At 33.2% G+C, this 288,358-nt stretch overlaps 20 protein-coding genes and 1 pseudogene across 24 annotated transcripts; 13 read left to right on the top strand and 8 right to left on the bottom strand.

Moving 5' to 3' along the window:
• The first annotated feature begins 5,842 nt into the window (after positions 1-5,842).
• LOC114738618 (cytochrome P450 71A9-like) lies at positions 5,843-7,883 on the top strand. The gene is made up of 2 exons (XM_028926691.1): positions 5,843-6,769; positions 7,272-7,883. The coding sequence occupies exons 1-2, from the start codon at positions 5,843-5,845 to the stop codon at positions 7,881-7,883; spliced, it is 1,539 nt and encodes a 512-aa protein (XP_028782524.1).
• Positions 7,884-18,760: 10,877 nt separating this feature from the next.
• LOC114738328 (probable protein arginine N-methyltransferase 3) lies at positions 18,761-23,012 on the top strand. Its single transcript, XM_028926368.1, has 7 exons — positions 18,761-19,124; positions 19,693-20,244; positions 20,429-20,526; positions 21,072-21,150; positions 21,255-21,515; positions 21,607-21,774; positions 22,346-23,012. The coding sequence occupies exons 1-7, from the start codon at positions 18,819-18,821 to the stop codon at positions 22,802-22,804; spliced, it is 1,923 nt and encodes a 640-aa protein (XP_028782201.1). The 5' UTR covers positions 18,761-18,818; the 3' UTR covers positions 22,805-23,012.
• Positions 23,013-25,828: 2,816 nt separating this feature from the next.
• Positions 25,829-26,351, top strand: LOC114738629 (putative disease resistance RPP13-like protein 1). Its single transcript, XM_028926700.1, has 2 exons — positions 25,829-26,119; positions 26,238-26,351. Exons 1-2 carry the CDS (start codon positions 25,829-25,831, stop codon positions 26,349-26,351), a joined length of 405 nt encoding a protein of 134 aa, XP_028782533.1.
• Positions 26,352-26,356: 5 nt separating this feature from the next.
• On the top strand, positions 26,357-29,394 carry LOC114738411 (putative disease resistance RPP13-like protein 1). The gene has a single exon (XM_028926467.1). The coding sequence runs from the start codon at positions 26,388-26,390 to the stop codon at positions 27,657-27,659; it is 1,272 nt and encodes a 423-aa protein (XP_028782300.1). The 5' UTR covers positions 26,357-26,387; the 3' UTR covers positions 27,660-29,394.
• An 11,078-nt stretch (positions 29,395-40,472) lies between these two features.
• On the bottom strand, positions 40,473-57,251 carry LOC114738577 (general transcription factor 3C polypeptide 3). The gene is made up of 18 exons (XM_028926640.1): positions 56,872-57,251; positions 56,059-56,164; positions 55,046-55,153; positions 53,100-53,281; positions 52,290-52,485; positions 50,942-51,199; positions 49,676-49,822; positions 48,869-48,947; positions 48,162-48,275; positions 47,893-48,059; positions 47,127-47,245; positions 45,168-45,291; positions 44,999-45,076; positions 44,792-44,918; positions 44,466-44,580; positions 42,701-42,891; positions 42,474-42,586; positions 40,473-40,960 (listed from the first exon to the last, which is right to left on the bottom strand). Exons 1-18 carry the CDS (start codon positions 57,207-57,209, stop codon positions 40,694-40,696), a joined length of 2,829 nt encoding a protein of 942 aa, XP_028782473.1. The 5' UTR covers positions 57,210-57,251; the 3' UTR covers positions 40,473-40,693.
• A 4,235-nt stretch (positions 57,252-61,486) lies between these two features.
• Positions 61,487-67,779, top strand: LOC114738584 (ERI1 exoribonuclease 2-like). Of its 2 annotated transcripts, none has more exons than XM_028926649.1 (5): positions 61,487-61,558; positions 61,675-61,757; positions 63,579-64,174; positions 66,629-66,804; positions 66,903-67,779. In XM_028926649.1, the coding sequence occupies exons 2-5, from the start codon at positions 61,736-61,738 to the stop codon at positions 67,354-67,356; spliced, it is 1,248 nt and encodes a 415-aa protein (XP_028782482.1). In that variant the 5' UTR covers positions 61,487-61,558; positions 61,675-61,735; the 3' UTR covers positions 67,357-67,779. The 2 variants fall into 2 exon arrangements, with proteins under 2 accessions (XP_028782482.1, XP_028782490.1); XM_028926657.1 differs by lacking the exon at positions 61,487-61,558 and adding an exon at positions 61,850-61,874 and having other exon boundaries at positions 61,697-61,757.
• Positions 67,780-68,096: 317 nt separating this feature from the next.
• On the top strand, positions 68,097-74,035 carry LOC114738639 (craniofacial development protein 2-like; annotated as a pseudogene).
• Positions 74,036-81,552: 7,517 nt separating this feature from the next.
• Positions 81,553-84,826, bottom strand: LOC114738339 (cilia- and flagella-associated protein 20). 2 transcript variants are annotated; one of them, XM_028926378.1, is made up of 6 exons: positions 84,692-84,826; positions 83,509-83,564; positions 83,381-83,412; positions 82,763-83,004; positions 81,687-81,923; positions 81,553-81,595 (listed from the first exon to the last, which is right to left on the bottom strand). In XM_028926378.1, exons 2-6 carry the CDS (start codon positions 83,559-83,561, stop codon positions 81,584-81,586), a joined length of 576 nt encoding a protein of 191 aa, XP_028782211.1. In that variant the 5' UTR covers positions 83,562-83,564; positions 84,692-84,826; the 3' UTR covers positions 81,553-81,583. The 2 variants fall into 2 exon arrangements, with proteins under 2 accessions (XP_028782211.1, XP_028782216.1); XM_028926383.1 differs by having other exon boundaries at positions 84,655-84,826.
• A 3,526-nt stretch (positions 84,827-88,352) lies between these two features.
• LOC114738899 (bifunctional purine biosynthesis protein PurH) lies at positions 88,353-93,718 on the top strand. The gene is made up of 12 exons (XM_028926964.1): positions 88,353-88,530; positions 88,657-88,759; positions 89,204-89,279; positions 89,424-89,520; positions 89,742-89,844; positions 89,970-90,103; positions 90,715-90,892; positions 91,248-91,402; positions 91,567-91,776; positions 92,079-92,426; positions 92,511-92,637; positions 93,301-93,718. The coding sequence occupies exons 1-12, from the start codon at positions 88,375-88,377 to the stop codon at positions 93,450-93,452; spliced, it is 1,839 nt and encodes a 612-aa protein (XP_028782797.1). The 5' UTR covers positions 88,353-88,374; the 3' UTR covers positions 93,453-93,718.
• Positions 93,719-95,419: 1,701 nt separating this feature from the next.
• On the top strand, positions 95,420-102,651 carry LOC114738908 (methyltransferase-like protein 17, mitochondrial). 2 transcript variants are annotated; one of them, XM_028926978.1, is made up of 13 exons: positions 95,420-95,544; positions 95,980-96,162; positions 96,267-96,532; positions 96,874-96,947; positions 97,051-97,145; positions 98,347-98,444; positions 99,327-99,410; positions 99,889-99,969; positions 100,123-100,206; positions 100,634-100,729; positions 100,868-100,947; positions 101,286-101,374; positions 101,796-102,651. In XM_028926978.1, exons 2-13 carry the CDS (start codon positions 96,027-96,029, stop codon positions 102,137-102,139), a joined length of 1,527 nt encoding a protein of 508 aa, XP_028782811.1. In that variant the 5' UTR covers positions 95,420-95,544; positions 95,980-96,026; the 3' UTR covers positions 102,140-102,651. The 2 variants fall into 2 exon arrangements, with proteins under 2 accessions (XP_028782811.1, XP_028782807.1); XM_028926974.1 differs by having other exon boundaries at positions 95,435-95,590.
• A 1,806-nt stretch (positions 102,652-104,457) lies between these two features.
• On the bottom strand, positions 104,458-106,313 carry LOC114739093 (40S ribosomal protein S19-3). The gene is made up of 4 exons (XM_028927148.1): positions 106,135-106,313; positions 105,397-105,487; positions 105,017-105,200; positions 104,458-104,740 (listed from the first exon to the last, which is right to left on the bottom strand). Exons 1-4 carry the CDS (start codon positions 106,216-106,218, stop codon positions 104,668-104,670), a joined length of 432 nt encoding a protein of 143 aa, XP_028782981.1. The 5' UTR covers positions 106,219-106,313; the 3' UTR covers positions 104,458-104,667.
• A 1,059-nt stretch (positions 106,314-107,372) lies between these two features.
• LOC114739068 (uncharacterized) lies at positions 107,373-109,413 on the bottom strand. Its single transcript, XM_028927131.1, has 2 exons — positions 108,290-109,413; positions 107,373-108,097 (listed from the first exon to the last, which is right to left on the bottom strand). The coding sequence occupies exons 1-2, from the start codon at positions 109,351-109,353 to the stop codon at positions 107,623-107,625; spliced, it is 1,539 nt and encodes a 512-aa protein (XP_028782964.1). The 5' UTR covers positions 109,354-109,413; the 3' UTR covers positions 107,373-107,622.
• A 7,777-nt stretch (positions 109,414-117,190) lies between these two features.
• On the bottom strand, positions 117,191-118,464 carry LOC114739082 (cytosolic sulfotransferase 15). The gene has a single exon (XM_028927140.1). It carries the CDS (start codon positions 118,439-118,441, stop codon positions 117,395-117,397), a length of 1,047 nt encoding a protein of 348 aa, XP_028782973.1. The 5' UTR covers positions 118,442-118,464; the 3' UTR covers positions 117,191-117,394.
• An 8,651-nt stretch (positions 118,465-127,115) lies between these two features.
• LOC114738650 (uncharacterized) lies at positions 127,116-137,794 on the bottom strand. The gene is made up of 15 exons (XM_028926715.1): positions 137,720-137,794; positions 137,023-137,121; positions 136,385-136,528; positions 134,578-135,447; positions 134,194-134,266; positions 134,031-134,104; positions 131,984-133,076; positions 131,595-131,890; positions 130,699-130,805; positions 129,843-129,993; positions 129,053-129,205; positions 128,114-128,276; positions 127,781-127,992; positions 127,466-127,681; positions 127,116-127,342 (listed from the first exon to the last, which is right to left on the bottom strand). Exons 1-12 carry the CDS (start codon positions 137,792-137,794, stop codon positions 128,142-128,144), a joined length of 3,270 nt encoding a protein of 1,089 aa, XP_028782548.1. The 3' UTR covers positions 127,116-127,342; positions 127,466-127,681; positions 127,781-127,992; positions 128,114-128,141.
• Positions 137,795-139,903: 2,109 nt separating this feature from the next.
• Positions 139,904-143,081, top strand: LOC114738662 (uncharacterized). Its single transcript, XM_028926724.1, has 4 exons — positions 139,904-140,069; positions 140,526-140,613; positions 141,243-141,357; positions 142,344-143,081. The coding sequence occupies exons 1-4, from the start codon at positions 139,904-139,906 to the stop codon at positions 143,079-143,081; spliced, it is 1,107 nt and encodes a 368-aa protein (XP_028782557.1).
• A 5,488-nt stretch (positions 143,082-148,569) lies between these two features.
• On the bottom strand, positions 148,570-153,030 carry LOC114738600 (nuclear intron maturase 4, mitochondrial-like). Its single transcript, XM_028926669.1, is given in 6 exon segments — positions 148,570-150,079; positions 150,082-150,660; positions 150,663-151,031; positions 151,280-151,429; positions 152,279-152,493; positions 152,949-153,030. Coding segments are annotated over 4 exon segments (2,394 nt in total). The 5' UTR covers positions 151,368-151,429; positions 152,279-152,493; positions 152,949-153,030; the 3' UTR covers positions 148,570-148,721.
• Positions 153,031-156,938: 3,908 nt separating this feature from the next.
• On the bottom strand, positions 156,939-160,594 carry LOC114738673 (probable choline kinase 2). Its single transcript, XM_028926733.1, has 8 exons — positions 160,456-160,594; positions 159,682-160,354; positions 159,192-159,313; positions 158,816-159,011; positions 158,107-158,224; positions 157,986-158,033; positions 157,474-157,574; positions 156,939-157,079 (listed from the first exon to the last, which is right to left on the bottom strand). Exons 1-8 carry the CDS (start codon positions 160,554-160,556, stop codon positions 156,939-156,941), a joined length of 1,500 nt encoding a protein of 499 aa, XP_028782566.1. The 5' UTR covers positions 160,557-160,594.
• An 8,721-nt stretch (positions 160,595-169,315) lies between these two features.
• On the top strand, positions 169,316-169,825 carry LOC114738608 (putative RING-H2 finger protein ATL69). The gene has a single exon (XM_028926681.1). The coding sequence runs from the start codon at positions 169,316-169,318 to the stop codon at positions 169,823-169,825; it is 510 nt and encodes a 169-aa protein (XP_028782514.1).
• Positions 169,826-201,966: 32,141 nt separating this feature from the next.
• Positions 201,967-205,287, top strand: LOC114738683 (putative disease resistance RPP13-like protein 1). Its single transcript, XM_028926744.1, has one exon. It carries the CDS (start codon positions 201,967-201,969, stop codon positions 205,285-205,287), a length of 3,321 nt encoding a protein of 1,106 aa, XP_028782577.1.
• Positions 205,288-243,844: 38,557 nt separating this feature from the next.
• Positions 243,845-244,381, top strand: LOC114738691 (putative disease resistance protein RGA3). The gene has a single exon (XM_028926755.1). The coding sequence runs from the start codon at positions 243,845-243,847 to the stop codon at positions 244,379-244,381; it is 537 nt and encodes a 178-aa protein (XP_028782588.1).
• Positions 244,382-263,548: 19,167 nt separating this feature from the next.
• Positions 263,549-269,874, top strand: LOC114738952 (cycloartenol-C-24-methyltransferase-like). Of its 2 annotated transcripts, none has more exons than XM_028927019.1 (14): positions 263,549-263,615; positions 263,774-263,824; positions 264,064-264,133; positions 265,122-265,195; positions 265,567-265,651; positions 265,768-265,823; positions 266,313-266,367; positions 266,605-266,652; positions 267,130-267,213; positions 268,043-268,159; positions 268,407-268,490; positions 268,824-268,937; positions 269,076-269,173; positions 269,585-269,874. In XM_028927019.1, exons 2-14 carry the CDS (start codon positions 263,790-263,792, stop codon positions 269,637-269,639), a joined length of 975 nt encoding a protein of 324 aa, XP_028782852.1. In that variant the 5' UTR covers positions 263,549-263,615; positions 263,774-263,789; the 3' UTR covers positions 269,640-269,874. The 2 variants fall into 2 exon arrangements, with proteins under 2 accessions (XP_028782852.1, XP_028782859.1); XM_028927026.1 differs by having other exon boundaries at positions 263,591-263,615; positions 263,768-263,824.
• Positions 269,875-288,358: the final 18,484 nt, after the last annotated feature.

A 288,358-nucleotide genomic window follows, 5' to 3' on the forward strand; every position in this document is an offset into this window, starting at 1 on the left:
CAGCTACATATCTCTCAACAATTGATGCCTTAGGCCGATAAGGATTCTTAGAATATCCTTTTAGGATTTTCATGTATCTCTCAAAAGGGTACATCCATTTTAAACACAGGGCCACAAAGTCTTATCTCTTGCACAAGATGAGCTATCAAGGGGATCATAGTATCAAAAAATGATGAAGGAAAATGTATTTCCAATTGGGAGAGGATCACATAATCTTTATTGTCTAATTCGTCTAACTCAGCAGGATCAATGACTTTGCTGCAAATGGTACTAAAAAAACATACAAAGTCTTGTAATAGTATTTCTCACATCGGTTTTCATAATGCCTCGAATAGCAACTGGAAGTAATTGTTGCATCAATACGTGACAATCATAAGACTTTATTCTCATTATCTTCAAATCTTGCATTGAAACAAGTTTGCTTAAATTAGAAGAATAATCTTGTGGCACCTTAATACTATTGACAAAACCACAGAAACCTTTTTTCTCTTCTTTTGATAATGTGTGCGCAGCTAGATGTAAATAAACCCTCTTACCATCTCTTTCTTGTGGGTGGAGGATATTTCTTATTCCAATTTCGACTAAGTCTCATCTTGTATTGATTCCATCCTTAGTCTTTCCATTTATATGCAAAAGTGTACCAACAAGGCTCTCACACACATTCTTCTCCATATGCATCACATCTAGACTATGCCTCACATCAAGACTTTGCCAATATTGGAAGATAAAAAAAGATAGATCTTTTTTTTTCATATATTCGTCTCACCGACAGTCTTCTTTTTTTTACTAAAGCCCACATTAATTCTCTCCACCCACTGATAAACTTCTTCTCCAGTTAATGGTCTTGGAGTCATTTCATATTCTTATGAGCCGTTAAATGCCTCTTTCAATCTATGGTGAGGGTGATACTGACTAAGAAACCTTCTATGACCAAGGTATACCGTCTTCCTGCCATGTTTAAGTTGCATATAGTGGGTGCCTTCTTCACATATTGGACATGCTTTATGCCCCTTAACACTGTATCTTGACGAATTTCCATATGCCAGAAAGTCATTTATCATGGTAAAGATCATGGCACGTAAATTGAAAGTCTCTTATTTATATGCATCAAACACATCAACATCTTCCTTCCATAATTTCTTCAAATCCTCAATCAAAGGTGTCGAATACACATCGATATCGTTTCTTGGCTATTTTAGCCTTGAGATCCTCAAAGATAGCACGATACACTTTCTTTACATACATAACCAAGGAGGCAGGTTGTAAATTACGAGGAGCATTGGCCAAGCACTGTATGTGCTACTAAGATTACCATATGTGTTAATTCCGTCCGTACAAAGCCCTAGCTAAAGGTTTTTTGGTTCGCCACCAAATTGAGAAAATTTTTGATCTATTGGTTTCTATTGAGGAGAATTTGCTGGGTGACGAAGCTTTCTATCACATATTTTCTCATCGAAATGCCATCTTAAGTTCTTTGCATCTATGGCATTAGCAAATAAACGCTTAAATCATGGTATTATTAGAAGATACCATGGAACCTTCAAAGGAGAACCTTTGGTCATCTCATTATAATCACCATCATCTTTCTTAATGTTGTATCTTGAAGTCCCACATTTAGGGTACTTATTCAACCCTTCATAATCATTTTTGAATAATATGTAGTCATTAGAACACGCATGTATCTTCTCATATTCCAAACCTATCGGACACAAAATTTTCTTTGCCTCGTACATCTGTTTCGGAAGTGAATTCCCTTTTGGAAGCATATCACTTAGCAGTTCAAGCAATTCCGTGAAACTAACATCGGTCCAACCATTTCTTGCCTTCAAGTTCATCAGTTTTAACACGATTGTCAACCTTGTGTAATCATCTTTGCACCTTGGGTATAAAGGCATCTCTGCATCACTACACAAAGTTTCAAAAGTGGGAGAAAACTGTGTAAAAAAATCAGACATTATATCACGAAACATATTTGAAATTCTATCACCAAAGTCTTCATTCACAAGCTTCTCCTTTGCAGACAGTATAGTCTTCTTAATTTCTCCATGCCATATCCAATTTGTATATCTCAAATTCATCCCATCACAGATAAGATGCTCTTTTATCTCAGGAATAGTTCGTCGACTATTGTTTAAACATTTGACACAAGGACAATAATACAATCCATCTCTTTTACTAGGGGCATTTCTCTGAACAAACTCAAGAAACATTTCAACCCCATCCTCATATTCTTTGCTGATTCTCTTAGCTTTTATCCAACTACGATTCATTGTTCTACATGGTCAATGAACATAGTTGTCAAGGTCAATTTTAATTCCTTAATTCAAATATTGAAATAATACAATCATTAAATGTTAGTCAATAAATTAAAATTTACTAATATTTAATTACAAATTAAAGGAAATGTCTCTTTTTTTTAAAAAAAAATTGACAAAATTTCCCTTTAACAACTATGTACAAATTAAACACCGAATTAGAAAAAAAACCTCAAAATTTTTAATCAAAATTAAAATTTTCTCAGCCCCTATTTATCTTATTAAATATATTATAATAAAAAAGTTAAATATATAATTATTTTTAAAAATTAGATTAAGTAATTTCTTAAAACTTAGTATATATAGTGAATGAACGAAATGTTAATAAAATAAAAAATAAACAAACATATATAAGTTTTGTGAAATAGTTAAACAAAAATTATTTTAATCAACAAAAAATATTCTTTATAACATATTTCAACATGATAAATTTGAAGAAATATAACAAATAAAACAAAAACAAAAATTCAATTTCAAACTAATTCAATGAATAAAGATTTTAAAGCTAAAATTTCTAAATCCAAAAAGGGAACACAAATGATATCCATTTGTAATGAAATTTTAAACAACACTTTACCATCAATCAAAGTTCATAACAAAAAAAAATCATAAAATACCAAACAGATTATTTATTACTAAATTCTCAAATTTATTACAAAAAAATACTAAAAATTCAAAATAAATATAAAAAAAATTATAAAAAAATCAAAAATTTTAAAACTAATCAACTTCAAACATTTAAACATGTTTCTAATATAGTATATAGGTAGGAATTGAGCTTTTCTCACACCAAATACCCACCAATCAATGGTTCAAGCACAAAAAATGCAAAATCAACAATACAAGCCAATCGCAATGTAAAACTAACAAATTCATTTGAAATATAATAGATTTTTATAGTCAAACATTCAAGAAGCCAAGAAAAATTGAAAAGTATGAAAGAAGAAGATACTCACAGAGCAGAGATGATTCAAATGCGAAAAGAGGGGTGTTTAAACGGTGACGGACGGCAGCAAGACACCACAAGCTAAATGGAGGAGTTTAAATGGTGGGGGAGTTGGGGGGGAATGGCTGGTAATGGAAGTTTTTTGGTGGTGGGACAGAGGGAGATCACGGCGCACTGAAACGAAAGTAAAAAGGAGAGAAAACAAATGCACCATGTAGGGTTATTTTAAAACTTTCCACAGTAGTTATTAAAAAAACCACGTGGAAATCATTTTTAATGGCATTTATTTCAATAATCGCTGTTAAAAATGTTTTCCACGACAGTTTTCTTAATAACCGCCGTAGAGAATCAACACTTAATCAACTTATTTACAAAAATAACACCGTCTTTTTTTTCACGTCATTTTTCTGATTAACTGCCTTTATTTGATGACGTTAAAAGTCTTTTTTTCTAGTAGTGTATATATAATATATATTAAGGATAAGTGGGACTATTAGTTTATTTTAAAACGATGATGCCTGCCAGCGTGTGGTCCATGTTGTCAATGAGGCTTTTTGTTATTTTAAAAATAAAAAATAAAATTTGATGTATATTGTTTATCCAGGTGGGAAATTTGATTTTGTTTTGATAATTTCATTTATTCTAGACCTAGTATCATTTTTCATATTTGTTTAGAAAAATATTATTTCCAAACTCTTTAACAAATCTCCCTAACATTCCTCAAACGGGGAGAATATAGATTAATAGTAAACTTTTAAATAATTTTATTGAGATTGCATGCTAATTTCTTATTCTTTATTCTAAATATAAATATTCGGTTTAATTCTTGCTGCTTTTATGAATAACATAATTACAATTTATTTCATGTATTCTTTTTATTTTTTGTTTGTTTATATTATCTAGCCTCAATATTGCACATATTTATCTTATATTTTATTTTATTTTATTTTTATTATAATATTATTTTTTAAGTAGATACAACCTCGAGTGCTTAATATAAAAATTAGTTTAATTTTTATTTTGTTCTTAAATATAAAAATTTAATATATTTTGTTTTTCAAATTTATCTATTTTTTCAAAATAGTCCTGTTAAAAATTTCGTTAAATGATAATTCTAGTTAATACACATTATTAGTAAAGGTATTCTAGGAAAAACAATACATATTTATTACAAATAATTAACTTAACAAACTTTCTTAATCTACTCGAATTAGTTAATTAGCTCTTATATTAAGGAGTGACAGTAATATTTGAAATGATAATACTCCCTCTCATCTCTTTTTTTTGGTTAAACAATACCCCTTTGGCTCTCATCTTTAACTTATGTAATATATTCTAGGAAAGAAAAAAACCTATTTATTACAAATAACTAATTTAATATATTTTTTCAACCTATTTATTACAAATAACTAATTTAATATATTTTTTCAATCTATTTAAATTAGTCAACTAGTTCTTATATTAAAGACCGGAGATAATATTTGGAATGATAATACTCCCTCTCATCTCTTTTTTTTGTTAAACAATGCCCCATTGGCTCTCATCTTTAATTTAACATAAAAACTACCTAACTAATTTTAATATTTTAAGAACTTCAAAAAAATCAATTTAATTATAACTTATGTGACATAATCTCTCCTTGATAACATTAAATTATATATTAGTTTATAAATTAGATAAATTCATTTAAAAAGAAATTATAAATATAGAAAATAAAGTGGATTTCAATATCATATTTAGGAGTAAACTCTCAAGCTAGCTCCTATACGAGAGACCAGAAGGTGTAGTTATATTAGTACTACTTCCAATTTGCAAATATTAAAGAATTACATATATTAGCTATTTGTAACAAATAAATCTTGTTTTTCACAAAATATCCTTATTAATCCTGTTAGTTCTAGAGTATTTTATGATAATTTAGAGAAGACAATATTTATTTATCATAAATAACTAAATATTCTTTTTAAATACTCCTCCGGTCCTTAATATAGGACCCAATTATTGAGTTGGTTTTGGTTCTAAATATAAGACCCATTTCTCATATTTATCAATAATCCCTAAATTACCCTTATGGATACTCTCCTCAACTATAATCAAGTAGAAGAAGGAGAGGGGGTATTGAGAAAGATGATTATGGTGTTTTAGGAAAAACGTGTCATATTTATTACAATTAACTAACTTACCTAACTTCATTAATCTAATCAAATTAGTTAAATGGGTTTTATATTAAGGACCGGAGGAGTAATATTCACGGATTAGTTACTAGCTAGTACTAACAAAACAGCTTCAACTTTCACCCGGGGGGGGATCTTTCAACGAGGAACATGTTGAGCAGGGTACCAAAAACGTGGTTCGCATTTCCTTGATGGACCAATCCCTTTTGTTCTTTTGCATTTCCTTGATGGACCAATCCCTTTTGTCCTTTTGCATTTCCTTGATGGACCAATCCCTTTTGTTCTTTTGTATTTCCTTGATGGACCAATCCCTTTTGTTCTTTTGCACCTCTGAATAATCCAGGACTTAGAGAAAGCTCAAGTGTTATATATCCATAACAATACCTTCCTTCATTCCTTGCAGAACAATGATGATTATCTCTAGTATGCTTCTTGTCTTTGTCACAGTCTTGTTCATGTTGTTACTGATAAGACAGTTTAGAAAATGTGGTTCTTCACCAGATCATCATCATCAGAAGCTTCCTCCCGGCCCGGCGAGGCTGCCTATTATCGGCCACCTTCACTTGATCAACGATTTGCCTCACCGGACGTTTCAGAAGCTCTCAGCTCAACATGGATCTCTCATGTACTTGCAGTTAGGTTGTATACCTACTTTGGTAGTGTCATCCTCGGACATGGCCAGAGACATTTTTAAGAATCATGATCTTGTTTTCTCGGGTAGGCCTGTGTTATATGCTGCTAAACGCCTCACTTATAACTGTTCAACCTTGAGTTTTGCTCCTTATGGTGATTACTGGAGGCAGATGAGGAAGATTGTAATGTTGGAGCTTTTGAGTTCCCGGAGGGTTCGAGGTTTTCAAGCCATACGGTCTCGAGAGCTTAAGGTTTTTCTTGATTCTATAGCTGTCACTTCAGCTAATTCAAGCTCTGTGAACTTAAGTGAAATGACACTTTTGTTGAGCAACAAAATTGTGTCTAAGATTGCTTTTGGTAAGAAAATGCACGAGGATGATGATAAAAACATAGGCAAGTTCCATGAAATGCTTAGAGAAACACAGGAACTGTTGGGAGGATTTTGTGTTGCAGATTTCTTTCCTTGGTTGGGATGGATCAACAAGTTCAATGGCCTTGATCGAAGGATACAGAAGAACTTGAGGGAATTAGATGACTTCTTTAACACAGTGATTAATGAGCATAGAGATTCATCAAGTTATAATAATAAGCATGAAGAACAGGAGGAGGATGAAGATCTTGTTGATGTGCTTGTTCGACTTCAGAAGGATTTGAATCAGCCAATTTCCATCACCGACGGCCAAATAAAGGGCGTGCTAATGGTAATTATATGTTATTTCTTAGCAAACTAGAGAAAGTAAACAAATGATGAGTTCTATTGTTTGTACATGTAGGGACCCCATGGATAGGAACCTCACATTTCACCTATCTTCATAGTTTAGTGTCTCTCTGCCTTGAAGTGTGCGGAAGGGAATCTCTTGTCAAAATAGAGTAAAATGACATCATTTTGTCTTCTTTTGAAATAAAAGGAAAAACCCTTATTTCATTTATTAAATATGAATATTTTTAATTAAATCATATTATTTATAATTAGTTTGACCCTCCAATTTGACCTACTCTTGAGCTACTATCTCAACTAATTCATTGTCTAGTTCAATTATCAATACCTTAACTTCCACCTATTATCCTATCTTAGTGCCCTTCTCTACTTTTACCTTGAAGTACCTAAGGGAATTTCTTACTCTCAAAGCTAATGTGTATGTTAAAATATGTCTTTTAATTATGGAGTAAGAAGAGTGAACTTTCTTGGTGGGTTATATGCAGGACATCTTTGTGGCAGGCACAGACACATCTTCAGCTACACTGGTATGGATAATGGCTGAACTAATTAGGAACCCAGATTCAATGAAGAAAGCACAAGAGGAAGTGAGAAAAGTTGCTAAAAGAAAACAAATGGTAGAAGAGGAAGATCTTGGAAGTCTCAAGTACCTCAAATCAGTAGTAAAAGAGACATTGAGGCTACATCCACCAGCACCATTACTAGTACCAAGAGAAACCAGAGACGTTTGTAGGATCAAAGGGTTTGAGATTCCAGCGAAAACTCGAGTTTTTGTGAATGCAAAATCTATAGGGACAGAAGCAAAAGAATGGCAGAATCCAGAAGAATTTAAACCAGAGAGGTTTCCAAAAAGTTCGGTGGATTGTGGCTACGGGGGACAATTTGAGATGCTTCCATTTGGGGCTGGAAGAAGAGGGTGTCCAGGAATCAATTTTGCTATGCCCATGGTGGAACTTGCACTCGCAAATCTTTTGCACCTATTTGATTGGAAACTTCCAAGTGGGATGAAAAGTGAAGAACTTGACATGGAAGAAGCATTTGGCATTACAATGCACAAGAAATCTCATCTTTGCGTAATACCTTGTCCTCCATATTAATTTATTGTTTTTTTTCTTGTTTACCTATTTTTAAAGTGTTGTGTCACAAAAAAAGAAATAAATCCGTAATATTTGGATTTTTCTTCCTATATGTCAATGGCAATATAATCTCCTAAATTTTACTCTTTTCTAATAGACTGTTCTCTTAAAATTTTGAATTTAAATTGTCTGTAAACACCTCTCTAAACTACAAATAAAAACCTTTTAAAATATTATATTATATTATAGAAAATTCCATGTACGAGATTAAAAATAAAAAGGAATTTATTTACTATTACATCACTAAAAAAAATAAAAAAGTTTATAACTTAAAAAGGCAGCTTAAACTATTTCATTTCCCAGTGATATAAAAACCTCAAAAAACGGATATAAATGTAAAATGATGGCTGTGATCGAGTGTGTGTATATATAATAAGACAAAAAGGCACATTTGATTTTTTTGAAATAAAAAATTATATTATAAAAATAATTATCTTCTCAATCATCTAGTCCTGGGGCACTGGGTCTCAAATAATATTTTTTTGACAATAATTATAATTTGAAAATTAAACTTTTTAATATTTTAGCATTTAAAAATATTTTGAACACGTTCGGTATGCTGAAAATCTAGTTCCGGAAAAGGAAAATCAAGATTTTCCAGAGGCTTGGTTGGTATGTTTGGTTGGACAATTTTTGGAGAAGAGATTTTCTGGCAGTGGATAGTTTTCATCCGCATAAAGGAAAATTAGTTCCCACCGTTTTTGGTGGGAATCCATTTTCTAATGCAGGTAGGCAAATACGAAAGACATATCTGCCCTCAAAACGTATGCCATTGCTCTCTTCTTCTTCTCCTTCATCTACTGCTTCTTCCTCTCTTCTCATCTTTTTTTTTTCCCTTCCTTTTCATCTCCTTTTCTTTCTTCATTTTCATATCCGTCACTTCTTGTCACTCTTTGATTCATTAAAAGCAAAAAAAAAAATGCTATAAAGATGAGCCCATTATCCTCAATAGATAAACAAAATATTTCTTTACTTAAAAACAAAAAAAAATTCTTCCAATGGGTGCGGAGAAAAAGCATTTTGCAACTTCTTCAAGAGGCAAACATATATACCTAGAAATGCATTGATAAAAGTGCAACAACATCACTCAAGCTTGATCCCATGAGCCCTTTAGCTCATTCATCAAATTTAGAATTTGCTAATGTTCATGGCCTATATGCAAATATCTTTGAAGTGAAACTTGTTATATGTAAAAGTAGGCTCAATAGGCTTTTTGATAACGTCTACCTCATAAAAATGTTTTCATATGAAATATATATGATTTTTCAAAAGGAAAATGACCAGAAAATAATAACTGAAATTGAAAAGGACAAAAAAATCATACAAATAAATAAAATGACGAGAAAAACATGAGGTATAAATCCAGAATACTCAAATTTTGGTAGAAAGACTAAAATGCTGTTTAAACGTTTTGAAAAGGAAAGTGTTCATTGCCCTAATTCTTTCAAATTTCTCACTTGCCCAAACTCATCTTCTCCAAAAGTTGCCAAAGTCATCGTCACATCAGAACTACAAAGCTATTGATCTCCTAACTTTTCCACTCACCCAAACTACAAAGCCCTCATTATCCCAAGTCATTGACTCACCAAACTACAAAGCCGTTGTTCTCTGAAGTCGTCCACTTTCATTGCCACCGTTGAGGATAGTTTTAGTGAGAAATGTGCATAGCATCTATGAGAAGCTTCACCTATTGAGCCATCATCATGAAAAAGGGTAACTTTATTTGTTCCTAGTTTTTTTAAATGTTGTTCATAGTAAGCGCATGACTTATGCATCTCTTTGAAGTTTATTACTTTCAATTGTTTTATTATTTTTAATGTAATAAAATAAGGAACCTATCTTCTAATTTTATGGGATTTTCTTATGACTTCTTGTCTCTATAATGGGGTTCATTGTTGATTGGCTTTCTACTATCTTCTAATGAAATTTGTTCTTAAAGTTTGCTATCTTGTTAGTCTACATTTTTTGCTTTGTTATGATAATTCAAGAATGAGTAATAAATTTCATTACTTGAGTAGCAAATTTCATTACTTAAGTAGTAAATAGTCCTGGTTAGTTTGTGGTGAAATGAAAACACTTGGAATGTGAATGACCATATTTGTATTAATAATTTCCTGTAAAGCCAAAAACATTGACTTGTTATTGGAATTGAATTCATTTGGTAATGGAACTTACCAGATTTATTATGTTAATGACTACATTGTTGTGAAACAAATTAAGTTAAGTAGGTTAAGGAATTTACTACATTTCTTAATAGAATTGACTACATTTCTTTTGATAATGACTAAATTATTGTGAAGGAAATATAGCATAGTATATGACTTTGAGGTTGTGTTTTTTGCAAAAAGGAAAAACAGTATTAGAAAGAGAGCTAAGTGAAGAAATGAAGAATGTGGCCATGTTGTTTTGAAAAAAATTTCTTGAGTTGGGAAATGCATTTATACAGACAAATGTAATGTCCAACTATTATTATGATATTGACTTACGATTATAAATAGAATTTATGTACAGAAACAAATTGAATCGTCATTATTACATAGTTATTGATAACATGTGCTAATTATGTTTACCTTTGGGTGTCATGTAATGAAGGTAGCTTTTGACAACATTTGCCAAATGATTGATAACTTTTGAAATGAATATAACAATTTCCATAATGTCGTTACAACCTCTTTATTTGCAACCATTTCTAAACTATTTGCATACAATTTTACTAAACATGTAACGAGAATAACAACTTGTGAAATTAGAATAACCATTTGTATAAAGAGTTTTGCAACCTGTTTTAAGCCATTTGCAGACAGTTTTACAGAACAATTAATGTGAATGACAACTTGTGTAATGAAAATTACCATTTGCATTATGGGATTTGCAACATGTTTATTTGCAACAATTTTTAATCATTTGGCACACAATTTTACTAAATAAGTAACGAAAATAATAACTTGAGAAATGAAAGTGACCATTGTGTAACAAATTTTGCAACCTATTTTGTGTTTAAGCCATTTGTAGACAATTTTAGAAAACAAGTAATAGGAATGAATCCTTACATAATGAAATTTACTATTTGTGTTAAGAGATTTGCAATCATTTTTAATCCATTTGCACATAATTTTATTAAATATATAACAGGAGTAACAACTTGCAAAATAAAAGTGACTATTTGCATAATGAGTTTTGCAACCTTTTTTAATCAATATGTTCGTATGTGAAAACCCTCGCCTGCTTGTTTCTTTTCACTTTAGGGGCATTTTAGTCATTCCACCAAAACTTACAAATCTCAAATTTATATTTCATGTCCATTTGGTCATTTTACTTATTTGGATGAACTTTGTCTTTTCCAATTTCAATGAGTATTTTTTGGTCATTTTCCCTTGATCATAACTTTAAAATTACAAAGTGCCTTTGAATGAGTCTTATTACATTAAAAACTAGACTTAGAAAGCTTTTCAATGGTAGGTCTTTTGCCCAATTTGAATTTAAATTGAGAAAGTTATATTTAATTAAAAGTTGCTCTATTTAAAACGTCAAAAATAGAGTGTAATAGAGACTAATAAATTTAAATTTTGTGCGAAAAGTTGAAATTTATATGCATAAATTAATATTTTTTGATACAAATTCTACTTTAATAAACCCATGGTTAAACTTTAAGCTACAAGAAAGAAATGAGTATGTTCGAATTTAATACAGGCAAAGTTTAATTTGATGCATCAAATTCAAGTTTTCTTAAATAGATTCAAATTTGATGTAAGAAAATTTAGATTTTCTACGTCAAATTCAAATTTGTTTGCTCTTTTTCTTGTCATATTAAGGTTTAAATTTCATCAAATATGACTTCATCAATCTAAATGTAAATGAGGTAAATGACTTATCATTGAAGAGTTATTTAAATCTAGTTTCTGAAAAAACAAAACTGAATAAAAAGTTTTTTAATATTTATAAGGATATGATCAAAATTGTGAACAAAGGTTATAAACGTTTTAGCTTTGACTTTTGATTAATATTGTTATAATATCTCACAAACTATAAATACTTTTAAAATGAAACTTGTTTGATATAAATATAGACTATTTAAATAATTTAATTTTGCAATGTTATTGTGTTTTTAGAAATCGTTTGTGACTTTTGATCACTATCTTGAAAATAAATTTCAAAATATAAAGAGTTTTTTTTTGGTAAATGGTTAAAAGTAAACTAAACAGCTAAGTCTGACGACATAAAACCAGCAACAAAATCAGGAGCAGAAGCAAGAAAACTTATTACGTCCACAACACCCAGTGCCCTCTTTGCCATAGCATCAGCAGCCAAATTAGCGTCCCTGCTACACCAGACCACACTAGCATCCCAATCCTTATCGAGCCATAACTGAACCTCTTGAATCAAGTCGCGATCTGGATGTTCATCATGCAAACCAGAAGCAAGAAGCTCTACCAAGGCCCTACAACTGGTCTCAATAATAACCGGTGCCACTTCATGTCCCAAGCCCTCTTGAGAGCCCAAATAACCGCCCATAACTCTGCTTGGAAGGTGCTAACTGTTCCAATATTGAAAAGAAAACCATCCAGCCATCTCCCAACATGATCCCACGCCAAACCTCCACATACAAAATTCTTCGTGTCCCTCACACAAGCACCATCGACATTGTATTTTATACAACCTACGAATGGAGCTTGCCATATACTAAGTGGCCACTGGGAACCCGAACTCTCAGTCAAGGACCTACTCGAATAGGCCACTATAGCTGGCGCTTGGGCCACTGCTTGAATATTTCCCCTTGCTTTGTGTTGAAACATACTCTTATTACGATTCAACCAAATTTGTCACGCTAACACAGTGAACCACAGACCCCACCGTACTCTCATAAGTCTGTACTAAGCACTGATATTCCAGTTAATCCACTCAGTCAGCTCTACGAATTCAAAAAATCTGTGATGAAGATGCACTGGTAAAGTCTCGCGCCAACAAGCTTGAGACACCTAACAATCTCTTAACACGTGCAACGTCCTTTCTCTATCAGCTCCACAAAGATCACACTCCATCCTATCTTGCAGCCCTTTTATAGCTCTAATAGTATTTGTGAACAGTCTTCCCCTGCCACAAACCCAAAGGAAGGTCTTATACCTTTACGGGACCGGTAATTTCCACAGCTTATGCCACATATGTTTATTACCCGAGACTTTGTGGCTACACAACATTTCATAGGCTGACTTAATTGAGAATACTCCATTGTTTGTCACTACCAATCACGGAGTATCACTACTCCCCCCTAAATCTAAAAGAGGCACCTGTTCAATATCATTAAGGACTATTAGAGGAAGATAAGGTCCCAAATATGCCACTCCTACACCCCTGAAACAGATGCATAGTCAGCCACTTTCTTATCATGCATAGACTCATCAATTGGCCGAACAGTATAAGGACTAAGGTTCTTATAGTTCGATAACCAATCATCCTCCCAAAAGCGAATTTTAGTACCATCACCTAGAGACCACCCAATACCTTTAGTTGTCTTTTCCCAAGCAAGAGAAATACACTTCCAAACATGTGAGGCACACCTACGGTGTTCAATCTATGGTATAATATCAGTACCACAATTATACTTTTCCCTCAGAAACTGAATCCATGAAGCATCTCTTCATTGAATAAGGCCCAATCCTAGCTTCATCATAAAAGCCATATTCTGCTTATGTGCCTGTCTAAGTCCTAATCCGCCTTCATCTTTCCGTTTGCATACTTCATCCCAAGCAATGTGGTGGACCTTTCTAGAAGAGTTCGTACTTCCCATAAAAAACCACAACAACATTGGTCAATCTTATTACAAATATTGATCGGTAATAAAGACGACTGCATAGTATAGTTAGGAATAGCAACCACAATAGAAGAGACAAGTGTATGCCTAGCTGCTATTGAAAGAGTATTGGCTTTCCAGTTAGTGAGACACTTGTCCATCTTGCCCAGGATATACTCATATGTAGATTTCGAGACCCACTTATGGTAAAAAGGGACTCCCAGGTATCTCCCTAAGTCAGCTGTCGATGTGAATCCCAGAAAGCTACTAATCTCCTCTCTATGGTTATGATTAACATCCGGGGAGAAGAAAATCTGTGACTTTGAATTATTAACTTTTTCACTAGATTCTGCGCAAAAGTCATCAAGACAAGCTTTGATCAAACCAGCTCGGTCCAAACTAGCCTCAACAAACAGGACAAGGTCATTAGCAAAGAAGAAGTGGGATATAGAAGTACCACTACTTTTTAAACGAAAGGGAAGCCAATTACCATAATTGACCTTACTCTGAATAAGGTGACCCAACTTCTCCGTAATACTAACGAAGAGATACGGGGAGAGAGGATCTCCTTGTCTAATACCCCTAGTTGGATTGAAGGTAGCTCCCTTAGAACCATTCCATAAGACTTGCATTTCCACAGACGATAAGCAGTAGTGAACAATGTTAATGAATTCATGTGGGAGCCTTAGTTCTAATAAGCATTGGAAAACAAATTCCTAGTGCACCCTGTCATATGCATTTTCCAAATCTATTTTCAATGCCATAAAACCCTTCTTTCTTTTCGAAGCCCGCATAGAGTAGACAACCTCTTTAGCCAAAATAATATTGTCCGAACTTTGTCATCTTGGTCCAAAACTAGCTTGATTAGGAGTAATAATCAAAGTCATCACCACTTTCAAATTATTAGCTAGGACTTTAGTCACCACCTTGTAAATCACATTACACAAAATGATCGGCCTAAAGTCATAAAACGTTTGCGGCACATCAACTTTAGGGATTAGGACAATGTTAGTACTATTCAATTGCTTGATTCTATCAGGGAGGCAAACAAATCTTGTACTGAGGAGATCACTGACGCACTAACAGTATCCCATTGACTTTGGTAAGACGAAGGATTTAAACCATCCGAGCCTGGGGCTTTCGAAGCTCCTATACTAAACACCGTGCCCTTAATTTCCTGGGGAGAAGGAGCCCAACTTAAAGGCTCTATCTTCGCAACAGGCACATCGGGATATGATCTGCCAAAGTTCACCATGGGGGTCCAGGCTATATCAACCATATGTAGTTGTTGAAAGAAGCTTGTACCATTACATTTAAGTTGTTCCTCATCATAGCACCATTGCCCATCCAGATCTTGTAGAGCTTCATTAAAGTTTCTTTTTTTCCTGCACTTGGTAACAGTATGGAAGTACCTAGTATTTTTGTCACCATGATTATACCCCTTGTATCTCAAACGTTGAACTCATATCATCTCCTCTTGTAAAAGATATTTCTCTTCTACACCCATTACGGACTATCATGACAAAGATTAATAACTTGTTCGAGCTGCGCAAGCAAAGCAACCTTTCTCCCAATATTCCCAAAAACTCTCTTATTCCATATCTATAGTTCCTTTGTAAAAATCTCAACCTTATCACTCCAACTACTACTATCGCTCCAAATCCTTTTAACCAGAGGTGCAAAGTCTTCATTGTAACCTAGTGTGCAAAGAAATGAAAAGGCCCCTTAGACTTAGGTTTTGAAATATTACCTTGGAGCTTTAACAACAGAGGACAATGATTTGACTTGAACATCGGTACGTGTAAGACCGAAGCTGAGTGAAAACATTCAAACCATTTCGAATTTGCTACAACACGGTCTAATTGACTCTGTGATTGTCCTCTCTTCCATGTAAATTGTAGTCCATGGAACTCTAAATCGGACACTTCACTCTCATGAAACCATTTAATAAAGTCACGGTTTGGACATACTTAGTCCCGAGCTATTGAACGTTGCCTGTTGCTGTCAAGAATAATGTTGAAATCACCTCCCACATACCACCTTCTCACACCATTCTCCTTGATAGTACAAAGTTGATGCCAGAGTTCACGTCTCTGAACTAAGTTCGGGTGGCCATACACCACCGACAAATCCCATGCATTCTCTGTTCCTGCATTAAAAGTGCCATGCAAAACTTGAGAATATCCTCGAGTCACTGTAAAATCGACACCATCTTCTCAAAGACACCAAATCCCACTACTGAAGCCATCGACTTTTGCTACTGCAACATGTTTGAACCCAACATGTATAGCGAGTGCCTAAGCCTTACTGCTACTTTATCGTGTCTCTAACAAGGCCAAAAAACAGAAACTATACCTTTTCTTCATTTCGACCACCAACCTTCCAAAGCTCTTTCCCCTAACACCTCTTGAGTTCCATATGCATAAATTAATATCCATAAAATAAAGAAATGATATAAGGGAACACCAACAACCTATTAGCATTGTGACTTCTTGGAGGAGGTAGAAGCATCGTCCTTTGCACCAACACCAAGCTCCGTAGATAGCAGATTTGAATGGACAATGAAATCCATTTTACAATTTGCACTAGGATCCAGTGGTTCATCCTCTACCACCTCCATCAAAACAGCCTTAGAGTTACCTTGCTGAACGTGACAGGCTTGTACCTTTGTTGCTGAACTGTTTCGGTTAAGACTACTAGTCTCATGCTTTCCATTCACAGACTTCACCATACCATGTTAATCCACTTTCTTTCCTTCATTGAGGCCCAAGCCCAACTTGACTTTGGCATTCAAAAGTTGTGGTATCTCACTTTGGTTCCCTGTAGCGTTTTTAGTTTTCAGAGTGCCCTCTCCACTGTTAGCCCAATTTTGCACCCTTACTACTTGCAGCCCAAAAGTCTTAGTTCCATTAACCTTAGATCTACTTTTGAGCCCAACTTTTGATCACAAAGTAGGCCTGTCAGAAGCACCTTTACTACTTGCCAGTTCCAAATACTTCTTGTTTAGGATTTCAGCTGCGATTTCCAGTACCATTGATTCTCCCACAATCTCGCCCTCCTCAACAATCACCGATTGAAATCATGATCCCTGCTCCTCCATAACATCTTGAGGTTTTAGCCGAGCATCACTTCCTTTCCCATTTGAGCCTTCTGGCCATTTCACTCATTGTATTCTTTACACCACCATCCATGACTCATAGCGTAACTCCAAGGCCACTACCTCCTCTACCTTCGTTAGTGGCTGGTTCACACCTACCTTCATACCAGCATATGTACCTTTACTCATCTCATCCCATTCACCATCTTTGACTGGAACATCCTGAGCTCTCTTCTTACTCGGGCAATGATCCGTATCATGTCCGTATCATCCACAATGAAAACATGTAAGATGAATACCCTCATACTAAATTCTTTTTGCTTTTCTGTTAATTAAAACCAGGGGTCTCAGAGGAACATTTAAATCTAGTTCAACACAGATGCGCGTAAACCTGCCCTTCTTATGTCGTATCATATTATCATCCATCTTCAGCACCCTCTCGACCTGTGACCCCAAGACATACAATATCTTATTGTCGTAATAATCAAGAGGCAACTTCGCTATATAGATCCAAGAGGCTATGTTGGAAATAGTCTCCTTTAGTTCGAACTCTAGCTTCCACGGCTGTACTAAAAGGTAATGGTCATAGATATGCCAAGGGCTGCTAGTGAGAGCCAAATCATAATCGTGGTCATCATCCGAGAACTGCACCACAAAGTACCTTGTTCCTACATCAATTGTGTTCACTTCCCCTTGCCTTGCCCACAATTGTTGAAGCTTCTTATCTAAATACTTAGGATTAACCATGCGACCTAACAACTTAACAATCAATGCCTTTTGCCAACGCTTACCTAAACGTTCCCTTCCTTGATTCAGAATAACATTCGGCTCTTGCTTCGTCATAATGACTTGAATTCTATTCTTCCACTTCTCCCCACTCCGCCAGTCTTCCTCCGGCTCCATGACCTCCCTCTCTCTTGTTACAGCTTGCTTGAAAGACTTCCACTAGAAACCAGTCCCAGCCCCTTATGCTTATGCCTTCCCATCAACAACACTAGCATCTACTTCCTTCTTGCTTCCCTCTACACCAGCAAGGGATTCCTCTTGCATCTAATCTTTGACCCTCAGAATCAACCTCTATTGATTTGTGAATTCCTTGTCCCTTGCCCTAACCCTTTTTCGACTATGAATCAGTGCGTCTCTCTCCTCCGATGTTGGCGCCGAGCTCTTTCTCTTGCTTGCACTTGCCATCCTTGTCTCTCTCTCTCTTTTAATTATTTATTTAATCACAACAAATATCTTTCTAAACATAAAGAGTTTTAAAATAGGTCTTGTTGCATTAAAAATTAAACTTTAAAAGTTTTCTAATAATAAATCATTTTAACCATTTAAATTATATGTCATCTAAAAATTCACCTTTTACTTGATTTTTTTTATGTCCATTTATATTAATAAATTGTTTGGTTATATATTCTTTCTTTCTTTCTTCTTTTTTTTTTTTTTTGCTTATGAATTCATTTTTATTCCTTATGCAATTATTTATATTTTATATTTAATTATTTTTTAATCATTTAATACCTATAATTATTTTTTCTATTTATGTTGAATATTTATATTTATTTAAAATATAATATATTTTTATTTTTATTTTGAATTATTGATTTTTTAATAATATTATTATTCTATAAGGTCAAAGAACATTTTTATTTAATAATATTATATTTTTTATTAAGGGTAACATGGTAAAATTACACAAATTTTCAACCTATTTTTATTCAGCCAAATATAAACTTTTTCGTCAAACTATTTTTTTTCATGCTCACCAAACATGCCATCGCTAAAAAAAATTTTCATTCCATTTCAACCAATTTTTTTTCACATTGCAAAATGTCAATATGAAAGGACTCAAATAAAATTTTATAAAATTAAGGGGTAAAAGTGAAAAAAGGAGACGCAGTTTTGTCCAGAAATAAATGCACAGCATGTTCATCAACTGTCCCTGATTCTTTGGGTTTAGGGTTTAAGCGTATGCGCAGTAACTAGCCGCTAATCGATCATAAGTGAACTTCTTATGGCCTCCAGGATTAATCAAGAACCCGAAGCTTACAGAGTTGAGGAACAAATTGATGAAGAAGAAGAAGACGGCGAGGGGGAGTCAGAAGGTTGGGATGACTGGAACGGGGATGAGGATGAGGGAGGAGAGGGAGGCTCAGAATCGGATTTTCTCTGTCTCTTCTGCGATTCCAAGTATAGTTCGTGCGATTCCTTGTTTGAGCACTGCGCCAAAGTCCACTACTTTGATTTTCCTTGCATTAGGAAAGCTCTTAGCTTGGATTTTTATGGCTCTTTCAAGCTCATTAATTACATACGCTCACAGGTTAGAATTTGGGGAAGGGGTGGTTGTTGTCGAATAACATGCACAAGCATTTGATAAATTTGCGGGAATTGAGTTGTTGTTTCCGGTTGTATAACTATCCTACTGAACTTGGAGCGGGAGAAGCACCAGAAAAGGAAATGGCCCTTCTGTTTGAAATTCATATATATTACATTTTAGCACGAGTCTTAGGCTATTGGTTTCCCCCAAAATGTCTTACATTGCGATTAGTCCTTTTGTTTAGAAGATTTAAGTTAGTGCCTGATAATACCAATTTCCTCCTCTCTTTACTTCGTATTGTGGGTTTGTTAATGAGAATAAGAAAGTGGAAGCTATAAACAATGAAAAGCTTAAGCAACTACGTGTTGCTATTCTGACTTCGTTGATAGCCCCTTTGTAGACAGCAATCTTTCAATGGTAACCCACTTTTAACATTGCGTTAATTCTCGGAATGCTTGAACTCAACTATTGGCCAAATGAGAAAACAAAAGAACTGTGCAAATTTTTGCTAGTGGATGTTTACTTTTAAATATTCTTACCAACTATGGGTTCTTCTACTGTCTTCCATCAGGTCGCGGATAACAAATGTTGGTGTTGTGGATTGACGTTCCAGTCCAACAAAGATTTGCAGAATCATTTGCATGACACAGTAAACTTGAAGGATATTAAGTGTCTATGGGATGATGAGAGATATCTAAAGCCTTTCATACAAGATGATTCGTTGCTGTACAGTTTTGATGAATCTGAAGAAATTGAAGATGAGCAGTTTCCACCAATTAATGAGGAGGAACTAGTGGGGGATTTGAAGAACTCTGAAGAGATTTGTGGTGGTGATCAGAATACTGTGGAAAAGATGGTACTTAATGCTGATGACTATGATATGTCTAGAGTTAAGGGAACTACTATTTCTGTTAATGATATTAACAGTCCTAGTTCATCAGACAAGGATCTTATTAATGATAAGGACTCAAGAGGTTTTGTTTCATCAAATGACAAAAGTCAAGAAGGACATTTGATCTCTAACTCTTCAAGTCGTCTTGCAAAGCACATCATGAAGGTTAATGAAAATTATTTTGGAGCTTATAGTTCATTTGGCATTCATCGTGAGATGCTCAGTGATAAGGTTAGCTGTAGTTTTTTTTTTTTTCTGTGGCTTCTTGTTCAATTTGTTTTTCTTAATTTCAGAAAAAATTGAAGCTTCAATTGGAATATTGAATGCTATCTACCATGCTCTCCCTCCCTCCTCTCTCTTTATATATATTATGTATACATACATTAAAGTAGAAGTCATAGCAATGTTCATGTAGGTAAGAATGGATGCATATGGGAAAGCTATTTTGAAGAACCCCTCTCTCCTAAAGGGTGCTGTAGTCATGGATGTAGGTTGCGGAACTGGAATCCTCAGGTGAGATGCATGATTTTTATTGAATACGTAATACTGCTAATGCTAGCTTTTTATAGTAATATCTTAGATTATAAAATATTGAAGTTTTGATTCAGTTCTCTTTAATATTTTATCAATATTTTCTTAGAAGTTATTAGTGTCACAATCCAAGTATAATTCATGATCAAAGGACTATACTTTGTTATAATTCTTTCAAGAAATATATTACTCAGGTCCTAAATATAAGATCCACTTTGTAGTGCAAAGTGCATTACAGAGTGGATGTTATATTTAGGACTAGAGGTATATTCAATTAGAGGATTACCCATGTAGATATGAGTACAATATAAGATAGAAGCCCTTGTTTATAATCACGTCAGCCATAAATTAATTTTCCCAGCTGAGAACATGATAAATATGAATTTGGAGGAAAAGTATTCCTACACATATGATGTTGATTTATGAACTATATTTTGTTTTTCTGATCATCTACCGTGTTTGGTGATTCATTCAATTCAAAAGTTTGACATATCTTCTTTTTTTTTTTTTTTCAAAATTTTCTCTAGCCTATTTGCAGCTCAAGCAGGCGCGTCAAGGGTGATTGCAATTGAGGCTAGTGCCAAGATGGCAGCAGTGGCGACTAAGGTTTTCTTATTCGATAGTTTATAGAATTATATCTTTTAGCTCAATCTTTGGTGTTGCAACTCAATTATTTCCCCCTTCTTTTGGCTTGCAATCTTATTATTCAGGTTGCAAATGATAATGGTCTTTTGCATTGTAAAAACCAAAGTCAAGCCGATGGCCACCAGAAGGGAGTAATGGAAGTGGTCCAGGGTATGGTTGAAGAGGTTGATAAAAACGCTGAACTTCAACCTCACAGCGTTGATGTATTGTTAAGTGAATGGATGGGATATTGCCTGCTGTATGAGTCTATGCTTAGCTCAGTCCTCTATGCAAGGGACCGATGGTTGAAGCCTGGAGGGGCCATTCTTCCTGATACAGCGACCGTTGTGAGTCCCCTGTCAAAGGCTTTTGTTTTTCTCTATTGTTGTGGTTTTGTCTGACTCTAATTTTATGTTTTCCATTCCATTCCTCTTCTAGTTTGTTGCGGGTTTTGGAAAAGGGGGTACAAGTCTTCCTTTTTGGGAAAACGTGCATGGTTTTGACATGTCTTCCATTGGCAAGGAGTTGGTGAACGATGCTGCGCAATTTCCAATAGTTGATGTTTTGGACTGTGAAGATTTGGTCACCAGTTCTGTGATTCTTCAGGTTGGTTCACTTTCTGAATGTGAATGTGTTGCGCGTGGTGGTACTTGAGTTTCTTATCAATGCTGAATATTTTGATTGGTTGTCTCAATTTCTAATGATCAGTTAAAATGTTTTGAAATGCACATGCAATTAGATCAAACTCAAACTTTTCTGTGCTTGCTTATGGTGAATCATCTTATTAAATTTAAGACACTTGATGGCTCATGCGTCATCAATAAGTAATTTATTGCAAAAATGTTTTCTCTGCACTTCTCCTGTTTCCTTAACCACGCCAAGTCCAAATAAATTGCTGTCATTGGGCGGCTAAATTGTGAAGCTGGTTCTCTTTCTGGGACAAAAACAGAAATTTACTTTGTGTGTTAGTGTGCGTGCCTTTTTTTTTTTTTTAATGGCCATTGGTTTTCAGCTTTGAGTACGTCATCAGTAAATTAAATTCCCCTTGGCTAGTGGCAGAATAAACTTTCTGATTTGGGCAGAGTTGGTAGATTTACTTGTGGGATAATTTATCTTCAGTAAATTCACAACCCAGTTTGTAGTTTTGCTGACTGTTAATGTTCTTTTGCCCCTTTAGACTTTTGACTTGGCAACTATGAAGCCTAATGAAGTGGATTTCACTGCAACTGCTACTTTGGAGCCAATGTCAAATGCCAGCAACACAAAACATTTAGATTCAAAAACAGGATGCTGCAGCTGTTATGGAGTTGTCCTGTGGTTTGAAACTGGATTTACAAGCAGGTTCTGCCGAGAAGCACCGGCTGTGTTGTCAACATCTCCGTACACGCCAAAAACACATTGGTCGCAAACAATCTTAACCTTCCGGGAACCCATTGCTATGAGATCTGAGAAAGCTACTGGAGGTAAAGTTGCAGCAATTGGTACTGAAGTTTACCCAGCTGCAAAGATTGATTTGCGCATTAGTATTGTCCGATCTACAGAGCACCGCAGCATTGACATTTCCTTAGAAGCTGTTGGGGTCGGCCCTGATGGTCGGAGACGCAGTTGGCCTGCACAACTCTTTAGTCTGCAGTAGAAAGGCTGAAGGACCACCCCAGCAGAAACATGTTACTGGCAAGTTTTGTTGTTTGCTTGCAATCAGTTTTGGGCAACTATGTTTCCTGATGAAATATTTATGTTTCTAGATGCCCTTTGAGCGCACATTAGTTCACAGTTTTGTTACGTTGTATGTGTATGAGTCCTGAATTGAGCTAAAATATTATACTAGTTAGATTTAAGGTGCATTTCCCTGAGCATTTATGTTTTAAATTTTCGTGCAAATTTACTTTTCAACCCCTATGATTTCCTTTTGGTAATGCAAGGACAAAGAAGCCCTTTTCCCTTTTTGTTTCAAAAAATTGAACCAATAATTTGCATGATACTCTTCTTGTCCTATTTATAAGGCACTTCTAATATATTTTACACAAATCAAGAAAAATTTTAAAATATATTAACTCTTTATTAAAATATAATGATTTTCCAACTTTACCTATATTTAATACATACAACTTTTGAAAGGGATAATTACTTATATTATAATAAATGAAAGACAAAATAGTATATTCACACTGAAAATTTAATGAAGTGACTTATAAATAGGATAAAAAAAAAACCTTTTTTCTCTGCTTTATAAATAGGACCAGAGGAGTATCAATTATAAATGTTTGGAAATAGTATATTATAGCTAGGGGTGGAAACAAGTTAGACTTGTGGCAAGGCCTGTTGGCTTGGGGCCTGTGAAAGGCTTTTTTTTTTTTTTTTTTTTGCGTAGGCTTGGCCTAGCCTGTGGCTTATTAAGAAGTCTGTATTTTTAACAAATTTTAAGCATATATAAATCAATTCAAAATTACAATAACTCAATCCAAATTATCCAAAATATAAACCAAAAATGAGATAATCAAGAATAGGAATAGCTAAATGGGAACAACTTGAATGATCTAGGTTAAATTTCAGAACTTATAAATTTATAATTTTAACCCAAAAAATAATAATAATAACAGGTCTGGGTTGCCTGACAAGCCTAATAGGGTTATTATCAAGTCTAAACCTGGTTTGATAAGGTAAATAGATCTTTTTACAAGCATGAACTTGCTTTTATATTTAAATAAACTAGGTCAGGCCACAGGCCTCTAATAGGCCGCCTGGCCTATTTTCACTCCTAATTATAGCATTTGGTGTGATGAAAAAATCCCAATAGAATCAGACTATAAACTTGAACAAGAATGAAAGAGAATTTTAATATTTTAAATTTAACTTGATATTTTAAATTTGAGCAAAGATAAGAATGAAAGAGAATTTTAATATTTTAAATTTAACTTGATATTTTAAATTTGAGCAAAGATTTAACTTCATATATTTTTTTTTAAAATACTTTGATTTTAAAAAATTTTGTTGATAATTTTAATATAATTTTGATAAACACAATTATATGAGATATAATATATATTGATATAAGGATATTACTATCGTATTAACATTTGCTCTTTTTCTTTTTCTTTTTTTTCCTATCATTCTCGCAGGTTTTTTAATTTGTTTATTTTTTCCTTCCATGTTTTTTCTTCCAGACTTTTCTTCATATCCAAATGAATAATTAGAAAAATTAGTCCCCACAACAAATATATTCAAGATGTTTTCAACATTTTGCATCACATGATTTTTAATCAAATCCTTGTAATATTTTTTAATTAGATCCTCACACTCGCCCCCCCTAATTATAGGCATTAACCTCCATGCTTATTTAAGGTTGATGTGAACATTAATCAAATGACACCTAAGTTGGTTTAGAATATAAAATAAAAAAGTTTTCCTAAAAATAAGATACAATGATGAAATTCTGGTAAAAAAAAAAAGATACAATGATGAAATAAAGTTTATTTATTTATTACCAATGTAAAAATATTATTCTAATAATTATTTCATGGCATGTGGTAAAACTACTCTAATATTCCCCCGGTTCAAAATATAAGCTAAACTTTGTTAGAATGGTTTGGTTTTTCTTTCATAAGATAACATTCATTTTTATTTAAGCATTTATGAGTTTTTTTTCCAATTTTACCCCCACATATTTTCTTTCCTCTTTCATTCATTTATTGCATATTTTATTTATTCTTTTTATTAATAAGGGCATATTTTTTAAAAAAAATACATGCGTTGTATATTTATTATTTTAAACTGATTTTAACTAATTTCTTAATAAACGTAAATGGATAAAGTTTAGCTTATATTTTGAACTAGATAGAGTATATCAGAGTCATGGTATCTTTTGCTAATGTCGTTTCTTTCACCAATTAACAAATTATAAGCATAACAAGTAATAATAATTAGAAAACTTATAAAGACTGAGTAAAAAATTATAAAAAGTTAATTAAAATTAGGTAAAATTCTATAAAATTTCTATATTAATTTTCCCAAAACTCAAGGGAGCAGGGACTATCTCTATGCGTCAGCAAATGAGCAAATAGTATTGTAGTATTGACGTGATTAACCTCAACAATTGATTAAAAAAAAAAAGAATGAAGGATTCCAATGAAATTTTAAGACAAAAATATAATTAAAAAGCCTTAATGATGACAACTGAGACATTTGCATGACAAGTTTTAGATAACAAATTTCTCACTCTTCGAATTTTTATAGTTACTCCAAGAAAACAAAGACTAACCTCAACAACAAACTTCAGGCCAAAAAAAAAAAACCGCAACAACAAACAAAAAGTATTGACGTGATTAAATGTGAACCCTTCAATTCAATCTTCAATAGCATGTGATCCGGTGGTGAACTCGTGAGTCGTTGAAGTTTCCCTCTCTTTCTCGTTCTTTTTCTTTTCTCAAAATGTCAGTCGTTACTGGTTGTTAGCTTTCACAATCATCAAGCAGGCCTCCCCCACTATAACAAGGAAGTTTCTTCTGCCTCTTGAACTGCAAGTGTCAGCGCAAAATTTCCATTTTATGTTGATACTGATAGTCTATCGGATTAACTCCACTCTTGAATTGACTTGATCTCTAGTTTTTTTTTTTTTTGAATAAATTGATCTCTAGTTTACTAGGAGTAAAGGAACAATGCCATGAAGCTTGTGGCCGGAGCTCTTCTGGATCCCATATTCGGTGTCTTGTTCAGTAGACTCGCTTCTCCCGAGGTCATTGCTTTGTTCAGGAGCAGGAAGCTCAATGACAAGTTGCTCAAGAGATTGAAGATGAAGCTGCTGTCTGCAAGAGGAGTGCTCGACGACGCCGAAGGGAAGCAGATCAGAAATTCTGCGGTGAAGGAGTGGCTTGAAGAGCTCAAAGATGCTGCATATGATGCCGATGATCTGTTGGATGATATCGAGACTGAGGCGAAGTTTAGATCGAACGAGGTACTGAATTTCTCGTTGGGTTCTCCGAATTCGTATGAGAAAGGCATTGAAGAGATAAGTGAGAGGTTAGAATGTCTTATTGAAGAAAAAGATGTTCTTCGTTTGCAAGATGGAATAGGCTTTAGATGGTCACCGCAAACGCCCACAACTTCTCTGGCGGAAGAATCCAAGGCCTATGGTAGGGATGGTGTTAAGGAGGCCATTGTTGAATTGTTGTTGTCTGACAACGTGAGTGATGAGAAAATGAGGGTTATTCCCCATTGTGGGCATGGGCGGAATTGGGAAATCAACGATGGCTCAAGTGGTATACAATGACGAGCGAGTGAAAAGGGAGTTTGAGCTTAAGGCATGGGTTTGTGTTTCTGAAGAATTTGATGTTGTTGGGGTTACAAAGTTAATTTTGGAGGCTTTTAGTTTGGGTGGTCATTATACCAATGATTTAAATTCGCTTCAGGCAAAATTGAAAGAGATGTTTTGTGGAAAGAAGTTTTTGATTGTTCTTGACGATGTTTGGAACGAGAATTATGATGAATGGTGTCATTTGAAGAGGCCTTTTCAATATCGAGCTCAAGGCAGTAGAATTATAGTAACCACACGGAGTCAACGTGTTGCATCAATCATGCAAACTGTTGAATCATATAAGCTTAAGTACTTGTCTGATGAAGATTGCTGGAATTTGTTTGCAAAACATGCGTTTGGTTATAAAAACTCACGTACAAATCCCAGTATTGATAGGATTGGAAGAGAAATTGTGAAGAAGTGTAAGGGATTACCTTTAGCTGCCAAAACTCTTGGAGGCCTTCTGCGATCAACTTCTGACCTTAAAGAATGGAAAAATATATCAAGGAGTGACATATGGGATTTAACAGAGATGGAAAGCAATATTCTTCCTGCTTTGCTGCTGAGTTATCACTCTCTCCCTTCATATTTAAAGCAAGCGATGCTTTGCCTACTGCTCAATATTCCAAAGAGTTATAAATTTGAGGAGGAGGAGTTAATTTTGCTTTTAATTTTGCTTTGGATGGCTGAAAATTTACTTCAGAATCCTGTGAATGGCGAAAGAATTGAAGATATTGGAGATAAGTATTTTCTTGAGTTAGTATCAAGATCATTTTTTCAACAATCGCAATCTGCTGGACAACATTTTGTAATGCATGATCTAATAAATGACTTGGCTGGATTTGTGTCTGGCAAATTTTGTGTTAGACTAGAAGATGGTAACTCAAATATAAATGTTGACGCAAGAATGCGCTATTTATCGTTTCCCGTTGCTGATGGACCTGTGAAATTAGAAGCTATGGACAAAAACAATCGATTGCGCACCTTACTCACTCTAGGCATTACTTTTCATGATCATAAATTGCAAGATGATGCATTTTCAAAACTAGTATGCCTAAGAGTGCTATCATTCTCATTCTTTAGTGCCTTGGAGGAGTTGCCTGAATCAATTGGCTTACTAAGGCATCTTCGTTATTTAAAAGTATCTGGAACAAGATTCGAAAGGTTTCCTAATTCTATTTGCAGTTTATATAATCTATAGACACTGAAGGCAACATTGTGTATCCATCTTGCTGAGCTACCTCAAGAAATGCATAATCTGGTTAATTTGCGGTATCTGGATATCGAAAATACTCAAATAAAAGAGTTTCCACCACACGAGTAAATTGAGAAGCCTCCAACATTTAAGCCACTTTGTAGTTGGCAAAGATTATGGTTGCTTGGTTGGTGACTTGGGAGGGTTGTCACATATACGTGGTTCTTGCTCGATCAAAAATTTGAAACATGTTGCGTATCCCAAGGAGGCTATGGAGGCTAGGTTATGTGACAAGAAATATCTGACATAGCTGGATTTAAATTAGGGTAATGGTGCTGATATAGATGACTCACAGCATGAGAAGTGCGTACTTGATCATCTACGACCCCATGCGGAGAACCTTAAAGAACTCTCGGTACATAACTATACAGGTACTGAGTTTCCAAACTGGTTCGGAGACGTTGCATTTGGTATCCTCTCATCTGTAAACCTTGAAAATTGTGAGTATTGTTATGTATTACCTCCACTTGGGCAACTTCCCTGTCTAAAACAGCTTGAAATTTCAAATTTCAAGATGTTGCAGAGTGTTGGAAGAGAATTTTATGGGAAATTTTCTCGTGGGGTGAATGCTATCGAGTTTTTTGCTGCACTAGAAGTTTTGAAATTCTACCATATGCCAGCATGGGAGAAATGGAGTCACCCAGTTGACAACGAGAGCTGCATAGCTTTTCCTCATCTTAGACAACTTGTGATATGTGATTGTCCTAAACTGATTGGTGATTTGCCAAAAGCCCTTCCTTGCTTAACACGGCTTCAAATTCAAGACTCTGGGCAATTTTTTTCTTCACTCTACTCCAACCCAAAATTCCCAGTATTTGTTGGTTTAAACCAATACCCCCAGTCACTTGAATTGTTGGAAATAAGATGCTGTTGCTCACTCAGGTCTTTCCTATTGAATCTCTTTCCCAAGCTCAAATCTCTAAAAATTTCATACTGTGAGAATCTAGAATCACTTACTATTTCAATCAAAAAGGGAGATGGAAACCCTGAAGAAAGACCTTAAAATCTCATAGCTCTCCAGTCCTTCTCTATTTATGGGTGCCCAAATTTGCTCTCTTTTCCCGATGGAGGTTTCCCAGCCCCCAATCTCACTTGTTTAAGCATTGAATTCTATCCGAAATTGAAGACCTTGCCCGAAAGAATGCATAGCCTCCTTCCAAGTTTGGAAGCACTTACAATATGGGATTGTCCAGAAATGAATTTGTCTCCAGATGGTGTTTTGCCCTCTAGTTTGAAATCACTAGAGTTCTCTGATTCGGATAATCTTGTTGCCAATACAGTGAATCTACATAGTAAATCTCCTTCTGGGCTCACACTCTTCTATATTCACACTTCTTTTCAAGACACAATAGCATATCCACCTGAAGGAGTGCTACTTGGTACTCTTACTGGACTAAATATCCATAATTGGCCTAGGCTTAGAACTTTGAACACCAAGGGGCTAGAACATCTGAACTCTCTAAGAAATTGGATATCTATAGATGCACCAAGTTGTAGTCAATAACAAGAGGAGGAAATATGCCTCCTTCTCTTACTGAACTCAACATCAATGGTTCTCTTTTGCTTGAACTTCATTGTCAGAGGGACATTGGAAAATACTGGCCCATGATTTGTCATATTCCAACCATTAAGATCAACAACAAGTACCTTAAAGTTGAAGGCCGGCAAGATATGTAAGTAGAAAGTAGGGAAAATTTTGATTAAAGATCACAGATGGGGATTAATTTCAAACAGCCTCCAAAAAAATTTGAAATTTTAGTTAAGGATTCTGAAACTTCACTGAGGGACCCAAAGGACAAAGTGAAATTAATTCTTGAATCCAATATACTCAAATGCCCCGCAAAATTATTGCCTGAAATTTGGAAATGAGATGGTTGAAAAATATGAAAACATGATCCCACTTCCCCCTCTCTCATTTTAGTCACATTCCCTCTTCCCTCTAGGCATAATTGCGGTTGTGTCTCTAAAAACTATCAAAGAAATTCAACCATTAAAGGAGACTATGGTCATCACTGTGGCCATGGTTCCAGTGTAGCCATTGCTAGTGATAAGGAGCAAACTTGGAAGGCCGGCTCTTTGGTGCATGATAGTCGGTAGAACAATAGGAAGAAGAAGGAGAAGTAGATATCAGTTGGAAGGCGATAGAGATAGGACAAACGAAAAGTAGAAGAGACTTTAGGTAAGTAGAAGAGTGAAGTTTGGTGAAGGTAAGACTCCTATATCTTGAATGTTGTTTTTGTGTGATTGGGTTTATTTGTAAGTGAGACAAGCGAATGAAATTCTATTTATGTGACTGAATCATCCATTTATTTGTCAGTAGATTAAGGAAAAAACACTGATTGTGTGGATCTATTATTGTGCTCTATTTTTTGCCTTTGATAAAGGTGGGTGCTATATTTATGTGCATTTGATATTTTTTGATGAAGGGTGGGTAAACAAAATTGTGAGGGGGAACGTTAAGTTTAGGACAAGGTTTGGGCTTGAGAGGAGAACTTATTGTTTGTGGTTTGTGGGATAACAGTTGAAGTTAGGCAATTTGCTAGAAAAACTAGTGCATTTACAAGTTAAAAGTGGTTAATTGATATTCAGTGGTATAACAATTGAAGTTAGGGAATTTGCTAGAAGAAGTAGTGCATTAACAAGTTCATTGTGGCAACTTCATCTTCAGTGTACTGACAATTTATTCTAGGTAATTTACATGACAAATAAATGCATTTGCAACCTGACTGGAACAATGCCATGTGTCATTTTGTAACAAGTGAAGTAAAGAAATTTTCAATAATAGTTAGTGTATTTAGAAGTGTGGAGGTCATTTAATAAATGAAGCTGCATGCAATGGATGTTGATGAACTGTGTATCATACTGATTAATGAAACAATAATTATTGTGTGCAGGGTTAGAAAAGATAGTAACAAGGATTGAGAAGTTACAAGGTGGAAGGTTTTTAAGACTAAATTTTGGATGAAAAATAAAGAGGACATACAAGGGATGAAAGATGTGTTAGATACAGCATCAGAAGTTTAGAAGAACATGACTAATGTTGAGAAGGAGCTGTATAGAATAAAGGAGGAAGAGGTATCAGAAGGAAAGAAGAAGAAATATGTGACACCATTTTTGACCCGGTGCTCCCCATCTAAATTCAAGGAAGTTGCTGAATTTGTTAGGAGGAAAACAAATTTGAAGAACAAGATACAAAATTTGGGATGTAGGAAGCTGTTAAATATGACCTTGAACAGGATTCTAAGAGAATTATGTGTGGAGGTCATGCGTGCATTTGAATCCCCCACAAAACAATTAACCATCAGGGGGAACACATTGACAATAACACCAAAAGATGTGAAAATGCTAATGGAGTTATAGGATAAAGGTTTAAGAGTGAAGTTAGATGGCTTCAAAGATGAACTGAAGGAGCTGAAAAGGAAATATATCCCATTGACATATACTGAAGTTCAAGAAAAGCTAATGAGTGAGGAAGATAATGGAATGTTTGAGTTCTATTTTGTTCTCTTTACATTGGAAACTTTTCTTTGTCCCACCAGGAGTGCAAGTGTCAGTGAGAAAGTGTTGAAAGTAATGGCCTGCATAGAGAATAAGTGGGCAGAATTTGATTGGATAATATTTGTGCTTGATGAACTCAGTGAAAAAATACAACAATACAATATGGGTAGCAAAGAAAGGAAAGCTGAAGCCTCAAAAGTCATTGGAGGCTGCATGTATTTGTTACTGGTACTTGTTTGCATAATTAAATGGAAGATCTCATTAATTAAGTTGTTCCGATGTTGCCTTCTTTGATTAATAACTTCTTGTGTTTTTCTTTTTCAGCTTTACTTCTTGCAAAGGTTCCCATTGTGGAATGCTGTACCAAAATCACCCGAGGCAAGAAAGTTTTGGGATGATAACGCTGTGAAGGAGGGGATTAAAGTAGAAGAAGGAAGTAAACATGGCCTGTTGCACAATCACAGTACTGCAAAAGTCAAGTCAGTAACACAACTGGGGGAGACAAGTTTCGAAGACCTAGTAAGCAGTACTAATATATTAGTCTGATTTGCTGATAGTGAATGCAAGTTTGCTAACAAACTTTTAAATATGCAGGACATTCAGGAATTTTGGTTGAAATTCAACAATAAATTAAATAGTGAGATGAAAAAGCTTAAAAGTTTTGTTTTGAAAGAACTGATACAGTTACAAAGCAAAATGCCTATTAGTGGGAGAGATGAAGGAATGGATGCTAAAAAGGTAGAAGAAGGTGAAAATTAAGATGAAGAAAAAGAAGAAGGAGGAGATTAAGAATGAATAGATGCACCCTCGAAGAAAAAGATAAGAAAAGATGCTACAGAGGTAGGACAAGGAGAGAATGAAGATAAAGGAAAAGAACAAAAAGAAGAAGATGCAAATGAAGAAAAAAGGTAAAAAACCTGATGAAGCTGAAGATGAGGAAAAAATTAGTGAAAAAGATGAGGAGGAAGAAAAAGATAAAGAAGAAGAGGAGGATGAATAAAAAGGGGAATAACAAGATGATGATAAAGAAAAAGATGAAGAAAGACAGTCAGAAGAAGATGAAGATGAAAATGAAGGAAAAAAGAAAGATGGTGAATTTGAAAAAGAAAAAGAAGTTGATAAAGGGGAGAGAAAACAAAAAGCGATGCAACTACCCACAAGGAGGTCAAAATATGTCATAAACTGACTGTAAAGTCACCATACTAATCCACGTACGTGAGAAAAGTCAAAGTCAATGAGAAGGAAGCATTTTATAAACTTTGTTGTATTGGTGTTCACAAGAGGAGGCTGGACAGTAAGTAGAAGGAGTGGTTGGAGTTGTTTTTGCGATGGGAATAATATCACTGCACTAATTTTGCTTCCATGTCTGTAGTGTAGGATTTTGGTGGACATGTTTGGCCATTATGCAACACGGCAAGACTTGCAAGTCCTTGGTCCAGGGCAATGGATAAGCAACTGGGTATGTGCGATGCTGAATTGAATTTGTATAGGCATATATTGTGAATCAATCTTAATTTTCATGTTGCATAAATATGCAGATAATGTCATTAATTGCCCATGTTATGAATGGTGAACATAAGGAACAAGCTTCTGTGGTGAAGAGGCACATATTTGATGCTGATTTCATAGTTAGTGCTAACTAGTTTATCTCTGAGAATGCATTCAATAATGTTGTCTTGTGACAACAACAATTCAAAAATTTACATACAGAACTAGGATATTTACACTTAATTTTAGATATTAACAACTTCATGGTCTACGTGTGTCTGATAATGCATAGACTTGCACTGTCCTGTGACAACAAAAGTTCAGAAATTCGCACACAAATCTACAATATTTACACTGAAAGTTAGGATTTTAACAACTTTATGGTCTACATGTCTGACTATGCATAGACTTGCATTGTCCTGTGACAACAAAAATTTAGAAATTTGCACATAGAGCTACAATATTTACATTGAAAGTTAGGATTTTAACAACTTCATGGTCTACATGTGTCTGACTATATATAGACTTGCACTGTCCTGTGACAATAAAAATTTAGATATTTGCACACAGAGCTACAATATTTACACTGAAAGTTAGGATATTATCAACTTCATAGTCTGCATATGTCTGGCTATGCATAGACTTGCACTATCCTGTGACAACAAAAATTCAGAAATTTATACACAGAGCTACAATATTTACACTGAAAGTTAGGATTTTAACAACTTGTGTTTGACTATGCATAGACTTGCACTGTCCTGTGACAACAAAAATTCAAAAATTTTGCACACAAAGCTATAATATTTACACTAAAGGTTAGGATATTAACAACTTTATGGTCTGCATGTGCCTGTGAGAATGCATAGAATTGTATTGTCCTGCGACAACAACATTTCAGAAATCCCACAATAAGAATTAGGGTATTTTCCATGGAAGTTAGGATTTTAATAACATCATGGTGTCAAATGTTTGCTATCATAGACAAGAATGATGCAGCAACAAAGATCTTGAGAGGTGGAGAAACACCTGAAAGAACTATTGCCAGAACATCTAGGCTATAATTTAGAAGACTGTGACTACCTGTTTGGACCAGTCATATTTGCTATGACCGATTCTGCTTTGTGCTTGAACCAAGCACACTGAGGTTTCATGTCTTGGACTCCCTTCATGGTAGTGACGAGGTTACGAACAACAAGAAAAAGCAAAAGAAGGGAAAAACTAATCGTAAAGACAAAGGGCAGCGCATGATGGCTCAAATTTGTATTAGTTTAATAATTGTTAATGTACTAATTTTGTCACTGTTGAGTGAAATTTGTATTTGATAGTTGTTTTTTTTGTTGTCTAGAGGGCAAACTTTGTTGACATACTAAAGAGAGTTAAGCCTAATCTGGAGTCATTGACCAATCCAGATGAGAACAATGAGATCTTCTACCCCACTGTTCATCTCCAACAGAACACGTGAGTTTTGAATAACGTTTATGTGTTGCATTTCTCATTTTTAATACAACCTAATAGTGTGAGTTTGTCAATTCTCCAGTGACAATTGTGGGATTCATGTCATCACATATCTGAGAAAGTGGCCCTACGCAGAAGAGAAAGATGAGATTAAATATACAATTTCTTATTATATAGAAGTATGAGTTCATTAAGATTAAATATACAATTCCTTATTATATAGAAGTATGAGTTCATTAAGTGTTTGTGTACGAATGTGTTATTTTTATATCTCAATCTTCTACTCTACTGTGTCCCCTAGTTTGATGCTTGTTTATGTTGTGCAACAGGAAGAACTCAGTTCTATGAGGGCTGAGTTGCTGCGGTGGCTTGTTACTCATCCAAGAAATACACAGTCGGCGGCTGTTGTGGAACTACTTTCACAAATGCAGACACAACTGAGAGGAAATTGAAGACGGAACTGTCTACTCGATATGTGTTTTGGACAACCATAGGATGTGTCAAAATTTGTCATATAAGGATTATCAACAATTTCATTTTATGTCATCAGAATGCACATATATTATGTATTGATTACATGTCCAGTAATAGCATGTTGTTTTTCCCCAGAAATATCACACTTTGATTGACAGTCTTCACTATTGGAATTAGGGAATTTACAACAATAATAGTTCAGTTTACAATAGGGGCTCATGTTTTTGCAAGTGGTTTTTTCCTCATATGACAACTATCAAGCTAGGGACTATCATGTGCGTTAACACATGGGTTTAGACAATTTGCATCTAGAATTATAAATATGCACAATAGGGACTCGTGTATTAGCAACCCCAACTTTGTCCACAAAAAACCATTTTCTATCTACTCTGACCCCACGGTTTACAACTCAGGTTAACCAATTTACAATTGAATTTAAGTTGTTAACATCAAGGACTCATATATTCGTAAAACCAATTTCGCACAAATGACTTCATTTTCTATCAAGTCTGACCCCAGAGTTCACAACACCAATTAGCCAATTTGCAATTGGATTTAGATTATTAACAACAGGGACTCGTGTATTGATAACACTAATTTCACATAAATGCCTTCATTTTCTATCAAGTCTGACCCCAAGATTCACAACTCAGGTTAACCAATTTGCAATTGAATTTAAGTTATTAACAACAATGACTCGTGTATTCGCAACACCAATTTTGCACAAATGTCTTCATTTTCAAGTTTGACCCCACGGTTCACAACTCGGGTTAACCAATTTGCCATTGAATTTAAGTTATTAACAACAAGGACTCGTGTATTCGTAACACTAATTTCACACAAATGCCTTCATTTGTTATCATGTCTGACCCTAGAGTTCACAATACCAATTAACCAATTTGCAACAGGATTTAGATTATTAACAATAGGGACTTGTGTATTCGCAACACCCATTTTGTACAAATACTTGCATTTTCTATCTAGTGTGACCCCAGAATTCACAACAGGGCTTAACTAATTTGCAATTGAATTTAGGTTATTAACAACAGGGACTTGTGTATTCACAACCCTAACTTTGCACAAATACCTTCATTTTCTTACTGTGGTAATAGAATTGTCTAACATTATGTGTAGTTATCAACACAAATTAGAGAATGTGCAATAGGAATACACAAACTAAGAACAGAAATACATCCACTCACAAGTGGACAACGTCTTTCATACATTTATAGTGTAGCCACCCAAGTTCAGTGCAATACTTGGGATACCTTGTCATCAAGTACTATCTTGAAATATTTTAACTATCATGTCACTATACAAAATATATTCCAACCCACCACCAAAAATAGTAAATGGGTTGTCTTAGCTACTTCCTCGTCCTATCCAAAAAATTACATATTGGGGTTCATTTATGTACAAAAGTGACTATATATTAAACCAAAACAATACTATTGTCAATAATAAAGTCACACAGGGTTTGCGTTACTGCAAGTCTTTCTGGTGTGACCATTTTCACTACATCTTGAGCAATGATACACTTTCTTTTCCTGAAATTGTGACTCAATCCTCCTAACTCTAGGCCTTCTAGGATACCGAGTAGTCATTGGCAATTGTAAAAAGATAGTTGACGAGTATTCTTCAAACCGAAGGGAATCTGGCCTAGGAATGTCGTGTGTCTCAACTGGAATCATAAGTCTATGATAAATTTTTTCTTGAGTTGGGAGTAAAAACCAATAAGCCACATATGCACATATATTACCATATACCTTTTTGATTACGGCACATGCATGTGGGTATGGCAGTCTTGACATCTGCCAACCTTTGCAAATACATTCACATAATATCATATTTACCCGCACATCTATGTTTCCCCACCTGACCCTAAATGTGTTCATTCTATAATCTTGTACATCTATTCTTTCCGATCTGGCCACATGATCCATCAATTTTTTCTCTATATTTGGTCCCACATCATTGGTCCAATTTCTCATCGCCAGTTTGCTACTATACATCTTATTTGTTAATTTTTTCCTATGCTTATGTATCAAAACAGCAATGTTGTGCTTTCTCTCATGAATAATCCAGGCATTAAAGGATTCAACCAGGTTTGTCATGATATTATCCCACCTCTTGTAAGGAGATTTGCTTTATGCCCAATGCTCAATGTCTTCATTCCTTTGCAGCCATTTTCCTAATTCTGGACAAAATCTCATTAGCTTTTCCATACTATGATCAAAGTCCCTATCCAATCTTGCATATGCAATTGAATCAAGTAATTTTAGAGCAACTCCTTTGTTTGTCCATTGGTCTTCCTCTTTCCCCTTGTTATTTTTAGGAACTCCGCACTATAATTCTCTTTCAAATGACAATAACAAAAAGCATGCGGTCTCCTTCAAACACAGCTTGCACTGCACTTTTGATTAAGTTGTGCCTATCCGAAACTATTACTAATTGTAATAATCTAGTAATATCCTTTATGTTACCCAAGAACCATACCCACTCCTCGAAAGTCTCACCCCCACAATTGCATATGCAAGCGAAAATAACTCATTGTCTGCATCATATGCTTATGCTCCCAACAAAGTCCTTTTGTAAGGACCACTCAAGTGGTTTCCATCCATATATAATATGGCTCTACCACCTTCCAAAAACCCTTTTATACAGCAGTTATACGCAATAAATACAACTTGAAATCTATTATCTGATGATGCAACCCAATTTGCTATAGTCTCTGGATTAGTTTGTTTTAGCCTTTCACATATCCAAGGAATTAACATATAAGAATCCTCTAGATGACCATGAATCTGCGCCAATGCTTTCTCTTTCGCCCTGTATGCTTATTGGTAGTTGAAACTCAACCCATACTCTCTCTCTAGATCCCATCTAATGTCGTTAGGACATTTGTCTATGCTAGAACTCAACTCATCTACAATCACTCCTGAAATAAGTCTACACTTTTTCTTGTGGGGAACAACTAAGTTGTCTTGCCCATAGTACAAATATTCATGATGAAATCTTCTTGCAATTAGGAATTCATTCTTCTTGTCTATACCATATGCTGAAACTTGCCATGGACAACCATTCACGTAGCACTTGACAATAATCTTATGCTTATTATTCTTCATAAATAGGTATCAAAACTTGTGTGCCAGGCTATACTTATATAATGCTTCTCTGAAATGTGTAACATTAACAAAAGTTTGACCTTTTGATATCAACAAATCTGTCCACTTTGCAGAATTCATCACCGGCATCAGGGTTAGCAACATTTCCGCACCTAGATTTCTAATGTTTGACTATCTTTCCCCTCTTTCAATCCCTATCAGTGTTGCCACATCTTCTGTTAGAGGTGTGTTCAGGTTACCCATGTCCTAATCGAATACAGTTGGAAATACTGACCTTACAAGCGAAGGCCTAACCAAATCATCTATTCTGCAAACACAAATACAGGTTGAGTTTTGCAGTTCAATTCTTTAAAATTATGCCAAAATCTAAATAATTCCAATTAAAAACAACTTACTCTTGTGCACTCTCCAACTGTGACGCTTGTCTCAACTCTTTTTTATTGTTAGATATATAAACATGCCCACTGTTATCATTGTACTCAATTAATTGGCCAACTCCAATATCATCGACAAGGTTCAAAAATGTTCCTGTGTCAAATCTAACTGTGTACTTTATTTTATATTGACCACTCTTTGGCCAAATATCATCTGCTACCATTCTTTGTAGTTCTTCGTTTATTATCCCTTCTGTGATCAATCTTCCACTTACAATACCTCATTCATATATCAATTTTCCTTCTGGGGTCTTAACAAATTCCCCTCCTGCATGGAAGAAGCAAAATAATTGTTTCCCATCACTAGCAGCCATTTATAATCCATTTCTGCACATATTTCAACTTTCAATTTTAGTCACTGGTAAACAATAATAGACAGTATATGTTAACAATACGAATTTGCAATTTGACAACAGAAACACGGGTCCTGACAACATTAAATTGCCATTTTCCTACACTACTCTAATTTTCCAGTTCACAATCCGAATACATATTTTTACAGCTTCAGGTTACCATTTCTACACTTTTACCTTTCACGTTACCCATTTCAGCACATACACCAATTTCCCTTTCATCCGTCCCCAAGTTCCTTCAACCACGCATTACAGCCACTGTTCACCCATTCTCACCTACTTTTCAAAAATCACTAACACCTCTTGTTTATTAACTTTAAACAATAACACAATAATAGTCTCTTTCTAAAATTTAAAGCACTATCAGATTTTCCTCCCTCACTACCTACTTATCCATGCATTTAAACTCTCATTTCTCTGTTATTTAGGCACGACAACCCAACTGTGCTCAACAAGTCAACTCAACAAAACAAAAATTTGAAGAAAAAAAATTTTACCTCACACACCAAGCACCAGAGACAATCATGACGCCACACCGTAAGGAGGGGATTCAGTTTCTCTTACTACCACCAACACTGACGGTGACTTTCCACAGACCACCGACAGATACACCTTCAGACTAATCATCACCCACTGCATTTTCTCAACTCATTCTCGTCGATCACCTCCCTTCATCACTGCATGGGTATAGGAACAACTGGCACCAACTTCTCCATTTTCCCTCTTTCTTTTGCCTTTTTAGCTTAGCTCATTTCGAAGGGCATTTGAGTAAACTGGGTTTAGAAATTAATTTCACTTTGCTCATTGGGTCCTTCAGTGAAATTTCAGAATCCTTAACTGAAATTTCAGATTTTTTTGAGGGCTGTTTGAAATTAATTCCCATATGTGATCCTTAATCGAAATTTTTCCTAGAAAGTATTTCTTTGTCACACTCGTTTTATTTTATTTTATTAGTTTCTTGCTTCCCCTTGTAATTTTCTGCAGTGCTGCTTTTTAGGAGAATTGACCAGATCCAACTCAGTCATATTGATTTTTCTATACTATAGATTTTTGTTAGTTTCTTGCTGTGATAGAACATGCATCGTACGGGGAAAATATTGACCACGAATAAGATGCTTTTATTGTCTTAAACTCTTCTCAGACAGTCTTTGCACTTGATTCAACTTTTCTTTAACTTTCTACCATATTTTAGTCAACTGTACTATTGATTATATCATATTTACACATGTAATTTGAGATTTTTGATAAGCTTACGTGAATCTACCTAATGTTTTAGTATTTACTTTTTTCTTAATAATTTTAGTAATTAGTCCAGAATGATTTCTTTCCCTTAAAGCTTGATAAGCAGCTAACTTCTATTTATATCACTGATCAGTATCCATGCAGGAACATGCACTCGAAAAAGCATACATAAGTTGCTGGCAATCTTTAATTAGTTAAATATGAGACTATACTATTTATGAATTTTAAATGACGTGAATAAATGATGTGATTCATTTTTCAAATTCAGTGTCACGTATGCGACTCACGTTTAATTAAAAAGAAAATAAATCATAATTGAAACAAGGCCTTATTTGTTCACATGCCATCTAGTTAACGTAAAATGATTGAATAGTAATGTGATTAGCCTTTTTTCAAAAAAAAAATGCAAACAATACTTTTATATTCATTTTTTTGTTGCAAGAGGTAGCATGCAAGATTGAAGTTGGGATAAAATGGTATGCTACCAAGTCAGAAGAAGCTATTTTAATTTTCAATCCTAGTGTGCTCTTCATAAGTTTTCCCCAGCTTTTCAGAACTCTTTTTTTAGACAGAATAAACCACAGTAAATTAGGTTGACCTTGGAAATTGATTGAACGAAAAATAAGTATAAAGACCCGCAATCGATTGAATAATTTATATATCAGTGTCTCTGGTATAAGCCCCAAGACCAATGTGAAAAATGCAAGTTTGAGTGCTTATCTATATTAAATATCTCATGTACCATATCCAATATGCCTACCTTGTGCTCTTTAAATATTTACAATCTCTGACACCAATGCCAGATGTTGACATGTTCATTTGTGTGCCTACATCTGTTCAAATTGTGTAAAAAAAAAATATTCACAATCTCTACAATTTGACAGTGGTTCCTAAGGAACACCTAACTCAAGTCAAAATGAGCAATGATCCTTCAGAACTTGTCTGGCAAGATCAAGAGCTCCACTCTTCTTGTAGATCAAATGCAGATTGTAAGCTGCTTCTCTGCGAAGGTCACAATAACCAGGTAGATGGTTCTCCGTGGCATTCGGATTCCCGTCTGGAAGTTTCGGAATGGGATAGTCTTTCTCACGAATAGCAAGAACTCTCTCATAATACAAAGCTGCCAAAGTCACCATTCCCACATGATGGTATGCTCTTGCTATATTGTACAATGATTCCTGTAAAAGTTTTAGAGCAGCTGGCTTGCCTCAGTTTCACCATACTCGAACCAAAATATAACAGTGTGGGGGAGAAAAAGAGACTAATGACAGGAATCAACTTGCTGAAGTTTTACAACTTCACATTAATGGAGGATCGTTCACCAGTTTTTTTTTTTTTTAATTCATACTCCCTTCAGTTCTTAATTGAGGATCCTTTTAATTGAATTACGTGAAGTAAGGTGAAAATTTAAATTAGTTAACAACCTTGATTTCTTAAAAACTGACAATGTCTCTCCAAAATTACCCCTTCTTAAAGAGTGGTTGACTTTATTTTCCAAAGCATTTTGGGATGAATTAAATAGAGTATTCTTGGTAATGCATCATAAATGTTACATCATAATCGAAACAGTGTCTTATACTTAAGATCAACCAAAAAGGTCCAAGGTTAAGGACTGGAAACATACCAGAACTCAAGGACCCATGATATAAAACACATGATGCAAACTTTCAGCAGATTAATATACTGAGGAAATGAAATATGGGAATTGAGATGATGAGGATAGGTGTCTCTTCCGACTAAGTAGAAACCTACTAAAAGAATTTTAATCATACCCCTAATTTTTCTCTGAGGAAATGCAAGTTATCAAAGATGTGATCACAAGTTAACAAGCATTCTTATGGCACTAAAATTCGGTGTAGGAGGACAAAAGGCAGTGATGCTATTGTCAGGCGTGGGATTTTTATAAACCATCTGTTAGCAACGGCATATAATAAGCATAAGAGAGGAAGTATTTTGACATGCATTTTGTCCCCAATGATTTCAGTAAGTACTACCTCCAGTCCTTAATAGAAGAACTGGTTAACTAATTTAAGTAGATTAAAAAAAATTAGTTAAGTTACTTATTTGTAATAAATAGATATTGTTTTTCCTAAAATACTCCTGCTAATCATGTATATTAGCTAGAACTACTATTTGATGGAACTTTTAATATGTACAACCAATACAAGGATTACCTTGAGAAAAAATGGATAAATATGAGAGACAAAGTAGATTGGGATCTTATATTTAAAATCAAATTGAACGTCAAACTAGCTCTTATATTAAGGACCGGAAGTAGTATCTTACAACGTTTTTGAGAAAAATTATCAGAGAGAATGGTCCAGCATTGCCAGATGCCGGGCTGACATTTTACTGAACTCAGCTAGCTCAATACTCAGACTATATACCAAGGTTATGTTCTGGCCTGAAGGCCCTGAACCCAATACTAGACATTTTAAGTTTTTTTTTTAATATTCTTCACAGAGAAATAAATCAAAAACAGTTGAGACAATAATAATAGGTCAATATCCATTAGCAAGGCGAAGACTTAAGCTGGTTGGCATCGAGGCTGAGGTTGGGGGTAGCAATCTTTTAACAGTCGGAACCATAGTGTTGGCTTTGTAAATAATGTAGTTTTTTCTTCCCCCAATAATTCGAATTGATATTATTTTCATCTTCGATGGGATTGGAGAAATATTGACTAAAACAAACCTGGCTATTCTCAGAGATCCTCAAATTGTTGTAGAGAAATGCTAAACCCTGTAGAATACACTGATGTTTGTTTTGAAGCCTAAAACCCAACGCTAGGTTGATCAATGCAGTTCCTTATAAAAAAATAAAAAATAAAAAAAAAGAAAAGGAAAGAATAAGTAACAGTCAATTACAACACAAGCTTCAGTAAGCATTACATAAATACAGCACGGCATGAAAGAACATACCAACACAAAGATTAATCAAGGGATTCTCCGGCAAAAGCTTATAAGCTTCAAGGTATTTCCTTGCAGCATCTTGATGGTGGCTAAAAATGGTAAATTGATGCCCAGAAATGAGAATAGGAGGCACACAATCCACAAATTTTCCTTGCATATAGCGTAAAAATTTGGAATGCCTTGAATCTCGATTCTCCAATCTATTACACATCAGACATGAGATAATCCAATAAATTAAATAGATACTAGAAGTTTTTCTTGTGCATTGTGGAGGAAAAAATACTAATCAAACAATCACTTTATGTCTCTATTGCAACCAATCAATACTTATAAAAAAAAGTATTGAAATCTATAGAATCCAGAGGTGAAGTGCGCCTCTGTTTACTTTATTAAGATGCAAAATAACTTGTACATTGGGTCTTCATCTAAGCAGCAGCGAGAACCCTAATCCTGGGATCCAAGATATCATATCTTTCATTAATTCCGAATATCTTAGACTTATCTTCTAAGGTATATAAAATATTAACAGAAGATATAATATCTAAAACTGACCTAGGATATAAATTATTGATGAAAAAAGAAAAAGAACATAAATATATTAAATACTAAACCCACTAAATAGACGCCTCTCAAGACTTCCCAGATCATCCCCAACATAAGCAATAACAGCTTCCTACACTTATTATATATAGAGATAGATTTAGGCCTTAATTTTTCTTCAGGACATAATTACAAGTCACACTTCTGTACCAAAGAATAATAAAAAGATTAGGAAGCCTAACTAATATTTTTCCAAGAATGCTCCGGGGTTCACTAGGAAACAGTTTTTTCACCACATCAGGATTTCGCTGAGTTCTCGCTCATTTTATTTTGGATCTACATTTATTCTTTTAGAATTGCAAACCAATTTGAGAAAAGGAGGGAAATTTTTCCCGGTAAAAGAAGTCAATTCATTCCAAAACAATCTATATTCCATAAAGCATAGGAGTTGAAGGACTAGGTTACGAAGTATAGGGAAGTGCAGCCTGCCCTGCTTGTATCTTCGCTTTACTGAGTACAGTATCACTAGGAATAGACATATTCTATATAATCACCCATTTCAAGCACTTGTATTTATGCAAGCCGGTGAGGTTTCAAGTAAAGAAAGGAAGCCAATTTGAGTATCTCAGCCTCCAAAAGTAAAGGAAACTTCCAGATCTATTGGCATCTTTTGAATATTGAAGTCTCAAAAGCAAGTGGTTATGCCATCTTTTGAATATGGAAGTCTCAAAAGTAAGTGGTTATTAGAATTGCCTCCCACAGGAATTAGTAACATCATAAAGTTATTATTATCCTAAGAACTGTAATCAATTTATTATATCTGCAAAAGGAAACTGTTGAAAAGCACAAGTATGCAAGCTGACGATCCAGCTTAAGGGGGTGTGCTGAGATGCGCTAGGTTAGGGTTAACTAATTATTATTAGGTTTTGATATTTACCCTTTATCATATCCTAGGACTAGATATATCAATATCATATCATATTTTATCCATTTTAGAAGAATAAATCGGGTTATTTGTACTCTTATTGATTTAAGGATTAATAATAAATCAGAGGCCCGGTTTTTCCCTTTGTCTTCAATCCTTCAATTCTACAGAAACTTCCACTCCTATGGTGCCCTTTGATCCACCTAATACTTAACTAGAGAAGAAAGGCAGAGACGTAAAGAAATGAAATCTACTAAAACAAACCAATATTAACTAACTGACATGCATACAACGAAGTCAGATTATTACCTTGAGGTAACCTTGTAGTAGCAATTCCAGGCAGCATAGCTGTAAGGATGTTGCTGAACAATATTTTTAACACAGTCAAACCCGTGCTTAGGATCTGTGGTGTTGTATGCCATTTCTGATCAAAAGGTTTGTTTGTTTTATTAGCAAGTTACACATTTGTTCTTCAGAATAACAACAGAAACATCTAAACCTCAAGATGGGGAGACAAACGAGCAGGAAAAAGAGAAAAACTATTCCCCCCGTATTTTCTGGGCAGGAGAGAAAACTTTGAATTCAAAAGATTTATAATCCAGAAGAATAAAAGTCTATCAGGTTTCAGGACTAACGAGCTCCAAGAGATCGAAGTTCCTCTTTCTTCTCAGCAGACAGCACATTGTGGGCCAATCTTAGAGTGAGATTAATAATCTCCAGTGCTTCCCAATACCTTTGCAAGGTCGCCAATGCCTTACATAACTGTAAACAATATTGATGGATCAGATAAAACAGAGGAAATGGGAGTAGTGGGGCCTAATATTAGAGATAGAAGTACTGACATCAATAATTAGCTGATGATGTTCTTCGTCTTTGAGAAAATTGCACAAAGGACGTTTTCTACCTTTCAGGGAGACATACTGAGCAATATACAGAAAAGAAAGTCAGCACGGAGCAATATTCAGTGATGTCATCACTTAAACATTTTCTCTCCTAAAGATAACACATTACCCCAGGCTCATCATCTGACTCATCACTTATCCAGTCCATTCCAGCAGCCAATGCCTCAGCTTTCCTTTTCTCCTTCAGAATTGCCTTTTCCTGGAGCTTCTTTTTGGCCCTGGAAGCCTTCACCCTAATTTAATATAACGAGAGACATTCATTTTAAGCTTGTGACAATGTAGCAAGAGCAAAATCAAGCAAGAAAATCTATTGAGAAAAATATTAGCACCAAATACCAATTTTTTGCTGATATTGTCTCTTTTTCTTTTCTTTTCTTTCCTTTCCTTTCCTTTCTTGAGGGTAATGTGGACAATTTTGCTGTGTAATTCATAATTGACTCATGAAGGGAAATAACGAACATATCAATCAAAAGTGGTACCATTTAACAGGCCACTGGGAAGCCCTTATTCGTAGATAATTCACATAATATGGAGTAATAAGGAAACTAAGGTAAATGGGCTGCAATCCTATAGAAGTACCAATGAAGGATACACAGATGAGACGGGAATCCTCTCCTCAAAGCTAGCCATTGAGGTGGAAGAACCAATCTATTTAAATACCTCATAAATCATCCCATACTACTCAATGTGGGGTTTAGATATCCCACACTACCTAAGTCTCCATCAATTGGCCCCCTTGAAGAGCCAATGTCTTGGAAGTTATACTCTACAACAATTTACTCGTGACACTTGCATTCTACTTTCCTGCCCAAAAGTTATTTATTGAGGTGGGGCAACCGTCCCTATTTAAGGAAGAAGCACTACTTGGGTTCAACCATATAGGCTGGGTAGTGAAGGAAGAAGGCAAGAAATGGCCACTACAAGGAGAGACTAACCTCTCAAATGCTAGACCTGTTTTCTGTCTTTTCTTCCCTTTTGAACATGGCCATTCCCTATGAAAGAACATGCCAACACCAAAATTGGTGGACACCAATGTAATACTCCCGCTAGGATATGGAGAAGTAGAAGGATGTTAAGTAGCAGGATTAAAGGAAAAAGGGAAGAACCTAAAAAAAGGTCTAGCATTCAAGAGGCTAGTCTCTCCTTATTGTAGTACTCATTTCTCGCTTTCTTCCTTTGCTACCCAGCCTATATCATTGAACCCAGGTAGTGCTTCTCCAATAACTCTCCTTCAATTCCTTCCTAACCAATAGCAAATAATTTTCAGCCCCCAATTTAATTATTGGTGGGTTAACCACAAATGGATGGTTTTCATTAAGCACTAACAGATAGTTTCCACCAACAAAAGTTTCTTTTTCCCTGTCTTTATCTTTTTGTCATTGAACCACCGAAAGTACTCTTTGTTATTTTTCAAGTATCATACATGGCGTTATGATCATCTAGCGAACACTGAATCTCATTAGGGGGGATTAAGTCCACATGTTTTGGGCAGCAGCAGAGGAGAGCAGTGCATAATGCACAAACCAAATGAAGCCATTCGTAAATGGCTTCTTGTGCACAACTTCAGTTTAATATGGATTTGGCCAAATATTGGTACACTAAATAAAAGGAGTGCATGGATATACTTTATGCTTAAAGGCTGGAAGCTGTTCTGAGCAGCATCCTCATGAGAGGCTTCTGCCCATCATATTGATGGTCATATTTTGGCCATGGGCTCATGCATCATGCAGAATTTTGATGTTCAGAGGTCTTTTCTGGTTCAACTTGTTTTCGAAAAAAATGAAAAACAAAAGAAAAGAAAGAAGGGAGAAAAAAAATAGGAATTGTGTTAACTTAAGGAATTATCCAATCAATTCCGTAAATCAGGGAGGAAAAGAAGGAAATAAATACATGATAAAGACAGCATAGTACATGAAAATTTAAAAAAAAAAAAAAAAGGTAAATAAATAAGTTGACAAGGATGTTAAATTACCTCGTGATAAACAAGGCATAATTAAAAAGAAAAAAAAGAATGAGCCCATCATCACAAGATTCCCACAAAATTTCAGTATTTAAATCCAATACTCACAGATCAGATGGAAGAGCTATTGGCCTGAATCCTCGAAATACATTGTCTGTATCCTGATCATCCAATACTTTAACCCTTTCAACCAGATCTTTCTTGGAGAGCCGCTTTTTTGTCTTTCCCTACAAAAACCGACAATGGCATGTATAAATTTGACAACTGATCAAAGCCTATGATGTAAGTAGTGATATAATTGAGAGAACCCCTAAGCATATATTGCATAAACATATCCCTGACATGTCTGACCAGAAAAGCACAGGCAAATGGACGATAAAGCTCCAATACATTTTTTCAACCAAAACGCATGCTTGTACCTCAATTGTTATCATGGGTAGTACTTCTACAAAATAAAAGTTTATAAAACAAATGTCAACGTTTCTCTCCTTATAGCATCATTAATCACAATATTAGCTTCTTTTTTTGTGCTGAAATCACAATACTAGTTTAAGATTACTCTATTAACAGACTTGTATCTTTTTTAGTGGGATTATCCACACACAGGTTTCGACTTTTCAATAACTAGCAAAGTCAAAGGAAAAAAAAATACAAGTTATGCTACAGAGTGACTAACACCCACTGAACCTTATGGATTTACAACTCAGTTGTGACGTCTTCCATTTCAGTTAGTCTGTCAATACTTCAATTTAAAAGCGAGCTCAAGTTGTTAACTCAACATATATGCATGCAACGGTGCTAATGCATGCATGTGTTTCCGCCTATGATGGGAGGAGGGAAAAAGATTCTCAAAATTTACTTTTCAAAATCTTACCGTGTGTTGGAGGTTCCCAACATATAATGATTTACGTATCAGAGGGAACATTGTATCCACAAAATTTTCAAGCATCCCTTTGTCCCAATATATTTTGGAGAGCTTCAATTTTACTTTTTCATTGACCCACCATCTATTTGATTGATCAGAATGTTCTTCGCCCGAGTCTGCAAGTACATTTCACATCAAAATCTGCGGGATAAGCTTTTTGCTCTTTTGGTGAATAATCTGGATAAACTTAGACCATGAAGAAGAATTCTGGGGTGTACCAGAGTCCTTTGGAGGGACCAGCAACAAAATGGCTTCATCTACTTTTCCTTCCTCAAGGAGGAGAGAAGTCAAAGTTATTCGTGCATCAATATCATCTTCTAGTGTTTCCAAGGCTGAAACAAACATTTGTATGGCAAGTGAATAAGACTATTCTAAGTGAAAGTAGCTGGTAGAAAAGGGCTGTCCAAGAAGCAAATAACTCGGTTAATATATTCAGGTAGCAAGTGTTAAAGGGACGCAATCATCATATAGCATTGTAGTCTGCATCTTAAGCTTAGTTTGTACCCAGCCCACACAAATATAAAGAAAAAAATAAACACATTAGACTAAAAAAATACAAATCCTAAGAGAAAAAAGTTTTAAAACTTCAACTTATTCAGATAGAATACCAACATTAAGAGGAAAAAGTTTTAAAACTTCAAAACGCAAAGAATAAAGGAGAAAATACTTTGGGAAGCCACGATAAAGAGAACACACACACACACGAATATGTGGGGAATACTAACCTCCACATCAGTTATGTGGAGGTTGATCCAACTTAACCTTCGCTCTTTCACTGAAAGACGATTAATACTTCACTTAATATTAGAAAAATTAAATAGATAAAATACTTCACTTTATCTAGTAAAAGTAAAGAAGATCAAGAACATCTAGCTCATCTATCATTCTTTGCATAAAAACAAAACTAATTAAAAATTGAACCTGCCTTTGTAGAAAAATTCAATTGCTCGTAATCTTTCTTTGAGGGACAGAAAACATCTCGCAATTTTCAGATGCAGAAGACCCTGCAGAAAAAGTTTGCCATAGGAATCAGATTCGACAAACCTTTTATGCAATGATGATGTACCAAGAAAGCATGCCATTAAACTGGATAAAAAAGAAGCATCAAGATTTATGACCACCAAAATGAGGCAAAAAAAACAACTGAGACCATTTCATTAATTTGAAATAATAATTATCCAAAGATACAGCACTGTGCCATCATTAATTATTATTATTACAGCACCCCACTCATTTCTTTAGTTCCCTCCCCCTCCCCCAAAAAAAAAAAAAGAAGGGGGAAAAAAAGAAAAGGAAAGGAAAAAGTCCCTATGGCCCCAGGTAGCCAAGGCAAGGACGCAATGAGCAAAGTAACTAAGAAGGTAGAGAAAGCATTAGCCAAAAACTAATCTCTAGCTAAAATAGTGCGAACATCAGTACTCTAAAAGTAACAAGTTGTAGCATGTTTTTTTAGTTTCTACATCAAAAATTAATTCTGAGTGGTGTTATCAGGGGGAAAAAAAAAATTCTGAGTGAGATGATAAACAGCCAGGGCAGTCCAAAATTAATTTGTAAAAACAGATATTTAAGAATAACAAGAGTCGTGGAAAGCTCTTATGAATAATTCAATATTTTTCTAACTGTCAGAATGATTGGCAATGATTCAATAAAATGCTCATACAAACTACCGGTATCCAAATTTCCAAACAGAAAATGCAAGAGAAATGCAATAAATTGGAATAAGTTACCACACATTTTCACTTCCACTTTTTGCTTCCAACATCAGATAATAACTCAATGCATAGTTGTAATGGCCAAGAGCCACCAATGAGTCTGCAATATCAATAACCAAGTCATAATGCTCGGTGGCATTCTCTGGTTTCAAATCATTGAAAAGAACCTGTAAGCCCAAGTGAGAACTTTCAATATGATACAAATGACAAAAAATTAACATAATTTTATATACTTTCATTACATATAAATCGAAATTAATGACAGATAAAAATTTTACAAGGAAAAAAAACACATAAAACTCTTTTTAAAAAAATAATAATAATAAAGGCTGTGAAAGAAGACACTAGCATGAAAGCAAAGCACAGAAAGTTATGCACGCAAGAGTGCATAGTCTAATAGGACGTTCTTTGTTTTGCTAAGAGAATGAGAAACCCAAAATGCAAGAAGTCTTGTATAGAAAGTTAAAAAAATAGTGAAACAAGGCAATTACAGAAATCCCTCCGTGACATTATCCATCCATATCAACTTGCATTCAATGATTTTGTACAGCACTCTAGGAAGAAAACACTATACACACCAAGCCTATGTGAAAGAATATGCTCTAAAGATTGCCTAATGAAGCAACTTAACCTGAGCGAAGCCCACTTAATGTTACTATGAAAAAAGCCAAAAAGGGAATGTCTCCATGACAAAGGCAAATCAGCACAACAGTACTTGACAATACAACCTATTTGAAAGTTGAACAGGCAGGCTTCCTTTGAAGTGATGTGCTAAGCACCACAGGAGGTCAAATTAACAAACTTCTCCCACTAGTCATGTTGGTGCTAACTCTGACTCTCGAAGTTTCTCGCTTGACAGGATCACAATAATTTATGCTAGTAACCAGAGATTATAGAGAATTCAATAGTTAATCCAACCATACAGTCTTACTACAGAGATACACGCGTTATGCCTAGGCTAGAGAGTGAAAACTACTGGGCTGGGCCTAATAATTAAACACATATCATATCTACACTAAACGTGAAAAAAAATTATATAAAGGCACAGGATGGGTGCGCAGCATTCTCATGGTGGTATCAGGTTGAAAACATAGCAATATACTACAAGGGGAATGCACAAAAATAGAGCAGGTGGATTTGTTCAAGCCGGATGCTCAACATCGTTTGAATATTAGTAAATTGTAGACAACCTCAGATTCAACAAGCATGTACGGTTAAAATGAGTAATACTTCAGAACATACAAAGTCAACTGAATTATGTATCATCTAATGAGCAGGTGACAGACCTGAGCCATCTGCATATTTCCAAGATGAATATGACAGATTCCTGCTTTAATTTTCAGATTCAATGGCAACTCCTTCCCTGCATAATGTACAGCTTGTGCATGCTCAATATGCTGAAGAGCTCTGTCATATGCCTTAGTCTCCATGTATATGGAAGCTAGCAGATCAACAATACTTTCACTGGCTTCAGCCTGTTGACCCTTAAGATAGTCTTCAAGAATGTGGATTGAACATTCTACTTGACCGCATTTTTGGTAGAGCTGAAACAGAAAGCAGCATACGACAGATGATAAAATAATTTGAGAACTCCAATTATTTGATGCTTGTCTGCTGCCACATTTTTATGTGATTGTGAATGGCGATGCTAAATCTTAGTTTCAAGGTTAGAGAGAGATAAAGTAACCGGATCTTCTATTTCTCCACTCTTTAATACCCTAGTGGTAAACAAGCTTCGCACATTGATTAATAGGGTTGTTGATGGGGGTATCAATGGCATTAAGATTACCCACATATGCTAGGCAAAAGTTTTAATTTTCTCACCTCCACTCTACAAACAACACATTTCCTTTCCCGGAGGACAGTAAAGACAGTTTTTTTCTTTTCTTTTTTTTTTTTTTGTCGGCCAACGACAGCAGAGACAGTATTGCTGGTGTTCTATTTGTCCTTTGCATTTTCGAAATTATGTCAGGATTGAAGATTAATTGAGCAAAGGGTAGTTTGACTAGGATAACTTCAATGCTACACCTTTCTCTTCTTTTTCCTTTCATCAACTCCGGTTGGGTGTTATCTTGTTCAGTAACCCTAAAGCTATACCTTTTTTTGGGCATTGTGATTCAAAAGGTTCTTTAACATTGAAGAATAACAAGGTCCATAATCTTCAAACCAAGGGCCATAATACTCTAAAGAAGCATCCTATAAGACCATTCTATTCAAACCAGGACCATGAGGCACAACAGGATTCCTCTCTCGTTCCACTGTTCCAGACTCCAATAACACTAATCATGTTCAGGTTCACATTCAAACTTGTTGTTTATCATCATCAAGCACATGCTTCATTATCAGGCTTTCAGATCATATTCCAACAGGAATCTTCCAGAAGCCTACTTTGAAGCACTGTCATAATTATCCCGAAAAGCTCTTTGAATACCCAACCCTTACAGAAGGGTACATAGAGGCCACGAGACCCACCAGCATACACATAAATCACAGCATCAGAAAAAGACAAGTAAAATTTTTGGTACAAAAATGTTAAAAAGGAAAAAAAAAATGTTATTTAACACAAAATCTACAGAAAAGGACATGCATGGTCATGTAGAACATGGATCCTTAAAAACAGATAAAGAGGAATACCTTAGCTGCACTTTTTAGTGCACCAACTTTCTCAGGAAAGAGTTGATAAATTTGTAGATATGTCTCAGCTGCTCTTTGATAATCTTTGAGCTCAACATAGAGAGATGCACGATGAATTCTAAGAGTAATGTCCTTGGGATCAGCAGTTATTGCTTTTGAAAGACAATAGCCAGCCTGACCAACGTCACCTTGCTCTCTGCAATTGAAATGTTCTCAATCTCAACAAGTAATACTATTTCTATTTAAAAGCCATTAGATATTTGAATGCATGTATAATTCAATTTAAAGTAGAAATGGCAACAAATCGCAGTATCAAAAACATTGCAAAGAACCATTTGCAAATAGAAAAAATGAGAAAATTTAATTGTGCACCATATTCTATATTCATTTCATTGCAAACATCGATTAAGGTAATTTAATCTTTCCTTCACAATTACAGTGGGAATGTCATTACATAGAGCTGACTATGTTAAGAAAGATCACAGTACACAAAGGTCCCATTTGTTTAAGATTAACCCAAAAAAAAAAAAAAGATTTTGATTACACTACATGAGGGAGTTTTTGAGAGGATCTTCAGTTAAACATGAGGGGTTGTTGGAAAGAAAAATATATTTTCAACATATTTTACTAAGTGATTTGATTAGCTTATCAAAATAAGCATAAAACAAATTTTCTTCCAACAATCCCTCATGTTTAGCTGAAAATTCTGCTAACAAATTCCTCATGTAGCTTAATCAAAATCACGTTTATTCTCAAGTTTAAACAAACAGGCCTAAAGAATGATGAGGAAAGAATGTGGAACTCTCTTACATGGACCAGGTAAAAAGCATTTTCCAGAGAGATGAATCTTTGGGGGTCAAAAGAGCCGCAATCATGTAGAAATTCATAGCCTTCTTGTCATCCTTAAGTGAACTATAGACAAGTCCAAGTGTGTGATATGAATCGGGCAAATTTGGTGCCAGCCTGATAACTTCATGCAATATAGAAATAGCCTGCATACAGTCAGCAGAGTGAATATATGTGTGTGTATGCGTGTGTGTGTGTGGATCGCTCTCTGGCAGAAAGAATCTGCAACTCAAAACAGCTTAAGCAGACAAAGTATCAACCAGGCAAAGAAAGAAAAGTGTGAATAATCAGACAAATTAAAATGCCAGGTCTGATCCCATGTTGCGTTAACAATACTCCTGATATCTAAAGAGCCGACTTTAAATGGATACAATAAAGCATTTCAAGAGTTAAAAAACCATATGTTGCATATCAATTAACATATTTAGTTTACTTTAGTCTCAGGCAGTAGCTGTTAACCAAATTGATTATTCAATGCTAAACATCTAACACAATCTGTCACTAACTAGAAAATTAGTGCTCCAACATCTAAGTAAAACCTCTAAGGGATATTAGCTTCTGAACTGGAGCTGTTCTATTAGACTGCCATAGCAAGAACTCGCTTACCACATTTGGAATTATAATGAACTGATTGCAAAATTTTAAAATATAAGGGCTAACCTGATATTTGAGGTGTTAAAGCCCTTTCTAATATGAAGTCATTTATCTGGTGAGTAATGTTTAATATTATTGACAGCAATAACATGCTGCAGGCTTAACATTAAAACTTTCCCTCATGTTTGTGTCGCGTGTAGCCTACTGCTAGATCTGTGAGACATCAATTTCCTCATAGTCCTGGAGTCTTAGGCAATCAATGAGTCCCTCTGTCATTGCAGCAATTTCTCCAAACAAGATATTGGGGTTTTGTCATGAATAAGATTAATGTCTTTTAGTGATGTTTAGACTTTATCACGTTATAACATATTTAGTTGGACAGGAATGCTCACAATTTTAAGGACGTTTTCTTTTCTTTCTTTTTTTTTTTTTTTTTCCTTTGGCAATTAGCATGAGAGAGGGTATTGCCAATCATATCCTTTTGCTACTTTATTCGTGGATACCAGAAAGAGGAGTCCTTGTCAAATTTTAGGAGAGCTGGGGACTTGGTCAATTTTATATTTTCTCAAACTTTTTCTTGGTTTTGGTCAGTTCCAAACAAATACCTTATCCTCCTTCATTGTATTATAATCTACCTACCTTCTAATACATTTCCTTTACTGTTTTGTTAAAAGAAAAAGTGAAATGCACATATATGGGCACAGGCATTAGACACAATACAATATGAGAAGTTGGATATGACAAGTTTTATAATTATAGCATACAGGTATGAGAAATATTCATATAAAATATTATATATATTCAACAAGTTAACGCATGAGAAATGATTTTGAGTTTTAAATGAGTATTGAAAAGCAATGTGAAGATATTCATAATAAGCAACAAAAGAAAGAGAGAGTTCTCTATAAGCTCTTAAGTCATTTCAGAACAATTCATAGAAGAACTATAATACAGACGTTAGAATACATTATATGTATTGCAAAGTACAATTGTGTATCTACTATGGGTACGTCTTTTTTAAGTATTGATGCAACACAGAATTTGGATAAAGTACAAGGACCAGGCTGACAAAGTATCAATATATAATCTACAAGGAAATAGAATTACAAACAATATGATGGCATCCTTATAATAAGAGATCATACCTACAAAAAAAATATATAGGGCTAGTAATAAAATCATGTAATATATAGGGCTAGTAATAAAACTATGTAGCCACTAAAACTTCCTCCATCATACTAGAGAACTGCAATAGCATGCTGCTTTGAAAAAGGAAATGTGTTTAGCCATAGATGATTGTGGGAAGAATATAATACCTCTTCATAACGTTCATGCGCATAATGAATTGTGGCATCACCAAGCATCCGTGTTAGCTGAGGATCGAGTTTATTCTTTGATCCTTTTCGTCTACCTCTTTTCTTGGGCTGCATGAGGAAAACAAATAGAGGAATAAAAGGTGTCGCAAGCTCAGATATCAATTTCAAAATTTTTCATCTTATTTTGACCAGCAAGTTCAAATTTTTATTTTTATTTTTTTAAAATCTAGAATCTAGTTAGTTGGATCACTAGTTAGTTGGTTAAACAAATAATAGTATGGATCAGTAGTTAGTTGCATATGCAAAACAGAAAAGTCTAACTCCTTGACTCAGTCATCAACATCCTTTCTAGGGCATTAAAAGATATATTATGCCGTTTTTTATAATAATCTCGTTTACACACTTACATTCTCTTAGTTTCACCTTCAAACCAAGATGCTGAAAGCACAATACTGAAGTTCATAGGCTGAGAAAGCACACATAGGCACTCTTCACCAAGATGCAGAGGATATGTCCAATTATAGCATTTTCTTCAAATGACAGGAAAATGAAGGAGATGCATTGCATTAAATATTTGTAGTCCTTTTCAAATGATTCTCAGAACAACTAAAGGTTTTTGATATCTGAACACAATAAATTTGCCAGAAAAACACCATTTGAAAAGACTAACCAACTAGTTCTTCATAAATAGTTTAACATTTGCCTCGATCATTCCCCTTGTTATTCAACCTAAATGCCCTCCTCAATTTCCACCACATTGTAAATTGTTCAAAAATTTGCAGCGCACCTTAGTTAAAAGAAGTCAATTAAGTATGCCAAAACCTTTTTTTTTTTTTAATACTCTTTGCTCACGTAAGCAAATTATACTCAGCAATCTGGGCTGCACAATGTCTCAAGAATTTATGATCATTCTCTATTCAGAGTTAAACCTTTCCCCTAACATATTATCATGTAGAGATATATTGTTCACAGATTATGCTGCATAAGTATGACTGATCACATGTATATTGTACCTTTCTAGACTTCCTACGAACGCCAAAATTCAGTGCTTCCATTATCTCCTCCATACTTGCCCCCGACATGTCCTCTTCCCTCACCTTCTTGAAAGAAGGCCCATCACTGCTTTTAGAGACATTGAATGAATGCACATCATACTTTTAATAAAATACCTATTTGCATCCCAACTCTTTAACTTATTAATAATTCTTCTTTTTCTATTTTAAAAAAAAAAAAAAAAAAAAGGACATCCAAATTTTTCCTTCTTGCTTATATTCGTTATTCATTCTTGAACTTATCAGAATAGCACATAGTCAAATTAAATCTACTTGAGGCATAAAGCACAGAATAATAGCACAATGAGGAAAAACAACAATAAAATACACAATAAGCTGGATTCAAAACTATGAAATTGACAGTTGATTGAACAAGTCGGGCAATGGTATCAAACACATAAACTACAATTGAATATTATAATCTAGATCAATGGGAAAGCTGCAAACCCAAAAGGATAAAATGAGAGATAGAAATCTCAATGTCTAAAGATACTAGAAAAGAACCTTTAAAATCAGAATTCCTTTGAAGAAGCTTCAGTTATCACCTTCGCTTTCTAAAGTTAACACTGACATTTATCAAAGCCACCATTTAGGATCTTAAAGTAATAAAATATTGTTATAACATGATCAGACTTGAGAAAATTTATTTTTTCAGATATTATGCAGCATTATTGGATTGTATTATAGTGTTTAGGTTCCTATAAATCATTCTCGCAAAAGATAATTGCTCAGGCAAAAAAGAAAGAGTGATGAATGATGAGAAGTTGAAATTACGGTTGCAAGTCTTCAGCTGCTTTTCGCTTTCTATCAGCAAGAGCTTCATTCTCAAGGCGCTCGAATTGCTGATAACTCTGGACCCCAGAATCATTATTCTCCACAAAATCTAGAGGGTTGATCCCATCTTCGAACCTGAAAGTATACTCCCCATCATCTTCGACGTATTCTTCTTCACCTGCATCCATATCTTCTCCATCCTCCTCCTCTGGCGCGTCTTCTACTTCTTCTTCTTGCTTTTCCTGAACGTCCATCCCCTCTTCCCCGTTGAACGCAACGAAGCTGCTTCGTAAGCCCGCGTCAGCATCAGCACTGACGCAGCTTTCCTCTCCCGCCATCGCCGATGAGTTTCCGCGGTGAGTTAGTGAGTGCCCGTTACAATTTCTTTCCTTTCTTTTTTTTTTTGGTGGGCTTGCTGGGGCAATGGGCCTGGACAAATCCCGGGGAAAAAAGTCAAAAACTAAACTTCAAATGGGAAAATTGCAAAAAAAAAAAAACATTAGAATTACAAAAACGCAGATAAAGACCCTTGACAACTTCACTTTGGATTTTGAGAACTTCATGACATATTATTATTGTCAAAAGCTATAATGAAGTTGTCAAGAGTCCTTATCTGTGTTTTTGAAATTCCAAGGTTTTTTTTTGTAATTTCCCCAATTCAAATTAAATTTCAAAAAATAATATGAAAATGCCATGATTTGTTGGAGGAGAATAGGTTTAAGATTTTTTGGTCAAAATAGGTTGTATTTTAAAACTCAAATTACTTAATTTTTCTTCTAATTAAATTATTTAAATTGAAAATTAATAATTCTGATTTATTGAAATATTTTTTATAAATGGATCAAATTTTTTTATGTTAATAGTAGGATTAGTGAGAGAATAAACAGATGGATATGGGAAAAAAATGATTCATATTAATTCTTTAATTTATTTCCCTTGAAATATATATACTTATTAATGTGCATAATATTTTAACATATTTTAAGACAATTTTATGAACATAAATAGCATTATTTTTTTTTTTAATTAAAGTATAGGTATCCTCCTATTGAAGGCAATCCTATTCAAGGTACTGTCAGGCACTAAATGTGAGCACCTCTCCCAGTAAAAATTCAAATCTTGGTTTGTTATTTTATGAGAGACTAACTCTTTCTGTTAAACTCAACTCTGTTGGTAGCATTATTTAGTTACACTCTAATGATTAGCCGAATAATGATGATGAATCGTAATCGGCCCAAAACAAACAAAAGACGTGAAGTCCCTTTTTTAACACTTGTTGTTGATTTTGGAAAATGTGGACCTAATAAGGCCTTCAAACCAAGTGGACTGAGGCCCACATTTCTTGGACCTTCCATGAGAATGGCTTGACTCTGGATGGATTATGGACTTGATCATCGCCGTCATAACGTCCAATATTCTTATTTTTATTAGCATAATCTCTTATTATGCTAATGCTTCAAAAAGATGCACGGCCTCTCTCCAGATCCTTTTCTGTGTTTCTTCTTATTTTTACGATATTAAAATCCCACCCATGTCACTCGATTATGTTATTGAATCAGCCTTTGGCCATATTAGTCAGGAGTTTTAGATGGTGCTAACGGGTTAGGCTTTATGTTTTTTTGAGTTAATATAAATTTTGATCCTTTGAATTTGGTTTTAATTTGGATTTGGTCCCTCAGGTTTTAAATCATATGTTTTGGTCTCTTAAGTTTCTTTTTATTTAAAACATTGGTTTTGATAATTTAATAAAAATCTGAATCATTTTATTGTTTAAGTGAACAAAACCTATAATTTGAAACTGGATAGATTAAAACTAAATTTATGTAAACTTAAGGGAATAAATATTATATTGACCATTTCCCCCTCATTTTACTAATCTTGAAAAGACTTGGTTTTACGTTAAGGAAAAAATAAAAGTGCATTTAATTTGTATTTTAGTAACTTCATTTTGTTATATTATACCTAATTTAGGCATGAATATTTCATTTGCTTGTAGATAAATATCTTTCTAGTTAAATATTATTATATATATATATGAATATTTTAATTTTAGTCAAATTATTTATCATTAAGTCATCATTTTGATTGGTTGAATGACTTGTATGACCTTTAGTACCTTGCTTATTTTACATGATCCAGCTATTTGGAATACCCTCCCATGATATCCCAAATCATTGTTGGCAAGGCATCTTCATATGTTGAGGTCAATACTAGCTTGAATGGAAAAGCTCTTAACTTGAAACTTCTTTTGTTTCACAAGTTTACTAACTTTTGTACAATAAGTCATCCTTGCCTTTTTTCTAAAAATCCTCCTTCTATTTGGGGGGGGGGGGTTGGACTTTTGTATTTTCCACTGTGGTTGTATTATTTGTGTGGTAATTGCTCAGGGATGCTTTACTTCTAAAAGTGGCATTCATTGAGCATAACTTGATGACATCAATTATTGCAATCTCTATAATAATTTCCAAAAAGCAAACAACATTTGTTAATTTCTTCAATGTCCCTTGTTACAGATTTTGATTTTGATTTTGATTATCACGTCTGTTAAAGACACACAGAATTTGAACTCCTCTTAGAGGTTTTATGTGGTTGTTTTATGATTTTTTTTTGGAGCTGTAAATATTATTTGGATTAGTTTTAAGATGTTAAAAATTAGACCAGATATTAAATTGTTGGAACAGTAATTTCAGGGTGAGTGGCTACACCGTAGTTAAATCAGGATTAGCTCAAACAAGATTGAAGTAAAATATTTAAAAATATTTATATACAACTTGAAAAAAGTAATATCTAAATAAAACAAGGTATCAATCCATAATTAAATGAAAGATTCATGTATAAATCACTTATAATCTTATAAAATAGAATTATCAAGGTGCAAATTTTTTTAACTCAAAATGACATCATTTCCGCCTCGGTTAAATAAAATAAAATTCAACCCAAATAACTCCATCTAAAATTTCTAATTGAAATTGGTCAGGACTAGCTTATCAATTTGTTGGTCTAACTAGAGGATTCAAATTGAATTTTAATACTATAATTATTTTAACACTTTATTATTATTAAATTTGCGAGAGGCATGAAAATTCCTATTTGCAGCTGCAATGAATGATTTGAGTTTAGTAACATGCCAAATTTGTAAAAGGTGGGTTAGAATTCATCTTCATCCTTAATTTACAAGTTACAACTCAAAAAAAATCAGACGCTATCTTTTGGTTCATATAATCTAATGTCTTTTTCTTTAAATGTTCAGCCAAAAAAAAAAGTCATTTTCTTTAAATGAAAAAGTTGATATAAATTCCCAAGATTCAAATCATCTAAAGCTATTACTCACCCAAAATTGGAAAATAATTATAAAAGTAATTTTGCAATACAAAAAATAATAATAATCCATCTTTTATTAGAAAATCTAGTTGACTAATTTTAAGAGATTAATAAAGTTAAATAACTTAGTTTAAAATAGTACACTTATTATTTTTCTCCAAATTAATTTGCTCAGCTTATAAGCTAATATATAATCTAATGATATATGTAAATATTTTAGAAAGACCATGTAACATATGATCATATGTTATAATTAAGTAATTTTTTAAATTTTTAAATTTTTTCAAAATTAGTCAACTAAATCTTATAGTAATAACATAAAGTAATATTTTGATAGGAAATGTCAAAAAAAGAAAATAAAAATTACTAAATTTCAAATCAGGTTCAGTAACAACACTTTATTTGGTATTGATGGTACTGAATTTTCAAATGACAACAAATTTTTGTTAACTTCCTTATTTAGCATTTAATAATTTCTAACTGTTTTTTTTGTTATTTTTCCTATTTTGATTATGCTATTACATGCCATGAATTATATAAACTCTATGCAATATATGAAAATATGTTTAGATTTGTTTTTTTTTTCTTTTTTCGGAAAAGGATGTTTAACCACTATCTCTGATTTTTAATATAAGAGCTAATTAAAAATTTAATTTAATTCTAAATATAAGATCTTATTTTACTTTGTTTTCAACATTTGTCTATTTTGCCTCATAATAATTTTTATGGTGATTACACATGCTAAGAAATTTTCATAAATACATAATTTCAATGCATATAATTAAAAAAGATACTCGTATTTTACAAGAAGATACTATTTATTTATTTTAAATAACTAACTTAACTAATTTTTTTAATATTTATAAATTAATTACTCATCCGATCCTTAATATAAGACCCATTTAAATAATTTGATTAGATTAAGAAAGTTAAGTAAGTTAGTTAATTATAAAAAATGTGACACGTTTTTCTCAAAATATCATAATCATCTTTCTTGATACTCCATCTTCCTCTACTACTTAATTATGGTTGACGGAATATCCATAGGGGTAATTTAAAGAAAATTGATAAATATGAGAAATGGATTTTATATTTAGGATCAAAACTAACTCAATAATTAGATCCTATATTAAAGATCGGAGGATTATTTAATTAGAGCAATAAATTATAAAATAAATTTATATGATGAAACTATTTTATTTTTTTTATGATGTTTGTTCACTGTCTCGTGGGGCCTTTTATATCTTTTCTCGAATTCTTTGCTTCTGTGAATCAACTGGACAAACTTTTCTTCCTTGTGCGTATAGGTAACAACACTTCCTCTTCTCCCTCTTCTTTTCTCCTCTCTCTACGCCAATCATACCAGGTTTGTAATCTCTGCCTCCTTCTATCACAATATTTTCTCTTTAATTTTGTAACGTGAATGTGTTTGTGTGTGGAACTATGAAATTCATTTTCGACTGTGTTTGGTTTTCTTTGCAGGTGGGAATTTCATAGGAGGATCTGATGTACCCGCTGGTGGATCTCAACTATATTGAAGATCATGATGGCTCTTGAAAATAGAGGTGGGCTTCTGTTTTTGGTTCCTCCAATTTAATTTCAGTGTGACCATTGATTTAATTCGGTTCTGATTGCTCTTGTGTTCTTATTAACGCAGATTGTTTGGTGGGGTTCTTAATCACGTGCGAATTTTGTTTTATTGAGGACTCTCTTCTTTCCTTTTTGTTTTTTATGAGAAATTTCGTTGTTTTAGCTTCTGAACCAGTGACGGTTTGCTTCGCGGTGGTTCAATTTGATTTGATCATAGGTTGATGTGGTTGGAAACAATGTGGGGGAGGATTATATGGGTATTGGGTTCGAGTGAACAAGTTTTATCTCGAACGGTTCCAAATGTACTAGTTGGTTCCGTTAGAGCCGTGGAATTATGAAGTAAGAAGGATCCTTTTTTTTTTTTTTTTCCTTTGTGTAACTGAGATACTAGGACATGGTATCAGAAAGATAAAAACTTGGAACTGGTAACATGTTTAAAGGGAAGTGGGATTTTGAGGTGGATGATATCGTGGAGCTGGGATGTCAAGAATCAATAGTTAAAGGCTGGGATTATGAACATGCTACAGAGATGTGGTTCATAGATTCATGCTCGGTCTTAGCGAAACTTGGAACCTATTCGTCTCTAACAATCTCAATTGCAAAGTTAAATTAGTGTCAATTTGCTGATAGCGACCTGTATATGAATTTGCAATCTATCAATTGGTTGATAATTGGAGTTTTATTATTAAAAGTGGACACATTGGTCTAGTATTGTTGGCAGTGATGGCTTAAAACTAATACGAGTAACCAGATTGAATAGCTCAACCTTTGTTGAGCTAAGGGATTCTTCAAAGAATTTTCTGACTGACATTTCCATCTTGAGCTATGTCTGCCTATTTCTCTAACTTTTCTCTTCCGCTGATATCATATCACTTCAAGTTGTTCTGATCAATTTCTGAACTCAAGTCGAGTACCTTTTTCTTTAGCATCTCTAGGCATCTATCGACCAAATATGATTGGATTTTTAAATGCCTCAATTTTGTGTTATAATTACTGTTTTCTTTTCTTGGCTTTCATAAGGAAAACAGACGCCTTAATCAATTAGGTGAAATCAGGTTATTTTACATGACTTGTTAGCCTTAAGCGCAATGAAAGAGGGAAGGAAAAGGATGCACCAAATAAGACTTTTGAATTGATTGGTTTGTCTGCTGTTTTTTATTTATTTTTGCTGATTATTGACTTCTGTTGTCATATTGACCTTTATTAGTTTGCTCAATCAATGAAATATCTGAGTGTTTCAATTAACATTGTATGGTTAGAAAGCCTGGCCTCTCTCATTTCAAAGTGCAGCATTTGCAGATTTTGTTTGCCCGATACCCTTTGGAAGTTTGAATATGTTACTGACTTTAGTGTTGAAAGGCTAGTCTCTAGCGTCTTTCACAGGAACACATTCTAATGAAAATATGAAAAGCATGACGATTTGAGCTAGTTAATTTTAATTACTAATTAATTTTTTTTGGACAGGCCTTGCATAATGATACTATTATGTTATTGGTAGATTAATTAGTTTCTTTTTAATACGTTGAATACTGTAACCTGTTATTTTTTAATTGATGTTATGATAAAAGATTTTATCTAACTTGTACACCAATTGATTTGTTGGACCGTTTTCCATGTTGGAAGATGTCTTTTGATGCCTAAAACATGGCAGGTTTATTTCTATTATTTGAAATTTACATTTTTCTGGGGTTCTATTTATCTTTCCTTTGGGAAAACATAGGTTTCTTATTGTACGATTAATTCTTCTTACGAACAAATTTCTCGTGTCTCATTTTTATGTCTATCTTTTTATGCAGAAACTATGCAAAAAAACTGTGAGGCATCTCTGAAATGCCTCCAGGGCAAGGGATTCCCTTGCAATTTGCAGTATAATGGGAGTTCTATAGAAGGCTTTACAGAGCTTAAGAACATCCCAAGTTTTCACCCAGTTGGGGATGTTGCTGAAGCTGACCACCCAATAGGCAATGAATTTCTCGAGCCATCCAAAGGATTTCACCCTAAACCTTCTTATAACCATAATTACAGTAACTGGTCAGCCTGTCATTTTACTCCTCACAAGGTGCCCCAGTCCCAATGGAATGCTCATGGTAGCCATTTGCACCCTTATCCTGTCGCGAACCAGTTTCAGTATGTCCCAATCAATATGTTTGCTCAAGGTCACCCTCATGACTTCCAACATCAAGAATTTCAGTATTTTGTGGTCATAGACTTTGAGGCTACTTGTGACAAGGATAAAAATCCCCACCCTCAAGAAATCATTGAGTTTCCATCTGTTATTGTGAGTAGTGTGACTGGCCAGCTGGAAGCATGTTTCCAGACATATGTAAGGCCTACCTGCAATCAGCTTTTGAGTGACTTCTGCAAGGACCTGACTGGTATCCAGCAAATTCAGGTGTGTTAGGGAAAAACTTGCCTTTACTTCCGAGGGAGAAATATAAATAAGAGCAGGACAAACCATCATTTGAATTTCATCAGTGATTTGTTGGACTCTTCATTTTGTCCCTTCTCAATGTACTAGCATCTAGTTATAACATTTTATGCATCAAATATCTTGCTTTCTTTAATATTTGTAAATTGTTCCGCTCTTAGTGCCAGTGAAGGGAAATTGTATTGTGGTTTAAACTGTTAGGATATGCTCGAGTGTAAAGACATTGGATCAATACTTGCATAGGAGAACATTTCATGACTTCTTCTGGGTTTCAATGAATAGTTATTTTTTGGGGTTGTTCTTTATGGATTTATAAGGCATTGGAAAGCTCTTTTGAGTGCATGTGTTATGGTTTTTTTTCCTTTTGTCTCTTTTCTTTTGATTGATAAGGATCTCCTGTCCTCTGTTCTTTTTCTTTTTCTTTTTCTTTTTTTTTGGTATTATCTTCCTTTCAAACATTCTCATTCTATTCCAAAATAATCGTGCAGGAGAACTTAAGTTGTGATTTAGATTCCAGATCTCCTGACAAAATAATTGCTTGGACAACTATTTTGTTGTGAGTTATACTGAAACTGAACTATGATTTTCTTTCAATTATGATTTAAAGATTTAGCCAGAGTGATGATGCCTTGGAGATTTCTCTAGTTATTTATATGTAATGTGGCAACCGAATTCAACTATAACAAGCTACCTTTTTTTTTTTTCCTTGGAACTATTTGAATGGCAATAAAATTGAAGTGTTCTATTGAAATTGTGAACTGCCTTCAGGATAAGGACATTGTGCAGGAATTCATTTTTGGGAAATCAGTTTTAATTCATGTTGGTGGATAATTCAGAAGAGAAATGGAAGGAAAATGAAAATTATGACTAATGCCTCTCATTTGAGTCCTTAAAAGTTTATTTTTTAGGAGTATGCTAATTTTCAAGTTTCAAATACTACTTAGAAGTACTAAACAAAGGCTTACAAATAATTTAGTTTTAATCTTTAGCCCTCCTTCTCATGTGAAAGCATTTTGGCTTGAGGCTTCAACATAACACAGGCTTTCCTATACGTTAGGTTCTGATACCATTTGAATTCAATTTAAAACTTTAAGCTGTTAACTGAAGGCATGTGAATTGTTTTCTAATAACACTTTACACACCCCCATGCATGAAAGTCCTTTGGTTATAAAGCTCCGATATGGCAACTTCATCTCATAAACCGAAGTTTTAATTTGAAAGGCCAATGGATAGTTTATTATCTGTCAAACATATTTATTTTTCACAGGAGTTTCCTTGACTTTATGTCCCTTTGTCATCAGCTTATGCTGAATCTAGCATTCTAATATTGTTTGGATTTCCCATTACTCTAGGAACTTGCATGATAAAAAACCACTGAATGGGCGCCCCTACTGGATTTCTTGATTCTTCTATTCGGTCTTCTAATCTGGGATAAGAGAATATGGACACTCAATTCTCCTCGCTTAGTAAACAAAAACCCTTAGCATAATAATCTCTGGAGAATCCAAGCTCCTTTACTATCAAGTCATTATTTGGACTGTGCTACTCAATTAGATTAATAATTGTGATATGCTGTAGTTTTTGTAGACCTACAAGGCTTGAATGGTTGGGCATTGTGTTGCTTCAATTTGGAGTGGAAGTAGTCTGTACAGTTGTTTTTACATTATGAAGCAGCGAGCCAGATGTGGTTTATACTTTTTCGAGTGTTCGATGAACATTGGCTGTGTTCTCACAAATTGGATCTTTGTCCTCTTCATTAGGTCTTTTTTGATATGATAATTTTGTTGATGGTTTTTACTGTGTCTATTGGTTTATAACTTCCTTTCCATTTTCGTAGAAGGAGCATTTCTTATCCTACTTCCTATCCGTATCCCTCTGTTTATTTTAGTAATTTGTTATCCAAAATAATCCAGATAACATATGGGAAGATTCTTTATGAGCTGATATGCCTCATCGGTTGAGTGCTTTGATCTGTAGGGAAAAGAGTTTTTGTTTGGTGTTCCTCTGACCGATGGGTTCCAGTCAGTATGATATAAATTCTTCTTTATAAAAACTCAATAAATCAGTTTGTTCCGTGTAGTCTATGCTAAGTGTTACATAATGCAATAGCTCAGATGACCAGATCTTCTAAGTAAGGATAGATTGTGTCTCACAACTGGGCTGAATGCTGTAGTGGAACTAGAAAGATCCTGGTTTTGGAAGCTTGTTTGATGATTAATTGTATGTGGGTGAAGTTAATGTAATCGCAGCTGCATCATATGACCAAAAGTTGTCCTTGAACCACGAGTCCATGGAAACACCACAATGCTTTCTCTACCTTTATGTCTTCCATTTGTAGCTCCTCAACTATTACATCAAGCTGTCTATTCCCGTCCATACAGTGTAGATTGTTAATTACGTTCTGACTGTGTGGTTCAGGTGGACAGAGGAGTTACACTGGGTGAAGCTCTCCTTAGGCATGATAAATGGCTTGAGAAAAAGGGAATAAAAAACGCCAACTTTGCTGTTGTTACATGGTCTAACTGGGACTGTCGGGTGATGCTGGAATCTGAGTGCCGTTTTAAGAAAATACGGAAGCCTCCTTATTTCAACCGGTAAATGCTGCAGCATTGGGGTTTTTGATGCTTTAAATGTTTACCTGGATTTCATTTGTGGCTGACTTGAGCTTTTTCTGTTTCTTATCTTTCATTAGCTGGATCAACTTAAAGATTCCTTTCCGCGAAGTATTTGGTGCTGCAAGGTGCAATCTAAAGGAGGCTGTTGAGATGGCAGGCTTGGCTTGGCAGGGCCGTGCTCACTGTGGCTTGGATGATGCCAAAAACACTGCACGCCTGCTGGCACTCCTTATGCGTAGGGGTTTTAGATTTTCAATCACAAATTCCATTATGTGGCAGACTGCTGATCGATCACTAACGTGGGGGAATTCACCAGAGCACATGAGTGTTTTCCCTCATCATCCCTACAAAGTAAAGGATATAAATACCCCTATGTTTCAGTATTACCCTTCCTGTTTCTGTGGGGTGAAAAGCGGTAGGGGAATGGTGCGGAAGCCAGGTCCCAAGCAAGGAAGCCTTTTCTTTGGCTGTGGAAATTGGACTGCAGCTAGAGGCCCCCGCTGCCATTACTTTGAATGGGCTTCTCCTTAACCAAAAGCACCGATCATGATCGATTCTGAGGTGTTTTTATATATTTCATGTAAAAAAGAAAAAATACTTAAAAAAGAAAAAAGACAAAAATGAAAGCGGATGGTGAAAAGTAGCGAGTGGGTTGGATTGTCTCCCAGTGGAAGTCTGTTTGCCTGGGTGTGTGTTGTGAGCCTTCTGCATCATGAAGAACAGACAACAATCTTTACCTCAATTGTTCCGTGTTGTGTCTGGCAAGCATCCAAGTACTCTTCCTTAAAACAAAGAGGGAGCTTCGACCTGTAAAGCTGACTTGTTGACTGGAGAAAAAATTGGGAATATAAGGAATGGGTAGTTCAGGGTGACGATGCTTTTACATGCTCACACTGAGGCATGCTAAATTATCTTCTTTAATAATCCATGGGATAGGACTGTTTCCTTGCTTAATTGGGATTTGGGAATTACTGTATCCGCTTGTGGCTGGTTTGCTGCATTTCTTTGTTGACAACAATTTAACGTGGAGCTTGACTGCTCAACAGTCATAAGGGTTGAGGTCACCTAATTATACTTTGCATTAAGTTCTAATCATGATTGCTTATCTGGAAGTTAGGGGAAATGGGGTAGTTTGTTTTGAGGTCCTTTTGTTTTGTACTCCTGGTTAGAATCAATGGTTTGGATTAGGAATCCTGCAATGGGAGTTTTTTGACGGAGTAACTTCCAATCCGGGTGGTTGATGACTCCTAAGAAAAAGAGGGAGAACGAGCATGGGGCAAGTTTAACTCATGCTTTTATAATCCTATGAAACCGTCAAGATTGATTCTTTTTAATTGTTCATTTAGGCTTTATTACAGGAGTAGTAAAACCTAATAAATATCGATGTTGTATTTTTATAGTATTATGAAAACAATGGTATAGAATAATAAAATTGGTGTAGTGGGCTAAAAGCTGACTTAAGGTTGTGACTATAAGCTCAACATATTATTAAAATACTTTCAAGCCTTAGAAACTACGCCTTTTAGATGCACGTATACATCATTAACTAATACACACGAATCAATAACAATTATTCATTCATTAAATCTTTCTTAAATTGAATTTTTTTTTCAAATTTTATCCTTCTTACTGAGGTTTTGATTGAAGGAGAGGAAAATCCGAAAATATGAAGAGCAACTCTATGGGGGCAAAATTAATAAATACTCTTCCGGTTCTTAATATAAGATCTAATTGTTGAGTTGATTTGGGTTCTAAATATAAAATCTATTTTTTATATTTATTAATTTATCTTAAATTACCCCTATTAATACTTTCTTAAGCATAATCAAGTAAAAAAAAAAAAGAAAAGAAAGGATATTAAGGAAGATGATTATGGTGTTTTAGGAAAAACAAGTTATATTTTTTTATAATTAACTAACTTACCTAACATCCTTAATTTAATCAAATTAGTTAAATAGTTCTTATATTAATGACTGGAGGAGTATTAATGATGCTCTAAGTAGCTGATATTATGAACAAAAAATATTCCTAGAAAGCGCCCTACATTAGAAATAGAAGAGAGTAATCCAGAAGCCTCTAATTGTTAAAAAAATACTACTTCCGGTCCTAAATATAAAAGTTAATTGACTAATTTGAGTAGATTTAGGGTCCATTTAGATTGGCAGTGGAAAAAGTAGCTCATTTTTAATCTGAATTTTAGAAAAGTAAGATTGGATAAAAGTTAAATTAGGTAAGATGAATTGCGTTTGGATTGAAGTTTAAAAAAGTTAGTTTGTAAAAGTTACTCCCTCCGTTCCTTATTATAAGAGACATTTGATGCTTATGGTATGTTCCTATATATAAGAGACACTTACAAGTTGTCTCTACTTTTTTGTGTTGATTTACTATTTTACCCATATTTATTATCTCCAACTCACACTCTCTCTCCCTCCCACTTCTCTTTCTTTTAATAATTTAATTGTTCTCTCTCATGCTCTCTCTCCTTATTAATGAGGGCATTTTTGGAAAAAAAATTATACTTTTTACACATTAATTGTTCTTAACTAATTTTAAATGTTTTTTTGATTAACGTACTTCGGTTATTTGTCTCTTGTAATAAGGAACGGAGGGAGTAGATTGGTAAAAAGTTGTTTGGATTATGATTGAATAAAAATAAATTTGTTTGTAAAATTACTAAAATGGGTATGAGTTTTAATAAATAATGAAACAAAAAATGAATTTACATAATACAATAAATTTAAATTAATTTAATATGAAAAAATAAAATTTAATGAGTGAATTAGCTCAGTTTAAAATGAAGGGTTTGTTCGGATTAATGGTAGGAAAAGCAACTTATTTTCAATTTGACTTTTAAAAAGGGTTAGATTGAGTAAAAGTTAAATTTGATAAAGTGAATTGTGTTTAGATCGGATTTTACAAAAGTTAGTTTGTAAAAATTAGATTGGATAAAAGATTGTTTGGATTATGATTGAATAAAAGTAAGTCTAGTTTGTAAAATAACCAAAATGAGTACGATTTTTATTAAATAATGAAAAATGATTAAAAAATGAATTTACATAATACAATGAATTTAGTAAATTTAATTTATAAAATTACCAAAATGAATATGAGTTTTATTAAATAATGAAAAATGATAAAGAAATGAATTTATATAGTACAATAAATTTAAATTATTTTAATATGAAGAAGTGAAATTTAAAACTCTGCCTATTTAGTATAACCAGTCCTAAGCCCAAATAAAAGAGGAGGGTTGTGTTAGGCCCCCAACGACTAATGTAAAAATCCATTGAATCTCATAAGCATGCATCAATGAAGTTACTATGCTACTGCTAGGTTGTTACCTGGAAGTGAGAAGCTGTATGGCTCGAGTACAGTGAGAAATGAGCTAGAGCCGTTGCATCGTCGCCCAGATATAGTGTTAAGTAAGCAAGCGCTATTGCACTCTCTTGGACAAAAGCAGCTAAAGAAGTTAGTTCATGAGAACAAGATTAGATTTGGCACTTGGAATATTGGGACGTTGAATCAGAAATCTATGGAGGTAGTAGGAGTTATGAGGGAGAGAAGGATTAACATCTTGTGCCTCCAAGGAACCAAATGGACTGGAGAAGTTGCTACAAAACTTGGAGGGTATAAAATTTGGCACACAGGGAAGGTGAGTGCAAGGAATGGTGTCGGTATCATCATCGATGGAACATAGAAAAAGAATATGGTGGAGGTTAAAAGATTTGCGGACAAAATAATATCTTTAAGAGTAATTGTTAGAAAGGATACCATCAATATCATTAGTGCCTATACACCTCAAGTTAGGGCAGAGACAAACCTCAAAGATAAGTTTTGGGAAGATATGGAGGGGTTAGTTCAAAGCATACCACTTGAAGAAAAAAATTTTATTGGTGGGGATCTTAATGGACATGTCAGTAAAGAAATGGGACATTTTGGTGGGCCTCATGGTAGTTTTGTTTTCGGGGAGCTTAATAACGAAGGACAATCTATTCTTGACTTTTCTCTTGCATACAATCTCAAGATTATCAAAACTTATTTTAGAAAGCGAGAGGAGCATTTAATCACCTACAAGAGTGGTGCATCAAAATCACATATTGATTTCTTTTTGGTTAGAAATCCGGACAGAAGAATTGTAAAGTGATTCTTGGGGATGGGGTGACTATCTAACATAGAGTACTTATTCTTGATGTAAGTTTTAAGAATATCAAACAAAAGTATCATCAAGTTATAAAACCCAGGGTTAAATGGTGACAATTAAAGGGTGAGAAGCGGGAGTTATTCAAAAGGACCCTTTTAGAGGAAGGACTCTGGGAGTTGCAGGGAAATGCAAACATAATGTGGGAAGAGATAGCTATAAGGGTTCGTATGGTAGCTAAAGCAATTTTAGGAGAATCTAAAGGACGTGGTCAGGGAGATAAGGAAACTTGATAGTGGGATAAGAGTGTGCAAGAGAAAGTCAGACAAAAAAGAGATTGTTTTAAAGCCATACATTTGTGCAATAATGCAGAAAATTGGGAAAAGTATCATTTGGCTAAAAAAGAGGCGAAGAAAGCAGTGAGCGAAGCACGTACTAAAGCTTTTAAGGAGTTTTCATAAGGAGTGAGGAACAAAGAAGGGAGAAAGAAATATTTACAAGATTGTGAAGCAAATAGAGAGGAAAAAGAGAGATCTAGACCAAGTGAAATATATAAAGGATAAAGAAAGTAAAGTTCTAGTTACTGATGGTGATATTAAGGATAGATGGGAGGTCTACTTTTACAAGTTGTTTAATGAGGGAAGCGAATGTGCGACTTAAGACTTATTGGCCTTGCTAATTAGTGAAGATGATCAGAATTTGGTTTTGTACCGCAGGATCCGCATCAGAGAGATTAAGGCAGCTCTCAAGAAAATGAACAATGGTAAAGCCGTTGGACCTGATGATATTTCTATTGAAGTTTGAAAATGTTTAGGCAAGAAAGGTGAATTGTGGCTAACCAAGTTTTTTAATAAAATTTTAGACTCTAAGAATATGCCGGATGATTGGAAGAGAAGCATTTTAGTTCCTATTTACAAGAATAAAAGAGACATATAAAACTGTACAAGTTACAGAGAAATAAAACTTATAAGTCATACAATGAAGTTGTGGGAAAAAGTGATTAAACATAGGTTGAGGTTAGAGACTTCTATTTCAGAGAACCAATTTGGATTCATGTTGGGAAGATCAACAACTGAAGCAATCTATTTACTAAAAAGGTTAATGGAAAGATATAGGAGTAAAAGAAGGGATTTACGTTTGCTTTTTATTGACTTGGAAAAAGATTATGATCATATGCCAAGAAAAGTACTTTGGAAGGATTTGGAAAAGAAAAGTGTACGGGTTGCTTATATTAAAGTTATACAAGATATGTATGAGGAGGTAACTACTAGTGTAAGAATGCCTGGAGGTGAGATAAAGGATTTCCTCATTTAGATTGGTCTTCATCAGGGATCTTCTTTGAATCCTTAGTTGTTTAATATTGTTGTGGACGTTTTAACCGAGTTTATTCAAGAAAGAATCCCTAAGTCTATGCTCTTCACGGATGACATAGTCCTCATGGCAGAATTAAAAGAAGAGATTAAATCTAGATTAGAGTTATGGAGAAGGACTTTGGAATTGAAAGGTTTTCGTTTGAGTAGGAACTAAACAGAATATATGTATTGCAATTTTGGGAGGACGCAAGGCAATAGTGATTTGGAGGTGAAGATAAGGGATCAAATTATTCCTTAACTATCAAAGTTTAAATACCTAGGCTCTATCGTACATAAGGATGGTGAAATTGATGGAGACGTTTCTCATAGAATACAAGCTAGCTAGTTAAAGTGGAGGAAGGCTAATGGAGTTATTTGCGATAAGAAGGTACCTGAGAAACTTAAGGGAAAATTTTATTGGACTGTTATAAGACCAACTATGTTGTACAATAGTGAATGTTGGGCGATAAATGGAAAACATACAAGAGCACAAAGTTGGGGTAGCAGAAATGAGGAAGTTGAGATGGATGTGTGGTCATACAAGAAAGGATAATATTCGAAATGAAAATATTAGAGCAAGAATCGGTGTAGTACCTATCCAAGAGAAAATGATTGAACATCGCTTAAGATGCTTTGGACATGTGCAAAGAAGGCCATTGGAGACCCCGGTGAGAAGGGTAGATCAGACATTATGGAGTCCTATAAAAAAGGGCAAAGGAAGACTGAGAAGAACGCTCAATGAGATTATTAAACGAGACCTTTTAGCCAACAACATATCTAAGGACTAGGTTGTTGACAAAGCATGATAGCATCATGTGATTCATATAATCGACCCCACCTAGTGGGATAAGGCTTCTTGTTGTTGTTGAGGAAGTGAAATTTAATGACTTAAATATATTTTAACACATTCAAGATATCACAAAAAATTATTGTGAATATAAAGTGAAGTATAATTTCAATGGATAAAATAAAATATGACCAAATTAAAATTTATTGTATTGTGACAAGATTAAACAAAATAATTAAATAATTAATTAACTAATAAGCTATGGATAATTTGATCTCTGATTGTGTCATGGACATGATTCATATGCGATAAAGGTTGTGATGTTATATTTGAAGACAATGCTTGACTAGCTCATCTTCTTTTATTATAGTATCATTTTAAGCTTTTAGGGAATAGTTGTCCAATCTCGAACATCTTCTTATAAAGTTATGAATGGTCATTATTATGCAAACCATGTATACTTGTGTAGAGATATGATATGATTTGATATGTAAATATTATGTAATTATGATTAGGATTTGATAGGATATGATATTATCATAATGGGCCATTAATGCAGAGGCTCCTCTCACTTGTATATATATGTGTATATTCTGATCAATGAAATACAAGAGAATTATTTTCCATATTATTCTATTTCCTACATGGTATCAGAGCGTGGGAATTTTCTCTCTGGGTGTTAATTTTCGGTTGCTACAGTACCGCCGCCGCACTGTTCACTCGGCGTCCGTACAGTGTCCGTACAGTGTCCGTACGTCTGCACTGTTCATCGACTTTCCCGGCGGCGTCCGTACAGTCCGTGCGCTCCGCACTGTTCACTCGGCGTCCGTACAGTCCGTACGGTTTATTACTTTCTGGCGTTCTGTTTCGTTTCTAGCGCATCTCCGGCACGCTGTTTGTGCAATTCAGTTCTGTTTGCAGCTCCCTGTGTAGCTGTTGGCCTTTTCACTGCCTTGGTATTCATTAGGTAATCCAGGTATCGTGCTTTGTGTTCCTGTGTAACACTCTTTCGCATTCCCTTTGGTTAGTGCACTTCATCTATGGCGGAAATTAAATCTGTCTCGGAGCTTGTCCCAACTATTACTAAAATTACTGATCACAAGTTGACTTGGGTAAATTATTTGGATTGGAGTAAAACCATTCGCCTCTATCTGCGGAGCATTGAGAAGGAAGACCATCTGACTGATGATCCTCCAACAACTGATTCCAAAAAGACCTGGTTGCGGGATGATGCACGGCTATTTTTCCAGATCCGTAATTCCATTGACAGTGAGATTATTCCCTCTATTAATCACTGTGAATTGGTTAAGGAACTAATGGATTATTTAGATTTTTTGTATTCAGGAAAAGGAAATATCTCTCGTGTTTACGAGGTCTGCAAAGCTTTCTATCGTTCTGAAAAACAGGATCGTCCTCTCAAAGCCTACTTTATGGACTTTAAAAGGATGTATGAAGAACTGAATGTGTTAATGCCTCTTACTGCTGATTTGAAGGTTCAGCATAAGCAACGGGAGCAAATGGCTATTATGAGCTTTCTTACTGGTCTCCCACCTGAGTACGACACAGTTCGGTCTCAAATCTTATCCGGATCTGAAATTTCTGACCTTCAAGATGTGTTTTCCAGAGTAATGAGAGCTGAGAATCTCTTGCCACCAGCTGCTAGTATTCCTACAAGTGCCTTGCTCAGTAAGGGCACCTATGAGACTCGTAGTCCTATTGATAACCGCGGGGGGCCTACCCGTGGTGGTTCGAAGCAAGGGGGAGCCCCTTCTGACTCCAGTGGGGTAGTGTGTTATTACTGCAAAGAACCGGGGCATACAAAACGCACATGTCGAAAACTTCAGAATAAACAGCAACGGAATAACTCTGCCCACGTGGCTACACAAGCCAGTGACACAGTCACGATTTCTGCTGCTGAGTATGCCCAGTTAAAATCTACTACACCGTCTGTGAGTGCCGCAGCTACAACAGGTAATAATGCTACTGCCCTTGCTTCTTCTTCCTCAAAGTGGATCATAGATTCCGGGGCTACTGATCATATGACAGGTAACAGCCATCTCTTCTCCTCTTATAATGCTTTTGCCAATCCGTCAAGTGTTTCCATCGCTGATGGTTCCCAGTCTCAAGTTCTCGGTTCTGGCACTGTTAATCCCACACCCTCTATCCGTTTGTCATCTGTGCTAAATGTTCCTAAACTTGCTTTTAATCTCCTATCTCCCAGTAAACTCACCCGTCAACTAAACTGTTGGGTCTCACTTTTTCCTTCTCATTGCTTGATACAGGATCTTTTGACGAGGCGGATTATTGGTAGAGGTTATGAATCTGGCGGGCACTATATACTGGATGATCGGGTGTCTCATGCGGTAGCTTGCGCTAGCAGTCATTCTCCCTTTGAAGTTCATTGTCGATTGGGTCATTTGTCTTTATCTTCTCTTAAGAAAGTTTATCCTCAATTTCAGCATTTGTCGTCTTTAGATTGTGAGTCATGTCAGTTTGCCAAGCATCATCGTCTTCCTTTAGTGTCTCGTGTCAATAAACGGGTTTCATCCCTTTTGAGTTAGTCCATTCTGATGTTTGGGGTCCTTGTCCTGTAGAGTCCAAAGCAGGGTTTAAATACTTTGTTACATTTGTTGATGATTATTCCCGGACAACTTGGTTATATTTAATGAAACATCGTTCTGAATTGTTTTCCCATTTTTGTGCCTTTTGTGCTGAGATTAAAACTCAATTTAATGTTTCTATTCGCACCTTACGAAGTGATAATGCTAAAGAATATCTCTCTGCTTCGTTCCAATCTTACATGCTTCAAAATGGTATACTTCATCAGTCGTCTTGTGTCGATACACCAGCTCAAAATGGTGTTGCAGAAAGAAAAAATCGCCACCTACTTGAGGTGGCCCGTGCACTTTTGTTTCAAATGCAGGTTCCTAAACCATTTTGGGCTGACGCGGTCTCCACTGCCTGCTTCCTTATTAACCGAATGCCTTCCTCTGTTCTTGATGGTAACTCTCCTTTTTCTACCCTCTTTCCTTCTAAGCCTTTGTTCCCTATTGCTCCTAAGATATTTGGGTGTGTCTGTTTTGTGCGGGATGTACGGCCATCTATTTCAAAGTTAGACCCAAAGTCTCTTAAATGTGTCTTCCTTGGATACTCTCGGGTCCAAAAAGGTTATCGTTGTTTCTCACCTACTCTCAATCGTTATTTAGTATCTGCAGATGTCACCTTTCAGGAGTCCACACCATATTTCTCGCATTCTTCCCCACCTGCTCCACCTGCGGAGGAGGATGACCTTCTAATATACTCTGTCACCTCACCATCACTGTCGTCGCAAGCACCCGCTCCCGCACTCGTTCAACCCTTTGATCGTGTGTATACACAACGGTCAACGGAGATTACTACCGCCACGCCAGCTTCTATTCCTCCCTGGTCCGCCTCGCCCTCAGATCCTGAGTTGAGCAACACTGAACCTCGTTCTGACCCTAATCCTGAGACACCTCCTGTTCCAGACCCGGATGCCTCTCTTGATCTACCCATTGCCCTTCGCAAAGGTAAACGTACTTGTGCCCATCCTATTTCGTCCTTTGTTTCATATGACCGCTTGTCTCCTGTGTCCAGTTCCTTTGTTGCCTCCCTAGATACTATCTCTGTGCCCAGAACTATTCGTGAAGCCTTGGCCCACTCAGGTTGGCGTGCTGCAATGGAAGAGGAGATGGCGGCCCTTGATCGAGCTGGTACATGGACCCTGGTCGATTTACCGGCGGGTAAAAAGGCCATTGGATGTAAATGGGTGTTAACTCCGAAAACTAAGGCTGACGGCACACTTGACCGCCTTAAGGCTCGCCTTGTGGCTAAAGGTTATGCACAAACCTATGGCATTGACTATTCCGAAACCTTTTCTCCTGTTGCTAAGCTCTCATCTGTCCGTCTGTTCATCTCTCTGGCTGCTACTTATGATTGGGATCTACATCAATTAGACATTAAAAATGCATTCTTACATGGTGATCTTCATGAAGAGGTCTATATGGAGCAACCACCTGGGTTCGTTGCTCAGGGGGAGCATGGGAAAGTATGTCGCCTTAAGAGGTCCTTGTATGGTTTGAAGCAAAGCCCTCGTGCATGGTTTGACCGGTTCAGTACTGTCGTACAGAAATTTGGCATGAGCCAAAGCAAGTGCGATCATTCTGTATTTTATCAAAGAACAGCGGCTGGCATGATTCTCTTGGTGGTATATGTAGATGACATTGTGATCACAGGCAGTAATGGTTCGGGCATCTCGTCCCTCAAGTCCTTTCTTAATTCCCACTTTCAGACGAAGGATCTGGGCTCTCTGACATACTTTCTAGGTATTGAAGTTATGCGAAGCAAGAAGGGCATATTACTGACACAGCGCAAATATGTTCTTGACCTCCTGAAGGAAACTGGAAAGTTGGGAGCAGCACCGACCAAGTTTCCTATGGTTCACAACCCACTCCTTGACGCTGATGGGAGCATACCACTCGATGATTCTCTTGATGATGAGAAACGGATGCTTGAGGCTCAGAAGAGCAAACCATTTGAGAATCCTGAGAGGTACAGGAGAATGATTGGCAAGTTAAACTATCTCACTGTAACTCGTCCGGATATTACTTATCCAGTCAGTGTACTAAGCCAGTTCATGGCATCCCCGACTGTCAGACAGTGGGAAGCCTTGGAGCACGTGTTACATTATTTGAAGGGATGTCCAGGTCGTGGGATATTATACAAAAATCATGGCCATACAGACATTGAGTGCTTCTGTGATGCAGATCATGGTGGATCAAAGGCCACGAGACGGTCTACTACAGGATACTGTGTCTTTGTGGGCGGGAATCTGGTGTCCTGGAAAAGCAAGAAACAAAATGTGGTGTCCAGATCGAGCGCAGAGGCAGAATACCGAGCTATGGCACAGTCTGTATGTGAGATAATCTGGATATATCAGCTATTAAAGGAAGTTGGCCTCAAAACCACTTTGCCAGCAAAGTTGTGGTGTGACAATAAGGCTGCCCTACATATAGCCTCCAATTCTGTGTTCCATGAACGTACCAAACATATTGAGATTGATTGTCATTTTATCAGAGACAAGCTTAAGGAGAACTTCATCTCCACTGGATATGTGCGTTCTAGTGATCAATTAGGCGACCTTCTCACTAAAGCTCTAAATGGGACTCGTGTTGACTATCTGTGTGACAAGTTGGGCATGCTTAACATTTATGCTCCAACTTGAGGGGGAGTGTAGAGATATGATATGATTTGATATGTAAATATTATGTAATTATGATTAGGATTTGATAGGATATGATATTATCATAATGGGCCATTAATGCAGAGGCTCCTCTCACTTGTATATATATGTGTATATTCTGATCAATGAAATACAAGAGAATTATTTTCCATATTATTCTATTTCCTATATTTGTAACTCTTAACTACGGATATAAGGTTATTCATGACAGATCAAATATGTATTAAATAAATGAAGCATATAAGTACCATAAAAGGCAAAATCGATCCATTAGAAAGGCCAGTGCTCTACCAAAAATCATCACCAAAAAACTTCGACTATTATGCGATGGATTACTAAAGTGATAACATTAATTGAGAACTGTTACGTGTTATTCAAATTGTTTCCCTATGCTCCTAAAACAGAGGAGAGAAGTGAAGCGTGAGAATATTCTTGTGAGTCACCAATAATTGCCTATAAGGCTGATTAACTAAAGAAATGAGCAGGAAAAAGGAACTTCTGAAAAAACCAGGTTCAAATCAACTTCTGGCCTTTAAGTGATATGAGTCAACAGCTTTGCCAAACACAACCATCTTGGCCTAAACATGTTTAACCCTCTAAAACTCACTGATTTTAGATCCAATCGCCCTTCCGAACACATATTAAATGGGTCAACGTTTTCTGGTCCATAAGCTCAGTTTCAATTTGAATAAACTCCTCAGATTAGCTTATCCAAAATGTACGTTTGCATCTGGCTTTTGATCTCCTATCAGATACCCCAACAGCCCTCCCAAACAGTCCATGATTTTCCAATTAGGCTTAATGTAAAAATAAGCTACTTTTGGGCCAGAAAACATTGACCCAAACAAGCACTAAAAAAATAAGTTAAGTTAGTTATTTGTAATAAATATGTGTTGTTTTTTCTAAAATATCTTTACTAATTAAGTGTATCAGTTATAATTATTATTAAAAGGACTACCTTGAAAAAAAATAGATAAGCATGAGAAATAAAATAGATTAGGGTCTTATATTTAGGATTAAAATAAAAGTAAAATAAAATCGTATATTAAAAAGCGCAGGTAGTAATTTAAAATATATATATAAAAAAAAAAGCATAGCCAAACTTAAGCAAGTCTAGGCTGTTCTTGCGTAGTCTTCAGCTATATTCGAAAACTATACATCCTCTTTGCTGTTTGTTCTCCACATGATCTGTTTATACATACATTGTGCTGTTTGTTCTCTACATGATCCGTTTATACATACATTGCACATAGGGGTATCCTAGTGTCATCCAAGGGAAAATCATGGTAGAAAAAATAATTAATAAAAAAATCTCAATGACAGGTATGCAGTATGGATTTGTTGCCATTTCCTTATTGAAACTTGTTATTCACTTATTATGAAATTTTTTTATAATTACATTTATTTTTTGAAGCCCCATAGTAATTTTCTCTTTTTTTATTTTTACTATAAAATATTATGCAATGTAAGGATAAAAATAAATAATCGGTCTGACTAGACGACTCTAGGATGTCTACTTTTACGTCTATAATCTTTAAATTCCATTATCATCATCATCATCTTGTTTATGATAATAACACACGAATCTGCATATTTATTTCTTCTTTGTTCAAAACGCTCAGTTTCATAGTACAGTGTTAAAAAAAAAAAAAGTTCATGCTGCTTTGGCGTACTTTGGGCATATTTTATATTATTAGGCTAACTGAGGCTTAGCATATTTTAATTGCATAATTAATCAATTACTGTTTGATTTATTATTGCCATTTTTATTTTGAGATACAGGGGTGCAGTTGATTCTCATTTTGTTTGCAGAGAAATTCATCCAACATATGACGAATTTGCAGCTCACGGTGGTTTTGTGGTTTTAATTTTAATATTTAGTTCGAATTTCTCATCTCTCCTGTGATTGTGACTTGTGATTTTGAATTATACTGTTTCAGTAGTTTTGAATTTGCATGACTAAATTTCTAATTATATTTATCTGAGAGTCTCTTCGGATTTATCCCTAAGTTATATATCTATTTATTTTCTGTTTATTCCCCTATTTATTTTGCATTTTATATATTTATATTCTCTTGTATGCTCAAACAATAGAATTGTCATTCTCTACACGAGTTGTTAAGAAAATTGGCACATTATTTTAATATGGGAAAAATATAAATCCTTAAATTTATATATTTAGTATACTTTTATGAAATCAAATGAGAATAAAAATAACTAACAAGTGATTAGTCAAAATGGTAAGTAATCTCACCTTTTATAAGGATGAGAACACAAATTCGATTTTCAAAAAGCGTCCTCGTCAATAGAGTCAACCCATTAAATGACGCATTCTATCTCCTTAAACTCGGATTAGTTGGCTGCTTGGATTCCTGGCCCAAAGAAGGTCAGGTCCATTTAAGGTGCTGGATATTGGGCGGGTGAAGTACCCCCGTATCACCGAAAAAAAAGAGAATAAAAGTATAGGGAGAATTATAATCAAGTTCTAAAAAAGACATAATTACTAATAGGTTCTAATAACAACCTAAACAGTTTGTAATGACAAATTCTTCCCAAATATACTTTTATTACTTGAAAAGCATCAACAACATCAATAATAAAAGTTAAAATTTCGCACTCCACACTGCAAGTAGTATCTCAACTTTATGAGGTGACTATTTTGAGTTAAAATTTTTTAGTTATTGAGTAATTTAAATTTAAATTATTTGAAGTTAAATATGTACATTCCTCAAATATTTTCTTTCCCTCCCATTTTGTTTTAACCAAACAAAAGAATGAGAGCACCTCATCTCCATCTTTTTTGAACAAACGACACTTCCCCCCAACTAACCAAACTGTTACTCTTTGCATCTCTCTTTCTTTCAACTTTAGAAGCGTTTAAAATTCAAAGAATTATCCTAAAATGCATTAATTATTCAAGCGTTTACCAGTAATAGTAAACTAATACTATACAGCACTCTTCATCATATGGAAGCATTAATACAACAAGTACTACAGACAACCAGAGCAGCCACTACTGCTTAAATCCCAGATCCATTGAAAAGTGCCTTCTTAAACTAATTAGAAACAGAGGATATGTAGGGGTTCTCATTAATTTGTGCGTTAGACTGACAATAGCTAAAGACGAAATGAGTAGGCTTACAAAACGGGTACCTAATACGCCTAAAGAATAACATCTACTCCTTTTATGGCTGTAAATCCCTCCTCCCATGATGACATTTTCATGCTGCTTTCTGCATTATGATAATTCAACGAATTTAAACACACAGATTAGTGCTACAACATTGAAGACTAGCAGTTTCAAATGTGGGGGGCATCTCATACCTGCATTGGAAGGTACAACTTGAATTCTGGCGGGAGCTCCTCTTCAGAGTAGAGGCGATCGGAGAAATATATCCTTCTCAGGCGGCAGTTTGCATGGACCTGAACTCGCAGAGTCTCCATGTAGTTGGTGCCATAAGCTCTCTTGGTCAAATCAACCAGGTTCAACTGGATTTGATTCCAGCCGTCATCCATTTTCAGTGGCATGGTGCAAATGTACGGCTTCACTCGAGTCACAGCCTACATGATGTGGAAACAATCAATCGTGTATGTGGATCTTCGAGAAAATCTATATATAGTATAAACAGGAAAAACTCTGACAAGTCATACTATTCGTGAGCTATGAACACTATGGACTTGTTTCTCACTTCCTATCACGCATTGGACCCAAACTAATTTTAAGACATAGACGGTATCTATGCGTGGCCATGCAACTAGCTATATATTTATACACCAGTAACAGTTTTTGTATTCAATAAAGGGCCATCTTTTGCAATGACAGAGTTAGTGATTTAAAAATAACAGGACAAGCTGATTGAGTAGAACACAACAACTAATTTTTATCCCGTAATTGAATTACTAAAATCATGCGACGAAGAAAATGACATTTTTATTCTCTCTTCACTTGTGCAAGTAAAAACATTCAAATTCTATTCTAACACAACAGGAAGTAGGATTGTGTTCTCCTGCATTATTCTCACATGGAATAAGTTGCCAACAGCAAACTGAGAATGTCAAATTCTAAAAGTATAAATAAGACAATATAATACACATGAATTCACGTTAATATACCCCTTAATCTATTTGAGAGCGCAAGCAATGTTGATGAATTAATTTCATCACAAACGAAGGTAATGAGAGCAAAGACGTGTTTTCTCTTTAAAACCAAGACTCTTCTCAAACTTTCTAACAAGTACAGCAACCAGAAAAGTCATCATGCCAAAATACTACTAATAAAAAATCTCTTCACGGAGGATAAGGACACAATCAGGCACCAAAACACACAAAGGAAAATTTGAACGCCTGCAATATCTTTAGGAAAATCAACAAAAAGCAAAAACAAGGGCAAACTTACAGACTTGGAAATTTGAAGCCCGAAATCTTCGTCTCACATTCTTATCATCCAGAATTTGAATCTCAAATGTAAAGTACTTCTTTAGATTCTTCACAATCATAACCAAGAACGGAAGTTTTATACCAAGTGTTGCAGCTGGATCTGCAGGACATGTGATGTATGTGGATTGGATATTGGATCCAACTATTTCAAGTACATTGGACTGTATGTCTTCATCCTGTGGTCGTTTTATATGGCCATTGACAACTATAAAATAAACCCCACACAATATATAAGTCACACGGCATTTTAATCTGGTATAGACCAAGCAAGGGGGAAAAAAGGTACCCTCAAGAACATCAGAGATAAAAACGCTTCCTTGTTTTTCAAAAACATATTTATATAAGTTTTTATTAAGGAGTTAGGCAAAGCTTTTAAATAATAACAATAATAATTCTTTGTTTCTGAGCTGTTGCAGATGCACTTTTTTCGACAGAACGCAATATTCATATGACAATAAATGAATTTTAATAATAGAGAAAAATTGGCATTATGACTCAACTTCCTGATGATTGCAAGACAATTGATTGCAAAACTAGCTCTAAATATTATCATTGGATATTGCAAACCATAAAACACTCACCTTCCTTATCCCATATCTGTAGAGGTTTACTCCTATAAAATACAAGCAAATAAGAATGTCAACATCGTCATATAAAGTATTCAACATTGAACTTTGAAACAAGTATTATAGACCAGAATACTACATACCCAAGGCTATATAAGATGGAAAGAAATCCAGACTGGAATGTATTCTTAAACATTTTCTGCAATATCAAAAGCCAAAGCAATATCAACATGACGACACCAAAAAATTAAAATCCCAACACCAGCTTTCCAACCCAAAAAAAGAAACACGCACCCCTTAACAATTTCACCAACAACCTGATCCACAAAAGAACAGAAACTATTTGGATAAAAGAGAGAAAAATGCGACTGGATTCAAGGGATGCACAATAGACAAACCAGACCAGGTCAGTGGGTGATCCATGGTTTGGTTTGAAAATAGGTTCAGGCTGGACAAGGCTGTCCGTTATCTAGTACAGCCTGAGCTTAGCCTGGCACAAAACTCAGCTGGACTTGGGGAACCGGTCCACCAGACCAAGACTGTTTTTCCCCTTTCAAAAGATTTGGACCTTTACAACCTCATGAAACGGTTTAAAATTTTAGATTTTGTAACATCATAGAATATAAGAAAGGTGAAATTTTAAAGAACAATAAGCCAAGAAAAGTAACTTCAGTTAGAAACTAATTTCATAACCGAATATAAGTGTAGAATTAGGAAAAAAAACACAAATAGAAAGATATGAGCAGATTGGAGGCATTAAAATTGAATTCGTTGTATAAACATTTGAATCAGTCTACATATTAGTTCCTTTGTAGAAGAAGAGACCTCATGCATCATTTACAAAAATCCATCACAATCTTTTGAAACTCTGGTATTTCCTCCTCTAGCCAAGTAGCGCAACAGTTAATATTCATTTAAGGTTCACCATAATCATTTGAAAACGATAACGGTAGCATCAGGATCAAGGTAAACATAATCATAGGGAGGACTTATATTACATGCTCCCACTGAAATCTTTGAAATACGCACAGTTGATATAATAAACACTTTAACGAAGATGCCCTAGTAAGCCAATTGATTTGGGCAACTCCTCCAAGCCACGGAAGAATCACAATGATCACACTCTCGCTTTTATGGTCTTCCAATTAATTAAAAATGAAAAAAATTAAAACAAATCAAGAAACCTTGCGACAGCGGCCGACGCAGGGTTGTCGATGAACACATATGACTTGGGGAACAAATTCAATTCAATTCTAAATTCAAAGTCAGGTTGGACAAATCAAACTCACCGGATTTTGGGACAAGACAAAGCCCTAGGGTTCGTACCTTCTTCAGACGGAGAACAACCACGTAGGGCTGACGACGACGGACGGCGTCCCACGGCGAGCTTGACAAGTGTAGAATGCCAAACGAAATATGAATCTGCTGCCCCCACCACCAGACGAGAGGGTACCTTTGTTGGGGTTATAAAATTGAATCAAATCAGATTAAATCCTTTCCTAGTAATTAGTAAATTGTGGACACATGGCATCTGCGCGACCTATATTTTTTAAACAGGGTCAAGCTGCGCCCAGCATCCCGAATTATTTTCCCAGATACATCTAGTGTCCCAAAGTAATTCTTGGTGCATCTAGTGTCCCAAACTAATTAAAACGGTATATCCATATCCTGGGCTAACAGAAAAGTTAAGTTTGACCGTTAGTTGACCGAAAAATCTGACGTGGTGGACACATAGGCGTCTAATGTGTATTATCTTGACAAGTTAAGGTGAGCCCAACATCCTAAACTATTTTCCCAGGTATGCCCAATGTCATAAAGTAATTTTTGGTACATCCAGTGTCCCAAACTAATTAAAACGGTGCATCCACATCCTAGGCTAAAACGGTTCGAAAAATCTGACGTGGCGGACACGCAGGCGTCTGATGTGTATTATTTTGACTGAAAATTCAATTTATTTCCTCCTCTTTTACCATTTATCTTCTGCCAGTTTTTAAACTTAAAAAAAAAAAAAAAGACCACCGATCTACCCTCTTAAATCCTGGTACATATACCACTCATTCCATCACATCCTTGTCTTTAACATTTTATCCCATTTCTTCCACCACTCTGATTTGAAACCACAACTGCTGTTACAGCACACTTCCATCTTCATCTCTGTGGACTCCTCATTCGACTCGCATTTGTTTTCCTCCTCGTAGAACATAGTAAACTTCCCCTTAGTCACTCCATCGATATCATTGTCGCCTTCTGAGAAAACACCCGCCACCACCAGGCTCGTCTCGGGAGCTTTAGTCAAAATAATACACATCAAACGCTTGCATGTGTGACAACCGCTCTTTCAAAACCATTTTAGATTAAATCCAACAATTTATTTGAATGATTAACCATGATAGAAAAGAAGAAAACTTAAAATTTTAAAATCGCTATCATGGTTAAAAGAAATAAACTTATAATAAGAGTAACATCGATCGTTACCTTGGGCCTTGGACTTCCAAAGTCCAGAAACATCATTCAACCATTAGCCCAAACCAACTTATATTTTCAACATACGAACTGATAAATCAGTTTAATATAAACTATAGAGCTCATTAGTCAAAAGTCAACACTTTCAAAGGAGCGTTACACGTAGAGTCTAGAATGTCTCGGGCCTCCTCACGCCCTATCATACCAGATAGTAGTAATTAAAAGTATTATTTTACATCATGATAGTAGATGAGCCCTATGTGGCAATATATAATAAGTCAGCACATAGAACAAAAGCAGGGAGGCTATACAAGCTATAACAGCACACTATGCCTCTAGAGCCTTCCCTGATGGGCCACCACCTGAACTATCGCCTGAAAATGTTAAACCACGGGGTGAGACAAACGCCTCAGTAACCAACTTTCCAACTCATCATACATACTAACATGTGCTCGTGAGGTGTCAAGTGGGATAATTATTAAATCTCAATATATATATCAATGAAAATACAAATATGTATATTCAAATAATCTCAATCATCCAAATCCTCATTACGGGAGCTAACACACAAGCCACATAAGTCTATCCCTCCCTATAGGGGATCAAACCGACCTATAGGCCTATCCCACACTTTGGGGGACGATTAAATAGTCACAAAGATCCATCCCTTATTACAGGCCTATCCCACACTTTGGGGGACGAATAAAAAGCCACAAAGGTCTATCCCTTACTCTAGGGACGAAGGAAGAAACCCACCAATGTGCACCAATGGCGGCCTTACCACGTGGTAGGATAGCGCTCAATCCAAAATCCAAATAACAACCAACCATTCACAATATAATAAAAATGTCTCAATATTTTCCCAGTATAATCCATAAGATATAAATCATATATCTTTTCCAAACTTCTCAATCACAATTCCAAAAATCCCACAAGACAATTTTCATAGCTCAAAAGATATAACATATCTATTCAAGTTCCAAATATCAAATATTATTCTAAAAACAGCAAAATACTCACAAACAACATATTAGCACATATAACAAGTGGAAAGTGGTTACCTCTCGCCAAAGCAATACTAAGGATTACCACAAGGTCAATCCTTTGCTCAACCAATAATTAATCTAAAATATCTTCAAAGCTTAGCCTTCTCCTTCACGAGGACTGCTGCTACGCTCTTTCTATTTCTCTCTCGCTCTCTTTCTCTCCTCCCCTCTCTCTCTCACGCGTTCTCTCCCAACTTCTGCATCCCCTCTCCCTTTTATGCTGCAACTTCTAACTACCCTTTACCATTTTTCCTTCGTGCAATTACTTTTCCTCCCCAAAGTCTTCCTTCTCTCCCCCTAAGTCTTCCTAATCCCATTTTTTCCACACGTCTACCCCATTTTCCACTCTCTCCCAAAATTTCCACCGTAACATTTCAACTTTCCACCAACTTTTGGTGGAAAGTTGACTCTATTTTTTTTTAATTTTTTTTTAATAGGATATTACAGCATGTCCTTCATGTAGGATTTTTCGGTTAGCATTCAGCTGAATCAGCAAGGTAACGGTTAAACGAGACTTTTCTGTTAGCCTAGGATGTGGACACACTGTTTTAATTAGTTTGGGACACTGGATGCACCAAAAATTACTTTAGGATACTAGGCGCACCTAGAAAAATAGTTCAAGGTGCTAGGCGCACCTTAGCTCGTCAAAATAATACACATCAGACGTCTACGTGTCCGCCACATCAGATTTTTCAGTCAACTAACGGTCAAACTTAAGCCCGGGATATGGATCCACCGTTTTAATTAGTTTGGGACATTGGATGCATCGAAAATTACTTTAGGACACTGAGTGCATATGGGAAAATAGTTTGGGGTGTTGGGTGCACCTTAACCTTTTTAAATATTCATGAAGATTAAGCATAACCTCTTAATTAAAAGAACCACGAAGTTTGATTACTTGTAATCTATGTTAATTTTCCAAAGCATTTCTTTTAATTATTTGTATTAAAAACCATTTCTTTTTCTAATTAATACGTAAAGTTTTAAAAAAAATATAAATTTAAAATACAACGTAAACTGAGCAGAAAGAGTATACTATGGGCTGAACAAAATTAAAATCATGATAAATGAATTATGATAATAAAAAGATTTGTTTTAAATCTATGACAAAAAGGAGATTTTTAATTTAATGCGCAGAGAATTTCTTTTTGCTACGTATAGCCATTCTCCTGGAGTATTGGGCACTGAATAAATTTATTTATTTTTTAATTAAAAAATAGGCACTAATAACTAAGACAGTAATTAAAATCTTAATGCTACCACGCTAAAACAAATTAAAAAAGAATTTGTTTTGAGAGCATGTGGGCTTCGAAGTCAGGACTCAGGAGGATCAGATTCACTGTCCACTTGGGTTTTGCTTTATTGACGCTTGACCAATGACCACTCTACTCTTGATCAAAAGTCAAAAAGGTAAAAGAGAATCTCAGGGGCTTCTACTGGTTGCCCAAAAAATAGTGGCTACTACTGTTGGTCCTTGTTTCTGCTTCTTCCTCGCGAGCCATGTTTGGGTTTGGTGTTTCTTCAGCCACCGCCGCCGCCTCAGCCGTTCCCAACCCCAACTCTGTGAACGGTCCCATTCTTGGTGCTTCGCTTTACAACCCTTCTTGTCACTTAAATACCTCTTGTTTCAGTTCTTACCTGCTCGCAAGAACTGAGGTATTCTTTGTAATTTGACTGTAAAGTTTACATCTTTTTATTTTTGTTTTCCTTTTTTTGCTTCTTAAACTTTTGTTGGTCGTTATTGTTTTTCAATGATTTTGGTCTTCAACTGGGTATGTTCAGTTCCGTTCTTCTTCACTGCGCTGGTGCTATATTCCAATCAAAGCCATGGCGGATGCTGACACACTTTCAGTCCCTAAAAGTGCTTCTTCATGCTCTGCTGCTGGTAATTTCTGTTCATTTTATTCTCCTGCTTCATTAGTCTGGGGTTGATTTGCATTGAGCTAATTTATCATTTGTTCCGTATATTGTTAGCTTCATTTAGTTTCAATACCCCAAAATTAGCGAGTGCTCTTTGAAATAGGGGTGTCAAAAGGACTACAGGACAACTGTTTGTTATTTTCTATTAGCTCATTGCATTCAGGCCAGCCGCTAAATTTTGGAGACTACAATCAAATGAGCCTAACAATTTAGGGACCAAACTGTTAATTTACCCATTTACATTCTTTGCACTAAACGGGTTCTTAGTTTTCTTTAACTGTAGAATTCTAGGTTTTTATTCCTTTCTCCTGTATGCTGATACGTTTCAATCATGTAGTGTCATGGGTGACCTTTGATTACAGTACTAAAATAATTTCTTGCTTGTTTTTGTTATGTTGGCCTGAAGCAGGCAACAAGCAAGCATTAATATCATTGTCGGACAAGAAGGATCTTGCTTTTCTTGGGAAAGGGCTCCAGGAATTAGGGTAAATTACTTATGCTTTCTTTTGTTTCTTCATTTTGGGATTTTAAGCATCTTTCTGTCTCTTATTCAAGTTTTTTTTCTAAGAGCAATGTCAGGCTTATTTTGTGCAAAGCAATTTTGTAATGGTCTCAATAATAAATTGTAGATATACTATTGTTTCAACTGGGGGAACAGCTGCTGCACTAGAGAGTGCTGGAGTGACTGTTACTAAAGTTGAACAGCTTACCCAGTTTCCTGAAATGGTGAGTATCCATTTTAGACTGAGTTTCTTATCCCAAAATTTTATAACTAGCATGTTCAATCTTCTATTTATGTGTGTACAGTTTCTTATGTGTTTAAGGTTTTTTTACCCTGTGTCATTGGTATTCGTTCTCATATTTTTGGAGTTTAAGATTCTATGATTCTCTTTTGCAATCTAAATAAATGACCTTGATAGGAAGAATGTTTTGGTATTTCTTCACAGCTCGATGGTCGTGTAAAAACTTTGCACCCCAGTGTACATGGGGGTATTCTTGCACGAAGAGACCAAAAGCATCACATGGAAGCTCTTAAAACACATGGAATTGGTAAAATATATTAACTCTGTCAATACAGTTACATGATGCAAGATATGTCATTAGATCAAACTTTGAGTCCTTCGTACCAATTATGTTTGTGTTGGTTATCTTTATCTGATAGAGTTCTGTTTCAGGTACTTTTGATGTTGTGGTGGTGAATTTGTACCCATTTTATGATAAAGTCACATCAGCCGGTGGCATTGAATTTGAGGATGGGATTGAAAATATTGACATTGGTGGTCCAACAATGATCAGGGCTGCTGCAAAGGTGATTTGTTTGATCAAAAGGGCCGATATGTTGAACTTTTGGAATTAGGCAAAATTTATATGATATTAGAATAACTTTTTGGACTGTGCTTGGCCTTTCGGAATGCCATACTTTTTATTTAAAGGTTGGCATACCTTCCTGAATGGAGTTTATGCTAGTGTAAAAAATGACCTTATCTAGGAGAAAGAAGAAGGGTGACTAAGTTTTGAAATTGTTTAACTAGTATTAGAGCACCAATTTTGTTTTGATGTTGCATCCTTTATTCCCATCAGGGCAAATTTTTTTATAATTGTCTGTGCCCTTTTGTTTTTACTTTTTAAACCAATTCTGGACTTTTGATAGGTTGGTTGCATTGACATTATATTGATATGAGAGGGAGTTAAATGTTTATCAGTTTAATGCTTTTGTTTCTTTTGCCAATCATTTTTAATGCTTCTATGACTTTTTTTTTTTTTTACTTCTTAAAGCTGCATACCTAGAAGATGTATTCTGCTGTGCTGGATGCCCATAAATTGCTTTTAAAGAAAGATAGATGCTATGATAGAGCTGAACATCTGAGTTTTTCTGGTGGAATATCTTATATATAAGCTGATAAGTTCTTCATGGAACAGAATCACAAGGATGTTTTGGTGGTTGTTGATTCTGAAGACTACCCTGCCCTTATTGAATATTTGAAAGGAAACCAGAAGGATCAGAAATTCAGGAGGCAGCTTGCTTGGAAGGCTTTTCATCACGTTACTTCTTATGATTCTGCTGTATCTGAGTGGCTATGGAAGCAGAACGGGGGAGGTGAGTATGCCATAGGTTTATATGAAAATATAATTGAATCATAACATTTATTTGTGAAGTAGAAATGAACATAAAAGAACTAAAACCCTAGGAATGCCTCATTAGCACCCACCAAACTTCAATTTTGAAGCCCCTCGCCCCCCAGGGCCAAAAATTTTTTCCGTCTCTTTCCTGATTTTGATGCTTGAGACATGAATAATCTAAACAAAATGGCTTGTTTCCCTTCTAGCAGCAATATGGATAATGTGTAGGTTACGTATGTGAAATTAAGTACAGGTGGCAATATGATTTAGATAGGTTGATCATTTTAACGGGCACAAATGAGATGTTTTTCCCCTTTTAATTTGGTTGACAGATAAATTTCCTCCTGGCCTAACAGTGCCTCTTTCACTGAAAAGTCATCTTCGATATGGTGAAAATCCTCATCAAAAAGCTGCTTTTTATGTTGATAAAAGTCTTTCTGAGTTTAATACTGGTGGTATAGCAACAGCCATACAACATCATGGAAAGGTGAGGATACAACTTAGTTTTCTTATAATATTTCCGGTGAATATCATTTGTATTTCTCAAAGCCATTATTTTGTGTTTGGGGATAAAAAAATAACATGAATTTATCATAATCTTGTGAGTTGAACTTACACATGTTTGTGATTTTTTTTTTTGGTTCTACGCAGGAGATGTCATATAATAATTATCTAGATGCAGATGCTGCTTGGAACTGTGTGTGTGAGTTTAAGAACCCCACATGTGTAGTAGTAAAGCATACAAATCCATGTGGGGTAGCCTCACGAGATGATATTCTTGAAGCCTATAGGCTTGCTGTGAAAGGTGATCCAGTGAGTGCATTCGGTGGAATTGTAGCTTTCAATGTGGAAGTTGATGAGGTGAATTTTGCTACTAAACTTCAAATGATCAGGAATGTTTTATTGGATGAGTATTTTTTTTGGGAATTTTTCAAATTTGTCAACAATGTTTTGGTTGTCATAGCTATCTGATTTTCGAATATTCATAATCTTACTTTACAAGTTAGCCCTGTACTTGTTAGGTCAAGGGTATGGGCTTGTCATGTCATCTTGAGTTTCTTGTAAAGATAGAGACACTTTCCCTTTCTTAACGTTTTACTGTTTATTATCCAATGAGGGTGACAAAAAGGAAACATTTTACGTTTTGATTTATTGTATTATAGGCTCTTGCAAAGGAGATTAGAGAATTTAGAAGCCCAACTGATGGGGAGACAAGGATGTTTTATGAAATCGTAGTTGCGCCTAGCTATACAGAGAAGGGGCTTGAGGTGCTTCGTGGAAAGTCCAAAACTCTAAGGATTCTTGAGGCCAAAAAGAACGAGCCAGGAAAGCTTTCACTTCGGCAAGTCGGCGGAGGGTGGTTAGCTCAGGATTCAGATGATGTAACCCCAGAAGACATCCAATTTAATGTAGTCTCTGAAAAGTCTCCACAGGAGAGTGAACTTTGCGATGCAGAGTTTGCGTGGTTGTGTGTGAAGCACGTCAAAAGCAATGCTATTGTGATAGCAAAGGTTGCTTTATGTTGTATCTTGATGCCTTGCTTTACTACAGCAGGTTCACCAATCTGATTTTTTTCTTTGGATCAATTTTGGCAGGACAAACGTATGTTAGGCATGGGAAGTGGACAGCCGAACCGTCTGGAGAGTTTAAGAATAGCTATGAGAAAGGCTGGAGATGAGGTTAAAGGGGCAGCTTTAGCTAGTGATGCTTTCTTCCCATTTGGTAAGTATTTCCATCTAATTAACTACTTGCAGTATCAGTACGTGGGAAATAATGACGAGTTGGTTAAAATGGAGAATAGTTAGTTGTTAGGTGTTGGGTGTTTCAGAGAGTACAATTGCTTGATACGAGACTAGCTAGGAGCTTTATTTTGATCCTGAACATTAGACTTTAACCCACTTTGTCCTCCAAATTTATAATTTTTTTCTCAAATTATCCATATTGATTGTATAAACTAAAAGAGTTTCCATTGAATGGTAGTTTCAATGCAATTGATTAAAAAGGGTATTTTAGGGAAATCATTACACATTTTTGACAAATAATTAAATTAAATTAATTTTTTTAATCTCTGCAAATTAATTATCTAGATTTTATATTGGGGACTGGGAGTAAATATTAGGCTAAGATTTATCCACATTCCAATATTGTATGTTCAAAAACAAACTGTCTAGTCAACTTGTACTGTATGGAGATAATGATGGGTTCAGACAAGACTAACTGAGACTATCCCACCCCATGTCTGTGTCAAATCTAAACAATAAAGGTTTAGTTTTTCGTTTAACTTGCTCCAAACCTCGGTTAAATGTCGATTTATCCGACTTAATCACGGCAAAGATTTTTGGAACATCTCTGAACACAGTGCTGTCTCTTGGTTTATATATGCAGCTTGGAATGATGCAGTGGAAGAAGCATGTCAAAGTGGAATAGGTGTAATTGCAGAACCGGGTGGTAGTATCAGAGACAAGGATGCTATAGATTGTTGCAACAAGTATGGTGTTTCACTATTTTTCACCAATTTGAGGCACTTCAGGCATTAATTAATAATGGGAAGATGATGAGTTTGAATGTTTACTATTCTGTTTTGGGACTCACAAGCTCAAATCTGCTTTTCACCATTTCAAGTGGCTGAATGAGTAAGATTGTGATGCCATCCTTTTTGTAGACTGGAAAAAAAAAATAGTGTAATAATGTTCCCCATCTTTCTTTAATGTTAACTAAACCTTCCGGTGCATCTAATAAAACTGGAACTAGCTAAACCTTATCGTTTGTTTCCACTGAATAAATGATGGTTGATTACATGATATACATAATGGTATTATGTTACATGGGTTGTAGACTTGCTCCTTATGGTCTTAAAAATGAAAATTAGTAGAGGATTTGCTTTGACACTAAATTAATTCACTTATTTTTCAAATACATATATATATATATATATATATATCTCTCTGTTGCTTGCATATATTAAAAGGGTTTTTTATTGATTAAAATAAACATTTTAAGGGAACCAACATATGTATTTTTCACAAACAACAAAATTAATTTTTTTGAATATATTATAAATTAGTTGTTTTGCCTTTTCACAAACTTAATTAATGAAAAGGTCCTCGGCTGATAATTTTCTATTAACCCATTTGTTATTCATGTGCATACTGAACAGGTTATGGACTTGTGGTAGAAAATTTTTCATTCCCTTTTCTATTCTTTTTCATTACTTTCCATTCAAACCAATTTTTTCTACTAAATCAAATGAGCCCGTATTCTCGAGGCAACTTGGAGATTAATCTTTCTGCTCATAGAAATAAATCTCTTGATCTCTGTTTGGTCTATTTGGTGTGAGGAAAAATGAGCGGAGGAGAGGAGAGGGGAAATGAGGGAACATTTTAATGAACTCGATTGAAGAAATTAAAAAAATGAGATTAAAAAATAATTTTATTATTTTTTATATCACTTTTTTATTAAAATTTTAAAACCCCACTTTTTCAAATTTTTATATAGAGTTCGTTAAAATTTTTCTTTTCCTCCCTTCTTTATCATTTTCCTCATACCAAATAATACCCTAGACTCGTGGCGTGGTGCAGGGTGGGTTGATAGTAGCTCACTAGCTCTTTTTGTGACTTGTGAGTAATCAATGAAATCTTTTGTGTCAGGCTCAACAATCAGACTTCTAAAACTCATCTCAGCTCCTTAAGCACAGCCCATTCTTTGGGTCCATGAGCATTACAATTACAATGATCAAACTAGTTAGAAAACCGGCAATCCAAATTCCGTTATGATCAAGCAGCACAGCTCCACAAGCTGCTCTGTGTAATGTCTGAGTTGGCACCATCAACATTTAGTTTGACAACATTCAGCTTTGAGCCTATTTGAGATAGCATTTAGAATTATTTATAAGTATGTTTTATGTAAGTTGAAATAAAATTCTTCTCGTATACTTACCTCATATTTCATAAATCATGATTGAAAGATTATTTATAAGCTATTTCAAACGAGTGTTTAATAACATACAAGTACTGTAAAATATAAATTGATAGTGTCTAACTCATTCGGCTTTTAAATAAATGAAGATCTTTTGAATAATGGAAAAGGGGGGAGTTGAGGGGAAAAATTAGCTGTCCAAGTTGTTTTAGTAATAGCATTATCCATTATGCTGAAATGAGATTTTAAACTTGAATTTGATGTTGACATGTTTATATTTGTATGGTGGCATGTATTTAAATTATGAAAAATAAAAAAAGAAAAAGTTAGTTGAAATAATTATTTTAATTAATCTTATCAAATTTCGTGAGTATTTTTATTTTAATTAATATTATAAAAGTACAAAAAAAAACTACTTAGAATTTTTTTTTTGGCCGACAGAACTCAGCAGAATTAAATGAATACTTTTTCATGAAATAAAAAATGAAGATGGGCATCTTATCTATTCTTTATAATAATAATAATAATAATAATAATAATAAAGCTAGAATTAAGAGGGGTTAAGAGGGGGTTATCGTTCGCCGGTCCTGCTTCTTCCTGCTCTCCCGCACCGTCAAGCAGCAGAGCCACAACTACTCTGTCTGAAAAGAGAAACATATACTGAACCTGCGATCAACAACTAAGAAGATTTCTGCTTTGCTTTGTCTTCTTCAAGTGTGAATCTCCACTGCTTATCCAACTATCGTCCAATTCAACCCCGGTTTTCTTCTTGTTCTATCCTTGTTTTTCTTAAAATTAGGGGAGGAAATTATATGCATAGTTGGAAAAAGTGTAATACCCGATGCCAGTATTTTCACTTCGTTTGCGTATCGGCGCTTCCAGATTGGATGACTAAGTCCTGTAAAACTTTGAAGCATAAGTGGGGAAAATGAATAAAGGAATGAATAAAACTTCTTTTTAATATCATTCTTTCTTGTTCCTAGCATTCTCTTCTTTCTCAGAAGAAATGGAAATGGGAAAATTTTGAAGAAAAGAGTTGTCTTTTTCAATTGAATACTTCTATTATTGGCTATTTGTGGTACTTGATGCTCTAACAAGTTCTTGATCTGTAGCCAACTTCTTAAAATGCTGCCTTCGATTATTAATCAGGTAACAGTTTGCTTAGACCATCGGGAGAAGCCTACTAAAGGGCCAACATGGCTGCCCAGGCAATCTCTGAAACTGCCCGGAAAATTGTCACACCTGAAACCCTGCGGAATGCAGCCAAACAATCCCAACGCTGCCTTGTCGTCCCCGTGCGTCTCCGTCGTGCCATCAAAAAATACTTGCGAGGTCCCACTCTTCTCTGATTAACCTCCTCATCCTATTTTTACTGTTCACCTACATGATTCCACAATTTCAAGCTTATGTTGATCATGGTGAGTTTGGAATTATAGAGGAGGAGGAGCCACATATGAAGAAGAAAGTCTTAAGACTGTCTCAATCGTTCAATCAAATCAAGGATGTCAACCTTCAGCTGACCACATCCACATCAAAGGAGCTAGTTGAAGATCCTTTCAAGTCTGTTGTACAATCTAAGCGTTGGAAGATTAAGAGCTCGTATGGCGACATTGGTCTCACGTATAGAGATGATGAGACGATTGCTTATGTCGCATCCCGGATGCCTGCTGTTTACTCTGCATGTTATAGAGTACTGAAAGAGGTAGGTGGAGAAACCCTCAGAAAAGCGAAGGGCATATCTCTTAAATTATTAAAAAGTCTAAGCTGAGTGAGGAAGAGGGAGTGAATTTTTGATTCATTCATATTTTGTAATTTCTTGCTAAATATAGTAGTGAACTGTGTATTTTATTAAGTGTAGGACCATTTATTTGATGCCTTAGCCTCTGTAAGGGGTGCATTGTTCTTTTACTACATAGTATTTACATTACTTTGTTGCTACTTACTATTATGAATGAGCAACAAAAAACTTTTAGCATTAAGTAAATTGTTAGTACATTTGTAATGAATCTTCTAAAAAAGTTGGTATTGCATTTCTCCTTTTAGGTTCGCAGGAGACTTCCTGGTTTCTCCCCAGCTAAGGTATTAGATTTTGGTGCTGGAACAGGATCAGCTTTCTGGTAATGGACTGTTGAACTTTGCTCTTGTGAATTGGTGGTTTTGATGTTATAACTTTTGGTGTTTCTCAAATTAATTTGTGGTGATTGAAACTTGCTTATCCAGGGCACTGCGTGAAGTCTGGCCAAAGTCTTTAGAGAAAGTTAATTTAATAGAACCATCACAGTCAATGCAGCGTGCAGGCCAGAGACTGATACAAGGTAATTAGTTATTAATTTTTCTTTAATCTTATTGGTATTTTAGTACTTTCAATTTGAGATGAAAGAGACTAAGATATATGAATTCTTAAGAGAAGGCTAACCAAGCAACTGTCATACATTGGAAATACGTAGTGAAAGAATTTGCACTGATATTGATCATCAGATTCAAGATTTGCTGAACTTTGGTTTCATTTTTGTGAAAACAACTCTTTGTATATTATGCGAATGCAGTTTTGCTAAAACTAGTTTACATGCTTGGCCTCAAATCCGTGATGAAAGATTAGTGATCTGAGATAAGAGATAGGAGCTGGGGCAAATCCAGGTTTTTCGTTTTTCTGTTTTTTTGTTTTTTGTTTTTTTTTTTTTTGGAACTTTCAAGAATTAGGTATCACTTAAGCAAGTTAGAATACACAGGCACTTGGACCTTTATACTGATTGCAGGAAAGTTTTTCTTCTTTAAGCTATTCAGTGGCTGTTGATGATAGAATGAACATTGCAGGAGAAGGAACAGAGCAGCATTTTCTCTTTGTAATGTGAGCTAAAATAATTTAAAGTTGAAACTTTGAAAGATGAAAGAAAAAGAGAAAAAGGTTGTTTATTTTATTGGATGAGAAGATGGCTAGAAAAAGCATGAGAAAACTACTTTTGGATTTTATATTTCTATTGGATGGGAAGATGGCTAGAAAAAGCATGAGAAAACTACTTTTGGATTGTATATTTCTATTGGATGTGAAGATGTTTAGAAAAAGCATGAGAAAACTACTTTTGGAAGAGGCTGGCAAGCAAGCCTTGTTATGCTTGATCCTTCATAAGCACACCCAAATTTTTTTTCAATTGATGATAACTGAATTGTATCAGCTATAGAAATTAACTAGTCTGTTCAGGCCTCAACTGTGCCCTATGGTTCTCCTTGATGCATTATACTATGCAAGTTACATAAATTTATATAATGGATAGCTTTTCTCTTCTTTCTAGAATAAGATTCTTTTTGCCATGGTAGTGAGTCATCGATTTTCATGTTGAGTAGTATCAGGGAAAAAAAGGGATAAGTGATTTCTGCTGCACTCTGTTGAGGGTTCTTTTTGATTTTGCTCAAGATATATTTGTGCATTAATCAGAATTAGGATTGCATATATTGAAATCTGTGAAGGAAGTTAATGATTGATGAAATTATGATTCTTTCCTGTTGATGATCATTCAGGTCAGAAGAATTTGCCACTTATTCATAGCTATGATAGTATTCAAGCACTTTCAAAAAATATTGGTAAATCTGAGAGAAAGCATGACCTTGTAATTGCAGTAAGTCAGTTCTTCTGGTTTATTTTTACTTACGAACTAGTTGTTTGTTCAAGTTCACTGTAATTTTTACATTAAGAGGTCAAAGTAGCTAACCAAGTAAATCAGCCCGGAAACTTTTTCTTCACTAATAACCTAATAATATATATTTTATATATTATCTGTTGAAAATGTACTGGGTTGGCTGGGTTAATCTGCTTGATCTTGCACACTGAAAGTTTTGTAAAAGTGCAGGTCTTACCCGCCGGGGGGGGGGGGGGAATCTCTTGCAACATTCTTCTCACCCATAATTCACAGATTATCTAGAAACATGTTGTTTGCACAAAAGTAAATTATTAGATACAAAACATGAAAATAATTCTGCCTGATTTATTATTAAAAAAAATACATTTTTATGCTTAAATGTTAACCAAGCAGTCAGATTTAAGTTGCAGTTAGATATGCAAAGAACTAAATTGATTATAAGTACTTTGCTTGCTAAACTGTACCTGCCTCTTTATGTTGCTGGTAGTGACACACTTTCTTTTACATATATTTCCAAGCATTTGTTAATGTTTCCTGAAGACGCTAATTAGAAAAGAAAAGAAATATTTAAAGTATTTATGTTTTATTATTATTTCACTAACAACATCCTAGGTTAGTTTTAGGTATTATATCTTCTGGTAATGTTTAATATCTTAGAGGATAAATCTAACATATTAAGAATTAGTGGATATGATGTCTAGGATCCTGGGTTCAGGATTTTGGTTCAGCCTATTTTAATACCTAATGTACATGGCAGTTTAATCATTGAATAAACGAAACAAAGGTTTACCACATCTCTGCATCCTTCATTTCCTTTAATTGATTGTAAGTACTTTTGCAATTTATTCTTATGGGTTAAAGTCCTACGTACTTGGGGAGATACCATCACTAAAGGATCGAATTACCATGGTTCGCCAACTTTGGGATCTAACACAGGATGTTCTGGTATGATCTCAATTTTATAGTTCTTTTAGTTTCAATATTTTGATAATTTTCAAGTACTTATTCATGTAACTCATTAGCTTCTTTTACTTAGTTTTTTTTTTTTTTTTTGGGGGGGGGGGTAAAGAAAAGTTTCCATTTCAGCATATTTTTATGAAGCAAAAAATGTGTTGAAGAAGCTTGTGTGGGTAGTGCTTTTGAGCAGAGCAATTTTTAGTGGGAGAATCATGTGAGGTCCAAAAAAAGAAAAAAAGAATGCAGTCACCAAAAAGTCTCATAAACAAGTGAGTAGTATAGACATGTTATCATTTCCTACACTGGGACTTGCCATTGCATACTATTTACTTGTTGTGAGTGATTACATTCCTTCTTTGGGACCTCATAGCGATTCTCCCATTCTTCATTTCAAAATTTCCACATGTCTGGTCCTTTGTGATACTCAAGCTAATGATGTCTCATTTCTGAAATCAACATCTGGTAGGTTTTGGTTGAACCTGGCACACCTCACGGATCTAATATTATAGCTCAGATGAGATCTCATATACTATGGATGGAAAAAAGGGTAAAACTAACTGTTCCTTTTATATCGTTATTTGAGAAGTTTGAAATGGAGATGATTGTCGTTTTTCTTTCAAAGTATGTCTTTTCCCTTTGTGGTTGTGCTTCTATTTAAATATTCTGTTGTTATGAGCAATAAAATCTTCAAACTTTCTAGAAATTCCGTAAAATTGCCCATGGGAACATTGGAGATTGTAAAGACTTGATCACTCAGAAAACTGGGGCTTTTGTTGTTGCTCCTGTAAGTATGTTGCATTTTGACTTAACTTCTGTTTTCCACATTGCAGTTCACCATACCACTCCGGTCCTTATTATAAGTTACTTGTAAGAGAAAAGTTTGGTCCTAAATACAAATCACTTTTGAGTGTTATTAATGACCATGTTCAAATTTTACCCTTATTTAATTTCTATTGGAAAGAGAGAAAGACGAGAGAGAGGTGAGGATGATCTATTAATGTAGAGAGGGGGAATTTAATAAGGACAAATTTGGAGAACTTCATCAATTTAAGACTTATTCAATGACTTAAATGTCATTCCTTGCTATGTGAGAATGAGTTGCAGATGACTTATATAATGAGGACCGAAGTGGTATTCACTTTCTGTCTACTTCCCTGCCCCCTCCTCTTTTTCATCACTGTCTTCTTGTCTGATAAGTTTTCATTGAGCAGTGTCCTCATGATGGCCCTTGTCCTCTGGTAAAAACTGGAAAATACTGTCATTTTGTTCAACGCTTGGAGAGGACATCTTCACAGCGTGCATACAAGGTTTTTCTTTAAATCTTCAACTTGTTTAGTCAGAAGGAGTCTCATGGCTGATGCATTCTTATTTCCCTCTTTTCCTGTTAAAAATTACAATCATAATGAGAAATACACTTTTATTCTAACAACTATATAACTTTATAGCGTTCCAAAGGTGAGCCCTTGCGAGGATTTGAAGATGAGAAGTTTTCTTATGTTGCTTTCAGACGAGGGCAAAGACCAATGTGAGTGCTTTAAATAATCTTTTCAAGCTTGTAGATCAGTAATATATAAATAAAATAACAAAACAGATTTTAAGAGTTCTCTCTCACGTAACTTTGAGATGTGGTCATTTATCTCACCTCTGCACCAAAAACATGGATATTCTTCTTTTTCCTAGTTAATGCATTATTTTTCCTCTGTTTTTATGGTTATACCTTTTATTCTTAAGCCAATAAATGTTTTTTTATTGTCTTTTTGGCCATTGAGCAATATGATTGGGAGCCATGTCTTGTAGGACTTTATTTCATTTATTCATGCTGTAGAATAAATTTGTGATCGTTTGGCTCATCGATTGGACCAGGGAACCTTGGCCTCTTGATGGCATGCGATTTGAGACCTTAAAGGAGCAGCAGGCCAAAAGAAATCCGGAGGATCTTGAAATTGACTATGGTATTCCTTAAACTTGTACATACATGCTTTTTGTTAATGATTGGGTTTGGCGCGCCACTAATCTAGATTACAAAGTTAGATTGAACCATTTCTAACTCTGACCTATTAAAATGATGGCCGAACAATGTTGGGCAAGGCTAGTCCTATGGACAGAAATTTTATTTTTTCCCCCTTGTTGAAAAGTTACTAAAATTATGAATAGTAAGCTGGTATAGTTAATTAACCTATTTACCTTGTCAGTTAATGACGTATTAGTTTTTTTATACCTTTTACATACCATCCAAGATGGCGAACCAAATTGGGCTGGGTTGAGTTTGGTTGGCTCATTCTGATTCTTTTACTTTGCCCAGTCTTTGGGGAAGTGTCTCAAAAACAAACTTTTTTGTTTCGTATTTTTATCTGTTTCCTTTTTCCTTGTCAGAGGACTTGTTGAAGTTACAAGAACCTGGTGATTCTGCTTATGAAGAAAAGGATTTGGTTGCTTATGATTCTGACGTTGTCGAAACAGAGGGTGCTGATGACAATGAAGAGGATGGGGAGGGAGAGGAAGATGGGGTTGGTGCTGCTGATCTGGGTGGTGGCTGGGGAAGAATAGTTTTTATGCCTGTTAGGAGGGGTAGACAGGTAGCTATGAATGTTTGTAGATCCACCAACAGGGATGCATCAGAGGGTTCTTTTGATCGTATTGTTGTTACACAGAGCAAAAATCCTACATTGCATCATCAAGCCAAAAGATCCATCTGGGGTGACCTGTGGCCCTGTTAAAGCGAAGCAATTTTGGGTGCAAAATGGTAAAATTCTCTTTCTTCTGGGCCGGACCACCCTGCTAGCCATTTTTTATTTTGGTGTGCTTGGTCAGACCCAAAAGGCCCAAGGAACCCCATTACAAAGATGGGAGCTCTTTTATTCTATACCTCTCGTCCTTCTTTTTAGCCAACTTGGCATGTGTTGGAAGGGTGGTGCCAACAATTAGATTATGTTGGGGGGAATTTTTCAATTTTTTGAAAATGTAAGATTTCTTCGGAAAATAAGTTTTCTGTATTTTGATGGCTTGGTCAAGCTGAAATTCATCCTATTGGTGGTGTTTTATGTTCAGGGTAGGATACATTATTTTTATATATCATATAAATTGATCTGCTGGAAGTTTAAATGCTGAAGGTAGATATTTATTTTTGGCATACGAGTGAAGAATGATATAGTTAATGATTGCAATTGTATCTGTTTTCTCAGAACATTTATCTATCATCTCCAAATAAAGTTTCAGTATGAACCATTTACTATTTAATAGGTGTAACTTCATTTTAAACGAAATTCATATACTTTATGCTTCATATTTAGAATGATAATTTTAATATCATTTGTTAACCGGATTTGTCTCAATTTGTTTGAATTGAATTGAGTAAGTTAATTGAGGAACAAGTCTAAAAAATGTATTCGATCAACTCAACAGGTTTTCCTTCGAGTCAATGAGTATTTTCTGTCATTTTAGAATTATAATGAGTGATATATACTCATTCCACTCACGTTCTATGGTTGTATTCTTTCCTAGGTTATCTGTTTTGCAGAAAAATTTGCAATTTTCATATAATCTTCATGGAATTCAAGTGAGAAAAATATAATACCCCACAAGACTTACTAGTGGCAAAAAAGTTTTAAAAAAACTATAAATAGTGCAAAAATTAAATAATGGAAGAGAGCTGCAAATGACAAATATTCATAAGCAAAATCATTTGGCTTCCTGCTTTTTTTAGTATATACGTTGATATTGATTTCATCCAATACTAAAACAGGTTAGCAATAGTTTGAGAAACTATCACCAGAAGCGTGTTACAACCAAAAAAACATGGAAGTTTTAAGCAACTGAAAACTAAGCCTAACAATGTGAACTTACTACATGGTTTTCAATCCATGATTAGAACAGGCAAGCAGTTGAGGAAATGAGAGAAAAGGCTCGCCAGAAAGTGGGATTGCAAGAGAGCTTGGAAGTGCAAATGCTCAGAAAAGTAAACTGTGATAGAATGCTCAGTGTTTGAGCATCCTGGGGAGGAGGAAAGAGAGTGATTTAAGCCCTTTGGGGTTGGGGGTGGGGGGGGGGGGGGGGGGAAGGAAAATGGATTGGCTGACTGTGGATTAGGGCCATTTCAATTCGACCATGTCACACTGAGGAGGTAATTCTTTGGATAAGTGTGAACTGGGGTCCAAGAACGATTTAAAAACAAAAGGTGCGCAAGCTAAAGAAATGAAGCTTCAGCCCCTCGAAATGACAACATAGACATACCCCATGAGTGCATGAAATTCACCAATACAAAGAAAGTGAGACATGACGCAGTGGGACGAAGATGGATGAAGATGCAAACGTGACGGATTGGTAAGCATGCGTCAAATGTAGAAAAGCTACACAATTGTCACTTAAAACTTTCATGAGTTCGCAACACTTCTCTGTCAAAAAGCATTAATTACATTTCACCTCCCTTTATTTATTTATTTACTTCTCATTTGTAACATTTGATCGTTTAATACTATTCTGTTTGTTTGTGCTAACTAGCAACTTAACATCCGAGAAAATTACCAGGGACGGCTCAATGCTCCTTCGTCCAAGTCAAATCATGTTGGCCTATAATTTGTTGCTTCTCTCTCATATGCCTGACGACACAACTTGTTCCAAAAGGCATATTAGGATTTAGGAGCAGAAAAAACCTGTCCTGCAATCTTTCAGCATCCTTATTGTTTGAAAATTATGTTATTTTCAAATTGGTATCGTAACTATTTTCACTCAAACGTTCCTTAAGGCTTTTGAACAGTTTGTTACCAATTTGTGCATTAATATATTAAAATACCTCATTGGGAGCATGTTTTTAATCGAACAAGTTTTTTAATTGCTTGGAAATTAATTGAAGAAGGTTTCCATAAACAATCCAAACCACTCGCATTCTATCTCCTATTTCATTTCTCATTCAATTTCCTCTACCGCCTCCTTCGCACCACTTCCAGGTGCACCCTTGTACACCGATGCAACATGTTCACTACGAATTCATGACTTTCCATCTCGTGCTTATGACATTGAAATAATAATACGAAAATGGTGACACCTCGGTTCAAAAATAAATTTAAAAAAGAGAAAAGCAATAGTATCATATAACGGACTCAACAACATAGCATGAAGTATGTCCTTTTTAAGAAACATTCAATAACTAAAGCCAAAATTTGCCCATCACATTTAAACACATCTATCTCCGAGGAAAAACTCAAACCCTAAATGTATTTTGCTAGGATAGTCCTCAACAATTCACAGATCAAGGGGCCACCACAATCCTTCCAGCCACTTGGTCAAGATCCCTCTGACCATTTGAAGTGATTTTCCTGCCACTGAGAAATCAAGTTCGAGACATTTCAGATCAATGTTCAAATGAATCTTAGACCATTAGAATGATAAAACAGTCAATGATCAATAACCACGTAGGTAAAACAGCAGCATGTTTCTAAAACAGTTACCGGCTGATATTCGACAAATGCTGGGGCATTGAAGAGAACAAAATAGCCATTCAAGGGTCAACAATAGGAGACCAGTAATAGGTAATATCCTTAATGTTCATGAAAAGCATTTAAACTCCTGCAAATTGACAAGAAAAAAAGAGTAATTACCCCTTGGCATCGATTTCAATGATGTTCATGCTCTGCAACTGCTGAAGAATGTGACGAGCAATAGCACCACTGCTCTTGCAGAAATGAGGGGGACGGCTACCATTCCTCTGGCTCCCACCATAGATCCGCTGGAAAGAACCAACACCAAGACCCCCTCTCAAGTAGATCTTCCTAGCCATGGAGGCTGCAACCAAAGATTAAGATAAGTTCCAAAACTTATCAGGCCTCTTCCAGCAAAATGCAGGAGAAAATTTTTCCAGAAGTCATTGTGACTACTCAACCTTTTTGTTATTTTCGGGAACATTGTGACTACACATATGAGGACAAAAACTTGCATCAGTAAGCAAACGAACGAACAAAATCTGAGAGATTAAACTCACCAGCCCTGACATAGTACCAATCAGGATCATATGGAGCCAGCTCCTTGAATCTTGCAGTCTTCACAATATCTGTCCACTCGGGAAGCTCCATCTGTTCAGAATTAAATAATCGTAAATAACTAAAAACAGTCAACCCTGAAAAATTCAGCTCTAATAAAAGCTGCACCAGATAAATTATATAACAGAAAATTAATGCTCGAAGAGTCTCAATCTAATTGACAAATGACAAATTATACCACTAAAACCACTAAATTTTGACCATGATGTCAGCTCCAGCTAAAATACCAGCACAAAATTATATATATTAAAGAGGAAACAAATAAGTTGCTACTAGTATAGTACAACACAGGGAATACTCATCAGCTGGCATTGGTATTCACCTCAATATTGCAAATAACTTCCCACAAACACAATCATCCACGAAGAAAATCCTAAGATCAAACATAAGCAAGCTCCACCGAATGAATTACCACAAGAAGCCATGGTATTTCGAAAAAGAAAATCAAGCCAGGTTTGTGAAAAAAGAGAAAATAGAAAAGACCACAATATTCTACATAGGAAACACAAAGCATGTAATACTAAGTTTTGAAAGGCATTCTACTTAGCATGGAAAAGCAAGGAAGGATTTGGCACATTGCCAATCAATCCATTGTCATCTGAACACAAGGAAGATGAAGAACCCATCCCCAGCTAATATTCCAGTGCTTTCCCAAAGAAACAAAGGAGGGAAGAAGATACCTTGCCAGATCGCTTGAGATGAGCAGAATAAGCCTTCACGAACTCATGAGGCGAGACGTCCTTGACAGTTCTAGCAGTAGCCATGGTTGAAGCAGAGAGAGGGAGAGCGAGAGAGAAACCCGGGAGCTGATAGCCGCTTGAGGAGTGGGAGGAGAAGAAGACGGCTCTGCGAACTAGGGTTTCTTGAATATTGTATGCGTAAATATTATCCTTCCGCATGAGGGTCTATGGATCTTTCTTCGACTGACCCGACCCGATAAAGTAATATGGGCCCTCATATTATGTTAGGCCGCTAGGCCTCTAATAACACAAGGGCCAGCTCCAAACCAAATTTACAGGCATTTTAATTATCAGTATCAAATACGATACTATCTCTTGTCCTTAATATAAAATCCTATTTAATTTTTATTTTGATTTTAAATATAAGACCCTGATTCACTTTATTTTTTATATTTGTGTATTTTTTTCTAAGATAGTTCTTCTAATAATTTTAGTTCTAGCCAATACAGTTGATTAGTAAGGATAATCTAGGAAAGACAACAACTATTTATTACAAATAACTAACTTAACTTCTTTTCTTAATCTCTTCAAATTAGTCAACTGGATCTTATAATTAGGACCAGAGGTAGTATTATAAAATTGAATTTTAAATATAGTAAATTTATCTCCTAAATAATTTTTCTTCTACTTAAAAATTTAATAAAAATATGCAAGATTTTGAAATTTTAAGAAAACAACATACTTGTGCTGAATTTGAGACACCCTTATGTATTTGAAAAACAAAGAGTTGACGACAAAAAATAGAAAAACAAATGATGTTTTGTTTCCCGAACTAAGTGGAGTTTTTTTTTAATGTAGAAATCAATGTATATAATAGTGATATCAAGATTAAAATTAAAATTTTGAATGATATTTTATTTTCTGCTTTCATAAAAGTCAGAATATATAATACTCTGGCAAAAAAAAAAATCAGAATATATAATACATTTAGTGACATGAGACTTTTTTTTTAAGTGAGAGATTGTGAGTTTGGTCTTGTCGCTACCTAAAAATTCATAATTTTCACGATAATTAAACTAATAAAAAGTGACTGCCAAAAAAGGATCGAATAAAAACTGAATTGAAAGTGTATTTACTTTACACCTAGATTTTAAAGAAGAAACACAAAGGTGTGTAGCTGACAGAAGGGATGCAAAAGTTAATGCCAAAAAGAAACCAAAAAGCTCAATACCACACAGTTATCAGGAATATTTTACACAAGACTTTATTTAATGCTCTTTAAAATTTTTCAATCAAATTAGCCACAATAATATGTAATATAGCCATATGCCTCCACCCATACAACACTTGCCATAGCATTTGACCACTTGGAAAAAGAACAAACATCAGAGAAAATGTTTGTTACGTTATTTCTCCACAACAGAGAACAGACCAACCACCAACACCATATAGGCACAAAGTTTCAGGTTCTCTAGCAAGAAACCATCTTTATGTTTCATCCTCAGCTTCATCATTATTATCACTTTCTTGATCTGCAAAACTCAGAGCTTCACCACAAGCAGCAGATCTAGCAACCCCTTCTTCTTCTTCCTCTTCATCTTCGCCTTCATTATCTGGGCAAAAGTAAGATTTTTTCTTCCCCTTCAATTCGGCTACTCTTTTTGCAGGTCCTGACCCTCTTGGGCTCTCATCAACACATCGAGTTGTTTTGATCTTTGGAAGTAAATCCGTCATCAACAATGTCGTCTCCTTTTTCACCTCTTCTTCTTCTTGCTCCTCCTTCCCCTTGTGAAGCACGATCTCAGGTGGAATCTCCCACCTCTTCTTCGTCCTCCCTCCCTCTGTAACTCCCTCAGTCCCTCGTGCCTTCTTCCCACCTTCTTCCTTCTCGTTCTCCGGCAACGATCTCTTCCGAGCTGCTTCAATGGCCGCCCCACATTGATTACTAGAAACCATGTTGTACCTGTTAGAACAGCAAGGGTCTCAACAGTTTGATGCTTCAATCATACTCTTAACACAATTCAATTCAAGTTTTTGAGGCACATAAATCAATTCAAGATTAATTATTCCAACGTTGTTCATGTTTGCAGATGTTTTATGAGTGAATTATGATCAGTAATCTGACTATTTGACAGTAATTTATTTCCTTCATTACCTGCTTGCGACTACTCGTCCAGGCTTCAATGGCTTCTTGGTGGATACTGATTTTTCCTTTTCGCCATCTTTGAAGAGTTTTCTTGGCTGAATCAATGAAGATTCTTTCTTCACCGGCTTTTTCCATCCCCCTGTTGTAGCCGCTGGTTGCTTTTGAGATTCAAATTTACTAGCGTTTTTTCGTGTTTTCGGACTAACAGTCACACTTTTCCCTCTTTCGCTTATCGCTGATTTTGATTCCTCGATATCTTGAAGTTGCAACAAGCACGATTTCCGTCGATTTTGTCTCGCCGTACCAGGGGTCGTTTCCATCTTTCCCGGCGGTCGGAATCTTGCTGTGGCGAAGATCTCCGACGGCCCCAAACTCATGCCCCTCCGATTAAACTTCGACTTCACATTTGACGATAGGGAAGGCTCTTCAATCTTCTTCACACTTGGTGTCGCTGGACCTGGGGTTATTTCCACCTTCCCTGGCGGCCGGAATTTCGCTTCGGCAAAAATCTCCGACGGCCCTAAACTCGCACCCCTCCGATTAACCTTCGACTTCACACTCGACGATAAGGGAGTCTCTTCGATCGTCTTCACACTCTGTTTTGCTTCCATGAATTTGGCAGGCACAACTCTCCCTCGCTTTTCAACCGTCGTTTTTGCGATTCGTTCAGCCTTTTCAAGTCGAAGCGCTTCCAATCTAGACGACAAGCGTTTAATCTCGTTCTCGATTTCTTCAATCTCAGCATCGATCTTTCGCTCATCGTCTTGTTCGCACGTCTTCTTCTTGGCCAAAACCTTCGAGGGTTTTCTCAGTGAGTTTCCGAGAACACCGTTTGAATGAAGGGGCTTAATGGCAGCGGAAGATTTCACAGAAACAGATGAATTCACCATTACAGGGCTCAAATTTTCCTTGCTGCGATCAGAATCCAGTGATTCGGAAGGGTTTTCGAACACAGGATCAAGACTCGACGACCAAGAAGCTTTCATGTGTACTTCGTCACTGTCGAAGGCGGCATTGTCCCACACCTGAAGCTCCGAGGCGTTCATGGAGTCTGAGAATTGCAGAAAACTCATATAGCTTTGTGATTCTACGGAGAAAATGGGATTATGAGGTCTCGATTCTTGAAAGATTCTGGGAATGAAGAAGAAGAAGAATCAAGCGGGATTTTGAAGAGTAAATGTTTTTTGTATTTTCGGATTATATGACCGTTAGTGTGGAAGTAGACGTTGGCATATGACAAGAAGGAGCGCGATCCGGACCGTTGGATGGGAAACGGCTCCTATAGACGCTCCGATTTTGATTTAAAGGCATCTAAATTTGTGGTCAACCGTCAATGAACGCCCATAAGATTAAAAGGTGACGAAATATTTTCTTGGATTAAGATGCCCAGCACCCCAAACTATATTTTTAAGTGTGTCCAGTATCCTAAAATAATTTTTAGTTTATCCAATTTTCCTTGGTTCGACCCACGAATTTGCAAACATGCCACTACCAGTGCCAACTTCAGCTTTGGAAGCCATGAAAGTGCTGTTAGTAGAGCTATCATTGTTGTATTCTGCCAATGAGATGCCCTCTTTCGCATATTCTTTGAACTCATGGGTGTCTTTCCAAACAATACGGCCTTTGAATCCAATCTTGGGATGCATTGCCCCTTTACCGTACTTAGTGAGCGTATTTGGCCGATGTTGCTTTCATTCCCCTAATTCATGAAATCAACTATTGCCCCATTAGAGTTCTTGGCATAGGATATGAAGCCATCTATGCTCACATTGGAGTCATTTCTATAGTTAATAAAGCTTTGGGTGGGTTTGTTACCTCCATCTCCGTAGTTTTTGAAGTTATTATTTGGGAGTTCATATTGTTTCCATAGTTGTTGAATTTATCAGTCCCACCATTCCTAGTCTCGCCGTAATTTGTGAAGTTAGACTCGATGCTTGAACTTGCAAGCTCCGCCAATGGCTCTGGTTCTGTAGGTGTGGATGTCCTGTTCCATGCTCACTTTGCGAGGGTGTAGCTGCGGAAGTTGTCTTTGTGATCAGTGGAGCCTCAGCTATATCATCGGAAATCGTTCTGACTCGACATGAGGAACTGATTCTGGGAGTTGTTTTTGAACGGGTTTGCCTCCGCCAATCTGACCCGATCCACAATTTGTGAAGTTTTTAGGATCTCGATACACAATAAAGTTGCCATTCTGATTGTGCTTTCCAAAGGTTCGTGTTCGCCTCTTTCGAACAAAGAAGGAGGGCAGAGGAGCAGAACTTCATAGAGGCGCGTGGAGAGCGTATTAGTGGCTGCAATCAGAGCAAAAGTCACCGTGTCGATAGCACTCAATGAGGAGAAGATACACTTCAGCTGCCTATGTGTCTACCATGTTGGATATCTGGGGTCAACTTTGAGTCGAGTCATGAAGTTAACAGTTGAACATAACATTTCTGTTAGCTTAGATAAAACCAGGAAAACGGGCCAAACCCATCGGACCGGCCTGTTTAGGCTTGAGAATTATGAGAGCTAGGCTTGAAAAATTTTCCTGAAATGAAAAACAAGCCCTACAAGGCTGGTCCTGTAGGATCGAGCTTAAAAATACCAGCCCGTTTATGCCCTTTTATAATTTTTCTTGTTTTTTTTGAAAAGCTTATTGTGTAATTCTAATATTATTAATTTTTTACATTATTAATGATGTTTAGGCTTGAGAATTATGAGAGCCAGGCTTGAAAAATTTTCTGAAATGAAAAACAAGCCCTACAAGGCTGGTCCTGTAGGATCGAGAGCTTAAAATACCAGCCCGTTTATGCCTTTTATAATTTTTCTTGTTTTTTTTAAAAGCTTATTGTGTAATTCTAATATTATTAATTTTTTACATTATTAATGATATTTCAAATATTTATTTATCTTATCATTTTAAAATTAAATTTCACATAATTGTTTGATTTATTTAGTTTAGCTAATAATTTGTCCAATTAAATTTTTAAAAAAATGGGTTAATTTGGACTTTAATAATGATTTGATTTATATTATATGTATTGAATTTTTAAACTATACATATTTGATAGAGAATATTTTTATACTTAATAACTTGTGATTCTATAATTTGAATTAGAAATTTATAAGTTTCAACAACAATGTTTCTAAAACTAAAGTAAAATAATTGTTAGACTGCAAAATTTAAAAGTAAAAATTTCTATAAAGAAGAAAAACTTGATATTTTGTTACGAAATAAAAGTATACTTATGAAGAAGAGTAATTGATTATAGTATGAAGTTTCAAAATATTAATGATAATATTCGTTTATTACACATTTACATTTACTATGGATGAAATTTTTATGTTGTTATCTTGTTAGTGAATGTTGGGATTTCTTGGATGTTGATGGATATTATATATGATGATATTTTATATTTGTGACTTAATTTTATTCATATTTATGTCTTATATTAATAATTTCATTAGTTTATTTTTATTTTTTTGATAAAAATATGAGAAATATAAAAAATAGTATTTTTTCTTAAACGGGCTGAAAGCCCGCAGGTTGGTTCCAAGTCCGTTAACTAAAAGGGGGGCCTAGCAAATTGGAATATTTTTTTAAATTTGGACCCTGTAGTGCCAGACTTTTTAAACCCGCCAATTCTGCAAGGCCGGGCTGTATTCCCACTTCTAAACTTGGGATATGGGTGTACCATTTTAACTAGTTTAGGACACTGGACGTACTAAGACGCACCTAAAAAAAAGTTCAAGATGTTGGGTGCACCTTAATCTTATTTTCTTTACAAAGATAATTACATTAATTTAATTTAGGCCAGTTTTGCCGACTTGATGGAGGGGGAAAAAAGAAAGATTCTCACGTTTGACTAATGTTTTTTTAAAGGACCAAATCAGTAACTTAAATTTGAGCATTACCAAAATTATAGATCCATAAATTTTACACTAGTGTAAAATTGCACACAAAAAATTAGGGCTAAAATTTAACCATTAAAAATATCAAGATACTGGATGCATCACGTAAATAAGATCAGGCATACATTTGTACATTTACCCTTGGCATATGCATGAGAATGATTTTCGGAATAAAAAATTATTCATAAATTTAAACATGTAATCTTATTTAAAAATATTAGAAATTTATTCCTTTGTAATGGATCAAGCTCTTCTCCGTGAGTGATATTCGGCCTCAAATGTTCTGAACAACTCCATTCAATTTCTGCGTTAATTTTTCAAGCCTAGTTATGCATATTTTTGCTAAGCCAAAGTCTTAAAAAAGCCCATATCTGCTCATTAGTGCGCACACATTAATTTTCTTAAATAAGCCCATATCTGCTCATTAGTGCACACTCATTAATTTGAAGTGTTCAAAATTAATTAAAATAACATTCAGTATCTTGATTTTATTTTTTGAATGAATCTAATATTCTGATCTTATTTATAGTCTATTCAACACTAGAATGAAAGATTTGGGATGCTAAATATATCTAAAAAAAAACATGTGTTAGTAAACGACAAAAAAACAATCTCGATCTGTGTGCTGATGCAGGTCTACTCTTGATATTTAATAAAAGTAATTGTGAATTTCTTCCATTTTTTTGGATTGGATTATGATTTTAAATAAACTGTAGTTAGAGTTGAGAATTATGAACAACTCTTTTTCCAAACGATAATTATTGATATTACATACACAAACATAAATCAAACAAACTCTTTAAAATTCAAATAAAAAGAAACTTAATTCATAAAAAAGTTAGTCATCAAACATTCAAATAAGGATAATTTATAATATTTTATTAGGAAATCACACAATCTCGATTAAACATTTGTAATATCATCTACAAACATCATCGTGGTCATCATCATCAAGATTCAAGAAGGGCTCTTAGGGTTTTAGTTTCTAATTTTCTTTCATTAATGGCTTAGTACTCTCCAAGGTTTCTGGAAAAAAAAAACAAATAAATAATAAGAAAAATGACCCAGACAAAACTAACAGCTCATACGTGTTATTTCTCGGTCCTTGATATATAATCTAATTGTTAAGTTAATTTTAGTCCTAAATATAAGATTTATTTTTCATATTTATCATTTTTTTTTAAAGTACCTCTATGAATACTCTCTCAACTATAATCAAGTAAGTGAGGAAGGGAGGATATTAAGAAAGATTATTATAGTGTTTTAGGAAAAACATGTCATATTTGTTATAATTAACTAACTTATAGTGTTTTAGGAAAAACATGTCATATTTGTTATAATTAACTAACTTACCTAACTTCTTTAATCTAATCAAATTAATTAAATCGGTCTTATATTAAGAACCGGAGGAGTATTTTAAAAAAAAAAAAACAAAGAAAGGAACTTTTGCAAAATGGTTCTTACCAAACCATTAACCACCTCCAAAAAAAAAACACTAGACTAAGACGTTAAAATCATTTCTATTCAATGATTGACATGTATAATAAAAAAAGGTGAAGATGATGAGAATATCTTCACATTTTTCATCATATATCTGAAAACAATTTGCGCATATCGTTATCCTAATTTTTCAGCATTATAAACATATGATTTTTGAGAAATGTAAATCTTACTTGTGTTGATTTTTTATTTCTTTTATAAAGAAAATCAAATATTGATCCTAACTTCTTGTTTTTAAAAATACTGGATGCATCTTCATCTAATTTTTTAACTGAAAACAACTTTTTTTCAGACTCAGTAGGAGAATAGAAAATATGGAATCTAATTCAGTTCATATATCCAAAATTCTTAATCAAAGATGGGAATTAAATGTAACTTAGAGAGTGTTTGGTTCACTTAAAAACATTTTTAAAAAAGTGCTTTTTTGCAGATTGAGACAAAATTTTTCACATATACATATTTCATATGCGATAAAATCCCTTTTAAAACCATAATTTAATTTTTATTCAAATACCTCTTTAATGCCATGGTGTCGCGGGAGAGATTGACATGGGGATGGAGCAATAAAACAAGAGAGCTACAGGAGTTAAAGGACTTTCTTTTTTTTTTTTTGAAGAGAATTACCATAAGTTTTTAAGAAAGAATATAATCACTAAAAATTTTTATAGAACAACTTTCAATAACAAATTTTAATATAAAAAATAACAACAGATTCAGACTGCTCAAATATATTATTAGAATTTTTTTTAGTAATTATAATATTTTTCCTTGATATTTCAAAGTAATTCTTCTTTTCTTGTTTGGTACACTGATGCAGCGAGACAAGACAAGAGCCTGGGGGAGCCACAAGCAAGAAGGTGTCCCAAATACCATTAATCACATAAACTGCTTGTGGATACAAATGGGTTTGCTTGACTGGGAACCAGCTTCTATTGTCATCTTAAATGCTTTTTTTTGTTTTGAGGAAATCACAATTAAGTCTTAAAAAAGGATTTAATTACCTTAAAATTTATCAACAAATAAAGAGCAAGTAATGATAAGTTCTAAAGTAGGAAATAACAACATGTTCAGACTAGTTACTTATCATTGAAACTTTATAGTAATTAAATTTTTTTCTTAGGACTTCTTGATAATTCTCTCATTTTTCCCTATAAGAACATCTTTCATTACACGTTACAATGTTCATTCAAACACCTATATATATATTTGATTGAATCACTTCTTGATAAGTCTTGTATGGATATTTATTACATCAATTGAAACCATCAACCATGTTTTTCATAAGCAGCATCCATATGCTTCAACCTACCGGTGTATTTGGATTAACATTGAGTAAAATAAAAGTATACTCCCTTCAGTCCTATTTCTAAGCTTTAAATTTTATAAGAGGTGTGATCTATTTCATCAACCATATTTCTTACCTATCAATTGTTTTTAATAATTTTTTGTTAAACACAAATTAGCTAATTGAAGCTTCTAATAAAGATTGGAGGAAGCTAATAATTCGTCAAAATAGAGTGTTTGGATAAATTTTTAAAAAAAATATAATTAAAAAGCAAGTAATAGTATCTTATGAGATAAGCATGATTTTTAGTACCTAAAAATTTTTTTGGCATTTTTATTTGCAAATTAAAGAGGTTTAAATTGTGAGAGATTATTTTTTTTTTATTTCTTCAAAAACTGTGGGTCATTCTCCCACATTAAAATGATGGATTGTGAGCGCCAACAAAGATATGGACCACTTATCATCCCACATTAAAATGATGGATTGTGAGAGCCAACAAAGATATGGACCACTTATCATAAATCAGATAAAATGCTTTGTGATGCAAAGTGGATGGTTCATATTTTGGCAAATATAGTAGGCATCAGTGTCACTATTTCGTATTGATGTTGCCATTTCTTTCTCTTATTTTGGGATCAATATTCTGCAACTCTCTTGGCATGAGGTCTATTAGGCTCTAACTGGTGTCAACATGATTATCATCCAAATATGGAATATTCCTATTTGGTATTGGCACTTGGAATTTTCAGTGAAAATCTTACAACCCTTACAACTAAAGTTGTCATTATCCCATGCATTATACGAAGTTTTAAAAATAAGTTTCATCATTTATATAGTTTATGAATATTGCAGTTTGTTATAAATTTTATGTTGATTTGCCCCACTCTTTTAGCACTGTTTTATACTATTATATTACATTTGGCACTATCATATTATAATCGAGTACTATTAGATTTTAATCAGAAAAAAATTCCAATAAAAAAAGTTATGAAAATGGGCGAAAAGTCTCCCTTTGAAAAAAAAAAATTTCTGAAAAGGATTTGGTTTGATTATTTTTAGTAAGCGCAATTCTTCTTTAACAATAAATGACATATTCCCAATCATGTGCAAAAGTCTCCAATACCAAAGTCATTATTTACACATCGATAAAGATATGCGATGGCGTGATGCACGTAGCTTTAAAAAAGCTACACCCACTAAAAATAATTAAATCCTCAAATTGATGAAATCATATTTAAAAATAAGAAAAATAGAGTATTACTTCAAATATTGAAAATCAAATTTTATTATAGAAAATTGATTTTTCCACTATAAATCGATTTTGTCGGTTACTCTACTACGCAGTTATGTTGCCTGGTTTTTATACTCTTGATTAGTTTTGGTTTTGCTGGTTATATTGAAAGGCGTTAACATTAACATTGTTAAACTCAAATCCATGCCCTTATAAAATTCTAAGGACTAATGTTTTGAGTGAAATAGAAAAAAACTATAGAGATGAAAAGCTATAAGTTGAAATTATAATGATAAAAACTAAAATTTGATTAAATTATAAGAATCAAGAATGATACTAGCCTAAAAAAATTAGTCTTCCTTGATTCTCAAGAACATCATAACTTATAAACAGTAAAGTTTTATTTATAGTTTTAATATTTTATATTGATGATATTAAATATTAGCCTTCCTTGATATTTTTGTAAATCGAAAGCAATTTTATTCTAGATTAATTCAAAATACCAAATGTTTTTTTTAAAAATCAACTTATATTAAAATCATAGATGTGATTATGAACCCATAAAAATCTTAATTAAGCTGATTTTTCCTCTTAAGTCGTTCTTATTTACATTGATATGGAAATGGCCTAAGCTTAAAGCTTTCACTATCACACAGCTTTAAGGGACCCATCCCGCATGCAGCCTATTTCTGATGGCAAATGAACAAGGTTTTCTGCAACCCACGTGCAGCTGTGTGGGGACAATTCAAACCTCTTGCTCTTGCTCTTAACCTTAACTCTGAATTATATTGGCCACACATTACAACCGAGAAAGATAAATTTGAAATGATCCTTAACTTTTCACAATTATTTTCCTTTTTATTATTATTATTTTTGATCTGTCATGCATAACCTTTCGAAGTTTTCTGTACATGTCCTACGACTTCTCAAACCGTTCACAACTTTTTCACTGTTTACAGATCAAACACGCTCACTATTTACTTTCAGATGATGCAGAAGCCTATTAACACCATTAACTAACTTCGATTAGCTCATTATTTGAGACTGACAACATGCATTTGGTTACATAAATATGTATATACACACACATTCTATAATGAAATTAAGAAATTTATTTTCTAAAGAAGAGCACTCTCAAACACAGAAGAAATTTATTGCATCTGCAATGAGTTAATAGAAGATGAAGCACTTTATATATGACTCAGAATTATGATGAAACTTTAAATGACAGACCAGACCCAGCAAATTTTTCATCAATGACTTTGGATAATCTCTCCACCATTGAAGGTGAAAAGTGATTTACCCAGTCTCCAATTTCAGCCTTCCTAAACAGATGCTTGTTTTCAAAGTTCCTAGCAAAAGTTCCAGATTTGTTTACCTGCAATTCCTTCATCTTCTCAAAGCTGCACAACTTGATGATGCTATCAATCTCACCTCTTTCTTCCTCCTCCATGCTAAAAGGGCAGCCCAAGAACTCTGAAATTCTCTTCAGCTGATCAGTTGTGTTTTCCTTCAGATCCTCATACTTCAAGAACAAAACCTTGTTAGGTCTCTCCCTGCTTTCATTCCAGTACTTCAGCATGTGATCCCAAGATGGACCAAACCCAATAATCCCTTTACAGTACAAATCAAAGGCCTCATCTAGAGTCAATGAAGGGACAGACCCTGGCTTGATTTTGTTCACAAAAATCCAGGAAGAGACAAAAGTGTCAAAAGGGTTCCTGCAGATGTAGATTATCTTACAATCAGAGGTTTTGATCGAGCTAGGCATTGCGTCGAACGGTAGATGGGTGCCAAAGAGCCTTGGATCAGGCAAGCTTGAGAGATCAGGAGCTTCAAGGTCACGGCTTCCATAGACAGTATACTCAAAGAAAGGAACAAGGTGATGAGGATTTGAATGAAGCAGAGGGTGGTCCTTCGAAGAAGGCGAAAGGCTCTTGCGATTAACAATGGCGAAAGTCAGACCTTTCAACCAAGTGGTGCCAGATTTAGGGATTGTAGCAACAACAACATCGGAATCTTTGGCTTGGAAGTGATTCTGAAGGAAGGTTATGGCTTGAATCTCAGCAGGCTGGCACCAGAATCCTTGGAAGAAATAGAGATAACGAGTTCTCCAGCCTCTCTCTCTGGGAAGAGAGAGAATCAGATCTTTAAGCTCCTGGCTAAGCCCTTCCTCTACTTCAATGTCTTCTCTATGATCACGATTATTGGACTGGGGATTTGGGAAGTGGGTCGTCGCAGGCGTTGGAGCCATTGGAGAGAGCAGAAGAAAAAGGAACAAGTAAGAGAAGATACACACTGGTTCTGCAAATTTTCGGAGAAGAAGAAGCCCTATTTTATAGCAGAAATGGAAGTTGCGGGTGGAAGCAAAGTTTATTGAACACGTTGAGCGCATGCAGAGAAGGACGATAAGATCTTTTCATTTGGCCTACATGGCGCCATGGCGGTATGATGTCACACTGGTACATGACTTGTATCTACTTGCAAATGATTTTTTTTCTTAAAACGGAAATCAACATATTTAATCACCGCAAAATATGTTGGCAAAAATAGCAATATAAATTTTTTGTTAAAAGTAATTGTCTAAAAAATTTATTAGTTAAAGCAAATGAGCACTAAAAAGTCTTCAAAATAGAAGTCATTTATATATAACTGAAAAGAAATTAGTGTTGGTGCTATTAACTTTGAATCTTTTAGATTTAATATTGACAATCCACATTTAATTTTTTTAATACTTTTTTTTAAAACATTTTTTTATGATGGGTATAGGATCCAAAACAAAAGCAAACTCTTAATTTTTAATTTTTTTTAAAATAATTTTTTATTTAAAATTATCAGTTGAAAATTTTAAAATTGGATGTGCTCATCGCCTGCAATGAGCATTAGCACTGGAAACAAAAAAAGTTACATACCCTTAAAAATGAATTGCACTCAGATCCAATTAACCAATAAAATTTTTAAATAGATATTTTTAACTAATTTTCTCAGAAAGAAATACTCTAAAATATTACTAATAATTTTTTTCTGACATACCAATCTGTCGGATTTATGTGTCATTTTATGCTACTTTATGCCCTTCTTTTTTTTGGGCCAAAAATTTTATGCATTTCTTTTTTTTTTTTGGCCAAAAATTTTATGCATTTATTTTGCCAGCCTATTTTATGCATATTTGATCTATTAGATTTTTTTTAAAAAAAAAAACCTGAGATCTATTAGTTATTGGATTCTTTAATGCGGACTTGGTATGTCATGGTCTCTTGAAATATTAGTTGCCTATCTTGGGCGCTTACGCCAATAAGTTTCCGAGACAATGAAATATTTCAAAATCCGAATAATTAACAAGTTTATTTTATTCATAAATATAAAATCTTAATATACTTTTTTTTCTTAAATTTATAATTTTTTAATAATAAAGGTGCATCCATCATCTTGATTCCTTTTATGGTAAATTCAACACTATGATCTTATTTTTTTAGCATCCTAATCTTATTTTTAATACATCTAGTATTCTGAAACTTAAAATACTGGATGTAATAAAAAAAAATAATATCAAGGCAGTGGATGAACAAGGAAAATAAGACTAGGATGCTAAATGTATAATAAAAAAATATCAAGATACTAAATGCATATAGACAATAAGATTAGAATGCTGGATGCATCTTTATTTTTATTTTTTTCAAAAAACTATTTCTATTGATTGTTTGTATTAAAGGAGTCTCCTTTTGTTTTTTTAACGCTTGAAGGGATTTCTACTAATGAGGTAATGATTAAAAGAGTATTTTTTTCCTTAAAAATACATTTAACACTTCGATCTTTTTTCTTATGTACATGTAACATTTTAATCTTTTTTATAGTACATTCAACACTTTTTTTTTTGGTGTGCATCCAATACCCTCAAGATTATAGTGATACATGTAACTAAAAAAATAATATCGGGATATTTGATGCAATTTAACTTTAAAAAAATCAACATACATTTATTATTAATAATTAACTTAACTAATTTTTAATAGTTTGGGTATGTGACTTCTATGTTTAAGGTTGGATGAAGTATAAAATTAATAATAAATGATAATTAACTGCTTCCCATAAATAATTCATATGGAGGAAGTGATGCGATCTTTTTCATGAATCCTATTCTATGATCAGACAGTTCCTTAAAATTAACCCTATGCGTTTTATCCAAAAGAAAAATAAGACACCCCTATCCGATGATTTTTTTTTTTTTTGGGACTAAAAATCGTATCCTGTGATTAGCTTTTCTTTTTCTTTTTTTTTTTGGGGCCAACCCTATGATTAGATTTTTACTAATTATTATTATTATTATTATGAGTTTAGTGATAATCAATGCGCTGTAAGAAAGTTTAGGAGATTTTTTATTGATTGGGTGGGACTGTGGGAGCAGGTTCAGAATTAAGATTTGCCTTGTCTCAAAGATCTTATAATGTTGTCCTTTGCTTCTCTTCCAGATTATTTATTAACCTTGGAACTATATTATACTACCTCCTTGGATCCTTCATATAAATTAAAAGCTAATTTGATATTGGATTTGATTATAAATATATTTTAATTCATTTTTTTATATTTATAATTTTTTAAAAATATTTTATTGATTAAAATGATTTCCTACAAAAAAGTAGTTCCAATTCATGTGATTATTTTTTTAATATCTCCAAATCAATTATTTAGCTCTTATATTAAAGATCAGAAATAATATTATATTTGTTACTTTAACAAAAAGAAAAAAAAAAGATTATATTTGTCACACATGTTCACCAAAAGACAAAAGATTCACCGTCAGCTCCTAGTAAGTTACATGAGAGTCTGAAAGTAAATGCTGATATTGATGTTGTACTCTTCGATTTGTAAATATAAGTTATTCGTTTTGAAAAAACTTCTGTTTAAAGTCTATAAAAAGAGTTGGATTTTTTAATAAAAAAAGACTAAAGTAGGCAAAACACCCCTTAATTTTGGATCGGTTACACATCAACTCCCTAATCTTTAAAAATTTAAATTAAGAATCTTGATATATCATGTTTTCGCTATCAAGTCCCATACTGTTAAAATTTCCGTAAGAGTTAATAGTATTTGACGTGTCACATTTTTTATATTTTTTTATTACGTACCATTTCATTTAAATAATAATATGTGGCATTTGATATGTAATTTTAAGCATTTTCTAGACTTTTATTTAACAAATACATATTTAAATAAATATTTTCAAGGTTTTTAGAGTATTTTATATTATTTATTTTAAGCATAAAAAATATATAAAATTACATGTCAAATACGAAATATTATTTCTTTAAATAAAGTGGTAAATAATAAAAAAAATATGACATGACAAAAATCATGAACACGATAATTTTCATGGCAAGAGAGTTGATGATTGTCAAAGCATGAAATATCAGGATTTTTAATTTAAATTTTTAAAGATTAGGAAGACAATATGCGACTGACTTAAAATTTAGGTAAGTTTTGTGTATTTTAGTCTGAAAAAAAATTTGAATTTTCAAATTAATAGCATTGATTAAGAAAAAAATAAACACCAGTTTAATGAGATAACCCTTTTTTACATTTTGGTTTACAATTCTTAGAATCAGTTTAGTCGGGGGGGTGGGCAGAGGGGAGCTGCGATTCTAAAGAGTTCGATTTTTTTTTTAAACAAAAAGGTTATAATTTTTTAATTATTGGTTTACCATTCTGTCTAATATAATCTCTTTATTAAATTTTTTACAGCCTCACTTATTTGTTTTTAGTAAAATTGAATTTAGCGGAGCCTCCTCTTGTTTCGATTCCTCTCCAACAAAATACTACTATGCGGTAAGAAGGGATAGTTAACATCTTTAAATTTGTATAAAAACGTGTGACTTTCCAATTTTACTTTTTACTTAAACTAATGACCATGATAAAGTGCCGTTTATGAAACAAAAGCATGCTGGGAATTTGTTAAAATTATTGAAGAGTAAGGCCCAAAGACAATGGAATGGGCAAAAATTAATTATTACTTTTGCTCTTTAATATAATAATTAGATAACTGATTTAAAAAGATTAAAAAAATTAGTTAAATTGATTATTTATGACAAATGTGCGTTAATTTTTCTAAATTATTTTTTTAAATCATGTCTATTTGAATAATTTCTTGCCAGAAACCTTTTACAATTAATAAGGATATTTTAGAGAAAAAAGTATTATAAATTTGAAAAATAAAAGGGATTGATATATTATATTGATAATTAAATTAAACTCATAACTAAGTTTTGTATTTATGATAAAAAATAGTGTCATATATTTTTCTTATATTTAGTAATAAGTAAGAGTGTAAGCTTTTGACATCTTTTTTGCCATAAATAGAACCCCATGAAGCCTCGAGAATGGTAGGGAGAGAAGGAGATCCTCTCAAAATCCCTGATTTTCTTTTCTCATCATAATCCCATCTTTACTATGGGATAAAAAAATGATTTAGATTTAATATTTTCAAAAATTATTACTCCTTTGATTCTAAATATAAGATATATTTTATATTGTATATTATGTTACAAAATAACTTTTATATTTAGCACTGGAGGACTATCATGATACATAAATAGAAAAAAGAAAGTCAACATTTCTTTTTTAAAATATTAAATTTGGGCGCTCCATTCTTTAACTCAGCAGTAGATGTGAAATTCTCTAAAAAAATAAAAATAAAGGGAGAGATTCATGAAATTGAAAAAAAAAGAAGGAAAATAACAAAAAAAAAAGTTAGATATTGCTAAGTGTTGGAATGTCAACAAAATGTTATTTACAAATTCAGTATTATCAAGTATTGTTATTAAAGCTGATTTAAAATTTAGTAATTTTTAATTTTTTTTACAATTATTTTTCCAAAAACCAAAAAAGGATAGATGTCGTCGGCTGGCTTTAGACGACGTGTCGGTGAGCACGCCGTGGACGCAGCCGCGGACTCTGCGCAGCGCTACCCACAACAAGAAGCAGACAACGTTTCGTTAAGCACGGGCGCCGACAGGAAGGACATTTTGGCTTTTCTTGATCCGCATGACAGCATGTAATAAATTCTAAGGAGAAAAAAAAACTTAAAATACCGTACAAATGAGTATAAAACAAATTAAGGTGGATGAATTTTAAAATATCAAATCAGACTTTTTATATTATTTTAAAATATTATAAAATAACAATATTATCTTTTTTCTTAGATAACTGTTTTTATTTCATATAGCTATTAATTATTCTAGTTTTATGAATGATTATTTTTATTTTTAAAATTCTGATGACTACTTTTATATAACTATTGATTAGACAAGAATAATAAATAACTAAACATAGTCATTCGATCTCTAACAACATTTAATGTATTTTTTTGAATTTTTAAAATAAAAATAATCAATAACGAAATTAGAGTAATCAATATTTAAACAAGAATAGTGACCAAAATTTAAAAAATAAAAATAAATAATCACAATACTAGAATAGTCAACAACTAAACAAGAGTAATTATCAAAGTTCTAAAAACAAATGTAATCAATAACTAAAAAAAATAGTCAAGCTCTGACGACTGATCACCCGAGTTTGGCCATCAAAAACTGGTTTAGAGCATTGATGTGGCAATAATTTAAAAAAAAATAATGAAGCGCATTTAGGTAATTTCATAAGGTTTGAAAATTTAGAGACAAGATAAAAATGTTATTTCTTATAAAAAGGGAAGGAGGGTGTACCAGCTTTTATTCTTAACATAAAAATTATATAACTAATTTGATGATATTAAAAATATTACTTAAATTATTTATTTATAATAAATATATACTACTACGTATATCACTATTGTTGATATTTAAGGTATTTATTTTTGGTATTTTTTGTACCCATGTAGAATATTTTCAATAATTAGTTTTTAATTTTCCCAGTAATTTTCAACCACAATCCTCTTGTTGATAAAAACTCTAATCTTTAGTTATTTTTAGTACTAAGTAAAATCTTTCTAATATTTCAGTAATTATCTTAAATATTTCTGGTACTTATCTTTTATATTTTCAACCTTAATCTTTAATTACTTTTAATATTTTAATGGTAAAGTCACTTTAAAAATTATTTTAGGTTATTGAGTGCTACTAAAAAAATAATTTAGGATATTGGCTGTATATTTTTTTTTTTTGGACCAGAGATATTGGCTGTATATTCACCTAAGGACTTTGTGGGAATTAATAGTGAAATTAAAATTGCTTGTGAAAAAATATTTTTAAAACAAAATTGCATTATAAACTATTAAAGGTAACTTCTTTCAGAATCGCTTCATACTGTGGAAGGAAGAGTACATATTATCTGTTTAGCCATTAGCTAGGTACGTAAGATTTGAACGGAAGACAGAGTTCTCCGGTCAAAAAAAAAAAAAAAACGGAAGACAGAGTGGTTATTCAGGGAGCTTGGATTTATTGAGAGTTGATAGTTAATTAACTTTTTTTTTTTTAGAAAAATCTCTTTTGGACATTTAAATAACTCAAATTTTGATTTTAATTATTAAATTTATCAAACTCCTACTTAGGTCACATGATTTAAAAAGAGATTTTCACTTCTTTATTATATTATCTCAATTTAGTTTTTTTTTTCATGTTTCACTTTATATTTAAGATATTTTTTATGATTTCTCTAAGGTGTTAAAATTTAATTCACTCTATAAATTTGAATTTTTCATATTAAATTATTTTAATTTTATTGTATTATGTGAAATATTTTTTTTAATAATGTTTCATTATTTATTAAAATTCATATTTATTTTGGTCATTTTACAACTAAATTTACTTTTATTCAACCATAATCTAAACAACCTTTTACCAATATCATTTTTGCAAACTAGCTTTTCTGAACTCCAATCCAAACACAATTCAGCTTATTCAATTTAGCTTTTACCTAACTTCACTTTTCTATAAGCTATTTTTTCAATAAACTACTTTTCCAATCGCTAATTCAAACGGACCCTGAGTAACATTCTTCACGCTCCATTGGTTGAATTTAATGCCTCTAGATATTAGATAGACAGATTTGGATCAAAAACTGAGAAGGGAAAATCACACTTGACACAAATAATTGCAATTTCATGCTCTATTAATAAACTGTTGATTGAGATGTTAAGTACTTTCACATATAAAGAGAACAATACAGGTTCAAATATCCGGAAGCCTACATATTGCTTGTTGATATGGCTTTAATTTTAATCTTTTTAGTCTAACAGAAATTAGTTTCAATTTCAAAATAACTTGGAAAGACTCTGAATTTACACCAAAAAAATTGCAATTTTGTGATCTAAAATTCTTTTAAAAAAGTACTACCTTCAATCTTTAATACAAGATTTAATTAACTAATTTGAAAAGGTTAAAGAAGTTATTTAAATTACTTTAAACTATAAAAAATTAATTTGACTCGCTTGTCAATTGTGTATGAATTTCACATTGCAAAATTAGCCGGATGCGTCATATTTGGATCAGAAGACAGAGAGCGGTCATTCAGGGTCGTTGGATATATTGAGAGCTGATAGTTAATAGAGAGCCGCGCTTCTCACATTTTCGTTTTTGGTCAACGTTCTTTACTCTCCCATTGGTTGAATAGATGTCTCCATATATTAGAGGCTCTTTTGGATAAGTTTATTTTAAGTCCCTTTACACGCGAATAAAAAAAAAAAACTCTTATGACATGTTTATATCGTATTTCGTAAATTATCAGTAACAAGTTATTTTCAAATGCTCACACCACCATTTAAAACAAGCCTTAAATAGACAGATTTGGATAACAGGGAAAATCACACTTTCTGACCAATAAATAAGACGAATTATTGCAATTTCGTGCTCTAAAATTCTTTTTGAAAATATCAACTCAGGACTTCAGCCCCCCCCCAAAAAAAAAAGCCAAAATTTCCCTATTCAGTCAGAAATTTCACATGCAAAATTGTATTTCATAATCAAAATTAGAAATTTCTTACTTGAGATTTATGAACAACTTTCGGAGGAATTATTTCATATTTGTTAGTGTTCACTAATAATAAATAACAATTGAGTAACATGCAAAAAATTGATATTAATTTATTATTGAAAATTTTTGGTGATCACATTCCTTCTTCATCACCTCATAGTAATTCTTTCTGTTTTTTCCCCTTCATGAAATGTAATATTGATATTTCCAAATTTGAGAGCACTGAACGAAGAGTCATTTTATTTGGCCCCGTTGTGTCATTTTCCCCAACAAATAATTGGGTTCTAAATAGTAGACCACATACAGCCTATTAGATTCTGCCAAATTTTGGTTGCGTGACTCGACAGCCTTCTAAATTAGTTAGTGGATTCTTTCCATTTTTATGCCAACTTTAGATCAACATATCAATAAAGAAGTTTAGATAAATCACATCAAAATAGAATGCGTGCCATACCTTTGATTCATCCAGGTGATAGATTATCTATCACGTTTGACATGAAAAAAATTTGCAAAATGGGCATCATATTTTAATGCATTGGATGCTTGAAATGATGGATCCCATGAATACATGATTTGGTGGCCGACAAATACCTTTTTCTTTTTAAGCGCACTATGTGTGTATTCATTTTTCTTTTCTTAAAATAAGATTATCCGTTTTCATCAGACTTCCAATATCCTATGAATCTTTCTTCTTCACAACTGTTATCAACATTATAATGACTCATGAAAAAGTTACTAAAATAAAATAGCTACGACAACAATGAACACTGAATAAGAAGCACCTCTGTTTAATGTAGTACGAGGGGTATTTAGATAGAAATCAAACTATGATTTTAGAAGTGATTTTACAGTCTGCGAGGTAAATATATAGAGGAGTTTATTTCAATTTACGAAAAAGTGTTTTTGAGAAATACTTTCCAGGGTATCCAAACACTCCAATGATATGATCATCAGGACCTCAGCTCTTCTTGAACAAATTGAAAGATATCCGCACATGTTGATTTGATGCCATATAATATTTTTAATTCATGATGCTCCTCAAAGAAATTAAACTCAAGCTGGGGAAAAAAAAAATCAGCACTCTTTCTCTTCGCTAACAATTGAAAAAGGCCGATGAGAAGGCCAAAACAGTAGGATCAACCCATACCTGGACTGAGAATCCATCTGTGCTATCCATTGACTCTCCAAGTTTTTACTGCAAGAATGATATTTAAGTTTATAGTCATCAAATCAACGTTATAAGGTAGTTGGAAGGCTACATTGCCACCAAAAGTACTTTGAGCCAATTAAAGGGGTAGATGGAATTGTTAAAGATTACCATGTAGGTCCAATTCCATATTTCGATGCAGGAATTTTTTTGCACTTATACCCAGTTGGTTCGCATTGATGAAATTGCTAGGGTTGCCTGTTGCTCAAAATTAATAGAGCAGAACTCTTTTAGCTTGTGAATCCAGTGCTTTCACGAAAGGGAGAGCAAATCCTTTAGAAGTTTAAGAACTTGAAGCAGAGCCCTTCCATAGATTAGTATTGGACCCTTGAAAAGAACAACACAGGGTAAAAACCACTGACATGGATAAAAATGTGAAGAGAAAGGGTAAGGCATCAGTGTGACTTGCAAAGGATGAGGTCCTACTTGGATGCACCTTCTCCTTCCCTCTTCCTGGTGACAGAATTTGGTATTTGGAGCCACATTGGATTCCAGCTAATTCAGATTTGAGCCGAGTTGGGTGCTTGAGAGCTACGGCCCTTTCCACTTTGATGTAACACCTGTTGATGGATATGTCAACTAAAGCAACCACTTTGAAGTGTACTCAACCATCACCACTAATTTCATATCTCACGATCCTGCCACAATTTCCAAAAAAAAAAAAAAAAGAAAAAGAAAAGAAAGCATATAGTAAAATGTAAAGTTTGTATGCACCAAACCATGGTTTAACATAGTCATCATTAGGTTAAAAAATGCTACCTAGTAAATTGCTGCTGCAGAAACAATATTATATTTCTTCACTCATGTCCATAGAATCTGGAACTTCTAGGACATTAGTTATTGGAAATAGAGATGGACGATTTTCTTCTGTGAAAGGAAGCAGCTCCCCTGAATATAAGCTCTTAATGATCCAACTTAAAGGCTGCAAAGGAAATCAAGTTAGGTTCACATGCATGTATGCCTACAAGTATCCAAACTCCGAGAGTTCTTTTCAGATGCATAGGAGAGGGGGGCGGGTAGAAGGGGAGGGATCACTTGACACTGAAGCAATAACAAATTCGTAGAGGATGGGTTTTCACTAAATCCCCGCTAAGATTAAATGTCATGAGTCTTGTGACTAAGTCTTTGTTTACAAAAATCTACATATATATTATATTGGTACTGATAACAGAAAAATAACGCATTATGAACTTCTTTTAACTATCAGCTTTTTCTTTTTGGCTGGATACTACCAATTATTTGATTACTTATAGTTATTCATTTTTTAATTAAAAAAAACTTAGCATGCTAGATCTTACAGGAACAATGAAATTACCACCAATGATAAAATAGTGAGAAGTATAAAAATGTTCAATTTTACATGAGTGTCAATTGATCTGTCCATTTATATATAAAGATCAAGCGAGAGAAGTGATCTTTGTAAAAGGTGAATGGAAGAAATAAACAGTTAATCACCACAAGATCACAAATCCATGGTCAACATTAATGCAAAGGCCACTAATGGGGAAGTTAAAGACGTTCATTACAAATTGGTGACGATTTTTCATTATTCTTGACCATTTATTTATGATATAAGAGTGATCACTTTCTCCTCTAATCTCTCACACAACATCACTCAAGTCGGGTACTGAAAACTATAAAATTCCGAGTCAGTATTGAAGAGAGCATAAAAACCAAATTATATTCTTAATTTCTTACCACAATAGGAATCCCCTTCTCCAAGGCACATGATTTCAAGTGACGAGATATAGAAGGTTTATCTTCGGCAATAATAGCTCCCGCAGAAATCCTTCCTTCATCAATACTCCTAACTAACCACTGAAGGGTTTTGAATACCTGTCCGCCTCCATGCTGGGCAGCAAATGAAAAGATTTTTTTTTTTTTTTAAAAAAAAGAGGAGGTATTAATTAATATGCAAGAATGTAAAGGATGGACATTTTTGTACAGCTAGCTAACTAGACGATGGCCATGGTAGCATCTTAACATGCAACAAAATATAGTGGTGTGCGGCTAACTCGCAGTCGCAAGTTATAAAACTAGCCAGCTAGAAGACGGACATGATGCTAGTGGTAAAGCAATAACTGTGTATCTCAGCAACTAGAGTAATTCAAGGAATTTAGTATGATTTCAGAGGTATCAATCGGACATCAGTTATCATTAAGCGCCCTACATCAGGTGGAATGATAGCAGAAAGAAACCGAAATTTGATTTTATGGTTTCATATTGGATTTAGCTAGAATCCCTTCCCCATGCGGAGGCGCTGGACATGACACATATTTTAGAAAAGGAATAGTAAAATAACAAGATTACTAAAAAAAAAAAAAAAATCAAAGAGCATATAGTTGAGTTCAACCCAAAAAAAAAAAAGGGAAAAGACTGCCAAGGCAAAAATAGCGGTGCTGTCAAGTTATTCAGGTCTCCAACTCTAAGGCCGTGGGTTTTTTTTTTTTTTTTTGGGGGGGGGGGGGGGGGAATAAAAGACCATTACCTTGGTAATACTCGCCAATTTTGTGCAGAAATTATGCTTGCCATGTAGCATGAACCCTACTCCCTCAAAAATCGGCTTTAGGTTATTATGACGAACTAGCCTTCTTGTTATGGTCAACTTCATGTCATTCCGGTTATGAAGAATCATGTATCTAACGCAGATAAATTAAAAGCAATTAATTGGATGTGATCATTAAGATAGGAGATTCAGATCAAATGTGTACACTGACTGGGAGAATTTTGTCAACTTGCCAAGCATTGGGGAAAAATCCACCGAAAAGGAAAAGATAACTCAGCACATGTGGCATGAAAGAACTGTTAATCCATTTAAACCACAATTTCATTCTGGAGTTTTAACCCTAAAAATCAGAAAATATCAATCACATTCTATATGATAAGGTGGTGTTGGAGTTTTGTTGTCCACCAGGAGCTGCAGTTGGGTCTGTGAATCTTCTGTTGTCCATGGAAAATTTAAAATTCTCATGGGAATTACATTATTTCTGTCACTTCAGGACAAATTTATATTATTCCCACATTGAAAGCTTGCCTCACATCTTAAATTGGGAAGAAATGCCAAACTTGATAATGGGTGGAAAGGACTGCCATTCTTCGAATTCTATTTCAGTTCCATCAAGATTTACAAATGTGAGAATCTTCTGGTATTAGGAATATTGAAGTAAAAAAAAAAATCAGAATCTAAGCCGTCAAAGCTAACACTGAATATAGATTTACAATGAGGTTTAGTAATCAATATCCCCCAACGCTACCCCCAAAAAAAGGCGAAAGTGGGGAGGGAAAAAAAAACAGACAATAGTTCGCAGATTTCCGAAGCAGAACTAGGGGAAAACGTAACTTACTTCTTAGGCTCTACAATAGTTCCAGCAGCAATACAATCAGTTAGCCAATCAACTTTAAGTATCAAGGCTCCAACGGCACATCCATACAAGAATTTGGCGGTTTGTAGCTGAGACAAGTAAAAGGGACAACATTATATAGTAGAGGAGGCGAAAAAGCAATAATTATAACTCTTTACTCTTGCCTCTTAGGTCCTCTTAAAATAGTTTTCTTCTTGTTCATATCTATGATTTCATGCCTGTTTCATTGGGTGTGATGCAAGGGAATAGCTGAAAGCATTACAAGGTCAAAAGAGCCCCAAAAAAAAAAAGTATCAAAACGACATTACAAGATCACAACTAAAAACTACAATAAAACAACATAACATGGGAGCTCAGACATAAAGCCATTGTAAACGCGTCTGCATTCAGTGCTCATCAGGTGATGAGCACCCGATGCTCATCACCTGATGAGCAATCTGGGCTGTCCAGATCTAATCTAGACAGTCCAGATTTAATATTTTTAAATAATTATTTAAAATACAAAAAATTATATTTTTAAATAATGATAATTAAGAGATTATCTTCATTTTTTATCTTGTACCTATTAAAATAATTATTTTAAAAAAATAAAAATAAAATTAAAATTAAATCTGGACTGTTCAGATCAAATCTGGACAGTTCAGATCTGATGAGCACCCAATGCAAATCTGTAAATATACGGCGTCAAGGAAAGACTTTTTACTATAGACAACAGACGATTCTACATTTTCTTGTTGGAAATTCTCAGAAATTTCAGAACAAGACACCAAATTATGTCTAGTCCTACAGGAGAATTTGGGAATAATCTTTGATAATTGTGGAGCTATTAAAATATTAACGAAGATAGCCAAAACATTAATTGATGATTGAAAACAAACCTTTCTCATGCAAAGAATAACAGGAAGTTGTTGGCGAGAGGATGTAGAACTTCTCTTTCTCCTCGAAATTGGAGGAGAGGGAATGTCAGAAAGAACCACCCCGCCAGAATTTCTTATAAGTGCTTCCATGTCTCTTTCCTTCTGACTAGATAATCCAGTGAGAAGGAATTCTGTGCCTAGAAATATATATTTCGTCCTTACCTTTCTGCAATAATTTGTTAGAGAATGTTTCACATGGGGCACAAAATTTGCCAATGACTTGGAAGCTTTTCTTCTTTTTGCTCTGACAGACGAACCTACATTATTGGAGCGCAAAATTAAGTAATCTCACACACCCATTTTGTAGAACACAAAGATAAGTCACACAGTCAATACAAAATAGTGTTTACTTTTATTATATGAAGATTCAAACTTCGAGAGAGTCCTTTTCAGATGAAGCCGCTCCTCTTCCCCTGAAAAACGTACATGCTTTTTGACTCCGACATGTCCACCATGGAATTCATTGCAGTCAGCTTGTAACTTGTTAATGTTGTTCTGTTGATGCTGGACGAAAGATTTCGGTGGTAAGTGCTTGTTTCTATGTTTCTCCACATCGATTTCATTCCCAACAATCTCTGGACCCAGCAAGGATTGTTCTATCCTATCATTTAGAATTGGAGTTGCTGCCCTCTCTTCAGATGATTCCGCTGGAATGCCACTCTCATCTGCTTCTTTTAAATCATCGATTCTCTTCCCGTATCTCATTTCTGTATTTGACTTGTGATTATCAAAGATATCATGATTTTGCATCGTTTTGCTTCCGTCCGGGAAATTGGATGCAAAGAGACCCTTCGAACTCCTTTTATCTGAGAGGGCAGCAATACCATTCCCCTGATTAGTTGAAAGTAGTGCCTGGTTGCATTTTCGGAAAAGAGATTGGTTAGGGATAATCATGCTATAAGTCTTAAGAGACCTCAACTGTTTCCGACAAGTTTGAGCAACACTAGTCAACATCTGAGGCGTTTGTTGAACCTTGTTTCTGATAGTGGCTGGAATATCTTCTCCATCTGGTGAAGACATTATTTGCTCATCTCTATCCTCTGATGCCACATTATGATCTGAGGTCCTCTGAAAATTGTCAACTTCAAGTTCAGGAATGGGGGAGACATTTAAATCATTATCAATATCCTGTCTCTGAGGTTTGGAATTGATCAGTTCTGAAGGAATGCTACAAGGAACAACTGAACAAAGAGGGTCATCCAGTGACAGATTAGAGCATTGGGCCTCATTTTGAGAATGCAATATGCCCTCATCAGCTCTGTGCAAGGTCTCATAAGGTATGCTTGACTGAGAACCAATTCCACCCTTAAAGTCATGTTTTTGCACACAAGAATTCTCATCCGGAACATCACCAGCAGATTCTGAAAGAAAACTTGTCTCTCTGATGAAAAACTTAGAATTACGTTCTGCATTTTTCTGGTTGCATAGGAATGAATCCAATTCCTTCCAAATAGGTGAAAGACAAAACAAAAGCCATCAAGAATAATAACGGTATCAAGATGCTAAATCCATATTAGCATACGCATGTGCTAGAGACACATTAGAAATTTTAAAATATTGAAGAACTAACCCAAAGTCTAAAAGCATATATTTCAGTCTAAAGTACAGTGATAGTGTACATCAAGTTAAAACAACCAATTGAGCAGACTGTTGATAAATGAAAGAAAATGATGATACAAACTGCCATCCATCATTATTACAATTTAACCTCCTGCAAGACATAGAATGGGTTGAACATGAAAACCTAGCATTTCCATGAGGCTAGAGCATCTGATTAGGAAATAGTGGAATAAGGACTTAGGCATTCAGAAAAATGGAATAGGCAAGTTGGTATCCCTTGAAATCCTAAACAGCTTGGCATCCTTGCAATTCGATGGTGAATAATGATTTATGACACACTGTAAGACAAAAAAATAATGTATTTTCCTGGAACAGTTCTCCAAAATTGTTAGTAGCGAGTTCCTCGTAGAACAAAGTCCTAGGAGTTACCATTTTTCCCTAAAATTCAGACCCTTCATATCAACAATAAAATACAAACTATAACAAACCACTGCTTCCATCGGAATTTTGTTTCCCTTTTAGCCACATGAATTTTTGGTTTAGTCAACATATCCAACATTGATCTACCACAATGGCATGCCAAAACCTTACGTTCACTAAAATAGTTAGCTTTCATCGCACCATTGCGCGAGCTACTAATAGTAGAAAAACTATAAATTCCAAAAGGGAATATCAAATTTTAGATCCAACGAACTTATTTTTCAGTCAGGAGGAGGAAGGCTTGGGGAGGAATCAATGGTGTAAGTCAGACTCTCCGGGATTGTTTCAACAGGATTCATATATAAAAGACCAAATTGGTGAGACTCATAGAAAGGATTCAATGAATGAAAGACATACCTCACTTGTCCAACCACCTAACCAGCGGCTTTTAAACCTGTCTGGAATCAAGTAACTTGCCAAAATCCCGTTTTCTGAAAAATTTCTCAACAGAAAATATATGATCATAAATTCTAGAGACAGCAAAATCAAAGGATAATGTCAAAAAATAATTAAAACTTACTGGTATTTCCAACCAGTGAATATTTGACGTTATTTTGGAGTCTGTTTGAAGCTGAATCAGCTGGACCAACTGCCTGAATAGTGAGAATCCGGGTAGTAGTTATTTACATTAAAGACGATAAAAAAGTTGACCCTAAACCAGTGGCATAATTCTGTGCATACTACTAAGCGAAACAGAGAGATGATACCCACTACAATTGGGAAAGAAGAACAAGTCTGTATTTGTTTCCGTGTTAACATTTAGTTTTTTCCAAATTCACTTGTCACTGGTACAATGCAATGGATAAACAAGGCATGTAATAAGGTTGAACTTTCAAAGAATAAACATCTGATTTTTTTCAGTGAGTGATGGCCCAGAAAGCCAAAGACTAGGATGCGTAATTACCTGGTTTTGGGCAGAAACACTGGAAGTATGCTGTAAAAAATGATGACAAATATGACCCAAACCAGGGTTATCAGAATGCTTATCCCTCTCACAACATAGAGACTGTACAGGTGGGTCTTCTTTTGGCTGCATATCGATCTCTGCATCGACTTCTAATGATTTCTTTGCTAAATTATCATCTAAATTAACAAATTGAGATATATGCTCTCTAATTTTATAAACACATCCATGATATTTTTCAGCATCAGAGATGTCTTTGACTTGAGACGTTGCTGAACTCTGACGTTCCTCAGGGAAGATGCCAGAAGATAACCCCACATCTTCATAAGCATCTTCCATATTAACATCATTCAAATCAGAAAGAGAATCACTCCAATCAGATTCCTCGTTTGAAGAAAGGAAGCCGTCTTCCAAATCCTCAAGCCTAGCCTGCTTCACACGGAGGGCTACTTCAAGTACAGCTTCAGCAGGATATGTTTCTGAAACTGGTTTCATCTTTACTAATTCATGTATGACCAACGCCTCAGACGCTGCAATAGAAAGTTCAACTGCATTACTGATGTCTGCATTTTTAAAGCTCGTGACCTTGGATTTTTCTTTCTGTTTTCTAACGGAATCAACATTATCAGGACATTTTGGACCATCCACTTTCACTGTTTCAGGAATGGAACAAGGCAAAATACTCTGTTCGGAGGCGCAGTCATCCATCATGGAATGCAGATTCTCTCCAAGATCAACAGCATTTTTAACTGGTTGCACTGACAGAACTTTACTTGATGCAGCTAAATTATTAGATGTATTCAAACCCTGGGTTGGAGAAAACAGTGGATCGACACCTGAAAGGCGCAGGCTAAAGTGTAATACTTGTTCCTGCGAAATATTTACAGATGAAGCAAACCTTAGTGTTGAATTTTAACTTTAACATATAACAGTACGATCAATTTTCCAATTACTGGAAATATGACCTTTTTAACTCATTTCATAAGCTTAAATTTTTCCAGATAAGTTTGTTTAGGTCACTGAGCACAGATGCATCTGCTGGGAGATGATAAATCGATTTAAAAGAAGAGGATAATCTTCCTAAGGTAGGTGCGGTTAGATTCCATCGTAATATGAATATCAGACATATTACAAAGACTGCGTTTAGAAGCCCTGCAATTTCTTTCTTCCAACAGTAAAGTCTTAGATATGTCCAGCAAATTGAGGCAAGTAGCAAATGCATGTACAGATATCTATTATTATACTCCTCCGGTCCTAATTATAAGACCCAATTGACTTATTTGAGGAGATTAAGGAAGTAAGTTAAGTTGGTTATTTATAATAAATAAGTGTTGTCATTCCTAAAATAGCCTTACTAATTAAGTATATTGGTTAAAACTATCATTATTAGAAGGATTATCTTGGAAAAAAATACATAAATATAAGAGACAAAATGGATTGGGTCTTATAATTAGGACCAAATAAAAAGTCAAATTGGGTCTTATAATAAGGACCGGAGGAGTATCAATTAATAATTCATATACAATTAAAATGAGGTGACTCTTCTGAATAAACAATAAAAGAACGGTTATTAGCAGTTAAAAAATGTTTAAGGAAGATAAACAGAAAGCAAATTATTTGATAAATTCCTTTATTTAAACACTCTTCACTAACAAAGAAATAAATAAGATAACTCCCCTTTGTATTGACATCAGAGGATTATACACGGACAAAAATGTCAGAAGAATGCACCAACACAAGATCAGTAGTATTACCCCATGTACCCAAGAAAAGAATAAAATAAAAGAACAAGAGAACTAAAACTTACATTTCCTGGAGATGAAGCAGGACTAGTGGGAGAATTATCTTCTCCGGATAAGAACAAATGACAGCTCTTGTACCCACCTTCTTCCCTTGATAGTGCATTGATGTCTTTGCCCTCACCAAAATTTTCCTGAGAAATTGCCAGATCCTAGATAATTTTCAGACAAAAGAGACACCCAGGCTAATCAGCACAAGTAATCTGAGCATAAACTAAATTAAAGACACAATTGTTCTTGGGCTTTAGGGTTACATTTTAGACCCTAAGAGTTTAGAGCGTACATATATTCACAGGTAAATTTGTGAGTCTGCCTCAAAGTTTAACAACTTTGATTTTTGCATTTATTTGGGGTTATTCCAATGCCATGGAAATGCTGATAGAAATCTATTTGCTAAAACCCAAATGACCCCAAATTTTTCCATATCAAGATAAATGCGATACCATGTTAAATTAAGGAGATTTGAATTCATTTGGTCAAGTAAAAGCTACTAACACTATTGGAAGTAACCAACGTTAAAGTAAAATAATGATTACTTGTGTGGAAACAAGTTATGAAACCAGGGTAAAGCTTGCATTTAAATCCACCAAAAATTTTTTAAAAAAAAATGAAAGAGGGAGCAAAAACGGGAAAATAAAATTTCAACCTTCACTTTTTCATTGGAATGAATTTGGGACTCCTTTACATATTCACAAGATCCATCTGCTCTAAGATTCTGAAACCAAGCAGGAACCCAAGCTACATCCTGTAACATACGCATGCGCTGCCTTCAAATTGACCATTATAGCAACGAAATTATAAGTGAAAAGGAGCCAGTATGGGTACATTGAAAAGAAGTAACATTTTGATATATTTGACCATCTCTCAAAATCATAAAGAAAGAAGTAAATTGGTGATACAAAAGAAATATACTTGTATTGTTGTTTTTTATGTTACTCATGGATCTCAAAAAATTAAAATCTTCAGCATTTATATACCATACACCACATATGGACACATTTTTCCCCGGAAAACAAATCTTTGGAAGAAGTTTGGTATTTAAAAGACTAAAGATTCTTTATCGTGGTATCAATTTAGGATTCCGGCTTTGGAGCTCGAACAAGAAATGTGCTTCCAAATGGAATTAAGGTTCGAATCCCAAGGATCGAGAATATCGGAGATCAACAACAATTGATCACATGTAAAGAGCAAGGAAGAAGACGACAGTTATACCGCAATTCATGGTCACACTTCGCACAAAAAATAAAAGAGGGAAAGAAAAATCGGCTGTCTGTTGATTTTAAATCAGCGCAAGACAGATGATCCAAAAACATGAATGAATAAAGCATCACAAGTGTTCTAACCTCGGAGAACTGGGGAGGACGAAGCCCTAAGCTCGCCATCTGAGAAGCGGCAGTGAGGGGAGAGCTCAGCGCCATGGAAGAGAGCCCGAGGAAGAAGCAGCTCGACGAAGAAAAATTTGGCGCGAAATGGAGCCACCCTTTGGGTGAAGACGCGCCAAAACTGAATGTATCATCTACTGAAATTTTTTTGTGAGGGGAAAAAATAATAAGTATAAATATATAAATTTTAAATTATGTAAAATAGATATTGTATTTCTAAATCTGAACAATAATTCTTTATAATAAACCAAAAACAGATGTTCTCTTTATTATTACTATTACTATTATTTATAAATGCGGTCGCCCTTTCAATGCAGATTGTCGTTGATTTTTTTTTTTTTGTTGGCCCGAGGCCTGCACTGGTTTATTGTTACCATTTTGTCTATTTCTCGGTACTTTTTCCCATCTTATCCGTCTTTTTTTTTTTTTTAAATCTATCCCGTTTAATATTAAAATGTGATTCTCAAGCAATAGGCTTTTTTTTTAATAAAAAATTGGAAGTTTTCCGGCCAAAAAAAAATTTAGAAGTTTCAACTTTCAACTTTCAACTTTCAAGTAACATGTTAACTTCAGCATTGTTTTTAGTAGTCACATTTTGTGAGCAACGCCACATGGCATGGTAAATTTTAGAGTCCCGACTTCCAAGCCTCTTAATTATTACTCCCTCAGGAGTCTTATAATATGCTCCTCTAATCTTTTTATAAAGTAGAGAAAGAACATTTTTTTTATTCTATTTGTAAGTTATTTTCTTAAAGATCTAGCATAAATGTACTATTTTGTCATTCATTTATTATATTATAAATAATTATTTTTTTGAAATGTATATATATATTAAATAGGAGTAAAATTAGAAAGTTGTCATATTTTAATAAAGAGTTAATACAGTTAAAATTTTTTTTTTTTATTCGGTAAAAAAATACTGAAAATGCCTTATAAATAGGACTAAAATAGTATAAATTAAGTTCATTAAAATTACTTAAAAATAATATATAAATTACAACTTATTTTCTTAAATAATTAATTTTTTAGTCCCTATAGTTTTAATTCGTTTGTAACTCAGTCATTATATTTTAACTCAGTACAACTTAGTTCTTGTAGTTTTGATTTGGTTGTAATTCAATCCTTGAAATTTGAGTCATTGTAACTCAATTCCTATAATTTTATCCATTTTACAATTTAATCATTATGTTTTAGGAAAATGAAATTATATGGCTAATAAAACAAGGGGCTAAATTACAAAATTGTTAAAAGTATCATGACAAAGTTGTTGAGTTAAATTTTAGAGGCTGATTTATAATCGAGTCAAAACTACAAGAACCGAATTGTTTCAAATCAAAATATAAAAATTGAGTTATAAAAAAATAAAACTATAGGGACCAAAAGATTAATGATCTCCTAAAAATATGTTAAGTGAATAATTAATGCAGTGAGACTGACTAATAATTAATGAGGCAAAAATGTAAAATGATATTAAAATTTTTGACAAGCTATTAATATATTTTATTAATCAGAACATCATATCGCTCATAGTTAATAATAATGATAAATAAATAAACAAGTATAATAATTCAAAGTATTACCATCATAGACTGCTCCTGGGTCTTGCGAGGATCTCAAGGGGCATTCTTCACACCGACCGCTGACCAGCTTAAGGAGATGTAACATCTGTTCATCAATTGCTATTATAATCTTTTTTATTTAAAGTGTCCTGGAATAAAGATTTGTTGAATACATGCGTAATCTTATTCCATCAATCCATAAACTAAATCACCTAAACTGGGGTCCTAAAGTTTTAAAATTTATGGTACAATGAATTATAGAGTATTGCACATACCATGCATCATTCCCACCACCATTAATGCACCAAAGTACTCATCTGCCTAGTGCGTGTGTGTCCACATATATATAATCATTATCATATGATTCACTGGTAATATAATAGTCATAAACCTAAACCCCTATCAACATCAGCTATTGGTATTGGTAATAAATATTACAAGAAAAACAAAACTAGGAAGAAGCAGCCGGCCTCATAAGCTCCAAATGGCACTTGTTCTAACTTTCCTTTGACCCCCATCAATGGATTCCCATATTTATATATCTAAAGAACTACAACATAGGAGGAGGAAGGAGGAATCATTGAGAATGGCTAAGATGATGCCGTTTCACGGGAGGACGGAGAAGGACGACGATCTCATCCTTTTCAAAGATTTGCAGAAGCAGAAGCGTGAGAATGAGCGAAACTCAAGCCTCCTTCGTCCTGTTTCCTCGGACGACTATGAATGTGACTCAAACGGTGACTGCAACTACAGTTTGTGTCCTTGCTTCTTGTTCTTCTTCTTCTTCATCACTGATACCATTTATGATTCTGGGGAACATTGCTTGACACCCTCTTCATTAACAATCAAGTCAATAAGCTCATGAGAAAGTAGAAAGTACAGAGATTTTCAGAGTAAAAAAAATGTTGCAGGATCAAATAACGTGAGACTGTAATTACGGAGAGATAGGTTGAGAACCGCTTGAAGATATTTGAGTGATCTTTTAAGACAAGTATAGGCTCCTGCAACAATACAGTCAAAAAGCATACGAGAGAGGATGAAAGTATATAGATTTTGAGGGTAAGAAAATGATATTGTTCATGATTATCGAGGGGTAGGTTGACTAGCTCTTGAAGAAAATCTTTTTGGCTGCACTGATCCATTCTTTACTTCCCACCTTCAATATATGCTTGAATTGTAGTGTTTGATATTCAGGAAATATTGTGCAGGAAAGTATCCGCTTTACAGAATTCCTTCAGGGAAGAAGGAATCTAGTTATGAGTTTCTCACAGAAAACCACAAAAACGATTATGATTGGTAAGTGTAATGTCTCATTGTTTCCATGTGTACATAATATATGTATGTATGTGTGCATATTTAGATGTCTGCATGAGGAAATCATGGTGTCTTTTGGATATGTATTTGACAAATGAATTATACTAGGAGAGATTCCTAAGGAGATACTAGTATATCAGTAAACATTGTCATGGATGGTGATCATATGTTGGTAATTTATTGTATGCCCTATAAAAATCAAATCCTTCTACCATATGCTGGGAATCAATAACTTCTATAGATACCTCTTAGAAGAAAGAATTTAACCCTTTGCTTTATTTCTATTCTAGTTAATCTTGATTCTGACATTACAAATCCATTGACATTTTCTCAAGAACTGAATACTTTTATCTGCATATGCTGCAATTTCCTCCATCTATTTTCTTCCCCATAGGGTCCAATCCAAATAAGAATGCTAGTTTTACTTGTACAGTGTGTTATGACAGAAAAGTGCCTCATAAATGTGTAGTCATCATTGACTTAATTTACTTGCCATAAATAAAATTGATCTACTTTGGAATTTCCCAGCACTGTAGCGTGAATTTGACTTCATTCTGTTTATAAGCATTATTTTTATTTTAAAATTTTACCATTAACATGTGAAACACCAGGTTAAAAACACCACCAGCAACTCCTCTATTTCCATCTCTAGAAATGGAACCAGGTGCTCCTACCGATCCTCAACTTGTTCAAAAGGAGTTACCAATCATACAGCCTCTTTCAAGGGTATGTCATTTATCTCTTTCTTCATATCTCTCAGCCTTTTGTCTAAGTCATGAAACTTAAATATAGAAAGAACATGAGTTCAGAATTTTCCACCCTTCATAAAAATTCATAACTTCTTTGCTACCCATCATCAAACGAGTAACATTTGAGCAAAATAGAGGAATTTGATTATTAGCTTTGGATTTCATGATTAGAGAGCATAACAAAGGAAAGACCTGTTCTACCTGAGAACTTCTAAAGAGATATCTTTTGTCTTTCAGACTCTACAATACGTGCTATTTTTTTTTTTTACGCAAATTTTCTTTGATTTCACAGGTAATGCTATAGAGAGCTGTACCTCCCTAGAGGCTAAACATGTTAATGTTTTATGTGTTTCGAGATTTTTCATTTTAATAAGTAAATAATCAAAGTGATAATCTTAAAAGTGCAAGTAATGGTGAAATAGCTCAAACCCTGGATATATAGAATTATCCCTTTCAATCACATGCATAAAGGCAACATGTGTCAAAGTTTTCCTTGTAGCCTAAGCTTAAAATGGCTTGTTCATAAATAGTTTGTAACAGGTTTTGACATCTGAGAATCTATTTTCTAGTATGCCTGTTTAATTGTTTTAATTACTAGATAGAATTATTAAAAAGAATATGTGTCAACCAAGCAATACTCCTCTTGCATTCCATAAATGATGGAAAACCATTCTTAAGGTACCTATTTTCTTTTAATTTTAATCGAGTATCTATATGTTTTTCTTCTTATTCAATCTTTCAGTTTTACTCTTTTAGCACAATTAAATCCTATAACTTTACCCTATTAGCATTGTTAGACCATATACAAAAACTAATTGTGCTAACAAATTAAAATTAAATGATTTAATATGGAGAGAAAAACTCAGGTGCCAAATTAAAAATTGAAGGAAACCGTAGGTTCCTCAATAATGGTTTTCCCCATAAATGGTTGTCATATTAATCAAGTTCATGTCTAAAATTCAGTTTGCAGGGAGTGATTTGGAGGCCTCAAAGCCAGAAACAAGTGAAGGTAGAGCAAATCATATGAACTCGTCTAAACCAAAACTTTCCACGAGATCAACAATCCCCAGTCATAATAGACAGAGACCTAGCATTGTTAAGAACAACACAAATGAGCAAGAATCAAGCATTCTCTCTACCAAAAACAACAGTAATAGTAAACTCCATATGGCTATTACGGCTTCCAATGTTAAAACGACCAACCAGAAGCAAAGTAGCGATGCTGATACCATAGCTTTGAACCTTAAAAAGAGCCACGAAGTGAATGACCCAAAAAGGATGCTCAAAAGTAGGGGTATTTCACCTTTCGTGAGGTCAAGTGTTGCAGCTCATATTACAAAAGAATTCCCAGATAAGGCACCACCAAATCTACGAACAGATCATCGGTCAACATCTGCTACTCGAGGAAGAATCAGTAACCCAACATTGGCTACAGTTGGGTTTCAGAACCATGATACCACTCCTAGAGCAAGTAGACAATCACGTTCACCATCCCGTAGTGTGTCCCATGGTAAGAAGCAATCAGAGGGAACCCAGAAAGAGTGGAGAAACCACAAGGAAAGATCAGTATCAGGCAGTGGAGAAAGTAGAACTCATGTAAGGGGAAGTAAGATGGTCGAAAAAGTGGTGAATGCTAGAAGGTCTGCCAACAATCAAGCTGAGAGAGAAACAAAACCCAAGCCTCTCAAATATAGAGCATAATTCATCCTCTCCTTGCACTTTGTTGAGTTAGTGGGAAATAGGAATTACTGCAATATCAGTTGCTATTAAAATGTAGAGATATGAAGCCGAGTACGCTCCAGTAGGCAGTAATGTTTTTTATGCTTCGCATGGCTTGAAACTATATAAAAGCGACTTAAGAAAAGCTGCTAGATAGAGATCTCCGAAAATTTTGATTTGATTTTAAGAAACTTGGACCATGTAGAAATTTCTATATGCTTTTTTAACATGCAGGTCTTGAACAGCATGTGATCTCTATCAGTTGACACCAGATAGCTCATATAATCAGCAGAATTTGAAATGAGGTTCTGTAATAGATGAGGTATATAAGGTAATAAATAGCCTTATGTAATCTTTAAATAACTATTAGAACGAGATCAATGAAAGTAAAAATTGTCATGAGTAAAGGGTTGAGAATCACCTTTGGATATCAAACAAAATTGTGGGAATACCGAAAAGCCTGGGATTTAAAGGGATATTATTTGATTCTTTATTATTTAATTCTTTATCATTGTATCTTAGTCAACTACTCAACTCTTGGCTTTTATTCCTCTTTATTACTGGTTGATTTCTTTCCTAGGATAGATGCTTATCAGCATTATATATCCCTGTACATACTCTCGACTTGTATCAGAATAATACAAAATATATTTTGCTCAAAATACTCACATGGTATCTGAGCGTCTGTGGGTATTTATCATCAAGTAGTTTTGTACGATTACCATGTCGCTATCTCTTCACAAAATTGAGTCGAGCAAGTCGACTTTGGAGCCCATGGATCCCTTCTATCCCGTCCGACATCTCGCATGGAAGGGAGCTCTGTTTTGATCGTCCTAGAGAGACTCACCGAAGACAACTATCAAGAGTAGGCCCAATCTGTATGACTTTCTGTTGAAGGTTGTGGCAAATTGATTTACCTCACCGGCGATGCTCGTTGTCCCCTGTCTTCCAACTCCCAAGCTTTGCTTCTCTGTAAGACCAAAAATTTCATGGTCTCCTCCTGGTTGATCAACACCATGATTCCGTCCATCAAGCGGAGCTTCATGTTTCTGCTGACAGCACATGAAATATGGGAAGCAGTGAGGGAGGCTTAATCGGATGGTCTCCCAAGTCTTTGAACTCAAAACCAAACTTTGGTAACTAAAGCAAGGTACTGGAACCTTGAGTGATTACTATCTAATAATGATCACTTTGTGGCAGGAACTTGATCTCCATAACGATGACACATGGCAATACACCGAAGATGCTGCCCTGTACGAAAAGAAGGTGGAAAAGGAACGACTCTTTGAGTTTCTTGCCAGTGTTAAGTCTGAAATTGATGCTATCAGGGATCATTTATTGAGTCGAGTTCCCTTGCCCTCTGTTCGTGAGGCTTTTGCTGGTGCGGAGAGAAGATTTCCGTCGGCGAATCATGATGTCACCTTCTGGAGCTGCAATCAATACTCTCGAATCCTCTGCTTTGATTGCCCGCAATACTGAGAGTAAGAACTAGAAACTCAAGCCTATCTGTGAGCATTGTAAGAAGACTGGGCATACCAAAGATACATGTTGGGATATACACGGCAAACCTGCTGATTGGAAACCAATGAAGGGCGGAGGGTGTGGGTATGCTATTGGTATAGAAAGGAGTGAAGCAAAACCTACTACTTCCCCAACAAATGATCAACTCTCAAAAATAATTAAAATGCTTAGTATTTTACAAACCTCTGGACAATCATCACGCTCACAACCAACTGCTAGTGTAGTACACCAAGGTAACTCTTTGCACGCTTTGAATGCAATTCAAAGCTCGTGCATTGGTAAATGTTGAATAATTGATTTTGGTGCTTCCGATCATATGATCGTTAATCATGATCTATTTATTTCTTACACGCCTTGTGATGGTAGTCAAAATTGCTGATGCATCTTTATCCAGTGTTGCTGGCACTGGGGTATTCATGTATCTAAACACCTTGTCCTTCACACTGTTTTACATGTTCTCAAATTAAAATGTAATTTGATTTCTGTGCACTAAATTACTAAAGGATAAACAATGTCATGCTGATTTTTAAGACACTCATTGCTTATTCCAGGACTTGTCAACTAGTTTTTCATATCTCATTAATATGTTTCCTTCTAGTTTTCTTAACAAAAATATCTCTGAACTATGTTGTGAAATTTGTGAACTTATCAAACATCATTGTGTTACTTTTTCCTAAAATATTTATCAACCCTCCTCACTTTTTACTACAATTCACAGTGATTTATAGGGGTCTAGTTGCCTTACAGAGTGTACTCACCACAAATAGTTTGTGACCTTTGTTGATGATCACCACTCGACTTTGCTAAACTTATTTACTAAGAAAAAACTGAAGTTTACTGTGTTTTTGTAAATTTTTACCGCATGATTAAAAATCAGTTTAATACCTCTATTAAGATCTTTCATACAGAAAATGGTACAAAATATATCATTCACTACTTTGCTCAATTCTTTCAAACCAATGGCATTATTCATAAAAGCTCATGTCCTCACAGCGCCAAAAAAGGGAATTGCCGAACGCAAGAATCATCATATTCTAGAAGTCATCATGCTGTTCTCTTTACTCATAATGTCCCCAAATTTTACTGAGTGATGCCATCCTTTCTATGACATTCCTCATTAATAGAAAGCCCAGTAAAGTTCTCTCCTTCCAAACTCCTTTTGAGGTCCTCCATAAAACGCATTATGTCCCTTATCTTGAAAATAATCTTCTCCTTAAAGTGTTTGGGTGCTCTATTTTTTTTAACCTCCATCAGTAAGGTAAACTTGATCCTCGAGCAGTTAAATGCATTTTTCTCGAGCATTTGTCTTCACACAAAAGGTATAAATGCTATAACCCTCTTACAAGAAAACTATACTTTAGCTGTGATGTCACCTTCAATGAGCCTGAACTTTTTTACTCGTAGTCTTCAATTCAGGGGGAGAGTTGGGAGGAATTGAAGGCTTTTAAAAATGCATTTGAAACCTATCCTTACGTGGAGTATGAACCTCCCATTACTCTTAAAACAAAGGTGAATCCCAATGAGGGGGAGAAAAAAAACAAAAACAAAAACAAAAGAACTTTGACGGGATGTACAAGAGAAGAAATAAAAGTACAGACAAGACAGTAATTCCTGATACACCCCATGCATCTGAACAGATGATAGTTCCTAAAACTGATAAATCTAATGCTATTAGTGTTGATGAACAAGCAAGAAATATAGGTTGTGTTTGGTAGGAAGCATTGAAAATGAGATATTAGGATTGAGATTGCAATTAAGAAAATTTATCAAAAGAATGTTTAATATAAGAGATTGGTTGTTATATAGAATTAGACAAACCCATATATGTGGGATTGGAGAATACTATGGGGAGAAATGGTATTCCCCAATCTCAGTTTTATGGGTTTGCCTAATCCTACATAATAAACAATTACTCATACTAAATATTATTTTAATGATTTTTTCAATTGCAATCACAATCTCAATCCCTCATTTTTAATGCTTCGTACCAAACGGCACCATAGATCTTACAAGAAGCATGGAATCTGATTTGGATATCCCTATAGCACAAAGGAAGAAACCGTGAAGCTGTACTCAACATCCCATTGAGAAACATAAATCCTACAAAGCTCTTTCTCCTCGGTTCTTGGCCTTTACTAGCAACTTGGACAACATAAAGATCCCAACAAATATTGAAGAAGCTCTCAAATCCCCAAGCTAGAAAAAAGTAGTAATGGAGGAAATTGATACACTAAAAAGGAATGCCACCTGGGAAGAAGTAGCTCTCTTGCAAGGAAAAAGGGTAGTAGGGTGTAAATGAGTATTCACAGTAAAGTACAAAGATGATAGAACAATACACAAGTATAAAGCAAGACTCGTGGCAAAAGACTTCTCCTAGGTTTACAGTACAGATTATACAAAAAACTTTGCTCTTGTAGCTAAACTCAACACTGTGAGGATCCTAATGTCTTTGGTAGCAAATTTGGACTGGTCTATCTACCAACTAGATGTAAAGAATGCATTCCTAAATGGTGACCTTAGAGAAGAAGTCTATATGATGCAACCTCCAGGATTCCTCACTAGAAAACCGAAAATGGTCTGCAAATTAAAAAAAAAAAATTCCTTTACGAGTTGAAACAATCACCCCGTGCATGGTTTGAACGATTTACATAGGTTCTCAAGACCGAAGGCTATACTCAGGGGCAACATGATCACACATTATTCTTCAAACACCATGGAACTAAGAAAACCATCCTAAGCATCTATTAGATGATATAGTCCTTATAGGAGATGATTATGAAGAGATAGATAAGACAAAAGTAGCAATGGCAAAAGAATTCCAAGTAAAAGATTTAGGAGAAATGAAGTATTTTCTTGGAATGGAGGTGACTCGATTCAAGAAGGGAATCTACATCTCCCAAAGAAAATATTTACTTGATCTTCTTAGGGAGACAGGAATGATGGGTTGCAAGCCTAGCTCCACACCAATTGAAGTAACAACTAACCGAGAGAAGAAGAAGAATGACAAAAAGGAAGAAGATGAAGAGGAAAGCGAAGAAGAAAAAGAGGAAAATGAAGGTAACAATATTGATAAGGGCAAGTATCAAAGACTAGTGGGGAAACAAATTTACCTTTCCCATACTAGACCAGATATTGCATTTACTAGGAGTGTAGCCAATCAACACTCCTAAGCTCCTAAAGAAAAGCACGTCAAGGTGGTGTATAAAATCTTGAGATACCTAAAAGGTATACTTGGAAAGGGCATTCTATACAGAAGATCTGAGAAAACAAGTATAGAAATCTTCACAGATAAAGATTATGCAGCTGATCATGGAGACAGAACATCCACAATAGGCTACTGCACATACGTATGGGGAAATCTAGTTACTTAGAGAAGCAAGAAACAAAATGTGATTTCGAGAAATAGTGTTGAGTCAAAATATAGAGCCGTTGGTCAAGGCATATGTGAACTAATCTAGGTTAGGCGAGTCTTAGAGGAATTAGACATTGAAATGGAACTGCTAATAAATCTTTATACTAACAGTATGGCAGCCATCAACCTCTTTCACAATCCTATTCAACATGATAGAACTAAGCATGTTGAAGTTGACAAACACTTTATTAGAGAGAAAATTGATGGGGGACTAGTAAAATTGACACACGTGTCCTCATGCAATCAGAATGTAAAAAGGGCCTACATAAAGAACTATTTGAAGAATTTATGCATGAGCTAGATCTAATTGAAATCCATAATCCAACTCAAGGGGAGTATGGGGATACCGCAAAACTTGGGATTTAAAGGGATATTATTTGATTCTTTATTATTTAATTATTTACCGTTGTATCTTAGTCAAATCTTGGCTTTTATTTCTCTTTATTACCGGTTGATTTCTTTTCTAGGATAGATGCTTATCAGCCTTGTATATCCCTGTACATACCATCAACTTGTATCAGAATAATACAAAATATATTTGCTCAAAATATTCACAAAAATATGCTAGTAAGTTGGGATTTACATGTTGCATCTCATTTGCAGGAGAACCTTTATATTCAACAAACTAAAGCAATATATCACCAAAATCCAAAAAAACTTTATAAGGAGTCTCCTATAATAGATAGCGCTTATTTCCATGAACCAAAATCAATGGACTGAAGAGATATGCGGCCAAGGTACAAATCTCGCAGATGTTGCTTACACAACCCAATTCGTCGTTTACTTAGGCTTGGATGGATGCAAGTTGAAAACCCGGTCTTCCAGCTTGGAAACTTCTGCCTTTCCATAACATGAAGATTATAGACACTTGGTGCTGCAGAGGAGCACCCAATAACAAAACAATTACAAGGTCTTGACTGTGTCACTAATCTTGCCAGAGACAACAAACACACACCACTGTAGGAAATTCCATACATTAATGACTCATCATTATCAAAAACTCCAACATCCAAAGCTTCATTTGTCATCTCATTCTCTATCTCCTCAATTAATGGAAGCTTGCTGAGTTCCTGGTCAAACCGCTTCTCTATCTCAGTTTCATGTATCCGATACTTTGCCGCTAAAGTACGGATACATGATTTCCTAACCACATCAAAAATCAGGAGCTTTACCTCATTAAAGTTGACACAAATTTGATACCATCTTAGCCAGCGGCGAACAATCCCTGAAAACCAGTCAATAATTTCAGCAGTATCTTGCAAGATAAGTAAAGTGGCAGGGCGAGGACATCCACTTGACGTGACCAATCCATATCTCTGAAGACGTTTTTTAATAGCACATATAGGAGCAATAATCTCAGTTTTTTTAATTTCATGTTGTCTTGAGATGTCATAATTTGACAAAAGCTGAATTGTAGAAGCTGTCTCAGAGGATACATACTTATCCACCTGTTTTAGAAATTCATAGTAGGAATCTTTAAGCTCTTGAGGTAAAGATGGCTCTGCAACACACTTAGATAGGATGATTTCTTCACTTGCAGCATTTTTAGCTTGAACAGCTTCCATCCATATTTTCATTAAATGTTTATACCAGTGGTCAGTTTCCATTCCAGACTTGCGGAGGCAGGAAATACTGTTTAGCAAAGAGCTATTATTAGCAAGATGTTTGATTTCTGATTCCTTAACCTTCTTTAAACCATGACCCAGCCATTTCTTCCCAATTCTAGTGGTCCCATAAGTCCAGGCCTCTTCCCTTTGTAAAGCAAATAACTCTACTTTTTTCTTTAACTTGTGAACAGCTTTAACTGCAGGACTCTCTCTAACATTTCTTCTAAGTGAAATTCCCAGGAAGCGAATAGTATCAGGTCCATCACAAGGTAGTATATCTGTTTGATCATCCACGTCCAAAAACAAAGAGTCCTTTAAATAACTTTGGATCTCAGTCTTCAAATTAATAGCAGATTCTCTAGAACCAGAAACTGAAAAAAGTATCTCATCCATAACACGGCAGGAGTATACTTTGAGATCAGGATTCCCTTCAACACGTACTTAGGATCGTGGCCTTTCAACTGTCTCCTGAACCAACTGCGCAATTTGGACCATGATTTATCTTGATCATCACAACTTCCACCACTAATAGCTTCATATTTCATTGACAACCTGTAAAATTCCCGATCAAAGAGGTCAAAATATATATTCATTAGAATAGAGGATAAAACCCCTTCTTGTGGAAGACCATGGCCCTTTGGGAAACCTCCAAACTCAAAATTTAGTACCTGGGCATCAAACATGCTCCAAATCATAGCATATAATTTCGGGTCTGCTATCTTGTCCTCCATTTCTGAGATGAGCTTAGTTAAGACAGCAGCATCTAACTTTTTGGTTACTTGCAATGTGAACCACCAGTCAGGATTTGAGATCCCTTTGCAGATGTACTTTAAAGCCGTGGAGTGTCCTCTGCCACTTCGACATCCATGTGAAATTTTGGAAAAGTGTGGCCTGTAAACAACTTCCAAGGTAATCCTCATAGCTTCTTGAAGAACCTTCAACTTTAAATTGGGGAGGACGAGAACTTCTTTGTTCGCACCTCTAGTTGAAATAGTGAAGGTATTGGCAGTGACATCAAAACCCCATCGCATAGCCCTTCTGCCAAGGTATTGAAACTGCTGTCATAGTTCAAATCCACATCAACATTAGAGTTAAGCCTAAGACAATTGTAAGCATCCTGAAGAGTTTCCGGATTGGAAATCACTTTTTCCATTAAGTCCTGAAATTTCCCATTCACATATTGCTCCTTCACTCTCTTTTTTATGCGGTATTCAAGCAATCTCTTGAGCTCCATTCGACTCCTTGTTTTTTTCTCAGCAACTTTAGAAGATTCCTCAACAAGATTGGCCAGGTCTTTTGCCAATGTAAATTTCCCAAATTCCTTATCCATGTTATCATCAGCAAGTGGCATCACCGAATAGGCGCCTTCTTGTATTCTATCAAGAGGTTTACCTGATACAATGAATACCGATTTTCTTATATACACAAAAAACTACCACTTGAAGACTTCTTCCGTTATTCAAAATTGAAAGTATCTTATGAATAAATCAGTCAATGGCTAAGTTTATTCTTATTATAAAAACAAACATACCCATGCCATAATCAGAGTTAGAAACAGTGATCCAACATCCAAAGTTTCAGCGCACAAGTAATGTTCAGCTGCTTGGCTATATGATTAACTTATGGAAAGGGAAACGTACCCATATCAATCAAAAGAGAAGAATTGACTCTAAAAAAGTTTAGACTCTGCAGTACGCTACATTTCAGAAGCTTTGGTCTACAAAGCATGATTTCAGAGACTGCACCACTTTATCCCAAAAGGGTAAGCTCCATTCAATGGGTCCAGAACCCTGTAGAACAATAAAAATGCAAGGGTAAGAATAAGAAATTATAGAAAGAGACTCCTATAATTTAACAAATTGTTGGTTGACCTCAGTATGGTTCACATGTGGAGAAGGTAAACTTTGGAAGCTTAAAATTTCAAAATTTCAATGCAAGCTCGATACAACAGTCTAAAGCAACAGTTAAATACTAAAAGGAGAGTGCAAAAATGGCGATGGAACCTAAAAAACTACAAACTCAATGTGAAGCAGCAGAACAGATCCTCCTAAAAGTGCCTTTTCTGAGCGTCCCTCAGTGTCCCTAATCTTGTCCGTCTAGATGATCGAATGGCTCATAGTCTACCATGTAATCATGCTATTGTATAATACCTGAACCGTTTATTTTATGTAAATCATAGCCATCTATTTCTAGCATATTTAAAACACATTCTGAAAGCCTTAAACATGTCAACCTTGGCTGAACTTAGCCAGAAAGATTCTAAGAGACAATACTGAGTCCCATTGTTCTCATTTTTCACAGCCCCTTCCATCGTCATCCTTTGATTTTCTCAGGGAAAAAGATGAATTAAAGGATTGCTTGCGATAAGTAACAATAGGGAGCAATAGAGTCCGATATTCCCCGTACAAGGCTTTTATCAAAATCAACAAGGTACATTATCTGCTGATTTTTTTGATAAAATGACAAAGTTTAATGAAGAAGGCAATGAAGTTTTTACAACTCGTAACCATGAAGCCAGTAAACCATCTACAGCAGCGATGCCATTAAAGTTTTACTCTTAACATCCTAATGCAACCCCAAACAGCTAGAAATTTACTCAAGAGAGAAGGTTGCTTGCAATATCTACTTCCAAACTCAACTTTTAAACAAAGACTGAAAGAAACTCAAAATGTGAAGAAGATGGGCTTTCAGCAGCATTGAATGAATCTTGAGCAGTTGGAGGGCTATCTTGCTCTATCATGATATATCCTTGCTCCTGATGTAAAGAGTAGAAGGGAAAAAGAGGAGCCTTCCTCGGCAATTGGAGAATACGAGGAGACGAGTCTCTTATATTTAGTGAGAACAATATAAGAATCTGTGAAAGAAAAGAAAAGCGAATCAGTCTCTACTCGCATAACGCCCTTCAGACTTTTTCATTGGGATTTCAAAGTGCAAGAAATTAAAATGCAGTAAGTTCATTTCATGGATTCATGATACATTTTGTTTTGATAACTAACAAAAAACTTTTACATTTATCAAATTTTCTCTCATTTTGCAATGCTTCCAATCCATGGTCTTCAAAAATAAATTATAGCCATTCTCTGTCTTTCTAAAACCATGTAAATAAGCTCAAGAAACAATCAAATGAATGCAGTGTCCAACGGCGTCCAGAAACGGAAAGGCGAGAGAAAAACTAGAGTGAAAATTTCTTGCTTGGTACCTAATTCAAAGCCATGGGAACAGAAACGCAAGTAACAGTGTCCAACGGAGATAAGATAATAAAATCAGGAATAGACCTCATGAAACGGCGTCCAAGACTGACCAACTTACATAATTCTTGATAATGTCCAAGACGGAGCGGGACGACAGTGTTCTGCAGGAACCAACGGTGGAAGACGATGAGCACTCTGCCTCCGGCGTCGAGTGGCATCAAAGGGAACCGAACCATGTTAGGAATTAAATGGACGGCTAAGATTATAGAGATGTGATTTTAAATGCTAAATGACGTGCTTTTTGTGAGCGCTGGGATCATCTGAACGGATAAGATTAGGACACTGAGGGATATTGAGAAAAATCGCCTCTAAGTTTTAGGGCGATCTGAACCAGCGAACCCTAAAAACCCGATGCAAGGGATTTTTTTTTTTTTTTGGTTTTTCTGGGGGCCTATAACTTTAAAAGTAATTATATAGTACTCCTCCGATCCTTATTATAAGACCCAATTTGACTTTTTATTTGGTCCTAATTATAAGACCCAATCCATTTTCTCTTTTATATTTATGTATTTTTTTCCAAGATAATCCTTCTAATAATGATAGTTTTAGCCCATATACTTAATTAGTAAGGATATTTTAGGAATAACAACACTTATTTATTATAAATAACCAACTTAACTTACTTCCTTAATCTCCTCAAATAAGTCAATTGGGTCTTATAATTAGGATCGGAGGAGTATATAAAATAAGTATGTAAAAAAATTTTATCTTGATTTGTACGGAAATACTTTTAAAAATTGCTTTTCTAAGTAACCACAAGTCCTCCGCGCAAGATAATCTCTCATTCTCTTTTCTCTGCTTTTTTGCTATGTATCCTGCTTATACCAGTTAGTGTGATATTTAATTTAGTTTTAAATATAAAATCTTAATTTATTTTATTTTATATATTTATTTATTTTTTCTTGAGTAGCTATTGTAAGTTACACATATTAAAGATTCTATTAAATAATAGTTTTAGTTAATATATATTATTAGTAAGAATATTTTAAAGAAAATAACACATATTTATTATAAATAACTAGCTTAATAAATTTTTTTAATATACTCAAATTAATCTACTACCTCTTACATTAAGAATCATAATCTTCTTTTTATTGTTGGGTGCATTCCATTTTTGCATGACATTAATATATTCATTTTGTAGAAAGTAATAAATAATCAAAGTTTATCACAAAGATCAATAATTAATAAATTTATAATTATTTATAATAGTATTTTAATTTTATATAGTATAAGTTTTTTCTGGAAAATATATACTTTTATTTTATATGATATGTACTTATTTCAAAAATAAAATTATTTAGGTTTCAGTTTAATTTAATGAACGATCTAATTTTAACACATCAATCAATAAAATTGAATATTGTACGATTCTAACTTTATATAATATACTCAATTTTTTGTTTAACTAAATTAGAGAATTTTGTTAAAATTTTATACGGTTTTTAATAGATAAAAAGTATGTTAAATATTAAATTATTTAGATATTAGTTCAATTTTAAACTTTGCTTAAATACTACGTTAGTTTTTTAAAAATGCACAGAAAGCCGTGAGAACTCATCTGGTATTCTATGAAACGTTAAAAAATATTCAATCTTGTCACTTAATTACATCCACAACCCTCAACCTCGACAAGCAACGATGAATTATATTTTAAAAAACTAATGTACTATATATTTTAAAAAAATTTGGTTAAATTATGCAAAACTCTCTTAAACATGGAATTATACAAAAATAATCCTTTAATTTTAAAAAAAATAAATAAATCTCCACGAACTTTCAAATCTATGCAAGTAAATCCTAACTATCAATTATGCATCCCTTCAAATTTTATTTATATGTGCATATAACTCTTTTAAACTTCGATCAAAATGTAGATTATCCCACTAAACTTTAATCTTTTTGCGGATGAGTAATACATAAAATTAAATTAGTCGTATGAAGTTCTTTATATAAACATAAAAATTTAGGGGGTTCATTATAAAGTTTTAAAAGTGATCGAAATTATCTGTACATGGTTCAAAGTTAAGAGGATTATACATAACATGATCAAAAAAATTAATTATTTAAAATAATGGTCATCAATTACATGTTTGAAAAAAAAATATGTGATATACTTTTTCTCTTTATAAAAAAAAAAGTAATAAATTGAATGATCAATCCGCTGCCCCGGTCGAAGTAAAATAATACTATCTCCGGACTCCGGTTCTAAATATAAAAATTAGTTTATAGTATAAATTATACTATAAACTAGATCTTATATTTAGGATGGGAATAGTAAATGGGCTACAGCAGAGTCTTGTTCTAATTTTTGTTCTCACTTTTGGTCCTGAAAACGCTCATACCAAATACTTTCTTCAACTTCTTGAAGAAAGGTGTCTTATTGGAGTTTCCTCTGTTGGACGAAGAAGCTTGATCTTGACTTTGATTTTCTGCCCCAAAAAAATGAAAATAAATAAATATACATATGTAATAATCAGATTACCTATTAGTAGTAGTAATAATATCATGCAGCATTTTTTATTTCAAGAAAAAAAACTGTGATATTACCGTTTGAGGATTCAGAAGCAGCAATACCTGCAGGAAGCAAAATCGCCACGCAAACAAAAATAATATAACTCTCGTATATTAAGTAGGAAAATAATAAAAAAATCAGTTATACTGCTCATAAAATACCAAGTCAAAGTATTAATATCTTATTGCCAAATGCAAATTATCCTCCACCTTTTTCATCGAAATATTTCAATGTCACAAATATTTTGTGTGTGTGTGTAAGCACGAGTTTAGCTCTCTCTTTTTTACCATGAAATGAATTCTCTTGTTAATGAGGATAAATTTTAAGAAGAGTATTTTTTAAAAAATATATATTCAAAAAAGTTGGTTGATAATTCGATGCCAGTGCTTGAAAATCATAAATTTTTTGCCCGTTTGTAATTGATGCCAAAAAGATGTATGATCGATTCTTTAGAATAACAAGGATTTTTTTTTTCCTGGGCAAACATTTAGAAATTATTGTTTGAAAATGCAACAAATAACTAATACCTCGAACAGGACCCAAAAAAAATAAAAATAAAAGAAGAGTTATGATGCATGAGATGCTAAAGAAACGAATATTGCACTGTTCACAATATAATTCTATATTTAGATTTTAGATTTTGCACGATATTATATACTACCTCCTGTCCTTAATATAAGACCCCGTTTGACTTTTTATTTGGTCCTAATTATAAGACCCCAATCCATTTTGTCTCTCATATTTATACATTTTTTTCCAAGATAGTCCTTCTAATAATGATAGTTCTAGCTAATACACTTAATTAACAAGGATATTTTAAGAATGACAACATTTATGTATTACAAATAACTAACTTAACTTACTTCCTTAATCTCCTCAAATAAGTCAAATGCATCTTATAATTAGAACCGGAAGTAGTATTAATTGCGATTGTGATAGAGAATTTATGCTCCAAAATCCTTCGAACCGATTTAAAAGTAAACTCTTAAGAAGCCGAATTCCACAGATAATTTATATCTCTTCGTCATTAACAGCTGGCAAATTCTCCCTTCGGTTATAAACGTAGGAGTTAATTGAAGGGGGTATTTTAGTCCTATCATAATCCTGTCTAACAAATGTATAATTTTTTATTTCAAACAATCCTATATTGATTGCAAATGCTAAAAATGGTTTGTTTTAATTATAATAAATAATAGTTTTCTATGCAAATAATCACAGAGTATTTTAATGAAACCAATACACATTTATTATAATAATTAATTTAACTAATTTTTTTAATATCTATAAATTAGTCATCTTGTCCCTAAATTTAGGATGGAAATGAGTAGCATAATGTCACCTTCAGGCATAAACAGTGGGCCATATACATAGAAAAGTACTTCCGTAAAAATATAATTTCATGTTAAGGCCTGGAACCTAATCATAATATTAACTTTTAAAATCATACAACACTGCATCAAAAGTTCTTGTCTGTTTATGTCACTGGGAACCTATTCACAATGTAGCAGCTCAGGGCCATTCACTCACATCCAATTAGGTTTTATTACCTTCAGGAGTAATAGTTTCAAGGGAAGGTCCAGCAGAGCACAAAAGATAAGGTTTCCTTGCCCAGTACTCTTTAATTCTCTGCTTTGCATACTCCATGTAGTCGAAGTCAATTTTGTTTACATGTGCCTGGACAATTCAGGGAAGAAAAAACCACAGATTTAGATTACTATGCTCCAGTAAGTCCATATAGGGTCTGAGACACACAGTATAGGACTTTCAGTGAAAAAGGAGAACTGGTAGAAACTTGAAAAGTTAAAAGATTTCAAATTGTTTCTACATTGATATTTTGATGATTACAGGGAAATACAAAATTAAATTCGAAGGCAGATGCAGACCCAGCCTCTCAAAGATAGATTATTTAAATTCTAAGGTAGATGCAGACCCAGCCTCTCAAAGATGGGTAGAAGAATAATGTGTCTAATATATTATTTATTTTTGACTTGTGTTCCTCTCTGTGGTAAAAAGTCTGACTAAGAGAATCTCTCATCACTAACACTAAAGAGAGAATGAGTGAAAGTACCGAAATTACTCCCCACAGGCCCCAGAATAGATGATTTGCAAGTGTATACTTCTCAGCTTCTTGAAGCAACTGCTCTACTTCACTGTCACTAGGCTCCTGGCCTGCATTTGACTCCAAAAATTTCAGGATGGAACATCATAAACCCAGTATTTGAGAAGCATAGTCATATACATGATGAATGACGAAAAATAAGCAAATATTATTTTGTATTGTTTTTAAAATAAACACAAAAAAACTGTTCAAATTATGAACTAATTAATCAATTATATTATTTAGACAAAAAAAACAATATCTCCTCTTTAATAAATTTACACCATAGTCAACAGCTAGTTGCCCCAATGATAACGCCACCCACCACATGCTTGGATGAGGTCTCAAGTTTAAACTTGGCATTGACAAATTTGTATGTACAGGTGTGTTTAATTGTATTAAATTAAAAAAAAAAGATAAATAAATAAATTTACACCATAAGATGAAGTTTGTGTTGAAATAAAGACAAAACTGTGCAATACCTGAAGTGCTCAAATACGTTCGCACAAATCTTTTACGCTCCTCCAAATCTGTCAAGAGAAAGTGAGAAACAACCACATGATAAAGAACGATGAATGAAAAGAAATTAGAGGAGCATCATACCAGGACATTTACTGAAGTCAAGAATGTGAGGTGTTTCTGTATGATAATCAGCTGCCATCTCGCAGAAGTGGTTTGCGATGTCATATGCTACAGGATTATAACCTGAATATTCATAATCCTGTTACAAAAGGTTAGAATTAAAATCATAAGTCTAAGGCCATACGTCATTTTCAAAATCTCATATCTACTATTAAAAATTAGATCATCAATCAAAATATTCATTTATTATGATAATTTGACCTTAAAGTGCTGGAAAGGCTCTCGGCAACCAAGTTCTTCAAGCCATAAAATCAAGACAAGTTCTGTATCCAGATTTGGAATAACAGGCTGCCACCATTCAAGGTAGGTTTCTTCTCTTTTTCTTTTCACAATGTTAAATGCTTAATCCTTTTTGAGGTGAAGAGGAGGAGCTGGTCTCCATTTATATTCAATCCCATTTAAGTAAAACCACTAAGAGCATGTTCACCTAATTATAATATGTATGAGGATAGTTTTTCCCATATTTGTTTTGTACAGTATTCAAGTGGAAAAATGTCCACAGGATTTTCAATAATGCAGTGAAAGTTGAGGTAACAAATGGCAAAATCCATGTACGGCAAGTCTATGACTAAAGCAGAACTAGCCTTTTCTTCAAAGCAAGTCCTCCAATCAAACAGGAAAAGAAGAAACAAAACCTTACTTCCACAAACTAGCAAAAAGAAAGACTCACAATTAGGGTCACGGTATTGCTCTCTTCATTAAGCATTATGTTACCATACTGCAAATCATTGTGGCAAAACCCTATGCTTTGCTGATCACATGAGAGTTCCTTTTCCAAAATATCAACTTCCTTGTCAATTGTGTCCAGATAAAAGGCTTCAACTTCTTCAGGGGAAGATAAACCCTTGGCTACGCTAATCCATTTTCTGAAGCATTGAGATAAAATTGTTTCAGAAACGACCAAACTTGAAATCTGGAAGATGCAACAAACCTTCTCTAGTGACAAACGCAACAGGGTTCTTATCTATGACCCCCCAAAAAAAAAAAATCTTATCTCTGAAATTTTTAAGCAGTGAGGATGGGATGGGTGAGCAGAAAGCACATACCGTATTTTATCCCACAGGATGATTTTCTTTGGACCAGATATATCAAGATCATGAAACTCCTTCATTTTGGCTGCTATAAGAGCAGAGATAGATGGATCACGCAGGTCAGATGCTGATAAAGTCTGGGGAATTCACATAGGAGTTAAAACAGATCAGTCTCATTCAAGGAAGAGTGTACACAAGCATATCAGGTTTAAAATCGGATAGTGCTAAATATTACATATCATTAACTGTGAAAGAGTCCTTCCTCTGGTATTTACATAAATAATGTCACTTTGAAAATTAAGCTTTTAAGTTAAGGTTATCCTTAACACAGTGCCAGAGCTTCTTGAATCAAGTTGTCAGGAAGTTATATACCAGCACAAATGATATACTGCATTCATTCTACTGTTGTGATTGGTGAACCAGGTTCAAAAATACCAAATTACTCCAAGATAGTTTGAGTGGCATTAGTATTAAGATAAGTAAAAATAAGTTCAGATCAGATTACCCGTGCTTTGATGAACTCTTCAATGCGACCACTAGAAAACCGGCCCAGGAGTCTAGGACCCTGCTCATTCTTAGACAGGAATTCAAATGCCCGTATCTCATCGTCCCTATCAAAGAAATTTTCCACACCCTCACCATAAATTCTAACAATAACTTTTCGTGACGGTTGCCCAGTCTTTGTTGGCCATTTTATTTGGAATACCTTATTTGTCATCGCCCCCTTGAGAGGGATCACCTGCAATGCATCTACATCTTGTATATCATCCCACTCACTAGCTAATGATTTTAGAAGAGCCTTTGCTTCTTCGGGAAGATCAACTGCTTTGTTGTTTGCGGGATGATCCGCTTTTTCCACAGCAGAATGATCTTCTTTGTTCTTTACAAGATGATCTGATTTTTCCTCCACAGAATGATCTGCTTTGCTCACCACAGAATGATCTGCTTTGTCCACCACGGGATGGTCCACTTTGTCTTTGACGTTATGATCTGCTTTGCCTTCCATGGGATGATCTGCTTTGCCCTCCATCGGATGATCTGCTTTGTCTTCTACAGGATGATCAGTATTGTCCTTTACAGGATTCTCCGTAGAAGCCATTGTGAAAGACTCCCAAACTCCAAGCAAAAGCAAGGAATTACTGAAGCTGTCCTGTTCCTTGTATTCAAGACTATCAGGCCTGCACATGATGGATAAATATGAACCATAAGAAAAGAGAAATAATATAATCCTTCAACACAAACAATTATATCCAAGAAATGCCAGGTGACATCTACTGACTCTTGTAGCACGGTGCAACAGTTGTCCCTCCTCTCAATTTTTGTTATAAACACAAATAGCGTCAAATGCTGACATGGATATAGTAGAGAGATATGCAGCATATGAGAGGAAGGGCATGCGAAAGGGAAAGAGAGATCGATCATTATCCGATAAGAGCTGTTTTTTTAAAAAAAAAAAACAAGAAAGAAATGAAACAGCTACAAAGATTTAAATAAGAAAACCTTAAAACGATTCACCACGATGAACAATTATGGTAGTTTCTATTTTATTTTGTGATGTCTGGAAAGGTAATAGAATCACCAAAGAACTTCCGAAGCATCCAGGTTTCAGTCCTTAATCTGAAAAAACAGTGAACTAACAATAACGATGTTAATTAATGATTGACCTACCTAGCACAAAACATGTTCGTACTATGCATCTCAATTCAGAACAGGAGAGACCTTAAATTCGAGTCTACGATTTTGAATCTTAAAAAAAATTTAAAAAAATATAAAAAAAAAGATTAACTAACACTAGCGATCACCAAGTGGAATGGAACAGGAAATTGGAAATTTTCTATCCTAATTTTTCATAGGAATTGAGATAAAAACGAAGACTAACTTCAAAATACTCATTGAATGAAGCGAAAAGATTGTGATACACGGATTAAAATCATTTCATTTTGTCGCGTTCAACTTCTCATAGCTTTCTGCCCCAGTGAAAAAACCTCCCATAGCCCATTTTCGTTGTTGCAACAACAGAAGAGCGTAGCGGGTGTTGAAATTATAATATAAGCCACTCAGATAATGCTTACACCAGAGAAAGAACAAAAAACGCATATAACTGATTATAATTCATCACATTTCCAAGCCAGTTTCCTTCAAGAATTCAACCATAAAAGAGCAATGATAGCGAATCAACAAATACCAACCTCAAGAGAAAAGAATAGCAATAACGAATCCAACATCGGCGTAGTCTCGACAACCAGCGACCTCGCCACCGGGGACTGTGATTAGGGGTATGAAAAAACTGTAAAGGAGAGAAACGATTGCAGTAAATTTGAGCAGTTAGATTCAACCGTTCTCAGTAAGAAAAAAGCGAGTGTAGCAAAATGGGTGATCAAGGTTCTGAAAGTGAATGAATAGAATGAATTTATAGTACGAAGCTCCCACCAAATTAGTTGTTTGAAAGGAGGAACGGAGATGAATAAAAGATTCCAAATTTAGAAAGTCCTATTTTGTTACAATGATAGCTATTTATAAAAATAGAAAAATACTGTTACTTCTACTTTGACCTTGAGAAATAGATAGTGTTTTTTGTAATATTGATGATAAAAAATTATAATTTTTTTCAAAGAAAATTTGAGGGGGTCAATTATAGGTTCAATTAGCTATGTCATATTATCAGATTACTTTTTAGTTGATTCTTTGTCTAGAAAAATTAATTTTAATGACTCATTTTTTGCTTCAATAAAAAGAAAAATATGTGCATAGATCTCATATTTACGAACTCTTTTTGGGTATCAGTTCCTAATGTCTTCTTTAGAACAAAAATGCATGTTTTTTGAGGAGGAAAAAATAATGTATTTCAATTATTATCTGAAATCAATACAAAGAAAAATAGAAATTACCCTCCCTCATAAGATTATTATTGTTATTATAAATATATATTAAAAATTAGAATAATCTATATTTTTATTTATAAGGATATAACTCATCTCTCATTGAGAGAAGTTTGGCCCCAAAAAGAAATTCAGTGAGGGAAGGTTTAGGAGGGGTATATGCTTTAATAATTTTTGGGACACAATGGGACATGCCATTCTTTTTCTTGGCTGGATATGCCGGTTAAGTTCAACCATTGAGGATGAACGCTTTTCTCTGTTTTTCTTATAATAAAGCCAAGTAGATAGTAATTGGAAAAAAAAAAGTACATAAAGTAAGCATACACAAAGCGACAAAACACACTAGATATTAATTTAGGATTAATATATAAATTTGTTCCAAAGATTTTATTCAAAAGCACTAGTATCTTAGAAGGCTTTTTTGGATACGAATTTACACTAAAATTTAAAATCGTAACAATTTTACTTTCTATTGTTAAAAATGTTAACTGTCAACATCACTATTGTAATAGTTAATGTTAGTTTTTTTAATAATAATGGCGATATTACTGCAATTTTAAACTTTTGGAGCAAATTTATAACTAAAAAAACTTTTGAGTGCCTAATGCTCATGAATGTAAACTTTCAAGATAAATTTACATCTTAACCCTTTCAATTTATAAAAAAAAATTAGCACAACATTATATAATATCACTTCTAATTTTTAATATAAGAGTTAATTGATTATTCAATTTGATCTTTAATATAAGAACTCAATTCATTTTATCTCCTAAACTTTTTTTGTTCCAAAATGCCCTTATTGATTGTAAAAGGCGGCTTTTTTATCCAGATACGACAAACAGTAAAAAAATTTACTCAGATGCTATAAGATTAAAAATATTTACTCAAATACTACACTTGAAATTGTTTAGACAGTGAACAAGTTTAAATTTGTACAGAAGTCGTTCAGGCCAAGAACGAGTTCAGTGGGATCTACATCACAAAATAATGAAAATTGTTCTTGGTCTGAACAACTTCTGTAAAACCCGCTATATACATTTGTCTTACATTTCATGTGTGTTCCATGCGTTTTCAGTTTTTTTATTTTTGACCAGACTATACTTCTGCCTTTTCCAGCCACACACAAAGTGTTCCTTCCTTCCCCAAATATTCCCATCAATATAGAGTAGTCATTCATTGTCTCTCACGCGTGAGTACTTTGTTTTGGCATGTGAGTGTATAGTATGAATTCTGTTTATATAAGGCATTTGGCATTCCCATTCATCAAAAGCCTTCTCCTCACTTCTCATATTCTTCTTTCTCTATATATAAGACATTCGCATGAAGTAGGTGAATACATTTTATCTCAACTTCAATTCTTCGTATAATTCAATTCTTCTTTCTCTATATATAAGGCATTCGCGTGAAGAATTGAATACGTTTTATCTGCAGCTTCTTCAATAAATGTTAATAACTATTTCACACTAGTTATTTAAAAATTATAATTACTTAATATGACAAAACAATTAGTTATTACTATTGAGTGATTTTTTTAAGTGACTCAAAATAAATGTTAATAACTATTTCACACTAGTTATTTAAAAATTACTCCCTCTGTTTCTTATTATAAGAGACATTTGATACTTATAGCATGTTCCCATATATAAGAGACACTTAAAAGTTGTCTCTAGTTTTTTGTATTGATTTCCTATTTTACCCCTATTTATTTTGTCTCCAACTCATATTCTTTCTCCCTCCCACTTCCCTTTCTTTTAATAATTTAATTGTTTTCTCTCATACTCTCTCTCCTTATTAATAGGGGTATTGTTGGAAAAAAACATTATACTTTTTATACATTAATTGTCTTCAACTAATTTTAACTGTTTTTTTAATCAACGTAATTTGGTTATTTGTCTTTTATAATAAAGAACGGAGGGAGTATAATTACTTAATATGACAAAACAATTAATTATTACTGATGAGTGATTTTTTTAAATTTATATTTTATTATTTGGTCTGCCTAAATAATTATAATTTTTAAGATCATCTTTAATAAATATTGCTTTCTCTAGGTCCTCCTCTCTAATTTTTCTAAAAAATTAAAAAAAAACTCCTTTCTTTCATTATTATTAACCCCACCATCAATACTCTTTTTATCAGGAAAATTTTGGCACCATTTGGTGCTAGTTTTGATTAGCTAGATACAAGATCAGACTAAGCTCACAACTAAGGTTGTCAAATTCACGAGTTTAAGTAAACTCGTGACAGGTATGTAAACTCAAATTTATGAAATTCATACATTAAGTCACTATGCATAATCAAATAATAAAATAATTATAAATTTAATAAAAATTATAATTTAGACCATTGATTTGGATTTTCAATATTTTAAAGATTTTTATAGTTAAATAATTTAACTGTCTTCTAGGCATGCTTTGATATAAATATTTTTTGTAATTTTAACAAAAATAATTTTATCGTTGTATATTAAAATTTTATGAGTTGGGAATATTATTCCATCAATTTTTATTTAAATATTCAAGTATTTTTCATGACGTACTGACTGGCATAGGAGAAATTTGATTACCATGCTCACAACCAAATATTATCTAACTAAATACATATTTAAACTGACTACATATTTACTCAAACACTATCTACTAAAAAAAAGATATATATTTAATCAGATTATAAAAAAGTAAACTGCAATTTATTTTATATGACAATTACTTATATGTCTACATTTTTTAATTAAAACAAACTCAACATGTAAAAATGACTAAATATAAAATTCTTATCCATCATTTAGCAAAATACATATCAAAATTTAAAAAAAAATCAATTAAGAGAATGTACCTTAGTTAGAAGCAAAATTAAGTTTCAAGTTGAGATAAAACATATACAACATTTATAAGGCTGCACACACCACCAATTTCATGCGAAAGTGTGGAAGGAGAAAGAAGAATTGAAGGAGCTGTAGATAAAACGTATTCAATTCTTCACGCGAATGCCTCATATATAGAGAAAGAAGAATTGAATTATACGAAGAATTGAAGTTGAGATAAAACGTATTCACCTACTTCATGCGAATGTCTTATATATAGAGAAAGAAGAATATGAGAAGTGAGGAGAAGGCTTTTGATGAATGGGAATTCCAAATGCCTTATATAAACAGAATTTATACTATACACTCACATGCCAAAACAAAGTACTCACGCGTGAGAGACAATGAATGACTACTCTATATTGATGGGAATATTTGGGGAAGGAAGGAACACTTTGCGTGTAGCTGGAAAAGGCAAAAGTATAGTCTGGTCAAAAATAAAAAAGTTGAAAACGCATGAAACTCACGTGGAGTGTAAGACAAATGTGTATAGTAGGTCCCACTAAAGTTGTTTAGACCAAGAACAACTTCCATTCTGTGATGTAAGTCCTACTGAAGTTGTTCATACCAAGAACAACTTTCATTATTTTGTGATGTGGATCCCATTGAACTCGTTCTTGGCCTGAACGATTTCTGTACAAATTTAAACTCGTTCATCGTCTGAACGATTTCAAGTGTAGTATTTGAGCAAATATTTTTGATCTTATAGCATCTGAGTTAGAACTAGTAATACAAGGACCCAACCCGCCAAAAATGGCGGACTTAAGTTGGCAAAATGCCAACCTGCCAAGATGCAAACTACTCCAGCCCGCACTGTTTTCAATCCGCTTCGTCGCGGACTAGTCTGCTTTTCTTTTTCTTTTTTTAATTTTTATTTTTATACAATTCCTAATATATTATACAACATAATTGGAGGATTTTGACCCTAAATTTCACGTTTACATCTCCTCATTCATGTAATTGCATATATAATACACATATAAAAGATCTACTTAATTAATTTGGATAAGAAAAAGTCAAATTAATTATTTAGAAAAAATATGTGTTGGTTTTTTTAAAATGTCTTCTCAAATTATAAATTAATTCTCACATTATTTTATTATAACCTACTACTCAAGGTTAAAACTCCAAGTCCAGTTTCAACATTACGAACTACACTCAATCTATACAAATAATATTAATTTTTTTAAAAAAATTTAGGCAGGCCCAGGCCAGCTACTTCAGCCCACACCGCTTTCGGCCTGTACTGCTACGGACTGGCGCATATCCACACTACCAGCCAGCATTACCAGCTCTAATCTGAGTAAATTTTTTTTTATTGTTTGTCATATCTAGATAAAAAAGCCGTAAGAGACTCACACCAAGACTAGTTCTAATATATATTATTAAAAAGAATAGTTTAAAAAAGTCAATACACATATGTTTTAAATAATTAACTTCACTGATTTTTTTTAATCTCTTTATTTCAAATTAGTTATATATATTTTATATTAAGTACCGGTAATGAGAACTCTGTTAAAGCGACCCAAATGGATGGTCAAATTAGAACTTCCTTTTCCTCTCGTGTATCAATTACACTTTGCAGTTTGCGCCATCTTGTTTGCTCAGGACACGTGCATCATTTCGGTCTTGGCTTCTTTCCATTTACTTTCTTTCGACTGCACATTTCAATCTTCGAATCAAATTTTATTAGAGTTTAATCTCTGTTTAATCAAATTTTCATTGTTCTTCTATCAAATTCTTGTAGTGTCATATGATTTTTAATTAAGTCTCTATAGTCATTTATTTTTATCAATTCTTCATAATTTTTCATCTGATTTTAATTCGAAAACCACAAATAGGACAAGTATTGTTTCCATAGAGGTTGAGCCAGCCACGAATATATTCAAAACAAAAGAAATGGTCGCAAGTAATTTGTTTGCATCTCCTAATTTGAACTCCTCCTTGCACCTCTTCTGACCCCACCTCCGTTCCTTCCATGTTCTAAGTTCGAAGCAATTTGTGCATGTAAGATGACTAAGAAAATAGTTATAAATGACGAGGATAATAATATAACAGATAAAAAGATAAACGATTGAGTTATACTTTTTCAAACATGCTCCTTTTTGAGTTAAGAAATACTCCTCTGGTCCTATTTATAGGACAGAGAGAGAACACTTTTTTTTGTTCTATTTATAGAGTATTGAGAGAAATTTTTTGTATGCATGTATAATTTTACTTCTCATTTATTATTATGTTAACTTTGTTTATATGAGGTATAATGTATATTAAATAGAGATAAAGTTGAAAAGTTATTAAATTTTAAATGAGGGTTAATAAAATTTAAGTTTTTTTTTAATCTATGTGAAACATACTGAAAATGTTTTATAAATAGAATCAGAGGAGTAGATAAATAGACGCATCCCATTGACCGGCGGTGTCTGTAGTCATAATCAATAGATTGGATTATAAGGGAATCAATAATTGAAGAACCAAAAGATTATTAATTTTTTAAAATTAATTAAAATTATTGAAAGTTGGAGGATTAAAAAAAGGATTAATATAATTTTTAATCGCTTAAATTTATTTTTATTTTAGTTTTAGTTTCTCAAATTTCATACCATAAATTTTAGTCTCTTAGAAAGCAAAATAATCTAGTTTTTGTTAGATTGTATGTATTAATATTTTAAATAAAAAGAATTTTGATAAATCAAAATTTATTATTTAAAACTTCAAGAACTAAAAAGGCAAATTTAAAAGATGAAAAATTATATTAACTTTTGGAAAAAACTCTGGTCGTAAAAAAGTGGCCCTCGTCCCCAGGGAAACATCCAAACGGCGAAACGGAAGCCCGAATCACGACGAAGAAGATAATTAACGATCCATAACCAATCCCTATTATTTCCCAAAAGCTTATGATACATTACATTACATTGTTGGCATCAAATCAGCCAATGATTCAAAGCATATAAAGCGTTAACGTCAAATAATTACCAAAATTGCGGTAGAGTGCAGTATTAGTATTCTAATGAAAAAAAATACTGCCTTTTTTTTCCCCTTAATATAAGAGCTAATTTAACTTTTAATTTGGTTTTAAATATAAGATTCTAATCCATTATATCTCTCATACTTGTCCTTTTTTTCAAATAGTCCTTATAGTAGTTCACATGTTAAATATTTAATCAATTAGCAGTTTTAACTAATATATGATTAGTAAAGTGTATTTTAGGAAATACAACATCTAATTATTGCATTTAACTAACTCAACAAACTTTTTAAATTTATTCAAGTTAATCAATTAACTCTTATATTAAGAATCAGAGTTAATAATATGTATTATTTTATTGTTTTTTCCATATTTCTTTTCTGTCCCCCTAATCACAATGACATCCATACGCATCCATCCCGCGTGTAAGAGATAACATAATTAAACATCTTTAACGGACAAAACATTCATGACATACTATTTTTAATATAAGACTTTGTTTAATTTTTATTTTGATTTTAAATATAAAACCTTAATTTATTTTATATATTATATTTATTTTTTTTCAAATTACTCCTTACAATAATGATAGTTCTAGCCAATATACTTGATTAGTAAAAATATTTTTTTAGAAAAACAACATCTACTTATTATAAATAACTAACATAGCTAATTTTCTTAATATACTCAAATTAGCTAACTAACTCTTATATTAAAGAGTGGAAGGTGGTATTCCTCTGGGCCTATTTATAAGGTGGAGAGAGAAAACTTTTTTTGGTCCTATTTATAGGGCACTGAGAGAAATTTTTTGTATGAATACACAATTTTACCCCTCATTTATTATTATGTTGACTTTGTTTACATGAAGTATAATGTATATTAAATAGGAATAAAGTTGGAAAGTTATTAAATTTTAAATGAGAGTTAATAAAGTTTAAGGTTTTCTTTGATCTATGTGAAATATGCTGAAAATACCTTATAAATAGGATCAGAAGAGTATATCATTGTTTTGTATACCTAACCAACTTAAATTAAAATATTCCTCGCTCAAAATATATTAAACATTGGTAATTAATGGAAGCATCGATCACAAATGTAAAATAACAAGAGAACGTCAATGTCACCATTCCCAAAGCCATTTAATTTTTTTCCCGCGGAATCCGGTGTGTCCTTCACCGCCCCAACTGTCTTCCCACCTCCTTCAATAAAGTCACTATAAACTCTCCCTCTCCATCACACCCCAAACCTTCTCCTTCCCTCATTTCTTCTCCTTCTTCTTCTTTCTCTTGCTCTCTCATGCCCCCCGGCCCTAAGATTGAGCTTTAAGATTCGACGGCAAATTTAAAAAGCCACCTACACCTGCCCCATAATTCTAGATAACGTTTGCGTCATACATCTTACCGCGACTGCCGATACGGAGTCTTGCTCTCTCATGTCCCCTGCCTACCCGCCCATCTCCTCCACCGGCACCAGCCTCGGATACGGCATCGCCATCGCGGTTAGCATTCTCGTCCTCATTTCTACCATCATGCTTGCTTCTTATGCTTGTGTTCGGATGAAGGCCAACGGCCGCAGCCATAACCGTCGTATCAGTAGTAATAGCAGTGGTAATAATATTTCGGATGAGCCGGTGGTGGTGGTTTTGGGTTTGGATAAGCCCACGATTGAAGGTTACCCAAAGATTGTGCTTGGGGAGAGTCGGAGATTACCGAGGCCCAATGGGGGCCCATGCGCTATTTGCTTGGGAGAGTACGTGAAGAATGATACGGTGCGGTGTGTTCCAGAGTGCAACCACTGCTTCCATGTGGGCTGCTTGGATGAGTGGCTTCGTCTGAGCGCCACGTGTCCCCTGTGTCGGAGCTCTCCTGCTCCATCGCCGGTGCCGACGCCGGTGGCCACTCCTCTGTCAGAATTGGTTCCACTTGCTTCCCACGCCAGGTGACGACTCAGCTTTCTTCTTTTATTGTTTTTCTTTTCATAGAAAAGTAGAGCGATACACAATTTTTTATGCTGAGTTACTACTGACCTTTTTGAATTAATAAAAATTGTACTAAACTAACTTTATATCGGGATTATGTATATTATTTGACTACTTGATGGGTTTGTTCCATCTTTTTTTGTTTGTTTTTTCTTTCCTGAAATAGTTATGCCTAAAAAAAAAAATCTAAACTTAAATTTAATAAGAATTATGTTAAAAATATAATACCTATCTAGTTCTATTTATAAAGTAGGGAGATTAGAAACTTTTTTTTTTTTGGGTGGTAGGGAGATTAGAAACTTTAAATTTAAGATGCTATTAATCAATGGTATACTGAGTCATAAATGATTTTGGGAATCGCAATATAGCAAGCAAATCTCGATGAACATGTGAATGAAAAGAAAATAATTAATTAGTCACACTTTTCCATGTATTATACAAAGTCAGAAGGATGACTAATATGTACTGGGTTAATTGGGATTACCCTAGCCTCTGTCCATCACAGTATGGTGAGCAAACGATTAACTTCTTAATTGAGGGAGGTATTTATATTTACCACTAATGGGACAAATTGAAAGCAGTCTAAGCGCGTTTGAAGCCCAGACAATTGTGAGTTATAAAATGGGACCAACAGTTGGACCAATAAAACCACCTTGATTTAACTGCGTACTCTCAATAAATCACTTCGGGCAAATTACTGAGATTTTAAAAAAGAAAAAAAAATTTACAAAAAAAATCTCACAGATTGTCACTCATCACTCTAAAACTTGTCATTATAGACTGTTCAGATTATTATTAAGATCTTTTAGTAACTATTCTTCTTTCTTGAGAGTTGATCGTAATTCTCCCAATCACTTTAGCTGAAGTGAGGTAGATTCAGCATATTTTCACTCCAAAAAATAAGCTAAAAAACCACTTGCATTTCATCGATAAGAGGTGATCCAATTAGTAAAAGAGTTGGTTCATAACTCTCAAGATCATAAGTGAAAAGGACTTTGTTGGTAAGCATTATATAAATACCTCTGTAAACGCTTTTTGAGCCTAGAAGCATATCTTGATGAACCTCCAGAACCTAACTCACCCAGACTTTTAGAGGGGAAAAACTTGTATTTCTCTAAAATAGCTATAAAATGAGCTACCTCTAATCCTCAATATAAGACATTAGTTGACTTTTATTTTAGTCCTAAATTTAAGCCCCCAATTCACTTTATCTCTCATATTAATGTATTTTTTTCTCAAGGTAGTCCCTCTAATAATGGTAGTTCTAGTCAATACACTTGATTAGCAAAGATATTTTAAGAAAGATAATACCTATTTATTACAAATAACTAACTGAATTTTTTTCTTAATCTATTTAAATTAAGCAACTAATTTTTATATTTAAGACCGGGTTGAATATCATAAACGTTTCATGGTGGTGAAGCAATCACAAGATAAACCCAAAAGCATAACAGAAATCCTAAACCTGTAAGCCATGTAAAAGGCTCGGCCTTCTTTCTCCCTTTTGAGTCCTCAACGAATTCGTCACCTGAAAACATGAAGGCAATAACTGTGAGATCTAACTTTTCAGTAATTATAAGCTGCCAAAATAAATTATCCTGTGTCATTTTTTTCTTCCCAAATTCTTAAACTTTCAGTGATACATCAAATAAGTTATCTATGATTATTGAAATAATTTAGTTTAATTAAATGTTATTATTAATTTTTTCTTCCCAATTTCAATTTCACCTAGATTAATCCTCCATCACCACCTTTAAATAACTTAACTAAAAATTTGAAATGTTATATGCCCCTTCATTTAATATATCCTTGCTCATTTTATCCTTATTTAATGAGACGAACAACTAAGGAGAAAATAGTAGTATTAATTGGATTTTTTTTTTGCAGTCAATTTTTGATTAAAAAAAAAATTAAGGAGAATAACCACTTTTATGGAATATTCTTCATACCCACCTTTAGGATCTGTTTGGTTCAGTGAGAGGAAGGGGTTATTTTGTTTGGATTTATAAAAAGAAAGGAGAGGAGAGGAGTTTTAATATTACCTTATTTGGTTCATGAGGGGAGGGGAGGGAAAAATATTTTAATATGAACAATTTTGTCCTTATTTTATTTAAGATATAGGCATAATGGTCACAATATGACAAAATATGGGCATAATAGTCATAATATGACAAAATATGGGTATAATGGTCATAACATGACAAAATATTATCTTTTTTCTCTAAATCTTCCCAATTTTGGAGGGGAGGTTGAGAAGGGGAGGGGATGAAAAATTTTAAAAATTTTTCCCTCCCCTCCTACAATTTATGTGTTGTCAAACAAGAGAAAATGATTAAAATCTTTCTCCCTTCCCCTCCCTTCCAAATCTCTCATACCAAACACATCCTTAATAACATCATTATTACTAATTGCTAACATCTTAAATGACGGACAAAAATAAACGGATGGATTTGAACTAATGAGGTAATTACTACTAATTGCTTTTTTTTTTGCCTGAATTATTACTAATTGCAAATCAATCGAGTTAATGCGAGATCATAAAAAATATTTCAAGAGACAATATATTAAGTTTGAGGTATCAATATACATTTATTGTATTTACACTGATCAGTAAATGTTTTTGATATTACCTTATTCGATACTTCATTTGTTCGCAATATATTAAGTTAAATTATAAATCTCATTGATTGATATTTATTTGTATAATTGATTACCATTAGCGAACTTGAGATGTGTGTGTATAAAAGAGGGATGCATACGTAGTCGAACACAACATGTTTCAAAAATCTCGAACAAAAATGGGAATAACTTCAGTCAAATTGGCTTGCTTTGTGGTTCTGTTTCTAGTCGTTTCAGCTGGTGACTCACCACTCTCTCTACAATATTTGAGTTTTTTTTTTTCCTTGAGAATAGTAGCAATGTAGATAACAATATATATATATATATATATATATATCTTAAAAAATAAAGAATGACATTAACTTCAAAGTTACTGTGACAAGACTTTTGAGTAGTTAGAGTTCTGCTAAGGATATTTTTAAGGTTTGGAAACTCTCCTCATTTTTACTATCCTCTTCCTCCTTTTCTTTTTCTAACCAATAGTAGATTAACATATTTCAATAGTTTAGATTTTAATTTTTTATAAACTATTTATAAAATTTTTTTAAAAACACTTAGTTTATTTGCAAATTATTAGAATTAAATTTTAATATAGTTTGTAATGTATTGCTTATTTATTTTTATAACTTAATATTTTAGTAATAATTTTAAAAAGATTTAAATCTGAATGGTTAAAATATTAGTCCAAAAGTTAAAAAAGAAAGAAAAGGGAAGAAGATAGGAAGAGAAGAGAGGTTCCGAACCATTCTCAGAACTGCTCTTTTTATATGTAATTACCTAATAATCATAGTTTTTTTTCGTGATTTAGATAATGTATTATTCTCTTTTATGTTTTTCATTATCAACATTCCTACTATTAACTTTTTTAATTCGTCAATTCTTTCTCACTTGTTTCATTGGAATTAACTGAATGAAAATATCGCATCAACAGGGTTAAGGGCGTGATAATGCTTGAATCTGATTTAGTAATACTGAATTCTGTTGACACCTACAAACATTTATACAAATTTTTAGGTAGGAATTCATCAAAATTTGATGTTATGTGTTATATGTGAAGGAATAATAGGAGCGGCAAAAGGGCAAACAAGGGAAGTAACATGCTTTTGGGATAATGAATGTGAGGAAGCATGTGTGGAAGAACACAAGAAATGTCCAAAATTGTACAGCAGATGCTGGGGTGGCTGGTGTAATTGCTGCATGGAGCTCATTCCTCCTCCTGTGCCGCCTGTTCCTCCTGTTGTTCATCGCATTTAAGTTATTTGGATTAAGCAAATATGAAGATATATATATATATATATATATGTCTATGTGTATATGTATTATCTTATTTGAGATAAATAAAGTATATCAGCTATCTTGCTGATCGAGTTCATTTAATTCGCCTGCAGTAAGAACTAATTCCATGTTTTTATCATTTTTATTAATATAATTTTAGCACAACTATATAAACAAATAATCCGTTCAAGATCAAGACTTCAAATGAAAAAAAAAAAAGACTGAATAAGTATAATAAAAGGTTTTAGCACAAATGAACCACTTCTCGAGTTCTAAATATAATACTTAAATTATACTATAAAAAGAGTTTTATATTTAGGACTAAAGGAGTATTTTTTATAAAGTATTACATCCAGTCCTTATCATAAGAATTAGTTTAACATTCAATTTGGTCTTAAATAGAAGACCACAATTTACTTTTTTTTAACATTTATTTATTTTTTTAAGGTAGTTCTTGTAATAGTTGCACATGTTAAATGTTTCATCAAATGGTAGTTCTAACTAATACACTTAATTGGTAATGATATTTTAAGGAAGACAACATCTATTCATTATAAATAACTAACTTAATTAATTTTCTTAATTTACTTAAATTACTCAACTAGTTATTATATTAAAAATTGGAGGTAGTACTTGATATGGAACAATATAAGTAAAAATACATTAAAACACTTTATTTCATAGTTATAGTTAACTACTGTATATATAAAAATGTAAAAATTTACTAAGCCGGTGCTCTAACTCATTGTATGGAGAGGATATTGTGGCTAGTACTAAAGCCCTATTAAAAAGTTTAAGTATGAGGGAATTAGTTATTGCTATTGATAGTGAGTACCTGGACTCAACCAACAAAAAAAAAAAGTGAAATTTTAGTTGTAGTTAATTTTCTTAAGATTTATCATTATAAAAAATTTATATGAAACATAATATCATGCGCCATTATCTCCAAGACCCTTCTTTTTAATTATGTCATAAAATGGTTTAAAATTCCCTATGAGCATTTTTTTTTGCTAAAAATAAAATTTAGGTAAGTTGGGTCTCAGGACTTACCAAAGGCAGTATATACTTTCAGGCTCAGAAAGCATATATAAAAGTATTTATAGATCGCCTATCAATAAAGTTCTCACATCGGTAGTAAAATTCAAATTTACAGCTTTATGAGTTATGAACTAATTTCTTACCAACTAAACTAACTTTTGTAGGTCTCTATGAACAAATTTGATTAAATCAAATCAAACTGATCAAAACTGACAAGAACAAGATCCAAGATAATGTTTTTTGCTTTTTAACTTGGGCTGGTGTAATTGGGTGGCCAAAATCCAGTAATTTGTTGACGCCCAATTCTTTCTAGTCAAATTCAATGTAAGAAATCCATATATGAGCAAAAAAACAAAAGCAAAAAAATGCACGCGCCGGTGAAGAATAGGAGTACAAATCAATCAATTCTACTAATATAACTTAAGCAAAAGAATTGTTGCAAACATAGCTTATTTTAGAAAAAAAAAATGTCAGTAACAAACCATTGAATTACTTGACATTTTAAAATTTCAGGCTTGATACAAAGTATTAGAAACTTCATTGCTTCACATAAGATCTAATTTATAATTTAAATTAAACTATAGACTAGATCTTATATTAAAGACCCGAAAAATAATATGTCAACATTTAAACATATTTATTTGCAATTAATGAGCTAGCAATAAATGTAGCTTACATTTGTAACTGATTTTACAAGAAACAAATAGAATTGTAAGTTTATTCATTATTATGTTGACAAAAAAATTTATTCATTATTATACTCCCTCTAATCCTTATTAATTTTTATAAGACATTCCTAATTAATTCACACATAGAAATAAAAATAGTTAAATACATTAAATTTTTTCTAGAATTTAAATAATTTTTAATATTATCCTGGTTATTAATCATACTAAATCCCCGCATCATATTAGTTCCCCACTAAAGCATTTATTTATTTTTCTTTTATGCCCTGATTAAAGAGAGGAGAGTAAATTTTCTTTTTGGAAACACAACATTAATAAATTAATAGATGAACCATTTTAATCTATTACATTGGAAAAAAGATTCTGTCCACCTGGAATACTGAATATTTAAAACTTCTAACGTTTTCCTTCTATTTATTTCTTACAAAAAAGAAACAAAGTGAGTATTAATTACATTATATTATTACTATTACTATATTATAACATACAATAAATATTATTAATTGCTATTAATGCCCTTGGGTCAATGGTCAGACCTAAGATGGATATATAAATAATCAAAGGGAGCCCCAATACAACATAGAGAAGTAAAACAAATACAAATATTTATCTGGTTTTGACAAGGAAAGAGATTGGGAAGAAATGTCAAAAACTTCACTCAAATTGGGTTTTTTAGTGGTCTTGCTTGTCATTACATTTGGTAAGTTTGGTTGAAATTATCATTACATATACTTTATAATCAAAATAATTATTTGTGAACATATAGCTTTATATATATTTATATATATTTATATAACCTATTTAATTGTTCATGTTTTGTATATATTGATGTATTGATATATTAAAAAATAAGCTATATATTGATGCATGGTTGCGTTTTTATTGATATACTGATTAAACAAACTTGTTTTTTTTTTTTGAAACCTTCATGAACAATTTCTAGAATGAAGCTTAAATTATATAATCTTCCTGTTATTTTCATTAAAAGTCACATATATCAAGCTCTTTTAATATTTTTAAGGGAAAACCATATTGAAGGTACCTATACTTTCTCTCAATTTTTAATTTGGTACCTATGTGTTTTTTTCTCTTTAATTAAACATTTAATTTTATCTTTTTAGCAACATTAGCTCTTATAACTTTGTTCTATTGATATTTTTAGTCTCTACATAAAAATTAATGATGTTAATAGAAGAAAAATAAAGATTTAGTTAAGAACAAAAAACACATAGGTACCAAATTGAAAATTGAAAAAAAGTATAGGTACCTCCAATATGGTTTTCCCTATTTTTAAAATATACACAAATTTCCCTTGAAAATAAAAGATGTTTATATAATTCAAAAGCATAAATACATAATCATATACTACATCCGGTCCTAATTATAAGAGTTAGTTGATTAATTTGGAGATATTAAAGAAATAAATTAAGTTAGTTGTTTGTAATAAATAGGTGTTGTCTTTCTTAAAATATTCTTACTAATCAAGTGTATTGATTAAAACTACCATTATTAGAAGGGCTACCTTGAAAAAAAGTACAAATATGAGAGACAAGATAAATTGGAGTCTTATATTTAGGACTAAAATAAAAGTCAAATAAGGTCTTATATTAAGGACCAAAAAAAAGTAGAAATAACTAATTTAACTTATTTTTATAATCTCCTCAAATTAGTTAATTAGCTTTTATAATTAGAACTCGAGATAGTATAAAAAAATTCATAAAAAATCACGCACTGGTATTTACAGATTATGCGAACAATATGATTTATTTTTTCTGCATTTATTCTATGCCCCGTATTTTAATTATATATTTATACATGCAATTACATGGGGCGCACCCAATTATATGTACAGGAGGGACTCAAGGCCTCAGCGGGGGCATATCATGCGTGACGGACTCAGATTGCGATAAAGGATGTGCAGATTTCCCAAAATGCCCTGGTCTGATCCACAAGTGTTGGGGCGGTTGGTGTATCTGCTGCGTGCATCGCTTTCCTCCTGCTCCTCCTCCTCATCATCCTCGTCTTCACATTTAAATTATGGATTTATGTATATCTTTCCCTAACATCATTTGAAGTAATCCATAACAATATATGTCATTTGGAATAAATTATATGAGTATTGGGCTTCAGTATTTTCATTTGTCCAATATATGAGAATTATTGCCTTGCTTTAAATTTTTTTCTTTTTGATAAATATTTTTTAATTGTATGTATATACTTCTGAACTTTCTGATAGACCAAACTATTGATCAAACTTATTAACGGCTCTATTTAAAGCACAAAACTGTTTCCATGGTTAAGTTGGGTTGAATTAGAGTTAAACTGTTATTGAGCTGGAATATGGAATTAGAATAGGAACCAAGCCAATATTCTGGAAAATCGGACAAGTTTTGGACCTCACAAAAAGGAAAACTGAATTAATTGGAAAAAAAATCCTATAAAAAAATATAAAAAATTGATCCTTTCAAAAAGCCAGCATATTTCAAACTATCTTTAGCCATATGATGTTATTTCAATTAAAAAACTTTCTTTATTGTGGTGTTATTAGTTTCACAATTAAACTTAGGGTTAAACTACATCTAGTATCCTAAGATATTTTCTCAGGTGCATCCAACGGGTCAAAGTATTTTGTAGTATATCCAACATTTCAAAATATTTTTTAGGTGTGTCTACTATCTTGAAGTACTCGCTGGTCCTTAATATAGGACTTAATTGTTATGTTAAGTTTGGTCCTAAATATAAAATCTATTTATCATATTTATCAATTTTTCCTAAATTATCCCTATAAATACTCTCACAACCATAATCAAGTAAGTGAGAGAGGAAGGATACTAAGAAAGATGATTATGGTGTTTTAGGAAAACCATGTCATATTTTTTTATAATTAACTAACTTACCTAACTTTCTTAATTTAATTAAACTAGTTAAAGAGGTCTTATATTAAGGACCATAGGAGTTTTTTTTGGCCTTGATGCTCGATGCACCAAAAAATATTTTTAGATATTGAACGCACATAAAAAAATATTTTGAAGTGTTAGATGTACCAAAAAATATTTCATGGTGCTAGATGCACTTAAATAATACTTCAAGGTGCTGAATGCACCACAAAATAATTTCAAGTGTTGGATGCATCCGGTAAAATATTTCGGGATACTGAATGCACCATAACCAAAATTGTTATATATATTATTATATATGCATGAAATTATTTTCATTAGATTTTTATTTAGTTATTACATCATCAGTATTTGAAAACGAAGATTCACTAGTCCTTTCAGTTTGACGTTACATTTTACTTTCTTTCTTTCTTTTGATCGGAGTTACATTTTACTTTTAAAACATTGTTTTAAACACACTCATTGTGACCATAAAATTGGCCTTTCCTCCCTATTGCTTTGGAAAAATCTTTCTTTAATTTTCTTTTGGAAGAGAACTCAAACTGATCAAGAGAAACACATGCCGATTAATTCTCTTTCTGAAAATAGTTGAGGTGCAGAGAGAAGCATGAGGAGAAAATGCAGGATATGTAAATGCATATATATATATATATATATTTGTAAATCCACTAACTAGAAAATTAAAACAAATATATCTGTTGTTAATTGAAAGCGGAAATTCTGAAAGAAATGGCGTCACAAGCTTCACTCAAATTGGCTTGTTTAGTGATTTTATTTCTGGTTGCATCTGGTAAAGTCATCTTCTCTCTTCTTAGCATATATCACGCCATTATTATTGTCTTGTTATATGCATGAATTTCCAAGGCAAAAGGAAAACCATGGTGTGGTTAGGATTATTTATTTATCTTTTTTTTTTTTGCCTTTTCTTTTTCTTTTTAAATTCTTAAATTCGCGATCTTTCCTCATTTATTATATCTTAAATCCATGACCTTGAATGATTGTAACTTCTTTCGAGTTGTGCATAACATTTCTTCAGCCATATGCAAAATATCTTTTATTTTAAATATAACTGAAGATAGGTTGCAAACAGCTGAAAAAGAGCTGCACTAGCTGAAGATGGATTGCACCTGTGTTCTTAAACAAATTTCAAGTAGTTTTGAATGATAAACTTTATAATAGAAATTTTTTTAGCAATTTTCCCAACATTTTATATCTACATTATATTCTTTCGGTCCTAACTATAAGACCCCTATACTAGTATATATAAAGGTCTTATATTTAGGACTGGATGAGTATCAATTCACATATATATGAATGTAAGAGAGCTCAAAAGTGATCAGGGTGTGTATTATTGGTTGTGTGAATATATAGGGGTGGCCCCAAAAGTAGAAGCACAAGGGTTATATGACTTGAACAATTGTGTGGATGATGGCCAATGTGCCCAAGTTTGTGTTTACAGAAAGTGCCCTGACTTAGTCCACAAGTGCCACGGTGGCTGGTGTGTTTGCTGCGATAAGCCTTGATCGGATCCATCACTACTAATAAATTAAACTCAAAATGAGTTCATAACATTAGACAAAGTTTGAAGAATTTGAGTCTTGTTAGTATTCATGACTCATGAATAGTACATTTTTTAATTAAATTTTATATGTTGTTTTCGTTTTGAATTTTCAAATCATAATTATTTATATAATCGTTAGTGTTTTATGTAACTTTTGTTCATTGAGAAATTTAATTAGCATTTAGTAGTCTCTTATGTTCTATATTTGTAAGGTTAAGAAGCAGCCAAACCAATGTCTACAAGCCCAGGGACAAAAAAGAATCATATGCTCAATTGTTTCAACCTCATTATCACAAACTGGGCAAATGTCATCTTGTGCACATTTTCTTCTTTTTAACGCTTCCTTAGTGGCAAAAGCTCCATCATTAATCATTCTCCAAAGGAAATGCTTGATTTTTGGAGGTATATTTAGGCTCCACACAACCTGCCAAAGCTTCGTAGGAATCTGATATGAAACACTAGGTCTTAGCTGCAATTTAGCCTCTTCTTGCTCCTTGGCAACATGATATGTATATTTTCCATCTCTGCAAAAAGACCACACAGCTTCATCTTTCTTATTTTCCTTTATTGGTTTTGCTCAAAATAGTGCATTCGAAAAGTGGCATATGGTGTGTCCAAAAAGAAAAAATTGCATAAATTGTGTCCAAATTGTTGTAACATAAATTATAAATTTTAGGGAGAATTACTATAAAGTTCGAAGTAAGAAATATAATTACTAAAAAACCATAATAACAACAGAGTAATTTGTAATGACAAATTACATGGTAATAAATAATAACTGCTCACTTATTATTAGGACTTATAAGTAATTATTTTTTTCTTTGAGACCTCATTGTAATTTTCTCCAAATTTTATTGTAATCAAATTTGCTTGATTAATAATGAGTAATTTCATTTATGGATTTCATGAGACCATTAGACTATAATTTTATAAATAACTTGTTTTTTTCTCTTGCAGTTGTCTTGTCACACACCACTACAAAAATCATTTTTTCAAAAAAAAAATAATATTTAAGCTAAATTTTTTTATACCCAGTATTATGATTGTCGAGTTTTCAATTATACATCACCACGTCTTAATTTTAAAAATATTATGATTTAATTAAAAACTCATACAAAAAATACAACACATGACCATGCGTAATTGTAAAAGTTAATATAATGAATATAAAAAATTTGACTTAAGTATTTTTTTCAAAAAGGAAAAAAACCACCTCCTTGACTTGTTATGTTTGCGTATCTAAGCAATAGATGAATTGCTAAAAAATGATTAAATACTTAATTTGATAACTGATCCGTATTCAATTTGTCAGATATATTATTCAAAACATATAAATCCATTTAATTGACTTTTTTTCCCAAATTAATCATTGAAGAATTGAAGAGTATAACAATATCCAAATCTTTTAAAGCCATATCCGTAATTTTTTTTTACCATAGTAATTAAAAATTCAATGTAGTAGATTTTATTTCCATGTAATTCATTTACATTGCGTGCGCCCACACTTATATATTGGAAGGCATTGTCTTTCCAACACAAAGCAACAGCGAAAGCAACTTAGCAGAAGAAGAGGGAAAAAAATAGAAAAAGAATCAAAGAAATGGCAAAAGTTGCACACAATTTGGCTTGTTTAATGGTTTTTTTTGTTTTTTTGTTTTTTATGATATAAAACTCAGAAAGTTAAGTGAAAGTACTTAAACTAAGGGGTACGTGTTTGATGAAACAAACCATAATTTGGAGAATAGCTTTTGGAGAATAGATTCTGGGAAGAATAAATTTTGTGAAGAATAGATTTTGTGAAAAAGTGATTCTGAGAAGTGAGAGTGTTTGGATAGTTGTTATCAGAAGCAATTTTTATATATACAAATTACTAAAAAAGACATAAGTTAATATGATAATTACATAAAAAATAGATTTTATGATATATTTTAATTTGAAGGAATAAAAATGTTAATAATATACTCCCTCCGTTCCTTATTATAAGAGACAAATAACCGAAGTACGTTGATAAAAAAAACAGTTAAAATTAGTTAAGAACAATTAATGTGTAGAAAGTATAATTTTTTTCCAAAAATGCCCTCATTAATAAGGAGAGAGAACAATTAAATTATTAAAAGAAAGAGAAGTGGGAGGAAGAGAGAGTGTGAGTTGGAGATAATAAATATGGGTAAAATAGTAAATCAACACAAAAAAGTAGAGACAACTTGTAAGTGTCTTTTATATATAGGAACATGCCATAAGCATCAAATGTCTCTTATAATAAGGAACGGATGGAGTATTTTTTACCAACATAATTAATAATACATAAGATAATATAATTAATGAATAATTAATATGTGTATATATTTATAATATATAAGATTAATATGTTTATAAAAAATTAATTGAGGGATGTTAAAGTCATATTATTGCTAAGATCTACTCTGACAGGCACAATCATACTCTCCAATTTGAGCCAGAAGCAGAATGGATTCACTTCTTCTGAAATTATGGTTTTGGGTTCCAAAACCATGATTTTGGCCCAAACCATGGTTTTAGATTATGACATCAAAATTGATGCTGTTTGGATGACATTTCACCCAAACCATGGTTTTGGGAGTCACGCAAACAAGCCCTAAAACAAGAAGTAAAGACAAACATTCATAAAGTAGGCCTTGACAAGTAGCTTTTGATGTCGTTCTTCTCTCCACTACACTGGTGAGCCATTTTTGATGACTTCTGATGATGATGGAACGATCAAAGGCATTAAGTGTAGAACACTGGGAGAAAATAAACCAGATGGCACAACGAAAGTGAAGTAGAACTGCAATTCTCCTTCCTTCTAATGGGTTGCTGCGGAACCGAAACTTCCTGAATTCTTTTACCTCCCAGTACAAAACTATCAAAGAAGAGTAGCCTCCATTAAAATTAATTTTCCTATACCTGTTTACATCCAACAACTAGCAAGTTAGAGGATTGAAAGATCTATTTCTTTCCAAAATATTATCATCAGCAATGGTAATCTCTGTCTTGGGGCTTTTTGAACAAAAAGACTACCATTGAAGAATAAGCCGGTAAAACCCCATTTGGCCTTTAATATAATCAATGACAGCATGCGGCAACACTAGATCCTCTCCAGGGCAGACCTCATTCCTAAAAAACCAGATGGAATAGTGTCCAACAGATCTGTTGTCCCATCTCAATGTCTGACTTTATTATGATATGATGTAACCATTGATTTATGAGGTCATCCTGATTCAGATATTCAAAGTGTAATCCAAAATCCATACCAAACCAAATGGCCCTGGACTGATGACATTGAAAGAAGAGGTGCTCTCTGGTCTCAAGAGAATCAGAACAAATTAAGCATTGTCCTTCAATATTGAAATGGTGATGTCGGAGGCAATCCTTTAATGGTAACATCTTCATTAAGAACTTCCAAAGAAACAACTGAAGCCTTGGGATCAGATGAAGTCGTGTAACACCCCTCCAAAAAATTTTGAAATTAAAACCCAAGCAAAGTGATCCAGACCGAAGCAACCTATAGCCGTCGGCAACTGCATATTGTCCCAATTTGTTTCCATTTCAAATGAGCTTATCCTCTTGAGAAAATAAAGAGAAAGGAGTAGCCAGAATTGACAGACATACTAGCTTTCTAAATCTTTCATTGTTGTGCTCTGGATACAATAACTCCTTCCTCAACCTGAGAGAGATACTTATGAGCTAACACCAAACTGAGTAGAGAATGCTCTTCAGAAACCAACAATCACCACACATTCTTGTCTAAAGGGGCCTTGTTAAAATCCTCAACCCTCCTTAAGCCCGAGCTACTAACTTCCGTAGGGGCACACATACCCTATCCCATGACAATAGGTGCATTTTGGACTTGTTGTTCTTAAAGCCCTAAAAGAAATTTGCTATCTTCATATCAATTTTATGAACAATTACAGTAGATAATTTATGAAAAGAAAGATGACATACTAAAGAAGACGAGGGAGTTAATTTGATCAGTGTAAGATGACCTGCCTACGATAAACTATCCACTTTCCATTGCTGTAGTTTTTTGTCTATAGCTTCCAGTAGCTCATCATGAAGAACATGTGTCTCTCTGCCTAAGTCCACATAGGTACCCAAGTATTTGCCCAGTTTGCTAGCAAAACGAATACCTATTAATTTTGAGAGCTGCATCTTCTTATCATGGTCAATATTGGGATTGAATACCATCAACGACTTAGTTTTATTAACTTTCTGACCTGCTAGTGTTTCATAACACTTTAAAATATCACCCATTACTCCTAAGGACTGTTCATCAGCTAGAGCAAAAAGTATACTGTCATCAGCAAATAACAAATGAGTTAACTCTAAGGCCCCTCTACCAATACTCAACCCTTTCCAATGACCCCTGTGCTGTGCCTGAATAATCCAAGCTGAGTATATTAGCACATAAAATATATGTCACGCCCCGAAAATTAAAGGGTGACCGGCACGGAATATGAGAACTCACATTCCTAAAGCCTTCAAGACATACAAACAAATGCTTGCCCTAAAAATTACAAAAAATCTTAAAGGTTCATCCGTTATTTCTAGTTCATATATATATATATGTATTTCTTATTGTCAAAATAGTAATTTTTTTTCCCTTTGTTTTTAAATGTACACTTAGATTTACATCATTAAAAGATATTCGGAAACGTATCTACAAGCTTTGATTAATAATGAGTGTCTTTGCTATTCAATGGGAGGTACAAGGACTCAATAGTTCCCATTAATAAAAATAAGGTAAAAGAAGTGCTACAAGAACAAATTATGCAATATAATCATGTAAAATAAATAATTTACCATTGCTTTTAAATTCATAATAAGCCATGAAAACATAAAATAAAATATATAAAGAGGTTTTGATATAAAAAAAACTTTATTTATAAATTCAAATCACGAAATAGTGTCAAAAACTCTTTTCAGTTGAGGACTTCAACAGAACGAGTAACAAGCGTGGACACACAGTCCACGAGGGTAAGTAACCAACAGGCGTGGCTGGAGCCACGAATTCAAGCGCGGGAACGATGCCCACGAATATCAAGCGAGCTCGATGTTAACCATGGCGCACCATCACAAGCGCGATCGAAGCAACAAATACAAGCGCAGCCGGAGCCACGAATTACAAGCGTTACAAGCGTGAGAACAATGCCCACGAATAACAAGCGCAGCTGAAGCCACGAATAACAAGCGAGCTCGATATTAACCATGGTGCACCAAGAGCTAACAGTACTGCTGTTAGCAACCAGCGTTCTGTATTCAGTCCTCAGGAAAAAAAACATTTTTCAAGCATGCATGGGATCAATATACCATTAAACGAAAGATATCTATATCCCATAATGAAATCTTATAAAGAAAGAATATTTTATAACAAATGATCCCAGCATGAAAGTTTTCAAATAACATTTTCAAAACTTTCTTTCAAATTCCGTTAGTCACTGAGGAAGGATTCTTTTCAAACAGTATAAGTTCATACAGGGACATTTTTAATATATATATCATTATTCAAAAGCATTATTTCGTCCGGGCATACAAATATCAATAAACAAATGTTATAGTTCCAACAAATCTGTTTTCAATCAAATAATATTTAAAACAAAAATATTGATGATATAAACAAATATGACATTGAAAAACATATCATTTATAAAAATTATCATGAAGCACTATTCACTAAACAGCTACTTATCTCAATCATACTACTTACTTTCGTTTATACAATTCTGTAATGTGCTTACTCCTAAATCTCCTGGTGTCACAGAACCAAAAGAATTTTTCTAACAATTTATTCAATGAAATTTTAGTTGATTATTCTTCTTCAGTAAGTCTCAATAAATAAAAATGAGCTTATGTATATAAATATTTCACTCAATGCCAACGTTCAAGGGATTTTATTTAAATTTCTGTGGAGTTTCATATATGGATATCATATCAACCTTTCAAAAAAACGTTTTCTAATTCAGCTCAATAATACTGCACAATAAACCAACTCCTTTGTTACACCATTCCATAAATCAATTTGCAAATATCCATTAATCTTAGTTTAATTAAATTCTTCTACAAGATTGCACAGCTATTCCAAGCACATCTTAGCTCAACTCACATAATAAATATCAGGCTATAAAAATCAACAACCATATAGCTCTTGAGCGTCCAAATAACTAGTTACAACATCTTCATTATCGCGTTCTACTCCTAGACAAGCAACTACAACACCCTAAATACAACATGAAGCTACACAAGTTAATTTCTCAACATTATTAACATAAGTAACTAGATTCCAAAGTTCTACTTTTGCAATCATCACAATATTAATATAAACATATCCAAATACTTCATCCCCTCATGTCTAAACCAAACAAAATCTCCAAGTCTCATTCTTCATTCACACAGTTCGTCAAACACCTTATAGGCATTCAACATAACTCAACAACCAAACCTCTTAATCCACAAGTTGGCAACAGTGAAGCGCTAATTAACACACACATATGTTTCGGCACCCACATTCAAATAAACTCATCAAATCCATTAAACCAAAATTCATCAAAGCTCAACGCAATACCCCCCGGGCCAAACCGTACATCAGCGCCAACTGAATATATATATATATATAATCTCAATACAATTCCACACACTCCCATTCATCAGAGTAAAAGATTAAATACAACAGAAGTAAATTATCTCCAATCCACTCCCCACAACAGCAGCAGCAAAAACAGGGGAGAGAAGAACAGGGAAAACTTCTCTCAAATACACTGCTACTCAAGATAAAAAAAAAAGGGATTTGAGCTTACCTAAATCCCTAATAGTAGCAACTAAGATGGAAGAGGAAAACGGGAATGAAGCTCAATCCTTTCTAAGCTACCAAGGCACCGAAGAGCAAAGGAAAAAATAGAATGACCAAGCTTTGAAGGAAGCAACGCAGAGCTCAGCATTACCGGCACACCCACAGCACACACGCCGTCGACGAACGCACGGATAGGGGAAGGCAGTGGAAGGAGCGATGGAATCACAAGATGGGGTTAGGGATTTGAGGTTTTTTTTCACTTCCGGAGCTTTCTCCCCCCTTTTTTTTTCACCCCCACGCGATGCCCTCATAGGCAGTGGCAGGAAAAATAAATAAATAAAATAAAATAAAATCTCATTTAAACTTAAATCTTCATTTTCATTTTTTTTAAGGGAAATGTTGTAATTTAATTTGGAAAACAATAATAAAATTCCCCTTTTTAGCAAACCCAAGATTTGAAGCAAATGCATACTCAACAACCTCCACTGCTACCTAGCCCCCGATTTTTTCTTGATCACTAGACCACAATAAATGATAAAAGAATTAATTAACTTATAATTACATTATCAAGATTATTACAATTATTATTTTTCTTATCTCTGTTTTTTTTATGTTTTTTTTTCTTTCTTTGAAGATGGGCTTACTTTCAACTATACCCATTGTTATAAAATTTAAATCATACCTTTTTTAAAAAAAAAATTACTTGATCAATTAATGAGTACTGAAGATCTTAAGAATTTTCAAATTTCTGGGTCATTACAATATATAAATAGGGACAGAGTGGATCCCCTTGCCTTATCCCACACTTGGCATTGAAAGTTGGAGAAGATGCACCATTAATTAACACCTGATAAGAGGCTATAGAAACACGTCATAATCATTTGAATGCAAGATGAAGGAAACTGAATCTTAATAAGCATAGCCTATAAAACTTCCAAGAAAAGTAGTCATAAGCCTTTTCTAGATCAATTTTAACTGGATACTGACCCTTCTTTTGATTCCTGAGAGAGCGGAGTTTACTCATCACTTCATTGACAATCAAAATATTGTCAGAAATGCTCCTACCTTTGATAAAAGCATTTTGAAAAGGAGAGATAAGTACTTGTAAGATAGGTTGTAATCTATTGCAAAGCACCTTAGTGATGATCTTATATAGAACATTACACAAACTAGTGGGCCTAAAATCATTAAAAGATCGTTAATGTTTGCCTTTAGGGATCAGAGTAATGAAAGTCATTCACTAGATGAGGTAGAATGAAATCTGAAAAGAATTTTTTAACCATAAGCCCCACTTCATCTTTCAATATATGCCAATTTTTTGGGAAAAATAGGGGTTAAACCCATCTAGACCTAGGGCACCATGAGATTTCATCTGATGAACATCATCTTCAATTTCAATAACAATAATTGGACTAAACAATCTTGAAATATGATCTCTCGAAAGATGGAGAAGTTACACATTATCAAGATGTTGTAAAATTATTGGAAGTGCAACCTGATTGTCCAAAGCAAACCTTTGTTGAAAATGCAAAGAAGCCAAATGTGAAATATTATGTTGCCCGATGACCCATACCCCATTATTATGCTTTAATTTATTTAAGAAGTTAAAAGATCTCCTTTTCGTCACTAGATTATGAAAATAGGCAGTATTCCTATCCCCAAAAATAGCTTTATTCAGGCATGCCTTTTGAGACCAAAGTGTTTCCTCACATTCTAGCCAAAAATCAACTTTTTGCTTTAAAACTGAAATCCAATTATTAACACCATATATTTGAGTATGATTTAGCAAATTAGCAATCATAGCTTCCGGCACCCGTATTCTCTCTGATTTTACCAACTTTCCACTTGTTCTAGAAGAGAAGGTTATCTTTAGGGATTGTAATTTAAAAACTATATCCCAGAAAGATCAATATTGCCACTAAATTTCCAATTATTTTTAATGATCAATTCACACTCGTCAAAATTGCACCAAAAATTTTCAAAATAAAAGGGTTTATGCTTATAGGTGTGTTCCATGTTAGTGCTTAAAAAAAGGGGGGCATGGTCAGAACTTATTATTGGCAATGATTGAACATTAGTATGTGGGTAGCAATGCAGCTCCTGACAATTGCAAAGCAAACGATCTAACCTTTCCCAACTAGTTTCTTCCCCCGCCAAAAATTACTCCAAGCAAACCAACTGCCATGAGGAGGAAGATCAAGCAAATGAACTTTATTAATAAAATTTTGAAAAGGTTCAGAACCTCTCAAATGTAAATTATGACTGAGTTTTTTAGAGGGGAACAAAACTTGATTAAAGTCACCAATAAGGACCCAGGTTCATTTATGAAATTACTAGTATTTAACAACCAATCCCAAAGTATAGTATGTCTAGTTAGGGAAGGAAAACCATCTAGACACGTGAGATAATAGTAACCAACATCATTATCATTTATAAGCAAGTGCAGCTAGTTAGGTGACATATCCACAACAGAGACTGAGAGACTTATATTACAGCCCAAAAACAACCCCCCATGTTTTCCTACCAGTTCAACCCCAGCAACTACATGAAAGCCAAAAGGGGCCAAAAGAGGAGTCACTTTATTTACAAGCTGCTTAGTCTCCATTAGAAAAACAAAAGTAAGACGATATTTACATATTAATAACTTTAGCCTGTGAACTGTCATAGGTTTACCTAACCCACAACAGTTCCAACTTAAGAGTTTCATGGCTCCAGCCGAGGCTTTTAAGGGCAAGCCTCCACAGCCATAGTAAGCTTGTCCTCAAATACACTAGTGTCTTCACTAAAATTGAACATAGAAACAAGAACATCCTTTCCCGGAAAGCTACTTGAAGTTGAAGCACCCAAAAGACCATTTTACGGATCCCTGACAACTTGACTTTACGTCTTGTCTAAAGTCACTACTTTACGGCGAAGAAGAAACTCATCAGTCTCTCTTTTTCACTTAAGTTAGGCATCTTGTTGAACCACCCTATGTAAATCTGAATTGTAATACTATTGCACGTTGTTAGAGGAAGAAAAAGGCTTAAAAGCACTGTTATGCTATTGTAATTGATCATTTGACGTCCAACATCTCACAGGATTATTTGTGTCTGACCCTTCTCCTTGTTGTCGGTCTACTAGGCCCAGATCCAGTGCAGTAAGAGTGAAAGGACCCATAGGAATAATGGGCTGAGTTACAAGGGGATTAGAGATTAACTCGACTTCTTGGCCCAAATTCAAAGGATTTAGATTCGGTGGGCCCTTAGTATTATTCAAAAGGGAAGAGATTCTAAGAGAGATCAAAATATTATTAAAAGATCTTTTTTTAGCACTTGGCCTAATGATAGAGGGGCCCTTGCCAAGTGTCTCTAAAGGCAACCTCCTCTTATCGCCAACAATAGGTAGAGGAACATCTTCTAAATCATGTGTCTCACTGCTTGCATGACCATACAGATTGTTGAGATGATTATGACAAACTAAATTCTCATCATTAGATTTCCTCTGTACTTCACCTGAGCCATTCAACAGACACGTACTCCTACTAGTGTTGTTAGGCAAGACAAGTGTTGAGTTTGATGCATGTAACTAAGCTCCCAATATGTCACCAATTTGATCACAATTTCCTTCAATAACTTGTGGATTCGGCCTATCCATAAAAGCAAACGGGTCACCACTAGGATATGCCTCTATAGGATGGATCTAAATATCATCCACAGAAGAACTAGAGCTATCTATTTCAAACTCTGGAAAATCTTGTCTATAATCATTATGAGAACCATTATCATTAGAAGATCCAGAAAAAGAACTTGATTGGGCCGGACTAGCTGAATTATTAACTTCTACCAAGTTGTTATTGTCATGATTATTATTTTGTTCTTCCTCTAAATCCCCTATATTGGAATGATGACTATCATCGTCCTCTTCATCAGAATCTAAATCCTGAAGTTGAATAATCCCTTGTGGAGGATTAAAAGTGTGAGCATGGTGAAACTAGGGATATGGAGAAAAATCACAGACCACATAACGTTGCCTATCTTCATCCTTAATATTCCAAATTCTTGTTGTCTTTTTGGTTCTCGTTTTATCCCTAAATGCAATATGATGTCATGAGACATAAGGGAACCTGTAGTCTTTAACAAAATGTACTCCAAATCTTTGATGAGCACGAATCCTATGTTCTAAAAGTGCCAGTTTCATATTCTCAAATATCCAATCACAAGAGCGATCTGTATGGCCTATTCAACCACATTGAAAGCATAATCTAAACACCCTTTCACATTTGCACTCCAACCAAACTCTTCTTTTGGTGACATGTCTCACTCTTAATGCAGTTAGGAGTGGTAGTCCAGGATTTACGAGAATTTGAATTCTCATAAACCGAGCATTGTATGAGAGACTGGTCATAATGTCAAAATTTTGAAATTCTCTCCTAGAAGATCACCAATGACTTGAGCCGTAGTGTTGGTGAAATAACCACTACTAGAAAAAAGACCTTTAACGTCGCAAACTAACGGCGGTTCAGCAGAAAAACGAAGTGGAAAAAAACGCGGTGGCATTTTTGTAAATAAGTTGAAAGGGTTATTACTTTCCACGGCGGTTCTTTAAAGAACCGCCGTGGAAAGTATTTTTAACGGCGGTTCTTTAAAGAACCGCCGTTAAAAACTCTTTCCACGGCGGTTTTATTGAAAACCGCCGTGGAAAGTGTGTTCTTCTAACCCCCTTCGGCCGCTCGACTCCTCACTTTCTTTCTCATTTCTTCAGTGCGCCGTGGTCCCCCTCTGCCCCACCACCGTGAAACTGCATTACCGGCCATTCCCATCTAGCCCACCGTTTAAACTCCTCCATTGAGCCCTTGGAGCCTTGCCGCCGTGCGCCGCACTCCGCCGTGGTCGACCGCTCCTCCCATTTCCGTCGGTTCTTGCTCAGCCGTGGTCCACCACCGAAAACCGGTCCTACCCTCCACTATCTAACCGAAGACCGGTTCGTTGCCACCGTCCGCCGCCGTCACCGCCGTCCGCCGCCGCCTCACTTCGCGTTTGAAGCTTCTCTGCTCTGTGAGTATCCTCTTCTTTCATTCTTTTCAATTTTTCTTGGTTTGTTGAATGTTTTAGCCATGAAAATCTGTTATATATGAAATGGGTTGTTAGTTTTACATTGTGGTTAGCTTCTATTGTTCATTTTGCATTTTTATGTGGTTGAACCGTTGATTGGTATTAATTGGTAGGCATTAGATGTGAGAAAACCTTAATTTCTTTTTACATACTGTATTAGAAATATGTTTAAATGTTTGGAGTTGATTAGTTGTGAAGTTTTTAAATTTTTTTTATAATTTTTTGATATTTATTTCGAATTTTTGATAATTTTTTGTAATAAATATAAGAATTTAGTGATAAATAATCTGTTAGTTATTTTGTGTTTTTTTCCTTCGTTATGAATTTTGATTGATAGTAAAGTATTGTTTAAATAATCTGTAGAACAATGGATCGTAGTTGGATGAAAGCTAGGAGAATTAGCAAGGAATATGAGGATGGGGTTGAAAAATTTCTTGAGTTTGCTCAGAGAAATGCCCCTAGTAAAGGAGATGGATTGTACTATTGTCCTTGTGTCAAATGTTTAAACAATAGTCGACGGAGTATTTCTGAGATAAAAGAGCATCTTATCTGTGATGGGATAAATTTGAGGTATACAAATTGGATATGGCATGGAGAAATTAGAAAGACTACACTGTCTGCAAATGAGAAGGTTGTGAATGAAGACTTTGGTGATAGAATTTCGGATATGTTTCGTGATATAAGGTCTGAATCCTCTACACAGTTTTCTTCCACCTTTGAAACTTTGTGTAGTGATGCAGAGACACCTTTATACCCGGGGTGCAAAGATGATTACACAAGATTGACAACCGTATTGAAACTGATGAATTTGAAGGCAAGAAATGGTTGGACCGATGCTAGTTTTACGGAATTGCTTGAATTGCTGAGTGATATTCTTCCCAAAGGGAATTCACTTCCGAAACGAATGTATGAGGCAAAAAAGATTTTGTGTCCGATGGGTTTGGAATATGAGAAGATACATGCGTGTCCTAATGACTGCATATTATTCAGAAATGATTATGAAGAGTTGAATAAGTGCCCTAAATGTGGGACTTCAAGATACAAAATGAAGAAAGATGATGGTGATTATAATGAGATGACCAAAGGTTCTCCTTTAAAGGTTCTGTGGTATCTTCCAATAATACCACGATTTAAGCGTCTATTTGCTAATGCCACAGATGCAAAGAACTTGAGATGGCATTTTGATGAGAAAATATGTGATGGAAAGCTTCGTCACCCAGCAGATTCTCCTCAATGGAAAACAATAGATCAAAAATTTCCTCAATTTGGTGGCGAGCCAAGAAACCTTCGGCTAGGGCTTTGTACGGATGGAATTAACCCATATGGTAATCTTAGTAGCACACACAGTGCTTGGCCAGTGCTCCTCGTAATTTACAACTTGCCTCCTTGGTTATGTATGAAAAGAAAGTATATCATGCTATCTTTGATGATCTCGGGGCCAAAACAACCGGGAAACGATATTGATGTGTATTTGGCACCTTTGATTGAGGATCTGAAGAAATTATGGGAGGAAGGTGTTGATGTGTTTGATGCATATAAACAAGAGACCTTCAATTTACGTGCCATGATCTTCACCACGATAAATGACTTTCCAGCATATGGAAATTTGTCTGGATACAGTGTTAAGGGGCATAAAGCATGCCCGATATGTGAAGAAGGCACCCACTATATGCAACTTAAACATGGCAGGAAGACAGTATATCTTGGTCACAGAAGGTTTCTTAGTCGGTATCACCCTTACCGTAGATTGAAAAAGGCATTTAATGGCTCACAAGAATATGAAATGGCTCCAAGACCATTAACTGGAGAAGAAGTTTATCAGCGGGTGGAGGGAATTAATGTGGTCTTCGGTAAGAAGAAGAAGAAGAAGAAGACTGCCAGTGAGAGAAATATATGGAAAAAAAGATCTGTCTTTTTTGATCTTCCATATTGGCGAAGTCTTGATGTGAGGCATAGTCTAGACGTGATGCATGTGGAGAAGAATGTATGTGAGAGTCTTGTTGGTACACTTTTGCATATAAGTGGAAAGACTAAAGATGGAATCAATACAAGACGAGACTTAGTCGAAATTGGAATAAGAAATGTCCTTCACCCACAAGAAAGAGATGGTAAGAGGGCTTATTTACATCCAGCTGCGCACACATTATCAAAAGAAGAGAAAAGAAGTTTCTGTGGTTTTGTCAATACTATTAAGGTGCCACAAGGTTATTCTTCTAATTTAAGCAAACTTGTTTCAATGCAAGATTTGAAGATAACGGGAATGAAGTCTCATGATTGTCATGTGTTGATGCAACAATTACTTCCACTTGCTATTCGAGGCATTATGAAAACCGATGTGAGAAATACTATTACAAGACTTTGTATGTTTTTTAGTGCCATTTGCAGCAAAGTCATTGATCCTGCTGAGTTGGATGAATTAGAAAATGAAGGTTATGTGATCCTCTCTCAATTGGAAATGCATTTTCCTCCATCATTTTTTGATATTATGGTCCACTTGATAGCTCATCTTGTGCGAGAGATAAGACTTTGTGGCCCTGTGTGTTTAAGATGGATGTACCCTTTTGAGAGATACATGAAAATCCTAAAAGGGTACTCTAAGAATCCTTATCGGCCTGAGGCATCAATTGTTGAGAGATATGTAGCTGAGGAGGCAGTTGAGTTTTGTAACGCATATCTTGACAGGGTAAAGGCAGTTGGTCTTCCTCAATCTCGACATGATCAAGGGAGAAGAAGCAAGGGAACACGGGGTGTCATAGTGAGGTCTATGTCAAGAGAAGTTGTAATGCAGGCACATCTATACATTTTAAACAACACGGATGAAGTTTTACCGTACTTAAATGCTCACAAGAATATGCTGAGGAACTTGAATCCAAGAAAGAGTGACATGCAACTAGCTAATGAACATAATAAGTCATTTGCAGAGTGGTTCAAGCGAGAAGTGTTAAAAGATGGCAATCCTTCTGAGACAATACAGAGGCTAGCTGCAGGGCCTTCTTTTGAGGTTTTGTGTTGGGGTGGATATGATATAAATGGTTATTCTTTTTACACAAAAACCCAAGACGATAAGAGTACTATGCAGAATAGTGGGGTGATGGTAGTAGCGGAAGCCATGCATTTTGCTAGTTCTAAAGACAGAAACCCAATGTTGGCGGCAATGTCCTATTATGGAATAATAGAAGAGATATGGGAGGTTAGTTATACCAAGTTTAAAGTTCCCGTCTTCAAATGTAAGTGGGTTAATAGTAATGCTGTGCAAGTGGATGAAGAATTTGGATTTGTTTCGGTCGATCTTGAGAGGTTTGGATACGGAGACGAGCCATTTATTTTGGCAAGTCAAGCAAAACAAGTGTTCTTCGTTCCCGATCTAGCAAAAAAGAAATTGTCTATCGTGCTTCAAGGTAAAAGGCAAGGAGTTGGTGGAGATGATGGTGACTTAGAGCTTAATCTTGATGAAACCCCGCCTTTCACAGCTACTCGACCTAAAGCAGTTGAATTAGATTTGGTAGATGATGACTATGCTGTTAGAGATGATCATTGTGAAGGAATTTGGGAGGATAATCGTTGTAAGCCTCAAATGAATTTTTTGATATTTTTTTTGCTAAATATACTTAATAATATAGTGTTTTATATTAACTTGATATTTTTATTCTTACATTTATTAATTCCTTGTTCTTTAAACAGGAAATGGACGGATCCGGTCAACAGGGTTCTGGTGATGACAACTCTTTTACTAGCCGGAGAAAGGGTAGAGGGCCAACCCATATGAGGCATTTAGCTTTACGTGATGAGAGCACACAGCCTATGAGGATTACAGTGGAGTTTGATGATGATCTGAAGCCTATAGGAAAGGATGGGGCTCAATTTACTAGTTATGTGGGTTATCTCGCACGCAGTAAAATTAGCATTGACATTCCTAACTGGAAGAAGGTGGACAAAGATTTGAAGAAAAACCTTTGGGAGGATATATTGGTATATTGTGCATTGTTTTCTCTACTTGTTTCAATTATAGTTGTTTATTTACTTTATAACTCTATGCTATTATTGTATTGCATGCAGCTGACATTTGATATTCCTGCCACTAAACAAATGAGAGACCGTCTGTTGAAGCAAATTGCTGAACGGTGGAGGGATTTTAAGTCCATGCTTACAACACATTATATTAATGGAAAAAGAAAGGGTGTGCATCCTAAGGAACGATACCAGTTTATTAGCGATGAGGCATGGGAGAATTTTGTGAAGCAACGTGAAGACCCCGCATTTCAGGTTTGGTTTCTTCAAACTTAATTTTTAATCAGGTCATATTTTATTTAACTAAACTAATTTTGTCGATTTGGTTTCATTGTCATAGGCATTGAGTCAGAAGAACAAACAAATATCTGAGCAGAATGTATACCCACATACCATGTCTCGTGCAGGGTATGGTGGGTTGGAAAGAAGTATGATGGAGGAACGACTGAAGAATGCACAGATGGCTGCTGCTTCAGATCCTACTGGCTACATGCCATCCATTGAGCGTCCTTCTCGCCAAGAAAAATGGAAGGCGGCGAGGATTAAAAAGGGTCAATACATTACTCCACAGTCTGCTACTGTTGCTGAGAGGATTGTAAGTAATATTTAAGAATTATGCTTCATTATTGTTTTTTTCAATTATCTTAAATTGAATTTGTTGTTTTAATGATATAGGATACACTTGAGGAGCAACTATCTCAAGGTACATTCATCCCTCAAGGACGGATGGATATCTTGGCCACTGCTATTGGAAAGGCTGACCATCCCGGAAGAGTCCGAGGGGCCCCTAAAGGGATTGGTATTAAAGAATTTTTTGGCTCTGCTTCACGAAGAAGCACTAGATCATCCTCCGCTAACATGGTATCTAAAGAGGAGCTCGACCAACGACTACAAGAAGAAACAGAGAGAGTTCGAGCTGAACTAAGTCAACAACACATGGCAGAGATGCAAAAGATACGTGATGAATTCGATGCCAAGTTTCAACAGACTTTGATGATGATGGGTACGAGCGGATTCCAGATGCCCCGAGTATCTGAACCTTCCCAGGTAATAATCACACATCTTTTTAAATCTTCTAAAGATTCATTTGATCCATTTAAACTTATTTAATGTTTCTTAACTAATTTCATATTATGTTTCAGGGTTCACCTGTGATAAAAAGCGAAAAGAAAGGGCAGTAATAATCAGACACAGCCACTGACAGTGTCTGACCCTGACCCTAGCCCTGACCCTGTCGAAGACAATGGGATGCCGTGTTCTCTCTATGTGGATTATGAAAATTCACCTGTTCATGTTGCTAATGGTCGAGCATTCATGGGCACAACGATTCACGGCAACAAAATTCCGAGCAATCAAGCAAGGGTGACAGTGGAGAGGATTGTTCGTGGTCAGGGGGTACACCAGTGCCTAATCCTACTGATGAGGTTCGACTCTTGGCCCAAGCTAAAGGACATTTCATTTTGTGGCCAAAGAGACTTATTACAAAGCCAATAGTGAAGAAGGCGGCAGCAAAGAAGGCCACAACGAGCGCATCATCTGATCCTGTACTCTTGCCTCTTCCTAGTGATGTTGCGCTTATGTATTCCAGTTTGGAGGTTCTTCATTCCATGGTGCCAAACATGGATAAGCCTGTGACTTTCAAGATGCCGTTGGGGGTTGTGGGTTCAGATATAACATACGACTTCACCATTGACAAGAAGGACCTCGTTCAGTTCCTCAACTTTGAGGAGCTTGATATAGCCTTCATGCAGCTTGCTATTTTGTAAGTTACAATATCATTTTCTTATTACATATTATACTTCATGCATGTCCTAATGTTTTTTACTTGAACAACAGGCATTTTAATCAAATCTGTCGAAACGGAGGACTTGAAAGAACATATGGCTTTATGTGTCCTCAAAGGGTGCAGAAAGAATTTAATACTGTGGAAGCAAGGTCAATCTACATTATGACCGCAATGAGTCAGACCAAAAAGCTAATATATTTTGCACCTTACGTGGAAGGGTAAGTGTATTATTGTATTTGAGATATACAAGTTGTATGTGTCGGGTTATAATTAACATGGTTTGCCTTTTGCAGTTATCATTGGACTCTAATTGTTTGTGCCCCTTTTGACAACAAAGTTTACTGGTTCGATTCACTCTGTGGAAGTCCATCCGAAGAAACCAAAGATGTCATCGACACGTTAGTTTTTATTTATATATTTATTACTTGTGAAGTTTATACAAGCATGCTCTAATATCATTTTCTCTTATAATGTTGATAGGGCTTTTCATAGTTTTAATGTCGTGGCGATTAAACAAAATAGACAAGCACCAACATGGATTCTTCCACAGGTATATGTTGTTTTGAACTAACTTTTAAACATTTTTTGATGAATTAAAGTCAATGTTTATAATCAATAATGTCTAATATTCAATTTTATATCTTATTTTTTTAGTACCGTTGTCAACAAGGACATGTTGAGTGTGGATATTATGTCATCCGCTACATGAATGACATAATTGAGACAGCAACGACAGAGAAATTAGACGAGGTAAAGATGAGTTACGTTGCATGACGTTCTTCAATTTATTTCACATTTTTGACTAAGTTTACTATGTTATTTTTGATTAACAGATATTTCAAAATACTGCGCCATATCTCATGGATGACATCAACTTGATGAGGGACACTTTGTCAACAACATTGGTAGAAAAAATTGAAATTTAGCTTTCAAATAGATAGATAGGTTATTTGTCAAAAAATTCATTGTTAGATGCTTTGTCTCGGTTCCCTCTTATATTGTTCATGATTTCCATTGTACAAAGAAGTAGTTACTTCTATTTCAGAATTGTTGGACCTAGCCAATACGTGTTCCTTGGTAACCACTTAGTTCTATTATATTGGCCGGTTCCCCTATTTTCGAATTGTGTAAAAAAAATTTCATTGCTGTATATTAACTAGCTAATTGATCTTGTTCTGCGTGATCTGCACTGCCTACATTTGTTTGGAGCTGTAAACTGCAGGGTGGTAAACACAAAAATTTCGCAGAATTTAAAAAAAAAAAAATTTTAATGGCGGTTATACATATAACCGCCGTTAAAACCCTTTTCCACGGCGGTTAAATATAAAACCGCCGTGTTTCCCTTACCTTTCAACGTCGCCTTTAACAACTACGCCTTCAAAACCGCCGTTAAAAGCCACTTTTAACCGCCGTTAAAAGCCTTTTTTCTAGTAGTGAACTTGGAGGAAAGCCCCACACCTGAACCAAAGAGCTATTCGTGTAGGCTGGTCTTCATGTGGAAAGAGATCTCTCCTCCAAGGTCGCATCTCCATCAAGACATTAATTCTCAACCGACCAAAGGCCATGAAACAGGACATAATCCTTGTCAGCAGAATCTTCAAACCAAATATAATAAGCATTTCCATTATTATCGACAATAGCAAACTCCTTGCGTAAATGCCATGCATGTTGAAGTGCCTTTCTTATCTTCTCAATATTTGAAGTTTTAAAGTTGATCAAATAACCAATGAGACACTGTCTCCAAAAGTCATTAGCCTCTGCATGTGGGAGTAAATCCGAAGCAACTGCGGGACCCTAAAGCATTGTCTGAAAGTGAGTAAAAAGGGGTTCAGAATTAACATCATCTGAGCTAATAGATTCCTCCCAAGAAGAACTTTATTAGGACCCCCAAAACCCCTAGAATCTTCATGTGAAGACATGGAAAGAACCTTGATATAGACAAAAGAGAAAAGGTAAAGACTAAACACCACAGCAAACACTGAGAGAATAAATATAGGAACGGAGAAAATAAGTCAGAAAGCATGCATGTAATTAAGAGAATTGTAGAGAGAAGACACGCTCTCTCACTCTAACCCAACTAGTGGGGGGCATAATATTGGTTTAATGGTTTTGTTTCTCATTGTTTCTGGTAATTCATTCTCTCTCTTTCTTCTCTTTTTTTCCAGTACCAAAAAGTTTAGGTGAGTTGGATTCAAATGTTCATAGGGCTGGAACATGCTTCTAGGCTCAAAGATAACGCTTATGAAAATACTTACGGATTGTCTACCAACAACATCTTCACATAAGCATCGGAATTTGAGCTCATGATCACGTGATTTATGAGCTAACTCATCATAACTGAACTAATCTTTGTTGGAACTATTGTCTCTCTTCTTTGTCTAAGCGCACATTTATACATACATAAATATTAGTCAACTGTGGGCTCACTCTGTATATATATCAATCATCGTTTATTCATGTAGTTTGAAAATTTGCATTATAGATTATGGGTTTTTGGTGTAAATCTATCCACGAAATATTCATTTGTACGTATATTTTCTTAAGTGTAACATAGTACACATGAATGTTTCTAAATGAAGCAGAAATGTTATGTCGGCTAAGTGTGGATAATGTCTGCTGCTTTATTATGGCGTCAGATGTGCACGAGAGAAGACTTTATCTGATCTGCACCTTATTCTTTTATTATAATTTTATAGTCTTTTGTTGTACTTCTACTCAAACGAACACATTAATATTTATTTTGTGTGCGCTTTCAGAAAGTGTGCTGGTTTAGTGAACAAGTGTTACGGTGGTTGGTATGTTTGTTGCCAGAAACCTCCTCCTTCTTCTTCAGCAGCAGATCATCACAATTAATTAATTTAAATAATTATTTCTCTGTTGCTTCATCCATATTTGCACTACTTTTATGTTTTGGATATCTGAAATAAACAACAATAAGAATATATTTATATCTTATTCGGAACAAATTATATATGCAAGCTATTATTATCTTTTATATATATGTGTGTGTGTGATGGAATAAGATACAATTCAGAAGGGGGAAAAATTCAAAATGCTTATTTATAAGTTAAATTTTGTATCATTTAAAAGTCAAATTTAACAATACATGTTTATGAGTCAAATTTACATATTTACAAGTTGAATTGCCTCATTTACAAACTAAACTTGCGAAAAATTTGGATGTTTTGGGACATATTAAGATTTAATTTTCTCATCTGGGAATTTCTGATAACTTTCTCATTGTTTATATAACTGGAAGAAACAAATTCTAAAATAAAACATGCATTTTTTATTTTTAATACGCCTGGATAATTGTGTATAAAAAGTTATATTTATAGACTGAAATAAATTGTTATCTATATTCAAATATAAAATGCTTATTTATTTTTGTAATAGTTTTAACTACTCTTGTAATGATTTTGACATGTCAAAATCTGTCAAAATCATCTATTTAGCATTTTGAAATTCAACATATATCTTTTTATCATTTTCTCTAAAATGACTCATTTATTTTTACACAAAAACGCCCTTACTTATGTATCATTCCTTCTCTTAATTGATTAAAAGTATATTTTTCTTAAAAAATATATTAATTAATACATAAATTATATTGGGGACACCCAACTCTTATGTATTTTAATTTTTATATTGTGGGGGTTATATTCTTAATATCACCTTGGCACCACGTTAACAAGCATGATTTGCATTTCCTATTCCTAATTACTAATTACTAAAGTAAAGAGCCCCACCTGTTATAATAATCCCAATATTAGCTGTTAAGCATGATTTGCCATCCCCTTTTCCTAATTAATCGCCTCAATGAATATTTTTGGAATTTTTAAATTTTAATCTATGTGTAATAATAAATTTCAAACAAAATAATTTGTTGCCTGTATTTTTATGTTTTGATGATATATTTTTAATACGTACAAAATAATAAATTGCACAATAAAATAAGTTATTCATTATATTTTTAGTATATATAAGAGCAATAAATTATCAAAAAATATTATTAAAATGACATTTTATAAGAAAAATAAAACAGAAATTAAAAAAGAAATAGCGGTTGGCTCTTGTCATTCCTTTTGTTTTTTTTTTTTTTTTGTTTTTAAAAGTGATGCCGCACCGAAAGTAAAAAGGGGAAAAAGCAAGTAAACCATTATGTCGGATTTCAATTACGCGGTAATTCCTCCGAAGCACCCAAACAACCAGAGGAAGACTTTCGTCTATCTATTCCTCACCCCTCATTAGTGAAGCATTAACAACTTCTTAATTTCTTGTTCTATCATCATCCAGTTTTCTTCCTTTCTTGTTGCTGAATACTTTCTCTCAGCTTTAACATGGCGGAGTTGGTGGCTGGAGCGTTTCTCTCCTCTTTCCTTCAGGTGGCATTTGAGAGATTGGCTTCTCATGACTTTCTCGACTATTTTCGTGGCAGAAAGCTCGATCATGACTTACTGACAAAATTGCGTGTCATCCTTATTTCTGTGGACAAAATTGTTGAAGATGCAGAGGAAAGGCAATACAGAGACCATCGCGTGAAGCAGTGGCTTGAGGAGCTCAAAGATGAAGTCTTTAAGGCTCAAGACTTGCTAGATGACATAGCTACAGAGGCATCGCGACAGAAGCTGGATGCTGAATCGCAAAGTACTACTGTTATCCGCAAGGTACGAGGCTTCTTTACTCCTCTTGTTAGTCAAAATCAGTTTGACAAAAAGATAGAGTCGGGGATCAAAGAAGTGCTCAGCAACCTAGAGAATCTTATGAAGCAAAATAAGATATTGGGATTAAGAGAAGGGCCATCTGTTGGTAATCAGTCGGGAGTGATGAGCAGGAAAGTATGGAAAAGATTGCCTTCAACACATTTGATAGATGAATCCGAAATATATGGTAGAGATGCTAATAAAGAGAGGATTGTAGAGATTTTATTGTCACAGAACATAGGATGCAGGAATCAATTGCCTATGGATGTGATTGCCGTCACTGGTATGGGCGGGATGGGTAAGACAACCCTTGCACGACTTGTTTATGAAGATCCAAGGATGAAGGATCATTTTCAACATAAAGCTTGGGTGTGTGTTTCTGAAGAATATGATGTTGATCACCTCACAAAAGCAATTCTTGAGTCACTTGACTGTCCAACTAAACAAGATTTTCACGTAAATCAGTCTAAACTAGAAGAGACATTGATGGGCAAGAAATTCTTTCTCGTTCTTGATGATGTCTGGAATCAGAATTGTCAAATTTGGGAGGTTTTCACAGCTCCCTTGAGACAAGTAGCACCCCAGAGTAAGATTCTTATTACAACCCGTAACAAGACGGTAGCAGAAGTCATGTGTTGTGCCTTCACATATCCTTTGAAGCCACTACAAGGTGGAGATTGTTGGAATTTATTTGGAAAATATGCATTTAACAACCAACCTGATGCTGCAGGTCAAGATCTTGTACAAATCGGTAGAGAAATCATAAAGAAATGTGGAGGATTGCCTTTAGCACTAAAAACACTGGGAAGTTTGTTGCATATAAAACTCTCTTTTCAACACTGGAATAAGATTTTGAAAAGTGAGCTTTGGACATTGTCACAAGATCGTTGCAATATTATTCCATCTTTAGGATTGAGTTACCATTATCTACCTTCAAATTTGAAGCATTGTTTTGCATATTGCTCAATCTTTCCCAAAGATTATGACATAGACAAGAATGACCTAATCCAATTATGGATGGCAGATGGTTTAATACATCCAACTCAAAGAAGTACGAGCCTTGAAGAAGCGGGTGATGAAATTTTCAAAGATCTAGAGTCCAGGTCTTTTTTTGAGCCATCAAAAAAAGGTGGCGATTATTTCATCATGCATGATCTTCTAAATGACTTAGCAAAATCCGTGGCAGGAGAGTTTTTTGTGTGTCTTGAGGCTGCTCAAGCACGAGATATGTCAACGAAGACTCGCTACTTTTCATATACAAGATGCAAAAGTGATGATCTTGAGATTTTTGACAAAGTTTTCAAATGCCACCAATTACGCAGTTTCTTCCTATTGGATGTCTTCAATCATAGCATTGGTGATGATATAATGTCCAAGCTTTGTCGTCTCAAGTACATACGACAATTATCTTTGAAGGGATCTCGAAATTTCAGAAACTTGATAGATGGTATCGGCAATTTAAAGCACTTGCATTATTTGGATCTTTCTGGGACTTCAGTTAAGAAATTGCCAAATTCATTGTGCTCGTTGATTAATATACAAACATTGAAATTAAGAGGTTGTGATCGTTTGACTAAGTTGCCATCAAATTTCTATAAACTCATTAACTTGCGTCATCTTGACTTGGAAGATTGTGCCATAAGGAAGATGCCCAAATATATGGGAAAGTTAAATCAGCTCCAAACAATGAATAACTTTGTTGTGGCAAAGAAAGGAGGATCAAATATAAAAGAATTAGGAGCCTTGAACCACTTAACAGGCTCACTAGCCATCTCGAATATGGAGGACATAAGTGATCCTGCAGATATGAGGGAGGCCAATTTGAAAGAAAAGAAATTGAATAAATTGATGTTGTGGTATCGGCAAAATAGCTATAGTCTTGAAGAGGCACAACGCCAGGAGCACATATTGGAAGCTATTGAACCAAATCAGAGTGTGAAAGAGCTCGCTGTTTATGTATACAAAGGTAACAAATTTCCAAAGTGGCTTCTTGGTGTTGCACATTTTCTACCCAATTTAGTGTCTTTATCTTTACAGAGTTGCTTCTATTGTGTGAGCTTACCACCACTTGGCCAACTAACTTCCCTCCAGCAACTCTTGATTGGAAGAATTGATGGAGTAAAGGTGATAGGTGAAGAGTTCTATGGGAATGGCTCCTTAATTGCTCAACCATTTCCTTCCCTCTTATATTTGAACTTTTTTGGTATGAGAGAATGGGAAGAATGGGATACATGTTATGAGGGTGAAAGTTTTCCACGCCTTAAACAGCTTTGTATACACGGATGTCCTAGACTGACAAAGTCTTTGCCTCAACACCTTCCTTGTCTAAAAACACTAGACATTTTGGAATGTGGGAATTTGGAGGCCACGCTTCCCAAGTCCTCTTCCATGGAGAAGCTACATTTACAAGATTGTAAGAAGATATCAGCAAAAGACATGCCCACATGGAGCATCTCAGACGTACTTCCACCTCTCCATGACTTGTCTTTATGGCATTGTCCAGCAATGGAATCTCTTCCCCATGGAGGTATGCTTTCCAACCTACAACGTCTTTCAATCAGTTGGTGTTCCAAGCTCATTGCGTGTGGTGGGGATGGGGGTTTGCATGAGTTGTTGTCTTTGAAACAACTTGATATTACTGATGACGTCATGGAGTGGTTCCCTGAAGAAGAGGGATTGTTGCCGCCCAATCTCCAATCTCTTTCATTCTTGCATTGTACCAATTTGAGAAGAATAAACCATAGGGGTCTTGTGCACCTCCGTTCTCTCACTTCCTTATCATTTTACTATTGCCCTCGCATGAGTTATGAAGGCATGCCAGGAGAAGATGCTTTACCTCCATCCCTTTCTCGCGTAACTATTAATGGTGAATGTTGTTTGCTTAAGGAGAGTTGTGAAGAGGAGGAAGGACCCGATTGGACTAAAATTGCTCACATCCTTCATATGACCATTTGCTGACTCTCTAAAAGGTACTTCCTCTATACTTTGCTCCCGCTTATTCACAATAGATCAGATGCGGAGCTTGAGTTACATATTATATATAAATCTGTAATGCTTTAGAACTATCAGTTATGAATCACAAATAAACTTTGTGTATAAAAATTTATGAAATCCTTATTGCCAATAAGTTTTGTAATGTGTGGGACTTTTCCCCAATTTTTTCAAATTTGAAATTTTTATATTCATCAGGACCCATCCGTCCATATAGTTAATTTGAGTTCATACACAATGTTTATTTGATGTTTATATAGTATTATTCATCATCACCATTCATCTAGTATTGACTTAAAGTTGAATTGTCATCAAATTAATCAAAACTAAATTAAGGCCAAAAGTTGAAAAATATTTATATTTTAACACAATTTTTATTGTGTGTGTTTGTGCGTATGTAGGATTTGTCCCCAGAAAAAGAGGACAAGTTGAAGAAGATGCCAATTAATGGGAGCAATGGAGACTGCAACGCACCGTCTGCTTTCAGAAAGTGTTATTTGGAACAAATTGTGCAAGTTAATTGTATTATGTTTGAATACGGCTTTAAACTTTCTTCATTTAGTCCGAAATGAAATTTGATATGATAGTTATTAGCTTAACTTATAATGCATACAAGGTATGTGAAAATATTATACTCAAAATTTGGATTAGTCAATGATATTTGATATCAAATCATTCTTAGAATTTTTTTTTTAATTGTCAAGACAGATAACACTTATGTCGGTCATAATATGTGAAAAATACAAAAACTATCCTTATAGAGGAAAAAGTTGTTAAATCTGAAAGAAATTATACACACACGCGAGCACAGACAACCCTTACTTTGTTTGCTCAATTTACATGCCATTATATTAGATTTTGCTTTTATTTGTTTCTGTCACTGTGAAATCACATTTGGCCAATACATGCACACATGCACACCAGATCACATGCTTTTTAATTACTAATGGTGACAAAAATAAATATCCTTCAAATCTTAATTTTGTGTCTTTTAAAGTTATATTATGTTAATTTCTATATGCAAGTGAAGAGGGGCATTTGTTCCTTCTTCTAGATTTTCTACACTTTTACCAAAAGCATTGGCATTTTTGTTTCCTGTTGGGAAGAACTTTATATGATTTTTTATGCCAAAAAAAGGTTGAACATTAACAAATAACAGGGGTATTTTAAGAAAAATGACATTAATTTATTATGAATAACAAACTTGACTAATTTTCTTAATATATGTTAATTAGTTACTTAGTTCTTATATAAGTACTGTAGCTTTTATATTATCATCATGGATATTTTACAAATTGCAATGAAGTTGCTGAACGCCTTTCCCCGTTAATTACTGCAATGGCCTAGGATAAAACAACATTACTGGAATAAAAACTGAAAGAATTATAATCAGGTTTCAAGAAAAAAAATTAATTATCCTAAATTCTATTAATAACTTAAGAGCATGCAATGATAAATTTCATGGTAGAGAATGGCAATACATTCATGCTGATTACTTATCATTAGGATTTCTTAATTTTTTTTTTTTGAGATTTCATGGTAATTTGATCATATAAACTCTCTATCCTCGCCTGTGCGTCCTATTGTTTTTCAAACTACAAACAAGAAAAGAATAATTACTAGAGATAGGCAAAGGATAGAAACCAGAATGGTAATTAGATGACTGGCGGACATAAAGTTTAATTTTGAAAAGTCTCTCCACACTCGCAAATTCATCTGCATCATCACTCGTATTCATTGCCTTGTCTTGTCTTCTATGATCTAGAGTAATTTCCCAAAACCATCCAAAGTTCCAAACAACCAAAGGAGGACTTTCGTCCATCTCTAGAATTTGCGTAGCCATCGTGATGTCTAGTTAAATTAAGACATTATTAAAGTGAGAGGTAAATTAGTAAATATCACGTCAAAAAAAGGTAAATTAGTAAATAAGACATATATTAAATATGTTATAATTAATAAGTATTTTTATAGAATTTTCTTTAGAATGTTGTGTTTCTTGATTATACTACCTCGATTTTTAATACTACCTCCAGTCCTTAATATAAGACCTTGTTTGACTTTTATTTTAGTCCTAAATATAAGACCCCAATCTACTTTGTCTCTCGTATTTATACATTTTTTCCTAAAATAGCCCTTCTAACAATGATAGTTATAGTCAATACACTTAATTAGTAAGGATATTTTGGGAAAGACAATATCTATTTAGGACAAATAACTAACTCAACTTACTTCCTTAATCTCCTCAAATTAGTCAACTGGCTCTTATAATTAGGACCGGAGGTAGTATAAAAGTTAGTTGACTAATTTGAGTATATTAAGAAAGTTTGTTAAATTAATTATTTGTAATAAATATATATTGTCTTTTTTAAAATATTCTTGCTAATAATGTGTATTAGTTATGTATAACTACTACAAGGACCACCTTAAAAAAAATATATATAAAAGACAAAATGAACTAAAATTTTATATTTAGAACTAAAATAGATGCTGACCACGAAAGATGGTTTTTGTTATGCTCTTGTGCCTTCTTTGGCAAGACGTGTCGCCGTAGTGTACTTCCATATCAGCCTAGTGATTTGGCAAGGTGATATGGCCACATCATATCAGCATTTTCAAATTCTCATATATAAATCTAAAACCGAATTAGTTGATTTAAATTAAATCCACTCTATAATATGATTGCCTTATTTTATATTTGATATGCTAGGAATTAACTCTGACGTGTTTTGTACCATTTTTTCTGATAAAAAAATTTGAGTTGGGTCTGAGGAACTTATCAAATTTAGGAGATGTCTTGAAGTTCAGATAATGCTTACAGAGCGTTTTGTATAATTTAATTTCACGAAGTTGAAGCTAACTTGAAGAAGTTGGATTTTGTAGACAGATGGGTTGAATGGGTACGTAGTGAAGTTAGTACCCGTAAGAACGAATAAATAACTTGTTTTTCCACTACGTTCAATATTCAATGAAAGACTGATTTTGTAGTGCAACCGCAAAACGCAGTGAATGTCATTTTATATCCCGTCAAAGTTTTTTAACAATTTTTTTACTGTCAACAAATTCATAATTAATTGTTAGACTTAGATGGTTCAATATTATTCTTGAAATGAAGTTAAATTTTTATCCTGTATGGATTTGCTTACAAATGGATTCATTTTCTTTATTTATTTTATTTTTATCTTATAAATTGGTGATTTTATTTATTCCATTTAACGATAAATATTATCAATCGTAGCATTAAAATATGTATACTCTCAATTCTTCTTTTCTCAACCCCGTTTTTTAAGGGGAAGGAAGCCCCTTGCATTTTTTTTATCCAAAAAAAATTGTTTCTTATCATTCCCTGATTGTTTTTTTTCAAAGAACAACGCCTCTCGCTGTGTTAGTAGTACTAGCTTTTCTATAGTCATTTTCATTAATTTTATACATCTAAAATCTAAATTGTAAGCCAGAGCACAGAGAACCCTTCAAAAGTGGACAAAACACAAGCTTCAATAATTATAAATATACTTATAAAGATCTCACTGCAGATTTATTAAAGTCGTGACAAGTGGCTGGCCTGGGATATAAGGTGAAGTAATTCTTTTTTTGTGGGGGTGGGGGGTGGGGGAGGCAAGCTGGCCGACACATTTTTTGAACGTCTCAAAATCCACACCAACAAAGTGGTAAATGCAAGTTTAAATCATAAAAAATACGGAGAGACGAAAACTTTTTTGCCAAAAAGTGATTTTAATATATATATCTGATTAAACAGAATAGTTTAAGAAGTATTAAAAAAGAGGGCAGTTTAAGTTTGGAAAAATCAATATACTTTTATTACAAATAACTAACTTAACTCATTTTCTCACTATTTATAAATTAGACATCTAAATTTTATATTAGCCACGGGTCATAATATATTCTAAAAGAAATAAAAATAAGAGATAGATAAAACATAATCATATCTTTTTTTTCTGGTCTCTTGTAATTTCCCTTCTCAAAGTTTCTAAATTCAATTATCTTTCCACATAATTGTCATCTATTCCCTCCCCCACTTTTTCCTATTTTCTACCCAAACATGGACATCATTAGTTCACACACACACACACGTGTGTGTGAATGGAATGGAACTTAAAATTGATCAAAGTGTGTATTGTTGATTGTATGAATATAGGGGTGGCCCCAAAAGTAGAAGCACAAGGGTTATATGACTTGAACAATTGTGTGGATGATGGCCAATGTGCCCAAGTTTGTGTTTACAGAAAGTGCCCTCACTTAGTCCGCAAGGGCCACGGTGGCTGGTGTGTTTGCTGCTATAAGTCTTGATCGGATCTATCTAAATTAAAACTTAAAATGAGTTTACAACATTACACAAATTTTGAACAACTTTTTTTTATTAAATTTTATATTATACGTTGATATGTTGATTGTTGACAAATCATAATTATTATATTATATCAATCATTAGTCATTGTAATGTTTTATGTAACTTCTTGTTGCGAAAGTTAATTAGTATTTATTAGTCTCTTCTATTCTGTTTTATACGTTTGTAGTTGTGGTATATTTTTTAATAAGGAAAAACTTAGTGTAAAAAACTAGACCAGACCGGTCAGTTCAACCGAAAACTAGTGAACCAATCAGTGGTCCGGTCTAGTTCACAGATTAAACCGGGGACCGGTTCGAATTGGATTGAACCGATCAAACCGGTGTGACCCGGTGAAAACCAGTAAAAACCGGTGTGAACCGGTCTAAATAATTATATTGCTATTTGTCATATTTTTCTCATTCAGCTCCTAATATCTTAATTATTATAGATTTAAATAGATTTTAATGATAATTTTGGCATCAATAACTATTAATTTTAGTTATTTAGGAATAATAAAGATAAAAATTCTCAATATTGTTATAATTTATTATTGTTACAATCAAACTATTATTGTATTTCTTTATATTTTGTTATTAGTGATTATTAGTATTGTTATATTTTGTTATTTTTGATCAAATTATATTATTTTAATATGATCGGTTTGATCCTAGGTTGACCCCGATTTGACCCACTGACTCTTGAATGACTATCTCCACCGGTTTAGTGCCGGTCCGGTTTTTTATTCCTTGGAAAAGCTATTTTATTAGTTCTTATAATTCTACCTGGTTTTAATTTGCGGGTATGTGTGTGCGCGCTTTTTTCTTAATTCGGCTTATAATTATATGCATCAATTCCTAAATTGATACTTATAGCTTATGTGTACGCTAATTGAGTCGCATACAAGTAGTTGTCATAAAATACAAAATAAAAAAAATTTAAAACAAAATAATGGAATAAAATTTATTTATTATTAGCGTAAAATTTTATGGTACTTATAACTATCTTTTAGCAGTCAATTTTAATTTCATTTTTATATGCATGTAACAAAATTAATTTAGGCATCTACCAAGTGAAAGCTGCGTTATATCAACTACTAATATTTTTCTTACAAATTAATAAATTACGGGAATGGGGATCAATACTTGTAATTGAGGTGACTATAAAAACTCAATAAAAAGAAAATATATTTTACATGCATGAATTGAAAATGAGGTGAAACTATAAGAACTTACATATCAATTTTGTCAATTTTAAAGATTTTAATTGATTAATCAAAGTTCTAACAAATCATATTATTTATATGATATAATAGCCAGTAGGACTTCTCGTTTTTCAAATTTTATGCAATAGAGATGACTAGTTGCATCAGAACAAAGAAAAAAAACACGATGATATGATTTCATCAAGTCTATCATAAAACTGCTCAATAAACTCTTGCTGAACCCTCAAATTAGGAGGAGAATAAAATTATTCGTTATTATTAGGCTAAACTTAGGGGTGTGTATGAGGCCTGTATGTCCAAGATACCCCCTCGAGCCAGTAAAAAAAGTGCCTAGCCCAACTCAACAAAAAACTGCCCGAACAAATAGGCATTTCTGGACAGGGCTGATTCACGGACAGGGCCAGGTTGCGGGCAGGATATGCTACCCTATACATTTGGCCCTGCCCAAAAATAGGCATTTCAGTAATTATCCCTTTTTATTTTGGCTAAAAAATTAGGTAAAATTAGAAAAAATGAAAGGAATATAAAAATTATAATTATATAAAAGAACCAAATATAAGATTAAATATACTAAATTGCTCCTAGTCAAATTTCCTTCTTTTCCTCTTATCTCCAGTTTTTTATTTTAAAAAAACTTGCAAATCTTGTGCTTTCACATGGCTATAAGAATCTGCCAATTATATAAATAAACTAAAGAATTGAACTACAGAATTATCTCAGATATTAATTGTTTTAATTATTAAATATTTTTTTACCTACCATTTGAAATCAAAGGCTGAAGAACAAGACTACATAAGCCTTATATATGAGTGATTGAGTCATTCGTGATAAAAAAATTTTTCTCTCACCATGCCTCAAAGTATGATAATTGAATTTTTTTTACATATGATATGGGCAAGGTGTCATTAAGTTAGGCAGGAAAGCCCGCCCTGTCTAGCCTGTCGTGGCCCAGCCCAAAATGGTTAGGGCTTCTACCGAACAGGGTTGGGCCGAGCAACATGCCGCAAAACATAGCCCGCTCATCTTTCGGGCTGGGCATATATCGGACAGGGGGTTCGCCCTGCCCTAGCCTTGCCCATGTGCAGCCCTCCTAAACTAATGAAATTTAGGTCTAGTGGAAGGGGCTAGTCCCTCACAACATTCAAATCCTGGTCAGGAGAGATGTCCACATTTAGCGCTAGATAGTATTTCGAACAGAATTGCTTTAGACACAAAAATACATGTGCTTAACAAAAAAAACAATATATCAATATCAATCAAATTAGAATCAACAGTGTAATATAAAAAATTGTATACATTGTTTCCAAATTATTGTAACGTAAATTATAATTTCTTATAGTAATTAAATTACATTATTCATAAATTATTAATAATTCATTTATATCCCACGAGATCACTAGACTAGTTTTTCTAAATAACTTCTAAATTGCCGTAACTGGCACTCTCAACCCCCCCCCCCCAAAAAAACACATTTCCGTGGTATTCTAAATACAAAATACCTTTTTTTAAAAAAAAAAAAGTGCCTTCATAACTTGTTATATTTGCATATCTATGCAATTGATGAATGGCTGTAAATTAGTATTTCTTACTTTGATAACTGATTAGTATTCAATTTACCAGATATACTATTCAAAGTATAAATCCATTTAATTGATTTTTTTACCAAATTAATTATTGAATAAGATAATATCCAGACCTTTCAAAGCCATATCCGTAATTTTATTTTTTTTACCATAATAATTAAATATTCAATGCATTCGATTTTATTTCCATGTAATTCATCTACATTGCGCGCGCCCCCACTTATATATATTGGAAGCCATTCTTTCCAATGCATAGCAACAATAAAAACAACTTTGCGGTGTTGGTAGCACAGAAGAAAAGATAAAATCAAAGAAATGGCAAAAGTTTCACTCAATTTGGCTTGTTTAGTGGTTTTGTCTCTCATTGCATCTGGTAATTCATCTCTCTCTCTCTTCTTGTTTTTTTATTAAAAAAAAATTCAGGTGAGTTTGATCTTAGACTCCCAATGGCTCACAGGACCATGACAATATACAGATTGTCTCCCAACAAGGTCTTTATATTAATAGTGAAATTTGAACTTATAATCTTATATGTTATGAGTTAACTTCTTATCAATTGAACAAATTTTTATTGGCTTCTCTCTCTTCTTTTTCTACTCTTACAAATGTGTGTGTGGATACATGTACGCATTAGTTGTTTGTGACTGGCTGACTAGTTTTTTTGTCCTTTAACTTGTGAGTAAGCCTAATCCCTTCTCTAAAATCTTTTGCCACCAAAGAAATATACTACTTCGGATCTAATTATAATAACCCATTTATAATATACAAATAAGGTCTTATAAATAGGACCGGAGGTAATATATTCATCAATTTTAGGCTTACTATATATACATATACATATATATACACACACATACATACACATACATCCAGTTTTCAATAAATGGTCATGCATCGTTTACAAATGTAGTTTGAAATTTTTTATTATAAATTTAAGGTACACATCCATCTGTGGAGTATTTGTCCATGTGCACTGACCTCATAAGTTTTCTTTAGTGCAATACAGGACACATGAAGGTTTCTAAATGAAGTAAAAATGTCATGCCAATTAAAGTTCAATACTCCTTCAGTTAAATATAAAACCCATATTGTAGTGTAATTTACATTACAAAATAAGTTTTATATTTAGGACTAAAAGAATATTATATTATGGCGTTGGATACAATGCATATAAGACAGATAGATTTACATCTTATTCTTTTATTATAATTTTGTAGTTATGTTTTTTGAACTTATACTCAAACATATCAATATTTATTGCGTGTGTGGGTAGGATTTGTGCCAGAAATAAGAGCACGAGTTGCAGAAGATGCCAATAAATGTGGAAGCGATGGAGACTGCGACGCACCGTGTGCTTTCAGAAAGTGTAATGGTCTAGTGAACAAGTGTTATGGTGGTTGGTGTGTTTGTTGTCAGAAACCTCCTTCTTTTTCTTCTTCTTCTTCAGCAGCAGATCACTTTAATTAATTTTGATTAATTAATTAATTCTCTGTTGCTTGATCCATATTTGTACTACTTTTATGCTTTGGATATCTGAAATAAATATCAATAAGAATATATTTATATCTTGTTGGGAACAAATTATGCAAGTTATTATTATCCTATGTTTCAATATGGCTTTTTATACTTTCCTCATCAGTTAGTCCAAGATGAAAATTTGCATATTATTCCTCAAAAGCAAGCTTAATTTAAAAATCAAATTTAACAATTTATGTTTATGAGTCAAATTTATACATTTGCAAGTTGAATCGTGTCATTCACAAGCTAAACTTGTAAAAAATTTGAATTTTTTTGGGACATATTAATATTTAATTTTTTATCTGGAATTTCTGATGATTTTCTCATTGTCTATAAAACTAGACGAAACAAATTCGAAAACAGAACCTATATTTTTTTTATTTTTAATATGCATGGGTATAAAAATATATATCTATAGACTAAAATAAATTGTTATCTATATTCAAATTTAACTGGTAAAACAATTCTGAAATAAAAAATTTGCTATCTGTTTCCATTTTCTACGTCCTGCAGATATTCCCGTGCACAAGGATTGAAAAAATGTCATTATATATATTTTCATTGGTATACTTATTCAACAATAATAAGCCTTATTCCACTATATTGGGTCCTCTATATATATCATACCATACGATTGTGCTTTATTAACAAGAAAATTTTTAGATAAGTTGTTAACCAAAACGTCCCGTTTAATAATTCTATTGAATGTTTTTTCAGTCTCCCCAAATTTCTTAACTCTATGTTGTCTGATCTATCTCCTCATTGTTGCCTTTGACAGCTTTCTTAGTATGTATCAAAGCCACTTCAAATAATTTTTTATAAGTTTCTCTTCAACAAGACCTATTCTTCCTTTTACAAAATCGTTTCGAATCTTATTTTTATTTTTTAAAAAGAACTACACATACATCTCGATATCTTTTTATTACCACAACTTTATGTTGTTGTGCCTTTAGAACTTAATATTCATTGACATATTTATTCGTTTAATTATTTATACAATTCTATTTCATACTTTTCACATAATATTACTTTGGGTAAAATTATTAAATTAAGGTTAGAGTAAATCTATATTAAAATTTAATTTAGTTTCTTAAATTTATAAAGTATATTGCTAGTTTCATAATCTTAACATTGTTAGTCTCATTTAATAAAAAAAATACCAAATCAACAAATTTATGTGGTAGCTTTACAATTAACTATGCGGGCAAAACATGCCCTACTGTTTGATTTTTTAATATAATTATTTTTATATTTTAAAATTTAAACATACTTTATCAATATTTAATTACAGAGTTAACATGTAAATGTGTTGGGTTAACACTTTGTATTAAATGAGATTAACATTATTAAAATTAAGGGACTGAAAATATACTTTATAAATTTAAAAGGCTAAACTAAAACTCAATATAAGCTCAGAGGATGTATTTTAGTCTTAAATTAGTATTTACACAATATTTAACTTTTATTAATTTTTATCATCTCTTTAGTTTAACCGTTTGTTTGGTATAATATATAGAGGAGAGGTGAGAAAAAATTTTAATGAGTTTAATTTAAAAAATTAGAAATGCTAGGTGAAAAGTTTTTAATAAATTTTTCTTCGTTTTTTCTTACATTTTCTTTTTATTAAAATTTTATAATGTCACTTCTCCAATTTTTCAAATCTAACTCATTACAATCCCCCTCTCTATTTTTCTTATACTCCCTCCAATTCAAAATATAAGAAAAACTTCGTTTGGAGGAGTTTGATTTTTTTTTTTAATTTAATGAGTTTTTTTTAATTTACCTCTAACATATGTTTTTTTTCTTTTTAATTCATTGATTGCATCTTTTACTTATTCTCTTTTTTGATAGGGGCATATGTGAAAAAATACATGTTTTATATATTTATTATTTTAACCTGATTTTAACTAATTTCTTAATAAATATAAATAGATAAAGTTGATCTTATATTTTAAACTAGAGGGAATACTAAATATAGGGTAAGGGGAATGAAAGGGAAGTAAGATTGAAAAAAAAATAGAGAAATAAAGTTGAAAGTTTTTAATTGATTTTCTTTCATCTTACATTTCTTTTTTATTAAAATTTTATAATCTCACTTGCCTATTTTCTAAATGAAACTTATTAAAATTTTTGTCCATTTAGGCATGGCGTGAAGTGTAAAATCTAGTTAGTTTTAGGAAGGATGTATTTTACATTATGTTATTTATCACTTTTATGTTGATGAATCAAATTCATTTTTTATATTTTTAAAATATATTTTTTCATAATGTTTTAGGTTGGGCCAAAATCCGATGGGCATCGATATCTGCTTGTATTGTTGCTCAACCCTTCTCATATGTGCAGCTCATGCAAGATTCAATTCTACAAAATTTGTGCTTATAAAAGAAAAACCCTTCTAAATCAGAGTTGCTTTCTACACTTTATCATATTTTGACTATACTTATAAATAACAACACATTTTTGTAAAAATTTATAAATTTCTAGGTTCTTTTGTGAAATTTTCCCATTTTAAAATCCCTAGGTAAGTGTCTAATCTACTGGTCGGTATTAGACAATATTATCTACTTTAAACAAACTAAGAAAACTAATTCATGTTTTAAAACGATTCATTATTTTTCTACAAAAATTGCCTTACTTATGTATTATTCTTTCTCGTAATTAATTAAAAGTGTCATTTTTCTTAAAAAAATATTAATTACTACATAAATTATCTTATAAACAGGGGCTCCCAACTCTTGTGGATTTTAATTTAATATTTATATTGTGGGTGGGGCTCATATTCTTAATCAAACAAAATAGTTTGACCAAAGATTCACCACTCACCCCTGGCACCAAGGTAATAAGCATGATTTCCATTCCCTAATTACTAATTACCAAAGTAAAGAGTCCCACCTGTTATGATAATCCTAATATTTAGCTGTTAAGCAAGATTTACTTTCCCCTTTTTCTAATTAATTATTTAAAGCAAAGGGCCCTGCCTTTTATTATGATAATCTTAATTAATATTAGCTGTTAAGCATTTGTTGCTTGTATTTTTATATTCCGATGATTGTGTTGTTTCCAATATTAATATGCACAAAATAATAAATTTTATAATAAAACAAGTTATTTATTATATTTATAGTATATACAAGAGCAATAAATTATTAAAAAAATTACTATCAAAATTACTATGATAATATAATACAAACGGTGCCTGAGTATAATTTTTGGAATAAAATATTGAAAAAAAATAAAACAGAATTTAAAAAGAGATAGGCAGATAGCCGGTGTCTCTTGTCGCTTCTTCTGATTTTTGGAAAGTGTCCGAAAAGAGTAAGGAAACGCAAATCAGTCACTCATTCATTATAGGTTGGATTTCAATTACGCAGTTACGCGCCCATTAGCGAAGCATTAACCAGTCTTGGAGATTTCTGATAAGTTTCGCATTGTTTAGACAACTAGAAGAAGCAAATTCTAAAACAAAAAATATTTTTTTAAAAAATTTTTAACATGCGTGGGCATAGTAATTTTTATTTATAGACTATAATAAATTGTTATCTATTTCAAATTTAACTGGCAAAAAATTCTAAAATAAAAAGTTGTTATTATTTCTATATTATAATCACTAAAAATAATACTGTGCGCAAGGATTAAAAAGTATAATTATTCATACCTTTATTGGTATGATTATTCATCTACAAGTATTTTGACAATTCTATTTCATAGTTTTTACCCACTGTTACTTTATGTAAAATTATTAAATTAAGGTTTAAAGTAAGAGGAAAATATGGCGACTGGAAGAAAAAGAAAAATATGGGAGAGGGAATACTAGTAAGGAAAACTTCTCAATCTCAGTTTGTATTTTGATAAGTTTTCCTTCATAGTACTTTTGTTTTCTCCCTAATTTTCTTTCCATCCAAAACAAAAAAGTTAAGTTTGCATTAAATTTAGATCTAGTTTCTTAAATTTAGGTTTAATCTAATAATCTTAAGTTCTCAATATTATTGGTCTCATTTAACGAAAAATGATGACTTAACAAATATGTATCATGACTTTGCAATTAAATGCTGACAAAACATGTGTTGCATTTTAATTTTTAATATGATCATTTTTTATATTTAAAATTTAAGTATACTTTGTAAACATTTTATTATAGAGTCCAACATTTTCCGTTATATAAAAATAACGGCATTAAAATTAAAGGACTAAAAAGATATTTTATAAACTTAAGGAAGAAAGACTGAAACTTGATAGGAACTTAGAGAATAAAACATACGTCTACTTTAGTATTAAATTAATGTTTATTCAGTATTTACCTTTGGTTAATCTTTATCATCTGTTTTATTTTGAGGGGCCAGAGCGGGTGATTTTAAAGATTATGATTGAACAAAAATTGAAAAATGAGGTCAAAAGTTTTTAATTAATTTATATTGTTGTTTCATCTTACATTTTTTTTTTCAATTAAGATAACTTCACTTGTCAATTTTTTTAATCAAACTTGTAAAAATGTTTCTCTCTTCTCCTCCCCTTCATTCCCTCGAGTTTAATAAAGAATTAATGTCTTTGAAAATCGCACGAAGTGTAAAATCTAGTTAGTTTTATAAAGAACGTATTTTAACTTATGTTAATTACAATTTTTTTGTTGAATTGATAAACTTTTAATATTTTTTTAAAAATAGGCCAAACGCCAAATTAAGTCCGATTCAATTTTACAATATTTCTGATTACAAAACGTCTGGGTGATTATCTCTGCTCTATTGGTTTCTATTTATCAGACAATTTTATCTCCTTTAAACAAACTAAGAAAATTAATTCATGTTTTTGAAACGATTCATTATTTTTCACAAAAAGTGCCCTTACTTATGTACATTTGAATTTTTGTATTGTGGGTTCGTATTCTTAATAGCGACGCGCGCCGGCATCAAATAAAATAGTTAGGCCAAACGATGCATCAGTCACCTCTTATAATAAGCATGATTTGCATTTCCTAATTCCTAATTACTAATTAATTACTACAGTAAAGAGCCCACTTGTTATAATAATCCCAATATTAGCTGTGAAGCATGAGTTGCCATCCCCTTTTCCTAATTAATTACTCAAAGCAAAGGGCCCTGCCTGTTATGATAATCTTAATTAATACTCCCTCCGTCCTAAACCCATTTTGTAATATAATTTATACTACAAAATAAGTCTTAAATATAGGACTGAGGAATATTAGCTATTAAGCATGATTCTTCTAATTTCTATTATCTTTAACATAGTGGAATTGGTGAGCGTTTCTCTTCTATATAAATTGGTAATCTTGTTCAAAATATTACTAGGCATTAAATGCAGGTAATCTTCTCAATAAGAATTTGAATCTTAGTTCATCATATATACTCTTCCACTAGACTACTTAACTTTTTGTTGCTTGTATTCTATATTTCGATGATTATGTTGTATATATTTTTAATACGTACAAAATAATAAATTGTACAATAAAATAAGGTATTTATGAATAACAAAAAACGGAAATTAAAAAGAAAGAGCCATTGGCTCTTGTCGCTCCTTTTGCTTGCTGGAAAGTATTGCCGCACCGAAAGAAAAAAGGAAAAGCAAATCAGTCAATCATTATGTCAATGGCGCAGTAATTTCCTGTAAGCACCCAAACAACTGAAGGAAGATTTTCTTCTACCTATGTCTCACCACTAGTGAAGCATTGACAAATCTGAGTTTCTTGTTCCAACTTTCTTCAGTTTTCTTTCATCTTTGCCACTGAATACTTTCTGTTAGTTTTAACATGGCAGAGTTGGTGGCTGGAACGTTTCTCTCTTCTTTCCTTCAGGTGGCATTTGAGAGATTGGCTTCTCATGACTTTGTGGAATATTTTCGTGGTAGAAAGCTCAATGATAACTTGCGAAAAGAATTGGAAATCACCCTTAATTCTGTGGACAAAATTGTTGAAGATGCGGAGGAAAGGCAATACAGAGACCATCGTGTGAAGAAGTGGCTTGACGAGCTCAAAGATGAAGTCTTTATGGCTCAAGACTTGCTGGACGACATTGCTACTGAGGCATCACAACAGAAGCTGTATGCTGAATTGCAAAGTACTACTGTTATCTGCAAGGTACGAGGCTTGTTTACTACTCTTGCTAGTCGAAATCATTTTGACAAAAAGATAGAGTCAGGGATAAAAGAATTGCTTAACAACCTAGAGCATCTTATAAAGCAAAAGAAGAGACTGGGGTTAAAGGAAGGGCCATCTGCTCATGATCAACTGGGAGTGATGAACAGGGGAGTATACAAAAGATTGCCTTCGACACATTTGATAGCTGAATCCAATATTTATGGTAGAGATGCTGATAAAGAGAGGATTGTAGAGATTTTACTATCACAGAACATGGGATGTAGGAATCAGTTGCCTATGGATGTGATTGCTGTCACTGGTATGGGTGGGATGGGCAAGACAACTCTTGCACGACTTGTGTATGAAGATGTAAGGATCAAGGATCAATTTCAACACAGAGCTTGGGTGTGTGTTTCTGAAGCATTTGATGTTAATCAAGGTACAAAAGCAATTCTTCATTCACTTAGTTATCCAATTGAACAAGATTTTCACTCAAATCAGGCAACACTAGGAAAGACATTGATGTGCAAGAAATTCTTTCTTGTTCTTGATGATGTCTGGAATGAGAATTGTGAGATTTTGGAGGTCTTCACAGCTCCTTTGAAAAATGTGGCGCCACAAAGTAAGATTCTTATCACAACCCGTAATGGAACCGTAGCAGAAGCCATGTGTTGTACCTTCAGATATCCTTTGAAGCCATTACGAGATGGAGATGGTTGGGATTTATTTGCAAAACATGCATTTAACAACCAACATCATGCTGTACTATGATCTGGTGAATGTGATTTCATATGGACAGCAACATATAAAAGCAAAATCTAATGGCATGTAAATAGAGAGTAAGATAATATTCAGGAGTTGTGAATTTTCATAACTGATATATAAGTCTAAACCATTACAGATGTAATATATGTAACTCATCAGCATCTTTTATGAACAAGTGGAAGCAAAGTATAGAGGAAGTACCTTTTAGAGGAAGTACCCTCATAGAAAATTTTATCGGAGAGAATAACCTAGCTATCAGAGTACTTATGCTCTGTGTGGACAAAATCTACAAATACTAGTACTTTTTGTGCATAAAAATTTATTAAATCCTTCCTGTCATCAATAAAATTTTCAATGGGGACTTTCTCCCAATTTTCTCTAATTTTTATATTCTCAGGATCCATCCATTCATCCATATGGTTTATTTGAGTTCATATACATTGTTTGACTTTTATAGTATTATTCATTATCACCATTCGTCTAGTATTGACTTGAACTTGTATTGTCATCAAATTAGTCAAAACTAAATTATGGCCAGAAATTGAAAACTATTCATATTTTAACCCACTTTTTATTGTATGTTTATGTGTGTATATAGGATTTGTCCCAGAAATAAGAGGACAAGTTGAAGAAGATGCGTAAAAATGTGGGAACGTAACGATGGAGGCTAACACGCATCATGGGCTTTCAGAAAGTGTCCTGATTTAGTCAACAAGTATTATGTTATGGTGGATCGGATGGTGTGTTGTGATAAACCTCATCTTCTTCAGCAGCATATCACTTTAATTTGTTTTAAATAATTAATTCTCTGTTGCTTGATCCATATTTGTACTACTTTTGTGTTCTGGATCTGAAATGTTAAATGTCAATAACAATATTCATATCTCATTGTGAACAAATTGAGCAAGTTCTTATGTTACTCCAATTTTTAATATAAAACTTAGTTGAATAATTTGATGAGATTAAAGAAGTTATTAAATTATTTAATTATAGCATATGTTACATGATCTATCTATCTAAGATACTTCTATATATTATTAGATAATATATTAATTTATAAGTGAGACAAATTAATTAAGAAAAAATGATAAATATAGATACTTTAAAGTAATTTATAATTTCTTTAATCTCCTCTATTTAATCAACTCGGTTTTATATTAAGAACCAGATGTAGTATTACGTTTGAATATGGCTTTAAACTTCCTTCAGTTAGTCCAAATTGAAAATTTGACATGATGGTTAATTATAATTAAGCTTAACTTACAATGCATATAAGATATGTGAAAATATTATACTTAAAATTTGGATTAAGTGGACATATAAAACAAAACAACGAAAACTGATTCTCCTTTATATATAAATATATATATATATATATATATATTATGTGTCATGTACTACATTTAGCTTTTAATATAAGAATTAATTTGACATTCAATTTGATTTTAAATATAGAACTCCGATCCACTTTATCTTTCATATTTATTGATATTATCCTCAAGTAATCTCTATAGTAGTTGCATATCTTAAGGAGTTACTATCAATGACTAATTCAAACATATATGATTAATAAGGGTATTATAGGGAAGATAATATTTATTTACTACAAATAAGTGAAATAACTAACTTAACTAGTTTTTTTAATTTTTTAAAATTAGTCAACTAAATTTTATATTAAAGACTTGAAATAGTATTTTGTATGCTACCAATTACGTAGTTTCGTCCAGTTGAATGCACATATCGGCGACAGTGGCTGCATAGATGGTGATATAAATATAATGTCCCGACTTTCTCATCTCAAGTTCATGCACGTGATTACGTGAAGGAGCCCATTGTCACGCTGACGGATACGGAGGTACCAAATTCCGAAGTGGTTGGGTGTCTTTGGGTTCGCCGTCTTTATGTGACTTTTTGAGGACTTTGAAATTCAAGTTTTGCCTTTTGAAATTTTCTCTTAAAACATCAATAGTATTAGCTGTTATAACAATATTGCATCCCCAGCATGCATGATTCAGTTCTAAAAAATCCATCATTAAAAGATGCCTGGCTAGATAAGTTTCTACTCCATTTGTCTCTATTATCCAACACTTTTATCTACTTTACGCGCAAACTAAGAAAACTAACTTGTGTTCTTAAAATTATTAATTTTTTCGACAAAAAATGTTCTTAATTAAATATTATTCTTTCTCTTAATTAATTAAAAATAATCATTTTTAAAAATATGAATTAATTATTACATGGATTTTGCAAATCATCTTATAAATAGGGTACTTTAATTATTAATTACATACGTCACTTTGTCTTATATGAGAAAGGAGGGAAGGAAGTAGCACTATGGTTGTTAATATAAAGTACTTATAACATATTCTTGCATATCAAGAAATACATTAAATTGACAAATTTTTTCTATTTTACCCTTGTTAATTTAAAATTTTTTCTCTTTCTATATTCACAAATTATTCTTATACTCCTTTGGTTTTATTTAGAAAGACACTTCTAACACGTTTTACATAGACTAAAAAATATTTTAAACTGTATTAATTTTCCATTAAAATATAACTATATTCCAACTTTACTTCTACTCCTCTGGTCCTATTTACAGGACAGAGAGAGAAAAATATTTTTTGTCCTATTTATAAGTCACTTTATTAAATTTTCAGTGTGAATATACTATTTTGTCCTTCATTTATTATAGCGTGGTAGTTATCTCTTTTGAAAGTTGTATATATTAAATATGACTAAAGTTGAAAGCTTATTATATTTTAATAGAGAGTTAGTACATTTTAAGGTTTTTCTTGGTCTATGTGAAATATGCTAAAAGTGTCTTATGAATAGAACCAAAGAAGTATTTAATATATATATTTTTCAAAAGAAAATAACAATCTACACTATAATAAATAAAAGACGAAACAATATATTTATACTAAAAATTTAATAAAATAACTTATAAATAACACTAATAAAAATCTTCTCTTTCTATCTTAAATAAAACTAGAAGAGCATTTCTCTTCTTTTTCTCTTTTCAATAAAAATTAAATAAAGATAAAATTAAAAAACGTGTATTAAATATATTACAAATGACTTATATTCAAGGAAAAATTCTTGGGTGAACCGGAGCGCCATGTAATCTGTGGTCTAACCAATAAAAAACAACATCTCACATTATTTTAATCTGATATGGCACTTTTTAAATATTAGCCGGCAGATACAAAAATTAAAAGAAAAAAATTTTTCAAAAAAGAAAAAAAGTGCTCCATTTGCTTTTCATTTCTCGCGCCTCCCACTACCTCTCACTCTCACTCTCGCCCTCTCATTCCATGACTAAAAAGACGTTCTGTTGATTTTGTAGCAAGCAAAGAAGTTAAATAAACTTTTTTGACCATTAACCTCTGCAACGTGGAAATCAAAACTTGTGAAGAGGGTGCTTCACATGATCACGATAGGTAAATCTATAAATTAGGACCTTGAGGAATTGCTATACATAAATATGCTACAATACATCTAACAAAATAAATAATCTTCATGTAATGATTCTACTATTGAATTTGTCATATCCAAAAAATCTTCATCTGGCAATAAAGAATCAAAAATTGGATTAAGGATCAATGTAGGAACTAGACGGGGGGATGAAACAACTTTTGATATGAAACTCCGAAAAGGTCCGGATTGCAATTTTCATAATCATCGGTCTAGGAAGGGTAAAACGAGAAAATTTGAGAAAAATTCCAGAAAATCTCTGAAAAATTGGAAAAGTGTAGAGTAGAGGTTTTGGAAACTTGGTTGAGGCTCAAAAGGTGAAAATTAGGTGAAAATGAATTGTGACGGAATTTCCCGTAAACAAAGGTTTTTCAGGAAATTATTGGCAAATTGAAGAAAAATAATTATTTTAATGAGCTAGAGGCCTCGATAAATTTGGAAAATTAATGAAAAATTCATCTAAATATTTATTTGAATTTATAAATTTATTTTTAGGCCTTGAAAACTCAGGAATTAATTTTAGAAAATTTATTTTCTCACAGTGACACTGATAAAGGCCTAATCGGAGAAAATTAAAAATAAATAGCTAGGGGTGGCAAAAAATTATGAAAATTTTCAGATCATATTCTCATATTAAAAGGTTAATTATCATGGAGAGAAATAAATTTTTGGAGGTCTGAAAAAATTATGGAATGTTACTAGTGAATAGTAACCGATAAAGTTTCTAATTGGTTTGAGATGATGATTTAGTTTGTGGGCCATCTTTTTGGGTCAGCTCAAACCATTTGTGGGGCCCAAAATGGACCCAATAAGGGCCTAAATTCGTGCAGTTTCCAGATTCCATCATTTTTATTAAATAAAAAGTGAAAATCAAGAGAAAATGTTTGGAAAAATCTAGTGCAAGGCCACATGTTCAAATCTGATCAGTTTTCACATTTGATGGCTGCCACATAACCCCCATTGAGCTGTCCCAATTCGACCAAATCAGGAGGGAGGAGGAGCAGCTCATTTTCTCCATAAATACCCCTTGAAAATACAAAGAAAATGTTAGAAAATTGAGAAAAATAAGAGACTCTACCATTGTATATCCAACCATATTTTTTGAAAATTTTAAGGTGTTTTAGGCAAGGAATCATCCAACGTACTTCAAGAAAACACTAAGGTATGTCTAAGCATCAATATCCTTAAGTTTTACATTGATTGGATTAAGATTTTGGCTTGAAAAAATGCTGAAAATTCTACCAAAATTTTGGTTGGATGTGTGATTCTTAGGAAAGGATAGAAACCTTAATAATCAAGTGGAATAAGCAAGATTAAGTGATGTATGAATTGATTTTTGGATGAAATCAAGGTTAGGGTTCAAAGGGAAAATTTCAGCCAGCACTGTTCATGTAGGAGCTGATTGTTTTTTTATTGATTTTATGATTTCAATGGCTTTAAAACATGTTTTTGTGCAGGGATACGTTGTTAGAAAGTGTTTAAATTCATTGGAATAAAAAATAAAATTTTTAGAAAAAAAAAACCCCTATTCGGCCAAGAGGAGTTCATGGGGAAGAAGTGTGATTTTTAAAAATCTGATTGCACCATTGGATTCCTCATGAAAAATTGTGTAGGATTGAGTCATTAGATGATTGATTCTAAAGAAGGAACTAATTTGTTAAAAATCAAATAAAAATGGGAGAAATTGTTAAGTTAATGTTAAATTGTTGGAATCAAGTTGTTTAGTGATTAATGTAGCCTATGTTTATGCTTGGTTTAATAGGCATTGAGAGGAGGAATTAAGGAGAAGCATTGCTCCTTGGAGGAATTAATTGGACAAGCTTTACAAAGGTAGCTTTGAATTATAATTTGATTGTTTATCTTGCTTGTTTATTGTGATTGTTGTTGCTTGGATTGGAGGAACCTTGTGATGACCTTGATTGTTGATTGACATTGGTTATGCTTTGGCCAAATGCTTTGTAGTATGCCAAAGTGGATAATATGATGTTCCTCTCCTTGCATGATATGTGGTATGAATTCCTATGAGTTGGGAGTGGTTTGGATTGCATGAACAAGTCACAATTAAATTTACATTGATTTACATAGTAACTATAATTTATATGCTACTGAGATTTCTTTGAAATATCATTCCTCCTATGTTATTTTATGCACTAATTAGGAAGTGGGCCAAGTATGGAGCAAGGAAAGGAGTTGATCTTGGGATAAGGGAGTTTTATGAACATTGTACTATGGTGAATTGTTTTGCAATGTACAATGAACTTTATATGGATGAAACAACCTTCCTAAATAAACAGATAAACCTTTTTTTTAATAGTAACTTTAAGAAATAACTTTTTATAACCAAACCATGCTAAATACAAACTCAAATTATCTCACAATCATCTATACTAACTAATTATATAATATTGTTATCCGTGATAGAAAAGAGCAGTACCCAATCATACATCCTATCATAGATAAAAGAACTTTTCTTATGTCATTTAAATACAAACTATATAAGCAAGGATCAATCTTGTCTAATATGGTTATAAAACAACATATAATATAGCTCATAAATCAAAATATTAAAAATTAAATCTTAACTCATATTTTATAATAATTCATAAATAAATCACATGCGAATATGCGATCCTAGGCCTCTAGCCACCTATCAGCACACATACCACAATAGTACACTCAAAGGACATAAGAAATAATAATGCATGAATCAATTAAAATCAATTTATCCTAAGGTGGCAATATACAGGATACAACATAACTCATAAACCGAGGAGACGCTACAAGTTGCTAATGTAGCTTTACTCCTCCAGAGCCTTCCCTGACGTCCCTCCTTTAAAGTTTTCACCTGAAAAATGTTAAACAATAAGGATGAGACAACGTTTCAGTAGCTAAATCCCTACCTATCACACACACTAGCATGTGCTAACGAGGTGTCAGGTGGGATACACAGAGTTAATAATAGTCAATAGATACTTATCTAACAGTTGAACTCACAATAACCATATAGGTCAAATATATCGGCCAATCTCAAGCAACTGATGATTTCAAAAAAAGATAACACACTTTTCATTTATTCAAAAGATATAAACATCAATGAAGATACCATGTCATATGAAACCCATGAACCCAAATCCATCCTTATATCCTCCTTATTTCCGCCGACTAGACCCATGAGCTAAGTTCTTTCCATTTGATTGGCTACTCTGACAAGCTCACCACTCGAGTGATATGGACCGGCCAAAGACCACAGAGCACTGGGTGGACCATGGGTCCCCCCTTAAAGAACTAGTGCGGTGTCACAGTCCCTCGAAGAACTAGTAGGACAATAATAGTGGCCAACCATAGAGCTCCGTATGGAGGTCAATACCACGTAGTAAGTATATAAATCTCAATAACTCCAATAATCTCCTTCCCCCACCCAAACTAGATGCACAAGGTTTAACATAACACATTTATATGCATAATTAACCGAATTCCAGAATAACACATCATAGTTATAATCATTAATTTCTAACAATACAAACGATTTCAATCCTTTTCAACACAATATCCTATAAGACGGTTCATACAAAACATAATATATGTATACGAAACTTGGTTATAAAATCACTCACCAACCTTATACCAATGTGTAACATCCTAAATATTATTATAAAAAAAATTAAATTATTATTCAAAAAAAATTAAATAATGTAAATAATATTTTATTATTATTAAATAATAAAATTTTATTAATATTTTTTTTTTAAAATTTGACCTAGCTTTCCACCGACTTTCGGTGGAAAAGCTGGGGGGTTATTAAGAGGGAGAAGAATCATGGGGGAAGACCATTGACGGAAGGAAGAATTTGAAGCTGGAAATTAAAGAGGGAGGAGGAAAATGGGGAAGTGTTAGGATTATAGTTTTGATGATAACAAAGGGAGATTAATTGAGTTAAGTATGTTGATCGATCAACTGATCGATCAAACGTTTATCGCTAAGGTTATAGATAATTGTTCAAGTGTAAATCAGTTTTATAGTAGGTATTTTGATCGAAGAACTATTCGATAAGTGGTTAATCGATAAAATGATCGATTATCGCTAACATGGAAACCACACAAGGTTACGGTTAATTATCGATCACCTGATCGATAACATCAGATAAACAATCGAGTTACTGATAAAGAGAACCAAATCTGAAGTGTATTTATCGATCACATGATCGATAAATCAGTTATCAATAACGACTTCGATAAGAGGTAACACAATCTACTTGTTCTGCACATTAATTCTGTTACCATTTATCGATCATATTTTCGATCATTTGTTTATCGATCACATGATCGATCATTATGCTCTAACTCTCTGTATACAGGTAATCATCTTAACCGCTGGATCGATAACCTTATCGATCATAAAATTATCGATCACATGATCGATAATCAATGTCTTTATCTACTCATATTTAGTTTTTCTGCAACCAAATTATCGATAACATTATCGATAATTTAACTTGTTTGCATAATATCTTTTCACATAACATGATCGATAAAGAGTCTAAGGATTGCTATATTCGCATTAACTTATGTTGAACCATTTTCGATCACCTAATCGATCATTGACTTTTCGATAATATGATCGATCATCAAATTTCCTGAAACTCATGTTTTCACAAAACGTGATCGATAACCAGGTTCTTTACCTTACAGGATTAAATTTCTTTTCTCACTTTATCGATCACTTGTTCGAATATCATTGATCGATCACCTGTTCGATCATTTCAGATAGTTTGTGTCTTTCACTGAATATATTCATGCTCATGGTTTATCGATAACATTATCCATCATCCATTTATCGATAATCTGTTCGATCATCAATGACTAAAGTTTCATTTTAATAACATTTGAATTATCGATAATCTGTTCGATCACTTGTTCGATCATGGAACGATTTCCGTTTACCATGATAATTCTTAAAGTCAATGATCCAACACTTGATCGATAATATTGTTGAACTGATTCAAAAAACTTTCACTCTATTTATCGATAACCTGATCGATCAACAAGTAATCGATCACCACTTCGATCAAGCATATCCAGAATGTCTTTCTGCTCTTTTTACAAATAAATCACTTCGTCTAAAATCATTGAATGATAAATTCGTTTTCTCTTCTTGGTTCATGACTAAAGCCTACACCGCAAGACTCTTACCTATTTAAAGCTTAAATATGCAGATTACTGAGAAAGAATACAACGGCTCTTCAACGGGATTACGTAAACTGCAACCTACAGTGTCAGAAGCTCAGACGCATTAATGGCGGAACCGTTGAAACCAGCGAAACACGCAAACGGAGTCACAACGGCTAGAAGCTCTTCCGTCTAACGGCTACTTAACGATCTCAACTATAAAAGGTGCGAAGAAGCATTAATGAAGGGATCGAATACCGGAACTACCACCTGTGATTATTAAGTCTAGCATTCAATACTCTGTTTTCCGCGATACTACTGAGCATCGGTGTTCATCATTAAATTCACTCTGTAAGAGAGCCGATAACTACTCTTTATTAAATACTTGAGTGATACTCAAGAGTGTGGACTCTTGAGAGGGCTTGTATCCTTACGGGAGTAAGGGGGAGTGATTGAGCGATTCAATTACTGTACCGAGGCACCAAGAGCCCTGTCGATCTTGGAAGATAGTGAAATACTCAGAAGTGTTCTGAGGACTGGACGTAGGTCAAGTGGTTAAGACCGAACCAGTATAAATCTTGTGTCTTCCGTCTTCGGTGAAATCTCTCCTGACTCTGATTCTCTGTTTTTCAATACTATCTCGTTTTAATTTTTAAGTTTTTGTAACTCACCCAATTCACCCCCCTCTTGGGTAAGATTGATTCTAACAGGAAGGATAATAAATGAGAGAAGAAAATTGATGAAGGACGGTTGGCATGTTAAAGGATAAATAGAAGAGTGTGAGTGTTATGTAGAGAAGAGAAAGAGAGGGTGAGAGACGCAGGAAGAAAAGAACAAGAGAGTCAGTGAAGAGTTTTGCAAGTACATGCTAGCATTTGGAGATCATTTAGGTACATAAAAATACTTCTTTCTATTAGATTTCTTTTATGAATATTTTCTATATATTTAGAACTTTGTATTAGTAGTATTACTACAATGTTTAGAGAAAATTTTGTGAGCTGGGTACAGAGTAAGTAGTGATTTTTTACAATATATGACTGTAGAAATTTAGAGATAAATAAGTAGTTAATTTTAACCGGTTTAGATTTATCTATTTATTATCTATGGTATTTAAAATTAAATTTATTTGTTGAAAAATCTATGATTTATGATATATATCATATTTATACCGATTAAAAATAGGTTAAATAATTTATTTGGGTTGTTCGATATATTATTAAAATTTTAATCAGTTTATATTTGCTTATTGATTGTTTTGAGAATTTTAAACTAAGATTTTAGTTGAAAAATGTATTATTCAAGATATATAGAATGTTTTTACCGATTAAATTTAAGTTAAATAACTTATTTGGGTTACTTAATATATTATTGATATTTTAATCAGTTTAAAATGTAAAATAGGTTAAGACTATATTATTAGAAAAATTTTGAAACTAGAAACTTAAGTTATAAATTGAGATTCTTACAATATTAGATAAAAACCATATTTTATAAATATTTATAATTTAAATTAGTTATTTGGGTAGAGAAAAATTGTTATTTGAAGTAAGAATTTTTGGATAATAAATATATGTATAGATATTATTAATAATAAATTCTATGTAATTTAAGGTAATTATTTGTATATATATATTAAATTGTATCTATATTATTTGTAGATTATCTTGTACCTCGGAGTTCATAATTCGTGCTCTTATTTCTCAAGCTGTAAGGTTAAGCTTGGAGTAGAGGTAACCGGGGTTAATTTATTTTATATACATGCTTTGGATTGTAAGGTGTTTATTATATTTTTATTTTCTCAAGTTAATTTGTGAAATTATGCCTGTGAATAAAGAGTATATTTTCTTATATGACAAATTTTGGTGAAGTGGGAAATATGTTGATTTAAGTATGCTTGAGCTGTGCTTTATTATAAATTTTGTTTTCTTGTGGTGCTGAATTTTAATATACTAATATTATGTTATAATATATATATATATGAAAATGTGTCGTATTTTGTTTGGAATTATATCATTTTACTTTGAAAAATTAGGAGATTTTTAATATATATATATATTATGATTATGCATGGGGTTCATATGTGGAGGTTGGGATTTTGTTATGTGGAGAATAATTGTTCTTGAAGCCTGCTTGGCATGCCTACACTACGAATCCCAGTGTTTGGCCTTTTTGTTAGACCCCTGTAGTTCCTCCTTTTCCTTGGCCCGGAATTGAGAGCGAACTCTTGGATGGACACCTCTTGCACCATAGTCCATTCTTGGGCGGTGTAGGTACAGGAGGGGGCCCGTTGCTTAATGTGAGTGGGGTGACCTTTGGCCGGGTTACTCAGCATAGAAAACCCGGGTCCTTGTCAAGGAGTCATAAGGAGGAGCAAGGTGATGGGAGGGCATATTTTATTGTGTTGTTGCATATATGTATTTTTATATGAATTGTGTTGTCGGTGGAGAGATATACTCTTTTTATGTGATTATATCTATTAAAGTACCATTTATTTCTTAAACTATATTTAAGCACTACTTCACCAACTTGCCATCATACTTGTATATGTCATAAATTAATACTTGGTTACTGGGACTTTATGTCTCACCCCGCTGTTGATCAATACTTTTCAGGAGAGCCATCTAGTTTCGCTCAGCGTGAAGGGAAGCAACCAGAGGCATAGGTGAGCATAGCCTAGTAGTCCTCTTTTGGTTTAGGCATGTAATGTTATGTATATTGCCATCTTAGGGACCACAACTGTGTCGACATATACTTTCTTTTGTTTAGATGACTGTATTTGATGGAATGCTGTTAAAATGGCTGAAGGCCATAAGACTCTACTGTATATGATACTCTTATGTGTATGCCTTATGGGCTGGGTTGAGCAACCTATGTTTCTTGTGCCCTAAGTCTTTGTGGGATGAATATTATGTTGGGCTTGTGGGTGGTTACTGTGCCCTGAGGCTTTGTTCTACGTTGTTAAATCCATGGGTGTTTTATGTATCCTGAGCTACTTGGGACGTTTTCGAAATAAGTCAAACTCTTTATAACCATGGTAGTATTTTAACACTCTAACTCAATTCTTTTTCTACCATGGTTATCATTTTAAAAATAGTTTTATAATTATGTATTAAGAAGAGGTCTTTTCACAATGCATGTAACAGATAGAAATTTAGTTACCTAGTCTCCTAGCTAACAATCAAGCACAAACGAGGCCCATACTCGAAAATGCCACAATAGGATTTATATCTACAATTGAAATTAAAATATTATTTCTACAGTATTAGAGTAAACTACTCACAAATTTCTAACCTTTAACGTTCCCTCTAATACATTCAGCTGTTACTCGAAATTCTAGCTCGAAAGGCTTTTTCTAAGGTTTGGGGTAAAAACATATATATGATGATTTAAACTCGATTCCAAAATTTTCATTACTTAAATATCCTTTAATTATTAGACTATATTATTAGAATCATCAAATTCATAATGTAAATAGACAAACTATAAATTTATAACTTATATTCCATCTTCGAAGGATTTAGACAAATAGACTTAGTATGAACCAAGTTATTCTCACTACAAAAGTCAAACCCTTAATCTAACCGTTGAATTTAATTTCCTATCTATCATGATACTATCCTCCAAATTATAGCCCAATCTAACGGTGAATGAACTTTAAAATGCTAATTTACTATTCAGGATTCTATTTGCTAAATCCAAAAGATATAAATTAAAAACATACCTAATAACTTGTAACTCGGTGATCAAAATGATGATCCAACCGTTGAAATTAATGATTTGGATGTCCCAAATGGGTTGACCAAATTTCAGTCCGATCCAACGACTAATAAACTCAAAACTAGCACTTTTCTGAGACTACCTCAGATATGTGCGAATATTATTTACTCACTTCAAGCTCTACTCACTATCTCCTATATATAGGCTCCTCAAACTCCTTCACTCTAAAGATTAGTCAATGTGGGACTTCTATACCATGGTATAATTTTCTAGAATACCATCCACACACACAATCACACACAAAAACATTATTAAAATAATAATAATAATAATTTGCCTATATCTAACCTTTTTTTTATTAACTTAATACTAAAATATATTTATTTATAAATTTAATTAAATCTAGATAAAAATAAGGATGTTACATTTTGTAATAAGCTATGGATGATATTTTAATGTAGATCATATTGTTATTCCATGTTCTAATGTTGGAATTATGCTTAAAGCATTGTGAGAGGAATGTGGTTGAAGGAAAAAGAGGAAATAAATCAAGAAAATAATAATTAGGGGATAAAATCCCCCTAAATAGTGCCAAACTTGTAGCACATGAAATAATGAGCAGTTGTTCAAAACTTGGGCATAAAATTTTATAGGAAAATAGATCGCATTTTTAGCTTTAAAAAAAGTAGTAATTCATTAAATTTGGAGTTGTGTGCTGAGAGTTATGCTCTTCCAAAGTTGGGCAAAATGCTGAAAATTCAAAAATTTACCAAATAAACAGTACACTTTGATGAATTTTTTGAAATTATTCTGGATGGAATTGGATCTAATGATATTTTCCCTCCATAGAACTCTTAACAAGTTTCGTGTGAAAATTGGAACCATTTCATTTTGATTTTTCTAAATTTAGTTATGAATTTTCAAAATTGGTCAATTTTCGAATGAACAGTGTACGAACATGATGAACAGTAAAATCCTAAATTTTAAATTTTTCATTCGGAAATGTTACGAAACGACTTAAATTAGTTCCAATTGACATATAATGAGTTATAAAAAGAGGGGTGACAGAATTAGTCTTGAATATTGTTACAATATTCAAATTGGAAGCTTTATTATCTCTTGTATATGTTTAAAATTGGGGTTCTGATGAGAACTTTATTTTATAATTGTGTACTCATGTTCTGGGGTCTCATTTGCTTTTATATATGAGTGTATGTTGTGGGAAAATTTTTTTCCTTATTTTTCCCAACAAAAAGTGTTTGTGATTTAATTAACTTTTATTATAGAATAGTTTTGTGGAGATTTTGAGTAGTGTTAATTTTGTGCAGAATGGAAATAGCAAATGAATCAGAGTTCGATATGAGGGGAAAAGAAAAGTCTCTGATTAGTTCTAGCTTTGAAGATACATATAATTTTGGTGTTGAAAATATTCACTTGGGTCAAGTTGTAAATAATTAAGATGAAGCTTATACTTTATATACAGGATATGCATATCAATTGGGTTTTTCTGTGAGAAAATTGAAACAAACCTATGTTGCTAGGACTAACAAGATTCATACAAAGGATTATGTGTGCTCAAAACGAGGATCTAAATATTTAGAAGAATGCAACAGCAGTTACATTTACTAAAGTGAATGCAAGGATAGATTGTCAGGCCATGGTTCGATTTACTGTTCAATTAGATGGTTTGTGGAAGATCACCAAATTAATTATTTAGCATAATCATGAATTTGTAAAACAAGAGCATAGGCTTTTGATGAGTTCTGCTAGGAATAATTCTACAGTGAAGGGTGAACTTATTAGTTCTATGGTAACTGCTGGAATTAGAACTAAGGATGTGTGGAGTTATTTGGGTGAAAAAACACATGGTTTTTGATAGTATTGGATTTTCAAAAACAGATTGCTATAATTTTGTCAATAAACAAAGTTGAAAGTGATAGAAGCTGGGGATGGAAAAAGTCTAATTAATCTCTTACAAAGTTGTCAAGCTTAAGTGTTTTACTATAGTGTTCAATTTGATCATGAATTGCATTTGACAAGTGTTTTTTGGAGGGATGTGAGATCAACAATTGATTATGATTGTTTTGGAGATGTGGTGGTTTTTGGCACAACTTATTGTACAAATAAATATGATTGAATTTGGGGGCCATTTGTTGGGATAAATCATCATTGGCAAAATGTAATGTTTGGTTGTGCCTTTTTGATGAATGAATCAGCATAATCTTTTGAATGGTTGTTTGAACAATTTCTGATGTCTATGGGAAACCGATCACCACAAACTATTGTCACTGATCAAGATGCTACTATAGCCAAAGCAATTGAGAAGATGTTTCCTAATACACGACATCGCTTGTGCTTGTGGCATATACCTAAAAATGCCCCCATCTCATTTAGGCCGTTTGAACTCTAACAAGGAGTTCCAATCATTATTTCCAAAGTGCATGAAACAATATGACTCAGAAGAGGAATTTGAACTCACATAGGATGAAATGATTAAGAGATTTAACCTTAATGACCATAGTTGGTTGAATAGAATGTACACAGTTCGACATAAATGGTCAACTGCATTTGGCAAAGATATGTTTTCTGTAAATATAAAATCTTCTCAAAAGAGTGAGAGCACTAATAGTATTTTGGGTGATATATCTACAAAAAAAACTTCTCTTACGGAATTGTTCTTAGCTTTTAAGAAGATGGTGGAAAAATGGAGAAGCGCTAAGAGTGAAGAAGATTTTCACAATAGTGAAGGCATTCCTTCATGTCCCATGCATCAAAAGTTTATACTAAAAAGATTTTTAAATTGTCTGAGAAGGAATATTTGGATAGAGCAGGGATCTTGTTTAAAGAAATTAAAAGGGATGGGAATATTTTTTATTATGTGTTGTGGAAGAAAGGAAAGGGTCAAAAAGACGGCTTGTCCAATTTGACTCATCCAATGAGGATGTTATTTGTAGTTACAAAAAATTCAAATCTATAGGTATTTTTGTTCACATACATTGAGAGTTTATAACATTAATAGTGTGGTAAGAGTACCAAATAAATACTTCTTGAAGAGATAATCAAAGAATGCAAAGTTTATTGAATGTCAACATGAAGAACATACAATGTGCAACTAGTGAAGATCTAAAAAGTGTCTACAGCAATTCTATTATGCGGTTAGTTTATAACCTTGTGTTGGCCTCACAAGATCACAAGGAAACTCGAAATATCGTGTGGGGAATGGATCCCAAAAACTTCAGGAACATCTATGTAATTTGAATCAAAGTAGCAATATGGAAATGAATAAAGAAATTTATGCCCGCAATCAAGATGCATCTCAAAAAATAAGTCAAATTCTTGATCCACCAAGAGCAAAGCAAAAAGGGAGTGGAAGTGGTAGAAGAAAGGGTCATTTTGAAAAGCAGCAAAAATCAAGCAAAATATAATTTTTATAAGTATTTGTGTTATGTATATCTATTAGTTATTTGTTTCTAAATTTAAATTTTTTTTGTAGAAAAACAAAAAGTAGAACATGTTACTTCAACCACATCAGAGCAAGTTTTGTTCCCCAAAACATTGGTTACACTCATCAAGTAAAATAAATGTGTCTACAAAATTAATAAACATGACAGTTATTTAATTATACTTATTGAATATAATTGTGTTATATTATAGGCCAATTCTATTCATTTTGTTCCAACAAGTCATTCTATGATTCCACATGTCTTTTATGGTTCTTGGAATATTAGAAGCCCAATTCACATGATCGATATGAGTAGCAATTTAAATCAAGTATATTTCAACTTGTTACGTCTAAGATATGTCAATTAATTATATTATTTTGAATTTATTTCAATGCATTTTTAGGATGTACATTTAGCAATTTGGAAGCCACAAACTACGTTTGCACAAAATAAGTAATTACCTTCAAGCATTTGGAGTGAAGCCAATGAAAGATTCTTTTGCTCTCATATTATTTATACTTTTATATGCTGGAGAGTAAACCAGTAAATGGGTTCGAGCTGGATTTTTTTTATGCCTAGTTCTTTTGATGTATAGTCAAGAAAAATGGGTAGAAGACATGATGTACACCTTGCAAGCTAGATGTTTTTTTGGTTCCCAGTTCTTTTAATGTATAGTCAAGTTGGATATATTTGTACTTTTGACCCCCTTGTGGTTTCTTGTCGGTTTCTACATTACAGTAAATTCTAATTTTTGAATTATATTTATTGTCAAATTAAACTTAAAGCATATTCTAATTTTTGCATTATGCAAATTACATCAACAGACATGATAACATATTCAATATGGATGTTCTATTATACATCAACAAACATGATAACATATTTCTGCATTATACAAAAATTCTGTTGACAAATTCGACATGCCCTGCACCAAATCTAAATATGCAAAATATACTCTGCATAAAGATTCCTGCACCAAAACAAAGCTTAGTTTGTGGTCCCCTGTAAAGCATATCTTAACAGCATCAAAACAGTATATTTTGACAACATTATGCATTTGCTATCATATTATATATTTTGGGTGTTGCCCAAAACTAGATTCATGAAACATTTTTATTGATTGTATGTCATTTCTCCATTGGGTATTACACCACACTTTGACAGCATCATATTACAGAAAACCAGATTCATGAAGATTATTGTGGCCTTGGACGAGGATGAAAATCTGGAAGTTTTAAGTGCTATCTTTAGCTTTTTAGATCCCAGAATGACTCTTTTCTCTTTTAGAGCTATTTTTAGTTTTTCTTTCAATACAAATCCCTAATTAGCATTTTGAGTTTCAGCCCACATTAGTAGTTAGTGATTTTCATTACTGAAAATTGTTATTTCATTACTACTGACAATGTGATTTTGATTTGGAGAGCTTTTGGGTGGGAAGTTTTGAGATTGTAATAGTGTAGTTAGTTTTGTATACTTCATGGTGAAGATTGTAATAGCTAATTTTAGCTTGTAACCTCTATATGAGATGGAATGAATGAAGTTTTTTGGCACTTTCCTTGATGTTACATCTATGGATTTGAGCAGTTTCAACAATGAATACATAAACAGCAACCTGACAACAGGTCATGATATGTTAAGTTTTAACATATTTTGCTTTCAATACATTTGAATCAATTATGTAGTAAACTTGTTAAATTGTGTATATCTTGCTCAGGTTACTATTTTAGTGTTTTTTGCCATCTATGCAAAAAAGAGATAGAACATATCACCAAAAATGTCAAATAACTTAATTTATTGCATTTAATAGATATCCACAGTATAAAGACAAACACCCAGAAGGGAAGTAAGTACTACACTTGTCCTATGTTGAGAATTACAATAATAACAAATAAAGAAATGAAGGCTAATATCTCAAGAAGTTGAACCCCTGGTGCAAGTAAACTAATCATGAGCCGTGCCTCATGCAATATTGAGTCTTACATTTCATGATAGAGCTGGCTTCCCTTCATCATTCACATGCAATCAATCATCCAGGCTTTCATTCTCTAAGGAGGAGTAAACTATGAATTTGTCGCTATCAAACTGAAATGTATTTCCTGATCTGACCACAGTTCTCAGAGAGTTTCTTGATACCTTGCTTCATTTGGAAGAATTATGCCCTGTACACAAGACCAAACCCACCATGATCGGGTACATTTGCTGGTTGAAATTGTGCAGAGTTTCCTCTGCAAAAGGAATTGCAACAGAAACGATGCCCAGAACAACAAGCTAACCTTTTTCAACTTGCTTCCTTGAATTGCAGCACTAGAAAAATTCTGCAAAGAATCATATGCTCATAATCTAATATTTAAAGCATTCCATGTGAGTAGTGGGACCAACGTGAACCCTGAGAATATCAAGAGGCTATGCAAATTTACAAATTTCAAGCATACCCATCATATGGAATTGCAATGTTCATGGTCTTTCACAATCTTTATTGCTTATCTTCGCTAATTCTCCAATACTCAGAACAAAAGGAAAAAGTACGCAGATTCAAAAAAAACGAAATTAAAGTAACCCCCTGAACAAAATGAAAGGCAAATAAAGGAACATAGAAATCTTGAGCTTTTGGAATGAAATTGGTACCGAAATCCTTAATAGGATTATTTAGGGAGGGAATCGCATAAGATCTAGGTTGAATCAAAGAAACCCAGGACTTGAGGAAGAAAAAGAAGGGGGACAGTGAGAAGACAACCACTAGATTAAGGAAGTTTACCTATGCCTTAGACTAATTTGGGGATCGTAAAACTCGGTATGAAAAGAGAAACCCCTTGCATAATCAATTGCGAAAGAGAAGCGACCAACCCTCTAAGTAATTAGTCCAGAGTAATCGACATTGAGAGTGTTGATGGCCGATGATGGTTTGATCCCCATTGCGCTCTTGCGGCGTTGCGCAGAGAGGGATGCAGGGAGGGAGAGATGGGAGAGAAGGAGACGCTAGGGCAATTTTTTTGAAATTGTGAATTATTAAAATTATTATTAATTAACTTAATAATGTGAATAGGTGGCTACCAGGTCGATTATCATGGAGCGAGTTGTTTTGTCCTGATTAGACAGGCCACAGATTACATGGCACTCGTTCACCTAAGAATTTCTCATATTCAAGACACAAACTTTTCCCCACAAGTCACTTTCATATAAAACATTAGAGGTATTGATAATTAAATTTTGGAAGCACGATGGTGGGGAAGAGCATGCGTGTAATATAATATTCGAATTTTTCAAAATATTAATTAGAAATAAAATAGTTTGGCCTAACGATGCATCGGCCCATCCTCGCAGCCCGTTAATAAGAACGAATTCCCATCTCTTTTTCCTAATTAACTAATTAAAACAAAGGACCCTGCTGTTATTAATCCCAATATTAGCTGTAATTAGCATTGGGCTGCTCAGTTCTTCTTTTTTTTTTTTTTTTTTTTGGAATGATGCAAGGCAAGTTAACTTGAGTTAGTATTTGGTAGCTGACATATTGGCTAGAGCCCCATCGTCTTGCCGTCGTGAGAGCCTGAGAGGCACTCCCGTGGGGATTCTTTCCAGTAGACCAATTGATCGTCTATTAGCTGGGCCCTTTTTGCCATCAGATCCACACATTGGAGTGCATTCCTTGGTGCATATTTGATGCTAATGTCCCAATCTGAGTAGATTAGCTCTCTGATCTTAGTTATCTCCGTATGCAAGAAGTGATTTGCACCTCCTTCAGTTTCAATCAGCCTAACGGCTTCTATAGAATCAGTGAATACCATGATCCTGTTGAATCCTTGCTGTTTACACATCTGCAGACCTGTTAGTAGGGCCATCAATTCTGCTGCAGTTGGTAGGAGGAATCCCAGTCATTTGGCTGCTCAGTTTGAATTTTGAAAAGTGTCTCTGGACAAGCAAATTCAAGTGCATCACTCAAAGACAAGCCATGACCTGTATATTCTATAATTTCAAAGTAAGCATCCAAAGTTCCCAACAACAAAGAAAGACTTTCGCCTATCCAGGCCCCACCCACTAGTGAAGCATTAGCAACTCTCAGTTTCTTGTTTCAATCAGCCTAACGGCTTCTATAGAATCAGTGAATACCATGATCCTGTTGAATCCTTGCTGTTTACACATCTGCAGACCTGTTAGTAGGGCCATCAATTCTGCTGCAGTTGGTAGGAGGAATCCCAGTCATTTGGCTGCTCAGTTTGAATTTTGAAAAGTGTCTCTGGACAAGCAAATTCAAGTGCATCACTCAAAGACAAGCCATGACCTGTATATTCTATAATTTCAAAGTAAGCATCCAAAGTTCCCAACAACAAAGAAAGACTTTCGCCTATCCAGGCCCCACCCACTAGTGAAGCATTAGCAACTCTCAGTTTCTTGTTCCATCTCCGAATATTTTTTGTTAGCTTTAACATGGCGGAGTTAGTGGCTAGAGTGTTTCCCTTCTCTTTCCTTCAGGTGATATTTGAGAGATTGGCTTCTCGTGAGTTTCTCAACCACTTTCATGGTAGAAAACTCAATGATGGCTTGCCAACAAAATTACGTGTCATCCTTATTTCTGTGGACAAGTCGTTGAAGATGCAGAGGAAAGGCAATACAGAGACCATCATGTGAAGCAGTGGCTTGATGAGCTCAAAGATGAAGTCTTTAAGGCTCAAGACTTACTGGATGACATTGCTACAAAGGCATCACTACAGAAGCTGGATGCTACGTTGCAAACTGTTATTTTTGGCAAGGTACGAGGCTTCTTTACTGCTCTTGCTAGTCGAAATTAGTTTGGCAAAAAGATAAAGTCAGGGATCAAAGAAGTGCTTAACAACCAGGATAATCTTATGAAGCAAAATGAGATATTGGGATTAAGGGAAGGACCATCTGCTGGTGACCAATTGGGAGGGTACAGGAAAGTATACAAAAAATTACCTACAACCCATTTGATGGATGAATCCATTACATATGGTAGATATGCTGATAAAGAGAGGATTATAGAGATTTTACTATCACATAACAAGGGTGGGAATCAGTTGCCTATGGATGTGATTGCCATCACTGGTATGGGTGGGATGGGCAAGACAACTCTTGCATGATTTGTGTATGAAGATGTAAGGATGAGGATCAATTTGAACATAGAGCTTGGGTGTGTGTTTCTGAAGAATTTGATGTTGATCAAGTTACAACAGCAATTCTTCAGTCACTTATAATTGTCCAACTGAACAAGATTTTCACTCAAATCAGTCTAAACTAAAAGAGACATTGATGGGCAAGAAATTCTTTCTCATTCTTGATGATATATGGAATGAAAATTGTCAAATTTGGGAGGTCTTCCAAGCTCCTTTGAAACATGTAGCACCACGAAGTAAGATTCTTATCACAACTCGTAATCAAACGGTAGCAGAAGTCATGTGTTGTACCTCCACACATTCTTTGAAGCCATTACAAGATGGTGACTGTTGGAATTTATTTGCAAACCATGCATTTAACAACCATCTACATGATGCAAATCTAGATCTTGTACAAATTGGTAGAGCAATCGTTAAGTGTGGAGGATTGCCTTTAGCAATAAAAACACTAGGAAATTTGCTACACAAAAAACTCTCCTTTTGTTATTGGGATAAGATTTTGAAAAGTGATATTTGAGAATTATCAAAAAATGATAGCAGTATTATGCCATCTTTAAGATTGAGCTACCATTATCTACCTTCAAATCTAAAGCTTGTTTTGCATATTGCTCCATCTTTCCTAAAGGTTATGATATAGACAAACATGTGTTAATCCAATTGTGGATGGCAAATGGTTTAATATATACAGCTTGGAAAAGTATGAGCCTTGAAGATGTGGGTAATGAAATTTTCAATGATTTGGAGCCTAGGTCTTTTATTGAGCCATCGGAAAAAGGTTATGATTACTTCATCATGCATGATCTTCTGAACGATTTGGTAAAATCAGTGGGAGAAGAGTTTTCTGTGCAATAGGAGGTGGATCAGGCATAAGATATGTCAACCAAGGCTCGCTACTTTTCATGTATAAGAAATAAAAGTGAAAATCTTCAGATTTGTGACAATGTTTTCAACTGCCACCGATTGCGTAGTTTCCTCCACATGGACGTATTAGCATTGGTGATGATATAATGTGCAGATTTGCTCATCTCAAGTGCATTCGAGAATTATCTTTGCAGGGATATGAAAATTTGAAGAACTTGACAGATGGCATTAGCAATTTAAAGCACTTGCATTATTTGGATCTTTCTTGGACTTCAGTCAAGAAATTGCCAAATTCAATGTGCAAGTTGATTAATTTACAAATGTTGAATTTAAGAGGTTGCTATCAGTTGACTAAGTTGCCACCAAATTTCTACAAACTCATCAACTTGTGTCCTCCTGACTTGCAAAACTGTGGCATACAGAAGATGCCCAAATATATGGGAAAGTTAAATTAGCTCCGAAGAATGAATTATTTTGTTGTGGCAAAGAAAGGAGGATCAAATATAAAAGAATTAGGAGCCTTAAACCACTTAGTATGTTCCCTAACCATCTCAAATATAGAGCACATGAATGATCCTACAGATATGAAAGAGGCCAATTTGAAAGAAAAGAAATTGGAGACACTAAAGTTGCTATATTGGGGGTATAATTACAGTTGCGAGGAGGCAGAACACCAAGAGCATGCATTGGAAGCACTTGAGCCAAATCACAGTATAAGAGAGCTCATTGGTGATAGATACAGAGCTACCAAATTTCCAAAGTGGCTTGGTGATTCACACTTTTTACCTCATTTAGCGTGTCTTTATTTTTTGCGTGATTTTACCAACAATAATGTGAGCTTACCACCACTTGGGCAACTACCTTCCCTCCAGAAACCTGAGATTCATGGATTTGTTGGCATAAAGGTGATAGGTGAAGAGTTCTATGGTAATGGCACCTTAATTGCTCCATTTCCTTGCCTTTCATATTTAAGGTTTGCTCATATGAGAGAATGGGAAGAATGGGATATTTTTTACAAAGGTAAAAGTTTCCCATGCCTTGAAGAACTTGATATACTTGATTGTCCTAGACTGACAAAGTCTCTGCCTCAACAACTTCCTTCTTTGAAAACACTACACATTTGGAGATGTGTTAACTTGAAGGCTACACTTCCCAAGTCCTCTTCCATGTAGAAGCTACGTTTACATGATTCTAAGAAGATATCAGTAAAAGACATGCCCACATGGAGCTCCTCAGGTGTGCCTTCTCTTCATGAGCTGTATTTAGATGATTGTCCAGAAATGGAATTTCTTCCCCAAGGAAGTATGCCTTCCAGCCTACAGCGTCTTTCAATCATTGGGTGCTCCAAACTCATTGAGTCTTGCAGGGATTGGGATTTGCATGAGTTGTTATCTTTGAAAGAATTTAAAACTGGTGGTAAATTGGAAGGTCACATAGAGTCGTTCCCTAAAAAAGAGGGATTGTTGCTGCCCAATCTCCAATCTCTTTCATTCTTGTGTTGTACCAATTTGAAAAGAATAAACCATAGGGGCATTCTTAACCTCCATTCTCTTACTTCTTCATCATGTTTTTTCGCTTGCCCCAGCATGAGTTTTGAAGGCATGCCAGAAGATGGTTTACCTCCGTCCCTTTCTCACTTAACTATTGGTTGTGGTTGTCGGTTGCTTGAGGAGAGGTGTGAAAAGGAGGAAAGACCTGATTGGCCTAAAATTGCTCATATCCCTCATGTTCACGTATACATGGACGAATGACAAGATGGGGACACAAGACTCTCTAGAAGGTACTTCCTGTATACTTTGCTTCCACTTGTTCATAAAAGCTGCTAAGCTTAAGTTACATATTAGTTAAGCCCGTAACGATTTGGAGTTATCAGTTATATAAGAAAATTCACAGCCCCTATTCTCTTGGCCAATACATACACACATGCACCCCAGATCATTTGCTCCATATATATCAATATTCATGCTATCTCATTCTGTCTTGTATGTCCCTCATTTAGAAGACACCCAAAAATACCATGGATTCTTTCCGACGATATTAATTTTTGCTTAATACGTACATAAAAGGTTAATCGATTAAGAATTGGAATGGCCCCAATACTTGCTTAAAGCGTTGCGTTCATGGGGTGTTAAAAATTGAGTCGCTTTACACAATACACAGAGCTCATGAATAGTACGATTTATTAAAGTAATTTTCAGAGAGAATTAAAGAAAAAAAAATCCCCAGCAAAATTTTATTGGTGAGAATGATCTAATATGGTACTTTATGCATACAGAATTTGAAGAATATCAATATTTTTTGTGTCTAAAAAATTTATCAGGTCATTCTTATATTCTCACTAACAAAATTCTCAGTGTGAGACTTTTCGTCGATTTTTCCAAAATTTTATATTCATCAGGACCCCTTTGAGTTCATATGCATTGTCAACTTTGATCTTTATGGTATTATCATTCATCTAGTATTGACTTAAATTGTCATCAAATTAACCAAAACCAAATTAAAGCCAGAAATTGAAAACTTTATATTTTAACACACCGTTTTTATTTATTCATACATGTATTGTGTTTGTGTAGGCTTTGTCCCAAAAATAAGAGGGTAACTACTTGAAGAGGATACCATATATAATTATTTTTTATTCATATTAAGTTCAATAATAATTAGTTAACATGTAAAATCAATGAGTATGTGTACTCGGGCTAATCCAAATATAAATGGGCTTAACCCTTTTTTGGCCCACCTATTTACATGAATGTCCTAGTTATAAGTCTAGTTTTTCCTAAGCTTAGTCCTAAAATTTTTTGACTTAAATAGGGTACGTGGATTAATTTTTTGGAAGTAATTTTATAATACACAAGGTAAATATGTGAAATAAGTTTTATTTCGTTTTATATGAAAATATTTTTTTAAGTGTTATGGAATTTTCCAAAACTATATAGATTAGCCCAAATTATCGGCTCTAATTTCGAGGATACATAAATAACAACCAAACATATCCTAAAGACATTAATATTTATTGCCATAATAAGTAAGTATTTAATTTATCAGATACTATTCAAAATATGAACCCATTTAATTTATCTTCTTTGCCTGTTTCTTCCCTGAGATTTCATGTTCGGATGTTTGCATTTCATCTCTAAGTCATGGGAACTTTTAGCCATCTTATGCCTTTAGGATTGAAAAGAATAACACACACACACATATATATACACTTTTCTGATCCTATTTATAAGTCATTTTCAGTATATTTCACACAAACCAAGAAAATTCTTAAAATTCATTAACTTTCATTTAAAATTCAACAACTTTCTAATTTTATCCCTATTTAATATACATTATGCTTTATGTAAATAAAGTCAACACAATAATAAATGAAGGGTCAAATTATACATCCATATAAAAAATTACTTTCAATACCCTATAAATAGGATTAAAAAATATTTTCTCTCTTCCCTATAAATAGGATCAGAGAAATATATTTTATTTCTGATGGTTAGAATGGAAGTTGAAACTTGTAATTAAGTTATTATATCCTATATTGCTTGTAAGAACTTGGTAAATTTGGATTCTTTGATATTAAACTTATAAGTTGAATCCTTTGTGCACTTCTTGAACATTGTCTTCACATTATTTTACTTTCTCCTTGCCCTGATTTGGAAGATATGGAGTGTTTCCCTGAAGTGGTTCAGAATCTCTCCTCTTTTCTCCTCTTCTTTTTTTAATTGTTAGATTAACATATTTTAATGGTTTAAATTTTAATTTTTTATAAACTATTTACAGAAAAATTTTAAAGACATGCACTTGCAAATCATTAGAATTAAATTTTAATATAGTTTGTAATTTATTATATATTTATTTTAATATTTTAATAATAGTTTTAAAATGATTTAAATTTGAACCGTTAAAATATTCATTTAATGATTAAAAAAAGAAGAGGATGGAAAGCAAAGAGGAGAGGTTCTCAACCGTCCCTAAAGAGGGATCGTTGCCGCCCAATCTCCAATCTCTTTCATTCTGGGATGGGAAAATTTTGAAGAGAATAAACCATAGACTCTTTAAAGGGTGCTTCCTCTATACTTTGCTCCCACGTATCCCTAAGAGATGCCCTATTCTCTTAATTAAGTTACATTTTAAATCTGTAATGCTTTAGAGCTATTAGTTATGAATCACACACTATTAGAAAAAAGACTTTTAACGTCACCAAATAACGGCAGTTAACCAGAAAATTGACGTGGAAAAAAGGCGGTTATTCCCGCTGAAAATATTTTCACGGCGGTTAAAAATATTTTCCACGGCGGTTTTCTTGAAAGTTTTAAAATAACCCTACATAGTGTGTTCGTTTTCTCTCATTTTTACTTTTGTTTCAATGTGCCATGGTCCCCCTCTATCCTACCACCGAAAAACTTCTATTACCGGCCATTCCCCCTGACTCCCCCACCGTTTAAACTCCTCCATTTAGCTAGTGGTGTCTTGCCACCATCTGCCGCCGTTTGAACGCCCCTCTTTTCGCATTTAAATCATCTCTACTCTGTGAGTATCCTCTTCTTTCATTCTTTTCAATTTTTCTTGGTTTCTTGAATGTTTTGACCATAAAAATCTGTTGTGTTTCAAATGGGTTTGTTAGTTTTACATTGTCGCTAGCTTGTATTGTTGATGTTGCATTTTTTATGTGCTTGAATCGTTGATTGGTGGACATTTGGTGTGAGAAAACCTCAATTTCTTCCTATATACTGTATTAGAAATATGTCTAAATGTTTGAAGTTGATTAGTTTTGAAGTTTTTGAATTTTTGGTATTTTTTTTGTAATAAATTTGAGAATTTAGTAATAAATAATTTGTTTGGTATTTTGTGATTTTTTTTTCTTTATGAACTTTGATTGATGGTAAAGTGTTGTTTAAAATTTCATTGCAAATTGATATCATTTGTGTTTCTGTTTTGGATTCAGAAGTTTTAGTTTTAAGAATCTTTATTCATTGAATTGGTTTGAAATTAAATTTTTATTTTTGTTTTATTTGTTATATTTCTTCAAATTTATCATGTTGAAATAATTTTTTTGTTAATTAAAATAATTTTTGTTTAACTATTTTACAAAACTTATATATATTTGTTTGATTTTTTATTTTATTAACATTTTGTTCATTCACTATATATACTAATTTTTAAGAAATTACTTAATCTAATTTTTAAAAATAATTATAGATTTTATTTTTTTATTATAATATATTTAATAAGATAAATACGGGTTGAGAAAATTTTAATTTTGATTAAAAATTTTGAGTTTTTTTGTGTCTAATTTGGTGTTTAATTTGTACATAGTTGTTAAGGGGAAATTTTATCAAATTTTTTATTTTTAAAAAAGAGACATTCCCTTTAATTTTTAATTAAGTGTAAGTCAATTTTAATTTATTTAATGATTTTATTATTTCAATATTTGAATTAAGGAATTAGAATTGAACTTGACAACTATGTTCATTAACTATGTAGAACAGTGGATCGTAGTTAGATGAAAGTTAAGAGAATTAGCAAGAAATATGAGGATGGGGTTGAAAGGTTTTTTGAGTTTGCTCAGAGAAATGCCTTTAGTAAAATAGATGGATTGTACTATCATCCTTATATCAAATGTTTAAACAACATTCGACGGAGTATTTCTACTACAAAAGAGCATTTTATCTATGATGGGATAAATTTGAAATATACAAATTAGATATGGCATGGAGAAATTAGAGAGACTACACTATCTGCAAAGAAGAAGATTGTGAATAAAGACTTTGGTGATAGAATTTCGGATATGTTTCGTGATATAAGGTCTAAATCCTCTACACAGTTCTCTCCCACTTTTGAAACTTTGTGTAGTGATGCAGAGACACTTTTATACCCAAGGTGTAAAGATGATTACACAAGGTTAATAACCGTGTTGAAACTGATGAATTTGAAGGCAAGGAATGGTTGGACCGATGCTAGTTTCATAGAATTACTTGAATTGCTGAGTGATATTCTTCCAAAAGGGAATTCACTTCCGAAACAAATGTATGAGGCAAAGAAAATTTTGTGTCTGATGAGTTTGGAATATGAGAATATACATGCATATTCTAATGACTGCATATTATTCAAAAATGATTATGAAGGGTTGAATAAGTGCCTTAAATGTGGGACTTAAAGATACAAAGTTAAGAAAGATGATGATGATTATAATGAGATGACCAAAAGTTCTTCTTTGAAGGTTCTGTAGTATCTTCCAATAATATCACGATTTAAGCATTTATTTGCTAATGCCACAGATGCAAAGAACTTGAGATGGCATTTCGATGACAAAATATGTGATGAAAAGTTTCGTCACCTAGCAGATTCTCCTCAATGGAAAACAATAGATCAAAAATTTTCTCAATTTGGTGGCGAGCCAAGAAACCTTCGGCTAGGCCTTTGTATAGATGGAATTAACCCATATGGTAATCTTAGTAGCACAGACAGTGCTTGGCCAATGCTCCTCGTAATTTACAACTTGCCTCCTTGGTTAGGTATGAAAAGAAAGTATATCATGCTATCTTTGATGATCTCAGGGCCAAAACAACTAGGAAACGATATCGATGTGTATTTGGCACTTTTGATTGAGGATCTAAAGAAATTATGGGAGAAAGGTTTTGATGTATTTGATGCATATAAACAAGAAACATTCAATTTACGTGCCATGATTTTCACCACGATAAATGACTTTCCGGCATATGGAAATTTGTCAAGATACAGTATTAAGGGACATAAAGTATGTCCAATATGTGAAGAAGGCACCCACTATATGCAACTTAAACATGGCAGGAAGACGGTATACCTTGGTCACAGAAGGTTTCTTAGTCGGTATCACCCTTACCGTAGATTGAAAAAGGCATTTAACAGCTCACAATAATATGAAATGGTTCCAAGACCATTAACTGGAGAAGTTTATCAGCGGATGGGGAGAATTAATGTGGTCTTCGATAAAAAGAAGAAGAAGACTACCGGTGAGAGGAATATACGAAAAAAAATATCTATCTTTTTTTATCTTCCATATTGGCAGAGTCTTGATGTGAGGCATAGTCTAAATGTGATACATGTGAGAAGAATATGTGTGAGAGTCTTGTTAGTACACTTTTGCATATAAGTGGAAAGACTAAGGACGGAATCAATGCAAGTAATATTTAAGAATTATGCTTCATTAATTGCTTTTTTCAATTATTTTAAATTGAATTTGTTGCTTTAATGTTATAGGATACACTTGAAGAGCAATTATCCCAAGGTATATTTGTCCCTCAAGGACAGATGAATATATTGGCCACTATCATTGGAAAGACTGACCATCCCACTAGAGTCAGAGGGACCCCTAAAGGGATTGGTATTAAAAAAATTTTTGGCTCTGCTTCACGAACAAGCACTGGATCATCCTCTGCTAACATGGTATCTAAAGAGGAGCTCGACCAACGATTACAGGAAGAAACAGAGAGAGTTCGAGCTGAACTTAGTCAACAACACATGGCAGAGATGCAAAAGATACGTGACGAATTCGATGCCAAGTTTCAACAGGCTCTGATGATGATGGGCACGAGCAGATTCCAGATGCCTTGAGTATCTGAACCTTCCTAGGTAATAACCACACATCTTTTCAAATCTTCTAAAGGTTCATTTGATCCATTTAAACTTATTTATTGTACCTTAACTAATTTCATATTATGTTTTAGAGTTCACCTATGATAAAAAGCAGGAAGGGCAGTAATAATCAGACACAGTAACTGACAGTGTCTGACCCTGACCCTAACCTTGACCTTATCGAAGACATTGAAATGCCGTGTACTCTCTACGTGGATTATGAAAATTCACTTGTTCATGTTGCTAGTGGTAGAACATTCATGGGCACAACGATTCATGGCAACAAAATGCTGAGCAATCAAGCAAGGGTGATAATGGAGAGGATTGTTCGTGGTCAGGGTGGTACACCAGTGTCCAATCCTACTACTAAGGTTCAACTCTTGGCCCAAGCCAAAGGACATTTCATTTTGTAACCAAAGAGACTTATTGCAAAGCCAATGGTGAAGAAGGCTATAAAGAACGCATTATCAGATCCTGTACTCCTACCTCTTCCTAGTGATGTTGTGCTTATGTATTCTAATTTGGAGGTTCTTCATTCCGTAGTGTCAAACATGGATAAGCCTGTTACTTTCAAGATGCCGCTGGGGATTGTGGGTTTAGATATAACATACGACTTCACCATTGACAATAAGGCCCTCGTTCAGTTCCTCAACTTTGAGGAGCTTGATATAGTCTTCATGCAGCTCGCTATTTTATAAGTTACAATATCATTTTCTTATTTCATTTTATACTTTATGCATGTCCTAATGTTTCTTATTTGAATAACAGGCACTTTACTCAAATTTGTCAGAACGGGAGACTTTAGGGAATATATGGTTTTATGTGCCCTCAAAGGATGCAGAAAGAGCTTAATACTATGGAAGCGAGGTTGATCTATATGATGACCACAATGACTCAGACCAGAAAGCTAATATATTTTGTACCTTACGTGGAACGATAAGTGTATTATTGTATTTGAGATACACAAGTTGTATGTGTAGGATTATAATTAACATGGTTTGTCTTTTGCAGTTATCATTGGACTCTAATTGTTTGTGCCCCTTTTGATAACAAAGTTTACTGGTTCGATTCACTCTGTGGAAGTCCATCCAAAGAAACCAGAGATGTCATCAACACGTTAGTTTATGTTTATATATTTATTACGTGTGAAGTTTATAAAAACATGCTCTAACATCATTTTCTTTTACACTGTTGATAGGGCTTTTCATGGTTTCAATGTTGTGAAGATTAAACAAAATAAACAACCACCAACATGAATTCTCCCAAAGGTATGTTGTTTTGAACTAAATATATAGTTTTAAACCTTTTTAGATGAATTAAAGTTAATATTTATAATCCATAATGTCTAATATTTAATTTTATATTTCATTTTGTTAGTACCGTTGTCAACAAGGACATGTTGAATATGGATATTATGTCATCCGCTACATGAATGACATCATTGCGACAAGAGTGACTGAGAAATTAGACGAGGTAAAGATAAGTTACGTTACATGACATTCTTCAATTCATTTCACATTTTTGATTAAGTTCACTATGTTATTTTTTATTAATATGTATTTTAAAATGTTGCGCTATATCCCATAGATGACATCAACTTGATGAGGGATACTTTGTCAATAACATTGCTACAAAATGTTAAAACTTTCAAATAGTTAGGTCATTCCTCAAAAAATTCATTGTTAGATATTTTCTCTTGGTTCCCTCCTATACATGTTCATTATTTCTATTGTACAGACAGAAGTAGTTACTTTTCTTTCAAAATGCTGATTCTCTTGGTTCCTATACGCGTTCTTTGGTCTTATGTTCTCCTTAGTTCTCTTGGTTCACTATTTTTGCTTTGTATAAAAGAAATTTTAATGCTTGCTGTATATATTAACTAACTAGTTGATTATTTGTTCATATGGTCTTGCTCTACGTATTCTGCACTGTTTTCATTTATTTGGAACTGTAAACTGCAGGATGGTAAAAAAAAAATCACACAGAATTTTTAAAAAAAATAATAAATTTTAACTGCGATTATTCAAATAACCACCATTAAAACCATTTTCCACAGTGGTTATGTAAAAAACCGTCGTGGAAAGTTAACTTTCAACAGTGGTTTGAAATCTAACTTTCCACTGCAGTTTCTTATATAACTGCTGTGGAAATCTAACTTTCCACGATGGTTTTTTACATAACTGCCGTGGAAAATAAATTTTTCACGACGGTTCTCAACCGTTGTGTTTTGTAAACCTTTCAACGTTAACTGTATCAACTTCGCCTCTAAAACTGCCGTAAAAAACCACTAATAACAGTCGTTAAAAGTTTTTTTTGTGGCAGTGACAACCCCTACTCTGTTTAGTCCATTTACATGTCATTATACTATTATACTCCTCAACTCTTTAATATAAGACCTATTTAACTAATTTGATTAAATTAAGAAAATTAGGTAAGTTAGTTAATTATAAGAAATACGACATGTTTTTACTAAAATACTATAATTATCTTCTTTAATATCCTTCCTTTCTCTCCTAATTGATTATGGTTGAGGGAGTATCAATATGGGTAATTTAGAAAAAATTAATAAATATGAGAACTAAGTCTTAAATTTAGGATTAAAATTAACTTAACAATTATGTCCTTCATTAAGGACCGAAAGAGTATTAGATTTTGCTTTTATTTGCTGCTGTCCATATGAAATCACACATTTGGCAAATATATACACACGCACACCAGATCACTTGCTCATTGCTAATGGTGATGACAAAAATAAATATCCTTTTCAGCTTGTACCAGAAGCATCGGCATTTTTTGTTTCTTGGTCAAAACAATTTTATATGATTTTTATGCAAAACAAAAAAAAGAAAAAGGTTGAAGAAGAGAGTGGATAGGACCTAAAAAATGTTTCTCCGATCCTAAATATAAGATCTATTTTGTGGTGTAATTTACACTATAAAATATGTCTTACATTTCAGACTATGTAAAACCCATTTCGTATATGGTAAAATCATTTTTAAAATCATAATATAAAATGAAACATATTGAACGTATATGTATGCAGGATTAGAATTGAAGCCATGTGAGCCCATTAAAAAAGACTATGAAGGAGCCGATATGTATGAACACAATGCAGGAAAGTTTTCATTTATCAACATAAATGGATTAGTACTGTAAGACAAACTTATGTATTAATATTAGCATCATATATACATTTATGCACAACTCCATCTGATCACGTTACCAAGGTAAAAATGTTCCTTCAAGAATTTATAATATGAAGCACACCATGAGCACGTGAGATCAGCTCTTGGATCTCTTATTGCCATTTCCACCATATGCCTCCTTTTATAAAATGGACAAAGTGAATTGAAGAGGTTAGCTCGAAATGGAAAGATCATCAACTTATTAAGAGTGTGCTTTGGAAGAAGAACCAAAGCAAGAACTTGGAGCAGGAGAGATGAAAGACATGGAGACTCAACCTAAATTCAAATCTTCTTATAGCTTTCAGAAGCGGAACAATCTTCCTCTTAGTGTTAAGGTATAATGTTGTTAATAATATGGGCGCCAACGGGACCGGTGGTTCATCTTCTGGTTATGGAGCTACGGGAACATCATATCTTCTTGGTGTGAACGTTTTAATTTGAAGTGTAATATTTTGGTAAATAGTTTTCATATTTTGATGGTTTTTTTTTTCGCTGCTTATAGCATTTTGATAAAAATCCCACAGTTAGATTAAGGAGGAGAGAGTCAACTAACCCTTATTAAGTTTGACTTTTTAGAGGAAAAAGAATTATATGTCGGAAAATCACCCCTTATTTGACTCAATTTGATATTTTGGAGTTTGACCTCAAGACCATTTTTTTTAGTCAACTATACTTAAAATTCATATTAAATTGTTCTAAAAAGGTATTTTTGTTTGTCGAGATTAAATAAGACTATCCTTAAACATGAAAAACGTTATCCATCTAAAAGAATCATATACGCATGCGAACAGAGGTACTATGCGCACGGGCACACTTTTTTAAATAGAAGTCAGTAGAAAAACTATAGTTCTAAGAGTCCTCATGGAGTAATTTTTAAGACGAGACAATTCAAAAGTACAAAGGGGTCATAAAAAATTGAAAAATTTATTCACAACGACCAAATTTAGAAACGATTTATTTCTAATTAAAGGCTTTTAAGTATTAAACGCCTGAATTAATGCTTGTGAATTTTCGTGATGTGAGTATTAATTAAGGTGTCATTTGCATTTATAATTGAAGCGAAATGGTGTAGTTTTTTTTATTTATAAGTCATTTTTAACATGTTTCATTTAAACAAGAAAAAACTTAAACTTCATTAACTCTTATTTAAAATTTAATGACTTTTTAACTTTATTCCTATTTAATATATATTATGCCTCATGTAAACAAAATCAACACAATAATAAATGGAGGATAAAATTTCACATCAACATAAAAAAAATTTCTCATAACCCTATAAATAAAACCAAAAAATATTTTCTCTCTATCCTCTAAATAAAACAAAGGATTAGTATTTTGCACTAATGTAAAAATGGATTTTTTTAAAAAAAAAATTAAAAGAGTAGGCATTAACTGCATGTATGAGATTAAAAGCGAATTCTGTCTACCAGGGGAGGCTACAAGGCCTTTGTACCAGTGGAGGCTACAAGGCCTTTGACAATGAAGATAAAGTTATGCGGGCAAGAGTTCAGAACAATCAACTAAAAAGTTGTAAGAAGAGTGTTATGATTTTTTTTTTTTTTACCAGAAAGAAGAGTGTTATGATTTAATATCTGATAATACCTCAAATAGAATTTACCTCCAATATAAGGACAAGTATGCGTAGAGGAAAAAAATTAAATGGCTGCAATTATATGAAAAGAAGATGAAACATATGGGGTAGGATTGTCTAAGTGGTCCAATCACTCACTGAGTCCGACCTACATAGTAAGTGATTCAAGGTGTTTTGCTCGAGCAGGATCAAATCCTGCTCTTTCCAAACATAATTACCATCTCAGGTCTCTAATATAAAAACTAGGTGATTAATTTGAGTAAATTAAAAAAATTAATTAAGTTAATTATTTGTAATAAATAGGTATTATTTTTTCTAAAATATCTATATTAATTAAATGTATTGGTTAGAACTACTATTATTATAAGAATTAATTTGAAAAAAAAATTAATAAATAAGAGAGACAAAGTGGATTGGGGTCTTATATTTAGAACTAAAATAAAAATTAAATGAGCTCTTGTATTAAATACTGGAGGTAATTTATACTATTTAATATAAGATGTAGTTGATTAATTTGAAAAAAAATTAGAGAAATTAATTATTAGAGAAAAATAAAATGCGAAAAAACAAGAATTGTAGTTGGAAGACTGGTAGATGGTAAAGCAGATTTTTGCAAAGGCTATGTGGACAAGCAAATTCATATGCATCACTTGAATTCAAACCATATCTTGTCTTCTATAATTGGGACTTCAGAGCAATTTGCAATTAAAGAAAGGCCTTTGTCTATCTGCCACGCGTACTAGGACAGTGCTCTTCTCTACCTTCATTTCTTTTCGCCATTATTGGATCAAAATTTTAATGCTCCGCATTTAATATTTTATAAAAAAAATATTATTGTAATTTTAGATAAAAGTGGATACATAAATTTGAACTGTTAAATTTGATTCCAACAGTTCACAATTACTCTTACAAAGTATATTTTTGCCAATTTTTTCATTATGTTTGTTATTATTATTGTTACTATTACTATAAAGTATATTTTTTTCCAATTTTTTCACTATATTTGTGAATTATTCGGATCAGATTTTAATAATTTAAATTTATTTACGTGCTTTTCACATAAAATTATAACAATATTTATTTTTAAAAAATATTAAATTTTAACCATTCAAATTTTGATCCAATGTTAACAAAGAGAAAAGGAGAGCAGAGGAAGATATACTCTTCCGCTGCTAAATGCTTTCTGTTAGCTTCACCATGGCGAGGTCGTGGGAAAATATATACTTTTTTTTTTGCAGAAGAAAAGTGTTACAGTAATTTAAAATTTTATACTAATAAAAAATTAATTCAAACTTTCATGTTGATATAATATTTAGTATGCCATTACCATGGTTCAAAACTTTAAGTTAGTGCCTACTTATTTAATTAGAAGAATTTCCCCTTTTTATATTCGTTCCTATGTGTTGTTTGCTATAATTATTTGGAGGATTCATCTCAATAGCATACAGGTGTGTGTGTATAAAAGGTAAACTACTATTGCCTGTCACTAATATAAGAACTAGTTGGAATTCAATTTAGTCTTAAATATAAGATCTCAAGTTTACACTTCACTTTATCTCGCAAAATTAACTTTCCCCTCCAAAATTATCCCTATTGATTGTATATATTAAAAAAGTTCTTATAAGAGATACTTTCAATACATATGATCAAAGAAGATAATTTTTAAAAGTCAATATATATTTGTTATGAATAACTAACTTAATTAATTTTCTTAATATTCACAAATTAGTTGTCTAGTTTTTATATTAAAGAGCGGAGGTATATAGTGATATCATTACATTGATTGGGACTCAAATGGTCAAAAACAGCATGTTACCTTTGGTTCTTAATATAAGATAAATTTTTGGTTCAAACTGTAATAATTGTAACATACAATATAGGAACAAGTATGAAAAAGGAAAACTTATCTAACAGTAGTTGGAATATAACTTTCCTTCCAAAAAAAGAAAGGGATACAACTAGTAAAGTGGACCAACAAGTAAAAATGCGGTCATAACCTGTGCTAGGAGGGGAAAAGTGCAAAACAATCAATTAAAAAGCTGATTGTTTGATGTTATTTTTTTTCCCTTGATGCTTTTCACGTAATATATCATCTTTTTCTTAATATAAAAGTTAGTTGAATGTTTAATTTAGTCCCAAATATAATATTATAATTCACTTTGTTACCAATATTTATCCATTTTTCCCAAATAATCTTTATAATAATTGCAAATATTAAAGAGTTTCTATCAATAAGTAATTCCAATATACATGATTGATAAGGATATTTTAAAAAAGATAACATTAATTTATTACAAATAACTAACCCACCTAATTTTCTTAATATCAATAAATTAGTTACATATTTCTTATATTAAGAGCCGGAGATTTTTTATTATCATCATGAATATTTTACAAATTGCAATAAGTTGTTAAAGGCTTTCCTCCTATTAATTACTGCAATTGTTCGGGATAAAATAACATTACTGGAATAAAAATTGAAATAATTACAATCAGATCTTAAGGAAGAGATATAATTACCCTAAAATCTATTGACAACTTAAGAATATGCAATGATAAGTTTCAATTTATAGAATGACAACATGTTCATGCTTATTACTCATTATTGGGACTTTTTAGTCATTAAATTTCAGTAGTAAAACCTCATGGTAATTTTTTCATAAAATTTTCTAATCTATTGACAACTTAAGAATATGCAATGATAAGTTTCAATTTATAGAATGACAACATGTTCATGCTTATTACTCATTATTGGGACTTTTTAGTCATTAAATTTCAGTAGTAAAACCTCATGGTAATTTTTTCATAAAATTTTCTATCCTCGCTTGTGCTTCCTATAGTTTTTCAAAGTACGAATAAGAAAAGGAGAATTATTGGAGGTTGGTGAAGTACAAAAACAAGAATGGCAGTTGGAAGATTGGTAGATGATAAAGTTCAATTTAACTTGTATTTTATTTATTTATTTTACATAATTCCAGAGTAATCTCCTAGAACCATCCAAAGTTCCATCAACCAAAGAAAGACTTTCTTCTATCTCTGGAATTTGTGTAACCGTCGTGATATCTAGTTAAATTAAGACATTATTAAAGTGAGGTAAATGGTAAACAAGACATATTTTAAGATGTTATAATTAATAAGTATTTTCTTAGAATTTTCTTAAGAATGTTATGTTTCCTGATTGTACTATTCTTTTGTGTTTGAGAGGTTGTGAAAGTAGTCGTCCTCAGAACAGACTTGGCTTATCTTGCAAAGGAGTCGGTAGAGGCTCTATTGCATCACGATTATAGGAAAGGAAACTTTCTAGTTGACTTATTAATGAAAGGTTCTCACAGCCCGTAAACTAATTTTTGTATCTTTGATCAATCACCAAGGCTTACATGAGAGACAGATGTTTGAGGGAAAATAGTTTTTGTCATGCTCTTGTGCCTTTTTTGAGAATTAAATGAATCTACAATATGATTGCTTTATTTTATAATCGACATACTATGAATTAACTCCAATGCGTTTTTATAATTTTTTTGTATAAAAAAAAAATTTAGGTGAGTTGTCAAAATCAGGATATACTTCTAATTTTAAAGAGCGCTTACAAAGTGTTTTGTATAATTTAATTTCATCAAGTTGAAGCTAACTCGAAAAAGTCTGGCTTGGCAGATAAATCGATCAAATGGGTAATGAAGTTAGTAAAACATTTCCTCTTGACACCTAAAAATGAATCAATAACTTGTTTTTTTCACCACGTTCAATATTTAATAAAAAAACTCATTTTCTAGTGTAATTACAGAGCATAGAGAATGTCATTTTACATCCCACCGAAGTTTTTTTAACAATTTTTTACTGTCAACTAATTCATATTTAATTGTTAGATTTAGATGGCTCAATTTTTTTCTTGAAATGAAGTTACATTTTTATCCTGTATGGATTTGCTTACAAATGGATTCATTTTCTTTTTTTTAATTTTTATATTATAAATTGATGATTTTATTTAGGAAAAATCCAAAAAAAAAAGGTGTTAAGTTTTAAAATTCTAAATCAGAAATTACTATAAAAATATGTTATTATTTACTTTTCAAGTATTGTCATTTTCTTTACAAGCGTAGTAATAAATATTGATTTGAAATTTTAAAATTCAAAAGTCATTTTTTTGAATTTTTTTCCTTTTATTTATTCCATTTAACTATAAATATTATTAAATGTAACATTACAATATGTACATTCTCAATTCTTCTTTTCTCAACCCCGATTTTTAAGCGTGAGGAAACCCTTTGCTTATTTTTATCCAAAAAAACGTTGTTTCTTATCATTTCCTTTTTTTTTTTTTTAACAACAACGCTCAATAGTATTAGCTTTTCAACAGTCATTTTCATTAATTTTATACATCTAAAATATAAATTGTAAATCAGCCCCTCACATTTATGAGCACAGGAATAGAGCCGTCAAAATGGGATGAACTCGTCGGGTCAGCTCATTTTAGCCTTTTTAAATAAAAAGTTAGGCTTATATTTTAAGAGGTTCAAAAAAACAAAGACTTAAAACAATTAGCTTTTTAGGGCTCAGAGAAAAAAAAGCCAGCTCGTTAGGGTTGAGAGCTAGTACTTTTAAGTCCGCTTATTTTTTTAATTATCATGATATTTATACAATTACATATTGGTCTTTTATAGATAAGTCTGAATTAGAAAATTATTTAGAAAAACTAATCCTTAGTTCATATAATTGAAAACAATTAGATGTCTTAAACTGGGGGAATGACGATTAAAATTAATTTTCAATTCTTTCAAGGATGGCAGTTGATATTCCTAGTATTTCAAATACTATAATAGCTAGTGAATCTTCCTTTATCATCAGTTTACATGTCTTAACAAATTATAGAAATTCTTTTATCCTAACAAATGTTTAATCTCTCATTTGCATTCGTAACTACTACATAGGTTTATTTTAGATAAAGGTGATAAAAATAAAAACCTTAATATTTTTATCACTGAAAAAGAACCCACATCTACTGAAAAATAATCAAATATTATTAATCTCGTTGACGGTGATGAAGATGTAGATAACAATCATGTTGATATTATTAATCTTTAGTTGTTTATGGCTCGTTTGGTTCACTGAATCTAGGAGAATGTAATACAATGTATTATAATGGAATGGAGACCGATCAAGATGAAAGCAAATTTTAGGAATCAAAATTACTACTTTCGAATTTCAGCACAAAATCAAAATAAGGATAAATTTCAGTAATTCAGAATTATATCAACTGTAGTTTTTTATCTTGATTTTTCATTTTAAGGGTATTTCCTTTATTTTATTTTTTTTAAATATAGAGTGCAAAGAGTTTTTCACTCCATATTTTTTGTAATTCGAACTTATATTTTTTTTTATAAAGATAAAGTGATTTATCACTTTTTTTTTTAATATTCCTTCAAGATTCAGAACGCAAAAATTTGTATTTGTATTTTCTTTCTTTTAAGGTTGTTTCCCACCTTTTCGTGTGAAGTTTGAGACGTCCAAAAAATGTGTCGGCCGGCTTGCTTCCTTTTTTTTTTTAAGTAATATTTATTTATTTGTTTCTTTATTGGAGTTCGTGTTTTGTCCACTTTGAAGGGTAGGAATTTGCATTGGGTGCTCATCAGAATCTGGACGGTCCATATTTTTTTTTATTTTTTTATTTTTTTAAAAATAATTATTTTAATAGGTATAGAATAAAAAATAAAAATAATCTCTTAACTATCATGCTTTTAAAAAATAATTTTTTTTATTTTAAAATAATTATTTAAAAATATTAAATTTGAACCGTCCAGATTAGATCTGGACGATCCAGATTTCTCATCACTTGATGAGCACCGAATGCAGGCCCGGAGGGTAGCTGCTAATAAGGACGGCTCTAAAAAAATAAATAAAGGAAATACCCTTAAAATGGAAAATCAAGATAAAAAACTACAGTTGATATAATTCTGAATTACTGAAATTTATCCTTATGTTGATTTTGTGCTGAAATTCGAAAGTAGTAATTTTGATTCCTAAAATTTGCTTTCATCTTGATCGGTCTTAAAAATTTTGGTCTATGAAACAAGGGCCAAATCCAGATTGAGATTACATTTTGAGGATTAAAATTATTAGTTTCAAATTTCAAGGAACAAGACTAAAATAAAATCAAATTTTAAAGATCAAAACTATTGGTTTTAAATTTTAAAAATTAAAATTAAAATAAATTTTAAAACTAAAAATTATATTAACCGAACAGAAATAAAAATCTCACCATATAACGCCATGGCACTGATGAGGCACATGTTTCACGTGGAAGACATGATCAGGAAAGTGGTTTTAGTGTTCATGAAAGGTGATGATGACTATCAATATCTAACTGTTGAAGGTCTAATATGGACAGTAAATATTTATTTTTCACTTTATTTTGTAAAAAAAAAAATCCTCCAAATCTTAAATGTAAAACGCTGTAGTGTAAAATTTTTAAATTAAAAAATTATTTTTTTAAAAAAAATTAATCATTAATCTTATTTTAAATCTGAAGTTTATGTACATATTATATTTAACATGTACATAAACTGCAGGTTTAAAATAAGATTAATGATTAATTTTTTAAAAAAATAAATTTTTAATTTAAAAATGATCAATTGAAAATTATTCCGATGTGATGGAAGAGAAAGAGAATAAGTTATTACTACTTTCTGATTGTATTGATAAGTCATTTGCAACATATTTATTAGAATAAAATTTTTTATCAAAATAAAAAAAATCTAAACCTATTAACTTTACCTTAAAATTAAACAAATTTTTAACTTTTATCCAATTTAATATATACACTTTTTAAGAAAATAAAATTCTACATAATAATAAATATAGGTAAAATGATATATTTATCACTAAAAATTTAATAATGTGACTTATAAATATAAGAAAAAATTCTTTCACTTATAGCTGCGGAGGACTAGAGCCGTCAAAATGGGCCAAGCCCATCGGGCCAACCCTTTTAAGCCCTTTTAAGTGGAGAACCGGGTTTGTATTTTAGGTGGTTTAAAAGGAAATTGGGCTTAAAAGGCCTAGCCCTATAGGGTTCAAAAATAAAATGGCCCACCGTTTAGGGCCAAAGGCTAGCCCTTTTAAGCCCGCCTTTTTTTTATTATTATCAATATATTTATAAAATTATAGATTAGTCTTTTATGAATAAGTTTAAATTAGAAAAATACTTAGAAGAATCAATACTGAAGCTAGATAATTGAAAAGAATTAGATGTCTTGGACTTGTAGAAGAACAATTGAAATCAATTTTTAATTTTTTCAAGAATGGTAGCTGATATTCTTAACATTTTAATCACCATAATAGCTAGTAGATCTTCATTTACCATCAATTTACATATCTTAACAAAGTGTAAAACTTTTCTTATTCAAACAAATGTTCAGGCTCTTATTTGTACTTATAACTACTGCATAGTTTTATTTTAGATAAGGTAAACGGAGACAAAAACCTTAATATTTTTATCACTGAAGAAGAGTTCACTTGTAGTAAAGAACAATCAAATACTGCTAATCTTGATGATACTGATGAAGATGAAGATAAAGATAATAATGATGTTGATATTGTTAATCTTTAACTGCTGGGTTTTATCTTTTTGTTTTTCGTGTTTTGTTAGATTTTGATTTTTTTTATTTTGGACAATAGTTTATTGGCATTTAATTTTTTCTATACACCACTAATTTATTTTACTTATATTTATAATTTGAATAAAAAATCTTGGAAGTTGTGTTGTTTTATTTTTTATTTTAAAATAATTAAAAAGAATTTAAATTTTAAAAAATAACATAAAAATCCAGCCCTTTTAAGCCCTGAGCCCTTATATTCAAAAGCCGGGCTTTAATAATTAGATAATTTTAAGGTATGTTGGCTTTAAAGGGTCAGACCTTTTAGGCCCTGGCCCTTCAAGGGCTAGCCTTCTAGGGCCGGGTTGACCCTTATTAATAACTCTACGGAGGACAAAAAAATTAAAGGGTGAGATAAAAAAAATACTTGTTACCAATGCCATTAGTAGAAAATTCACACAAAGTGTTGTTGTTAATTAATCGATTTGTTTGGATTAACTTGTCAGTTTCAAAAGGCATAAATCGGAAGAAAAACCAGAAGCAGAAAAAAATAGATTCAACTTTAAAGTAATTTTTGAGAGAAAAAATCAATTTATGTCTAAAATTATGTCAAATATAATTTCGGACGTAAATTGAAATTTTGAGTTGGAAAAGTCATTTTACCGTGACAAAATTGTTGGGAAAATAGTTGGTCCAAAATGTAATTCATCTATAGGGTACCTAATGATCCTTTATAATTTTATCTTTATTTAATTTTTATATTGGCTTATTATAAGGATGAAAGTGACTTATGAATGATGAGAATTATCAGGCGAGTGGTGATTCATTCCCCCCCCCCCTCCTTTCCTTTTGTCACAAAGTGAGTCATGATTGATTGATCCATCCAACTACTCCAACCCCCGTCCCCTGGCTCCCTCCAGCGCACCCCGCTCCCTCTTCTTTATAAACCGACCGCTTTCACTTTCTGATCACTGCACCCTGTTCTACTTTCACACATTGTTCTTTCCATGTAAGCCAAGTCCTGCGTTATTCTCTTCGTAAACTTTTACTTTTTCTTTTTTAAAATCCCTTGCTCTATATATATATGTATGTATGTATGTATATATATATATTTACATCATCCCATTATTCCGATCATGTTTCTTGTTTGGTCTTTGCAAGTTTCAGCTCAACTCTCCCAGAGATGTCCAAAGCCCAAGCTGCGTCTGCTGTTGAGAAGTATATAAATCTCTGTCTCTTCTTCTTTACCTCGGATTATACTTTTAACTCCATACTATGATTTAGTTAATGTTTAAAGAGGAAAAAGAAAAGTTACATCAATGGGCTTATAACATACTGATGATATGCTTACTGATATGTTTTAAGTTACAGATAACTTCAACCTTTATGGGTTTCTAACTCTGTGCTTATTGATGATGTTTTTCACACTGAATGATAAAATAAAACGTTTGATTTAGGTATCAGAAGTATTCTGGCAGTTCTGGAGGCGAAGGAGAAGAAGAAAGGAAGTCTAACTACTATGATAAGGTGAGAGATACTCAGATTTGGCAATCCAAGTTTTTGTTTTTGTTTTTTTTTTCCTAGCAATGAACCTACGTGTAGTAGTTCCAACTTATTTGTCTTTAATATTTTAATGAGCTTCATGTTCTTGAAATCACACGCGGCAGTTAAGTACTTGTTTGTCAAACTCCCATAATTACTTAGAAGAAGTTTTTTGTTTTGTTTTGTTTTATAAGACAAAATTCCTCCTACGTATTCATTTTATACAGCACAAAATCATTTAAAATTAAAGTCAATTACATTTCATAAGGCCAATGGAGGGAACTTGCTTTTGTGATCAATTAGTTCCCATGGGAGAATATTCTTGAGGGAAAAAAAATTAATTTGCAAGTTCTTATGGCTTTACTTAATTTTTAGTCATATTTTTTACTTTTTTTCCTTTCTTTTTATCATGTTATTATAGTTTTACCCTTGTAATTTTTTTTCCCTTTTTATCATATTCCTATAATTTTACCTTATTTTTAATTAGGTAATATTCTTAAGAAATTTTTAATCATATTTTTTAGTTTTTTCTTCCTTTTTATCATGTTATTATAGTTTCATCCTTGTAGTTTTTTTGTTTCTTTTTATCATGTTGTTATAATTTTATCTCATTTTTAATCAGGTCTTTGGACCTTCAATGATTGATAACAAGAAAAAAAAATAAAGATCTGATTAAAAAATTAGATGAAATTATAAGGACAAAAACTATAAAAACTTGATTAAGAATTAGGTAAAACTTTAAGAACCTGATTAAAAAAAACTACCAAAATCCAATTAAAAATAAAGTGAAATTATAGGGACTTGTAGATTAATTTTCTATAAAAAAAAAAAATCTACGCTATAATATTCTGCCAATTCTTTAAGATGATATATCATTTCTTCCATAATTGATTTTTTTTTTTGGGCCAAAACTTCCATAATTGATTGACTAAATGTGAAGACAACTTATATATAATGACATGTCCATTTTCAGTCAAATACATACTATGATGTTGTTACTGGCGCTTACGAAGCTTACTGGGGAGAATCCTTACATTTTGCATCGAGGTATGCATCTATCAAATTTCCTTTATTTCCACACTTCAAACAAATATACTTATCCGGTCTTTAATATAAAATCTAATTAATGAATTGATGTTAGTCTTATATATAATACATATTTTACATATTTATTAATTTTCTATCAGATTAATCTTATTGATATTCGCTCAACAATAATCAAGTGGGAAAATAGAGAGAATTAAAAAAGACACTTGGAGTGTTTTTAAAAAAATATATCATAATAACTAATTTAACTAACTTTCTTAGTCTACTCAAATTAGTCAATTAATTAAGTCTTATATTAAAGTTTAGAGGAGTACAAGAGCTTTTGCTTTTTAGCCTTTTTTGTATCAATCAATTTGGTTTTAATAATTTAGATGGAAAGGGGAAACACTTAGAGAGAGCATCAAGCGCCATGAGCACTTCATTGCCATGCAACTGGGCCTCAAGCCGGGACAAAAGGTTTTTCTTGATCTTCAACGCAACACAGCAAATTAATAACACTACTTATACTGTTCGTTTAAGAAAATAACTCATGAGCCGTTTTTTTTCCTTTCCTTTTTTCTGTTTGATTTTAGGTTTTAGATGTTGGATGCGGAATTGGGGGACCAGCAATAGAAATCTCTCGTTTCAGGTGAATGACAAGACTTGGGGAAAATTTCAATAAAATACCCTCAAAATTTTGAAATCCCAAATCAATCTTCTGAGTATCACGGACGCCAATGCAGTATGCAAGTATCAAAATGGGATTTCCAAATATTATCAAATAATTAATCAATATACCCTCAATCTTTTTAGGTGATTTACGACTTTTATTTAGCAATTCCCTATAATACAATGCAAAATATGAAAAAAGCTGTTGTCGCTTGTTAAAAGAGTTGTGGTAAATAGCTAATGCATTGTAATGAATTGCTAAATAAAAGTTGTAAATCATCTAAACAAAAAATATAAGGACTATAGGTCATTTGACAACATCTGCAAATCCCCTTTTGGTACTATATATTGAATTAACATTTGCGATATTTAGGATTCTGAATTGGGTATTTCAATGTTTGAAGATATTTTCTTTTTGAATTTCCCCAAACTCTTAACTCCCAAAAAAAAATATTTATTTAATTTGCAGCAAGACATCAGTTACGGGGTTGAACAATAATGAGTACCAAATAAACAGAGCAAAGGTATGTGTTTAATTCCCACTGAGCAATACGAAGATCCAGAAACAACGACTTTGAAATTTTTACTTAATCATTAAAACTAGTGTTTTTTTTTTGGCGAGAGTGTTTCATACTGTTTCCTTGTTTTATCTAATCATTAATACACTGGTTTGAGCATTAAGTATTTATCTGCAATAATGAAGTTTTGCAGTGGTCAAGCAGGTGTATGCATGTACTTAAAAGCATGTTTTTGGCTTACAGGAACTTAGTCGCTTACACGGCGCGGACCAGATTTGCGACTTCGTGCAGGTTAATGTTTTCTTCTTCTATGTTTTAAGTGTTGTCTGTCAAATTTTGAGAACATATGGTGGGCTTGATTCTGTATGTTACTACCTTTGCTCTTTAATATAAAAGTTAGTTAGAGAGTTGGATTTAGTCTTGATATAAGACTTCCATCTATTTTGTCTTTAAAATTTATAATTTTTTTTCAAAATATCTTTACTGATTGTAAGAGATTCCCATCAAAGATAGTTTCAATATACATAATTAAATAGGGTAGTTTAGAAAAGTAAACACATATTTTTTTGCAAACAACTAACTTAACTAATTTTTTTAATCTCTGCAAATTAATTGTGAAGGTCTTATATTAAGACTGGAGGTAGTAGTGTTCTCCTTTGATTATTCATGTCATGTGGATATTTTATATAGGCTTTCACTATTTCAAATAGATGATATTTATATTGCTCTGACTATTCATGCATATAATGTTTAAATTTGTTTGTGCAGGGTGACTTTATGAACATACCATTCCCAGACAATACTTTTGATGCAGTATATGCAATTGAAGCTACCGTTCATTCACCAGATGCTGTATGTGACTTCTCCACTCTCTTTCTCTATCTGTGACGACTTAAAATTATAAACAGAATTTAACCTGTGATCTTATAAAAGAGCATCTATGTAATTAGGCTACAAAGCATTTGGTGAAAAATTAATCTTTTTGTCTTTCTAGTTTTGGCTCAACTGTAACTTAGTTTTTAAATTAAACTTTGAATCAGTGTAATTCAGTTCCAATAGTTTTGACTCAATTAAAACTCAGTCCCTAAACTTTAAATATGGGGATTGGTTTGTAGTAAGTTAAAGTTCAAGAGCCAATTTTCAACTGAGTTATGGCTTTATGAGCTAAGTTACACTGAATTAAAGTTTAAGAATCAAGTTACAGCCAAGTCAAAACTATAGAGATTAAAAAATTAATTTTCCCTCTTTTTGTTGGGTTTAGATACAAATTTACTCTGGAAGCTTTCACTCAGGAGCATTGGGCATCTAAAATTTTTTTTTTTGACCCAAACTTGAGCTAAAAGTTTAAAATCGTAACAATATTATCATCTGACATTAAAAAACTCATGTTGACCATTAAAATAGTGATATTGATTGTTAATATTTTTAATGGTGGGGCAATATTGCTACCATTTTGAACTTTCGAGGCAAATTGGCTCCCAAGAGAACTTCCGGATACTTAATGCTCCTGAGTGAAAACTTTCAAAACAAATTTGTACCTTGACCCCCCCTTTTTTTTTTAATAAACAGGCCCAGAAATTTCAGATCTTTGTCATGAAGTTTTATTTGTGTTACATATGCACATACCCCTCCTGCCCTGACGCTTATTTCTTTTTTCTTTTTTTAATTCTGATTTGTTTAGTATGAATGCTATAAAGAGATTTATAGAGTGTTGAAGCCTGGTCAATGTTTTGCTGCATACGAATCAAGCATGACTACTTCCTTTGATCCTACTAACCCAGAGCATCAAAGGATAAAGGTATAATAATATACATAGAGGCAATTAAATAATTTAGGTTGACATTACTTATGAGTCATACCATGACTTTATTTGGTCTATCTACTTATCTCATATAGACCAAATTTAGCATTCCCTCGAAAAATTACTTTACGTTTTACGAGATAATATCCTCTCATGTATTTATCTCATACAACACAAAATTACTTAAGATAATCTAATTAAACACTCAAGGTTGCAATTCTATAGATCGCATTGATTGTTACAGAAAGAACTTTTGCTTGGTGGTGGCCTCGTTGACATCAGATCAACCACGAAGGTTCTTGAAGCTTTAAAGCAAGCAGGTTTTGAGGTGAACTTCAATCTCTTAATCTTTCACTAGTTTTTTTTATTACCAAGTAAAAGTTTAGGTGAGTTGAATATATAGGAATCATTAGGTCGTGCAATTCCTTCAAGCTCAAGGAACATTTACAAATATACTTACAGATCAAATTCCTCCTTAATAAAATCCTCACATAGATGATAGCGAGATCTAAACCTATGACTTTATGGATTATAGGCCAAATTCTTATTATCAGTTAGACTAATCTCCATTGACTAATTTTACGCATTTTATTGTTTGAGCTTTTAGATATGAACAACTTAATTAACTATTTTTTATCTCATTTGTTTGGTGTATATAAAGGTCATGTGGAGCAAAAATATTGCAGAGGACTCTCCTATTCCTTGGTATTTTCCTATAGACAAAAGTAATAACTCGCTGAGTACAAATGCTGTTCGACTTTTCAAAAGAAACATGGTAATGCTGCTAAATACCCAAGGCTATTATTTGTTTATTTTTCAAGCAATTTTTCAACTAAAATAAATTCAAATTTTATATGAAGGAGATGAATAATAATTTTATTTTATATTCGTTGACTGGCTTCAAATTTCGTAGCTTAAGGCTCTTGAGTTTGTTGGATTGGCACCCAAGGGAATTACCAAGGTTCAAGCTTTTGCGGAATGGGCTGCAGATGGACTAGTTGAAGGTGGAAAGTAAGTTTTATATTTATTTCTTCCATCTATTTTTCATTTTAAATACATATATGTATATGTATATGCAGAAGCATAAGTTTGCTTTTGGACAGATTAAATACAGAGTAGCTTAATTAGAAAAATTTATACTCTCTCTTATCCTTAATATAAGAGTTATTTAACTAATTTGTACAGAAAAAATAGATGAATTATTAGTTATAAGAGATGTGATCTGGTATCCATAAAATATTCTTGTACGTGTAGAATTAGATTAGGTATGTTATAAGTCAGATAAATTAGTTTGAGGAGAAAATAATTAATCTAAAGGATATAAAATAAATTAAACCCTTATATTTACAATCAAATTTCTAACCTCTCAACTTGTGACAAGATGTGAGGAAATTGATTATATATGAGTGATTCTTGTTTCAGGAAAGAGATCTTCACGCCAATGTTTTTCTTTGTGGCAAAGAAGCCTGCTGATTGAGACACTGTGGGGGGTTGAATTGTACTTCAGAATAATTGCCTTCTTATATATTGCACGTACGTTTGATGTCTGTTTTTCTGGCTTTTTCTTGTCCTTCCGATAATAAACTTGTGGTCTGGTCTTGGACTTTTGCTTGGAGTTGTACAGTTTGTATTTTTCTTTTGGGTGTTTGAGTGTCGAGTTTGGATTGAAACAATAATATATGGAATGTTTGTGCTAATTGTTGAGTTTGGTCTCCAGTCTTCTTTTGCTTAATCTTATTATGACATAAATTCTATTCACTCTCATCAAAATTTATCTATGAAAATCATAGGGTGTTTGGTTTCCAACCAAACGATGATTTTAAAAACAATTTTATGGTACATAATAAGTAGATGAGAAAAGTTTTATCTCAATTTACCTAAAAACACTTTTAAAAGTGCTTTTGGATAAACCAAACACCCCCTCGAAAACTTAGAGAAATAAACGCTCATTTAACTTATATTCATTCAATAAAATCAATGAGATGACATCCATTTTAAACACATCCAACAGCCAAATCAAATGCCTCCATGACATGAATGAGGGTGGTTAGAAAATGATATTGAAAAATCTCGTTTTTTTTAAATATCAGTCTAACAAAAATAACCTTTTTTACCTACATTTGGGAAAGTAAGATTTAAGCAGCAAAACATATTATAGCAAAATTAATTAGGTTGCAAAATTGAGCTTCCAAAATAAAAAATTGACATGATTGTTAATTATAAGCTTAAAATATAAGTTATAATTCCTATAAGATAGGGATTCAGGGGAAATTTTCTTAACAAGACACTTAAAGACACTAAATTTTTGTCTAGATCATTAAATTTGTCATACTTTTAATTAGGTCACATAATCTAATGAATCATTTTAAATTTCTAATGTCATTTTTATTAGAAACCAAAAGAAAACTTCAAATTAACATATTTTATTTTGCAGTTAATATGTTTGAATTCTAAATTAACAACTTTCTGTCAAATGAAACTATTGGGATTAAGTCAGGAAGACTTTATATAAAAAATAGCATCCTTTCCCTATTGACCGATTTCCGATTTTTGCAATGGTAGATGCTAAGTTTTTCTTATTTAGAACTCTTACACAACATGAGAATGATAGAAAATTTTCTTCTCTCTAGTTTTTTAATAAAAAGGGCATTAGGGTCATTTCAAAAAATTTTAAAATCTCTCTGAGTTATGTGATCTAATTAAGACTTTGACGAATTCAATGACCAAATTAAGAATTTGAGTTATTTAAGTATCTTTTTAGGCAATTTAGCCTTATAAGATATGTGAAAATATTATACTTAAAATTTGAATTCGTTGATGATAATTGGATATTTAATTATTCTGAAAAAAGAATATTGGGAAAATTCCTTAAAAAACAGTTAACTAACTTAAATCCTTATTTAAGTCGCTAAATTTATCAAACCCCTAATAGGGTCACATGATCTAAAGAGAGATTTTAAAATTTTATGAAATAACTCTAATGATCCTTTCATTAGAATATTTTATTTTACAGTTAACACATTTTAACTCTAAATTAACAACTTTCTATCTTTATAATTCACTTATATAGCAAGTCTTTAATAAAATTTTATTACAATACAACTTTCAAAATTAAGAAGTTCAATTATGTAGTTAAGAAGTTTCAGTTCTAAAATTAACAACATTATATCTCTATATCATACTTGCAACAAGTCTTTAATAAAACTTAATCATAATATTATCTTCAAAATTAACATGTTCCATTTCAATACGTTTCAATTTTAAATTAACAACTTTTTATCTCCATAGCACACTTGTAACAAGATTTTGAATAAAACTTAAGTAATAAGGTGCTTAAATGCCTCAAAAGTATACACAAATGAACATTCAACACCTGAAAGTTTTTTTTGGCTCTTATAGGCCCTCTAAGTTTTATTTTTTAGCATTTCTACCTTGAACTATTATCCGCCATTAATTTTGACCGTTAAAGACACATGTCAAACTGCATAACTTAATAGCAGATAATTGCTAGGATATTTTTGCTAAAGAAAATAAACTTTCAAGGTATATAAGAGCTAAAAAAAACTTTCAGGTGTTGAGTGCTTCTTTATGGATATTTTCGGAGTATTTAAGTATCTTATCCTTAAAACTTGATACAATATAACCTTGAAAGTTAATATGTTACAATTTATAGTTAATACGTTTCAATTCTGAATTGACAATTTTCAATTCCTATAACACACTTACAGTAAAACTTGATTACAATACAACATTAAAAATTAACAAGCTCAATTATATAGTTAACAAGTTTTAGTTTTAAATGTTCTAAATTAACAGCTTCATATCTGCATAACAAGCTTGTAATAAGTCTTTGAATAAAATTTTGTCATAATATAACCTCAAAAATTAACATGTTTCATCTCACAATTAACATATTTCTATTTTAAATTAACAATATTTTATCTTCATAGCACACTTGTAATAAGGAAGGAAGATTTAATATAAAAGTTAACTCACTTACTTGATCCGACTTTGCAATGATAGAAGCCAAGTATCTCTCATTTAGAGTTCTTACAAAATACGAAAATGATAGAAATTTTTATCTCTCTAGGTTTTTAACGAATGAGGCATTAGAGTAATTTCATAAAATTTTAAAATTCCTTTTTGGGTCATATGACTTGATTAGAAATTTGACAAATTTAATGATCCAAATAAGAATTTGAGTTATTAAAGTGTCTTTTTAATGAATTTTCCTAAGAATATTTTGATTTTCAAGATTGATAACACCTACGACGGTAATAATATGTGAAAATACAAAACTACCCTTAAAGAAGATAAAAATTATGGGAATAAAGTATATTTTTGCCCCAAAAGTTTTTGTTTAGGAGCTGTGAGTATTTAGAAGTTTTTTTTTTAAAGCAAAATCACCCTGGAAGTTTGCACATTGTAGCAATATCACTCTCGCCGTTATTGACCGTTGAATTTGACCGTTTAGGACATGTGGCGCTGGCACATGCATGGCACTCAATATGACCCCACTGCCACCTCACTGCCACCTGACACTTATTATTACACTTGCAATTTTTTTTTAAAAAAAAAAAACTTATTTTACCCATCGCCTTCAAGCTTCGTCATCTTCATCATTTTTTCCTTTCCACTATCATGTGGAATTGCAGAACTTATTAATGGTTAGACACATGGGAAGAAAACTATTTTGGAACAAAATTAAAGAGCATAGACTAATCTACTTTGAACCATTATTTACCATTCATAACATACCCAAATGATTTGAGTGCCGCAATATAAATCACTCCAATCACACAAGAAGCCCCTGAAGCCTGTTCAAATCCACCAACTTTGGTTTCTTTTTTTTTTTCCCGCTTTTCGAAGTTTTGAAAGTTAAAGGAAGATGATCAGCGAGGTGATGCTGGAAATTTAAACGAAGGAACATATAATGAGAGAGAGAAAGAAGAAAAGGAGGTCTAATTTTTATTTTTAATTTTTTTCATCCTCAATTTTTGATGAACAATCAACGGTGAGCAATCATGGTGGAGATAGTATAGGCCCGCCGACACCCTCTGCAACAAAATCAAGCAACTCTTAAGAGAAGAAGATGGATGTAAGACCGGCTCAACAGATCTGAAATTCCTAAAATAAAAGGAAGCATAGATCTGAAATTTCATTATGGCAGAACATAATGGATAATGAAGACTGGAAAAATCCAGGTTCGGTAAAGCAAGCGTTTTTTTTTTTTTTGCAGGTTTAATAGTAAGTGCCATGTGGCAGCGAGGTGGCATATTAAGTGCCATGTAACAGTACTATGTATCTTAAACGTTCAAATTTAACGTTCAATAACAACCAAAATGACATCGCTACAATTTGTAAACTTTCAGGGTGACATTGCTTTAAAAAAAATTCGGATATTCACAACTCCTCAATGAACCTTATTCCTAAAAATTATCCATCTCAAAAAAAAATTATACACGTACGTGAGCATAGACATATACGTCTACGCACCCTTCCTTAAATATAAGTCGCCAATACATGCCTCACATATGTTTAAAAATGAGATAAAGATACATAGCTCAACTAATGAAATTTTGTAACATAATTCAATCATTTTCCATCATTACACCTAATTAGAATAGTTTTTTTCTTCTTGAAAATTAAAAACAAAAATGAAAAAAATTATGTGTCAAGTAATGAGATAAAAAATAGATAAATAAGAAAAAAATTATGCAACAATATTTCAAATTAGTAGCAATACCAAACATTGGAAACTGATTCTCCTTTATATATATATATATATATATATATATATGATAATTCTATTTTATTCATATTAAGTTAAATAATAATTGGTTCCCACGTAAAATAGATAAATATGGCCTAATCCAAACCTAAATGGGCTTAACTTTTTTTTTTTGGGGTACCTACGTGCGCTAACTTAAAAGGCCCGACTAAAAGCCCTGGTTACTAATTTAGCTTTTCTCAGTTTAAAAGCCCTGCATTTTTTTTTTTGGGACCAGGTAAAAGCCCTGGCTATTAATTTAGTTTTTCCAAGTTTAGTCCTAAAACTTTGAGAAAATTATAGTTAGGTCCCACCCAAAAGAATTAAATACAAGAAGGTCCTTTAAAATCATCAAATTATTCTGAAATCCCAAGAAACCTCATTGCAAAAGATTTTATTTGTTTAGTTACCAAATTACCCCTTTTTTTTAAATTTTACATCAACAATTGAAAGAGTAGTCATTAACAACTTAGGGGGTAAGGATTAAAAATTATCACAATAGCTATTGACAACTCATGCGTTATATTTTTGTGATGCGCTGAGAAAATGTGTTGTCAATACTTGTCATGATAGTTGTTAATTATCACATATTAAGTTATTAATGACTGTTAATTTAGTTGTCAATGTAAAATTTAAAAAAAAATAATAAGGATAATTTAATAATTAAACAAATAAAATATTTTGCGATGAGGTCTTTTGAGATTTCAAAATAATTTGATGATTTTAAAGGATATTTTTATATTTAATTTTCTTAAGTGGGATTTTATTGCAATTTTTTCTAAAATTTTTCATATTTACTAACTCAAATTACCGGGTCTAATTTTTTGGGGACACGCAACAACCAGGCACATCCTTATAGTTGTCGACATTAGTATTTATTGCCATAATAACTAGGTATTTAATTATGTTTATCAGATAATATTCATCAAAATATGAACCCATTTAATTTATTTAGCAAATCAATCATTTAAAGAATTATATTCAAAATTTGTAAAATCATATCTATGATATTTATTTCTTACATGAATGATTAAATAGTCATTGTATGAAATATATTATTTCCATGTAATTCATCTTGGGTTTGCATATATATTCCAAGCCAGTCTCCTTCCTACATATAACAAAAACAATATTTTCTGGTGCTGATAGCCTAAAAAAAAAAGATCAAAGAAAATGGCAAAAGTTTCACACAATTTGGTTTGCTTAATGGTTTTATTTATCATTGCATCAGGTAGCTCTCTCTCTTCCCTTCCCCTACCTTCTTTTTAAGAAGTTCATGACTTATTAATAGTGTATGTTTTTATAAATTTTACGTTATATGTATTTTTTGGAATTGATTTCAAAGATTAGGGGAATTCATAAATATTTCTTACAATGACAAGACGAAAGGGCGAATATGTGTGCCATAAAGATTGGGATAAAAAATTTATAGACAAGTTTAGACTAAAAATGAATCTTTATAATTTTGAATCGTCAAATCCTCTGACTCAATCATACTAATTAACCACTTCCTTTAAATCTCTTTTAAGTGTGAGATTGTAGGTTTGACCCCTTAATGAGCACGATGAGTGCGTGAGTTGTTTTTGATGGATGAAAAATGGGGAGAAAACATTGAATCATGGTCTTAAGAAGAGTTTTTGTATTATACATATGTATATATAAATATATAGATTATTGACCCTCTAAAGAAATTATTCATAAAAAAAATAAATAATTAATAATTAGGGCTTACGTATTTCTGTTTCTCTTATGTAGGAATAGTGGCAAAAATAAGAGCACAAGGGCAGGCATGTGTGAAGAATGAAGATTGTATTCCGTTCTGCAATCCCAAAAAATGTGATGCACCCGGCCCGGTCAGCCATTGCAAGGCTGGTTTCTGTGTTTGCTGTGAGGGACCTCCCAATTTAATTTGATCATCTTCACCACATTGCTTCAATAATGATAACAATCGTACTACTCTCATCTATGCTTCGGATCTCAAATAATCAATAAGAATGTTATATCCTTATTTTGGAATAATATATTCAGCCGTGTCCTATATACTTGAATTGCTTTTATAACTTTTGTTTTGAATTAAAGAGGCAAACATTAATGGCTTAAGACTAATAAGATTTAATCCAATTAGTAAGGAGTCGACTTATAATATATAAAATTATAAGCTCAAATTCTACTACCAATATGAGAATCTTATTGTTAGGTGATTTGTAAGTACTTTTATAAACGTTTTCTGAGGCTAGAGGGATGTCCTGGCTTTGGTAAGCACCCGGGATGCCATTATGCAACAAGACCATTGGCATAAAAACTATTTATTAATTGTTAATTATTTTTTAAGTATAAATTAATTAAAAGTGGCTTGTAATTTTAAGGTGGGTGAGTATCTCACAGTCTGTACCATTTCATGTTATCAATGAGGTGATGGATGGATTTAAGCGACCCTACGAAAAACAGGATCATATAATTAAATCAATTATATATAAATAAGAAGACCCCAACATTTTTAAAATTACTCTCAAAAACTTGAAAAAAAAAAAAGCACTATTTAAAAAACTTGAAAAAATCATACAAAGGACATATGTAGAAAGAATTCGCACGTGCCAATCCAAAATTTAATTTCTCTATTTAAATTTTAATGGGACGCAATTTTGTTATGTCCGATACATATAATAGTTGATAACAATATATTAAATAACATCACAACGTCACTCGATAGGATTAAAAACAAAAAACAAAAATCAAGTCACAAGTGTTTTCCAAACTTAGCTGTCAATTTCAAATTGTCTTGTATCGGGTTGAAAAATTTATATTAAAAATTTACAAATTATAGAAAAGATGCATAAATGCCACTTTTCAATTCAATAGCTAATTACATTTACGATGCGCTGTATTATACTACCTCGGGTTTTTAATATAAGAACTAGTTAACTAATTTGAGTAAATTAAGAAAGTTTGTTAAGTTAATTATTTGCAATAATTAGGTATTATTTTTTCTAGAATACCCTTACTAACCATATGTATTAGCTATAACTACCATTTGATTAGATTTTTAACATGTGCAATTACTACAAAGACTACTTTGAAAAAATAGATAAATATAAGAGACAAAATGGATTGAAATCTTATATTTAGAACCAAAATGAAAGTCAAATTAGTTTTTATATTAAGAACATGAAGTAGTATTAATGAGTTTTCCCTGCTAATAGCAAAAAAAAGTTTTTTCTCCAATTCAAATTTTTTAAAAAGTTGAAATGCAAATTTACTCATGCAGTAATTTGACAGAGGCGCTAAATACCATAAACTTTTTTTTTTGGGTGCAAAAATACTTAAAATGTTTTAAAATTGGTGTAAAAATGTCACAGTCATTAACTCAACCAACATTTACCGTTTAACAAACATGTCAATCATAACTTATATTATAATTATACTGTTCTTTCATCGCACATTTTCTTTTTTTTTTCCTTTGTAAATTTTATAACCTCAATCATCTAGTGTTTTAATCGGACTTATTAAAATTTTTTTCCTTCCCCTTCATTCCCCCTAATCGAATAAAGAATAAATGTCTTTGGGAATCGCATGCGGCATGAAATCTAGTTAATTTTATGAAGAAGGTATTTTAAATGATGTTAACTACAATTTTTTGTTCATGAATATTTTTTTTTATATTTCTAAAATATTTTTTAAAGAAAGTTTCAGGTTGGGTCAAAGTCCGATGCTCTCATTTAGGCACCGATATTGGCTTGTATTGCACATCGAGTTAGGCATTGGGTTGAGGTCAATTTCAGCCCAACCCTACTCATGCGCAAGCCTAATTATGTAGGATTCGTTGTTTTTCCACTAAAATACTGGTACTTACGCATTGTTCTTTCTCTTAATTATTTAAAAGCATCATTTTTCTTCAAAAATATATTAATTATTACTACCTCTAGTTTTTAATATAAGATTTAATTGATTAATTTGGAAAGATTAAGAAAATTACTAAATTACTTAATTATAACATTTGTTACGTGATCTCTCTAAACTATTTATGTGGACCATTAAATTATATATCAATTTATAAGTAAGACAAATTTTTTTTAAAAAATAATAAATATAAATAGTTTAAAGTAATTTAGTAATTTTTTTTAATTTTTTCAAATTAGTCAATTGAGTTTTATATTAAGGACTTCATGTGGTATATAAATAAGGTGGTATTCTTAATGTTGATGTCGGCACCAAACAATTGGCCAAACGATGCATTTCCTATTCCTAATTACTAAAGTAAAGAGCCCCACCTGTGATGATAATCATAATATGAGATGTTAAGCATGATTTGCCATCTCAAGTGCCACTTGAAGGAAAGAGGAGAGAAACGCTCTAGCCACCAACTCCGTCATGTTAAAAGCTAATAGAAAATATTCAGTAGGAAGGAAGAAAACTGGACAAAGATAGAACAAGAAATTGAGAAGGTGCTAATGCTCCGCTACTGAGAGGTAAGGTATAGATAGACGAAAGTCTTCCTTTGGTTGTTTGGGTGCTTCCGGGAAATTATTGCGTAATTGAAATTCAAAATATCGACTACTTTCGTGGCAGAAAACTCAATGATGATTTATACCAAAAAGTGCTTATCATGCTTATTTCTAAGTATTAATTATGAATTTAGAAATATTGGAAAAAAAAAAACTAAAATACTCCCATTTGCAAGAAAAAGAAAAGAAAAGAAAAGAAAACAGATCTTGTCGGAGACCCACCAACATCCAGCCACCACCGGCAGTAGGCCGTCCGTAGGGACCAGAGCTCTGGCAACAGCCACCAGTGAGTTGGCCGCGGATGTGAGATTTTGGAGACTCAATTATATAATTTTGAGTTTGAGCTGAAAGCTCTCATTTTTTTTCAGCCTCAACTATACTTAAAGCTTGAATTTGGCATTGATATTGGATGTTCAATTGTTCTAAAGAAATATTTTTTATTGTCAAGATTAATAACACATAAATGCAAGACTATCCTTAAAGATGAAAAAGGTTACCAATCTAAAAGAATCATCACATACGCACAGGAACATAGGCACATGCGTGTGTGTGCACTTTTTTAAAGGAGAATTAAATGAAGTCCCAAGTAAAAAAAACAATTAAAAAACAAATCACAAATATGGTTATTCTTACTATAGAACTTGTCATTATAGACTGTTGAGATTGTTATTGAAACTTTTTAGTAATTATTTTTCTTCTTTGGGACTTGATTGTAATTCTCTCCTTTCTTAATCGCAAGTTAGCAGAAAAATTATAATTCTAAGAGTCCTTAATGAGATAGAAATCTTTTTAATTTATTAAGGGGACAATTCAAAAATGCAAAGGAATCATGAAAAAAATTGAAAAATTATTCACAATGACCAAATTCAGAAACTATTTATTCTAAAGGCTTTTAAGTATCAAACGCTTGAATGAATGCCTGAAAATTTTCGTAATCTGAGTGTTGACAAAAACTTGAACTTAATCAAAAGACATAAATAATTTCTGAATTTAGTCTTTATTAGTAATATTTCCAAAATTTTCTAGGCACAATATGAAATGCAAAAGTAGGATTAAAAACAAAAGGTAAAATAATATTGTTACATTGAATGGGGCTCTCGAAAGGTAAAAGAAGAGCATACTATTGAGATGAATCCTCCAAATAATTATAGCAAATAATAGAGGAACGAACATGAAAAGGGGAAATTCTTCCAACAGCAGTTGGAAATTCTTCTGGAAAAGTATAGATTGTGAACGTTAGCCCAAAAACACAAGTTATTATTTATATTGTTATGGCTTATTTCACTGTCTTGAATAATACGGGACTAGTTCATACTGACACACCCACGCTATAACTCCAACAACAACCTGTGCTGAGAGGGGAAGAGTTCAAAACAATCAATTAAAAACTAATCGTTTGATGTTATTATGTTTCTGGATGCTTTTTATGTAATATATTATTTTTTACTATCATCTTGGATATTTTGCAAATTGCAATGAAGTTGCTAAAAGCTTTTTCCCCACTAATTAATATTGCAATCGCTGAGGATAAAATGAGAATCAAAATTCTCTATCCTCACTTGTGGCTCGCGTCGCTTTTCAAGGTGCAAACAAGAAAAGGAGAATTATTAGGGGCAGGTAAAGGACAAAAACATGAATGGCTGTTGGATGACTGGTCGATGGTAAAGTTGAATTTTCAAAAGTGTCTCTGGACGAGCAAGTTCATATGCATCACTCAAATTCGAGCCTTATCTTGTACTTTATAACTTCAGGGTAATTTCTTAGAACCATCTAGAGTTCCCGACAACCAAACGAAGACTTTCACCTCTCCATGCCCCACACTCATTAGTGAAGCATTAGCAACATCTCAATTTCTTGTTCCATCTTTCTCCAGTTTTCTTCCTTCCTTCCTTGCTACTGAATTTTTTCTTTTAGCTTTAACATGGCTAATAAAAGCTAGTTAATTAATTTAAAGAGATTAATAGGGTGTTTAGATAAATCCAAATTATAGTTTAAAAAATAACTTCTAAAAAAATGATTTTAACAATAGATTTTGAAAAAATAGATTTTGTGAGAAAAATGATTTTGATAAAATGAAAGTGTTTGGATAGTTATTATTAGAAGCACTTTTTCATGTACAAATTACTAAAAAAGACACAAGTTAATATCATAGTTACATAAAGATATATTTTAATTATATTTTTATTTGAAGTGATAAATTTGTTAATCATATATTTTTTCCAACATAATAAATTTGGTCCTAAATTTAAGACCCAATTCACTTTGTTTCTTATATTTATCTTTTTTTTTTCAAAATAGTTATTGTAATAGTTGCACATATTAAATATTTCATCAAATGCTAATTCTAGTTAATACACATGATTAGTAAAGGTATTTTAGGAAAGACAACACCTATTTATTACAAATAATTAATTTAAATAATTTTTTTTAATTTACTCAAATTAGTTAACTAACTCTTATATTAAGCACTGAGGGTATCATTACAATGCAGAGAAGAAAAAGGACCATCTTTAACCTTTCAAGAAGCAAAAGTTTTCTATTTATCATGAAACCATGGTTTAGGTAGGCCAAACCATTGTTTTGGATCCAAACCATAGTTTCATAAAAATATGGGGTGACAGCGTGAGTTATTTATTATACAATAAAATTAAAACATATTTTTAATACGTACAAAATAATAAATTGTACAATAAAATAAGTTATTTACTATATTTTTAGTATATACAAGAGCAATAAATTATGAAAAATATTATTAAAATGACATTTTATGAAACAGACGGCGCGTAAGCGTGAGTATAAGCCTTGGAATCAAATACGAAAAAAGAATAAAGCAGAAATTAAAAAGAAATACGAAAAAAGTGTTGCCGCACCGAAAGCAAAGAATGGAAAACCAAGTCAATCGTCGTGTCGGATTTCAATCACCCGGTAATTTCCCGGAAGCACCCAAATGGCCAAAGGAAGACTTTCTCGTCTATCTACGCCTCGTAACATCCTTGTCCGGGCATGGGAAATTCTTCCAACAGGCATAGGATCATGTAATTCAATCAATTATATATAAATAAGACCCCAAATTTTTAAAATTACTCTCAAAAACTTGAAAAAAAAATCATACAAGGGAGTGAGGGATATATGTAGAAGGAATTCACGCGTGACAATCCAAAATTTAATTTCCCTATTTAAATTTTCATGGGATGTAATTTTGTTATGTTCGATACATATAATAGTTGATAATAACATATAATAAATAATATTTCTCTAGTCCTAGATATAAGATCTATTTTATAATGTAAATTATATTACAGAAAAGGTCTTATATTTAGGATTAGAAGAGTATCACAATTGAATTAAACTGAGTTATAGTTAAGATACTAAATCATAACTGGGTTAAAACTTCAAGAACCAAAAGGTAAATTTTCTTTAAAAAACCACTAACGATGATCGATGATGATGAGCAGTAAAACTAAATTCATTACGTCTAACTCCAATATAAATTTTTGGTGTGAAATGTATAAAGTCGTAAAAGAAGAGAAAATAACTGCCAAAAAATAAAAGAGGGGAAAATAAAGAACAGCCCTTACATATTTTTATTCTTATTTTATCGTTACACCATATCTCATATGAAATAAAAATGTAAATATAAATATAACACACCCCCACCACCCATGAATCATGAATCCATGACTAGTCATGAAACTTTTGTTCATTTTTCCGTGGCCATCAATGAACGCTCTGATCTTAGCGGTCAGACCCTCCGTTTACTCTGCCGTATCGGCGTCCGTCTCCACCCCAAATGAGTTCAGATAAAACGAATATCCCATTCCTTTACTACTCACAAAAACTTCCACATTAGACAATTTTACAATATTTGTGATTATAAAATCTCTAGGTGAGTATCTACCCTATTTGTTTCTATTTATCAGACAATTTTATCAACTTTAAACAAAAAAAATTAATTTTCGTGTCTAAAATGATTCATTATTTTTCCAAAAAAAATCCCTTACTTATTATGTATTGTTCGTTCTCTTAATCGATTAAAAGCATCATTTTCTTTAAAAAAAATTAATTGTTGCATAAATTATCTTTATAAATATTAAATAGGGGCACCCAACTATTGTGCATTTTAATTTTCATCTTGTGGGGGACATATTCTTAACATCACCCTGGCACCACGTTAATAGGCATGATTTGCATTTCCTATCCCTAGTTGCCACTCTACCACTCCCTCCGTCCAGAGACAATTACAGTCTATATCTTGTCCTCGTATATTAAAAAACATTCCCAAGATGTCTTAAATTTTCTTAGTTTGTTTTTCATTTTGTCCCATTAATTATTTATTTTAATACACAATTATTTAACATCTCATTTTTTTGAAGTATCATTCTTTTCATTTTAATAAATTTTTTATTCTCTACCTTGTACTCTCTCCTTCATAAATAAAAAAATTATTGAAAAAAATTATAATTTTTACATTTTTATTGTCTTTAATTAATTTAACTATATATTTAATTCATGAAATTTAGTCAAATGTTTCTTATAAATTGGGATGTTGGGTGTAATTTCTAAAATAAAGAGCCCACCTGTTATAATAATCCTAGTATTAGTTGTTAAGCATGATTTTTTTTCTAATCAATCGCTTAAAGCAACAGGCCCTGCATGTTATAATAATCCTAATATTAGCTGTAATTTACGCAAATTGTATTTTAAAAAAAGTAAATGTGCAATTCAATGATTTTTCTTATTTTTGAATTTTAATTTATGTATAATAGTAAATTCCAAACAAAATAATTTGTTGCCTGTGCTTTTATATTTTGATGATAATATTGTTTATATTTTTAATATGTACAAAATAATAAATGGTGCAATAAAATAAGTTATTTATTATATTTTAGTATATACAAGAGAAATAAATTATAAAAAATATTATTAAAATGACATTACACAAGACAAAGGGTGCATGAGCATAAATTCTGGAATAAAATATGAAAAAAAAGGAATAAAAATTGCTTTTCAAAGAGTGTTCCCGCACGAAAGTGAAAAAAAGGAGAGCAAACCAATTTGAATTCCCTGAAGGGTGTTTAGATAAATTTAAAATCATGATTTTAAAAGTGATTTTACGACATACGAAATAAAGACGTGAAAGAGTTTATTTTGATTTGTAAAAAAATATTTTTCAAAAGCACTTTTTATGATATCCAAATACTTTTATAATTAATTTTTTAATTATGATTTACAAAATATAAGATAAAAATATAAAAATTTATTTTGATTTGTATAAAAAGATATTTATAAGTGTTTTTGCATATGATTTCAACGGCCTGATGCCGCATTTCAATTCCGCTGTAATTTCTCGGAAACACCCAAACAACCAAAGGGGCAGTTTCCTCCATCTATGCCTCGCCCCACCGGTGAAGTTTGACACCTTCTCAATTTCTCGTTCTATCTTTGCCCAGTAAAGGAAGCTAGGCATATCTTTTACACACACACACACACACACACACCCCCACGCACAGAAATATTCCAAATCAATGATAGTTGGATTAAGTGGGAGAGACTCAATAAAACCCATATTAAGTTTGAATTTTTAGGGGAAAAAATTATATGTCGGAAAGCACTCCTCAATTATGGTCCTGTTTGCAATCATAATAAAAATCACTTATAAATATATTTTTATGTAAATCAAAACAAAACTAATCTCACATACTTATTCGTATTCCGTAAACTACGATTAAAAAAAATTACTTATAAACTATTCTAAATAAGCCCTATATACTTTGGAGTTTCATGACCTCAAAACCCTCATTTTTTTAGCCTCAACTATGCTTAAAACTTGGATTGGGCAGTGAGATTGGATATTAAATTGTTCTAAAAAATATTTTTAATTGTCAAGATTAATAACACGTAAATACAAGACCTTAAACATGAAAAAGCTTACCAATCTAAAAGAATCATCACATACGCACACGAACACGGGCACATGCGTGCGCGTGCACACTTTTTTAAACACAAGTCAGTAGAAAAATTATAATTCGAAGAGTCCGTAATGAAACTGAAATCTTTTTAATTTTTAAGGGGACAATTTAAAAATGCAAAGGGATCATAAAAAATTGAAAAATTATTCCCAATGACCAAATTCAGAAACTAGTTATTTATTTACTCAGGAAAAAAAAAAGAAACTGCTTACTCCTATTGCTGAAGGATTTTTTTTAATAAGCATTAAAAGCTTGAATGAATGCAAAGGGGTCATAAAAAATCGTAAAATTATTCACATGTGGTAAGGACTGTGTGAGTGGTCCAATCACTCAGTGAGTCCGACCTACCTAAAGTTATTGTCCAAACACAATCACATTATTATTTTTTATTATCAACGCGGATATTTTTACAAATTGCAGCGAAGTTGCTAAATGCTTTGTTCCCATTAATGGCTGAAGTCGCTTGGGATATGAAATGACATTACGAGAATCAAATTCTGTATCATCGCCTGCGCAATTCGTACCGTTTCTTAACGTACAAATGAGAAAAGGAGAATTATTAGAGATCGATAGAGTCCAAAAGCAAGAATAGTAGTTGGAATAAGACCGGCAGACGGGAAAGGCTCTCACTGGAAAAGCAAATTCATATGCATCTCTCGAATTCAAGTATTATCTTATACTAACTTTACTTCTTAATATAAAAAATAGTTTAGTTTAATTTTTAATTTAATTATAAATATAAAATTTCAATCCATTTTATTTCTCGTATTTATCAATTTTACTTTCAAATAATTTTTATAATAGTTGCATATGTCAAGAAATTACTATCAATTGGTAATTCAAACACATATAATTAATAAGGGTAATTTAGAAAAGAAAATATCTCTTTACTACAGATAAATAATTTAACTAATATTTTTAATATTATCAAATTAGTCAATTAGATCTCATAACAAGAACAATATGTATATCAAGAACCGGAGGTAGTATTTTATAACTCCAGGATAATTTCTTAAAAGCATCCAAAGTTCCCAACAACCAAGATTCTCATTTATGGGTCCCAGACTAAAGGAGTGTTTGGATAGAAATAAAATTATAATTTTAACTCAATGATCCATATTTAACATTTTATAAAAATAAATATCATTATAATTATAAATAAAAATAGATAAATAAATTTGAATTGTTAAAATTTGATCTGAACAATTCATAATTATATATTATCATAAGGTAGATCTTTTTCCTTATCTTTTCATCACAATTGTGAACTATTCGGATCATATTTCAATAGTTTAAATTTCTTTATGTATTTCTTAAATAAAATTATAGTAATATTTATTTTTATAAAATATTAAATATGAACTATTGGAATTTTGATAAAAACAGTGATAAAGACAAAAGGAGTGTGGAGGAGAGGATCTGAATACTCTCTGTTAGCTTCAACATGGCAGAGCTGATAGGAACATATATGATTTTTTTCCCAGAAGAAAAGTGTTACAATAATTTAAAATTTATGTTGACATAATATTTAATATTTGCCATCATCATAGTTCTAGTATGATGATGAATAAGTAGGATTAAAAACAAGCTGTGCTGAGAGGGGAAAAGTGCAAAACGATCAATGAAAAACTAATTGTTTGATGTTATTATTTTTATGAATGCTTTTCATGTAATATATTATTTTTTTACTATCATCTTGGATATTAAAAACTTTTTTCTTATTCGGAAAACTTATGACACCTGTTACAATACAAATAGGTGTGATAACAAAAACAAACCAGGTGCCATTACTGTTTAATTTTTTAATGTGCGCAATTTATTGTTCTCCTTCAACATTAACATGTTTTAAAAAAATTTATTAGTTTAAGTGGCAATTTATTTCCATCTTATTTAAAATTTTTGAGAGTTCATTTACATGTGTGTATATATATAGTTGATATATTTATGTATGACGCCTGTTATACACGCACATATATCAGTGGTGATAAATAATAATCTTGTTTACAGCTTCTGTTCTTAACGCAACAGAAGCCGTAGGTTCTTATTACTTCTACTCCTTTAGTAACCGGAGCAAAATCTAGTAGTCAAAACTGACATTTTGCACTTTTGACCAAAAAAAAAAAAACTAACATTTTGCACTAGTGATGCAATCTCCCAACCTCTAGTTCATAGTGGAGTTTTTATATCATTAGATTGATATAAGAGCTATTTTTTAATTACTAATTATTTTTAAGTATAAATTAAGTTAAAGCCAAGTAATTTTTAAAGTGGGTGAGTATCTCACAATTTATACCATTTCATATTGTCAATTAGGTAATGGATGGATTTAGGCGATCCTAAGAAAAAAGGATCATATAATTAAATCAATTATATATAAATAGGACACTGAATTTTTAATATAAGATTTGGTTAACTAATTTGAAAATATTAAAAAAATTATTAAATTACTTAATTATAACATACGTTACATGGTCTCTCTAAAATATTTACCTAAATAATTAGATTATATATCAATTTATAAGTGAGACAAATTAGTTTGGAGAATGATAATAAATATAAATAGAATAACTTCTTTTAATTTTTTAAAATTAATTAATTGAGTCTTATATAAAAAGCCGAAATAATACTTTCGATCATAAATATAAAAGCTATTTTGTAGTGTAATTTACACTACAAAATAGCTTTTATATTTATGATTGGAAAAGTATATAAATAACATTGTATTCTTGATGTGGATGTCGGCACCAAACAATTGGCCAAACGATGTATCACTCCCCTGGCGCCGCGTTAATAAGGATAATTTGCATTTCCTAGTCCGAACTACTAATTACTACTCCCTCCGTTCCTTATTATAAGAGACAAATAACCAAATTATGTTGATCAAAAAAATAGTTAAAATTAGTTGAGGACAATTAATGTGTAGAAAGTATAATGTTTTTTCAACAATGCCCCCATTAATAAGGAGAGAGAGTATAAAAGAGAACAATTAAATTATTAAAAGAAAGAGAAGTGGGAGGGAGAGAAAGTATGAGTTGGAAACAAAATAAATAGGGGTAAAATAGGAAATCAATACAAAAAAATAGAGACAACTTTTAAGTGTCTCTTATATATGGGAACATGCTATAAACATCAAATGTCTCTTATAATAAGGAACGGAGGGAGTAATTACTAAAGCAAAGAGCCCCACCTGTTATAACCATCCTAATATTAGCTGTTAAGCATGATTTGCATTCCCTTTTCCTATTTAACCACTTAAAGCAAAAGGCCTGCCTGTTATAATAATGCTAATATTAGTTGTGTAAATGTGCAATAATTCAATAAAACTTTTTTAAATTTTTGAATTTTAATTTATATATAATAATAAATTCCGAACAAAATAATTTGTTGCTTGCATTTTTATATTTTGATGATTATGCTGCATATATTTTTAATACGTACAAAATAAGCTGTTCATTATATTTTTTGTGTACACAAGAGCAATAAGTTATAAAAAAAATTATTAAAATGACATTTTATGAGACGGACAATCAAATGTTGAAAAAAAAATGAAATTAAAAAGAAATAGCTGTTGGCTCTTGTCTTTTTTTTTTTTGCTTTTTGAAAAGTGCCGCCACAGTGAAAGCAAAAAAATGGAAAAGCAAGTCAATCGTTATGTCGGTTTCCAATTACGCAGTAATTTGCCTGAAGCACCCAAACAACCAAAGGAACACTTTCGTCTATCCATGCCTTAACAACTCAGCAATGAAGCATTAACAACTCTCAGTTTCTTTGTTCCATCTTTGTCCAGTTTTCTTCCTTCCTTCGTTCCTTGCTACAGAATATTTTCTGCAAACTCTAACACGGCGGAGTTGGTAGCTGAAGCATTTCTCTCCTCCTTCCTTCTGGTGGCATTCGAGAGATTGGCTTCTCATGACTTTCTCGACTACGATGATTTACAAAGAAAATTGCTTGTCAT

This window comes from Neltuma alba, unplaced genomic scaffold, assembly GCF_004799145.2.
Source record: "Neltuma alba isolate B1F8T4 unplaced genomic scaffold, ASM479914v2 tig00002811_pilon, whole genome shotgun sequence".
Taxonomy (NCBI): domain Eukaryota; kingdom Viridiplantae; phylum Streptophyta; class Magnoliopsida; order Fabales; family Fabaceae; genus Neltuma; species Neltuma alba.

Excerpts from the sequence above, each read along its gene's own strand:
- LOC114738618 (XM_028926691.1), top strand. The coding sequence starts at position 5,843 with ATGATGATTATCTCTAGTATGCTTCTTGTCTTTGTCACAGTCTTGTTC. Across the intron at positions 6,770-7,271 it reads AAATAAAGGGCGTGCTAATG|GACATCTTTGTGGCAGGCAC; the intron begins GTAATTATATGT and ends GGTTATATGCAG.
- LOC114738328 (XM_028926368.1), top strand. The coding sequence starts at position 18,819 with ATGGCCTCCAGGATTAATCAAGAACCCGAAGCTTACAGAGTTGAGGAA. Across the intron at positions 20,527-21,071 it reads TGCGGAACTGGAATCCTCAG|CCTATTTGCAGCTCAAGCAG; the intron begins GTGAGATGCATG and ends AATTTTCTCTAG. Across the intron at positions 21,151-21,254 it reads TGGCAGCAGTGGCGACTAAG|GTTGCAAATGATAATGGTCT; the intron begins GTTTTCTTATTC and ends CTTATTATTCAG.
- LOC114738629 (XM_028926700.1), top strand. The coding sequence starts at position 25,829 with ATGAAGCTTGTGGCCGGAGCTCTTCTGGATCCCATATTCGGTGTCTTG. Across the intron at positions 26,120-26,237 it reads CGAAGTTTAGATCGAACGAG|GCTTTAGATGGTCACCGCAA; the intron begins GTACTGAATTTC and ends AAGATGGAATAG.
- LOC114738411 (XM_028926467.1), top strand. The coding sequence starts at position 26,388 with ATGGGCGGAATTGGGAAATCAACGATGGCTCAAGTGGTATACAATGAC.
- LOC114738577 (XM_028926640.1), bottom strand. The coding sequence starts at position 57,209 with ATGGCGGGAGAGGAAAGCTGCGTCAGTGCTGATGCTGACGCGGGCTTA. Across the intron at positions 53,282-55,045 it reads CGCATGAACGTTATGAAGAG|GCTATTTCTATATTGCATGA; the intron begins GTATTATATTCT and ends GACTGTATGCAG. Across the intron at positions 44,919-44,998 it reads ATCATCAGCTAATTATTGAT|TTATGTAAGGCATTGGCGAC; the intron begins GTCAGTACTTCT and ends TATTGTTTACAG.
- LOC114738584 (XM_028926649.1), top strand. The coding sequence starts at position 61,736 with ATGATGGCTCTTGAAAATAGAG. Across the intron at positions 61,758-63,578 it reads GATGGCTCTTGAAAATAGAG|AAACTATGCAAAAAAACTGT; the intron begins GTGGGCTTCTGT and ends CTTTTTATGCAG. Across the intron at positions 66,805-66,902 it reads AAGCCTCCTTATTTCAACCG|CTGGATCAACTTAAAGATTC; the intron begins GTAAATGCTGCA and ends ATCTTTCATTAG.
- LOC114738339 (XM_028926378.1), bottom strand. The coding sequence starts at position 83,561 with ATGTTTAAGAATACATTCCAGTCTGGATTTCTTTCCATCTTATATAGC. Across the intron at positions 83,413-83,508 it reads TCCATCTTATATAGCCTTGG|GAGTAAACCTCTACAGATAT; the intron begins GTATGTAGTATT and ends TGTATTTTATAG. Across the intron at positions 83,005-83,380 it reads ACAGATATGGGATAAGGAAG|TTGTCAATGGCCATATAAAA; the intron begins GTGAGTGTTTTA and ends TTTATTTTATAG.
- LOC114738899 (XM_028926964.1), top strand. The coding sequence starts at position 88,375 with ATGTTTGGGTTTGGTGTTTCTTCAGCCACCGCCGCCGCCTCAGCCGTT. Across the intron at positions 89,845-89,969 it reads TCTTAAAACACATGGAATTG|GTACTTTTGATGTTGTGGTG; the intron begins GTAAAATATATT and ends GTTCTGTTTCAG. Across the intron at positions 92,638-93,300 it reads TGATGCTTTCTTCCCATTTG|CTTGGAATGATGCAGTGGAA; the intron begins GTAAGTATTTCC and ends TTATATATGCAG.
- LOC114738908 (XM_028926978.1), top strand. The coding sequence starts at position 96,027 with ATGGCTGCCCAGGCAATCTCTGAAACTGCCCGGAAAATTGTCACACCT. Across the intron at positions 96,533-96,873 it reads GTTATAGAGTACTGAAAGAG|GTTCGCAGGAGACTTCCTGG; the intron begins GTAGGTGGAGAA and ends TTCTCCTTTTAG. Across the intron at positions 100,207-100,633 it reads GGGCTTTTGTTGTTGCTCCT|TGTCCTCATGATGGCCCTTG; the intron begins GTAAGTATGTTG and ends TTCATTGAGCAG.
- LOC114739093 (XM_028927148.1), bottom strand. The coding sequence starts at position 106,218 with ATGGCTACTGCTAGAACTGTCAAGGACGTCTCGCCTCATGAGTTCGTG. Across the intron at positions 105,201-105,396 it reads TTGGTACTATGTCAGGGCTG|CCTCCATGGCTAGGAAGATC; the intron begins GTGAGTTTAATC and ends CTTTGGTTGCAG. Across the intron at positions 104,741-105,016 it reads ATTGAAATCGATGCCAAGGG|TGGCAGGAAAATCACTTCAA; the intron begins GTAATTACTCTT and ends TTGATTTCTCAG.
- LOC114739068 (XM_028927131.1), bottom strand. The coding sequence starts at position 109,353 with ATGAGTTTTCTGCAATTCTCAGACTCCATGAACGCCTCGGAGCTTCAG. Across the intron at positions 108,098-108,289 it reads GGACGAGTAGTCGCAAGCAG|GTACAACATGGTTTCTAGTA; the intron begins GTAATGAAGGAA and ends CTGTTCTAACAG.
- LOC114739082 (XM_028927140.1), bottom strand. The coding sequence starts at position 118,441 with ATGGCTCCAACGCCTGCGACGACCCACTTCCCAAATCCCCAGTCCAAT.
- LOC114738650 (XM_028926715.1), bottom strand. The coding sequence starts at position 137,794 with ATGGCGCTGAGCTCTCCCCTCACTGCCGCTTCTCAGATGGCGAGCTTA. Across the intron at positions 130,806-131,594 it reads TTATTCTTTGCATGAGAAAG|CTACAAACCGCCAAATTCTT; the intron begins GTTTGTTTTCAA and ends TACTTGTCTCAG. Across the intron at positions 128,277-129,052 it reads AGAAGGGGATTCCTATTGTG|CCTTTAAGTTGGATCATTAA; the intron begins GTAAGAAATTAA and ends TTTCCTTTGCAG.
- LOC114738662 (XM_028926724.1), top strand. The coding sequence starts at position 139,904 with ATGGCTAAGATGATGCCGTTTCACGGGAGGACGGAGAAGGACGACGAT. Across the intron at positions 140,070-140,525 it reads AAACGGTGACTGCAACTACA|GAAAGTATCCGCTTTACAGA; the intron begins GTTTGTGTCCTT and ends AATATTGTGCAG. Across the intron at positions 140,614-141,242 it reads CACAAAAACGATTATGATTG|GTTAAAAACACCACCAGCAA; the intron begins GTAAGTGTAATG and ends GTGAAACACCAG.
- LOC114738673 (XM_028926733.1), bottom strand. The coding sequence starts at position 160,556 with ATGCTGCATATCTCTCTACTATATCCATGTCAGCATTTGACGCTATTT. Across the intron at positions 160,355-160,455 it reads TGTTGCACCGTGCTACAAGA|GCCTGATAGTCTTGAATACA; the intron begins GTCAGTAGATGT and ends CATCATGTGCAG. Across the intron at positions 159,314-159,681 it reads AAGAGTTCATCAAAGCACGG|ACTTTATCAGCATCTGACCT; the intron begins GTAATCTGATCT and ends TGAATTCCCCAG.
- LOC114738608 (XM_028926681.1), top strand. The coding sequence starts at position 169,316 with ATGTCCCCTGCCTACCCGCCCATCTCCTCCACCGGCACCAGCCTCGGA.
- LOC114738683 (XM_028926744.1), top strand. The coding sequence starts at position 201,967 with ATGGCGGAGTTGGTGGCTGGAGCGTTTCTCTCCTCTTTCCTTCAGGTG.
- LOC114738691 (XM_028926755.1), top strand. The coding sequence starts at position 243,845 with ATGCCCACATGGAGCTCCTCAGGTGTGCCTTCTCTTCATGAGCTGTAT.
- LOC114738952 (XM_028927019.1), top strand. The coding sequence starts at position 263,790 with ATGTCCAAAGCCCAAGCTGCGTCTGCTGTTGAGAA. Across the intron at positions 268,160-268,406 it reads CAGAGCATCAAAGGATAAAG|AAAGAACTTTTGCTTGGTGG; the intron begins GTATAATAATAT and ends TGATTGTTACAG. Across the intron at positions 269,174-269,584 it reads GGACTAGTTGAAGGTGGAAA|GAAAGAGATCTTCACGCCAA; the intron begins GTAAGTTTTATA and ends TTCTTGTTTCAG.